Source organism: Siphateles boraxobius, unplaced genomic scaffold (genome assembly GCF_051911475.1).
Source record: "Siphateles boraxobius isolate OS27281-9 unplaced genomic scaffold, OSU_SipBor_1 66, whole genome shotgun sequence".
In the NCBI taxonomy this organism is placed as follows: Eukaryota; Metazoa; Chordata; class Actinopteri; order Cypriniformes; family Leuciscidae; genus Siphateles; species Siphateles boraxobius.
In genome coordinates, this window is record NW_027509193.1 from 31,045,733 (window position 1) to 31,267,114 (window position 221,382).

Consider the following 221,382-nt stretch of genomic DNA (forward strand, 5'->3'; position numbering starts at 1 on the left):
ATTTTATCACAAACGTAATAAATAGTTGTATTTCCCTCTCACTTTTTTTCAAAGTCTCACAAAGTCACAGAACACCGCCCTGGAATTAGCCGGCATTAGCAAGCAAGACACAGAAAGACCAAAAGATGCACTGCCCAGCTGGGTTAGACAGACAGACAGACAGACAGACAGACAGACAGACTACTAGAGAGAGATGCACATCCTGTTCTTTGATGACATCCAACTTGGACAGGAGAGAACACACGTCTCCGCATCTTGCGTAGTGTGCGTATCGGCTGTGGAAACAAGACAAAGGATAACCTACACTATCCCGGTTTCACAGGAGTTTTAAGCTAGTCCAGAACAAAATTAACGTTTGAGCTGTTTTAATTGAAAGCAACTTGCATTGGCATATCTTAAAATGTCAGTGCCATTGTTTTGTCTCAAGGTGAACACCAGTAATGTTTTATTCTAAGGCACGTTTATAAAAGCTACGAAAATGTCCTAACTGAGCAAAGGCCTAACCCTGGCTTAATCGGAGCCCTGTCTGTGAAACCGGGCCTATATGTATTATGATTTTAGTGTGAACCAAACTCGCTTGCTAACAGTTTCTGTGTAATTACTAGTTTTACAACTTCATTGGCATTATCTTGCATTTACACCAAAAACACTAACATAACTGAATTCACTAAAAATTATGCTTTAAACAGTTTTACATCGTATGCTTTAACATAAGAATGGATCTAAATCATTTGATATATATATTAAGTTTCATATTTGTTTTTAAATCTATTCACTCCCATTGTAAGAGTCTCAAACACGTACATTTTTGCTTTTTTAAACATACTAGGAAAACACGAGTCTGAATCATTTCTGGTAATCAGCATTATGCCACAAATGCTGTCGACTGAGATGAACCTGCATTGAACCTAAATTATTCCATTAAGCAAACATCTGTTATGTAGTTTAAATAATACTCTTTTACAACATGAAAATATATCATGACCAAACGTATACTAGAATTAAAAATGAATAAAAAATTATGACACAGCAGACAAGATTAAAAATGAAATTCCTTTTTATTTATTTTCAAATTGAAAAAAAAATAATAATAATAATCAACAGCAAAAAAAAAGCAGTGTTCTTACTTATTCACTAAGAAAGTAGTTACACACACTGAAGTCCTACCACTCAATTGTAACTGTTTAAAGACACATATTTACAAAAAATATATACATTTTCCCACCCGTTTATTAATCTATGTCCAGAAACAATAAAGATTTAAGTACATGGTCTGACACTTTGACAGAAGCATTACAGTGTTTCCATGTCACACATGAAGGCTTGATCTCAAGGTTGTGATATGACACAATAGCATGAGATATTGTTTTACAGTCATTCCTCAGACTCCATGGTCATCTGTTTCAGCATCTTCTGCTCTTTCCGGTTTCTCATTCGCTGTTTGAAATCCTCCAGTTCTTGCCTCTGTTCCAGAATGAGAAACGGCACAAGTAAAAGAGAGCATGTGGCATTGCATCTCGCTTCTCAAATGTATATATATACATTTATATTATATTCACTGTCTGGCCATGTTTGGACTTAAATAGGCAAATGCTTGGAATGGTTGGGAGAAAGCATGAAGAATCATTTTCACACATGAATTGGCTCCTCTGAGTCCCGAACTTAAATTCACTGAAAGTCTTTGGGAAGTGCTGGAGGAGACTTTACAGAGTGCTGGACTCTTGCATTGACAATACAAGATCTTGACCTACATGCTAGAAACACAATAATCACTGCAACGATGACCCTGTCATAGACTCTCAAGCATTTGCCTATTTTAATCCAAACAGCGACTTTTTTGGGTATATATATAGTATACATATATGATCTACCCAAATATCTGTTGTGTGCATCAAATTAAAGAGGAAATACTTACATGCATTTTCTCATCAGGTGGGAAAATCTCCCTCTGAAAAATGTGAGAATATATTGTAATCATACAACAGCAACTGAATATAGGAAATACTAAATAACACACATAAGAGAAACTCCCTAGTGAAACCAGAATATGATTTTAAACCACAGTGAGATCCTCAAACATTTAAGTATCGTCATAACTTTAAACAAATGCTGATATTGTATTATACAATATTTACGTATTAAATGAATAGTACTATAACAATTGACTTAAGATTATTAGGGCAAGTATAACCTTTCGCTTCACGATGTATTCCTCAAAATACTCGGCTTGGTTTGATATCCAAAACATCGCCACTGGAAACGACAGATACACCATCATCTGTGTAAATAAATAAATAAACACTACATAATCCTATATACTGATTCACTTTTTTTATCGGTTATTCACATAGGCAGGCAGTGAGGAGCATTAGTTAGTGTTTAGCAAAGTGGGACGTTTAAAGCGTCTGCACGTTTTTTAAAACTATGTATCTCTCGAAAGTTGGTTTAGTTTGTGTATCTATGTTTATATAGACAGAACGGGGTGCTTACAAGTCTAAACGTAATCAAACTCACCCTAAAAACCTCTATTTTAACCCCCATGTCCTACAGCTTGACAGTCACGCATGCAGGAACTTCCTGTTTCTAAGATGTCAAAATAAAAGTCCTCTCTAAACACGCGCAGTCACAGCTACAGTTTCATTCTTACGTAAGCCAGTGGCAGGCTTATGAAACAGAGTGCAATCGTTGACCGGATGCTGGTACATCAACATGATGATGTAAGCATGCAGTAACTTTGCATCAGAACACGATGTCAAACTGTAAGACCAATATCCGCCTCTGTTTAACCACATCTAATAATAATTGAAGAAAATTAAACGGTTAGTTCATCGAAAAATTATGTCATCATTTACTCACCCTCATTTTATTTCAAAGCATGTCTTTCTAATGTTGACATATTAGGGGCATATAAGGTGATAATATTAGGGAGAATTACACGTTTTCAGACATAATCTACTTTAATTTTATAGATTTTTTTTTGTTTTGTGACACGGGTGAGTAAATGACAGAATTCAATTTTTTTGGGTGAATCTCACAGAAACTGCCAAGAAATGTCCGGGTTATATTTCACCCCAAATCAAAAGGTGAAAAGTACATTAAATCTGCTGTATTGAAATCTTAAAGGGATAGTTCATTTAAAAATGAAAATTTTATAATCATTTATTCACCCTCATGCTGTTTCAAACCTGTGTATTTCTTCTGCTGAACACAAAAGAAGATATTTTGAAGAATGTTGGTAACCAGACAGTTGAGTGATTCTGCAATTGAAGATACATTTTGCATTTCTAAAAGTTAAGGGGGGGGGGGGGGGGGGGGGGGGACTGTTCACTAACAAAAATTATTTCCAGTATCTTATTGAAAACATTAAATTTGAATAATTCAGTGCTTTCCAACACAAGTTACTTGCTTTTTTTTCCCTAAAAATTTGATTTCCTCATAGAATTGTTTGTCAACTCTGTTACATATTGTCAACATTGTTACTCTACAGAGTTTGACGATAACATAATTGACCATTTTAATATTTTTAGTTCAACAATTGCTAGCATAAATAACAAGAGCACATGGCACTAATGAAATCATGATTAAAATGCTTTTAAGCAACCTACTGTGTGATGAGTAATAAATTCTGTTTTCCTCTTGACATTGTGGTAACAATTTTAACAGTTGGTGTAAGAACTTTTTAGATTAAAATACATTAAATACATACCTTTCGGTGCTTCAGATCTTATTAGTAAGGAAAAGTGACGTAATTCCCTGTATCTTACATAGTTGTGGGAGATAACACCAGTTTGAATAGTAACAGAATTGACAAGATTTAAGGACACATTTTTATGTTAAAAAAATATTAAGTTATTTTAAACAATTTAATGTTGTAACGTTAGGAAAATGACTTTTTAGGCTTTTATAAATAGAATAAATGAAATATTACCCCAAATAAAGTTAATATTAAATTCAAATATTCACTTATTAGACTAACAAGAAATCATATGTTTCACCAATATAAGACAGAAAATATGTTATGGCCTCTAACATAGTGAGCCATGATCTTAAACAAATTTTTTTTTTTTTTTAAATAACCATTTGAAAATAGAAAAAAATGACTTTGGACACCAAACGTACCTGCAATTATAGAATTGCTCAGTTGACAGCACTCATTGATTGCCATAGTAGTTAAAACAAACAAACAAACAAAAAAATACTATGGAAATCAATGGGATCCATCAACTGTTTGATTACAAACATTCTTCAAAATATCTTTATTTAGCAAAATAAATAAACTTGTACATGTTTGGAACAACCTGAGGGCGAGTAAATGACAATTTAAATTTTGGGGTGACCCCTTTAATGTCCCTTATTTTCCTCACACAACATTTCTCTTGATTATAGGGTGAAATATGACCCAACATTTTCTTGTGAGCTTTAATAAGATGCTGAGCAGCACAACAAGTGTTGCATATGAAGCCACAGGTTTCTGTGCACCATTTATTCATCGAGTCGACTTCTCAACTCAAGCTGAAGAGTGAAAACTGATAGGTAGCAACACAATAGAAAACATTGCACATGCATTATGTGTAGAACTGAACTGTATGAATTATAAAAAAAAGGAGACAGACTCATTTTTGTTTAATTTTAATTTTCTATAAAAGAGATGAGTTTATTTCATGATCATAACAGATTGAACCATTGACCTCGATAGCCCACGCACATACCAAACAGTAATCGAGGAAAATGTTAAACAAACCCAAAAAAAACAAAACAACAAAAAAAAAAAAATACCTGAATAAAGCAAACTCTCTGCTGAGCTGCAGGTCAGCACATTCTCTGGAGAATCCGAATCTATGGCACATAATGTCCAACTGTTACCATGGAAAAGAAAATACATTTAAAGGCTTGAAGGAATGAAGTGTTGCTCTTCTTTTAACTTGTACAGACCAAATTAACCAAAGAAAAAGAAAAAAATAGATATTTATATAAGTGGACTTCATGAGGAGGAAGAAAGAAAAAAAGAAAACAAGTTTGCAAAGCAATATCGTCTAAATGAAGTGTTGCGATTTAAACCTCCGGGAAAGAACACCCTCCCCAGCCACATGACATACACATCCAAACACGCACGCGCGCGCCACACACACACACACACACACACACACACACACACACACACACACACACACACACACACACACACACACACACACACACACACACACACACAATGATGATGGGACATGTCCTCTTAGCAGTTTTGAGAAAATGAAAACTAGTTGTTCGGTGTATACTTAAGAAGTCCAGCTAAAACTAGATTTAAACCTGAATATTGTAAATGGGTAAAATATAAAATGTTTACGTTCCTTTTTTGTCTTTTAAACACAAGCTCTCGCACCTAAATCCCCAATTTTCCCCTCCCCGGTCCAACCGTGCCCCCTCCCCTCGCCCTCCCAGAACGTAATATATGCCAACTAGAATCGCAATACAATACAGGCACTGGAGAAAACACTATAAGAGAAAACTCAGAGAACCCGCCAAGGTCTCGATTTGTGCCCCCCCCCCCCCGCCCCCCTTGCCGAGTCAAATAACAGAATTAGAACACATATCCACTATAATCGAACAAGAACAATGATAAATCAGAACGGTTTGAATTTTTTTTTGTAACTTTTTTTCTTTCAAACTTTTTGCAATTATATCTAGCACAGCATACGGAGTTCTCTCTGTGCCGCTGTAATAAAATGATCTGTGAAAAGAAAAGGAGTCATGCAGTAACCAGCTGAGAGCTCCGTCGCGTTGGCCTGGTCTTCGCGTGACGCTCAACCAGTTGCACAGAGTCGCATGTTTTCCTTCTGTATGTATAATACACTTAAAATAGTATTCTTTAAATTATACTCAAACTAAACGATACTCAGAAACCGCCCCGCATGGGTCAACGCTCCGGCCCGTGGCGAGACTCCCCACCAGGCTAACATGAAAACCATGAGCAATGAAAGTATATCTTCCATGATTCTGTCCTCAATTAACACTTGTCAGAATAATGCATATATTAGGGTTTATTTTCTACAAGGCTACCTAAAACTTTTAAATGACGAGTGGGGAGAACAAGAAAATATATTTATATATTTAGAAAGACATGTTAAGTGAAGCGTTTCGGGTCTCGGCTATCAGCATAAAAGGATATGGGTGTTTGGCATAGACATCAGAGGGTAAAGGTGTTGGTAAGAGAGTTAAAAATATTTTAAAAAAGAAAAACAACAACGAAAAAAAAAAAAAAAAGAGAGAGGAGAAGATAAACAAAAATACAACCAACCAATCAACCAAAAACAGTAATTAAGAAAATACCTTTTTACAGTAGATCCTACATAATGAAAAATCTGCACATGATAACAGTGTGAAACACACCATGTTTAGTCATTTGTCACAGCCCCTGGTGAATATTGTTTGTGTTGTCAGAGGTGTAAGGCGAGCTGTACTTCCTCTCCCGAGGAAGATCATCTAAGTGCCCCCGATCCCATCCTGCCATTTGCCTGCGTGTGGGGGGGGGGGGGGGGATATATAGCGAAAACGAAACGATGGGAAGGAAACCAAATCAAACTGAAAATAAAGACGTTTTCTATTCCCCCACAGACATCTGGCAGTCGATGGATGCCGTAACTAGAGAATCAGTACATATTATTGTTGTCGTTCAGATATTCCTCCGGCGATCACATTGTCCATTGCTCCCATATTCTGAATTAAAGAGTCACACACAAGTCCTCTCTTTCCCGCCATGGTCACAATGGCAAATCCAGGAGGAATGGCGGAGAGGCGGAGCCGTCCCAGTGTGAGGGTCCCTCTTTCTGCTAAGGCAAAAGGAGAGCTACAGCCTCCCTCCCTCTCAGGGCCTCAGCTTATCCATCGCTAGTTTAGCCTCTTCAGTGTTTCTTGTGGTCAGATGGGGTCTTTTTCCCTTACTGCTTTTTTCAGTTCATTCTAGAGGAATCCATGAGCTTCTGTTTTCGCAGTTTATCTCTTCCTCTCGCACTTCAGAACAAGTTCTCCTCAAAGATAGCCATCAAATCGCTTTGGAAATTCATGTCAATAGTAGCTGCCATCTGTAGAGGTGGAGAAAAAAGAAAAGAAAAATTTGAACATTGGCCCATGTAGCAAATTTATTAAATAATAACATTTTGAATCTCAAATTAGTAATGATTCTGAAAATTCAGCTTTATCATCACAGGCATAAATGACATTTTGAAATATATTCAAATAGAAAAGTTATTTAAAATCACTATAATGTGTCAAAATATTACTGTTTTGGGAATAACAGACTTCTTTTAAAACATCTTACAGACCCTACACCTTTGAACTGTAGTGGGAGGTGGCTGCAGCTATCGAATATTTTAGTAATCGAGTGTTCTACCAATTATTCCATCGATTAATCGGATAAAAAATTGTGGTAATAAAAAATAGATCCGAGTTTACAAAAGCATTTAAAATTACTTAAAATCCAAATTTATAATAACAAGCAATAATAATTGGTTCAAGTAAAGTATCAAAGTAAGCAATAATATGGGTTTTATCAAACAACGCTGTTAAAATACACCATGTAAAATAAATTATATAAACTTATATAAACAACTTATGTACATTATGTATTATAATGCCAGCAGAGAGCGCCAACGGCCTGGTGAAGGTTGTTGTTACACTATGACATGATCAAATCCTTGTTTAATACTGGCCAAACAACATTTAATTCAAATGTTCACTTAATCTTTAATATTTGGTCACTTCTGTACGATAGAAACGCAACAGCCACTGTAATTTCTTGAACAAGAACAGCCCAAGCTCAAAGCATGCAGAGATGGAGTTTGAGAAACCCGAGACGCGCTCCACGCATATAAATGATAACAGTGCAACTATGAAACACAAAACGAGCCCGACTTTTTGCGTTCCCAAAGACAGCACACGCAGAGACTGAGTTTGCGTAGAGCAGCGTTTACTGTGAACAGAGCTGAGGTACTTTTAACACGTAATCTGCATGCTTGTAAATAAAGTGTTTGCTTGTCTGTGGAAAAAAAACAACAGCGCATATTTATTTAAAGGGCGAGCCAAAATCGGGGCTAAAATCGTGCAGTCTGAACTCGGCATCAGGTGCACGCCCCCCTCCGCTGGGCTCTACCCACTTTTCCAGCATTTTTCAAATATTGCCAGTGGGTGGAGTCAGGCTCTGACCAGGGGTTTAGTTACCCTTTAACTGAATCGCAGCCTTTGTGATTTCACAATAGCACAATGCTATATTATGATTTTAAATGGTTTTAATATATCGTGTAGACTTATAAATGGTGTAATAATGCAGTTCATGGACTCCCATCTGTGGAACGCGCCACTTCCGGTATTCTGCCGGTTACTCGACACGGGTAAATGGCAATCGAGGATTTTTTAAAATCGAGTCCTCGACTTAGAGGAATCGTGACAGCCATAGCTGCAGCTGTAACTCACCGCCTCTCTCCTCCTCCTCTCCTGCTCCCGGCGACGTGCGAGCTCCCTCTGCTGGTCAAGTGCACTCTGGGAGGCGGCGGGCGAGTGGGGCGGGGCTTGGGAAGGTTGCGGGGCCGAGGGCGGCTGGGCCGGGTTCTGGGCTTGGGGTTGAGTTTGAGTTTGGTGCTGCTGCGGTGGTGCCTGAACCTGCTGCTGCTCCGGCCGCCTGCGGGGCTCCTCCTGGGGCCTTCGAGACGTCTCGATGGAGTCCTCCTCATCACGTCCCCTTCAGAGAGCACACCAAGAAAATGTCTTGAAACTGCTAAAAGTGAACTTTGATTAAAATAGTTCAGCTCCCTTACCGAAGTTTCTCTTGTTCTCTGCGCTGACGGTCTTTCTCGGCTTGCTCAGCCTGTGCTTTCAGGGCCTTCTCTCGCTCTTCCTTCTCTCGGGCCACACGTCGAAACTGTTCGAAGCTGTCGCTGGAGGACCTCAGAGCAGACGAGGGAGTGGAGGTGGATTTCTGTGCAAGGCTCGCCCAGGAACCCATGTTCTTTAGTTTCACATCCTGGGCACAAAACAATACGAGGCGTGAAAACAACATAACATTCTAGAAATGTTACAGTTGTATTCATGGAAAATTAAAACAAAGTTGTCCCTTCCACCCACCTGTACCTTTTTAGGTGCCACAGGTGTTTTGTGCTCCTGTTTGAATTTCTCTTTGTCCTGCATGGAAGGAGGTGGACCGCTTTGCTCAGAGGAGCGGATGACAGGACGGGAACTTTCATGCGATTTCATATCTGCTCCTAAAACGAGTTGATAAACTGTTAGTTATGGTCCTTTTATTTGATTGACAGAGCGGGACCAAGATAAATATTTAGTATAACCGGGATGTTTCACTGTTTATGGAACATGTGAGCAGTGCGTAGTGGAAGCAAAGATGTGTGATTTTGCATGGGGTGCAGAGCGTTTTTTTTTTTTTATGGTACAACTCATTTACATATTCTCTTCTGGAACAGCTTTCTGTTTGTGCAATACTTCTAATCAATTTTATTAAATGTAAAAAAGCAATATATCATGCAAGAGTGATGCAATTTTGAATATCAGCATAAACAGCACAAAGTGTGCTTAAATTAAACATACAATTGCCTGCTTTGAAACTCACTCTGTTGGCTGTGACCTTGCATTGTGGGTTTGCTCTCAGGGTGTTTGTGAGGCTCTGGTCTCAAAGCTGGACTGAAGGGCTCACCACGCATCACAGGTGACGGGGGCAGCTTCTCTTCTTTAATGCCAGCCATAGCTGAAGGACCTCGCTGCGGTTCCTGTAGCAAACCAAAGCTTCAGTTACACCACACCGAACACACATCTAGAAAACCACAAACTATTCATCACATAATAAGTCCACGTGGACATTGGAAAGAATCTTTGTCAATGCAAGAACATGGAAATGGTACTGACCTTTTTGGCCTGAGGAGGGGACTGGTGGACTAAAGCATACTGAGGGATTTGAGGGGAATGCATCGTGAGCGGAGAGGGGTTCTCTCGCATGTGAGCTGTTAAAACATAGACACAATTAAAACACTTGCAATGGTGTCCAATACAAATAACAACCGACCTGTCAGGAAAGCTTTTAAATATATTGCATTTATACTATGCAAGCTTTTTTAAATATTTGTCAAAAAGTTTTGGCAAATTCAATTTTAAACAAAAAACACCACAAACTGTGATAATCATCAGTTTAATAGACGATAATAAAAATTGTTCAGAATATAAGACGACCCCCCCCACCCCCCCTCTTTTTTCAAGATGGACCTTTAGGAAAAAGACTTTGATGAAGAAAATACATAAAAAAAAATCATACTGCATATTTAAATTTTTGTATTGAAAGTATGACATACCAATGATCAAATAAAAAAAAATAAAAAAACTTTTTGCCATGCCATAAAAATAACCTGTAGCCCATCTGAATTATATAACAATTAGGCTATCCATTTCATAGTGAAAACCATGTAGCTTACCAAAATTTCATTAACAGTAGAAGTGAAATCATATTGTAGTTTTGAAATCTAGGTCCCGTCTTACGCTTTAAAATCGTGTACGGGGTAAGTTTGGTCCCGTCAGCGAGGCACGTAAACATGAGTCATGTGGCTCTTAGATGGCAAGCTTTTCTTTGACTGTTTGTGTTTTTAAGGTTGTCTTTTTGCGCTCACAATCTACTAACCTTCCACTCTGACATCGTATTTCTTGGCACACTCGTATTACACCTATTGTTGCGGGTGTATTGACATGTAAAAGTCTAGTCCCTGAATATAAGAATCTGAATTTTCAAATGCATTTCTAAGAAAAAAAACGGTCTTATATTCTGAACAATATGGTAAATAGTTGCTGGAAAAAATGATCACTGCTTTTGTAAGGCTGTTGTTTTACCAGAGTTATAGGGGTCGGACTTGTGTTGACGCGGAGAGTGATGCTGCTGTGGCTGTTGCTGGATGATCTGCTGTGCTTTCGAGGAGGGCATGGAGACCTTGTGTTGACTAGCCTGCGTTTGTGTGGTCTGCACCGGGCCTTGAGAGAAGCTCAGCTGCTGCGAGTGCTGCATGTGTCTGGCTTGGTGCTGCGAGAGCTGTGGAGAGGGCTGGGCTTGAGTCTGAACGGGGAGCTGTGGCGGGGGTCCCAGCTGAGACTGAACCTGCACTGACTGCAGCAGAGACGGCTGGCCCGGCTGCTGCGACCTGCTCTGCAGAGACTGCATTAGTGACGTCGGCGGCTGCTGCTGCTGCTGCAGGCGCTGCAGGTACATGGGCAAGGGCATGGAGGGCACGGGCTCCTCGTCGTCCTCTAGCAGCATCTGTGGGGGCTGGGAGGAGAGCAGGCCCTGGGGAGTGAGTGTGGGAGGGGAGAGCGGCCGCTGGCGCAGTTGCTGTGGAGGGTGCAGGAGGTGAGGAGGGAGGTGGTGCTGGGGCGGAGGGGGTTGCTGGGGTTGGAGCTGCTGGGGCAGGGTCTGCTGGGGTTGCTGCTGCTGCTGGGGCGTGCTTTGCTGAGGAGGTTTAGGAGGTAGTGGGGCTGCCCTATTACTGGGTCGTGAAGGCTGCTGGGGCATTGCGTTGTGCAGGGCTGTAAACCAATGAATATAGAAAAAGAAAGACCACAAAAAGAAAGAGGTCAATATGGATCACTGGCAATTTTTGTACAATACAAATGAATCAAATGCTGTATAAAGATAAGAATATAGGTAATCAGAACATTTGACATGCAGCCAGCAGAGCACCATTCTGAACCAATGAGATGAAGGCAGTTTGATAACGTGACATGGTAGCCTCGCAATAGGTGTCTAACCAATAGTACAATTGCTTGAAATGATTTCCATAGAACAGATGGAGCATTCAGTGTGTATATATATATATATACACACACACACACACACACACACACTATTGTACATTATTTCTTAATTTATCTTAATGTATGACTTATGTAAGCAAAATATTATTTGCTTATATTCATTCAATCAATGCTGCTGCTTATACATGATCAATTTTGTTAATAGTTTTTTTAAAAATGTAATTTGTTTTTGACATATAGATATACGTGTGTGTAACCATTGCATATTTTGAAAACAGGTTTTCTAACTTTGTTGTTTTTTAAGAGAAGTTGTTTCTGACAGAGGGAGTAGAGTAATGGTTTAAATAGAGTATTAACTGTTTAAGTACGTTAAGGGACGAATTGAAGGTTTCAAGAATCTCGCTGCCCAACGGAGGTTATGCCGTACAAGTTAATCTACAAATGCTGTGAGAAGAGATAATGATTCTTTCTGCTGTCAAGGTCAGTTATGCCGGGGAGAGTTTAGGGAGTCAGATAAGATGTTATTCACAAAGGTCAGGTGGACATGCATATTATGGGATGTCAATGCCGGAAAATGTACTTCTGTGTTGGGGAATTTCATCTGTCTCATGCACAAGTCTAAATGCAGTAAGATGCCAAGCAGAAAACTAGGTCACAGGGCATGAAAGGATGGAAAAGTACCTGAAAGACCATGTACAAAAAATCTTATGCACAGGTGGGTTTGGTGGAAGATATGGAAATGTACTAAAAAACACGTATGAGTTATTTTTTTCAAAAGCGCATGCACAGGGATCCTCCACCAATTAACAGAAGGCCTTGGAGCAGGTGTTTCTAACTGTGGCGAAACTTTGAGGAGGAGCAATAAGAAAAAGATAACTGTACAGATGCTTATTGGATACCAACAATAAGAAAAAGGTATAAGACCTGAATGTTGACCATTGTAAAGTCAGATGAACAGCTGGTATCTCACTTTGTTGAATTGCTCAATAAAGTTAATTCTTCTGAGACCTGGAACTTCGACTCTGAAAGATTTTCTTTGAGACCTGAATCAGAAAACTTTAAAATCTACAGACCTGAACCAAGGACTTTAAATCTGCCAAAACATATGATAATCTGGCTCTTTTGTTTATCAAACTTTGAATTTTGAAAGTCTTTGTTTGCTAAAAAATAAATATGTATGATTTGACTGTTTTGCTTGGAGCTCACTTTGTAGCTCTCTAAGGTATGTTTTGGTTTAAGAAAGACTACCCTGAATTTCGATTTTCAGAAATAAATTTGGTTTGATAATTGTACTATTGAGTGGGCTTGACTTTAATCTTATAGTTGAATTTCCACCCCACTTCTACACACAGATGCAACTTATCAGTTTTCTTTTCTCTCAACAATGCAATTTTGACCTGGTACATTTGGAAAAAATGCGCTACATCCAACCAGGTTAGGACAATACCTTGATGTAATAAACAGAAAGTTTCCACTCACCTGGGGATGGGAGGATGGGGTGCTGGTTCAGGAACGGGTGCGTCTCAGGTGACACTTGGCCTCCTGGAGGGTGAGCGTTGAGGTGAGGCGGCGCAGGGGAGGACGAGTCATTGGCGTGGTGGGGAAGGTGCATGATGGGCTGACCAAAGTGGGCCAGAGAGTCAAAGGGGTTTTCCAGGAGCTGCGAGGGCTCCAGAGCCGTGACGGGAGGAGGCATGTAAGCGGCGGGAGAGGGATGCTGTTGTGGTTTCAGCTGAGCGCTGGGCTGCAGCGCAGGGGTCAGGGGTTGATGGGGAACCTGCGGCTGAGGCATGCCCAGAGACACCGCCTGGTGATGAGCCTTCTTTCCTTCACCCCTCCCTCTCTTCTTCGGCTTAGACGCCACCCCTGAGTTTGTAAAGAGGACATTTTTATGCAATACAGCTTATTGGATCATTTAACATAGCGAATGCATTAGAAAATCAGTTGGTCAGAAGTTATCAAGCTGCAGGGCTCACCTGTCTCTGAGTCTTCACTTTCTGAGGAACTGGACTCGCTGCTGCTGCCCGACTCGGATGATGAACCTTTTGTCTTTGCAACACTCAATGCCTCCATGGTCTTCTCTGGAACTAAAGAATGTTAAACAATAAATAACCAATTCAAATTTGTAGACACTTGTATTTAATGCTGTCCATGTTGCATCACCAGTGATGGACATTAATACCAAGTGTAAAAAGGATCCAATGTGTTGTTAGTGTGTGAAACACACTATGTTTACATGCACTAATTTTCGTAATTCAGATTGAAACCAGTCTGATTACAGATTCTGAAAGTTCTGTTTGTATGAAACCTGATTTAAATATTCGTTAACATTATATTTATACTGAACTCTTTGGACAAATATTTAGTAACTATTCAGTCTCCTCCACTGACCAGCTCACAAGACGTGAGATGTAAATAAACATATGCACATTTGTAAGATAAAAATCATATGTAAACTTGTGGCACATTAAATCATGGCACTGCGCAGGAGCTAGGGCTGCAAGATATTGGTAAAAAATGACATTGCGATATTTTATTTTTCGTTTATTTTATATAATTTGTTTCCGATTTGTTATGTCTCTTGAGTTCATTGTTGGACATATCGGTTGTTTTAACCATTCATTAAAGTTAATCGGTTCAAAGGAGTCATTAGTTCGCGAATCGGACGTGTCATTAACGGACCACGGCACACGGGCTGCGTCCGAAATCGCATACTCTCCCGAGTAGGACTTATTTTGAATTTGAGTAATTACTTCAGGGCTGCTAAAAAAGTATGTTCTATATAGCATCATATGCACACCAGAGTCTCGCTGGAAGTAGAAGGTCATCCAGGTACTTTTTAACCTACTCTTTTATCAGTACTGTGAATTTGGACATACTGCTTTGGTAACATACTGTTTTTCGTCTACTATATAGTAGTGAAGTAAGCGATTTCGGACGCAGCTATGTTGTGTGATTATCCCGGCAGTTTAGGGCATCGCACAAGATTTGTGTCAACACAGAAAACATTTCATCACTGGATAGATTTTTTGTTTGTTTATTGAAAGTGTGGTTTATATCATCTGAATGTGTGGAACGCTTTTCAGAGAAAATAAGGCAACGTTATTTTAGCACAATTCACAACCAGCGGTAGTTCAGAAAAAAAAAAACTTCGGTCTTCCGACCTTTTACCACCGTGTATTCTCAAAGATAATCAGTCAACTCAATTCATTAATATGCGCGAGGGAGGGAGGGAGAGAGAGAGAGCAAGACAGTTTGAAGATGGTGAGAGTGCGCACGCGCAACCGGGGCTTTCACTCTCTCTGCTCGTTCGTTCTCTGTTAAACAAGCGCTGCGGTCAGTCATCTACATCACTCATTGGTCAAACAAGGCTTTCGCGGGACAAAAATATGCTTTAGTAAGGCTGACAGAAAACAGCGCGCAAGTTCCAGTCTTCTTGCGCTTGACTTACAGGACTTGCAAATTGATAAACTCTCACTCTTTGATGGTTAAACTTTGCAATTAATCCGCGAATCACAAGGATTACGGGCCGGGGAGCTGCTGGCCCGTGGCCTACTGATCATGAATCACGGATCAACTACGATCCCTATACTTGACATCGCACATCCTGCGATGTGACTATCGTGGATGCGCACATCGCGATATCGATGCTAAAACGATGAATCGTGCAGCCCTAGCAGGAGCACAAGTTTTTTTTTTTTATCAGATTAGGATTCAAGTTTTTACATGCTTAATTTTTTCATACTGTTCAGATTATTACACCAGGACTGGAAAACCCCTGTTCTAGGGCCACCTACTCATGCAAAATGCAATTATGCTAAAAAAAGAGTTTTTTCTTGGTAGGTACTGCCAATCACCTATACAAAGAGTACTTGCAGTTGACATGAGAGGCCGATATTAATGGGTGTAAACAGGGCTTCAGTGTTAAAGAAAGCGATGCTCTTTATCACTCACCGACAGGCTTTTTCTTCTTGCGAAGACAAGATGACACGTATCTCTCCAGCTCCCGCAGCGTAGAAGGCTTCAACGTCTCAAAGTCGATCTCAATCTCGTCTGGATTGGAGTTCTTGAGCGAGGGCTCACGGGACTGGATGATGTGGACCACACGGCCCAGCTTGTCTCCAGGGAGCTTGTTAATGTCCAGACTCAGTTGTCTCTTCTCTTCATAGGACATGGGCTTGCACTTCTCTCCAGCAGCCATGCCTGCCATTGCGGCTCCACCAGTCAGACCCAGATCCTCCTCAGAATCCAGGCCTACCACAGGCTGCAGGATTGGTGGGGCGGCACCTGGGGGGGCCATGGAGCGACTGCCTTTACCACCTCCCTCCTTCTTGCTATAGAGCATAAGACAACAAGAACAACTCATTTTCCATGACTACACAGTTAAAGGGTTGACCGCAAAATTCTAAAGATCAACAAATTGATAAAAGCAATTAAAACCATGCAATTTTGCATACTTTCTAGCCTAAAATGGGTTTGCATAATCAAATGTCTCAGCCCACCTCAGCTTCTTGAGCTTCTTCGGAAGAGGATCCTTGTTCTTAGGTTTTCCTTGAACTTTGAGGGCAGGAGGCGGCTCCAGGATCTCCTCCAGTGCAGGCATGACTGCTGCTTTCCTTTTGTGCTTGTCTTTCTTCTTCTCCTTCTTTTCCTTCTCTTTCTTCTTTGGTTTGCTGGCCGGAGGCTGGGACAAGGCAGCCAGCTGCTCATGAACCGCTTTCAGCTGAGCAACAAAGAAAAAACAAGAAATTGGGAGATTACAGTCTCTTAGTAGAAAGCATCACATCTATGATACACGTCTTTTTACACGTCCACAATATCTAAAGTGACCGATCTCTTGGCCAGGTCTCCAGGGACGTGCTGGCAAAAGCCAAGTAGTAAAGAAGATCTAACTCACCTGCTCCTGAAGCTCTGCTAACCTCTGGGCTCTCTCCTCTTCAGAGTCATCCGTGGAGGAGTCGGATTCCGATGAGGAATCACTGGAGCTGTCTGAGGACGAGGCAGGGCCCATGGGCGGCTGTGTCTTTACAGGAGCTGGGTGGAGCACTGGTGCAGGAGCGGGTGCCAGCATTTCCTCTGGCTCATCGGGCATTTTAGCAAAACGCATCTCAAACACATCCTACAGAAAGAGAGAACCTTTTGAGGATCTAGTACAAGACTCTTTTCATCCTCCTTTCAGAGTTTAGAGATGACATTCTAACAACATAGTTTCTATACCGAACACCTGAATTTTCCTATAAGTGGAACATTTCTTAACCCCTTCCACACTTCACTGTCAATTAGGAAATTAACAGCGGCTAGTGGCAAAAATACTACCAAAAAAAAAGAAGTGAAAGTGTGCGAAGTGTTGATTGCGTCATTACATTTAGAATACATCTGCTCACATTGCATTTCTTTTTATGCATTGCGTTGCAACATTGAGCATTACTCACGCAAGACTAAAGTGCTGGACTGCTTTAGTGATAGGGAACGTTCGTGGCTTGCAATCTGTATTTAGTTTATTTTGAGTTTGAATAACCATTGTGTCTTTCATGCTACTAAAATAACGAATGTGAAGGCTTGAATTTCTAATGCATGAAAAGCAATAAACCAATTCATTAATAGTCCTTAGTTTTTTTTTTATGTGTAGCCAGTATATGATGTACCGTTTCAGCAAACACAAAAATGTATTTATTAAATTGACATTAATAATCATTATTGAAATATTAAGGAGAATAATTGACAATGATTTTTGTCCTAATATTGTAGCTCTACCCTTTAATGAGCTCCTGTCTTTGTTTTATTATTTATAAATGTAGGCTATTTACATTATGCTACCTTTGAGCAGCAATAAACAGTGTATAAATAAACATGCCAAGTCAGATTCATCGCCCGTGCCACCTTTGCAGTGTAATGTTGCCTTAAGTGTGGTCTATTGCGAGTCATTTACATAAAGTACACATTGACTAGCAGACTAGACGTCTGACTAAAAAAAATAGCGTGTCATGCAAGCCCTAAAGTACACAGTCTTTTGCAGGTGTACATGTACCTGCAGTTTGCGTGCCATAGCCACCACTTCATGGTCTGGAGGGTTGTACTTGTAGCAGTTGGAGAACATTAACCGTACATCTGCTGCAAACTCCTGAGCATCTCTGTACTGTCTGGTTTCCAACTTGTCCTGCACAACCAAAGAGAAAACTGAACGAATAAGCATGGAGAGCAGACAAGGCTCATCCTTCGATTTAGATCCAGCAACTGCATTTTCACCTTAATAGTGCTGAGGTCCATGGGATGTTTGATGATGTCATGGTAATCGTGCAGCCCTAAAGCATCCACATCCACTGGCTTGTAGAAGGGCCAAGCGTATGCTGCATGTTTCTTAGCGTACATGTCCTTTGCGATGCCCAAGCAGTAGCGTAACTGTTCTTGTTGCTTGGGGCTGTGGGTCCCAGGGGCGACTGTCCCATGGTGCTGGGAGTCAGGTGCCTCCTTTTTGGGTAGTTTGCTTGGACGTGTACTATCCCGGCGTGGTAGAGTCTTCCCTGACTTTGACTCGGTAGGCGAGGACTCGCTCAGCTGGTCATTTGCCGTAGGTGTCGTGGTGTCTGCTTTCCTTTTCTGACTTTTTCTCTGCTGCAGATGAAAAATGTTATTTAAGCGAGTGATGAGAGCAAGACAACTTAAAAACCAAGATTGACACTATGGTTGAATGCCAACTTACTTTGGGAGGCATTGGGATGGGGCTTTGTAGAATAGGAGCAGTGCTGTGCTGCATGTGCACGGGCGGCAGGGCAGTTTGGGTGGGAGGAGGCACAGCCGTCAAGATGGGGGCCGGTGGGTTGCAGTCGGTGGGGCCCAAAGAAAAAGGTGGCCCTAATTGAGGCGCGAGGGGAGGGAGTGAAGGGAGTGAAGGTAGTGAAGGGAGCAAAGGGAGCGAAGGGGGCACTCGAGAGGGCAAGGCTTGCATGGCAGATTGGGGAGGTAAAGTAGGCGGACCCAGTGGTGGTCCTCTCGTGTGTGGCCCAGGGGCAAGACCGGAAAGGCCACGTGTTTGAGGGATTGTGGGCGAAGACTCAAGGACAGGCCCAATCTTCATGTTTATGTCTAATAATGTAGAGAGAGAAAATACAAAAGAATTAAGGCCCGTTCACACAGATAACCATAACTATATTAGTGTCCACACCAGCTGACAACAACATTGTTTATTCTAAGTGCAGTTTTGTCATCTTATAATCTGAGATCTGTAAAACTAGCATTTCTGTTGTAGTCATCACAATCTGATGCTACACCATTCAGGATAAAAGGGCACCGACAACAGTTCATAGCAACATCATTCAAATAAAGGCTGGAAATTTGAGGTGATGTACACCATCAGAGATACAAAGTTAAAGCAAATGTGCAGAGACATTAAGACAGTGAAGCCCAGATGATCTTCTGGCCGATACAGCTGGATACAGCAGTCAAGTAGGACAAGTAAAAGGGCAGCAGTGTGAGCGGCTCTCAAGTTAGAGAGAGTATGAGATTTATACCTGGATCCCTCCTGCCCCGACCACGACCCTTGCCGGATGAGGTCGACATCTCAATCTCCTGCTGGGGCATCTCTGAAATCTTGGTGAGGAACACCTTCTCCAGTGCTTCTGCCATTAAGACTATGTCATCCCCAGGCTGCAGGGGGCGACACATACCATTAACCACATGCCCAATCACACCACTTCAGTCCATTGTGAATGATGGCAGCAGAGACGTGAACCAGTACCTTATTGTAAATGTAGCAGTTAGTAAACATGGTGTTGAAGTCTTGAATACATTCTTGGGCATTGACGTAGAAACTGTTCTCTAGGCGTTTCTTGATTGTTCCCATGTCCATAGGATTTTTGATTATCTTGTAATAGTCCTAGGGAGAGGAGGTTACAAAAGGTCAGCATGACGCATCACAATCCATAACATAATGGCCTTATGATGTTATAATAACAGCAAGCAGCTTTGAGACTTTCAATGGAGAACATTTTTGACAGTGGCCCAGTTAAATTTGAACTTTTAAAATGCGTGTAAATGTACTTAATGCATGTTCTGACAATTATTTCAAGTCAAGATTTACAGGGTTAAGACTGTAGCCCGATTATCCAAACATCCACAATAGCTTGATTATAACTACTTGATGTAAATAAATGCGTTTTATTTGTGAGAAGGTTATGTAGCAACATACTCAGTGGCAATGCAGGGCAGTACAGAGAATAAATCGCACATCAACAGACAGAGGACCTGCTCCAGCATGACAACTAGCACCATTTCAGTCGCAAAAGAATTGCAGTAAACATCAGTGCAACTACACTGTCTGACAGGACCTGCTCATCACAGACATGACAGGACTGTAAATGGATGTAGATCACTTACAGGCAGATTTAGCTTAATGGCGTCAACAGGAGAGTGGAAAGGCCAAGCGAACTGATGCTTCCAAAGAGACTTCAGCACAACCTTAAGCAGGTACTGCAGCTGGTTGGTCTGACGCTTGGGTCGAGTAGGGTTGGCGATTTCTGGGGGATTGGGGTTTAAGAGGGAAGGGGCCTGGGACGAGGGCTGCCCCTGACTGCTGCTGCTCCCCGACATCTGCACTGCGTCCAGGCCGTCTCCCATGATGATGGGGTGGAGCGGGGGCAGAGGGACGGGAGGGGGTGGGGCAGGACACCACTCGTTCAGTCTCGAGCCAGGCGCGGGCTCCACAGGGAGAGCACCGCTAATTCCATTGCACTCCTCGCTGGACTCTCTGTGAAGGAAGCAAATCATTGTCATTAGCTCTTTAATTTACATCTATGCCATCTGCATCAGATCCATCACTGTAATCATCACTATCATCTCAATTATACTTAACTATCCGCACACATCCTCTCTGCCCTCCCCCCCAAACAACATTATTCAAATGGTTCATGTTTGCTTAAGTAATTGCCCGTGGATTCTCGAATTATCCCCTGATGTGGTCTGAATCATTAACATCTTCCAAAGGACTCGTACTGAGTTTTAAAGGACCTGACTGCTTCAAGTAGGTGAAATTCACAGCAATCAGCAGGATTGACAGAAACATGCCACCTTTTTGTTGTCCAGTGTAGGCTAGTCTATATAATCTGTACAATGAAATGATAAATGTCAGCCTTTCACTAATGCTTTTAGCAGCATGTAACCAATAAGACAAGCACACACACAAAAAAAAAAAACATAGGGTGAGGAATTGCTTCTTTGCATGGGTTATTGACTGGATGGAGACAGCTCTGAATGTGAGCTTGCAGTCGATTGTAAGAAAGGGGCAGAGTTTAAGTGGAGGAAATGATAGGAGAACTTTGACATACGTCACCAGAGAGTAGTCTGTCATTTCACAGGAAGATTGATCTATAACATTGATTGAAAATGACGAGATCAAAAAAAAAACGCATGGATGAGTCGTTCACAAAAAGATCAACAACATGCATTTAGAATGTTAATATAATGCTGACCTAAACGTTAAAACTTGAATACTTAATGCTGATACCGAAAAACATCCACTGTGCTTATCAGTTTAAAATATTTCTGTATTTTTTAATTAAATTTTACTATTAGTAACTGGTTACTTAAATTCAAAGCTTACTACTTTGAATATTAATACATGAAGTCTATATTTTCAACAGCCGTTTTGTTTTGAAAATCTGTAGTGATGACAGCAAAAGTTGGCACTGGTATCAAATACTGAAATTGACAGAAAATTACATCTGGCTTTACAATTTAAAACCATACAGCTTGCAAATTTGCATTAGATGACTTTCTTTACTAACAGTATGATTTAAATTATAAATACGGCCCACAGCGTACTATGGGCTGGGCAATGACTAGTGTTTTGCTCATGGAAGATGATCAGATAATTGTGTTTGAGTAGGGGAAAGAGAGATGAAGAGCAATGTGTGAGCTCATCAAGACGACTTGCCCAGGTGACCCCATGATCAAATGAAGCCTCAGAGTAATGTGGCAGAGTACAGCTTATGTCGAGCTCAGCAGACAAACCACATTCGTTCCCGCAGACCATCCGACAATTCAATCAATTCCTGCTCCTCAGCCAGTTGTTTTTCGATTGAAGCATGTTAAAGGTCAGCCTGGTAATTGATACCAAAGGAGGGCCAAAATGTCTTCGCCTCTCTAGTAATCACACTCCCACCACTGCCTCAGTAATCTGGCAATCCCCACAACAACACTTCCTGCTAATGAAACCTCACGTGATCTCATACTGCTCTCAAGAGCATTATATTTAATCTCTCTACAGGCTCACGGCTTTAAAGAGGAACCTATAAACACCACAACTGCTAGCCTAGAAATCTAGAAGCACCCTAGCGGCATCAAAAATGATTTTGCAGAAAGGGTGGTCTAGCAACTCTCCATAGACTTTTGAGCTGGAAAAAACAAACTCTGGTCAGGCCAATCACATAGTGTATAGAGTTGGTGGGCGGGCTTAACATAATGACGGCTGAGTTGTGACAGTTCCGCGCATTGTTCCGTGTGATTTCCCTGCTACTTGAAAAACAAAGAAGATGCTGCTGGCGAACAGCGGTCTTTCTAATCGGCTTTGGCCGCGACTCTGGATAACTTGGAGTTAAGAGAACGTCACTTAAGTCATTCTTAAAAAAGGAAGATGTGTCCGGAGTTTTGGTGACCTGATACGGCAAAAGTTTAATATATCAACTAGCTCCGCTGGTGGAAAAACGCATTGGACTCACTCAGCCACAGCCGTTCGTTGCTCTGTTTGGTTGTAGCGCTGTCCTATTGCGTGCAGAGGGAATTTGAAAGACAACCGTTTATCCCGCCCCTCGGATTGAGGTATGCCAATTGTGAGTTCCCAGACCTAACATCTTGATAGGTCTGGCTTGCCAGGCTACACAACTGCAGCACTACTACTGAAAGCATGACTCGGGTGAGTCAACTGAAAAACGCTTCAGGTTTAGACAACCGTAAACAATCAGAATGGGAACATTCAGAGCGAAACAGGATGTCTCTGTGCTTAAAGAAATGAGAAAACAGGATCAGAGGAACGTGTTATGACAATTTGATAAAGTGGGTGGACAGACTGCTATTCCCCTGCAGCATGCATCTCAGTCATACAAGAGTTGTAGTGACTCGTTGGCACAGTTGCTCTGTCTCCTGTCAAGTCTTCATAAAACATGATACACCAGAATGTATTCAGTCGGGATGAGTCCACGGTGACTTCCATTCCTGAATCTTTCAAAATGACAGACCTAGCAAAAATAATCAGAATTTGCTACAGCAGGATGAAGCAAAAGGGATACGGTATTAAAGTGCCCTCCAGTGTACTTTTCTGCAGTCAAATTAGGGGTATTAACCGCTGCAGGTCAGACAATAAATAGGTAGTAGACTTGTGCTCTGTCATTAAATGTACATAAGCTTTGGCTGTAATAAAAACAATAGTGTTATAATGATTTTACAGCACGGCAGCTGCCAAGTGTTCTCTCACTTTGAGACACTTCATTTCATGTTGTCTTTAGTTTTTGTTAGAACATTAAATCACGATATTATGCCATTCATTGGGTCTCAATCGTGAAACCTGAGCAAAACAAACCTGTAAATCATCCTTATGTAAACTACTGCACCGAACTCCATGCAACAGTTTATACAAGAATGGCTTAAAAACTATTTATACAAAATTCATCATGCTGGTGTTTCCTGAAGCACACCCATTAACTAATAATTTGAGTATAAAATGGACTTAATTTCTCAGTTGTGTGGCAGAGAAAAAACTCCAAGTAGAGAAACAAGATCACAGGCTCAATTCCCAGGGAACTCACAAACTAATGAAAAAGAATGAATGATGTCTGGGATAAAAACATTAAATAAATCAACAATGAAATCTCACAAAAAGCCAAACACAAACAATTTCTCTCTCATACACACACACACTATATACCTACATGCACTACAAATTTAACTTCTGTCAAACAGACACTTAATTTAAGATTGAGTGATGGAAAGAAATAAACCACTACCACTGCATTGTTGTTTGGAATGATTCATCGAAATGAATTCATCGAAATGAATCTGTCTGTATTTGTAAAGTATGTTTCGAGTATGAAATGGAAGTGCAATTAATGGTGTGAAGAAACTTTTTCAGTTCCCTTCAGATATACATTCATATAGCCCCCCTCTTTAATATAGCACACACCTCTTTAAAACCTCACAAATTTGCACGCATCACATGAATGGGCCTAAGTCAATGTCAGAATGGTCCATTTTGGGGACACTGGGTCTATTCTCTGATGTAGAGCTGTCAAAACTCAGACAAGGACAGTCAGTGATCTGAAGCACACCACGAGACTAATCGTTTACAAGATGCTAATCGTCCCATTTGCAGTGAAGATCCCCCGGATTGGGCAACAGTCTGTGACTGTGTAACTCCAGAACAGGATGTGTGTGAGAAAGTGTTCAAGTGTGAGTGCTTGAGGGTAAATATATTTATTTTACATCTGGCAGTGCCTGTAGCTGTAGCGAGGGTCTGCGGGTTCACCAGCATCCACTCCCCTTCATGGTGCGGGTCTCTGGAGGGCTCAGGATGTGGGAGTTCACTTCACTGTTCCTTTCAGCTCCGTAATGGGGGACATCATGTCCAAGTCGGTACACAAAGAGCGAGAGAATAATCTTCAGCCCAAGGCCACGAGCACACACACACAGCTAAAAAATACCCAGAACTATAGAGGAAATGCAACCAAAACGGGGTGGGCTGGGGCTGAGCTGAAATACCCTGCAGGTCCTCGGACACGACATATTCAGGTTGCCATACATTTCACTTCTTTTCAGAGTCTAAAAGTATCTGTATACACACACAAACACACTGTGTTTATGTCTGACTAACCGCATTCTTGATGACTCACATAGTGAGAGAAACAGTTGGTAGATCACATGATTACTATATCAACCCTAGAGCTCAGACTCAGAAAGAGGGAGCTGACGATCTGCCAGCGTGACTACTCAGGAAAGAATGCCAAACTGTCTGTTACCAGTAAATGATCACTCATAAGCCGCTGCAGGGAAACATTTTCAGAGCCTCCCTAAAAATCCAGTTAGAACTCATATAGATGAATACATATCACACAAAGCTGAGCTAATTACACTATCGGTCACAAGTTTGATGTTAGTAAGGTTTTATTTTTTGAAAAGTACTTAATACATTTATTCAGTAAGGATGCATTAAATTGAAAAGTGACAGTAGACTATATTTCTATTTGAAATAAATGCTGTTCTTTTAACTTTATTTAAAGATTCCTGAAAAAAAGGAAGTGAAAAAATTTAAAACACAAATGCTGTTTTCAACACTGATTACATTTTTTTTTTAGCAGCAAATCAGCATAAATTCTTGTAGAAAAATTTAAATTGTAATATTTCACAATATTACTTGGGATCAAATAAATTCAGACTTGTTGAGCGTAAGAGACTTCTTTCAGAATCATTAAAAAAAAAGTATCCCTAAATTTTTGAACTGTAGTGTATACTTGAATGTTTCAGGTTCAACAACTGCGCTCAGTGTGTTCTGTAGCATGCTGTCCATTTCCACAGACCAGTCCCTCAGTCTGTCAGGATAAATAATGGAAACCAATGAAGCTATGCATTCAAAAAGGTATTAAAATCCACTTCTGGTAAAAGTCATACCTGAGTAACTATACATGGACATGACAACAGATTATATGGCTAAAACCAGTAGCCTAAGTGATTATTATCTAAATGTTAACATCAATAAATGTTTAAGCCTTCTAGAAATGCTTTCAAAGCAGCTTTTTAACACTATTCCAAGTCAATACAGCACAATATTGCACTTGGACTGTAAATGCATTAATATTAGGACTGGACATTGACAAAGTTTACGATTCGATTCACAAGCTTACAAATCAATCAGATTTACGGTTTGATATGGATTAATTGGGTCCTATCAGGTACAGTACTTGTTTTTTTTAAAAAAAATATAAACATTTAAATGGCGGTTGTCATAAAAACGCTGGATTTATTCATACATTAAATATTGAAGAACATGTTAACTAACAATATGAATTATGAATAATGCAATAAGGCATAGCCCATATTTAGCAAAATGGTCCTCTCAAGAGCTCATTCTTGCTGACTTTTCCGAGGTAAACGTAACATTGTTTACAAGCTTTTTCTGACATTTCCACGGCTGTAACAGTGCACGATGACATGAGACATGATACGGATTCTGCATAAATTGTAGCGTATCTTTCAACATACCTTCTAATGTTCATTCATGTTTATTTTATGTTGTAACTAGTAAAGCGGAAGAGATCATCAGCTCGTGTGCTCCTGCCTCGCTTTAACTAAATGAGGTGCATGATCTGTTACACCACATTAAACAGTGCCAAAAGGATATTTATTGTTTGAATTTTATAATAAACTGTACAAAATTTCAAAGCTGAGACATTTCCCTATCAGAAGTAGCTTATTGCGATATATTAGATGGGGGGCGGGGGAATGGGGTGCGCAACAAATTTTTGTTCATTCATCAACTGAAAACAGCATAGGCGTAAAAGATACCGGATCTTCAAAATGAGAATCGATTAAAAACGAGAAATTTATATTTTTAACCCAGCCCTAATATATATGCAATTTCTGTTTGATTGCAAACAGGCGCATAAAAAAATCACTTTGTATATTATCTTTGATGCACACAACTGTCAATGGAAGTTTACTAACAAATGCTGATCATTAAAGTGCCTACAGTTGCTAATATCTCTTTCATCAAAATGCATAGGCTGTTTGCACCAGTGTGTTTACAGTACAGAGATTATCACCATGTCAAACACTGGGTTTTCGCACATAAGTGCAATTACATGAGGTTGACGCTTCCAAAATGATGTCATGCGTGTTGATAGAGCTCAACTAGTATTTGCCCAGAACTTTCCTTTAAAGCCCAAGAGGCCTCTTGAATTCACCTAGTAATTCACGTCAAATGGTTTGACACGGAAGAGCTACCAAACTGAACAAACACATCAGGAAATTCACAAGCCAATGTAAGACAAAACACACGCCAACTGTCTTGTACCAGCAACATGCAAATGAGCTGTTGTGACTGCAGTAAAAGTGGAGTGATCAAACACACTTTGGAAAACACATCAGAAATACAGGAAGAGATCACAATTAAGTGACAGACTGGAGCTGGAAGCACTACATGACCCCACCATGAGTTTAGTCCAGCTGGTGTAGCATGAACGCGCACACAGATGGCCAATAACCGCCAAATCTGTGTAGTGCTGTAACCTCATTCAATAAGCTTATAAAGTTCAACAGCCAAATAATTCATTCAAACACAATGGGGATTTTTTTTCCATAAACAAGTTGCTTCATTAAGAACTCAAGAGTTGTTATCCAGCTGTTCAGAGCAGATTTTAAATTAACTCTTTAAAATAAGAGGTTTTGAATAAGTCAACAGACTATTCGGTTATCAATTGACAACTCTGTCTGTGTAAAGTGTTGATGAAAAAACTTGACAAATTCAAGTCAGGCTCTGAATTTTCCAATATTAATAAACAAAGGGTAAACTTCCTCTTGTGTAAAGTCCCCTCAGTAGTGCTAGTTTCAGTCTCTTTTGTTACACACGTTACTCATCTTCCATACAAGCAACACATACTACCTCATTTCTCTACTCTAGTGCTGAAACAATTACGAGTTATTTATTTGGACTTTTGACATCCTTAGCAAGAATATTTTTCTAAAATTCTTCAATGAAACAGACAAAAGGAAAACATCGATGTGGGTCTCAGTCTTCTAACGTTTTTGTGTTGTGTTGTTTTGATCATCGACACGACAGCCATCGGCAGTGATCCTCAACAAACTCGTCTCCATACGTGCGTGATACTCCGGTCTCTAACAGATGAACTGCATAATATAATGTTCCGATCCAATCTGACTTCTGACCTGTAATGCTGCCTGAATCATAATCATACACTGTTCGTTGGCCAGAGAACTGTGAATATTCCATCATGTCCCGACTCCTAAACGCGAGAGTGTAGTGTACTGCTCAATTCTAGTTTACACAGACTAGGTGACGAACACAACAGACATCTGTGACACACCGATGAACTGTGGCATAAACTGAAACTTTGACTCAATGCTAGTACACGTAATTGCGGCATCCTTAATTACATTCATTACATAGTGCTCTAACCAGGTCGATTCCTGAACACTTAACACAATGCAATCTTAGAATCACAGCCAATCAGAACAGTGTGTGCAGAAGTTCACGGTTTACTCGCTCGTAATGCACTGCACAGTCTAAAACGCATACCTTGAGTTCTGATGCTTCACCTGACAACATGCTTTTTATGGCACTCATTGTGGAGCTTGAGGGATTTGTCAATATTCGGCATACATGAGGAGCATCAGGAATAGAAAGCAAGCGACTGTCAAACTGTACGGACATAGCTGATGGTTAAAAAGTTAAAAGTACAACTACACAATTCCTGTAAACTAGTAGCCTATATCAAAACCCCCTGCAGGTAGAGTCCAGACGTCTGAAACGATATGGAAAAGCTAAAAGGTATTGCCACTGACTGGGATGGAAACGGTCACCTGGTCGGTAGGGTCACTAAAATGTGGCAGGTCACTCAAAATGGTGTGATCGCATGAAATATGGCTGGTTCCCACCATGTAGTGGATAACCAATGCAATGCATTTAAATCCATTATAGGATTTAATTAGAGATGCACAATTTATCAAATAAAAAAAAAGTTCAAAATGTTTAATGTCTGCTGTCAGGTTCTGCTGTGTCAGAGGTTCCCAAATTTTTCCATTCTAGAACCCACCTAGATAAGTATAATCTATAGGGGTGTGAACCTTCTAGGGCTGCAGCTATCGATTCTTTTTGTAATCGATTAATCTAGCACTTAATCGATCGTTCAATCGAGTAATCGGATATTTTTTTGTGTGCGTTTTATTAACAGAATAGTTATATTAAACTTGTGTCTACTTCAGTTAAAGCTGTTATGAGTTATATACTATAAGTTATATAGTATGCAAGTTATAAAGCTATCTCATGTGAATTTTCATTTAAGATGTTATAATATAACCACTCTAAGCATCTAAGCATATTCGTGTATTCTGGTAGTTTAACACTGAAGAAGAGCTGTAACGTGACTTGTTGTTGAACACGCAGTAAAAGCCTTTTTTCCCGTGCGTTTTAACTGAAAAATGAGTACTGCGTATCTTTATTAAAAACCAACAGGCTGGGGACTTTAATTTTTTGTTGTTGTCTGTAACTATTTGGCAGACGTGAAATACAAACAAGGTCTCGGAAAGACTGCAATACAATATTTGTTCCTCCATCACGTCCTGGTGTGTATAGTGAATGCATGCTGAAATTATTGTTGCGTGGCTACATAAAAAGTTTAAGCATATGTGATGCATTGCTGCAATTGGTCTGACTGGCGTGCGTGCGTGCGCGTGCGTGTGTGTGTGTGTGTGTGTGTGTGTAGGGGTTCTTTTTTTAAGCTATACTCTTGCAATTGAACATGATAGTTACGTTTACTAAAAAATGTCATCAAAGCTAAAAATCATATCTAGTCAAACCGCATCACGACATCGCTACAAATACAGTATGGGATTAAAATCAGCGAACATCAAAAGGCTTAGACTACGTTACCTTGTTTCAGCGAGTTAAGTGTATTAAGTGAATTAAGTGTGTAATGATCCCACACTTTAGACAATTTCTGCCGTTTATTTACATATTAATTCTCCGCCTTCGCGCCAACTATTTCTTCCTGAACAGGTCCGTGTGAAACAATCAAATCCCTGCGCCGCGCGAATACTGCGCGTCTTAGGAATTTAACGAGGCTTCGAGGCAGAGTTTTTGCCTCGAGGAATTTTTGTAATCGAGTAACTCGAGGAATCGTTTCAGCCCTAGAACCTACACTGGTCTCACGGTTTGGTTTGGTTCGATTACGATTATCAAGTCATCAATTCAGTTCTATTCGATATCACGATGCACTGCATCCTCCATTTTACTTCACATGTATACAATTTTGTCAATAAATACAAGCTGTCAGACTCTGCCAGGCATTAACAGCTCGGGGTGAAACCGGCTGAAGTGGTTTCTCAAGTTAGTGGTATTACCCCCTGCATATTTTATTTGTGCGTGACATGATTTACACACAGCGCGTGTCTTCTCCAGGTTGTGCTTACCAGGTTGTTCATAAAAGCCGAAATGTGCACAGATAGGCTTTTAAAGTAGTTGGATCATTTTTTAATTACACGCACTTACGTCTCACCTCCGTCTGCTATTGTATGCTACTGTGATACATGACATCAGAAAAGCGTCAGTACATTATAATCAGTTATGGTCTGTAGCAGAACCGATACCGAATCGTCCTCGTCTGCATCGCGATGCATCGTAGAAACATTTAATTTCGACCCCCCTAATAATCTATCTCCATACCCACCAAAATATTGGAGATTTGGGGGTGGACGGAGGGGGTGCACAGACGTAAGTTTATTTAAAAGTTTGGCAGAAATCAAATATTTCATAAAAAAATAATAATTTTGTTTTATAGTACAACTGTAAAATGTCAATACAAATATTTAAGGTGTAATTTTTTATTTGCAGATGTTAAAAAGTAAATTAAATATGTCCATTAAAACTTGAAACATGCTCGCTCCGGTCCGGATATGAACTGTAATCCATGCTGCGAATGTTGTTAAACCCATTGCATTGTTTAGCACAGAAAATGCTCTCATGCTCGTTCCACGTGTGTACATGTGATATGCTTTTTACAGACATATTTTTCCTTATTTGTTGATAGGTAGCCAAATGCATGCGAGGGAACGTAAACAACGTACTCTAATGCCTGGTTCAGGCTACACGATTTTAGCATGATTCATTTAACGTAGGGTGTCATGGGGATTCATTTAACATAGGGTGTCATGGGGATTCGTAAACGACAATGGCCGTCGGGATGCAAAAAGCGATTGTTTTGTCTTGTATAGAGTGTCAGTGGACGACAACTGACAAAAGAATTGCATATTTCATTTTTTTAGGTCTTCCACAACGGGTTCCGTCACATCGGTGACATTGACCCATGGGAGCACAGAAGCTCTTCCGTAAATAGCTTTCAAACATGCCAAAACGAAAGAGACAATTAGTATTGGTGCACTGAAAATTCGTGGAGCGATGGCAGTACTCCTGCCTTCTGATGTTTTCTCGAGGGACAACCATGACAGAGTGAAAAAGATAAATGCTGGCAAAAGATAGCAGAGGCGCTTCAACAACCTGTTGAGTACATTGATTTTTACTACTGGCTAAAAACAAACAATATTTTACCTCAAGTTCTCTTTGGAGGATTCCATACAGTACTCTTAGTGCAATCTACGAACGTGTCCCACTGTCAGGTTCTTTCTTTTGGGGGCTTTTCTGACGACAAGGCATGCAGTGCAAAGCACGCCGCTTCAGTAGCTATTGTTTGTTTACACTCACGACACGTCAGTCTATAGTTCCATCTTATCAACGACATCACACGTTGTTAAAGAGAGCAAGCGATAATAGGCCGTGAAGCAACTTGTTTCAAGCAACTTGGGGATGAGTCACTTTCGCGGCTTAATGCAGTTTGAGAGTAGCCTGGTCCCACCAGACTCTCGTACATTTCAGTTGTACATAGAGTCTGGCACCGCTCCATTGACAAGCGTTAACTACCATGTAGGTGGGTACTCTATTGAAGTAGGGCTGCAGCTACCGATTCTTTTTGTAATCGATTAATCTAGCACTTAATCGATCGATTAATCTAGCACTTAATCGATCGATTAATCGAGTAATCGGATATTTTTGTGTGTGTTTTATTAACAGAATAGTTATATTAAACTTGTGTCTATTTCAGTTAAAGCTGTTATAAGTTATAAAGCTATCTCATATGTGAATTTTCATTTAAGATGTTATAATATAACCACTCTAAGCATCTAAGCATATTCGTGTATTCTGGTAGTTTAACGCTGAAGAAGAGCTGTTACGTGACTTGTTGTTGAACACGCAGTAAAAGCCTTTTTTCCCGTGCGTTTTAACTGAAAAATGAGTACTCCGAATCTTTATTAAAAACCAACAGGCTGGGGACTTAATTTTTTTGTTGTTGTCTAACTATTTGGCAGACGTGAAATACAAACAAGGTCTCGCAAACACTGCAATACAATATTTGTTCCTCCATCACGTCCCGGTGTGTATAGTGAATGCATCCTGAAATTATTGTTGCGTGGCTACAAAAGTTTAAGCATATGTGATGCATTGATGCAATTGGTCTGACTGGTGTGTGTGTGTGTGTGTGTGTGTGTGTGTGTGTGTGTGTGTGTGTGTGTGAAGAGGTTGTTTTTTTAGGCTATACTCTCTTGCAATTGAACGTGATAGTTACGTTTACTACTTAAAAATGTCATCAAATCTAAAAATCATATCTAGTCAAACCGCATCACGACATCGCTACAAATACAGTATGGGATTAAAATCAGCGAACATCAATAGGCTTAGACTATGTTACCTTGTTTCAGCGAGTTAAGTGTATTAAGTGAATTAAATGTGTAATGATCCCACACTTTAGACAATTTCTGCCGTTTATTTACATATTTATTCTCCGCCATGGCGCCAACTAAATTCAAAATATATGCTTCCTGAACAGGTCCGTGTGAATAAACGGTCCGTGTGAAACAATCAAATCCCTCCGCCGCGCGTATACTACGCGTCATAGGAATTTAACGAGGCTTCGAGGCAGAGTTTTTGCCTCGAGGAATTTTTGTAATCGAGTAACTCGAGGAATCGTTTCAGCCCTATATTGAAGTCTAAAACTATTGGATCTACCCAGTCTCACTCTGGATCTGCCATAACCAATCGCTAACATGTGGTTGTGACGTATGTCATTTCGAACCCCGTGGGGAGGAGGGCCACAACATCATGGCCACCAACAAAACTAAGCAAAGATTGTTCTTGCTCCGGCTTTAACTTATTGATATTGAGCAGTGTTGCCACAATGGACCAAATGGCTTCGCTCGTATCCTTCTCCGCTGCCATTACTGAACTACAACTCAAAATAACGCACAACGTCATCGTTCTTAGCCACTCCCTCTGTTCGCTGATTGGCCCGGTAAAAAATTGACCGGAGAAAACCAAAGACTACAGCAGAATCCCAGACGTAGTACTGAAAGAAAATGAAAATTGAGCGGAAGTACGTAGGAGGGCGGAGTCAGGCTAGTTTGAGAGTGCCCCTATTATGCCATTTTAAAGGTTCCTAATTTTGTTTTGGAGGTCTCCTACAACAGGTTTACATGTATCAAAGGAATATATAAAAAAACTCTCATAATAGACATTGCACATCACCACATTTTTTAAAGATTCTTAAACGACTCGTCATAAAATCCAGTCTCTCTAAATCCCTCCTTTCCGTGAGCCGTCTCTGCTCTGATTGGTCAGATGGCCCAGTCTGTTGTGATTGGTCTACTGCTTACAGCACGTTGATAACGAAACGCCCATAGCCATAACTAAACTTCAGCTCCAGAGGCTTCCTCAGTCCTCAGCGATTGTACACACTTGTAAAGAGTAACGATGGTGTCGATTTTACCATATCAAATTCGAGCACAAGTTTTAGGTAATAATAGCCCACAGCTGATTAGCAGAACTATTTCAGTAAGACAGTAATAACGGGAGTTAGCCGGAGACCTACACAATATAAAACACAAAACTACGCATTTTGAACACTCGGTAGAAAATATATATAATCACTAATTAATCATACTTACAGGTTGTGACTCAGGAGCAAGTTGGTTCAAATAAAGTGCTCACTGTCCCATCAAGCATTTTGCAAATCCCGAGTTGACCTCGCCGAGATTTGAGAAGCAATTGTAAAATTAACAAAAAAGGTAATACTGCTGTTGTATCGCTGTGGTAATTTTAACCACTGACTCTTCACATACTCATTCTTTTGGAGGTGTATACAAAGAGAATTTGCTTTTGCAATGCAGAAAACAGCATCTTCTCGACATTTTCACAACACGAACCAGCTACAGAGTTTGAGGCAAGGGTGGGTCAATGTAGACGCCGTTCACAGGCAGCCAAAAAGGACCATATGCATGATACTAATTTGTTACATTGATACTCATGATTGTTACGAAATAAGGCTGGTAACACTGACAACTCGTTTCAGTACAGAATCTATTCTTTTTTATTGGGAAACAATTACTTTGTGAACTTTGATCTTTAAAACTTTGCAGCCCTTTACATTCACAAACAGCTATATTACACGCTGCATGAAAGGTAATATCTGAAAAAGCATAATGGGGCACTTTATTAACTTTTAGAGCACATCCTGCAGTTTAGCGATTTTACAACAATCGGTAATCTAGCTGGTTTGGACGTTAAGTTTGGGTTTTTAGGGAGGAACGAAAGTGCACAGAGGTGAAGGAAAGAAATGTACTAAAATCATTCACTAATAATAGTGTGAATTATTCATACTTTTTCACCAAGAATTTATTTATTACACAACACGTGGGTACGCACATGAATTTGTTAACCTCGTTTTGATGTTAATGACTGGAGTATTCTAAATTAGTGACAGCATGCAGGATAGCTATCTCCATAAAACCAGCCTAAACCATCTTCTTCCACACAGCATTTATCCAGCTGTGTATAAGTGTAACCTCACACCTTAAACTATAATTGCACATGTTCTTACTCTTTACGATGAAATGCATTTAAGATAAAATTTCCATGCAGAAAATTTCAACTTTACACTTTTAGAAGACCACCGAGAGTGATTTCTGCATTTTTGTGGTTTCAGTTGTCCTTACATTTTATCTGATAGTGTCATTTGATTTTTTTTTTTACTTTATTCCATAAGCCTTGACATCCTTGACCCCCTTAATTGCTATTCTAAATGAGAAGCGTCAAGAGTCTAACTATCATCGTATTCATTTAACTTTATGTTTATGCAAACTTTGTGATCCATGGCTTTTGAAACTGCCATTCAGAATAGTAAATGGTATAGCTATCTACTACCAGTTTTCAGAAAGAAGTGCCTGGTCTGTTAAGTCCACAATTATCAAAAGCCTGAATTTTTTCACATGAAACTTGTGAAAATGTTTCCAGTGCAGGCCTGGTTAAAATCCACAACAAATAATTAAATCAAATGTCCAAATATAACCTTACAATGTTTTTACCTTTGGATAACTTCAGCAATTTGTAAACTGTCAATTATAAAGTGCACACTCTGAAATCCCTCATTGCTCATAGGCTTCGCTCAACATCATTAAGTGTAATTGAATACAGCTAATGTTTCAGCCAAACTTCACAATCTATTATACAAGTGCAACAGGTGCCACTGTGCTTTACGGATTTAACAACAGCACAGAAATCAGGTTGGTTGCAGTACTAATAAGAACGTGAACTTTATGAACCTTGCCTATCAAACTCCCAAGACCACCAAGGAGTGACACAAGGTGTGTTTGACTTGAGGTGAGTGCTGCTGTGCAGACCGATGACAAGACGGCTTAATATGCTTCCGAATCGCACTCGAGGTCATACACCAATCGGTCTGCGCAGCGTCGCTTCAAGTCAACTGCAGCAGTGTCTGCCCTAGGCCATTAAACTTCCTGCCCCAAACACCCCATGGAATAAAAGTTGACCTCTGAACTGGACACAGATCATTACATAGCACTATGGAATGTGTGTGAGGGAGGAAGTAGCTCTGGTTACTGTGAACCTGAGCACAATCACCAGGAAATCTGGTTCTACAGGCAGGCCAAGCCCAGCCGTGACGCATCAAAGGGAGGGTGTAAAAACTGACGGCAAACAAAATGACTGCATCCCTAACGAAAGTAAACAATTAATCTTTAATGCTAACTGGGAGTTTCTCAGGACAGAAACCTCCAGGCTCCCAGTGGAGGTCTAGGTACAGGACGGGGGCAGCGGGTTTGTTAGCTTGAAAGCATTTGCATAAATAATAAATGAAACTGTACCGAGTCAGTTGCTCAGGCCAATAGTCCCACCTCCCTCATCCATCTCCCCTCTCTTCTTTCACACTTTTGTCTCGCCAGCACTCCTGGGAGCTGTTCTTCACTACATCTCAGGCTTCATAGCAGCCTCAACTGCCAGCAGAAAGAAGTAAAACAGTCTAACTTGTTGTGTTTGTGTGTTACAAACTGCTCTCGACGTGAGGGAACTAATCTGTACAAACATCAGCAGGGACTCCATGGGCTGACAAACAAAACAGAGGTGTTTTTTTCCATGCTTGAACATTTGCTGTGCCATGTTGTTTGTTTTAGCGTTTTGATCAGTGACCTAAAACGACTCCGAACAGGGTCTAACAAATGTCTATTGGAGAACGGAGCCAGGAGCGAACTGGCAGCGCAGCACACGGTAGGCATGTGCGCAATGTGACAGAACTTTTTTTTACAATGCAACTGTTCCACATGCCTCACGACTCAAACTTCAGGGTGGGAATGTCCTTCTCGCTTGTGACACTTTCACAAGTCTCAAGGCCGTTTGTTATGCTAAGAGGTTTAGTAGAAGAATATTCAGTAGGTACAGTTTCATGGGAGTGTTTAGTTTCTTTCATTTACTAAAATGCAACATTAGTACAGCAAAACCGAGCTATAAAAATATAAAGCGATTTGAGTTGCTTTATAAGTACACCTGAAGGATGTTAAACAAGCGAAGGACGTTATGAACTTAATCAGTCCATTCTAAGACCAGCATAGAAATAGATTTTAAAACAAAAACAAAAAGAAAAACTTCCTAAGAGAAAAGTGGCCCTATATTAAATGCAGACCTTGTGAAGCATTCGAATGTTGCCAACTAAAAACAGATATTTTAAGCATTGGGAAACAATGCTACAAATATTTTTTCTCCCAGATGTGTTTCAGTGTCTTAAAAAGATCTGAAATATCTGCAGTGAGCCAAATAATCTCATAATTGTTTAAATATGCTTATTTGCAGTGAGTCTAAGATGAACTCAATAAAGTTGCTAAATCATAGCCGACTGAACTCTCTCTCCTTCTGCCACAACAAATACACCACCCCCTTCTTCCTCTGAAAAACCCACCCCCTCCCCCTGCTTACTCACACACCCCCTCCGTCCCTCCAGGAGGCTGCCTGTTCGGGGCTTTTAGCTTTCTTACCAACAATGCCACCCTTTAAAACACTATTTTGAGGCCATTCTGGGGAAAACTCCCAGTGAAGAACAATATTAAGAAATATTACTAACCCGATAAAGTGACTACTATAAAACGATACAAAAACAAGTAATACAAACCAAAAGACTACAGCAAAATCTTAAAGTCTATGAATATTAACTTCATCACGAGTAAACTACAAGCTAGAAAGCAACAAAAAGAGACACTGCACAAGCAAACAACACTAGTGATTAGTTGTGTAATGTTCAGAAATTCACACAAAGCTGATCAGTTTTACCTTTTAACAGGGACAGAGCAATGTGCAATTTTTTCCAAAAGGGCATCCAGCGTCTGAAAATCCAGCAAATCATTGGACTTGGAATGCATTTTGTAATCCATTTATATGGAAATCAAAAGCAAAACAGAAAGGGAACTAAAGGCAAGAAAAGTTCGTCACTCGATCCCAAAACACAGTAACCTCTCGCTCTCAAATCTCCAGTTCTGACGTATGTGTCCCAAAATCCACTGCGCCAAATACATGTTAATCCATAGTTAGTCCACCATAGTCCTGAGAGAAAGGTTTCGCGGTTCCTGAGAAGCCTCTGATCGCAGTCTCGCGGGCGGGCGAGTGTGTGTGAGAGAGAGGCGCAGAGGCCTGAGGCCGGCTGGATCTGTTAGCTCTGTGCGCCGGTCGGCTCTCGACACCCTCCCCCCGTCGGCAGCACAACGGCCCAGTTGCCACAGGCACTTCGCCCCATTGTGTGTCCACCCGAGGCCTCTCACACAAACCACCTCCAGCGGGGCGCCAGAAAGCGGGGGAGAGCAAGAACGAGCGAAGTAAAACCCAGAATGCGCACTTTCTTTCTCTCACTCGTTCGCCGAGAACAGCGTGCTCTTACTCAACAGCGAAAATGGCTCTGGCGCTTCCTCATTGAGAAGAGGCTCTACCCACACACCCCTCCCTCGGCTCTCTCCGGCGCTTGCTCGTTCTCTAACCCCTCCCTTCTTTCACCATCAATAGCTTGAGCACTCTCTACCCTCCCTCCCTCCCTCCCTCGCTCTCTCTCTCTCTTCCTGCCTGCCTCTTTCTCTCTCCTCAACACACACACACACACACCTTTAGCTCCCCACCCCCTTCCTCCCTCCATTTCGTCCTCCCCCACTCATTCTTTTCAGGCCGATCTCCTGCGTGCCTCCCCCCACAACACAGAGGGCTGTCTTATCTGCTGCCTCTACACACGCCGCACACATTCACACATGTCTAGACTGCACCAGCACAAAAAAACAAGCCAAACCAACCGGCGCACAGAAACTGCCCTCCGTGCCAAACTACACGGATGCGTGAGACGCTGAAGCTCGGATGGGAGGGTTTACAAGGAGTAGATGGAAACAGTGAGTGAGTGGACCCATGGGAGGAAGAATTAAAGGACAACACAGGGATACACTTCCATAAAACATGAAAATACTCCTTGGACATCACTCGCTTAATGCGAGAGGATGTTGAATTTGGTAGTATCAAACTGAGGGCAGAATTTCTTGTGTTCTCAGAGTTAACATGGTCACTTTCCTGGTGGATGATTCACAAACTTTGATACAGACTCCTCAAGTTTGGTGTGAAAATTATGAGCGTTTATTTTGCATCGGGGTTCTTGGTATTGAGTCTATAGCCGAATGGTTTCAGCCATGATGGCTTTTTAAACATTTAGTTTCACTCAAAATGAAAGCAGTGTCATCGCTGTTCCTTGTGCGTTTCTAAACAAGTTTGTCCTCACGTCTGAATGACGATGTCCTCCATGGAACATAGTAAAGCGTCATAATTCATTCATATGACTCATGCGCTATATTAGCTAGAAGTTGGCAGTGCAGTGAAGCAATGCAGTAGATTTTCAATATTCACTGAAAATCTTCCCTTTTTTTCACAACTCTCATTTGTCATTTGTAATTCCTTGCAACTCGTTTGCATATTCAAACAAGAGACCCATGAGACCTAAACGCTGTTGATCTCACTGAAGTCAAACCTTGATGTTTGAACATGCGCAAGAGCAAATGACGTTTGAGAAGATTTTCAAAAAGTTGTGATTTAATTCAGTTCTATTTATAACACAAAGCTTTTGTAGATTACACTTTACAATAAGGTTTCATCCATTCAAATTAGTTAACTACACTAGTAAACATGAACTAAGAATGAACAACACTTCCACAGCATTTATTAGTCCGATGTCAGATGCGTACTAATACGCTTTTAAAAGTAATTTTTCGCTTTTTGGTGTGTTTGCACCGCAGGAACTAGGAACGAATTTAGAACGTTTTAGGAACTCCTTTAAGCTAGTAAGTAAATTAGCTCCTACTTCAGATAAGGGTCTAACCCAGCATTATAGGAACTACCAGTGCTGAAGTGTACATTGATTTGCCACACGCATGTCAAACACCAGCACCTAACATTCTTAAACGGTGTAAACATTTACTCCACGAACATGGAAACCAGCGATAACGGCATTTTGGGGGAATTAGTTCTCGGGGAACTATTCTAGTGGCTAGTTCCTATAACCAAGTTCGTAGAAACTGGCCAGTGCGAAAGCCCCTAAAAAGCTTGATAATATTCAGCAACTTCACCAGCACACCAACTCAGCATTTAAACTGTTAATCGCACTCATGAGGCAAAATTACCTCTAAAATATAGATTTATCGGACCCCTTTGACATTTTTCTTTGCAGGAAGCTAAAGGCAGTATATTCCTTGAGTATACACAGGCTGACTAGACTGTTTTTAGGAAGAATAACTTAGAATACCACATCACTACACATTTCAAATTCATTTATCATGTCTTTTCTTTTCACTCTTATCTTAAATACTGTGAATCACAGAAAGTAGACAGTCCTAAAATGTCTTCCCTTGTTTCACCATGAAGATTTATCTTCACTGCTTAAAACATGTCTGGTGAGTATGATTTATTAATTCTTCTGCTGAAAGCCTTGACAACATCTTGCCACATAACCATGAGTGACTAAAAGGGATGCAAATCTTCATGACAGCGAATTTATTTATATATTCTTATCAATTCAAAATTGATTTAGTAAAAATGTGTTAGATCGTGTCAATTTTAGATCGGATGGATCTCCATGTCAGCAATATAAAAATATATTAGATTCGACCAAGGGGCGCCGAATCCCTGCCGGAAGATATAACTCTTCTATCAGCATAAGAGTTTGACCGAGAGAGCCAAGGAAGAGCAGAAGCAGTGAGAAACAATGGAAAATTACTGCTTCAAAACATCGGCCTGTGACGTTAAAAACCTTGATATGGAGACATCCTTTATCTCCAACTCTTGAAGACAAACATTCTTTCAAACCACGCAATCATAAGATTAAACAATAAGCATTGCAAGAGCAAGGAAATAAGTAAAATAAGTCATATAAAATATAAAACAATTACATGAATAATAATAATAATGATTAAATGATCAATTAATAAATGTAAATCAAATCATATGGATAAATGATAAATCTAATGTCAACTACATAAGTGATTGATGATTATAAATTATTGTAATATTAAATAATAAAAACAGTAAATATAAACAAATGTATGGTTGCATTCTTAACCCTCTGTGGTTCTTCATTTCAGGGTCACACTCAGGGTCTTCGGGACCAAATGGTCCGGAAGGGTTTGATTCATATTTATTAAAAGAAAAACATATTTTCTTTTTTTTACTTGTTTTTTATAATATTTTTTCTTTTCTTTTTTGGTGTTTTGAGATAATTTAAGATTTAAAATTAATATTTATGCAATAAATATGACCCATTTCCCCCCCATTGAATATAATAGAAAATTAAAAAATATTTTTTTTTATTTTTTTTTAAAGCTGTATTTCATTTTAGAGTCAAGCCTAGACCTCATAAAAGCAATTTTTGAAATTAGATGGATGCCATCTGGTGGACAAACTGAGCATTTTAAAAATGCAAAACACATATGTAATCTGAATTTATTCGTTTGTTTATGTATAAAAGTGTGTTTGTGTGTGTGTGTGTGTGGATGTGTCTGTTTTGCACTCTTGATGTTTTATAGATTCACCCCTTCACTGTTGTGTGCTTTTATTCTGGATCGTGGCTGATTTGTAGATTGTACGCACAAAAAAACTCTGTATTGTCACATTTTTGCCAATTTCCCATTCATTTCCTATGGCGGGACCATTTGGACCCGAAGGCCCTGTGTGTGACCATTTTTTTTACAACCACTTAGACTATTCAAATCCTGTCCCCAATTTGTTGGGGTGTTCATATACCAAGTACCAACAAAGTCACCAAATTTCGGACCATTCCGATGAAGCTATGATTTTACACATTTTTTTATTTAAATTCTTCGGGACCATTTGGTCCGAAGAACCCCAGAAACAGGTTGCTATTGAAAATCTTTAGGTTTTTCAAATGGGAAGTTGTTCAGGCTGTTTTTTTAAACGTCTTTACATGGTTGAAACATGATTACGTGATAATAAATGATAAACTTCAGTAATTTGTATTTAATATAAACATGAATGTGCTATAACTAGTAGTAAAGAAAAAGAGATGATCAGTTCATGTGTGTCGTGTCACATTAAAGAGCGCCATAACTATTTATTGTTTGGAATTCATGATAAGTGACAGAATTTCAAATCAGATTGTTTCATATCAAAAAGTAGCAAAGCTTATTGAACTTTATTGGATGGGAGGCATGTTACAAATAATGTTTAGAATGTCTTAAGCATCAAATGAAAAAAAAGGCAAAAAATATCAATCCATTCCTTTAAAAAAGAAAATTTATTTGATGGGTTAAATGTGAGTTGATATTGATTTATTCTTTGTTTCTTTAGTACACTTGATGACAGGATTGAAAGTGTGGATTCTTATTGTAACTGAAGATAATGACGTCCCGAGCACACTGCCTAACGTCCCAAACTTTGCTATTTTGCTGGACGTAGAGGTTTTCAAAAATGCTTCAGACCTGTAATCTGCAGTTTATCACCAGTTTGGCCTTCTCTTTGCCTTGGACTTTTGAGTACGTTGGGCTTTTATTTGTATTGTTTTAATTGATTGTTGTATTAGTTTTATAGTTAAGGAGTATGGCTGTGGTGTTTGACATTGTTCATATTTCCATTTGTAAAAAGGCGTTTTTGCTGCTGGTTTCTAATAAAAGTTAGAACAGAACTTCAAGCCTGCAGTTATAGCTTTATTTCATAACCTTGTTTTAATGTTAACTACAGCAAAACACCCTTTTCAAAAAACCCAAGTCTCAATAAACCCACATACTTTGAGTCATATCAAGAAAACATTACAAGTTTACCTTTATTAATTCAACTTTTTTTTAAATTGGTGTACGATGCTTTGGAGTTACTTCCACTGTATGGAAAATTAGGAGTTTGGAATTGGCATTTTTGCGTGAACTATTCCTTTAGGCCCAGAACTACACAATGTTTGTGTGACAGACTCTCATTCCCCTAAAGACCTACAGACTACATCAACTGTCTTCTCCCCAGATGGCATCATCCCACCATCTGTCCACACACACATCATCATCATCATCATGACTCAGGCTAATTTCCTTCCACCCCCCTCCCTCTCTGCCACCTTTACCTCACTTTCTATCACGTTCAGTTCAGGACCACCCAGTTACACAGTGGTCACAGTCACACGCACTGACAGTCAGCTCACGGTGGAGGGGAAAATACTGGTAGAGAGAGAGAGCAGTGGAACGGAAGAGTCGAGGTTTGTGAGCTCCTATAACTGGTAGAAGGTCACAGAGGGAAAAAAACTGATGAACAAGAGACACTCCAGTGACTGTCGAAGCTGAATACTCTCAAGTAATAACTCAGCAGCTGATAATTTACAACCAAGGTTTATAGATCGACATTTGTCAATATTTATAAGCCTTTCTTGACCAAAACATACATTTTAAAATGTATGCATTTTGCCAAAATTATTTTCGGCTTATTTGAGTCCATCAGAGGAAAATTTCAATATTTCAAACCTTGTACCCAAGATGATTGAAAATGCTTTAAGTAAATGTAATTTAAAAATGCATTTATATGTCGCAAGAATACATAAGAGCAATATTTACCTTCATACTTTGTTTACTAACATTTGAACTAATAAAACATATGGGACTTCTATGAACATTTTATGCGTGCAAATCGTTCCCAAATCTATTAAAGGATTCCAGAGCCCCCCCCCCCCCCCCAAAAAAAATGCATATGTTGTGACCTAGGACCCCATGACCAGGCTGTACTTTTATCCCTCAAAGCCTTGTATTAATTCATGTAAAATTAAACCCAGTGTCTACTCTAAGGTCCATGTAGATTTGATTCGGTCTCATTAAAGGACAATCATTCTAACCCAGAAGGGAGATGGATTTACATTAGAGGCTAACGAGCAATTATCACGTATTGAACGGCAGAGAGAATAAAAGAGGGGTGTTGTGTCGGCCATGTGAAAGTGACAGATCTCTAAAATGAAGAGGTCACTACAACAGATACAATGTCAATGAACGGGTAAACGATGTGGCGGGGACAATCCTGTGTAAGCTTCTTTCTAAACCGAAACTCGCCTTCTGCGAAGACAAAAAAACACTTAGTCACTTTTGTCTTTTACGTTGTTTGATACTTTCATTCGCAGTTGCAGTATAGAGGGACGAAAGTCGAGTTTTAACTCACACGAAATGAGCACAGCTCAACATTATGCCACAGTCTTCTAAAGGATAATTACCAGTGCTTGCTAAAGCAAACATTATTCTTACACGCAGTTAAGGGGTTCAAATCCTAATTTATGTGTATTAAAATGTCACCATACTATGCTATAAAATTTTATTAATAATAATACTGAATAAAATAAAAGAATAAAATAAGCCATTACTCTTAATATTTGTAATATTTCAGTGTAAAATAAATTGAGAATAATAATAAAAATATTATTATTTATTATTATTAATACTAAAAATATAAAAATGACAAACAAAATAAGAAATTACTCTTAATATGAGAAAAATAAAATATTTTTATTTTAACAAACTGTAAAATTTTAAGTTAAGTAAAAATTTATGGTTGTCTTAATTTATTCATTTTTTAAATGTTAAACCATCTAACTTTGATTTTGACAGAAAACTAATCAAATTAACAGCAGCCGGTTGATAAGCACTTATTACAAGTATGGGAAGATGGTTGGCGCATGTTGCGTTCCCAAATTCGATTTATCTGTCTAGTAAACATTTGACAAGTATTTAAGTATTTGAGATCTGCATTGCGGTTGACGCTGCCGCTGACCCAGAGAGAGCAGTTGTCATCTATAGGTGTGAATTATTTCTGTTTAACAATCATTCAAATTATCACAGAAGTACTGGAATAAAAACTTAGTTTAGATTCAAACACTAATGCCAAAGGTAGTGTCCAAAATAGAGTAAATCACCTTTTGAAAGTAACTTGATACTTTAAAGTTTGTATTAAATAACATTACACCATTAGGTGGCGACAAGTGACTACATTTTTATTTTTAATTGAATCATTCATTCAAAAATTGCTGATTTATCCAGCAATGAAACAAGCAAAGTCTATGAATGAGTCATTGAATCTTTCATCAAACCCGATTTAAAAAAAAAGAATCCTAATTTAATATTTTTTAAATAGACCACAGCAATTAACATTTTGTCAAAACTACAAAACAATGTCATTTACTAGAGGTTATCTATTTAGAATCGTGGGAGAAGAGATCTCAAGAAGAGATTGATTCTTATCAATAAGAATTGGCTGTTTTCTGAACATTTTTAACTAGTGAAGACATAAAACGTCTGCACAAACTGATTATGAAGGTATCTCTGTCAATTAGGGAGGACATTTGGCCCTCAAGTGTAGCAAAACCTGCACGCGCACGCACACACACATACACACACACAAACAGTGGTTCCTGACCCACCAGAGGGGACAGGAACTCTAACCTTTGACCTTAATTGCTCACATTCCAGGTAAACCTATCCAGCCCGACCATCTGCACTCACTTTTATTGCCCCATCCTATGACTCAACCACTCCTTTAAGTGTGTAGGGGGGGGTATGGGGGGCTGGGGTCGAGGATGGGAAACCTGTACATTTTCCATGTCTTTAGGGTGTGTATATTGCTGGGGGGAGGAAGAGACATCCTCCAATTTCACATTCTGTCAGGAAACTCTCTGCAGGCAGAGCCTGGCCAACCAGCGGCAATCCCTCCACCCAGAGCACGTGCCTTCCCCAACACCGCCTGAGACAATACAGCAGCTGCCCGTGTGACAAAGCTAAACTCTAAGAGGCTGGGACGACCCTCACCAGCATTTGGTGGCTGTTTTTGTGTGTGTGTGTGTGTGTGTGTGTGTGTGTGTTAGATGGGATTGGGGAGGGTAGGGGAGTGAGGAGAACAAGGGGGATGGGAGGAATGGATGAGAAGACGGCAGCGGCAGAGAGCGCCTTCAGATTTCTGAGCCCATTAATCATCTGAACGTTTGAGAAGCCCGACCCAACAGGGACCTGGCTGGAGAGAACAGGGACAAGTAATCTGCTCTTCCTGCATGTGTGTGTGTGTGTGCGCGTGTGTGTGTGTGTGTGTGTGTGTGTGTGTGTGTGTGTGTGTGTGCGTCTGCATCAGGGAGTCTATACGGTAAAGCAGTTGAGAGTGAGCTCATGAAGAAAAGAGGGAAGTACAGGATACCCAAAAAACAAGACAATGAAAGGCTTTCATGTGGCCCTTTGAGTGAAACACTCAAAAAGAGCTCTCCTCTTTTCCCCATCTGCTCCTAACGTAAGCCTCCTGTGGCACACAAGAGACATCTGTCGTTTGCGGCGGTGTGCCCTGCGCTGACACAGTAGCCATACACTGGCACACAAGAGCGCCAACAGACACCTTGACCCTTCTCCGTCTCCTGTCAAACAGCCGCTGCGCTGCACAGCACACACGTCGTCACAACTCGTACACGATCCTAGCAGTACATATGTCCTCTGGATGACACAGATCTTCTTTAAAAGGGCACAAGCAGAAATATATATATATATATATATATATATATATATATATATATATGGCAGGGTTTTTCCTGCATAGACAATTATGAGGCGGCCGCCTCCGTCAAATTTCGTGCCGCCTCTGCCTCTCGACAAAACTCGGACAGACAGTCACGTGCTCATATACACTTTTTCCACCGTGACAGTTCTGTTGCGATTCCCGCTTGTGTCCATTCTCTAACCGTGTAGTTTGCCGATAGTGCTGCACGGATCATAATCCGCGGGTCGAGTAATAAAAACATTCCATTCAATCGAGGGTGGATGACAGCTAAATAAGTGTAATAAAGACACGGAACTCCCATCATGGTACCTAATGTACGCACGGTAACAAAGTTGCGCTGTTGAGTCTCGCGCAGTTATTTATAACATTAATTATAGTTAAGAAACCTACACACGACCAGAGTGCTGTTTTCCTGAATGCCATCACGATTGAAACCGAGATATTAATTTCATAACAGTTCAATAAACAAATAGTTAAAATTAAGTTACTTACATTTTTAGACTGTTTTTGTTCTGTTTTAGCAGCGAAAATAGTTCCAAACAACAGAACCATATCGCGTCTCACAGCAACACTCATCCATGATTCATTACTCAATCATTCAGCGTTTTGAACTAATCGCTTGAGTCAAAGATTCAATTGCCCATTATTAAACCGCCTCATTCTGAAACAAACAGCTGTTTGAACGAATCGTTTACATTAATGACTCAATGACTCGCTCATTAAGACGGCCGCCTGCCGCCTCCTACTGGCGGTTTAGTTTCAAAGTATCATTCTTTTCAACATTCCTTGTATATTCAAAAAATATTCAAAATAATCTCATTTAATACAGTTATGATTTTTCAGTGTAAATTATTTAATTTGATTGGTAACAGCCTAGTGTCTTATAATTTTAATTGAATGTATTGATAAAAATGTAAGAATTTTAAATGAAATTTAGAGCATACATTAAATAAAATTAGGGGGAAAATGCCCTTTATAAAGGTACAAAAAATTGTTCTGATAAGAGTGTTTTCAAAAATGAAACATTGACAATAAGTTTAAAGGGAGTAAAGCCTCTATTTAGGCTATAAAGAAAATGTAATTTTGCCAAAAGAACAACTTTTAATTTAAATAAATGTTAATTGTGTGATATGTTGCCATATTATCATGCTTAATTGAATAATTGTAATGTGATGATCAGATGCAGATATCTAAATCAAAGAATATGGGTGGTTGGCGGGTGGATTATTATTTATTTTTAACAACAGATTCGAGTGACTCAAAGGGCACCAGATTAATGAATTTATCTTTAAAATGTACAAAATTTTCCCCGGACCCCCCTAGTGTTACAATTTTACCACCTCCGCCTCATTTTGAGCCAGGAAAAACCCTGTATATGGTGTGTGTATATATATATATATATATATATATATATATATATATAAATTCTCCCTTCTCTTACTGACAAATCATACAAAAGGTAGTGTATGTTTTATGACACACAGATCCAGAGCACAAGCTCCCATTACATCAACGTTCACACAACAGATGCGATAGCTTAGACTGTTTTTCGGTGCACTTTCACTGGGCATTAACCTAGAGATTATCAGCCTAAGATAATAACAGAACGAGCATCCGTTCAAGCATGATTGATTACTCTATTTTTACTGGGAACTACACCGTTTTTATTTGCCATACACTTTAAAAGTGCACTTTAGTTAACTGAGGATACATTAACCAAACAGACTAAAGCCTCCCAAACAAGAGGGGGATCAAAGGATTTTTAGCAAAGATGGAAACAGTTCAGCAGTAAAGTTCCTGAAACTGAAGACATACCACTGATCCATATAATACAATGAGAAACTGACGAAGAGATTTTACATGATCAAACATTACTGTCATAAAATAAGAGTCTGACGAGAACAAATTGTGATGTTTTAAAGATTGATCTTTAAGTTTTGGTCCTTACACTGACTGTGGGTACTTGACACTGGACTTCAGGCATTTTGGCATTTCCTTCTCCCCAGTCTTCCTCCAGACTCTGGCACCTTGATTTCCGAATGACATGCAAAATTTGCTTTCATCCAAAAAAAGTACTTTGGACCACTGAGCAACAGTCCAGTGCTGCTTCTCTGTAGCCCAGGTCAGGCGCTTCTGCCGCTGTTTCAGGTTCAAAAGTGGCTTGACCTGGGGAATGCGGCACCTGTAGCCCATTTCCTGCACACGCCTGTGCACGGTGGCTCTGGATGTTTCTACTCCAGACTCAGTCCACTGCTTCCGCAGGTCCCCCAAGGTCTGGAATCGGTCCTTCTCCACAATCTTCCTCAGGGTCCGGTCACCTCTTCTCGTTGTGCAGCGTTTTTTGCCACACTTTTTCCTTCCCACAGACTTCCCACTGAGGTGCCTTGATATAGCACTCTGGGAACAGCCTATTTGTTCAGAAATGTCTTTCTGTGTCTTACCCTCTTGCTTGAGGGTGTCAATGATGGCCTTCTGGACAGCAGTCAGGTCGGCAGTCTTACCCATGATTGCGGTTTTGAGTAATGAAACGGGCTGGGACTTTTTAAAAGCCTAAGGAATCTTTTGCAGGTGTTTAGAGTTAATTAGTTGATTCAGATGATTAGGTTAATAGCTCGTTTAGAGAACCTTTTCATGATATGCTAATTGTTTGAGATAGGAATTTTGGGTTTTCATGAACTGTGTGCCAAAATCATCAGTATTAAAACAATAAAAGACCTGAAATATTTCAGTTGGTGTGCAATGAATCTAAAATATATAAAAGTTTAATTTTTATCATTACATTATGGAAAATAATGAACTTTATCACAATATGCTAATTTTGTAAGATTTATAGAAATTTGGGACCAAAAATGATTAAGACACTTTGACCTGACCATGTTTTGCTAAAGTGTTTTAAAATCAAAAACTTTCTGGTAAAATCTTACTAAAATTAGCTTACTTCAAAACTTACTTCAAAAGCAGGACACAGTCCAATAAAATTTGTTTGATGGAAAGGGGGATATTGCAGGACATACATGGAGTTGGATCTTCACCTTTCAGCAGAAATGACTTGAATGTTGATTCAGTAACAGTCACAAACAAATTAGATGTTATGTCTTGATGTGATGACAGCCAAATAAATGCATGCACAAAATATAGTAACGTAAAATATAGATACCATAATTTACGTAGTTTCATTTTACATTATTGCTTTTGCATTTCACTTTATATTACTGCCATTGTTTCAATACATTAAATTTTTGTTGTGGCATGGTGTTAACCCTGTGAGACACGAAATCACCATGTTTTGAAGTACTGCCTTCAGTATTACTGAAAATGTAATAAAAGCATTCAGACTACAGAGAAATGATCTAACATACACAAACCCCGCATTTTATAAAGCTGTTAGCCTATTTGGCAGACATTATTACGAGATTAAGCTTTTATTACCCGGCAGGAATTATGACTGGACTGAATATAAGAAGCTGTCAGGTTATTGACTCACATTTTCGTCTCTCGTTTTGAGTCTCTTATCTGAACGCATACATCTTCTCCAAGAGCACTCAGCAGAAGAGCTGCCTTCACGCGGTCCAGAGAGAAGTCTCCAGCTCAGATCACACGGTACGAGGGCCACTACTGTAGGTAGACAGAGAGACAGACAGAGATGAGTGACTTGTACGAAGTCTTCACACATTTAACAGCAGCACACTCACACAGTACGCACTCTTTCTTCACCTCAAACTCTCATTCACTGATACGCAAGATCAAACTGGCTGCAGCTTTCATTTATAAATTAATTTTAAATCACTAATTTACGGAAGGCACCTTTTGCTCTGATATTACATTCAAAGATGTGGCGTACACATCACAAGTGGGGTGTGTCAAACTACCTTTTTAAAATGGACTAGTTGGTGGGTCACCTGAATGCCTACTCAACTACTTGGTCTTAAAGGGATGGTTTGTCTTCGTTCTCATGTCGTTCTTTTTTCAAGCGAAACACAAAAGGAGATATTTTGAAGAACGTTTTGTTTTTGTACATCCAATGAAAGTCAGTGGGTTTTTCAACATTGACTTTCATTGCAAAAAACGTTTTTCATTTTTTCAAAAATGGGGAGTAAATTATTTAATTTTGGGGTGAATTAGTCCTTTTAAGCAGAAGACCTGTATTATTAGGATGGTTTTGGGTTCACCTGACCCCCTATACACATTACGGGGCGTTGTTCTAACAGCGTTCTTGTGTTCAAATGAACAGATTGAAGACAAATTCTTAAAAACTGGGCTATTTTACCTTCAGAAGTCATTTTGAAAGTGCAACACTTAGGTGGAAACACAATGGCAAAAGGAGTCTATATATATTCTAATTTAAATATGCAATTTTTCTGAGAGACTTTAACCAAATCATGCCATCTCCACGCCACTGAAAACATCAAAAAATAGGGATGCACAATATATTAGCGTGTTAACAAGTTTATATTTGATCACATAATGTTGTTCTCTGCCTCGCGAAGTTTGGAATTACTAGTTGAAAATTATCTTACTAAATAATCTTACAAAATGGAATTACTTTGATCGAATTAAATAATCTGAGTAATAATATCATCACCACAATGAGAAATCACATGAAATCCAAACAGCAGTCGAATGATGAAAGACAGCTGTCCATCATTGCATCTACAACTGCAGGTGCTGGTAAGCGCAGCTGGACCCCGCGTGATCCGAGATAACTTTTCTAATACCTTTGAGTGTGTCTCTGAAACATCTGTCAGCGCAGCGCGTTCTCACTCGAGCATACATTTCTGGCCTCGCCCCTGCATGTGGATATTATTGTTTTTCTCAACATAAACGTGAAACAGTATAAACACGATAATCATATGCTGAATCGAGTTTATGTGTACATTCTGTACATTAACTGGCTCAGTCTGCTTTATGAGGCGTTTTTCACCTTCGCGCTGCTTAAGCTTAAATGCTTTTGTTCTTTATATTTTTTGTTTACACATAGGACTACTGTTTGTTTTCACCTAAAATAAAACTTTAACATACATTGTAAGCTTGTTGTGTATATTGCCTAATCATAAGCTTGTTCAGAAATGGTGCAAAAAAGTAAAAAAAAAAAAAAAAAAAAATTTATAAAATAACGTCTTTTTCAATTAACGTTGTATAAATAAATGAATATTCATTTTTATGAGAACCAATATATTATATATCAATATATGATCGCGACTGTCATATTACATAACATTGACAATTAGGGCTGCAACTAACGATTATTTTAATGATCGATTAATCTGTCGATTATTTGATGAATCAAATACAAATAAAATTTTTAAAAAGCATTAATTTTCAACCCTTTATTCAAAAACAGAACTGACAGTGCAAATTCACAGTACAAAAAATCTTCAAAAAGTGCCAAAACAGGTTGCTCCTTGAACATCCCTGAACTGTTAAAGTAATAATAAAAAATTAAATAAATGGACTAACACAAAAAACATACACATGCTTTACATTCTGACAAATATATAGGAAAAATAGGATACAATTCATAAGAAAAAACATGCAGCCCCATGATGCGCTTGATCTGCAATTTTCAATCTCTAACTTCACAATCAATGGAAACATGCAGTTTAATTTAATAAAGTATATAGTCTTATCTATAATCAATAGAAGATTAAACTGAATATATAAATAAATTGATAGTCCTGCTGCACAGGTTTTCATAATTATTGCAGATAATATAACAAATAAATAATTATTGATAGGCCTACTTGTTAAAAGGGCAAAAGTAAAATCTGCAAAAGTAAAATGACGTTTTGGAATTGGCAACGGAGGCATGGGATTAGATGCGTAAGAAATTAGCCCTGCAATACAAGAGTGTTTTAATGACAAAAACTTGATAAACGTCTGGAAATACATCATCTTATCAATGTTTCGAGGTGTGGTAACTGTAGGACATGCGGAATAATTGACTTATAATAATTATTATTATTATAATTGAATTGAATAATAATTCAACGGCCTGTCGTCAATTATTCCTTAACACACTTTTTTGAAATATTTAGAGTGAAATGCTCCCACACCTTGGATGACTTAGGTCGTACTGATTACCTCTGCCTCCGCCATGTGTTTCAGAACAAGGTTATGGGTCTTTCCGATAGTCTTTCCTCTACCTCCGCTCTGATCTTTTTTTATTTTTACTCTGCTCTCAACTTAAAAAAATGTTTTATACTTAAACATCTCTGCGACTTAATGAGTGGCGTAATAGTCGCGCGACACAACTTATGAAATTCTTTGCCAACTCTTTTAATGATCAAATTTTATCGATGCGTTGTTGCAGCACTATTGTGAAGAGAATAGTACTGTAAAAAAAAATTATCTTTGGGTTTAGTTGCAGTGTTTCAGCGCGTTGTTACGGGAAGAGCGCATCCAAAACAGGAGTTAGCCTACTTTGAGCACGTACACTTGAAGCTCAAAGACAATAAAGACCTGTCTAGCAGCACCTGAATACTGGACTAAGTTATCTTTCGAGTCTTATTTGGTAATACTGTCAAATACACACAAGGTTTACATAAAGTTGTTTATGTATAAAGTGAAACAAACAGAGACAGTTCTTAAAGAGACAGTAGCCTAATAGTAAACATGCTGCCGCTAGTAAAACCATCATGAAAAAGAATCGTGATAAAATCGTGTATCGTGATATGATATTTTTGCCATATCACCCACCCCTTGTATCAGCCAAAATTTTCATCTCAGTGCATCCCTAAAGACTGATATACCCTAGTATTTTCTTATACGGCATTCTCCAATTATCGTTGTTTTATTTATAATTTAAAGAAATATTTTTATCAGTGGAGCTTTTCCTAAATAATTCAGTCCTAAAAGGATTTTGCAGTTTAAATAATCTTCAGAGTAAAGAAGTATGTTTCAGCTTTGTTCTTTTCCATGCAGATGCACTCCTCAAGAAAATCACCCCTCACACTAGAATAATTCCTTCTTTCCAAATATAGATTGTCATCTGGTGAAAGTTCCTGAACATTTATATCGGAATACATATTGTTGAAAAACAAAATATCGCAACAGTTTTTCCATAATGCTTTGCACTAACAAAAACTAGATTAAAAAAACAATAACTGATAAAAATGACAAACACACAAAATTACCAAAACATAAAACAAAATAGGCCTATTAAAAAAATAATAGAAATAAAACAAAAACTGTAATAGTATCTCAGGTATACTCAAATAACACTGTTAAAACCACAACCTTCCACATCAAATACAGGATAACTTGGCAGAAAGAAAGAAAGAAAGAAAGAAAGAAAGAAAGAAAGAAAGAAAGAAAGAAAGAAAGAAAGAAAGAAATAGAGAAAGAAAGAAAGAAATAGAGAAAGAAAGAAAGAAATAGAGAAAGAAAGAAAGAAAAAAAGAAAGAAATAGAGAAAGAAAGAAAGAAAGAAAGAAAGAGAGAGAGAAAGAAATAGAGAAAGAAAGAAAGAAAGAAATAGAGAAAGAAAGAAAGAGAGAGAGAAAGAAATAGAGAAAGAAAGAAAGAAAGAAATAGAGAAAGAGCGAAAGAGAAAGAAATAGAGAAAGAAAGAAAGAAAGAAATAGAGAAAGAGAAAGAAATAAAGAAAGAAATAGAGAAAGAGAGAAAGAAAGAAAGAGAGAGAGAGAGAGAGAAAGAAAGAAAGAAGGAAATTTCTGTTCCTCTTCTCCCATCCATTCACTCCTGCTCCCCTCATTCAGAGCAGAGGTCACATCCTAAATGAGGCCAATGATGGAGTTGCTATGGCAACAAAAACTGCTATGAGGGAAAACAACCAGACCTGCACACACACATAGAGGAGTTCCAGCCAACAAGTGCACTCAAACACACTCTACAAGATCACTGCAAAGTTACAACCAAGCAGAAAACACTGACCTAGAGTCATCTGTACATTAAGACACATCTACCTGACCTCTACCCTGCTATCTCTGTGCACTTTATGCTGCCTGAAGGGGATGTACAAAGTCACATAGCCTATAAGTATGAAAGATACAGAGGTTACCATCCTTGTGTGTTAGTTATACTAAAGTCAGTCAATTAAACCCATCACATCACTAAACTCTCCTCAGAAATGAGAAGTTCTCTGTACGGATGTGTTGCATGTTCACAGCGGATGCCATGCAGAAGGAAAGAAAGTCAGTCTATAGGGGCTTTCGCACCGGAGGAAAACCTTTTCATAGTTCCTAAAACTAATGGCATGTTCGCACCGCAGGAAATGAATGATTTTATTACTAGCGACGCCTTTGGGGGGTACCAATTTAGCTCCTACTTCAGAGTAGGGTCTAAACCAGCACTATATGAACTACCAGTGACGTTAGTATACGCTGATTGGCTGAACGCAAGCAAAACAACAGCACCTGCCATTTTTAAAAAGCTGTGTAAACACAGATTATAGCCTAGGCCTATATATTTACTATTTACAAACATGGAAAACAGTGATAGATGGACCTCTCAACCTTTACGCTAAGGAGAAATTCCAACGCAACTCTGAGGGGACTAGGGATGGGAATTTAAAACCAGTTCCAGTCGAGAACCGGTTCTAAGTTTTATGCACCATCGATATCGTATGCCCTCCACGTTAAAGTCCCTGTAGAGTCAAAATTAAGTATGTGTTCTGAGTTTGTCACACCACAGAATAAAGTTTTATTAGCCACCCAGCCAAATTTGAATGATTAAAAAAGCCGGCAAGTACATCAAATCAAAATCTTGAAAAAATGAGCAATAGTCTCTGCTCTCAAACGCTGGGGGCGTGTCCGCTGGCTACGCTGAAACCACGCCCATTCGCGGGAAAGCTGCCGTCGAGTTACTGTGGACTACCTACTATAATTATAACAAAAGCACACAAGGCAACTTACACTCATTGGTGGGCACGCACTGCCGATGATGGCACCAGTTGTCGGCACGACGGGAGGATGAAGGCCGAGGCGGGAGAGAGTCGGTTCGGCCGAATTCACCAGTAACAGCGGATTATCAGTGAATCACAGTTGTCTCCGACGAAAGTTTATAAAACTATCCCGAAAATGATCACTACAGAGGCGGGTTTTGGCTGTGATCCTCAGCTCTCCATCAAGGTGGTTCTTCACAAAATTAATCCGCCTCTTCTTGATGCAATCGCGGCGAAGGACACCGATCTGTTTTGTACGAGATCGTATCTAGGTCGCATTTCCGTGCCGAACGCATAGCTAGCTAGCAAACTGTAGGCTGTAGTAACTAATGGTACTGACAGTAACTCGTTTAGCCCCACCCAAAAAATCCAGAACACCGCAATGGGAAAAAACTGTTTAACGGTCTAACTCCACAATTCAGTATTTCACAGGTCAGTCTTTATAATATGTTTTAGCAATACTTTTCTAACATTTATAATGCGTTTAGAATTTTTTTTTAGAATTGCCTTTACAGGGACTTTAACTAACCCTAACCCAGCCATAATATACAGACTGTGAACTCACAACTTTCCCTTTTGTCCTTTATCGGTCACCATAGCGCGACGTCCTATTCGCATCTGTGCGTCATGATGTCAAAGCGATTTGAGCAGAGGAGGGAATCATGGAGAGGAAAAGACGATCTAAAGCATGGCTTGATTTTACTAAACGAGACAAATTATGCTGTATCCTGTTTGCAATAACAGGGTTTTTCGTGCATTGAAATTTCATTAGCGCCCGCCAAAGCAAATTTTTGTCCCGCCAAAGTTTAACTGAAAGAACGAGCAGAGAGAGAGAGAGAGAGAGAGCAGGTCGCGACCGCACACTCCCTCACTTCGGAGCCAGGTGAAACTGTAAACAAGACTTCACCATCTCCACACTAAGCGCTGTCTTGCTCTCTCTCCCTCACACGTATTAACCAAAATAAATCGACACAATGTTTAAAGGTCGGAAAACCAAAGTTTTAGACCAACCCTTTAAATAAACGAAAAAAACGATCCAGTGATGAAATGTTTTCTGTGTTGACACAAATCTTGTGGGATGTCCATGTCCTAACTGCTGGGATAATCACACAACGCGCATGACACGTCCAATTCGCGAACTGACGACTCATTTGGACCGATGAATTTAATGAATGGTTTAAACAACTGATCTTTCCAACACTGAACTCACCAGACGTCTGAATCGGTGTATAACTAATCGGCAGGGCCGGATTATCCATATGTGACACTGGGCGAGTGCCCAGGGGCACCAGCCAATGGGGGGCACCAAATCATTAAAACAAATACTATACCTTTAATATATTTGTCATATTTTATAAATGTATATGTATTCATTATATAGTTATATATTTGATACATATATATTTAATACATACATATTTATGCATTTAAAAATAAAGAAATATAATTGCGATTTGGTAAGTGCCCCCCTACCCCTCCCCCGATCTTGGTCCATTCCACAGTGACACACTGCCGCCCAATTAGTCAATCAGACTAATTCAAAACGGACAGGCGTCAGTTAAGCGGTTGCGCTAAGAGAAAACTTAAAAAAGAAAAACAATCACGGCACATTGCCACTATTCATAATGTACCCGCAATCGCGAGCTTTTTTATTCAGAAACCGGCGGCAGGAGCAGAAGTAATGTTAACTAGCACAGGCCCTGAAGCTAACATATGCAGCGAAGTGTTTCTCCTGGTTTCCACGTCAGCGCTGTTTGATCTGATATCTATGGTTTATAACAGAACTCTGCGCGGAATCGGAATGTTTCTCGCTGGATCTCGTAGTGATGAATGATGTTAAAATTCTGAGGCGAATTCAATTGATTTCTTAAATGGATCTCAACTGATTTCTTAACTGGATCGTGAGCGACATCGGCCCGCGACTGGCAAGTTCTGGGCTTTATTTTACTGTCAGTAGTTCGGGGCGCTGCTGCTGCTCCACGGTCCTAATCATAGGCCTATATGAGTTGCGTATTTTCGTTTCACTTTCATTTTGTTTGCATTCGCTGCTAGGTAACGACTAACGATAGTCGATAGATCGCTCATTGCTCAGACGCACATAGCAGGTTGTGATTTGTCTCCGTCTCCATCCCACAGACGTCTACGCGCGCTATTCTTGTCACGGATTTATTGAATTCCCTGCAGTATTTGTGGTGAGCCTTTACTTTAGCTGTAAGTTCATGTATATCTATTGTCTTCATAGAAATACTGAATTTCAATTGTTCACACATTAAGTGTGAGGAAGGGGGCACTTAAACTGTGGTCACCCTAGGGCACAAAACTATGTTAATCCGGGCATGCTAATCGGTAACACTTTACAATAAGGTTCCATTTATTACATAAAAAGTACAGTTTGCCTACTCAAGGGTAAGCTTTAAAACAAGCGACCAAGCGAAACACTTATGTAACGTCACCAACATTTTGACGACCGCGCTGCCTCTGTCATCTGATCAGCTCTCCATGTTGGAGGCAAAAGCGGGGCTCTGGCAGCTCCTTCATACACAGAGAGGACATTGACAAGTGAAAAGCCGGTGTCATTCGAGTTATTATAGTGTTTTTCTGACAACTACAGATAGTTCGGAAGTAAAAGTCTAAACGCACTCAGTTTTTAAAAGCAGCAATCCACTGTTCCCATGCAAATATAAACCTGACAGCGCGAAATGGAGCACTTTCACAGCTTTATAGAGAACACGTTTTTTCATTCCATTTTTCCATTGTTTTTCTATGTAAACATGCACAAGACGGATATTTTATTTTTGACACTGATTCCAGTATCTAAATATTCTTAATAAAAAAAAATGTCATTTAAACGTGTGTAGGCCTACTTGCATTATTATGTTGTTTTATTATGATTATATATTAAGTGGCATAAACTGGTCTTAAAATGACAATATCGTTTATCGCAATTATTTCAGGAACAATTTATCACCCAACAAAAATAAGTTATTGTGACAGGCCTAGCTCCAACTAGGCTTGCTACAGTAGTCGGTGTTACACGGTGTTCAGTCGCAACACCGGTTTCATCACTTGCCCACCCTGACACCGGGGAAAAAAAAGTTTAAAACGTTAAATATTTTTAATGCAATTTTGCAGTCTCCGTTAAGTCCTGCACACATGCGTCAGTATCGAGTTCTCTTTCGTGTTTTTCATTAACAATAATAACGAACCCCCACCATTCAAGCCATTCGCAAAGACCCGCCCCCTTTAGTTACTGTTGCTATGTCAGACAAGCCATGGTGCTCTAACGCCACACACTGTGGCTGAATCCCAAATCGCCTCCATATCCTCAAATGGGGCGTTATTTGAGGACATAGCAATTTTTAATGGTGTCCGAAACCATAGTGGACGTTATTGAGTGCACTTATTCAATCCCACATTATGTACGCACAATGGCTGTCCGAATTCGCTCACTCGTTTTCATTCACTCTTTGAAGTGAACAGTATTAGTGAACTAACGTATGGAATAGGCCTAACTTAGTGAATGAGGGTTTAAGGGGCGATTTCGGATTCAACCCATGTTCTCAAGCAGTGAGAAATAGAGGACACTGACAACGCGCTTTCAGACAGGACCGAGCAGGTAATATTTAACATGAAACAAAGTCTTAACTTTAAAATTTGGTCAGTCAAAGAAAATTAAACAATAAATAGGCCTACCGTGTAGTGGCTCTTTTAATGTGTTGTGACAGATTGCCTCAGTTAAAGCCAAGTTCAAATCCACCAACATTAATCTACTAACTCTCCTTACTGCTTTGTCGGACAAAAATGGTGGATTTTGATTAGCCAGATTGCATGTCAATCAAACTCCCTGCGAAGGATGAATTGATGCTAAATTAAAAGTGAAGTGCACATTAACACAACAGCTTTTTATAAGCCATGTAAAGAAAAAAAAATTGTTTCGTTTTCAAATTAGAGCCAATTCAGAGCACAATAATCGCACCATTATGCATGCCAGTGCAAACGCGCGCATTTTACGTTTTTATTAATTAATAATTTATACAAATTAACATTTAAAAGCCCTCGCCGGTGATACCGGTTTTGTCACACGTCAATTAACCGGTGGGAAAATATCCTCACTGTCACATCCCTAGCTCCAACCCTAAACACACCTGACCCAGCCACTCAAGGTCTTCACGATTACTAGAAACTTCCAGGCAGGGGAGTTGGACCTAAACTCTGCAGAACAATGGCCCTTCAAGGAGCTGAGTTTGAGATAGGTAGTTATTTAAGTACTCAAATAGTCCCTCATTTTCATGATTACTGATTACAGTGGAAAATGTCACATTTTTGCAATTCTGCATAATTTGCCACAGCAAAATAATAGCAAAAAACGCAAAACTAAACTTTGACAACATTGGTGTTAGGGCTGGGCGATATGGAGCAGAAAATATATCTCGATATATTTTGCTATATCTCGATATACGATATGTATCTCGATATCTTTACAGGAAAAATAACCCAACAAAATCTAATGCAAAAACAAATATGCCAAATACCAGTCTTTTTTTTTTTATTGGAGTGCAAAGAGGTAGGCAGTTCATGTAGTCCAGAGTGCTTCTGCGACATTTAAAAAAAAAATCCCTGTATACAAAAATAATAATTGTATACCAATTAATTGCTGTATACAAAAATAATTGCCACCTGTCCCTTTTTACCGGGATTGTCATCCTTTTTAATAACATGTGCCGGGAAATGTATCGTTTCGAAAGGCTGTGTGAATGTTCAAACCATGGTTCAAACCGTGTAGCGTGCGCACGGCAGATAGGGAGAGAGCACCGTGTAGCGCGCGCACGCCAGAGAGGGACAGAGAGCGAGAGACCTTGCGTGTGTTTGCTAGTGTGCCTCAAGAAGTGCATGTAAGACAGCATTTAAGACGATCTTTTTAGACGAGTTCTGTAGCCTCCGGGCTAGTTGCGGGCGCCGCCATGTTGAATGAGACAACACGCGAGGGGAGGGGGAACAAAAGCAAGGAGGCGGGGACGAGCACAGCGCAGAGAAGACAAAGCGGCGAAACCAGAATTAAATATAAACAATATATCGATATATACGATATGTCAAAATCCATATCGTGTTTAAAAAATATCGAGATATATTTTAAATATCGAGATATCGCCCACCCCTAATTAGTGTGATAAAGAAACATACATGATTGAGAAATGGCATGGGACGCAGGGCTCGACAGTAAGGGCTGCCCGATGGCCCTGACCGTATGAACAACGCTCGGGGCAGCTGACAGAGCGGTTACTTGCCTGATCGGGCCAGTGCCGCCTGTATCATGCCGAAAATGTATCATTTGCGCGTGTTTTTACGCCTTCCCAGTTTAAATATTCAAGTGCAAAAAGATACGAAAGAGAACTCTAACAGCACACAAATACTAAATCTAGTTCTCTTTCTAAACTTCTTGCACCTGAACGGAAAAAATGCACACAAAATGTCAAAATGCCTGTCTTGGCATTTTGTTATAAACACAGTTGGTTATGTCTTAAGTGAACGTAAATGGTTAGATCAAACGCGTTACACTGTGTTGGATCGGAGCATTCAGTTTTAAAGTGACAGCAGCCTTATATTCCTCCCGCTGTCCGCCTAATTAATGTTAATCAAACAACAAAGGACAAGACAAAAAAAACATAGGACTGCTCCATTTATAGTATGGATTGTGGTGATTATAGTAGGGATGTTGAGGAAATTTTCCAACCGGTTAATCAATGTGTGACAACACCGGTAACACCAGTATTACAGTAGGATTATCCTTTCCATCTTTCTTTTAAATCGCCCATGAATGCCCGTGCAGCTGTGCACATTTTACTTTCGCTTTCAAATTGGCGGCAATTGCTTGAATGGTGGGTTCATTATTATTCTCAATAAAAAAGAACTACAAACAGTACAATGACAAACTTGATTATATTAAACATAGAACTTTGAATCAACAAAAATAATAAGACTTCATTAGCAAAACGAATAAGCACGACATACTCCATGCTGTGATTCTCGTTCAGCTCGCACTGAACTGAGCAGTTTTTCAATGTAGAGTCTGATCTCTAAATAAACTTTTTTTACTATAAACAAAATGATGGTTGGAGGGGGGGCAATGCCACAGTTTACAAGGGATATAATTAGGGATGCTCCGATCAGGATTTTTGCAGCCGATACCGATAGCCGATTTCTTGTCATTGTGATCGGTCGATACCGATACTTAGGCTACTTAATATAAGACAAAGGTAAACCCTTATTGTCCCATAAGAAAAATGTTTGGGATTTTCTGTGCTCAAATTGGTTTTGTCTCTCTTTATGTTTTTAATCTAAGAGGTGTTTTCAGGAGATTTACTTGAACTGCTGTCATTTTGAAGACACATCTTTTGGGTTTGGAAGGTGCTCCTTTACAATTGAACTCTACAATTGAAGAAATGGCTCAAACTATTGCATAGATAGATAATGTATAATACACTATGCATCGATGTCTTTCCTTTATGCTTTGAACTTTTCAATGCGGACTCGACGCGCTGCGCGCTGTGACTGTGTTGCTTCAAGCGCATCATTCTGCGCTCAGGATGCGCATAAGTGCTTTGTGCCGCACTGTATTGGAGTCTTTCATAATTATATCATAGGCCTACTACTTTTGGGCAATGAAAGATTATTAATAGCCTTTTTTGTTCTGTCCTATCTATCATATGTTGCTGCCTCATTAAACAGCTGCGCTATACATTTAAAAAATGTCTCAATTTCATAGTAGACTATAGATAAAATAATTGACCTTTTTGATATTTGTTCTCTTGTTTTTCATGAATGTATTTTACAACAATACAAAGAGCAATGTGTAACTCTTTACCAGATTTAGTGCCACAATTGTTGTCTCTTATTTGTTCCCACTAAATAATTTATTTTCACTAAATGTTCAGATTTTATACAATTATTGTGCACTCGTGATTTTTCTACACTAAATTTTTCTGCTGAGTTATCCACTAATGTAGTTTATAATAGAATTTGTCATAGGTTATGATGATCATATTTTTTTTATTTGTTGCTTTTCTTTATAATGAAGTTGTCTGTATTACTGTAAGTAATAAGTGATTATCAGTTCAACACACAGAGTTATAGAAATTCTACTTGATTTATAAAATAAAATAAACTGCGCGGGTATCGGATCGGTATCGGTCGATACTCCGAATTGTTGGTATCGGATCGGAAAAAATGGTATGGGGACATCCCTTTTTATTTTGACACTCTCCACATCCTCACATAACCTTTCTCAGCTGAAATCGACAGCTGACAAGATTGACTGAACCCTTTGTGACAAAAGCCGGGATTTTCCACTGTGAAGGCATCGCGAGTTCATTTTTTACAGCAGAAACGACAAGCACCCTTGTTGTTTGTGAACACAACCCGAAAAGTCTGTTTTAGCGAATCAGTGTGCAGTATTCAGGTCAGGTGACAAGGCTGCTAGTCACTTTGAAAAGACGCGCAAGCTGAGAGGAGTTTCATCAAAGCTGATTAAAAGTGATCGAGGATGGATTTCAACGAACTTGATGAACCCGTGATATCTTCTTCGGGGCGTAAAAGGAAAATAAAAGCTGAAACTTTTATATATATATATAACGGAATCTTGCTAAAACAGACGTTCGTGGTGAGGGAAAAGCTCTCTGTATTGCGTGTACATTAATCACAACAACAAAGTTTGACTGGCGTCTATGTCAGCTGAGGAGATTAAAGGAGAACTCCGGGCAATTTTTAAGTTAATCTTGATCGTTAGACCTTTGTGAGTACTGACTATAGAAAAAAAAACCAACCGGATTGGTGCTTGCTACGCGGAGCTGCGACCGCGAATGCCCAGAGCTCCCACTCAGCTAAAACACCGCGGATGGGGGCATGGACATAAAGAGCGTTTTTGAGCCTCTTAACAGACACAAAATGCAATTAAAATGTCTGTCCAACATGAACAGGGACCCTACATGTGAACAAGATGCGTTTAGCAACTTAGCCATTGTTTCAACTCACCTAAATAGTCTTTTAGACGGCAAGCTGTAGTCTCGCGCTGCAGTCCCGTGCTGTAGCCGGAAAAGGTAAACAATGTCCAGGTGGGAGGAGCGTTGATCATGTGTGACGAGTTATGATCAGAGTTGCATACAAGTGAAGAAGAAATGGTTCGTGTTTGTGCCTTTCCGAATTGTGGCAACCGAATGCGAAAATATAAGAGCTTAAATTTTCATCGTCTTCCTTTCCATGACCTCGAGATTCTGCAGTTGTGGCTAGTTGTACTTCAACTTGATGTGCAAACTCCCGTAGAAGTACTACGCGCTAAAGATTACCGCATTTGCAGTGAACACTTTGACAAGGATGACTACACACACTCAACACAGCGGGGCCGTTTGAAGAAAAATGCCATTCCATGTACGAAGACTCGTCGCACATGATCAACGCTCCTCCCACCTGGACATTGTTCACCTTTTCCGGCTACAGCATGGGACTGCAGCGCGAGACAACAGCTTGCCGTCTAAAAGACTATTTAGGTGAGTTGAAACAATGGCTAAGTTGCTAAACGTATCTTGTTCACATGTAGGGTCCCTGTTCATGTTGGACAGACATTTTAATTGCATTTTGTGTCTGTTAATAGGCTCAAAAACGCTCTTTATGTCCATGCCCCCATAGCTGCCGTTTTAGCTGGGTGGGAGCTCTGGGCATTCGCGGTCGCAGCTCCGCGTAGCAATCACCAATCCGGTTTGTTTTATTTTCTATAGTCAGTACTCACAAAGCTCTAACGATCAAGATTAACTTAAAAATTGCCCGGAGTTCTCCTTTAACGTTACAAAGATTAAGTGTTTTATTATGCATCATAGCAATTACTTGGCTTTGTTTAACTCTGAAACATGAAATGTGGAGTTATCGGCTTTTGCCACAAAAAAAATTATATATAAAAAAATACTTTCAATTAACTTTAATTTTATAAGTTACCTGTATTTATTTTTAGTTATTAGGCCTACTTAATCAAAACAACCCAGCTGCAGTTTGATTGATATTCAAATGCAAAAAACATGATATATGAAAATGAACAAGAACGGAGTTATCCGTTTTTGCAAATGAACTCTTCTGTTATAGAGTTCATTTGCAAAAACATAACTCTGTTCTTGTTCACTTTCATATCATGTTTTTTTTAACTTGTAACAAACAACTTGTAAATGTCCCAATTGGCAGAGGGTGTGCAATTTTTTCAAAGAGTTTAATTAAACTTTCATGTTACATTTTTGGAAGCATTTGTGAGTTAATAAACATAACTGGTTGTGTACACTTGGCACATAATATCTAAATATCGATAAATCGATTGAAATAGCCCTGAATCGAATTGCGGAATTTTTTGAGGTATCGGCAAAAATCGCATCGCTGGCTGAGAGAATCGATATCGTATCGTGATGAACTGTCCGATTTACATCCCTGGCCTACTAGGGATGTCAATTTACACAAATTTCCATGATCGGTTGTTGTTTAAATTAATTATCAATTAATTTAAGGGGGTAACTAAATCAATCGTAGCCTTGATGCTGCAACATGTGTCAACTTTTTATTTAAGATATTTCTTTTTTGACAGCATTTCAAGTATCTAAATATTCTAAAGAATTATTAAAAAAAAAAAAAATATATATATATATATATTTTTTTTTTTTTTCTGGGAAAATATATTGTGTTGCACGTGTTATTGTGCAAGTCATGACAGGCCTATTTGAGCCACTTTGCCTCCAGCCTGAACATAACCCTAAGGGCAAGTGAGCAAAATGGCTAAGTGACAAAAATGACTCCCAAACATACACACAAAAAAATCACTTTAAATCAGCATGAAATTGAAGTTGCAATAGTAATTTTCATCCCCATTGTAACATATCCGAGTGAAACAGCTCCCTGAACAAACTAAAAACTTGCTATTGTTCATCAGGAATTGATTGGATCATTCTGGTTTGCTATTGCTGTGATCTTGTGTTAGTGACAGGTTGTATTGCCCTATAGTCCCAGTAAACAAGTCATCAGAGAAAAGATATCGTTGCAAGTTATTTCGATTATAGATTAGCAGAGTACATAAATAAATAATGTCAACGGATAAATTATTATTTTTCTTTGTAATATTCCATAAAAAAGTAATTTTTGATTTCATGGTGCCTTTAATAAGCGATCAAAATTGCCAAGTAACTAAAATCACACCAGAACACAAAAGCAAATCACGCAAGGAAACATGTCAGTCATCCACCAGCTGTCAATCACAGAGCTATGATGTCAGATCAACACAAAACAAATATTTACTCCTCACACAAGTTTACGTGTATAACAAAGTACTTACTGGCTGTATTTAATATTCCGAATATCTAAACCACGCAATAATAATTTATCTGATATTTCTGCAACAAAATCAGAAGATTCACTGACTATGAGCGCAAACCGAAAGCGCTGCGCGGCTAATAACGCTACTGACAAGATCTCCATCTAAACTGACACCGTTTTTAACAAAATACACTTCAATATAAAGAATAGTAATGCTACTAACCACTGAAAGATATAATTTAAATATGCCTTTTGACTCGCTCACATTTTCATGCAAACGTAAAGGTTGTGCGTTTCTCCGTTACACGGAGAAGCAATACAAAATGGCGACTGCGGGCAGCTCGGATGAGTCCTAACACGCAAAGTCGCTAAACACTGAGGCAATGTCGTTATATTAACGTTAAACGAGTTCATATCGAATTAAAACATTTAGTAGGAGGGTTCAATGAGGTTGAGGCAATGTAATAGGCCTTAAGAGCATGACAATAAGCCACATATTTCCTCCGACCCGCTATCAATGCTAGCGGTGTGTAACGTTAACACGGACTCGTCCGGCGTCGTGCACGTATCTCAATATGTGTGTGTGTATGTGTACACGATCAAAACACACACTCTCACCCCAGACCGAAAGCGTGAAACAACCACGGTCCAAATGTATACACATCTGTCAATGTCAGAAGCTTGAAACGAGCGCAGATCAAATTAACCCGAGTTAATTAATCTGACCGTGCGTTAATATACGCACATTCTCGTACAATCCTACGTCAAGTCCACAAGCATTCCCGCACAGGGAAACGTGAGATTTTAGCGAAGCTGCGCAGAGCAGGGATGTGATGCTGTGCTAGCTTTAACCAGCAAACGGCCTAATGCTAATAAACAACCTCAGGGCCCTGCATTACTTTCTTTCTTTGACGCACACGCGATTTAGGTGTCGTAATTCAGCACTAAAACACAAATGCAACGAGCCCAAGAGCAAAATTATATCCACACTGACCCGTTGTCATGAATGAGTTTGTCTTTCCTAGCAGCTAGCGTTAGCACTCGGCGACACACAGGCCGCTTTCACCGCGCGCGCATCAGACAATCATTTCAGCGCTGATTAGCGCGTTTGACCGTTACACGAAACGACGCAGCATAAGCCGGGACCGTTAACAAGAAATAATCGCTTTGCATACGTGTAAAGGCTGCTTGTTTATTTACCTTCTTTATTTTGTTGTGAGGGCGCGCGGGCTCTTTCTCTCCCACAATCCAGAACAAACAGCTCGAGACGTCGGTGACGTCATGCGCGCGGAGGACGCACAGGACGTGGGAGGACAGCAAGCGCTTCTGTCTGTCACACCTCACACGTGTGTAAGATCACCTAGAAACCCTCTCAACTCTGATCTCTTCCGTTTGCCCTTTGATCGGTGTCATTTAAACACTCTCTGAAGTAACAACAACAATAAAATATGTGCTGAAATTTTGAAATAAAAAACACATCGGCTCTAAAATACCTTTAGTAGGTTCGCTATATTATTCATTTCATGAAATAAAGTCTCAAAATCCAGGGTGTGAAAGAGGTCTGACCTATTAAAAATATGAAGCTTTACCTGTAAATATGAAGATTCATTTTACAGATCTGACTGATTTTAAATTGAAAATTTGGCTTCCCCTGAAATGGGTCATACCATAGAAACCCCATTTAAAAGGATAGTTCACACAAAAATGAAAATTCTGTCATCATTTACTCACCCTCATGTTGTTCCAAACCGTATGAATTTCTTTACTCTGTTGAACCCAAACAGTTGATGGACCCCATTGACTTCCATATAGCCTATATTTTTCCATACTATTGAAGTCAATGGCTACCGTCATTGTTTACCAATATTCTTCAAAATATCTTATTTTGTGTTCAACAGAAGAAAGACATACAGGTTTTAAAAAAAACGTGAGGGTGAGAAAATAATGACAGAATTTTTTTTTTTGGGTGAACTGTCACTTTAAGGACTTGCATTTATTGAATTTATGGAGCAAGAACATATAGCGTAATGTCTACAATGGATTAAGAGAAGAGCAATGAAACTTTATTCACAAGTGAACACACCAAGAGCCAGAAAAGATAACAAATAAGAATACTTTTTTAATACTCAGTGAAGAAAAGTTCGTTCAGGGTTGTTTGCACTGTCAGAGTTTATTCTGTGGTAGTTATTACATTAAGTAGCCTATATTATAATATTACGTATATTTATAGATTAACATTTATGGAAAATTACACCTACGATAATTTTTATAAGGAGAAGTTGAGCTTATGTTTTAACAATATACTACAGTTATTGGTACAAAAATACGTACCGTCATTATGTTGGTAGGCCATACATTTATAATAGGCTATAATGTCTTGCAAATAAAGCTGGCACTTTAATTGCAAGGAATTCACTTTAAAATGTCACTTTTACTTCGTTGAAGCACATTACTAGTTTTGTGGTGAAGTTGATTCACACACACACACACACACACACACACACACACACACACACACACACACACACACACACACACACACACACACACACACATAAACACACACACACACACACACACACACACACACACACACACACACACACACACACACACACACAAATTGTGATTTGTAATCTTTGAACAAAATCTGAAAATGTAGGCTACTTCAACCTCTGTGTGTGAAGGGCCTTCCTTCGCTGATGACGTCAGTTTGATGGCCTGTGTAGAACATTCCTCCAACTGTCAGTCAGCAATATCTATATTTTCTCATTATATTCCATTTCACTGGAAAATACATCATAATACTGAAGTCGATTGCAACTTCCGGTTCACGCACGGTGACTCAAGCCAAGCTCCCAGACAATTTATTTGTGGTACAAAAATAGCTCAGCGACAGTTGTTTCCACACAGTCACATGGGGTGTATTTTAAAAACTGAACCAAAGACGAGGGACAGTTGCTACACTGAGCCTGTCCTTTGACATATGTCTCTGATTATTAATATTACTAGCTATAATCATCATGAGTCATTCTTTGATACACTTGCTTTTATTACCAACTCGGCTAAGTTTATGGATTCTCTCTTTGGTATATTATGTTGTTGTGTATGGCACAGCTGGAATCACTACTTGTTTGGTTTTGATCCGAATTGCCTGGACTGGATTTAGGGATCCATCTAGAACTTTTCAATGGACCATCCGAAAGAAACCCCCAGACTGCCTCCAAGACCCTGCACTTGGCCACCATGCATATCTGAAGGGCAGGGTGAGAGGATTTATAATGAAAAACATGAACAAGAATGTATCTGATGTCTTTAAAAACATTAAACAACGTAATCTGTACGAAATCGTTTAGGAAAGGTGAATGAACGGCGAAATAATGATTGCCCATATCTTGTGTTCTTGCGCCACCTGTGTTTAAAAATAGAACACGGCGTTTCACAATCCTTTGTTTTTAATGGGACACACTAGCCCTGTGATAGGCTATTACAGTCAATGTCAAATAGAATTTATATATAGCCATCTTTCATCAAATTTGATATTGATCTAGGATTGCTAGTTATTGAAAATAATGGCTAGGTCTTTCTTTCTTTCTTTCTTTGTTTCTTACTTTCTTTACTATCAAACGATGTGACTCTGTTTTATATCTTCTTTTGGTCTTTCAGAGCTCAGGCTTGAGGTTCCATTATGTAACTAAAGGAGACCACAGAAAGCCTCTAATGCTGTTTCTTCATGGATTCCCAGAGAACTGGTGACTTCCTCTGCTTCATTTTCTCTTTCTGCTTATTTAAAATTGTACATATGCCGCCGTAAACTGTTTTGTGAAGTGTTTTCTACATAGTGTTTTCTTAAAATATGCATTTCTTTATTCTTTTATTGTATCATATTTGACGCAGGGAGGAGATACAGTCAGTTGATTAAGTCCAATTTTATTTCTTAACAGCAGACAATCAAATAAGAAATGAAGGGTAGGCTAATATTAATTCATCCATAATGAGGATTAAAAGTTTAATAAAGAAACATAAAATGAACAGTGAAGATCACTTCTAATATTTGTAAGTAAAATATAATTAAACAGTCTGAGTATAATATTCTTTGCCTAAGAGTCCAAGGTAGACTGACCTGTACAGAAATTGATCTCCCTAGTTGCGTATCGGAACACAGCTATGTTCCTCTTTTCATATATATTGCATCGAAGGAGACACGCAAGACACAAACATATCTAGTTTTCATGTTTTCAAACTCTGAGCTGTTAGTCGTGCAATATGTTAAGCTAAGATAACATTCGTTTACCACTTTATTCTGATATATTTAAGCGTTTGTGGTCTGTCTATCGGAACCTTATAGACTTTTGCCAGTATAAACTTTTCAGCAAGTACAAAAGTTCACCCTAAGTCAATCAGATACATTTGAGGCATAAAGATTAATAAAAGAAAAACACTAAACATACATTACAAATTATACAAATTGTACTTTATTTCTGTGATGCAAAGCTGTGTTTTCTGCATCATTACTCCAGTCTTCAGTGTCACATGATCCTTCAGAAATCATTCTCATATAATCTGATTTATTATCATTGTTGGAAAGAGTTGTGCTGCTTAATATTTTTTTGGAACCCATGTGAAACTTTTTTTCAGGATTCATAGATGTTAAGAAAAAGTTATGAAGAACAGCATTTAGCCTATTCAAAATATAAATCTTTTCTACAAATATCAATCTTTATTACCAGTTTTTATCAATTTCACACTAATTTGTACTAATTTCCTTCAACAAGAAAAAAAGAAAGAAAAAAATGCCTGACCCCAAACTTTTGAACAGTAGTGTATATCGTTACAAAAAAATGATATTTTAAATAAATGCTGTTCTTTTTCAACTTTTTATTCATCAAAGAATCCTGAAAGAAATATCACAGATTATTAAAAAAATTGTAAGCAGCACAACTGTTTCCAACATTGATAATAAATCATCACATGAGAATGATTTCTGAAGGATCATGTGACACTGAAGATTGGAGTAATGATGCTGAAAATTCAGCATTGGGTCACAAAAATAAATCATACTTAAAGTATATTGAAATAGAAAACCACTATTTTAAATTGTTATTATATATCACAATATGACAGTTTTTTCTGTAGGTATTTCTGATCAAATAAATGCAGGCTTGATGAGCATAAGAGCCTTCTTTCAAAAACATTCAAAATAGAAACAGTTTCTTTTGACTGCTACTGTAGCAAGTCAGAGTTTGTGTGTTGTAAGGAATCAGTATGACCTGCAGGTTCTCCTGGCGTTACCAATTAAATGAGTTCAGCAGTCATTACCACACGGTGGCGCTAGATCTGCGTGGCTGTGGAGATTCGGACGCACCCGTCCGGCTGGAGGAATACTCACTGGAGACACTCTTATACGACATCAGAGACACCATCGATGAATTGGGTAGACCTACTGACTGAATCAAAGTGTGAAAAATAAACTGCCTTAGACACTAAATGCACTGGAAGGAGATTTGTTTACTCACAGGTCACACAAGTTGTATACTGGTGGGCCATGACTGGGGTGGGATGCTGGCATGGCATTTTGCACTGGAGCGGCCTGACATGGTGACACTTCTCATCGTCATGAACGCCCCTCACCCTGCCTCGTGGCTGGGTAAGAGGGCCAGACAGGTCATCGTTTCACTTCTGTTTCTTAACACTGTTCTGGTTTCTGAACTGAAACTCCAATGTGGGGACAGGATATTTATACTTATTTCTGTAAAACCCAGATGCAGTTTTGAGAAGACCTTCTCAGCTGTTACGCTCTGGACATGCATGTTTCTTTCAGTTACCGCTTCTGCCCGAATTTGTTTTATCTCTTGAAGATTTTAAGGTAGTGTAAACACTTTTATCCTTTTACTCTTTATGCCCGTTCTGTTTGTCACTGTGGTTAACAGTTTCTGCTTATTTTTTGTCTTGAAACTTTTTTATTTTACTGTAACAGGAAACACTAAAAACCAGGGTCACTTCCTGACTTCAGTGTTGCGGGTAAACCCATTATAAGTTATGCGAGTTACATAATCATCAGATTACTTTTTTTAAGTAACCAGTAAAGTAACGCATTGCTTTTGAGTTTTCAACTAAATATCTGTTACATTTCCACATAAGTAACGCAAGTTACTTTGTTTTCCCATTTGTGTTGAGAGAAATCGTAAGTGCAGAGACGCTGTGTGTGAACATGATGCTTATAGTTCTAAACTAAATGTAAGCATTTACTCATCTCACTCGCACAAAAACAGATTCAGTATTCCTCAAAATGAATGAAAGCTCAGAATATTACTATTATGTTAAAGATGTTAAATAATACAAATATATTCCTTGTATTTAATCTCACTTTATTAACCAATGTCCTTGCTGCTGACCTTCGATTATCCAATTCAACCATACGAAGAAAAAATTACTTCAGATATACATGACATTTGGGTTTCATCTTTTTGTTTTTATTGCTGAAGGAATAGAGTTGAACTTTCTTTGTCCTGCGTCCTATTCTTCTGTGTCCCAGAATTGCAGCACAGCTGAAAGATATGTTTGAGCTGTGCCCTCTACTGTACAGGCCTACATTTTTATTTCCTTCAGCCTGAGGCTTTTGTTGTTGTTTTGGTAACTTTTGGGCCTTTACATTTGCTTTTATTAAAGGGTTAGTTCACCCAAAAATTTAAATTCTGTCAGTATTTACTCACCCTCATGTTGTTCCAACCCCGTAAGACCTTCGTTCATCTTCTGAACACGAATTAAGATATTTTTGGTTAAATCTGAGAGCTGGATCACTCCTCCATAGGCTTCTTCAGGGATTAAAATTTGCCGGCCCCGAAAAGTTATTAAAGACATCGTTAAAATAGTCCAAGTGACTACAGGGGCTCAATCTTAAGTTTATCAAGCGACGAGAATACATTTTGTGCGCATTTTGTCCTTTTCTATGGGCCTCTAGTCAGTTAACGTAGTGTGATTGCGTATAACTATACGTCACACGTAGGCTTACTATTGGCCGACGCTGGTCATGTGTGTGATGCGTGTGAAGTATATCAACAGAAGAACTGCGTCATATCACCAGTGAACTGACTCGAGGCCCACAGAGAAGGAAATGAATAGTTGAAATAAAGTCGTTTTTTTTGCGCACAAAAAGTATTCTCGTCGTTTGATAAACTTAAAGGTGCTCTTAGCGATGTCGGGTGACATCACTTCTTGTTGACGTTTAAAGTATTGTCAAACAAAACAAAGGCTAGCTAGACCCTTCCTCCTCCTCATACGCGCACTAACCCCCCAAACCCTTCTTATTGGCTGGAACAGTTTGTTATGTTTCGTGGTGAGGGTTAGCCCAGTTTGTTTTTGTTGCTGTTTGTGGAGCCTGGGGTGTCTGCAGAGACCGCGTTTTTTTACAGTGTGTTCAGGGGACAGGCAGCTAGCGGATAGTGAGGAGATGTTTGTTGTATGTGACAAAAAATGTTTTGGCCTAAAAAACGAGTGACATCGCTTTGAGCACCTTTAAGATTGAGCCACTGTAGTCACTTGGACTATTTTAATGATGTCTTTAATAACTTTTCGGGGCTGGCAAGAGTCAATCCCTGAAGAAGCCTATGGAGGAGTGATCCAGCTCTCAGATTTCATCAAAAATATCTTAATTGGTGTTCCGAAGATGAACGAAGGTCTTACGGGGTTGGAACAACATGAGGGTGAGTAAATACTGACAGAATTTTCATTTTTGAGTGAACTATCCCTTTAATAAAACCGAACAAGCAAACCCAGCCCATGTGAGAAAATGTAATGCGAAAGTACTGTAACACATTACTTTCCATAAAAAGTAACTATTACAATTAGTTACTTTTTATGGGAGTAACGCAATATAATGCATTACTTTTAAAAGTAACTTTCTCCAACACTGGTCATGTGCATAGTTGGTTCGAAGTCTATTTTGTGGCACGAACGTGGGCATCCAGAACAAAGCCAGAAGACTGACTGAGTCCCAGCTGGAGGGTTACCTGTACCGGCTGTCCCAGCCTGGAGGTCTCACAGCCCCTCTGAACTACTTCCGCTCTCTCCTCAGGTTTGAAACACATCACACTTACATTTCTACATCATGGGCTTAAACTGCAGTACATTGCTTAAAGTGGTTACTGTGTACCTCTCTTTCTACAGTAACACTCTGTACAAGCATCAGGATGTCGGTGTGCCCTGCATGTTAATTTGGGGTGAGGCAGACAATATACTGGTGGAGGGCATGTCCGGTGGAACGAGGCCTTACGTAAGGGGTCCCGTCGTCATTCACACTATTCCCGAATGCAGCCACTGGGTTCAGCAGGATCAACCTGAGATAGTCAACAAACTCATATGGGACTTTGTTCTGGATAAAGACATCATAAAACACAATCATGGATTGCCTTTGGCTCACTTGGCGCAATGAAGAATATTTTTTTTAGTCTTTGGATCGGGCAAGGTTTCAGATTTTCAGCTTTTACGTATTTGTTCCTTGTATATAATATTGCATTTTATGAGATCTTCAATTCAAGACACTTTGACAAATAAGGATTTCAAGGATGGTATATATCATAATATATCATAACTGTGCTATAGTGTCTTTTCTGCGAGCTGTTTAATTGAAAATCCAGCATAGTTATCAAAAATTAGTAGATTGTCACTTCTTACAATCTGTTTAAATTTAGTGTGACTAAATACTCTATAACCACATCAAAAATTTGGCTTAGTATTTCTGTATATTTGGGTATTCCTGAGTATTGGACACATGTTAATTGCTCAATGTGTTGAATTATCTCAACATTTGTGACAACAATAAACATGATCTCATAGAGACAAACCCAGATTCTTGAGGAGGATGTATACTGAACATATGATTATGATACGTCACAGTTAAAAACAGAAACTTTTGTTTCACAATGGAATTATCATTCTTTCTACGCTATTTTAGTCTGTCATTGCTAACATTTATTATTAATAGCTCAAACTTTAAGTCTGTTTCACACATAAAATATTGCTTTGGAAGGCGTTAAATATAGTGCATGTGTCATCCAGACTACTTTTGTAATACTTTTATGGTACTTATAGGATGGTTTTATGATGATTTGGAGCCAGACAGTCTGAGCAGGACATTCTGCTAAATTTATCTTTTTTGTGTTATATAGTTTTCTGTTGTGTTTTCGTGTAGAAAAGAATTCTAAATAAAAATTAATTTTGTTGTGAACACTTTAACAAGTCCTAGTCACAGTCATCATTTTAAAATCAATTTCTCTGTGACTTTCGTTATGTGCTCACCTCATGTGGCAAGCAATATAACAATATAAAAGTAGCCTATCTATTCAAGTAGTGACTATCCAAATGCTTATAAGCTAAGTAACATTCAGTTTTTACTGGTAGCAAGTAGTGGATTTTTGATATTGAATTTTGAGGATCTGTGGTTCATATATCAACTATTCACTTTTGACTACATATCCAAATTGAGAACATATTTGTGCTAGTAACTTTTTATACACCATCTTTCCATATTATTTTTACCTGTCTTAATTGCCATTTTACTTGTCAAATGTCAGTATGTCTACTTTATAATTTAATGAAAATATAACTAACATTTTAGTGTCTAGTAAATATGTAATGTTGTCTAGTGACAAGTCAATTTGTAGGGTAAAGCGGAACTAAAGGCACACCGGGGTAAAGGGCGCCTATGATTTTATTTTCTTCTTCAAAATTTATTTATGATGCCCATGGAAATTTGGCTGATCCTTGACGAGATAGCAGACAGCAGTGCAAAGTTGATTCTGTGCTAATTTGATAAAAAAAAAATATATGTTTAAAAAAAAATGTTGTAGTTTTAAGTAGCAAATGAAAATATCGGATATATATATTTTGAGACAAATGTCTTAATGATTTTCAGTTTTGTTCAAGCTTATTAAATCAACATTTTTTCAAGAACAGATGAATATGTAAAAGTATGATATTTGGTGTAAAAAGCACCCCTGCTGTTGGGGCGAAAGGCACAATAGTTAACATGATAATAACAGCTCAATGACTTTTCCATTTGTTGACATGACATGGTAAAATCTCCTTAAACTGCTTTCAGAATCTTAACTTTTTAAAATAATTTTGTTTCTTTCTTTTTTTTAAATCAACATATTTTAGTAGCAGTAGGCTATAGCATTTGATACATTTTATTGATCAAAATAAACAGAAAATAGTACAAACTTCGCTAAAGTAATTGTTTTGAACAAGTATTAACTTAGATATGATTAAAAACATATTTCAGTTAAAGTGTTTGTGTAAATACACACGTACAAAATACAAAACTAATAAACACTTAGCTTTACCCCGTGTGTGGGTTAAAAGGCGCACATTGTCACCTCATACATTTATACGTTTTTTAAACAAACAAACAAACTTATTTTCACACAAACTGTTGCTCCATCAATGTTCAATACAAACATCAATATTTTTTCTCCAATCATTTACTATGGGAGTAATAAAAAGCCCCGTTGTATGCCTACCCTAATAAAAACGTTAAGATTGACACACATAGCAATTGGAATGGATATTATGAGTAAATAAGTACTATCTAATGAAAATTACATGAAATCTAGTGATAAACCATTATTGGATTAAGGAATAATCATAAACACGGCTTGCCATACACGTTGTGTGCCAGATTCTGGGAAATGAATCCGATATCTAGTTTCTAAACCTGTCGTCAAAGGTTTTGAATAGTCTCGTGCTCATTGGGTCTTCGGGCAGTAATTCCGTCAAATCAGGTTTGAGGGAGGTGTGATCTGCGGATCTCAGTCATTCCTCTCTTGTTCTTCACTCGAAAATCAAGATTTCTGCTCGAACTCCTCCGCCAGATGAGCGTTTCCGGCGGCGAGTGCCAGAACATCGACAGCTGCTGTTATGTGTCTTTTCTTTGTTTGCTCTGAAACTCTGACAACGGTAAGTGTGTTTCCCTAGTGTTGTTTTAGAAGAAAGTAGCTGTTGTTTTTGTGCAGGGTGACAACCGAGCCAAACTGTACAGTGTAGCCTAACACACTGCAGGGGCCAATAAATTCCGCGTGTTTCTGCTGTTACGTTAGATTTGTTGCGTCCAGGTTTCACTTAAGCATTTCATTAACCGCAACTAGTTTTATTTCCCGTTTTCTTAATGCTACCCCTAAAACTGATGAGTTATGTAATAAATGGAGCAGTTAGGATTGTAATGGGGCAAAACGTCATTCCCCCGTTTACTTTGCTGTTAATTTTTCATGTGTACATTTGTTAAAATCAATACTTGCGTGTTGCGTGTCCGAATGAAGACTAGTTATTATCATTTCCCCTATTCCCTTGTTAAAGATTAACTTTTCCACTTGTCTTGGACTTGTACGGACAAATAACGTTGCTGTCCTGATGCTTCCTGTGTTTTAGGGTTGTTAAACAATAAAAGACACGCCTTGTAAGCAGCAACATTGGGACACTTCTGATATGTAAAAGCATCATTCCCAAATGGTGGCTAATCGCATCATTAGGACTACAGCATCAAAGAGAACTGGCCAAACTGGGAACAACCTAACAGCTCAAGGGATTTACATGAATGAATGTCTCTAATAATGTTATTCAATTCGACCGGCTGCGAGGCTTATGACAATCCAGTGCACTACTTCTACAATAAGACTGGCAAGAGCATCAGTGCTGAGTGGCGCGCGCATGACTATGTGGTGGTCAGTCTCGGGCTCCCGATCTGCATCTTTATTATTCTGGCAAATATGTTGGTCATAGTGGCCGTAATCATCAACCGACAGTTCCACTTTCCCATTTATTACTTACTCGGGAACATGGCTGCCGCTGACTTCTTCGCCGGCATCTCGTACTTCTACCTTGTGTTCCACACGGGGCCGTGGACCATCAATCTGTCCATCAAACAGTGGTTCGTCCGCGGGGCTTTGATCAACATGAGCCTGACTGCCTCTGTGGTCAACCTGCTGGCAGTGGCAGTGGAGCGCCACCAGACCATCTTCACCATGCAGCTGCACAGCACCATGACCAAGAGGCGTGTGGTGATGCTGATCGTTTTTATCTGGTTGGTGGCCGTGATTATGGGTCTGGTGCCCGCCATGGGCTGGAACTGTGTTTGTGACCTGACAACCTGCTCCACGGTAGCGCCACTATATTCCCGCAGCTTCTTAGTGTTCTGGGCGGTCCTTAACCTCCTGGCCTTCTTCATCATGGTGGCCGTCTACACGCACATCTTCATCTACGTTCGCCGTCGGAATCAACTGATGTCCCCTCACACGGATCAGCCCATGCACAACCAGACCGTTATCAGCCTCATGAAGACCATGTCCATGATTCTGGGTAAGGCCTTGAATCTTACGTTTGGGAGATTACTCCGTCTGAGTGAAACTCTTCTGAAACATTTTTTGTATCTCTAACTGTATTGAGTACTGTTAACTTGTTTTAGGACAAACAAGTATATCAACCCCAAAACAAGTTGAGCAAACCGGTTTGGCACAGATTTTGCTTGTCGAACACTCGCTTGTTTTTGTACCTCGAACAGGAATCAGTTAAAGTTACCCTAAGGCCAGTTGAGACTTCTGGTTGTGCATTTAACTGAGCACATGGTGTTATTGTGAGGAAGTGTCCATAAAATCAAATACAATTTATACATATATTATAGTAGTGAATTATTCTGAAGAATAATTAAATGTGTATAAAATATTCTAAAGAGTATTTTGAAATGGGAGTCAATATGACACTTTGAAGTTATATAAAAAAAACTTATTAAAAAATGATGCACAAAGAAATGATGCACTTATTAAAAAATGATGCACAAAGAAATGATGCACTTATTAAAAAATGATGCGCAAAGATGCAGGAAAAAGGTCTATAATAAATATCTTAAAATATGAAACAATTGAAGGTTGACTGAAAGATTAGTTCAGGTTGTAAAACATCATGTGGTGATATTAATTAATGATATTTGTAAAGAAAACACTTTAATCACTTAATAAATATAAACATTTTGTTCAATATGTTTCTTAAGAAGAGTATGTTATGAGCACACATTCAAAGTGTAAAGGAAAATGTTACTACTCTTGTTACAACTAAGTTAATTTTGTTAACATTATTTAATGCATTAGTAATTATAAACTAACAACGAACTTTTATAGCATTTATTGATCTTGGTTAATGTTCATATCTGTAACATTTTGCTGCATAAATCATGTGTGTGTGTGTGTATGTTTTTGGAAGAAGTCTCTTATGCTGCTCACAAATGCTGTAGTTATTTGATTTAAAATGCAATAAAACAGCAATATTATCTAATATTATAAAAATTTGAAACCACAGTTCTATAATTGAATTTATTTTTAAGTGTAATTTATTTATTTCTGTGATTGCAAAGCTGATTTTTTGAAAAACAAACAAAAAAACAACTTTTGTAACATTTTTAGTTTTTTTTTCTTTTCCCTATCGCTTTGGATCATCTTTAATACATCTTTGTGGAATAAATTATTCATCTGATCTTACTGACCCTAAACTTTATATTTAAAAATGAAATGCTGGCAAAAATATTGGTCATTGTTAGTTTGTGACACTTACTGCAAAATGTTACTGTTAATTTTTCCATTACGTTTGAGTCATTCAATTGAAACTGTATTGAAAATGATGTAAACATCAGGCACGGGTTGGTCCGTGTGTGTGAAAATTACACCTTCTATGTCGTGAAATGTCATTGCCCTCGAAAAATATACACGTTAATTGTTCTCAGTATGATACAGCATTTACTGTATAAAGCGTTTCGCAAGAATACATTTGCACGCTGCAGTGGTTTTCACCAAACTGTACCACTGCGCACATCAACACTTTTTTTCCCTTCTCTACAGGAGCCTTTGTGATCTGTTGGACGCCGGGTCTAGTGATTCTCTTACTGGATGGTCTCAGTTGCAGTGCATGTGAGGTTCTTAAATATGAGAAGTACTGCCTGGTTCTGGCTGAGTGTAACTCTCTAGTGAACCCTATCATCTACTCGTTTCGGGACAAGGACATGAGGCACACTTACAAACGCATTCTCTCCTTCCCTTGGAGAAGAATGTGCCAGCGTGAGGGGCCTTCTGGCATCCGCTTTGAGTCTGTGAAAACAGGGGCTCCCCCTGAGAAAAACAACTGTAACTCCACCAGTTTAGAGCCCATTTCTGAACAAAGCCTATTGAAATGATAGAAAAAGAATTTCTCTTTGTAAATAAATGACTTTGTATTTGCTTAGTGAAATGATCACAGTGTGTACAAAGAGTAAATAATACTTCATTTTTGATAAGATTGTTTTGGTGCGTGTTTTTGTCTCTCTTCGACAATAGATGTATTAGTGGTCTTGAGTCAGTGAGCTGCTCTGCTGCCCACAGGAAGTTTATCTTTTCACAAAGCACAAGCATTAATATTCATAAAAAGGCTCTTTTTTGGACCGTTTTGTTGGGAATGAGATCTGACGGATCAGAAAAAATACCAGGGCCCGTATGTATAAAACTTCTAAGAAATGCTCTTAAGAATAGTCTTAAGCTTTGACTTAAGTGTCAAAAAATACTTCGTAAAAAGTAGGACTTCTCTAAGAGTAGGAGACTTTTATAAAGCAGCTAAAAGTAACTTTCAGTAAAGTATAAGACTGATTCTTAAGTGCTGACTGAAGTGGCACTTAAGTGCTGCAAACTAAGGACTACAATGTTGTTAACCCAAAATGGCCGCCCTTAATCACAAATTAAGCCAATAGTGAAACAGCAAGGGTGAGGTCATAGCAGCATGACACCAATCATTTAATGTAGTTATAATACAATGATTTAATTAAGACACTGAAACTTTAATATTTAAATGTATTTTTTAAAAATTGCTTTGCATTGTGCCAAATTATCACAAATTAGTATTGAAGGAAAATTGACAGATTCACCCTTTATTCAAATAGTATTAAAAATGTGTTAAATATTTTGTAAGCGTAATTGTGTAGTTGTGCCTGGAGTCAATTGTTTATTTGTGATAACACAATGAAACATTCCAAATTGTACAGACATAATTTTTAGCAAGGCTGTCATACAAAGAAATTATGAACACGTGAAAAAACAACAAAGGACAATTAAATATGTTGTAGACAATGTATGATTTTTTTTCTCCTGTGAGCTTTTTAGTTTTTCTAAAACCTGTAGCTGTAGTTTGCCCTTTTTTGTCACTTAATATTAAACAATATTATCGATCTCCTGCATTGACCATTATATGAGAACTGAACTGAGCTGGACGATGACATCACTGTTTTCACCAGAGTGGCTGTATAGATAAATGAACTAAATAGATAACTATTGATTTTTACAATGGAAATTAAAGCTTTAACGTAAGTTTCTGCCAGGAAGACTAAATTATCACGTCACTTAAGTCCGCTCGGTAACGTTACAAAGTGGACCTAACAGTAGGCCTACTGATCCACTTGTCCGTGCGAAACTTCTGTCGCGCCGCACTCCACTTTGGGGACGTTCGAAAAGTCGCTTGTTTGCCTTTTTATCTATCCAATCGTGTTCTAATACTTGTAGTAGGTATAAAAGATCGGTAGGCCTACTTACACACGTCTGAGTTTGAAGATGCTGGCGCCTACATTGCCCTGCATCCTACCCATCACCACCAGGATGGTCCCTTCCCATACTGTCCCTCCCGGGGGTCCTTATTCTGTCCATACCTCATACCTCCCGGGGGTCGGCTGCGCCCCTGCCTTCATCCTCAGCCAGGAAATGCAGTTTCCGTACCCTCGGATCGCGAGTTACGGACGCAACTTTATAACACAATACGTGCTTGCTGGGCTGTTAATAAATGTATATAGTTTGTCTACAGAAATAAAAGTGACTTGAAATAATTGTCTCGGATAAATACATTCTCTAAGTTTAGTGTTTTGTTCTTCCCTCATATTTTAAAATATTGAAAAAATATAAATATAAAAATATTTTCCTCATAATTTGATGGTTTAAGCAAACTTGTAGGGTCATTTAAAAAAAAAAAAACTCTGCACATCACTTTTGGTCACCACTGTATATTTGGTGTGGTCAGTGTCACCATTGTGCAATTCAAGAGCCTGCTAACTGTGGACTGGAGGGCCCCGAGTCATCACAGGTGCACTGCTGCATTCCAGTTGCCAAAAAATATAATTATTACTTTAATTTCATTGCTATAAAATTTCTTAAAGGTAAGTTAAAAAAAGAATACCTTGATTAAACTTTTTTAGCATTTGATCAACTCATTTAACTACAATACATCATATTTTCGTTGAAAAGCGCAATGCTGCGTCCTCTCTGCTGCCCTCTAGTTACTCCTAACTAGGTTAGGAGACCTCTACAGCTCTCTTAAATAATTTAAATAATTTAAGTCCTAACACTTAGGGACCTTCATGAATCACACTTATTCTTAAGTTTTGGAATAAGAGTAAAATTATGTAATTCTTAGAATGTTGACAGTCTTGAGACTAAAATTTTACTCTGAGAAGCTTTATATACATACGGGCCCAGGTCTAAAACCGACAGCGTGGTTAGGTGCAGTTGTTTCTTACAAATCATACTTTTTTAGATTCTCATTTTAAAGTGCCCTTATGCTCATTAACACGTTTGTAAGTCTGTTAGAATACATTTACATGATAAAGTAAAACAAAAAAAAGTTGAAGTAAAAAAAAAAACGTTTTTCTCATACTCTACATTGCTGCAGAACCTCTGTTCTTCCTCTTTGCCTGAAACGCTGGCTGCGTTCCAAACCGCATACTCAATGAGTAGGTACTTAATTTCAATGAGTACTTACTTAACAAGCGCTAAAAGAGTAGGTACTTTATAGCCAAATCTCGTTGAGTATGAATGCGATCCGGACATCATCCGCCATGTTGACGTTATCATGTGACCTACGACACGTTATCACAAGCGCAACAACTTAAAAGATGAACGACACGTTTAATTCATCTGTCTGTAAATATCTTGATATTGATGAAACTTGCTCATTTTGTGGTATTGCTGAAGAAACAGCTGCCAATTTATTTTGTGAATACATTTAGGGTTGATTTAAGTTGTTATATTTTAAAACCTTCTAATGTGACCCACAGTTCCTTATAACGATTTTTTAAGAAACCCCAAAATCGTTATCTCTTGAATATGTTGTTAATTTCTTTATTTTATACCCAAAAAGTTTCTCCTTCAAGTTTTCCTCTTTTCTTGATGAATTCACCTCTCGTTTCATCCCTCAGACAATAACAACAGAACTATTTTTTAATGTATTATGAAGAACTATTTATATTTAAAGATATTTAGCCTTGTTATTGTTCTTTTTTCCTGTGTATAAATATATTATGATGTACACAAACCAATGATCTTTATGTTTTCTGCTTTGTCATTATGATTGTTAATTGTTAGATACAACTAGTATCTTTCCATGATCTTTATGTAATAAGTTTATAAGTTTAAATTATATGAGCGACAGGTGCACTAACACTTCATAACATCAGTAACTCGACAGCAGAACCTAGAACAGTTTTCCTCTGCGTTTACTGTCTGCAGTGCACAAGGAGACGGGCCGCTGCTCGAAGATCTCCTTTGGAGAAACTGTTGACTTTATACTCAAAAAATGCAAGTATCGCTCATAAAAAAATAATATTACCTCAGAATGAATTGCATTGTTAGCCCACCCCAAAACTTAAACAAAATAATATTAAATGCTGACCAATACTTAATTATATTACTTTTTTTATATACTAAAAATGATATAATTTAATAAAACAAGCAAAATGTGAACATCTCAATTGTCAGTCAAGCAATGAATTAATGCATACATTAAATAATTATATTTTATATACTGACAACAATAAGAAACATGAATAAGTGAGTAAAAGAACAAATAAAAGTAACCATCACACAATAAACAAATGCATGCACATGAAACAAATCTTTATTCAAACTACAAGCATGTATTTGGGCGCTGAAGCCCACATCCTACTGCCATCTCAACACAGCGGTTCCCATTCTGCGGCTTTATTCTGATGAATTCACCAGAGGTGACCGTGCCTTCGTGCCGGAGCTTGTTGCTGCGCTGCGCTTCACAATCTGATGCGATAAGGGCAGATGGAGAGATCTTATGACAGTCTCATCCATGGCACCGTTTCCAGGATTCAGCTCTGGGCTCCTCATCCTCAGTGCTCACACCAGTCTGAATAAAAACATGTTTAGTTACTTTATAGATTTGTTTATTTACCTTATTTACAGCACATTAGTCTAATGTCAACAGTGTTGACAACAGTGAATTCACGTTATCCTATCCTATGATAATGCCACACATACATCACTCAGATGTCTTTTTCATGTTGTGATGTGCTCATCTGCAATATGTCAATACTTACAATATTTTCCTTTCAGATGTAAATAGACATTTTAAATAAGCGTGTTTAAGATGTATATGGTTATGTAAATCCACTTTAGAGACGTTACGTGTGCTTAGAGCTCCCCTGTTAGCTAGCTATACAAAACATGTTTTTACAGCAAAATCACAACTATACTATACTGTCTAACTACTTTACACCTTCAACAGTTAAAACGTCTACTCTATTGTAGTTTAACACATAAGGAACCGTGTTTACTCACATTTGAAAACCCCCGGCGTCGCTGATCTCCGTGATGTTTGATAATGACGTATGCTCTCGCGTGGCCTCCTGGGATAGAAGAGTATCCATCGGTTGAGCACTCAAAAATCGGGCCGGAAGCAGTAAGCCATCCGGGAACTTCTCCCCTACTCTTTTATGAATACTGATGTTTCGAACGTACTGCTTCCTTCACGTACTGTTTTCGCCTACTATATAGTAGGAAAGTAGGCACATTCGAACGCACTTAAGTCCAAATCTCGCGATAATTGGTACGTCACCCAGGTAATTCTCGCCTACTCTTTTGGATTAATACATACTTTTTCGCTTGCCTACTCTTTTCCCATACTAAATAGTAGGGAAGTATGCGGTTTGGAACGCAGCAGCTGTTTTAGATCCCGTCTCTTTAAATCCGCCTTTCCAAAAAGCCTAGTCTGCTCTGATTGGTTGGCTGGCCCAGTCTGTTGTGATTGGTCAACCACTTAGAGCATGTGATGGGCTTCATGAGCAGCTATATCGATGGTCAACAGTATCCACGGCCGTTTCTCAATATGCGTTCTTGTCTGTAGAGCTTAGATTCTCTGCCCGAGCCCAAGCCCGACCAGACCCGATCCGCGGGCCGGGCCGGGCCGATATTTCCCGCCACTATGCTCGGGTCGGGCCCTTGATCAAGCACGTCACGTGTCACGCGCAGCGTCTCCTCCACTCGCACGCTGTGATGTATTGTGTAGCTTAAGTGCAACATGGAGCTTGAAGAAGTAAAGAAAAAAATTAAAACAGGAGAATTAACTTTGAGCAAGTATGAAGGAAAGTCGGAGGTATGGAAATATTTTAAACTCGTGGGCAGTGACAACATATGTGTTGGCTTTGTTGAGTCCAAGTGCGGCGCTGCTAGAGAGTCTGTATGTGTTGTAGCCATTAAATAAGCGCATTTAGTTTCATATTTATTAAAATATTATAATGTTATTTTTTTCCATCTATGTTGATTATGAAAGTGAACAGAGTAGATAGGAGGATGCGCAATATCAGGAGACATGGAGTGGTTCAGGCATGATTTTGACCACTTCATTATGTTTTGTTTTGTAGAAAGCCTTTCTTTAAAGTGAATTTCGTTTTGTATAAATTGTATCTTAATTTTAATACATTTTTCATCAACCAATTGCCTGAAGAAGAAGAGGCATTAATAAGAAGCAAATATGGCAGGCAATATTCATGACATGGAGGCGCCTGCGAGCCGTGTTCACCATAGCACGTGAACTGGAGCATCTCATCATAAAATTAAATCAATTCTCGGCACGCTTGTCACCGAATTTACTAATTGTTCAATTTAATAAAATTAAAACTATCATTGTGATAATTAACATAATTGAATATTAAATATTAAGTGGCCAATTTTTGCACATTTATTAATAGTATATATATATATATATATATATATATATATATATATATATATAAAATTGCACAGCTCCACAGTGTCAATGGTCTAGCACCCATTCAGCACCTGCGTTAAAAAATGATCTGTCGTCGCCCCTGATTATAACGGCCCACATATTAAAAATGGTCGGGTTTATAATTACATAATTACGGGGCTCATAATTACAGTTAATGTGTCGGGCCGGGCTGGGCTCGGACACAACGTGCACGGGCTCGGGTCGGGCTTGATTTTTTGGGCCCGATCTAAGCTCTACTTGTCTGTTCTTGTGGACTTGTGAAACGTCATCCGTCGCTGCCCAAGTACTGTCTCAATACACAAGTTTGCATTTTGGCAAGAACGGTTAAAAATCCCGGAAGTGTTCTTGACACGCCCATTTTACCGAGGATGCATCGGTTGGTAACTTGTGTGAACTTGACGAAGAAAGGCTTTCTACAAAACCAAACTTGATAAGTGGTCAAAATCATGTCTGAGCCATTCCAAATGTTTTCCGATATATTGGGCATCTTATGATCATATCTGACTCATCTCATGCGGTTCCCTTTTCATATAATCAACATAGATGAAATAATAAAAAAACATTATATTGTGAAACTTAAATATATTAAACGTATGTTTTTTTTTTTTTTACTTATATTTAAGCGTCACACTGCTCCGCTTTGCTCATGTGCTCTGGTGTGTAGCCTATGGCCTTATAAATGCATGTGTGAGTGATGTGATGGAGGGTGCGATTCTCGAATATTAATTGCATAATACCCAGCGATCTTCGAATATTATTTTTGCTTCAAAGGCCCATCCCTACTGGTAACGTATTACACCTTTTTCGTTGGATGCTTCAGTTTTAGCGCAGCTAACCGAAAAAGTCTACTCTCTGGCATTGAATGTAGCTGATACAGAACCGGACATAGGCATTCTCTCCTTTTTATCTTATGCTCAAAGCACCCAGTTTCTAAAAAGTTTTTTTTTATCTTCTATGAATTGTTAAAACAACCAACAACAGCATATGTAGAGCCTGAACTCATTCTCTCACTGCTAATACAGTACGAACCGGAAGTAGGCAACCGGAGTCGTCGTCACGGCGGCGCCCATTGTTTAGAGCAGAATAAGGTGGATTGGAAGTCCATACAATGCTTTTTGCCTACATTTGAATTTACTTGGTTAAAAAAGTTTTTTTTACCTGGTTTTACATATAGTATAAATGTGTGTAGTAGGCTATGAATGAAATTCCGATGTTTACCATCCACTGTGTTGTTACTGTCACGTAATCAACCAACATCAGTTGTGTCGCTTCACCTCCATTCATAAAATCCTCTCCTGTGGCATCATGGGATAGTAAAGTGTACATCTAATGCACACTTCAGAATCTCACCCAAAGTAGTAGGTCATCCAGGTACTTTTCACCTACTGTTTTTCGAATACAATGTATTCAGACATACTACTCTTTTGGCACACTGTATTTCGCATACTACAAAGTAGGAAAGTATTTGATTTCAGATGCAGTGCTACTGTTTTTTGAAAAAAAAAAAAAAAAAAAAGCTGCATCCCAATTCGGAGGCTCCATCCTTTGAAGGCTGTCCCAATTCATGCGGCATTCGTTTTTTGAGCATTGAAGGAAACAACAGATGGATCCTTCGCAGCCTTGCCTACCCCAGAATTCATTACGCACCAGTGACGACAGGATGTTTTTTTTTTTCGGAAAAATCACCGAATTACACTTTTAAAAATAAGTATTTGGTTTCAGCTTACTCAATATGATACAAATGTAACCCACTGTAACCCACCCCACCTTAAAGGCGGTTCAAATGTTGACATATCTTACTAAGATGTAAATATATTTTATACCATTTATAATATACAGTAATGGACCATGGTGAACATATTTAGACAGTTTATGAACCCCGTATTGTTTTCAGTTTATATCAAAAATGTCCAATACAAACGTTACTGCCGCTCGTCAACGGCAGCCCTCACAGTTGCTAGGCGACAAGAACAGTCCTCTGTAGGCTAACAACATCGGTCTGACCTTTGAAGGATCAGACATGTGGTGTGTTCAAGTCATGTTGAAAAGATCATATTTACGAATTGAGCGCACATGAATGCCACCGCAAAGTTGTAAATATGAGTGGGAAGCTCAGAATTTTCTTTAAGCCCTATGTTTATGAGTTGGGCCGTGTCAGAAACGTGGCGGACCACAATATTTATAGATATTTAGCAGTCACATTGTCAGGCTTTTTTATTTACAATAAAGTAATTCCCAGCACAAATTAATAATAATAGCATTGTAATATAACAATGAAAAAGTTTACAGTGGCTTCATAAATTAAAAAAGCAAAACACACCTGAAGCACATTTGTTGTTCTTCATTTTCAAGGAGTACAGTTTAAAAACCTTGCTGTAGTATTAAGAGAAGGTGCATGGCCATAATTGCTGTGATGAAAGCGACTTCAACGCACCTGCCGTCATAAACACGACTTCCCAACTCGTAAAAAACAAACTTCCCAGGACGACTTGAACGCACCAATACTACTCTTTTGGTGTACTGTTTCAGCATACTATATCGTAGGGAAATGCAGCGAGCGTCTCGTCGACATGGCAAAATCACTTACCCAACTTTTCTTTGTGGATGAGCCAAAGCAGCAAGTTGACAAGTATTATGCAAATGTGTAGAAACCAAGCAACCTTTCGACAACAATCTTAGCAAGCAACCACATTTAAATGCTCTGGCATCGTGGAAGTGACTTTTGCACAGAACGTTTTTCAAGATGAAACGTAAAATGTAATTGATGGTAAACCGCGGTTCTAATGATCATGAATTACTGACTTGCTGATGCTTTGATATAGAAGACCCCAAATAAAATGACCTTGATTTCATGCTGTTTTGTTTAGCAGTGTTTCTAATTTTACTTTATGCAGAATGTGGGCTTTGTTTCATTTCACCATTTACAGAGCACATAATCAATTTGAGATGAGGAGAAAAGGTCTGATTTATTGTGATCCTCATATTATTGTCCTCGTGTCGTATAAATATTCAGACATGGCGGCGAGAAAACCGTCTGGCACGCTGGAAAATGGCAGACTCATTCATAACCTCCATAACGAGATCATTTTACCGATCGTAACATGCAAATAGACCCTTAATGAACAGCAACAAGGAAAAACTACAGGCTCAAAAGCACACTAGATTATTTTATTAGTTTTTGTTTTTCTAATAAGGAACACTACAATTTTCTCATATTTCTTTTTTTCTCTCTCACTAGAACAGTTCTAAAGTTGAGGTATAAAAGGAGTTTATACAGACTACCAAGTCTGAAAATGGTGGGGTTTATATACAAGTGAAATGGAGAGAGGAGAGGTAGAGAGGAGGGAGAGAATGGTAAATACAGAAGGAAGAGTGTACTACAATTCTAGTAAAATAATGATTAAAAAATAGAGGAAAAAAAAAAAACCACTGATGGCATTTGATTGGGTACTGTGGAATCCACCTCAGATCATAATCCCAAATTGGCAATCCAAACATTTTATCGGTTCAGTGAACTGATACTGAACTAAAACAGGTTATTGGTGCGCTTTTGGGAGAAAAAGACATTTAGGAACGTCAACAGCCAGATCTACCAGATATGTAGTGTTCAAAATCATCATTCTGTTACATAGCTTATACATGTACTCCAATAAAACATCTTATTCTGTCAATTTCGTAGTTGTCTGTTAGTAGAGTGAGGGAATTTTCATAGCACCCCAAACAAATGCAACCAGCTCTGACAAAACCACACACACACAAAAAAAAAAAACTCTACTCCCGATCCAAATAAAATGTAACTGGAACGCTAAAATGAATATTACAAAGACTAACAAATATTACTCTTGCTCATGAGCGAATCCAAAACCCCCAGCGATAAAAAAAAAAAAAAAAAAATTAAAAGCATACAAAAGGAGAAAAATACACTGAAACATTCCACAATCTGTACAGTGACATCCATAGATGACTGATAGAAAAGAAAACAAAGAAATTTGGTGTAGTAATAGCATTAGTTGGAGATATCCATGTGAAATGTTTATAACTAACAGTAATCTATAGAGGACACAATGATCTGAATAATAGCTTGAAAAGCTCCTCAGAGTTTGTTTTTCCATGAGTACATATAAACAAAACCCCAATTTACATTTCAATGTTATTAAGTCCTTTGTGTAATATATAGAATTTCCATTCATTTATCAAACCGCCCTGGTGCTTCCGTGACTAAAGGTAAACTTGGGGGGGAAGAGCGAGAGAGAAAAAAACAACAAATCCCGGGGATACAAAAACAACTTGTCTGTCTTGTCTGGAAAAAGTAAATAGAAATTCATTTGATGTTCCTCTACTAGCTTTAGTCCATCTGTTTCAAATCACAACACATCCAGTGCTTATTTTTGGTTAAATTTGAAAGGAGAAAAGCCCTTGTTGCTTGGCTATGTTAACTGATTACAAAAAAATAAAACGAAAAAAATAAAATAAAAAATAAAAACAGAGTTCCTTTGTTTAGTGAAATTGTAGGCAACAACAATAAAAAAGAAAAAGAAAAAAGACAGCATGCTTTACCAAGGAACAGGTGCTTTCAATTGCACGTACAATACAATCAGTTCAAAAGCACGAGTGAGTGACGAGACAACCCAACCCTTATAAAACAGACACCCGTACACACAACACAGTAACATGAGCGGCCATAGCGCACACGGCTAATCAAAAGAGCTCCTTGATATCTGTAACAAGCACGTTTCCACTGTAACGCTTCTCCTAGTCGGAATTATTGGTTGGCAACTGCTATGGCCTCCTCAGAAAGGTTTGAGTATCGTGGTCAGTGTGTCACGGATGCCTGTTATGAAATCGTGCGATCGATAAAATACCACGGAAGTCCGAGTGAAACCAAATGCCAGCTGTAAGTGCTGGATTGGGCAGTTTGACGTGTCGTTTTTGTTTCTGGAGTTGTTCATTTGTTTATTTGGTCTGTTACTTACCCCCTCCTTTTATAGTATCTTTTGTTTTTTAAAAAACAAAAACAAACGTTAGGCTAAATGGAATCACTAAAACATCTCAACACCCTACATGCATGGAAGACAGTGGAATATCTTTTTTTCTTTCCCTTTAAAAATATTTCTAAACACCCACCCATGTCCCAATCCAAACAAAATACTCCAGCTATCCGTCCAACCCCTTTCCCAAGACAAGGTTGAGTTCCTGTCGAGTCTTTTATTTGGTGGCTGGTGAATCTTTGCGGGGGCGAAAAAGCGGCAGGAAAAAATAAAAACACTGGCTAAACTATTAAAAACAAGGTCAATGTCAACATCTCTTTTACATCTGTTGAGAAAGTGGACAAGTAGTGAGGAAACATGAAGTCGCTGACCGCACATCAATCGCCTTTCATCTCCTCCGCTGAAGGTCTTTCACACCGAACTCTTCTGCGATCAGCTAGTTAAAGTGTTCAAATATCCGGCGTACCTTTACACAGATGGATTCCTCTCCATCCAACCACCAGCTCAAAGTGTGATTTGATAGGATTTGTGCTTAACACAACGTTGAACAATGCAGGACAGATTGTTTTGTGAGAAACGCTTCGCAAAGTCGGTTTTGCTTGCTGAAGCAGCGATGAAACCGATCGGAAACCATATTTAAAAAGCAGACTAAATGGCGTTCTCATGGGTCAGTTGTCTGAGGTTGTTCTTCAACGAGCGGAAGGTGCGACAACCGTTGACAGCACTTTGGTACAAGCAAGGAGGGAGTTGTTGCGTAATCCCCATCATGACAGGTTGTAACAGGAAAGGTAACGTGGAGTTGGGCGGAGACTGTCCAAGACTTTGTGTTTTCCACACAAAAACTGCTGAAGAGGATGTGTGGTTTATTCAGACCCATCCTCAGCAAACGTGATGTTCTGCGTCTTTTGCACGAGAGGAGTGTGTGTGTGTGTGTGTTTCAGTCAGTCTGGTTCAGCGTAAGAACCCTGGCACACCATGAAGGAAGAGGAACGAGGACTATGGAAGACCTTTGACATCTGCTAGAGTGAAGGACGAAAGTTGTGAGCAGGAGAGCACAGGCGAGACAGGACGATGAGATGCTGTGTGTGTCTGTGTGTGTGTGTGTGTGTGTGTGGCGTAGCGTGAGCTGTATTAGCTGGAGGTGTCGGAGTGGATGCTGCCAGGAGGTCCTGGTGGAGAGGTGATGGAGGAAGGGTTGGTGTTGTCTTGCCAGCTGTTGTTAGCCTGTGGACAGAGTCACAACAACAGTATGAGGTAAGGTAACATGCAATGACACTAAAGACATTTGAACATGAATTTTCACAAAAAAAACAAAAGCCTCTGGCTTGAATAGTTGGGGACATTTAATATTCAACAATATTATTGATATGACTGTACTGATGCTGTTGAATGAGAACTGAGATGAGCTGGTCGACGACATCACTGTTTTCAGCAGAACTGCTTCATAGATTGATGATCTTTCCAACGAATCTGAATCAACACTGAACTTACAGCATTTAGATGCAGCTAACAGGCATGCATTAAACACCAGAAGTTTCCTATAGCAGTATCAATGTAGAAACAGGAAGCATACAAGCCACAGTTTGCAGGCAGCAGACATGAGACATTTAAATGATCTGATCTTCGCCTACACAAAGACCCCAAATGGTTTCCTTCATTTCTCGTATAGTTTCTTTAGCTTGAGAGTGTGTATGCCAGTAAGAGCTGCACTCACGTCTAAACGGTGTGGGGTGTAAAGAGGACTTCCTGACAGATCTTCATAGCCTGCCGTCAGGTGTGTAGCACGGTGCAGGATATCCACCTGTAGCACACATACTTCACATGAGTATTAAAGGACAAACAATCACAGCTCTAAAATACAACGGCTAACACCTCTGCTAATATTTTACATTCATTAGATTTGCGACAAATAAAATATTAACAAACAAAGGTGTAATGAGTCTGAATGTGTATCAATGCAGCCTCATATCTATCATCATTCTCTAATATTTCTCACACATCTGATATTCTGCCATGTCCCATCTGTTTAAATTTATTTGAAGGAATAGTTCACTCAAAAAAGAAAAGTGTCAATTTTCATGTTAGTATGTGAATTCAAGCCTCTGTTCATCATATAAAGCATTACGAGTCTATTCAGAAGACTTGGATTAAACTTGGATTATGTTGTCGTCCATGACCTTTTGAAGCATAAAAGTTGTTTTGCGTGGACTTTTAATGGCTTGACAAAAATAAGAGTAATATTGTTTCAAGATGAACGAAATCTTATGGGTTTGAAACATGAAGGTGAGTAAATGATGACAGAATTGTCATTTTTGAGTGAACAATCTCTTTTAGTCTAAACTGCTCTGTGCTGCTCTCATGTAGAGTATCCACTCTTCGCTGCAATTTCATGCCTCTTGATTTTAAAACCAGACCTAGTCAATGTCACATAGTAATGATGGGGGGTGGGAGATAAAGAATTAACAGGAGAATCAGAAATAAGTGTTTAGAACATTACCACATATCATATATGGATGTTACATATATGGATGTTACTAACGCACATTTGAAAGTGGCCAAAATCAGATGTGAAAGTTTTTTGTTTTTTTTGCTTGTTTAAACAAAAGGTCTGATCCTTTCCACAAAAAAAAAAAAACAATTGGGTGAGTGTGTATATATGGTCTGGGGGTCTTTCACACAGAAGCCGTTTTTGCGATATGCAGGGCAGGGCATTTTTTAAAAGTTGAACTTTTAACTTGAGCTTCCCTTTTTCGAATGCCGTGTTATGTACGAGACGCTGCAAAATAACGCAACGGTCTAGCAAAGTGGTCTTCACTATTTTTTTCATGAGAGCCGCACTGATAGGACAAAGTCAGTAGGAGAGCCATTTTTACAGGAAAGTATAAAAAGTTACATCCAGTCATAAATACCATGTCTGTTTATTAATATGTCACCCCTGAACATTCAATATGCAATGCAATAAATACATTTTTTTAAACGATTTACCAGTCAAATTTGTAACTGAGACAAGATGATTTCCCTTAATGACAAAAAAAGCAGGATTTCCAGAATAGATTCATCCCAGAATGACATTAAGTTATTTTTTTCTACATTAGCCCCTCATGTATCTAATCATTCAAGAGCACATGCGGCGTTAAGAGCTGGAAATACCGCCATAACTGGCAACTTGTTAGACAAGATATGTTTACATGCACAACTTTTGTTTCAATCGGTCTGAATTCATTGTGATTGATTAATCTGAATGTATTGTAGTTTACATGAATGCTTAACATCGTGATATGATGCATGATCGGCGTGATGTGCACGTTTATAAGTCAAAAGATTCAAATTGGGAATAGGTTTTTTGACATTCGCACACTGCACAAATACACAAAGTTTCCCGCTGTTGTCACGTAATAACCATTTTCCTACATTGGTTCTTTATTTGTTTTAAACAGCAGACTTAATATCAAATTCTTGCCATAATTTGGAGAATATGATGAACCGTTATGCCGTGCTGTTTGTATTGATCACGCAGTAAAAATGCCCAAAATCAGTCGTCTGTGGATGAGAATCTGAAACAAGGACTGGTGAGCCGTTGTCCTGCTTCACTTCACAGATACTGAGTGAAAGGGGAATTATAGAACGACGTGACACTCGTTTATACGACACTTTATTCATCAGAAGAACAGCGCGTTCAGCGCGACGGACTGTGTCCTTTCAGTTTCGGTTTTCAATCGATCAAGTGAACATGTTCTCTCGATAAACCACCCCTTTCAATCCGATCAAAATTATTTGAAAATAGAGCTGACACAGAGTTTTTAATGGGTTATGTTACAGTCCTACTTCTTTATAAATGTTCTTATGAAATATCTGTAGTGACTGCTTGATCATATCACTGTATTATTGACCGCCATGCGAGCCACAAATGAAAGCTTGGCGAGCCGCGCAATGAGTAACACTGGTCTAGCATGTTTACACAGAAAATCTGCCAACAGCGCAGTGGAACGCAAAAACATGTTTTGTGTGAACGGCCCCTAAATCAACAGTACAATATGTACAGGACACAAAATGGAGGATTTTTTTGTTGTTGATTTTTTTCCTCATCCCACCACACACACAAAAAAAAGAATGACAATTTCTATTTGACCAAATATTTGGTGCTAGAAAGAAATGTAATTAAAAAAAATTAAAATGTACAAGTTCTATTTACAAAAAATAAAAGCAAACAAATAATTGTTTAATTGCTGATTTAAAACTTGGCATTTCTTAGAGAAAAAAAAGCTAAACTTACACCTAATCCATATCCAGCTAGATAACTTTACCTCAGTGATATTTCAATTAGCATTATTTGTAAAAAAAATAAAAATAAAATTTTAATGCGTTACAGAACATCAAATGTTTGACTTTAGGAGGGTCATGCAATACTAGTGTGATGGGGCGAGTGACGGTTCCAAAACATTGACACGAAACACTCTCAGGGTGTTTTTACACTGGCAGTTTAGTTCGGAACATGGTACGGTTCGCATGAAAAACTGGTAATGTGAAAGCGGTCATGCGTACCTGGGAGAGCGCCGAGGTACCGAACCCGAGACTACCTGTAGGAGGTGGTCTGAGTTTGGTCGCACTGGAACTGTGCCGCGATTCACCAAATTAATAAAAAAACAGTATATCCACCTGTGTTGTTTTCTATCATGCACCGTGCATGTTTGTGTCTATGTAAGATGAATGCAAACGCACCAGGCTTCGATAGAATCAAGTTGAGTGTAAAACCAGACCAACGCTGTGGCGGACCGCAGCAAACGCGCCCAGTGTAAAAACACCCTCAGTGGCTCCGGGGCATCAGTACATCCTTTCTGTTGAGCCCTAATGGGGTCTTGATGAAACTCATTAATTTAACAGGAAGTAGATAAAGGACGTGGCTGTGGATGACTGATGAAGAAATGAAACTGAGCGGTGCCACACAGGGAAGATGGTGGAGGATAGAGCTCTACGCTCAGGACTCCACGAGTCCGACTGAGCCGAGGCGCTCTGGGGTGGGAGCTAAGGCGGATGTCATGGGTTGGGGCTGCAGCTTTGAGGAGAGGGGAAGAGAGCACTACACTGGGAGCAGGTAAGGAAGAGGATGGGCATTGAGGGGACGTCCTCAGTGCCTACCTGCTGCACAGCGGGAGTGACGCTGACGCCATCCCCGTTGAGTGATCGCAGCCCGAGGTAGGCATCTCCAGTGTGAGAAAGGGTGTACGACCCGGATGACCCTGCAGGCAATATACGCAGCCGATCAGGCACGCAACTTTGCCCGGGTTGGTTTTGGAAAAGCCTACAGTGGTGTGTGTGTGTGTGTGGCTGAGCAAGACATGAAAATCAGGACAAGCCACATTCCGAAATTCAAGACTGCCATGTTAAACAGTTCAATTGTATACGTTGACTAGAGACGACAGAACAAAACAAGTGAACAATGAGAAGCAACAATCAAGTATATGCTATGTGGACTGGTCCTTTACATGAAGTGGTACAACATCCTACTTCCTCTAGATTATGTAATGCATTGTTGGTAAGCTGGCCGCAGGATGTAAAACAGGAAATGTGGAGGTGAGGCTTAAACAAAAAAAATGTATGTAGTGACGGAGAATTGTTAAAAATGACAATACCAAGTTAAATCACCTACCTTCTCCATTCTGCTTCCTGAGCAAATAGAGGTTCAACTACACTAACCAAGTGTGTGTGCGCGTGTGTGTGTGTGTGTGTGTGGATGTGTCACATGTGAATATGAAAATAAAACGACAAACATGAAGCCAACATAGCATTGATAACTCAGACAAGGCCAAGAGAAGAGGCTATGTTAGTTATCAACGGAAAGACAAATATTTAGGGGGTTACCGCCACAGGACTAGAGGAAAACAATCATGCAGAACCAGAAATGAAAGTGAATGTTCACATGGCCAGAGGCTAAAGTGGGCAGTATGATCAAAACCATCAGGGTATGAGCTACTTTATATAATGTGACGGAAGTGTTAATAGATAATTTAACAACAATGTGGTCATACCTATCTACATTTAGACAATCCAATTCTGATTAAATGCTTCAATCAAGGCATTGCCAGAACTTTTTTCAGCCAAACCCATTCAAGCTAAAATAAGTGTCCTCTGAGATAGTTTGAGACCCAAAAATGACATCCCAGATGCATATGAATTACTTCAGATAATCACAAACAAAGATTTTTAGGAAAATAATCCATCTTCTGAGTCCATATAATGCAAGTTAATGGGTACCGCTTGTTTGATGCTTGAAAAACCACACAGAGCGATTGTGACGGTAATCCAAACGACCACAGTGGATGAATCAATGTCTTCTGAAGCCAAACGAATGGTCCGTGTAAGAAAACTACTAATATTTGTAACTTTTTAAATCATAAATCATTGCCTTCTGTCTACTGTCATACAAGCGTTCGTGAGAGGGACATTATGACACACGATGTAAGTGCGTTGTGAAGTTCACGTGAGAAGTGAAGTGGAAAGAGGACCGTCATTTCTCGTACTAACTTCAGAACACACATCACGCATCATGACGTCTCCCTCGTGAACGCTCTGATGACAGTAGACTGGAAGCAATGATTTAGTTTGAAAAGATGAAAAAGTATTTTTCTTTCACACACCTACCGTTTCAGAAGACATTGATTCATCTACTGTGGTCATATGGATAACCGTCATGATCACTGTGTGGGGTTTCTGAAGCATCAAACGAGCGGCACCCATTCAATGGCCTTATATGGACTCACAGAGATGGATTATTTTAAATTGACAAAATGAGAGTAAATAATGAGGGAATTTTCATTTTTTGGGTGAACTATCCCTTTAAGTTAATATTGCAATAATTGAACAGACATCTTTTTAGTAAGCATTTTATTTTGATTGTAATCAAATGAGTAGCCTTTCTTCTCTGTAACATAATGGATGCAAAACAAAAGACAAGATTACTCATAACAAATGAACGCTTTTGGCATGAATTCTGCCTGAATGAACCTGAATGAGCAGTTTTAATATATTCACACATATACACCACACATCAACTTCCCTCTATACAAATCTATATTAATGTTGCGACGTTGTTTGATGGCTGTAAACTAAACTCTGCTTCAAGTTGTGCCTAACAACACCCCTTCATAAACATTTCAGCCGTCACGTGATGTGTACCGATATACCGTCCCGGTCCAGAGAAAATAGAACCGTGACGGCTTTATCCTGCAGATGTTTACAAAACATTTGTTGCCTGGATACAATCGGGTCGACTTTACAGCAGCGCAACCCAGAAAAACAACATCTAAATCTTATATTCCCAGCAAGTGCATAGTGCAAATACCAACAAACAAGCATTATCTGTACGACTGGAAAACAAAGAAAGATCTTATGATGGGCAGACAAGAACAGACCGGACGACAGGAAAACAACAGAAGTGAGAATGAGAGATTTAGTGTGAGATGAAATGCAGAAGTGAGATTGTGATAAGCTCAGTGTGGTTTTACTGTCTGCTAGAGATGATGGGAGGGCTGCTGTGCACTTTACCTGAGTTGGGTGTTGCTGGAGAGTTTGCCTGGCTGGCCTGTGCCGACACATTGGCAGCGTCCACGGCTGTTTTAACGGCGTACAGGTTTGCTTCCTCCTGGAACTTACCAATGTTCTTCTTGTACCGAATTCTCTTGTTGCCAAACCAATTCGAGACCTGAGGAGAAACCACTCCAATTAGACAACAATTTCATCACAGTGAACGACAACTAATAAAACACTACCAGTCCTAAACAGAAAAGATTTTCATTAATCGCAGTATTTGAATGATTCTGACACAGATTCAAGCTTATCCCAAGATAAACTTTTACTCTATGCTGAAATTCAATAGCTGCATGAAAATGTATTTGTGCAGCGCTGCCCGTCCTTCAGATGCCACTGCATAATGTTCACTCAACGGCATAGTTTACTCTACTCTTCACTGCTTGAGGACAGAATGTTTTTTAAATAAACTAATACTTATTACTCGCCAAGGATGCAGTTGATCAAAAATGATAGTAAAGACATTTATGACGTTACAAAAGATTTTGGTTTCAAATAAAGTATATTCAAACAATGCTGTTCTTTTGAAATTTATTCATAAAAAAATCCTTTTTTTTTCATGGTTTCCACAAAAATATTAGCAGTACAGGTGTTTGTAACATTTGAGATAATAAATGTTTCTTGAGCATCAAATCAGCATATTAGACATATCATGTGACACTGAAGACTGGAGTAATGATGAAAATTCAGCTTTGATCACAGGAATAAATTACATTTTATACAATATAACATAGAAAACAGTTACTTTAAATTGTAATATTTCACAATATTACCGTAATATTTCACAATATTACCGTTTTTCCTGTATTTTTGGTCAAATAAATGAAACCCTGGTGAGCATAATAGAAACTGTTGTTTTTACCAACCCCTAACTATTATTGTTTTTATTAATATTTTTGCAATGTTCCCTGTATCCGTGCTTCCTATGCCTCATTTCCACCATAGCTTCATACACTGGAAACTTTGAATAAGACTTCTTTCATGTAAAACCATTTTGTGTGATATCAAGTAACAAATTCATTATTTATTGGCGGGTTTCATCAAAATGTTTCATTATGTGTCTAGCTATCCATATATCTAATGTCAGCTGTACATGATCACTGTAGCTTGTCTGATCAGACAAATTCTAGCTAACATTAGATGCAATGTTTCCTTCTATTGTTAGTAAAAATGTCCTCACTAATCCCATATCAAACAGATAAGTGTAGAAGTTGCCCACTCTAACTTTTAAAGCTGTTGCTGTTTTAGTTGTTTTGACTTCACACCAGTTACGTGGGAGGAGACGGAGCTGTCATAAAAATGTTTCCAACTTGTAATTAGGAGTTCAACAAACATGAGCGGTTATTACAAGTGAGGAAACTTGTAATTACGGTAAGTCTGTCATGATGTGAACACAGCACAAGTTCACAACTCAACTCAGCAGTTGTGCTTAAAAGGATAGATCACAGAATAAGGAGGACAATCCTCTCTTCAATTACTCACCCTCACGTTGTTCCAAACCCATAAGACTTTATTTTATCTTTGAAACACAAATGAAAATATTACAATATGGTAGTACGATAGTAAGTTTGAGCTTCCGTTTACTATATTTCAGGGGTTCTCAAACTTTTTGGGACCAGGGACCCCTTAGAGCGGAGAAAAATTTCCAAGGACCCCCTCATAACAATAACTGTCTGTGATTAATATGCTTACAACTATTTGTACTTAAATGCCATTGGAATTAATTGCATTGTAATCTTTTTCACCCTAAAAACTTAAGACCTGTTTTATAGAACAGAAACACATGTCAGTTTATCATGTTAATACAACTTATATACTTGTAAACAGTGGGTCTTTTATTCAAATTGCATTTGGACTCAATTCAATAGCATTTACACTAAGTAATTTATCTTAAAAGCTTTGATAAAATCAACAGCAAGACAGCAAGCACAGGCTTGTTCTAATAAAACCAAACATTAAAATTCCCTAGATTAAAATTAAAACATTAACATTTTACATTAAAATAATAGTTCACCCAAAATTGAAAATTCTGTCATCATTTACTCACCCTCAAGTTTTTCCAAACCTGAATGAGTTTCTTTCTCCTGCTGAACACAAAAGATGATATTTTGAAGAATGTCAGTAACCAAACAGTTGATGGACCCCATTGACTTCCATATATATTTTTTTTTAAAGTACCAGAAACTGTTTGGTTACCCACATTCTTCAAAATATCTTTTTTTGTGTTCAGCAGGAGAAAGAAACTCATTTAGGTTTGGAACAACTTGAGGGTGAGCAAATGATGACACACTTTTCATTTTCTTTGGGTGAACCATCCATTTAAAATCACATTTAAATTATGTAATGTTACTTTACATGCATCAACTTTAAAATAATGAACTCATTGCAGCTTATATCAATGGCAGAACAATCAACAAATCATAACAGAATTAACACTGTTGCAGAACACATCCTAGTAATTAAGTTAAACTAAACTTTTGTTTTGGCGGGTTGTAGTGAATAAAAGTTTTGTATTGTTATTTATGTAGGCCCAGGGGCGGAATGTTTTTAGTAAAGCCCCGAATATTTTGCTTCCTTGTCTTCCTCATATAGAGCAAAACAATTAATCAGAAAAAACAAATGTGAATAAGATTACAGCTGCTGTGATTACCTAATCATGAAAAGTGCATATTACAGTTTTATTTATATTTTTGTCTCTGCATTAAAGGTACTTACAACGTGCTTTTGCAGTGTTGAGCATTGTAGCCAATCACAGACATGTCTGTAGAACGCATCGGCCAATCAGAAACGTTTAAACGAGTCGCGTGCTGAAGATGTGTTTTGCGCGAGCTCACCGAGTTCTACACTTTTCGCAAACCTGTCATTATTATTTGCAATAACCTTAAGATGCAAATAAGAGATTCACTGCAATGTATTTGATTTTCTTGATGCTGCTCTGATGGACTCCATTACGCACCGCTCTGTTTGTTGGATGACAAAAAGTTCAGCGGTCTAGCTCATCAATGTCAAAATGATTAAAGATCGCCTGGCAAAATGTAAGTAGATAAAGATTTAATATTTGACAACTGTAATTATTTCACTAATACAATAAGCCTTTCTTTTTCTTTATTCCCTTAAATCGCTTTTATAATCAATTCATTAATTTAAATAAAAATACCCAATTTTAGTTTGGGCTAAAGCCCCGAATATCCACTGACCCTAGAACCGCACCTATTTTTGTATCAAATGAAATGCTGAAACGTTCTCAAAACTGACGGATAAAAAAAAAAGGAACTGAAATTTTTAAAGGCTAGAATAGGCCTACTGTATATTCGCGGATTCACTCTTAACCTCTGGATATGCGCGCGCGTTTGTGGGGGGAGAGAAAGAGAGAGAGCTGGAGCGCTCTGCCAAGAATTTCCCCGATGGTCTGACTGGATTCCGTTCATAGGGTTCTAAAATTATTTCGCGGACCCCCTGGCAACGGGTCGCGGACCCCACTTTGAGAACCACTGCTATATTTGATGTGCTCTATGCATGTGCGTTGATCAATGATTATATGTAAAAGCACTGGTTTAATATGGATTAATTTTAAAATCTCTTTATGTACTTAGTGAAGTGTCTAAGTTTGGTTGGGTAGACCAACCAAGGAGGACAGAATTCTCTTTAATAAAAGGTTTTGTCCAAAAAAATAACTTCATTTGTTTATCGAAGATAAATAAAAAACGTATGGTTTTGGAATATGTGGGGGAGTAAATGATGCTCATCTTTGCAATATGTGCAACATCAATAGTTACTATCAATAACTACTCATTGGAACGGAAATGATGCTGAAGCAGAGACTGTGATCTGTATTTGCTTTTGATGTTCCCTTGTAGTCTCCTGATACTCAGATGCAAGCAGCGGCATTATAGACATGATGCAACCTTAACTTTCATGACATAATTTCAATATTTTATGAAAACCTTGTTAAATTTGCGTAGTTCAGTTAAAATAAAAACGGGGCAGAATAACTAGTTATTTTACAGGACATTTAGGTATTTTCTTACACTCCATTATTGGAAAACTGGATAACAAAATTCCAGATTTTGCCGTAGCGTGACCTTACCTGAGAGACCGTGATCCCACATTTCTTGGCCAACTCTTCCTTGGCTTCCTCACTGGGGTAAGGGTTGGACAGGTGAGAGTAGAAGTACTCGTTCAGCACCTCTGTGGCTTGCTTATTGAAGTTGCGTCTCTTACGTCTGAGGACACAGTAAGTGGACAAATCAGACGAGTGATTCATTGATACGAGGTTAACAATAATTAGTGGAATAGTGCACCAGACCAGAATAAAACACCAAAATTAACTTCTCACTCCTAAAGAGACAACAACACACGGACACGCACCTGGCATCGAGGAAGCGAGAGCGAAGGATCATGACGGCCTCACAGGTGCTCTGCTTGAGCTGCATCTGGATGGAGCTGAACTTGCGGTGTATGATGGCCACCATGCGCTCGATCTCTTTGGGTGAGATAGGCCGTGTGCGGGACTGTTCCCTCAGCAGGTTCATCACGTGATTGGTGAACTCACTGCAGGCCTGTTATAAAACAGAATTGAGGATCATGTACAAATACACTATAACGTTCAAAATGTTGGAGTCTGTACGATTTTTAAAAAGTTTGTTATGATCAAGGCTGCATTAATTTGATCAAACACACAGAAAAAGTGTTGTAAAATATAATTATAAATTTAAAATAACTATTTTCTATCTTTAAATATAAAGTATTCCTGTGATGCAAATCTGAATTTTCAGCATCATTACTCCAGTTTCACAAGATCCTTCAGAAATCATTCTGAAATGCTGATTTGTGTAAAACCAAATGTTCTACTTAATATTTTTGTGGGAACCTTGATAAATTCTTTGATGAATAGAAAATTAGAAATATTTATAAAAGTCTTCACTGTCACTTTTGATCAATTGAATGCATCCTACTAAGAAAAAAAAAATCTTACCGACTCATAACTATTTGCACTACCCTTCAAAAGTTTGATGAAATACAACTACATTTCTAGAAAACAATTATCTGAAGGATATCATCACTTCCCTCTCATTATCACTCCACCAGCGAGAAAACAAAAACGACACACAAACCCACAAATCATTTCTGAAATCAATTCACAAGGGCCAGGTCGGTGTCTGATTCTCACCTGTTCATATTTCTCTAGTTCGGAGTGGTAGATCTGGCGGATCTGTGCGAGTTTGGCTCTGTAGTCGGAGTGCTCGATGCTGCCGTCGTTGGGTGATCCTCCAGCCGCTGCAGCAGCTGCGGCCGCTGCCGCTGACCCACCACCCTTCTCGGGCCCAGACACACCCTCGGCCAGCAGCATGTTATCCAGACGCATGATCTGGGGGTCCGGGGGGTCCTCCTCCTGTACGCCTCTGATGCTCAGCACTGCAGAAGACAAAACTGAGCTTTTAGAAACTGGTCACATCACACCATGGTCAATTAATGTTACTTCATTCCTATGCCACAGAAACTGGTAGTACTTCCATATTAAGTGTGCAATTTGTGGTTCAGCCAGCAGAGGGCAGCATGGTACCTCAGTGGCAGGGGTCCAATAATAGGAGAGCATGTGCTGTCACTATAAGCACAAGCAGCCATAAGTACACACTTCTCTGGCACTGAATTAAAACAAGACCTCTGTCAACTTCCTGCACTGGGCCCATCGCTCACACACCTATATGAACACCCTGTCTACACTCCTGTACATATGTACACGTAGGGCTGGGCAGTGACTGAGGGCAAAGTGTAATAAAGATAACTTACAGAAAAACATGAGCCAGAGGGTCTTTGTTTTTACTCTAGACCTTTCACGAACTCTTAGTGGTTTGCGAGTCTGTGCTAGAAATGCCAATGCCACATTAATTCACAAAAAATGTCTTCTTTCTAAGTAAGGCCCTGTTTACACCTGGTTTTAAGATGCGTTTTGGTCAGTCGAATCACAAGTAGACGAGGGAAACATACCAGTTTACACCTGATGTTTTTTACTGTTTAATCCCACTTTCATCCCCTTCTGTACTGATTTCCTTGAGGAGAGGGTCTATGATGAGGGTAAATGTATGGGCTTTTTTAGATCTTTCGATCTAATGGACAAAATAAAATCATGCAATTTACATATGAACACAACTGGAGATGATGGAAAAACATACGGAGATCATCAGCTTTTGTTTCTTCTCTGACAGTCGCAAGACCAGCCGAACGCTGTGAGTGTGTGTTAGAAATCAGGTATGGTGAGAGAACAGCGTGCTTGGTACGTTTTTCATCTTCAAAGCAAACTTTCCATCTGGCTAGCGCGCTTACCATTGTTTACTCATTAGGTCAGTAGGCGGAGAACAGACGGTCCCTTCTCGGCTGTTCGAACACATTCGACCACATGAGCGTTTACGCATTCGACCGGAGTGCTTTCGTAGTGTTTTCGAATACCTCTGGAAGTAGTAGAAAGTGGACAAGCTCGAAACGTTTTAGACCCCGTTTACATCTGTATTTAGCCTCATCAACTTGTAATCCTATCAACCAAAATGCATCTTAATACCAGGTGTAAACAAATTAGACATTCTGCTAAATGTTTATTTTGAACTGCAAGCAAGCAAGCAAAAAATAAAAAATAAACAGGCAGTGAATAAATGATGATTCACCAAACTGTTAACATTACTCAAGGGAATATCTCAATGTGCATTTCGAGTCCATATTTAGGGTGTCTACTCTAGATGTGATTCATCCGAGTAGACCCAATAGTGCCTAGACTAGTGCACTGGGTTTGTACTGTTTGAGAATTTATCAAAACACAAACAGTGCAAATAAAAGGCCATTTGTAGGAAATGATCAGAGGTTACATCTGTGGATGTTCGGTCTGTACCATCCCCGCTGAAATCAAAGCTGTATTTCCCATCCTCCCTTTAACTGATAACACATTTAATGACTTCAGCTCTTACCCTCCCCCAATAACAGCACAGAATTTGTTTCCAGCTCTCCCTCTTTTTTCCCCCCTCGTACTTTTTGAAAACTTTTTCTTTCCCTTGGCAAGCGCTCTTTTTTCTTGTTCTCTCTTGCCCCTTCAGGGTCCCTCCACTCAGGTCCTCCCTCTTTCTTTCTCTCCAAGTCACATTCCATCTTTTTCTCCCCCTCTCCGAGCTCAGGAATGCAGCAGACCCAGCCGCCTGAACTAATGACCCCGATTCACCATCCCTCCCTCTGTACCTCTCTCTTTTTCAGCCAGCAAAACTCCCCAAAGTCAAACAAAAAGGAAGAACACTTTTTCTCAAGTGCATTAAGTTTGACTCAAAAGTGAACTCGTAGGATTATGTCGGTGACTAACACCAACACAGTTTGAGCATAATGTTTACATGTGTGCTATGAAGGCACATTATTTATTACAGGGACAATAGAGAATAACACTGTTGCATAAGAAGTTCATGCATTCACTTGACTCTCCCTGGTAAGGCTTTGTTTTCATTTTTATAAAATTCAAACTCAGCATTTTCATTCCAGCAGTACATTTCAATAAATATATTGAAATTACTATTCTATTGAAACAAAAGAGAAAAACAATTCTGTTGACTTTTTATTTCTATTAAAAACGTTCATTCGGGTGGTAAATTATCTCAATACTTATTCAAATAAAACAAAATAGAGAAAAGCAAATGTTTTTCACTTTTTAATTTTCATTAAAAAAACCTGACATTCTGCTGGTAAATTCTCTCAATACTTATTTGAATTATTATAATAAAATAAAAGAGAAAAACAAATCGGTTTTGTATTTCTAATAAACGGTGTCATTCATTCTGGTGGTAAATTATTTTAATAATCATTTAAATTATAATAAGGCATTCTCAGAATTTGCCACAAAGGGTGCTATAATGCTCTGCCTCTTAGTTTTCCTTCACGTCAACAATTTTCAGGTCGGAGCAACAGTTTGAAAACAGTTGCTGAAAAAGATAGTTAAACTGTTGACATGTTTATAGATAGCTAACAATGACATTGGGTTTAATTGTACATATAATATGACATCACTGTCCTGAATAGTTTAGGTTTCTTAAGTGCCATAATAACAAAATGTACACTTGTAATTCGTGCTTGTGTAAAGTGTCTGGCCTAAACTCAAAATGCACCTCTGTTGTCCTGGATTGTGACCCAGACTAATCGCGTGTGTGTGTGTGTGTGTGTGTGTGTGTGTGTGTGTGTGTGTGTGTGTGTGTGTGTGTGTGTAGCATGATGGGTGAGGGGAGGGTTGTTGTTTTTACGACCACAGCCCCACAATCAATAGAGTGAAATTTACCACCTCCCTAAAGAGTATCACCCACAATATCCATTACGAGCTCTGCCTCCAGCCGAATCCCTCAAGCATACAGCCTTTTCTTCAGCCTAATTATCTCAATTAAGCTGCGATTACTGATAATTACACAAATAACCCGTAACATTCAGCACTAGATATGGGCCCCTTTAAATTTCTAACACCCCTTTATATTTTAATTTATTACCAACCTTGACTTTAAAACCCATAATAACGTATTCATGAATAGCGTGGTGATTTCACTACGGCTCGATACGTTTTATAATAGCTTGGCGGTAAATGCTTACAGCTACATTCTGAACCATATTAACCAGAAAAGCCACTGCATCTTAATGTTTGTATGGCTTTAAGAAGATTAATAAAGCCAGCCTGTTAAATCTTTCAATTAGCACACTTCATTAATACAAACACACCGCCATGCTAATGAGATAATGTACATTTTAATGCGCTGCATCTGTCCAAGTTGCACTAATATCCTTCCATTAAATTTATGAATGATCGACGCCAATGTGCGCCCCTCCCGTTCGAGGGGAGGAATTCCCTCATTTGTAAAGGATCGGTGAAAAAACGTGCAGGCAGGAAAAAAAAAGCGCAAAAGGGCCGAGTGGAAAAAGCCAGCAGACGTCCAGGCGTTAGCAGACAGAGCTGGCGAGTCGTATGAAATATTCAGAGCGCCCAGCTGGGTTCGACTGCACACATAATCAGACGCAGAACGCGGCCAGGTACGGCACAGGTGACGAGTTAAGCGCAGACAAAGGTATTGTGTTCACTGCTGGAAGCAGTACATTAATGCTGCCATTTTCTTTGCATTACTGGAGAAACAGTCCATCACGGCTGTGTTGGCTGCCTTTGCTCGGGCCTCGTCTGTCTTTTTCTCTGTACCTCTTAACGCATTCTCTCTCTCTCTCGTTCACCCTCCCTCCTCCTTTGGCTTGGGCCGCTCTCCCGTCATACCCCGCCTCCTTTTCTCTCCGTGCCCCCAGCCACTTCCCCCCATCCTCTGTTCTCCATTTCAGTCGAGTTCTCCATGTGAGCCGCAATCCCTCATGCTGTCAGCCCCCCCTCTACCACTCTCTGTAGACAGACAGGATTAGCATTTTAATTGCATCAGCTCCCTTGGGTATTCTCAGCCTTTCACTGGGAGAGCGCGAGGGAGCAGAAGGGGGGAAGAGAAGGTAAGGAGAGAAAAGAGGAGAATTGTGGGGGGAAAACAGCAAGAGGGAGTCACAGGAGGAGATAAAATAGCAAGGAGGAGAGCAGACAGAACGAGCAGGAGATGGAAAAAAAAAAATAGAGGGGGCAGGGAGGCTGAGGCCGAGAACGAGAGAACGGGAAAGGAAAGGGTTCGGACGAGTTGAAGATGATCGCGGTGGGCTGCAAACGAGTGTGGGGCGACACTTAGGAAATGACAACGCTCTGACCGCAACAGCCAATAAATCAAAAGGAGGACGGCGAACACGACGGGGGAGGGATCTGTGCGCGCTGAAAAGCACGCCCACATGGACGCAAACAAACATGCTAACCTGAGAGCTAAGTGGGATGTAAATAAGGGGAATTTATCTTCAAAACAAAAACGACTGCAGTGCCATTAGTCGAAGTGAAATACGAGGGTCATTCCTGCTTTGCAATACGTTTTCAGGTCCCCATCACACCCATGTCTTAATGTACAGTGCAAATACTAAATATTCCTGGTGCTTCATTCCATTTTTTCTTCAATCTATACAAATATTGTAATGCTGTGTTAATTTACACACTACCATTCAAAGGTTTTTTTTTTTAAAGAAATTAATACTCAATTGATCAAAAGAGACAGTAAAGACATTTATAAGGTCACAAAAGATTTCCATTTCAAATAAATCGTTGTTTTGAAATTATTCATCAAATGTATTTCCACAAAAATATTAAGCAGCTCAACTGTTTTCAAAATTGATCATAATAAATGTTTATTAAGCATCAGATCAGCATATTAGAATGATTTCCGAAGGATCATGTGACACTGAAGACTGGAGTAATGATGCTGAAAAATCAGCTTTGCATCACAGGAATAAATTAAATTTACAATATTTTCAAATAGAAAATTAATTTTAGGTGCAATAATATTTCATATTTTTGATCAAATAAATGCAGCCTTGGTGAGCATAAGAGACTCCTTTCAAAAACATTTAAAATAATCTTACTGACGGCATTTTTTTTTTTTTTCTCTGCGTCCTCAATATCAATTGTCATTCCATTCACTTTTGTAATATTCCTTTAACTGAGGTTTTATGGTATTAGTTGGTGGTAAAGTGACAGAAATCAACATAAAACATTTTTTTTAAATGAAACTCAAGATAACCCCTCCTCATGCAAGCTCACTGTGAGAGCCTCACATCTTGATTTAGTTATGCACTCCATTAATTTATTAAGTGCCTGAGCTTGACCAAAGCACATTTCTGAAACTTATAGAAATGCTTCCTGAAATTACAACACATGCATATTTAACCTGGAGTTCAAATGCTGCTGCATAATAGGAATAACAATCAGAGTAAACGTAGAGCTTTTTAAGCACATAAAAACGTAAGTCGCATTCCATCTTAAATTATGAAGACCTGCAGCTGTGTTTTGGGTAAAAGCTAGAAAAAGAGCCCACAACAAGCACTAATGTTAGGCTCAGAGCTGAATAAACAGCCTAAATAACAGGCTTACGGACAGACAGTTCATAGTGCTGCTGGTAAGCTATAAGGGTTAATGGTTCATAGAAAATTGGCAAAATCATTTAAGCAACTTAACCCGACACAGACAAAACGAGGAAGGGAATCACGACCAGAGAGACGTTCAAACCCAGAAACCAAAAGAAATCGAATGTGAATGTCAGAGAATAGTGTGGCGGTATTTGTGTAAGGTTTCTCGGGAGAAACTACGAGAGGAGGTCATCTTGAGTGAGTGCCAAGGTGGTATAAAGCTGCAAAATCCACCAGTATGTTCCTGTTGTAAGCAGCTCAGGCTCAGTTATTTACCGGCGCCCAGTGGCGCACCTGGTGGCTCGTCCTCTGACATGCGCGCAGACGTGCGTTCACGCCCTGTGAGGAGCGGCCATTGGTCAGCGTCAACACAGGAGGATGTGATTAGGGTGTGAACAGCGCTCCTACCTTAGGCAAACACGGCGTCTGCTCCAACTTGTCATTTATCAGCTCTTAATTAACTCAACTAGCGTTTCACAGACCCGAGCGGCGGTACAACAGGCTTCGCTAGGCACGCAGGGACCGGTCAAACAAGATCACGCAGGTGAGAACACACACCATCCCACCTCCGCGAGCTCGACACAGTCAGGTGAAACATCGCACAGGGGACAAAAGAAGCCTCTGCGGATGACTTCACTCCGGGAGGAAGAGGAGGAGGAAGAAGGCTGTTGCTGTGGCGATTCGTCCTAGCGACACGCCCCCCTCTCGCGCGCTCCCCGGCTCATCAGCGCAGCTGCCTCCTGTGCTAATTAGCACCGCCTCTTAAGGAGCTCCTAAAGACCTTGTGAAAAATGAACGCTCATTTGAGAGGTCGTTAATTTGCACTGTTATGCAAATTAGGTGGCAATTAAGCAATAGATCAGAGGCGCAGCTCCCATTTATAACGAGCGAACGAGAAATATGACAGAGGCAAACAGGGCCGGGGAGAGTGGCGGCTGGCTGCACTGAGGGGGAGTGTAAACTAACCTTCGCCCACTACAGCTCAGGCTGACAGACGCACAGACAGAGCACTGCATTGTACCATGTGTGTACAGGTGAATGGCACAGCATGTTCAAGAAGACGAGACTGCCACAAGCTGGAGTCTGAAGCATTCAACTGTATCACCTAGTGCTCTTCATGCAACCATAAAACGACATTTTTAATGTCATTTTTGCCCTTTTATTATTTATAGGAAAGTGAAAAGAGGACAGGAAATGTTTGTGAAGAGAGGAGGGCGAGGAATAGGTAATGACGCAAACCAGATCGAAACTTCTGAGTTGTTTTACACGTTATGAAGTCGCAAAAGAATTTTAGACGGTTGTTTACTGGCCCAAGTCAAAATAACTTCAATGGTAGTCTTAAATATGGTCTTTTTTCAGTGTACACTAGATGTTCAAAAGTTTGGTTTGTTTTTGAAAGAAATTAATACTTTAGTTAAGCAAGGACACATTCAATTGATCAAATGTTACGGTAAACATTAATATTCCATTTCAAATAAATGCTGATTTCTAACTTTCGACTCAAAGAATCCTGAAAAAAATGGTCATCTACAAAAATATGAAGCAAGACTGATTTCATCATTGATAATGATCAGAAATGTTTCTTGAGCAGCAAAACACCATTATAACGATTTCTGAAGGATCATGTAACACTGAAGACTGGAGTAATAATGCTGAAAATTCATGATATTCTGAACAAATAACTGTAGCCTTGGTGAGCATAAGAGACTTCTTTTCGAATTATTTAAAAACAACTTAAGTCCAAGGATTTTCCCCACCCATTTTTACCGTAATGTTACACTGCTTACAAAAAATAAAATCGCAACCAATAATTGAAGGTATCATTCAAGTCTGCAGTGCAATCGGTTTAGGACGCGTTACTCTTCGAAGGTTAATACTTGGGGTAAGTGGTTTGTTCAAATCCCTAACCCTACATTTGAGCCTTAGCAACCCCCACTAACTAGCCGTGTGTCCATCTTAACCTACATATAGAGCGAGTTTGCATTAACACCTTCGCGTGAGACAAACAGATTATTGTAGCTTAACAAAAGGCCAATGCCTCAATCCAAATGGTATGCGTTGAAACTTGAAACTCCCTCCCTCGAGAGAAGCTTAAAGTGAGAGGAGCTCGGAGCAAACTCTGACAGATCACCCCTGCTCAAATCCCTTCTCCAGTGCTCTAGATTAGTCACAGACTGCAGTGAGGACCTCCACACAGGGATGGAAGCCTCCCATCAATTGTAATTAATCCTTAATTAGTCTGGATTAGGTGTAGGGCCCTGACTCTCTACACGCCACCAAAGCCACGCCAGCTAATGTAATCCAGCTGAGGCCACATTTACATATCTTTAATTAAAGAGACATGGGCTTCTTTCAAACACTGCTCCCTAGACCAGCAGATTGAGGGACATCTCCATGAGTTTTGACACACCGCAGATAAATACGGCTGTCGCTCTTTTGAGCGCTTAATCCCAACACAAATTTAGGATGTTCAATAGAGTGAAAACTACGTTCTACTGAACTGAATTCTGATCCTAAAAGTTCAGTAAGTGAATGAAAAAATTTGTCCACAAAGTGCTTAAAAATAAGAACGCAACATTTTTGGTTATTATTAACATTCTGAGATGTGGTCATAATTGTTTTTTATTATTTTGTGATAAAGATAACAGCATTCAAAACACAAACATCTAATTGGAAATGTTTCCGGGATGACCCTGAATATTAAATCTATAGAAGTGGCTCTTAACCAGAGGAATGGGGTCGAACCCAGGGCCTCAAAATGATTTAATATAAGGTAAATTGAGTTTAAAATGAACAAACAACTAAAAGCAAGTGTATGTGAGTGTTTGTGGGTGTAACGGTTCAAATTACTCATGGTTCGGTTTTAGGGTCACGGTTTCGGTACGGTTCGGCATGTGCCATGTTCAGGGGAAAAAGTGCTATTGTCAAAAAAAAAATAAAAAATAAAAAAGGTAAATAGTTTTCAGGTTTTTCAGGTATCTAACAGTAGTTTTCAGGTACAGATATTAAATAAAGAATAATCTTCACTGTAGAAATTAAATCAAGATTAATCATTAAAGTTACAAAAGCTATTCAGTCAAGAGCAGTGAGTGATTTCTTTGTCTTTTGTTGTTTGATTACCGTTAACACGTAATATGCACAACGTCACCGTTTTCACAAATTCACATTTTTGTTGTTTACATGAAGACAGTAAAAGCATCGTTTTCAAAACTTGCACTTTGAATCCCGCTTTCAAAGCGTGAGTTCTCAGGCCCACAAAACGCTGCTGTCGTGTAAATAAAATGGCCAAAACGCACACAAAGTTTTCAAAGTTTTCAAACGTGTAAACATACCCCGAGACGCTGCTTTCCGTGTGCTTCTCACAGCGCGTGCGAGTCCCCTTTTGTGTCTTGTTGCACTTGAATGTTTAAATTGGCGAGGCTTAAATGAGTTTAAACACAGTTATCAATGTGTGCTGTTCAGGTCTCACCTGCGCAAGTGCCAATTCAAAAACCATCGGTCATATGACTGGTCATATCAAAGGATATGGCACTCGCATTGAACATTTAGGGGAAATCAGAATGCATATCCATCGATAGAAAACTGTCTGTTTTACATGTTATTTTCAACAAACCATAATATAAATGTGTATGTGTCGTCAGATTTGAGATGAACCGCAGTACAAGTGCGTTTCGAAGCATGGATGGAGAAAGGTCTGGTTTGAAATTTTTACAGAGAACCGTTACACACCTAATACACACACACACGCATATAGCCTATATAATTTGATTCAAGTAAAGGGTATAAGTAAATGGTATATTATAGGGGTGTGACTAATGATATTTCTTATTGAGGTGAAAAGCTGTCAATCCATGAACTGCATTATTAGATCGCTTTTTAAGGCAATGCGATATATATTAAAACAACTTAAATCATATATAGCATAGCGCTATTATTTATAAGCCTACACTAACAGGAGAACACATCAGTATGTTTCTAAATATGCAAAATGTTCATTGAAATTTGAAAATAAAAGTTTAAACGCTCACTCTGAGTTTGCATGTTTTGATGTCCACATGTTTTTGTACAGGAAATAACTGCGGTTGTAGCATTTCTATCATTAATTGACGGCCAAATATTAAAGATTAAGTGGACATTTCAATTAAATGTTGTTTGGCCAATATTAAACAAATATTTTATTTAGTTAAGTGTAACAATCACCAGGCTGATGGCACCCTTTGCAGGGCATTTGTTATAATACGTAATGTATATAAGTTGATTGTTTATAATAGTATGTATATTTAAAAAATGTTCAATAAAACCATAAAATCACTTGCTTTTGATACTTATTTAAACCAATTATTGTCTCATTATTATTATTGTATTTTAAGTCATTTTAAAGGCTACTCAGGTCTATTTTTATTACCACAAAAAATCAAATAACTAACTCAATTAATTGTCAAAACAATTGACCAATTACCAAAATAATCATTAGTGACAGCCCTAGATTAGTGAAATAAGTAAAATGTGCCTGTATTGTTTTGCATTTTAATAAATACTTTCCAGTCGTACTTTCTTAAATAGTGTTTCTTAAAAATAGTGTCTCGTTTTCATGAACTTAATACTGTGCATCGCCTTGTGAGCCAAGCGTGTCGTCCAGTAAATCACAAAGTATTGGAAAAGCAATGGGGCCTTTGAATATTGTTGTGAACAATTGTAGGCACTGGAGTCAAAAAGGTTGCGAACTACTGGTCTATAATGCTAATGCTTCATATAATTTCCCCCCATATTTACATCTTTGGTCACGTCAGCAGAAATGTTGCAGCAGACACATGCAAAGCATAAAATTACAGGATTTTGATGAAATGAGAACGTCACACACTGATGAATTGTGCACAATAGGACCAGGCACAATCATTTAGTAAATAGGGTCAATTAAGATTTCATGTCATCTTCAAATTGCATTTTCCAATAAATTAAACCATTAGAGTAGAGGAAGTACTTGGCTGATCAACTCGAAGGGACTGGGCGCATTTTAAACGTTTCCTTGCATTCACAAGTGAACCATCCAATTTTTGCTTGTCCATTCCTGAGAAAAGGCTTGATTCCTCGAGGAACAACGTAATGAGAGGAAAGACGCTCAGCCCACACAGCATTAGGACAGAGCCGAGTGTTCGGGGTGATGCTCCCCCCCCCCCCCCCCCCACCATTTTGGACCTTGTGATGGGGGGGAAGGGGGGGCGCCTGTCAGGGCCAGGGGTCTGTGTGATATTAGCCGTCTGCCAATCCGGCGTGGGGAATGGACACAGAGTAATTACTGCTGCTCTTACTGCCTCATCAATCTCTCTCTATCGCTGTCTCTCTCTCTCTCTCTCCCCCCTTCACACTCTATCTTTCTCACTCCTAGAACAGAGGAGAGAAAAACAGATTGAGTGACAGAGCGCCACACAAGAAATGTCGAATGAAATGGAGGGGACACCACCAAATGATGATGTTCGGGATGCTAGTTTTATACGTTTGGCTGCTATAAATATGTTAGAAACAGTCATTTTTGCTGTTAATTCTGAGGCCAGGTTGAATGCTTTAGTCACGGTGCACAAACGTTTAGTTTGTTAGAGTACCGGTTCGTCTGAGTTCATCTCTATTGCAGTTTATTTAAGTTGTAAAAAGTCTCACTCCACTGGCTCTTTTACCAATAGGCCTGCAGGCTCGGACTCGTAAAACCAGTCTGAGATTTCCAACAACTCATAAAATTTTACAAGAGGGTTCAAATTAAGGTCTTTCAAAAATGAATGATAATTAAAAAGCCTTAATTAGGTCTTTAACCGACCAGACTGAGAACCTGAAGTTATGTGGATCATACAGGCTGGTTATACAAGGATTTGAGTCCTTTTTTCAGAACCAGATGGGCTTGTTTTAGAACGCATCTACAAGTTTTACACAATCGCTTGTTGGCAAAGTTTTTCAATACTTGGAAACGGCATTTGTTGGTGCCAAACTGCTTGAGCACTTTGAATAATTTGCTACTTAAACTGACAGGATAAGTTACCAATCAAGCCAATCTCAACAAAACTTCACCTGATATCTCCAAATCATGTATCATGTAAAATACCAATAAGGCAAGTTTATATGTTTGAACAGTGGCCAGGTGGAATTCAAAACTTTTCTTAAGACCACTCTTATGTGGTCTAGTTGCTAGTTATTAGAATAAAACTACAAGTAAAATTGTAAAACGTACTACTAGAGACCAGAAATGATTATTTCATGGAAACTGGAAATATATGGGAAACGCATCATAACTCACCAGTGCACTGGGGAGATACTGTACATTTTGTCCTTTTAAAGCCTATTAGACATGGTTTTATAAAGCATTAAACACATTCAGATATTAAAAAATAAAATTCATATTTAATTCATGCAGTGCTAGGCTTATTTGAGGCCATTGCATTCTTAGTCCTGCCAAATCATGTATTTGTTTCTGGGATTTTAATAACAGAAACGCACCGAGAGTAAAGTTGACCTGGCCGGTTCTTCTGGTAGGTACTCTACAAACATTACATGACTTCACTATTATGAGCTATTAAGCAAGGGAGTAAACAGCTGTAGAAATGCCAAGAGATTCAACAATAAAACCTCCTGCAACATGAATTCAGAATTCAAGATTTTGAGCTCTGTCTGAACAGAATGGTACAATTCGGTTCAATATGTACCTCAACAGTAAGTGAAGGACACAAAAGTGCATTTGGGTGGTTGGTTAACCTGCAGTCTGACATGATACATTCAATCTAAAACTGTTCTGAAGTTCTTTTTTTCTGTTAATAATTAATCATGCAATTATTTTGACATTATATTGAGAGAGGACATGAAATATGTTCCTTTAAGAAATATTGGTTCCACAAAAGCACCATGTAAGTGAACGGCAAATAAAAATAAAAACTTTTCCCTTTGTACGTACAATAGGACCTGAGACCACTAGTTAAAATTGTTCCATTTTTTAATTCGGTTATATCATCTACAATCAAAAAGTCAATTTGGAAAATTAACCTGAATTAACATTTCAGAATGCCTTTGTTTTCTGTAGAAGTGTGGGTAAAACCTGGTGTTATCTGCAGTAACTTGAGAATGATCAAAAGTGCATCTTGTGCTTCAACAGAAGCAAAGAACACATGATCAATAACCACAAATGTTGTAATTTTAAACTTTAATTTGCGGCTTAAAAAACTGTTTTTATACTCCACTGTTATTTTAACCAAAAACCTTAATGGTGAAGAAAAAAACAAAACTGTGCATGAACATGTTTCTTGTCAACTACCTATAATTTATTGGCTACGCTTCATTTACAATTCAAAAACCTGTAAAAACAGAACGTACAAAAGCTGGTGACCTCTGTGATGAGCTGGGCAGCCAGAACAAAAGTCAGGGTGCCAGAAAGGGTGAGAATCAACTTGCTGCAACCATTTTTTTTCAAGTCGATGGGGGAGGGACAAGACCGAAGAGACAATTGGCTCAGAAACCTCATCTCTCTCTTTTAATTTGCTTCTAAGGAGATTAATTAACAAATCTCACATTTCACGCACATGAAGTTTATGTTAAACAGATGGGATTATTCGAAGGGGGGTTAGTGTGACTTGCATTTGAGCAGAACATTTCCTTAACAATAAAAAAACAATCTTTCCAACTGCAGCAGCACTCCGAGGAATTCAATGCCCCTCCCCCACTCTTCCCTAGCCCTCCCCTCCACCTCCATTACCATATCAAAGCCCAGAGTTCAGAGCAAGACTTCTCTTTCAAGAATGGAAGCAAGGCATCAGGAGGGAGGAGGAGGAGAGGACAAGACCGCAGCGGCAGGGAAAGGCCTGAGCTCCAGCTTGCTTTTATCCCTGCTGTTCGGTGTAGGACAGAGAGAGAGTGAGACGGAGGCAGACACACCGAGACTGTAGAAAACAGATGTAAAGACTACTGATCAGCACTACAATCATGTGCAGTAGAGGAGGCTGCCTTCTTTAATTCACATTCCAGAGGCAGGAGATAAAAGCAGCAGGGAGTCTAGGAGAAAAACAGTGCAGGTATATATATATATATATATATACACACACACACACACACAGACCTGGGTGGAGGTGGGGGACGTGCTTGATCACCATGATGGACACCGTCCACCACACAAGTACACTCAGAGGCCCGTTTAGACAAAGTCCAAGCAGATTTTAAAGCTGAACGATACATCTCTTCGAACTCCATCGCACAGAGTGTGAAATATTGGACTGTGACAACCCTGTGCTTTTATTCAAATGCTAAACTGACTTTCGTAAATATTTCAATCTCACAGATCACTCAATACCATAGATAAGAATTGTAAGGAATCACATTCTGCCTAAAGTTTATTGTTTCTTCTCGTTTTTCCCCAGACAAAAATAAAAAATTAAAACGCATACAGAAAATAAGACTAAGCATTATTCCTATTATAACACAAGAACGTTAATGTTTACAAAATCATTGCCATCGATTTTGGATAAAAGATTCCTTAATTTTCCAAATAGTTTGTATTTTCCTAAATGTTTTTGGTTTCCATTCAATTATATTTATTTAAAGATTCACCAGTTATCACAAGAAGTAAGCACAAGAAATGCTTCAAGAGTATTTTTGAACGTCATGGGATCAATGTAGAACAGGTAACATTATGAAAACCATTTGGCTCCATTTTTAAATAAAGAAAAACAAAAGTATTTGTAAAATCTAAAAGTATTTAGATTTTCTTTTAGGTTAATCACATTTCGATTAAAAATTGATCCGATTTATGCATAGATTTGATTTAGTTTACGTTTTTATTGGACTGCAGAAGACAGTTTAATAGGTCTCGAAGAAAAAAAATCTTATTGAATTAAATGTAAACCTTTAAATGTATTGTTATTTTTCTTCCCCATTTTAATCAACCCATTATTATAAAACAAATGTCATTTAAGCTGACTAAGCTGTAGTCTTCTGTAATAAAGTAAGGCAGCCTGAGACAAATAGAAAACTACTTGGTGCATAAATAAAATTCCTTGATACAAAAATAAAAACTTTTGCTAATATAAAACTGAAAAATAAATCAACAATAGGAAAAATAAGTTTTTCAGGTACAGTAGCCTAGGTTTATTTAACATGTCTTAAGAAATTGAATCAAATGTAAAAATAAAATAGTAGTCGTCACTAGATGCAATATAAATTGAGTCATTACTGTTAAACAAATTTATTCATAATGAAGATACAAAAGGGATTCAGTCAAAAACAGCGAGTGATTTTCTGTTTTAGTTTTTTAAATTAAATTAACAAAACAGTCATCAACAGTTTATTAGGCGGCTGTCCCTTTAAGAACAAATGCACAGATATAATATAATGTTACAAATCTGATTTGCTCCCAACTGTTTGTGTTCACGTAGGATATAACAGACAGCATTTATGTCAATACTTCACACGGTGTGCATTTTTACATAATCATTTGTGTATTTAACCATTCAAGCGCAATAAGCTGTGAAAGAGAACTGAACTCGGGATCACATGCACCTTTGGCTGTGTCCGAAGTCCTTTTTCACTCTCTAAGCATCAATAACTTTAAGTAGCACTGCAAGATTAAAGAAGAGTAACACAGAAAATCGATTTCTTTTAATTTGTGTATCGATGCGAATCAGCAGAAGATAGAATCGCAATTCATGTGTGAATTGATTTTTCCCACCACCCCTAATAGATTTCAGACAAGATATTGCTTTTATAAAATATGTGTTAAATGTATATAATATAAAATACATATAATTGAATTTGGTGCAAAAAAATATAATTTTGTCGCAATGAAACTGCCGTAAACAGGCCTTAAACGCAAATCCACGGCTCAGATCAGACAGTTAATGGCCTTGTTCCTGTCATCTAGTAAATCAGCTCATTTACGCCAAAGTCTTCAGGGTAAAACACGAATTCTAGATTAAGTTTGGCGATAACCGAAGTGATATATGGAAAAATTCTGACCATTAACTTCGCCTGTCTGCACTGCCGACAACACCTTCCATTTAGTGCTGCATTTCTCCCCGGCCCTTTCTCCACTGGCAGGCTAAATGTGAAAATCAAAGTGAATGACATTAGGTAAATAAGACAGCAGGTTGCCTTGGCAACAGGGACAACCCCCAATACCCATTCCTCTAGCCTACCCTTTACTTGCATCCAATTATAGGAAAGTAAGACTGGGTTATTGACAGATTGCCACAAACAGACCGTTGCACATCATTTTTGCACTGTAATTCCACATGAGCATGCTTGTTACAGAACCTGAGATGGATTCAAGCTGCAGGATATGACAGGAAAGAAACGAGAGAAACCATGGCACAAAGACAACGCCAACACCTCCATAAATATTTAATCATTTGTCAGCCTCTCGTTTGAGCAGAGAAAGCTGCAGACCTGCCAGAAAACTGACCACTGTGGATCTTCGAGTTGAGATGCGAGAGCCGTTACCTGTTTGGACTGGGATGGGTTGTGTGGATGGGGTCCACAATGAGAAATGTAACAAAGCAACAATGAGAGTGAAGCAAATACACTTGTTGCTAGTTCAAAGCTTTGAAATGCATTCAAGTGAGATTTCACACATTGTAAACATTGAATCCATTGCTATGATACTTAATGATTGCAGTGGGCGATACAATAAGACACCTGGAAAGCCCAGAGGAACACTACTGACGCTAGCTAAAATAAAAAAATAAAATAAAAACAGAGCATGGGGACTCAATAAATTCAGACTGATGATTATTAAACACCTGTCTCTGCATATGGTCAATGCAGAATCAATACAGTGTAATGAAAAAGATCTCCTCGAAATGTGGGATCGCGGCTTGAAGACACAAACCTGCACAGAAGTTCTGCATTGGCAGAGCAAGTGAACGACTTACCAGTTTTTTCTTTGATCTCGCATAAAACACTGAAGAGAGCCGGCTTCATCCTGTGGCAGTTCAGTGCGTGTTTTCTGGAAGAGAGAAGGAAAGCATTAGAGAGAGACTGATTATATTTCATTTCAAACAGTGAAAGACCGACGTATCGATCAGTATTTGGCCATTTTAAGTTTATTGGCATCTGTCGAACGCTGTGCCCAATTAACAAATTGCCCCTCTGTCCGTTTTGAAATCTACCATAGCCTCGTCAATAAGAAATAAATCCGTTTTAGAGGGAAATTCAAGGCCAATGATAGAGCCATTTATTTACATACTTTGTGTGGCTGTGCGCGTGTTATTTTAGTGCCCGATTGGCTAAATAAATTATTCAAATAAGGTCATGGCACAAATGCTTCCACAAAAATGTTCCAAATCCAATTAGCAAAATGCAGCTCCCCATCTTCTACCACAATCTGGCATACTTCACAGCATCTTAACAGACATGAGTCTACAACACTTGTCTAGATACATGGCCAGTTATAAGGGCTTTTCTACTTCATTTGATGAACTACTGCTGCCACGACCAATAGAAAACATACACAAATCCATTAACCGATTGCATTTCGCACCTTATTAATGTATGTTTTTGAATTAGCCCAATAATGGCTTCACATTTTTGTGAATTTTGAGAATATATCATGCAATAAAAGTGTTCATCTCATTCTCCATCCTTTTTACATATTTCATCCAGCTATGGGTTGAGCATTGTTTTTAAAATACCAACCATGCAAGTCTCCTTATTAGACAATCATTAATGATTGATTCTTCAAAGTCTCAATTTAAAGCACACGTCGTTTCGCTGCCAAACAAAGCAGAGGATGCATGGTTATTGAAGACGTACCAACAACCTTTAACATTCGCAGCAGAATATGATTACAATCACAGGTGCAAACATCTACTCAAGAATCAATCAAGATGTAACGGACACACTAAAACTCGAGTCTTTTAAAAAGCTCAGCATCTGTAGATTGAGAAGATACAGCAGCAGTCTCGGCTCACTCCAGCTAAATGAGTAACTGACACATGGTCCTCATTTGTCTTCAGGGAAAAGCATTCCACCCTTTAATGGTATTATCCAACCCTTTTTACACCCCGAACGTGCTTAATTTATCGAGCAGGTCTGGAGAATATCAAAACAAGTGAGGACCCTCTGTCTCGCAGAGGAAACATTCTTCTCAAAGCCAGAATCATATGTGCTAAATCCAATCATTGATCATTTCAGGGCAGTCTCCCATCAGCGAACTTTATTTCCAGGCTCGGTAAGCTCTGATGCCTGGGAAGCTTATCTGCACGCAGGCAGATTTCAGCGCTACTGTATTAGAGAGCAGATGAAGCATGCTTTCCAGGAGCATCGTTATCCCCCAACAAATGCCTATAATCGAGGTGTTCTCGTTAAAGCCGTCCAACTAACAGCTGGGATTAAAATGGGCAAGGAAACTGATAAACCCACAAATCACGTGACAGACACACTTCAAAATACTCTCGGCATTGCAATGCATATCAAAAAATGCACTGCATTTCGTAAAAATTTGATGCTACAAAGCCCTGAATAATCTTTTATGAGAAAGTCCTCAACTGAACAGAACACCACAACAGTCGCTACCTAATATTGCAGTTGGCCGCAACTAAACAAAGTTAGAACGTTTCCCTTTTGCTCCGAGGCAAACAGATAACGTGGGAAATCCCAAAAAAAGATTGTTTATTGTGGATGAGGCCTTAAGCTGATGACACACAGTGCAACTCATTGGGTAATTTTGTTGGAAATGGGCAACGGCACTAGCTTGGGCAATGCTGAATCGGTTACTGTTGATTAGTTAGCTTGTCTTATCACATTGCCTACTTTCCAATTGTCTTGTGTATCATCCAACTTGAAGAAGTTAATCTGAAGTTTGCTCAGCTTCCAAGACTTCATTCGCTGCCTTAAATGTTATTGGTTGGCTTCGATGTGTTCACACCCAAACATTTCAGGTATGTAGAATTCAATGGAAGAGGCACAAACATTTAAAGACATGAGATGGCAAAAATAGATTGCTGCGTCTTATTGTAGGTTATTTCTTTTTGCAAATATGAGCAAGACAAATACAAAAACATCAAGGAATGACAACTGATAGTACAAACAGAAACCTTAACTTGTGTCAATGGATGGGTGATCATGAAAAGACTTAACTGATGCAAACCAAAATCTTTCCTGGGATGTGCCATGGGGATGGAGATTTTTTTTTATCAATTGTATGAATAAGTGAAGTCTGTGGTGGTTAATAGTGTTTGGTTCACTTGGCCTGAGAGTGGGTGAATATATGTGGCTTTTATACAAACTAATCTTAAAACGAAAAACGTCTCATGAGGTGTTTTGACTTTGCTTTACTTTACTGCTATAAAACGAAATGTGAGCGCAAAGCGTTTCGGGTTCACTTTAAATTCTCATGCACATAATCAGAAATATTTTGGCCATTAAAGGTTACTATACAAAGAGAATGATGACATGCAATGAAACAAACAAGGAGATAAGTCACTTATTCTCATTTCTAGAGATCACAAGGGGCATATTTTAAATCTATTGTCAAATAAACAGAAAAAGAAAGGTTTTAGTTTAATTTCCTGAGAAAATTTAGGCATAATCCGAGCTGCCTTACTTACATATTAAATTTAATAAGGATATAATAAATTATAATAAATAAAATATAATTGTTTTGATATTATCAAATTGATTAGCCTATAATAAAATATAATGTGAAAAAAAAAAATCAATAAAACATTCAAGTGGTTATTGGACAGTAGCCTAATCACAACTAAAACAGCCCCGACTAAAAGCCCATTTTTAGGGCCAGGGACAATGTGAATGCAAAAAAGAACTTGATTCACATTTTGGTATATTCGAAGGGGTCTGAATTTGGTTCTTTTAAGAAGCAATCGCATAAGTTTAGCCCCAAGTTTAGATTTTTTAAATCAATGACTGAAGTGCTTCTTTAACTGTATGAGAGTGCATTTCTCTTTGTCATCAACATGGAGGGGATGATGGGGGAGAGAAGAGGAGGGGGTGCTCATGCGCTCCTGTACTGACCTGTGCTGGAAGTTGAGCGGCAGGGCACACCCTGCTGTGCTCCCCCCCAGCTCCCCCTCCCTCTGTGGGGTCCACTGCGCCGGTGCCTCCTCTGGCCAGCATCTGGACACAGGGCAACAGGGTGAGAGGCTGAGTGCGGCCGGCACAGACAGCGCAGGCATCTGCCCCCACCGTCCCGATGACATCCCACCCCATACACCCCTTAAACTGGGACCAGAGACCCCTCACAGTAAACAATGCAGATCAAGAGAAGAAAAGAAAACAGAAATCAAGTACTGTCTGTGGCACATGATAATGGAATCAGAACGAGTCTGATTTTTGCCTCAAAAATGTTCAAGATAACAAAACAGGAACTAGTGAGTGCAAAGTAAAAAAATCGCAGAAATCTCACATCTATAAATAAAACAAACCGACTTAATGAATTTAGGACATATGCATGAAAGTGCTTTTATGATTGATGTAATCTAGTCAATCAATTCAATTGACCTTACTTAAACCCAACTGTGATAGTTTTATTCTCATATTTTTTATTCTTATAATTTGTAGTATTATGTTTCATGTTGTATTTGTATTTGTATATGTCCACTGGAAGCCTCAGTACCAAAACAAATTCCTTGTGTGTGCAAGCACACTTGGCAATAAAGCTCTTTCTGATTCTGATTCTTATCTACCAATGCAAACCAAGTCTTGTGCATTACATTTATTTTTGAACATGCAATGAATAAGCAGTCCAGACAGAACCACGTCTCTTTGGTTTCTGAGCGAAGCACGTGCCTCCACTCAGCAAATAATGCAGGTTTGGGACACATTATACTAATTAATTTAAGAGGCATTGTGATGAGCCACAAATCCATTTAATGAGATACCACAAACGTGCATATTTCATTAGTATCAAATAAAGGAAATTGTTTATAAAAGAGAGAGAGAAAAAAAGAAAGCAATATGTCTTATAATTTCCAAGATTGCTGACCGCACTAGGTACAATCTCTCTGAAGCGGAGTGAATCTCTCCACTCCGCAAATGAAGCTGGCTTATCTGCCCTAAAACCATCCCGCACTTGACAAAATAATAATGCATATTTCTCTCAGGTATCTGAACTATTTCAGGTCTGTGCGGAAGCACCGAAGGGCTTTTTTGCTTCATAGCTGAAGGTGCCAAGGGCTTATACTCAAAAATAACTATAGAATATCAGTGACAGAGAAGAAGTGACTAAAGAGAAAATGCATTTACGTCCATCACTAACCATATCTTGCATTATGCTTAAAGGAATGGTTTACCAAAAAAAAGTTTCTGTCATTTACTCACCCTCATGTCAATGAGATGCTTTGAACAATGTTTAATGATTCAAACACTTTCCCTTTTCCCCAGCTCTCAAATTTGATTCTGCATATTTAAGCTAGCCATTTCATAACCAGCTATGAAAGACAAGAATTAACAGAGTTTGGCATCATTAACATGACACATGCTTTGACAAATCTTTATGCCTGTTTGAAGATGCAGAGGTTCCAGATTCGAGAACATTTTTGCAATTTACCTTTTAGTAATGGGATAGCATCTGCATAGATTAAGGAGGCATTTCAACCTAATTTCTAGCTTTTAAAAAAACTATTCACCCCTATCTTTATTGTTGGGTACTATCCTTGTTGCAACAAAACTAAAAAAAAAAATGAAACAATACTCTTAAATTGGACATTTTCAGACTCCCCCTACTTCAAAAATTGGTTGAATGGTTTATACGAATGGAGGGTATTCATTCTTTTGAGTCTAACTTTTAGGCCTATATTGTCAATTTCAAACTGCAAGTGTGCATAATGTACCCTTGTTTTGTATATGGTAAAAACTAGGCGTGCAACAAAATATTGATAGGGCGATATATCGTGGTCTTTCTCTGTGCGAATGCGATACGAGAATAGGTACGCTGGCACCAAATATCTATATTTTAATGAATAAAATAAAGTGCTCTAAAAATATTTCCCCGCTCCCAGCGTCACTACTTCATGGCGCTCAACACACGAATGAGGGAAACGTGAACATAAGTTAACTAGCCTAAGAAAAATAGTTTAACGGGATGGCGGACAGCAGTGCGAGTAAAATAATAGATGCCCCAGCCACATTTAACGCACTTCAGTTTTTATACCATTGATGAGACAAACATGTAGTGAATGGACATCTTTGACGCTCTTTATCGAGCTCTATAAGTCGATAAGCAGGTAAAGGTGTAAGTTCACAAAAAGAAACGTTTAAGCTTTTAAAATGTACAAGCATAAAATGTTTAATGTTAAATTTCATTTACAGACTGAAAAACTTTTTTGACTTGCGCTTAACCTTTTCACAGGAATTATGTTTTCATAGTTAGACAGATGTCATATCATTACAGGATTTGTCTAGCAATAAATGGATTATCGCAGAATTGCTGTATCGTATCGTGAGATACCCTGTGATTCCCACCCCTAGTAAAAACTTAGACCAGTGGATCTCAAAGTGTGGTACGGCTCCCTCTAATGAGGGCTCCCTCTCCCTCCCTAAATTTCGCTTGTACGATCAAACCGGTGTGATCATTCTTGGCTTGTCCCAGGAGTGAACAATCACACTGGTGTGAGTAGAACGGTCAGTGCTGTTAAATTCAAATGTGCTTTCGCAGTTGACTGGCGCTGAGCCAGAGACGGACACGCTCGGCGCTGTTATACATCACAACTATTCAGTGTTTTCAACCACATAATGTTTTTTTAAGGTTTCAGACATTTAAATTCACATGATTACTAAAAAAAACCCATTACATTTAGAATTTTTAAAATACACACTGATGTCCATGGTAGCGGCAATAATAATAATTTCCATTATAATTAGACGACACGTTTTATTCATATCAGATACACATTGTGTAAGTAACTTTAAAGTTAACTCTATTCTTCTCCCAGTTCACCGGCCAGTTACTTTTAATGTATTTCGGGAGAAGTGGTTGCATTCACTTGTAAATCCAACAGATCTGATTCTCTGAACAGTGGCACAAACTAACATGGCGGCGCATTTAGCTCAACTAACACGATCGTTAAAAAGGTGTTTAAATACCAAAACACTTGGACATATTTGACAATGGGAATATCAGATATTTCGTGCCACAGCTAATAATTTTTCAGAATATTTTGAATAAAAAAGGAAATAAAAGCAGATCGTCAGTCACTCAGTGCTGTTGTGTCACGTGACAAGCAACGCGCGTCACCATGGAAACAATAAACTTATAAGCTCTAAATGACGGTTGCCTTGAAAAACTCACAGGGTTCAGCCAGAATATTTTGAATGTACGTGTAAAAATGTTAAATATGAATACACAGCCCGTTTTATTTTTTTTATTAAGTACAGTACTTTCTTTTTACTTAATATTTTAAGTACAGTACAGTTTTTATTTCTCTTTTAGGTGCAATACGCCTACATTTGAATTTAATCATTATTTAAATTTTTGTATTTACCTGCATGTAAGCAGCACAGTGCAGTGTTCATTTTCAAACATGTAAACAATGTTTAGAGTGGCGGACAATAATAAATATTCTTATTAGAAATAAAACTGCCTCATTTTTGAGCTCTGCATAACTGTAGCTGAATAGTTAGGCCAACTACGCTACTGTATTTTCATATTGGTCATTATGGTGGTACTTGGAGAGCCAAATATTTTCTGAGGTGGTACTTGGTGTAAAAAGTATGAGAACCACTGACTTAGACAATTATATTTTTGGCTTTAATAAAACCATTTAATTTGGATGTTATTACAAGCAGCATAGTTTTTAGGCATCCATGACAATTTGAGAGTTTAAAATCTTGGTCTGTTTCTCAAACAAAGCAACATGACTTCATGAGACTTCAAGATAGAGCACAGGTCATATTGTCAACTTTTATTATACTTTATTATTATTTTTTTAGGTTGATGGTCACCCCGTTCACTTTCATTATTTTGAAAAAAGCAGCCAGGACATTCAGCAAAATGAACAAGTAATTTTTAGGTAAAAAAATTCCCCATTAATTAAGACTGCTGATTGCTTATCTTCAACCAAATACCTAAAAATCCTCTTTAAACAGTCATGCACACCATCACAACATCATCAGGCTTTTGTACAAGGGAAACAAAGTCACTACACAACATCACCCAAGAAATGCGGTATAGATATAAAGGCAATTTCGCTGGGTTTATAAGTTGCTTGAGTAGCGACCCTCCATCTCATTAATAGAAACTCAATTTGTGGACAGCTGCACACGCGCACGCATTATAGGAGAATTGATTGCGCCCAACACACAATGAAAAGGATGAACACCAGGGAGGAGGAGGAGGGTAAAAGAGAAGTGAATTAATTAAGAGAACCAGGTGGTCAAATGGCTTGGTGGAAAATCACAAGCTAATGACACATCACAGGGCATACACGCACATACAATCCCTCATTAAAAGGCAGCTTTTGTCCGGGATCCGTGGCTCGGGTTGACCTTTCAACAGATCGCAGGTCACAGCGCGCAATCTAGCAATCCATAAGAGATCAATTTCAGTGCGGTCAATAGAAATACACTGAACTGTACCCGAGGAGGATCTGCGGGTAAAGGCGGGAAAGTCGTCAATCCTTTCGGGTGTTTTCGTCTCGAGGTTAAGTCTGACACTGTTTGACGGCGATGACTTAATTAAGCGCGCGCTGATTATCTATGCTAATGACGAGGTAGCACATTAATCCAATTCATTTATCTAGTGGGGCCTCAATCTGGCAGACGCACGCTCAAGACCAAATGGCTTTACAGAGCCCATGGGCTCCTGATAACAAACATATTGGTTGACCTCTAAAACCTTTTTGGCCCCATTTAGCAAAACCAGAGGAGGGGAAAAATACTTGCATCCTTAGGTTTTAGTAATTATAGTCCTATTATCCATTTGGAGCATATTTAGTGCATTGTTTGAGTGGAAAAGCAGTGCAATTACAAACATAAGGACTCCTAGTATTAAAGCTTTTATAACGAAAAAGTTTTCAACCATAAAGTTCGGACTGCTCATAAACCGATCATTTAATGCATTTACATTCATTCGGGACTTACATTTTTGTTTTTTCGAATGCCAATTCATTTCGAACTTTTAACAACTTGAAAAGGTAAAATCCAACAACGTGGGAAATAAATTGACACTTTGTTTTCTACGAAGACACTAAGTTCTAGTGAGAATATGCGCAAATGTAAATTAAGAAAAGTATCAGTATAGCTTTCTTTAATGCCATGTCAGCATCTGTGGCTATAATAATCATGACAAAAACTGAATTACAAAAAATACAAGAGTTGCATATATACACTAATACAGTAAACAATAAAAATGAAAACCAAGTAAACGGGGGAAAAACACCAATTGATTTTACACAAGATTTTTTAACATTAACATGATTAAAAATTCTAAAACCTTATCTGGTAAAAATCTTACTAAACAAGCCCTTAGGTGAGCTTGCTTAATACAAATGTGTTCTACTTGCATTAAAAAGGGACAGTCCAATAAAATATGATTTAAATTAAGAAAAAGGTGCAAGGCATTTTATCACATACGATTTTCAGGAGACAAATTGCCGCTATTTATATTGACTGTATTTAAACCAATAAGGTGTAGATTGTGTCCAGCTGCTGTTACACACTATCTATCTATCTATCTATCGAGAGCGTCCACACTTGTCCTCCTCCTCCTCTCACAGGTCTTACCTCGCCTGGGCTTCGTCGAGGCTCTCGTCGGTGATGGCCATGATCTGCTGGAGAATATCCCCTATGTCTTGCTGCGGTTGACCGAGGGACTGCTGCTTCCGAACCGAATCGGGGTCACCCACGTCGGCTTGAGAGAGTCCGCCGAGTCCGCCCATGCTAGCCAGCATTCGGGTCTGTTCATCCATAATACTTTAAAGCCGAATCTCGCCGTTTCCCCAACCGCAAACCAATGAAAACCAGTATCAGCGATCTGTCTTGGTGACCATGTACCACCAGCAGCGTGAATACAAACGTGGAGCTCAAGGAATCACTAACGTTAGATAAAAAAAACAACGAGAGCGCGACTGGAATGTGGGATTTAACCACATCAAAACGATGCGCGATTGATAGGAAAAGGTGAGTAACTAGTTTGCATGGGGAAAAAAATTCAGACCGCGTGCAATTCCTGCAAAAACCAGTATTGTCTAAAGCAAAACGCTGCACACAAGCACTCCCATAAAGCAGTCTAACAAGAAAATAAAAGCGTCCCTGGAAACATGAAGTATCCCACGCGCGGCATCTCAAAGTATCGCCTCTCTAAACAACTCGCAGTCCGCGATAAAACCATTCATGTCAACAATCTGGCTTTTCGTCAAGAGGCTGTTGTCGCTGACAGCTATTACAGTAGAAATCTCAGACACTACTAACAAGCTGGACTAAACCAACCAGAGCGGCTAACAAGCTAATAGAGAGGAGGAAAAAAAAGTCCCTGCTTGAAAATAAATCTAAATAGAAACTCACGCGTTCGCTTATTAGCGTCTCCTCACTTAGGAAAAAGACAGAACTCAACGGTCAAAACGAATCCCGAGAGCAGCGGACGAACGCGACCGCTTTTAAACGTAAATCCGAGATCACCGACACAATTGATTCGCAGTGTTGGCTAGCTGCTTAGCAGCGGAGCTAACTAGCATTCGAGCGCTGCTAGCAACAGATTCACACGGGCTCCACGAACCCCCGGGACCAACAGCAAACTGCCCCCGAAATGCCCCGGCTTTTTAGGTGGACGGCTTGAAACGGCTCAGAACGGCAACGCTCAGCTCCATGCCAGCCAACTCGACACAGTTGGTTTGTTCCCCAAGCCGCGGTGCTGTCGTAGAAAAAAAAAACTGCCCCTCTCTTGTGTTTCTGCCCTCCTCGGCGGCTCTTTTCTCCCCCTCTGAGCGAGCGCACCACTGCGCGCGTTCACGCTACTACACACGAGCGCGTACGTCATCATCGCGCACAAAAGAGCCGCTACTGTGTGGAGCCTGTAGGGGCGCCAGTGACGCGCACGCACGCGCCTAAGCAAGTAAACAACTTGCGCGTCTCTTTCAAACAGACCGCATGCTGTAATTTCATCATGTAAGTGGCTTTTGTATAGTTACCATAGCTGAACTATGGCATTTTTATTTGTAAGAGCATAGTAACCAGAGGTGAAACATTGCTGTGCTTTGATCTGTGTAGCTGTGGTTTCTGTTACACAAGCTGTGGAATCTTTATAATTACAGTTTCATAGTTGAATTAATTAGCCTAAGTGGATTCACTCCCTTCTTTCCCTAATAGGTTACATTTAGAATGAATCTACAGCATTTCTGATAATAATGCAGCGTTACTGTGAAATCAGGGTAAGTTATGGAAGAGTGGTTTACACCAAGAAAGGTTCTATAAACATATAGACTACAGAATAGATGTGGAACCTGCAATATATGGAGACACTTATAGACAGGGGTGGCACTTTTTCCGGTGGGCCGACGTGCTTTTGGGCCGATATACATCTCATACCTTTTTTTTCCCTTAACGGCCCATAAAACTCGCACATCGGCGGCCCACTCGTTTTGTTTTGCTTAATTGGCGGCGCTGGGTTTGTGCTATGCCGGTGTATGCATTGGTCAAAAAAAGTCAGCGTTAGTTTTTTTTCTGACAGACCGGCCCATGAAACACGTAGATCAGCAGCCCATTGGTTCTTTTCTTGATTGACACTGGGCTGGCCCAATCACAAGATTAAACGAGGAGCGAGCGTGCAGCAGTGTAAGTGTGTACTGTCAAAATAGTAGAGAGATGGAGAAGAAACGCAAGGAATGTGCAGAGAAATAGCGTGAAAAAAATAGAAACAGGCCCTTCAAGCAGACGCTGTAAAATGTGTCAACATATATGTTTTCTGCAGCAGCAGGACCAGCTGCAGTGGATGATAGTGATAGTGAGGAGAGAGATGAGAAAGTGTAGAGTCTGCGGTAAACAGAACTACTGTCAAAACACTAGTCTATGTCATGAATGTAGGAACCCATTTCCCAGTTACGCATTATTTCCACATTTGCATAATTGACGATTACCGCAATTTACTAGAAATTTAATGAGACGCGTTTGTAAACCATGTTTTCCGCCAAAATAAAAGTTTGATGGCAAAATGCCACCGATTTTTTTTGTCCCAGTCCAGACCTGCTTATAGGGGTTTAATTATTTGGATTTAGTTTTTATTCATTTTAAATTTTATTAATTAAACGGCTCGTAACACACTTTATCACTAGAACAAATTGAAATAACCCATTAATCATGAAACTATTATGCAATCAGTTCAAATAAGTCAAGAACCAAAGTGTTATAGAACCCTCCAGTGATGAAGTGTCCACCATAATCAGCATTTCAATGTATGTTACAAAGCATAATTAACCCTTAATTGTGACCAAAATGTCTGAACTGCCTCTGTTCAAAACATTTCAAAAAATATTCCATTACTCAAATGAAATAGCTAGAAGATGCAAATCAAACACGGTTGTAAAACCATCAGTCAGAATGTTTGATAGTGCTGCTCGTATTGGGGGAAACGCATAACAAGTAACACAAGTTACATAAGTGGATTACTTTTTCAAGTAACAAGTAAAGCAATGCATTACTTTTACATTTACAACAAAAGTCAAGTTACTTTTTTAGTTACTTTTTCAAATAAGTAACGCAAGTTTTCTTATTTCTTGACTGACACCTCTTCTGTCCCCATGTTGAGTGAAACCAGGAGATGCATTCTGTGTAAACTTGATGGTTGTTGTAGACTAAATGTAAGCATGAATTTACTCATCTCACTTGCACAAAAAGATTCAGAATTCCTCTAAATGAACAAAATGAACAGTGAAATGCAAACTCAGAAGATTATGCAAACCTGCAGTGGTTAAATATATTGAATAATACAAATATATTTTATGTATTTAAAGGGTAACTAAACACTAAAACAACTTTTTTAAGTTAATGATCTATAAGAATGGAGCTTAATAAATGCTGTTCATTGATTCCAGTAAATGTTTTGACATTTTGGTTTAAAGTGTTTTAATTCTACAATATATGGTGTAAAAACGTCTGAGTGCTGCCCTCTTCAGGTTGAACGGTGGCTACTGCAGTTGAATTTTCCTATTGGATGTTTGGGGTGTTTCGTGACGTAAGGGTGGTTGGTGAGGTAGGCAGGTTCCATACAAAGAGATGTCTCAGGTGCACGCCCCCATCCGCTGGGCTCTGCCCACTTTTCCAGCATTTTTCAAATATTGCCAGTGGGTGGAGTCAGGCTCTGACCAGGGGTTTAGTTACCCTTTAATCTCACTTTATGAACCAATGTATTTGCTGCTGACCTTCGATGATCCAATTCAACCATAATAATAAGCAAAAATTACTTTAGGTAAATATCACATTTGTTTCATTTTTGTTTTGCTTTTATTGCTTCGGTTAAGTGAGTGTTGAACTTTCTTCTGTGATCCAGATTTGCAGCAGAGCTAAAAGCCTGATGCAGCACATCTAAAAGCCAGCCTGATGCATATTCATGTCACTTTTGGTCTCAAAGGGCCTTTAAATTTGCCAAAAATAGAACTTTTTTTGCAATTAAAAAACAGGAAAGCCAAGGTGAGAAAAGGCAATGTGACCGTATCGTATCACATTACTTTGCATAAAAAGTAACTACTATAAATAATGTAATTAGTTACCTTTTTAGGGAGTAACGCAATACATTACTTTTACTTTCCACGACACAGAATGCTTTAAAACATTTATGTAATGGGTAAATTGGTAGCTACTGGTGCACTCAAAGAAAAGCCTGTAGAAATAGGGTCCAAATGTACTGTACTGTTAATATGAAGGAATTTTCCATATTGATTTTTCTCAGGGGTTGGTTTCACTGCATTTGGAATTACGCATTGCTTCTTAGTCATGAAGGTTTGGTTCTAACATTCTTCAAAATATATTATTTTGTGTTTCACAGAAGAAAGAAAGTCATACAGGTTTGGAACGACATACAGAATGGGTGAGTAAATGATGACAATGTTAATTTTTTGGGTGAACTATCCCTTTAAAATATGTTGTGACAACATTAAAGTCTGAGGTGTATTGCAAAACGTAGGTTTTTGAACCGCATACAAGAAATGCTTCAAGGAATTGATAAGGTTTAAAGTCCCCCTGTGGTGAAAATCAAGCTTTTAATGTTGTTTATATGTCTATTAGGTGGTTTTAATATGCTTTAAGACAAACCATGAGCAAATTCATAAGTCAATACCATTGCTGAGTATTTTCTTCCTTAAAACTGCAGTGAAACGCGGTTTGAAATCGCTGGTGTTTCGAACATCACAAACCTTGCAACCAATCACATCAATGTGTGATCGTCAAGGAACGGATCTCTGACCTGGTGTGAGTGAGTGGAGGCGGGGCTAATTTACATATTCAAAGCACCACATATACTAAACGAGGCAAGGGTGTAGAGTTACATTCAAGCTATTTTAAGGCATCATGAATTTTTTTTTAAGGAAAACGCATTAAAAATTACATTAAGAAAATGATTGGGTTGGATATAGAGTGAGTTCAGATTTCTAACTTTTAAATTGAATATAAATTCAGTTAATGTGTAGATTAATTAGCCAAAGTTTCACAAAATGTAGTCTAAGAGAATTATGGTTTTTAAATTCATATATTAAGAGGATTGTTTTTGGAGAAGAGTTCAATAAAATACAAATGCTTTCAAAAAGTTAAAAGCTGAAGATTATTTTCATTTAAATGAACCTATTAATTATCTAATAATATTTCCATGTCTGTCCATATAAATGCCTAAGTATAAAATTCCTTATTTAAATCAATGTGTTTTAGCTAGTGCACGGACAGAGCAGATTAAAAATAAGTGGTCCCAATTTTTTTTGCAAACGTGGACGTTTTGGGGCAGTTCATCACTCAGAGAGAAAAGACAGGCTTCTCAGACGAATGGCTGCTGGGATACATGGAGGGGAGAGACTCAGCCTGGAGCATTTCAATGGGAGTTTGATGATGTGTGTGCAAAGAGAGGAATGGGACAAAAGTGGTCCTGGTTTATGCTGACGCGTAGCGGATCTCTCGGCTACAATCTAACACTAATCAATCTGAAGTGAGAATGAGAATATTAGAGAACAAACTGTAACCTGAACTCGTTATCACAGCGTTGCTTTCGCACAGTGAGATTTTGAGTAATTGTAAATCTATATTTTTTTCAATCTTTCTCCTTTCATTTCCTAAATGATGGACAATGTGGCCCAGTGGTAAAATGTACCACTATATGTGTGTGTGTGTGTGTATATATATATATATATATATATATATTACTTTTGTAATATATTAAAACACTTCAGTAATGTATTATCGTTTTTATTGTATTATATATTTTATTGTATTTTATATACTGTGTACACTATGTATATATTAATACAATATACATACACATACATTATATATATAATATACATACACATGCATTATATACATAGCATATGCACCTATACAGATACACGTGTGTATATAATGTATGTATGTATATACATGTACTGCATAAACACATATAATAACATATATACATACACACACATACTGTATATAAACAAAACATGCATATCCACATATACATACGTGTATATATATAAAATGCATTTATGTGTGTATATGCACACACACAAATGCAGATACGCACACATATATATACACATATACAGATATGTGTGCATATGTTTATTTATACATACACATTACACACACACACATATATATATATATATATATATATGCATGTATCTTTATATAATGTATGTATTTGTGTGTATATATACATATATAAAAGCATATATATGTATATAGTTTATGCTGTAAAGAGACCAAATGTCTATTTTGCATAATACAGAAATGTATTTTAATTGATTAATGAAGAACCTGTTCTGCTCATCACATTTATCACAACAATAAAAACCAGTTCCTGACAGATACTGAAAACAAAACATGATTTAATATCCCCAGCAACAAAAGGACCATTTGATTTCTACTCCATACGAATATAGACAACTACCACACCACGTGCATAGATTAATCTTTGTCAATTGACGCTTCATTTAAAAGTATTTGCCACCATGAGAATAGTGTTTCCCCCTCTTGACTGTGAATAGGTATTCTTCTTAAAGCTGTTTGAGGCAGATGCACCCTCGGCCCACAAGCGCTGAGCCTCATTTTCATCTAAATAAGAATCGATCTCTCTTGCTGTGCCACCCCCAGTGCTTCTGACGCTTAACCCCACTCTCCCTGCTAAACCACCTCCATCCCTACATTAACAGAGAAAACTAAATACAAGCCAAGTCAAATCAGCCTACATGTGCACCAGAGAAAAATGACCTTGTTTTCCAGCAGCCGAGGTCGAAACAGTTTAAGCTTTTCTTTCGGGATTGATGAAACGTCTGTCTTTGATCACAGTGGACATAGTATTGAGAGTTAACGTGGCTTTGTTCGAGCTCAAATACTGTTATTATAGCATGGAAGTTCAGAGCAGGTCATGTTTAGTCTTGTGGGCATGGAAATGTGATCTAAACAGAGAGGATGTGAAGTGGAGAAATCTTCTAAGCCTGTTTCTTGCTCAGCAGCCCTGTGCTATGTTGAATAGAGAACAAGGGATGGAAGTGTGGGGGAAGGGGGTCGAAAGAACAAACATAATAGAAGGCTAAAAGGCCCTCAAAAAGCTCATGACTAAAGCCCAAAGGCCAGTGTCTTTTCTTTAGGCTAATAACGATGACTTAAAGCATATAAATACTTGCTTGCAATGTTTGTCTTGGAAACAAGACACCAGCTCAAACAGTTCATTCAATTTTACCATTCAGGCAGAAGAAGAAAAAAAATCCAGGGATGGATGAATGAATATCAGCCTTAGTCCATTAGTCATGCATGATATTTTAAAGACCATTTAAAAGCATTTGGGGCTGAAACAGTAAAAAAAATATATTACATGACAGAACTGTGAAAGAAAGCAGAGAAAGTTTGAAGTAAATGACAAGGCATTTAATTGTATTCAGATATCTTTACAATTGTACAAAACAACATACAACAGTCTTGACAGCACACGGGTAAAAGTAGAGCTTTGAATAACTAGTCTGCCATCTAGTGTCCATCTGCATCTACACATTCTGAAACTTTCTCTCACAGGACATTCGATTCAACAGCCACAGGCATTAAAGACAATCCAATACTCAATATTTTTTGTCCAAATTACTGGGTAACAGAGGAATGTTATAGGAAAAAAAGTAGAATGTTACATTAAAAAGTTATTAATGCATTACCACAATGGTCATATCAGATCAGAGAGCTTTCCTGTGGAAGCACAGCATCCTATGGGAGTCATAACGGTACTGTAAACTAGGAGGAAACACTGGACATGCCTCCTTTTATCAGCTGTCTGACTGGTGATGAAGGGAGATTCTGAAATCCTGCCCTGGAAGCTGGGAGGGGGGAAGAATCCCAGTGTTAAATAACTCATTTCACACACTTCTGAATTGCAGTAAAATCACCTGGCACCATCAAGGCAGCTTGCGTTGAATTGCATTTCATGCGATTTCACTTTGTAAGTAGTGGAGCTGCTGCTGCACGATTAATAAGTAAAAGATTTCGATTCAAATACCCAAGCGAACTTATTCCTAAACGACGATGATTAAACCGATCACAGCGAACACTCAAATCTGTGTTGATGCTGCCACTGACCCAGAGACAGAAGTTATCATTATGAAACGGCTTTTCAGCCACACAGCATCATTATTTCTGTTACAAATATTCAAATGATCACAGATGTACTGGGATAAAAAGTTTATGGTTCAGATACAAACACTTGATGTCTACGGAAGCAACCAAAATAGAGCAAAGGAACTTGATGCCTCAAATAAAGTTTGTATCGATTCCATAATTTATTAGTCATTGAATCATTCAGAGATCCGTTTCAAAATGCCGATTCATCCAGTAATGAAAGTTAAGTATTTATGAGCGAGTCATAGAATCATTAAAACACATTTTTAAATAAATAAATTAAACTTGGTAGACTGCAGCAATTAACACTTTGTCAGAACCTCTCGTAAAAGACATGTTATTTTGTTTAGTTGTCTGTTCAGAATTCTGGGAGACTTATCAGCTTTGATTACAAAAAAATAATCATTTTCAATTTATCCAGAATCATGCAGCTCTTGTAAGTAGTATTATTTCTCATTAGCTTTCATTAGCATTTAACACTTCATAAGATTGTTGCTGCTTTTTTGTACTTGATAATATCTTGTGTTCAACAAAAAGTATTCAAAAGTTTGGGGTAGGTAACATTTTTAAATGTTTTTGAAAGAAGTCTCATGCTCACCAATGCTAAATTTATTTGATCAATAATACAGTAAAGGAGTAATATTGTGAAATAATATTACAATTTAAAATAGCTGTTTTCTATTTATATATATATTGCGGAGAGATTGTGAGATTGTGGTTAGGTCTCAGCAGCACTGTTGGTTTATTGGTAGAGGTTGTATAGTATTTACAGTCATTACGTTCCTGTGTATATTGCGTGAATGACGGGTGGTTGGGCAGATATTGTGTTTTGCGGTAGGTGGTATGCCATACGGAACCGTTGCCACTGAAACTGCATATTAACGCACCAGTGGGGCTCGACAGCCTTAGTCAAACGGGTTGGCGCGTATGGTTGGGTTGCGGAGAGATTGTGAGATTGTGGTTAGGTCTCAGCAGCAACTGTTGGTTTATTGGTAGAGGTTGTATAGTATTTACAGTCATTACGTTCCTGTGTATATTGCGTGAATGACGGGTGGTTGGGCAGTTATTGTGTTTTGCGGTAGGTGGTATGCCATACGGAACCGTTGCCACTGAAACTGCATATTAACGCACCAGTGGGGCTCGACAGCCTTAGTCAAACGGGTTGGCGCGTATGGTTGGGTTGCGGAGAGATTGTGAGATTGTGGTTAGGTCTCAGCAGCAAGAGGGAAGTAGAGGTCAGTAAGCTGGGCTGAGTTGAGTGGGGGACGGAGGGGGGTGACTCTGGGATGCCAGAGTCACTGTCGAGCCCTCTTGAGGTGTCGTGGGCTAGTCGACGAAACACTGAGGACGGAAGGTGCCCACTTGAAGACCCTAGAGATGTTCCCTACTCCGCTCAATCCAGAGGGTTGTTATGGGGGGACCGCACTGTGGTTGCAGCCGTTGTGTGTGCTGACGCGCAAATACACTGCAGCTATTAACACCAGACAGAAGGAGATTCACGTCACCAGATGGAAAGAAGCGTAAATGGATGGAGAAACATCGGTTACTGTAAAGCTACGTCTTAGTTGGTGCTTATCTTGGCGAAAGCCAAGTACAAATCAGTATGAAGTTTTAACATCTACTCTCGTGTAATGGAAATCATTATATATATAAAAATTTAATTTATTCCTGAGATGCAAAACTGTATTTTCAGCATCATTACTCCAGTCTTCAGTGTCAGATGATCCTTCAAAAATCATTCTAATATGATTTGATGCTCAAGAAACATTTCTGATTATTATCAGTTGAAAACGTTATTAAATTCTTTAAAAAAGTCTTACTGCCCAAAAACTTTTGAAGGATAGTGTCTGTCTGTCAATTATTGAGCTATTCCACAGTCTGAAATACATATTCTCACCTAGTCTGGTGCTGGTCTCCTTTAGCAGCAGCTGAGATTTCTCATGGAAAGACAGCAGCTCCCTCATTATACAACAGTGAGAGTCCATCTGTGAAGAAACAACTGCGCATGACAGCAGCTCTCAAAAAAAAAAGTAACCAATGCTCTTATTGTCCTTATTTTTAAACTGTATATTAATTTTTTTTGTTTTATTCCTGAGAACTCTAAACTTCACTTAGAGATATTATGTATAATACAAAATACAGCATTATATTTGCTTGGGTGCGATGACAAAAATACAGCATGATCAGTGTAGCCTAAAATGGTTCTTATAAGCCAGATCTTTTTCATTTTGGTATTTGAAGGAATTGTCCGGCTTTCCGCATTTTCACTGTTAGACGGTGGAGGGCGCTATGACATCTTCTGAAAAAGTACAGAATTTCCGGATCAAAAAACAAGCGATAGAAGCATTGCTTTAACGGGCATGTAAGCTAACGTGATCATCAAACAGCATATAAATCAAAACTGCCTGAAGTTATTGAATTAAATGTCAAGCCAGGAATAGGTTAAAGACTGTGCAAGCTTTGCGAGTGTTGATGGACTCAGATCATGAGTTATCAGTTACTTTGAATCAATCTAATGATTCACTTGCCGGAATGCTTGATTTATTCAACAAACCTCACGTCCACTTGGACAATTGTCATGTCCAACTCAAAAATATTATTTTTGTTTAGAATTTTTGTTATAAATATATTAGGCCTAAATCGTAAATTGCAGAGGTGGCCAAAGTTGTGCCGTTACATTTGATTTGGCAATTTTTTTTATTTTTATTTTTAAATCCTATTTAAGCATTTCTTCATTTATCTCGTATCTTATTTTAGCATTTAAATATAGACAATATAAAGAAATTTGATTAAAAAAAACGTTTAATATCTAATATAGTTGGATATAATGCAACAGCAACATGCGCCCACGGCCCTCAATTTTATTTTAGGCACTTTTAGTGTAGTTACAACAAACAAATTGTAAAGAAATTGCTTAACATTTAATAAAAAAATAATACTAAAAAAATTGAATTATTTGTAGCAAACCTAAATTGTGATAATGTAATTGGTTTCTAAATATTTTCGCATTTGAGTGAATCCTCAAGTCTTAAAGGTCCTGGCCTCACCACTAGCTCCATGTTTCGGAGTAGTTTCTGCTGTCCCGTGAGCACTGCCTTGTAGTCGGGTTTGTTCAGAACGAGTTGACTCTGTGAAGACTTTGCAAAGCATGATGGGTCCAGTGGCACACCCTTCTCCTCCCCCCACTCCACACATCTGCAACGGGACATAGATGCACAGCTAAACGACATTTCTGTATCCATACATGTGCATAGATGCGTGTAGTAGTTGTGCTCACTTGTCCAGTTCGTCAGCTTTGGTCCGGTGTTTGTTCAATAGCGACTCCCATGACATACTTTCAGCCTGTAACCTTCATAAGCACATGATGACCATTAACAGCTATAGTCATGAAATTAATTCGATTCCCAATGTAGTGTCTCGGACGGATGAGAGCAGATGGAGAATTACCTGTTAATGTCCTCTTGAATGCGCGCAGTGGTCATGTTAACAACGGGGTCACTGCATATACAGAGAGAGAGAGAGACATTTAATAAACTAGAGTGTGTTTCAGGATCGAAGCACTGCTGATTAAAAATTTATTTGAACTGAAACCCCAAAAAACTGACTTTTACCTCTCAGTAGTTGGGAGTGAATTCTGAGTGTCTCTGCTAATGTCTTTAGCCAGACTGTCCCATTCTTCATGCAAAGATTCAACTGGAAGTCAATGACGTTCATATAAACATCATGAAATAGATTTTTGACATAAAATGTAAATGTATTCAATTCTGACAATGTTATCTAGCTGGCTAATTCTAATTGCAAAAATTACTTTTTGGAAATATCAGTCAGAATGTGTTGAAAATGACACTTTTTTCCAATTACACTACCGTTTAAATGTTTGGGGTCATTAAGGATATATATATATTTTTAAAGAAATTAACTTTTGTTCAGCAAGGATACATTAATTCATCAAAAGTCACAGAAAAGACATGTACAATGTTACAAATGGTTTCTATTTCAAATAAATGCTGTTCTTTTGAACTATTAATCAAATAAAATACTGATAAATTGCATAACGGTTTCCAGAGAAATATGAAGCAATACAACTGTTTTCAACATTGATAATAATCAGAAATGTTTCTTGAGCTTAAATCATCATTTAAGTTTGATTTCTGAAGACTGGAGTAATTTAGAATTTAGATTTGATCACAGGAATAAATGACATTTTAAATAAACGAATATTAACATAGAAAACAGTTATTTTAAATGATGATAATTTTTGTAAAAAAATGTTACTTTATTTTTGATCAAATAAATGCAGTCTTTTCTCTAGATTAAAAAGTCTGTTGAGTAGAAGAAAGTAGTAGATAGATAGATGGCTAGATAGGAGTCAAGATTAGTTTCAATGAAAGAAAGATTAGTAAGAAAGAAAGATTAGTAAGAAAGAAAGATTAGTAAGAAAGAAAGATTAGTTAGAAAGAAGCATAAGAGAAAAAGTCACTCTAAACACTTTCAGAAGAGAGCTGAAAAAATGTAACATATAATTAAGTTTATCAGGTTAATTTGCTATATTAAAATGATTGATGTATTGATTGTATTGTCTTGCTTGATCATGTAATTTTATGTCCATTTAATGAGATTTTGGGGAGGTGGTCTTATAAGACCTCGTGGTCTTCTCACTCTCTCCCGCACAGTATGTTTTTTCTTTCTGTTTTTTTTCCGTTAATGGATTTGTAAAGTTGTATTTTATATGTTATATGTGCAAATAAACTTTCAACTTTCAAAAATTCTTTGAAAAGCATCTTTCCAAACCCAAACTTTTGAACGGCAGTGTGTATAACTGTATAATTTCCAACTCTTTTTGTTTAAAAGCAAAAACATTTTGGTGAAATTTCCTGAAAGATGGTAAAGAAAACTTAACACTTCTATATACACATGAATGACTGACCCTGACTTACCTTGAGTCTTAAGTGTCTCTGTATCAACACCAGGAACAGTGTAAAGACTGTTTTTGACCCTCTTCACTGTCCTCTATGTACAGTCAGGGACATTAAAAGGTTTAAGGAAAAAGCCAGTAAAGTATATTCACCTTTCCAATGGCAAAGCCTCATTCATTTTCCTTAACAAATATGCATGTTACAGACCTCCATTGCAGCTTTAATTAGCATATCCAGCCTCTCATTATCAGGTAAAGACAGACTAATGGTTTCACACAGGGCTGAAAGACACAAAGAGAAGAGAGTCAACACAATCCTAAATTACATCCAGTGAAAGGCTTTGGGAGTCAGCACTCACACTGCGAGGAGCCGAGGAAGGCCGGCAGAGATCGTCTGCCTCTAGAGGATCTCCTCAAGGATTTCCTCCGCGAGCTAGGGCTCAGTTCAGGAGCAGGTTCCCTCATGCCGTCCTCAATCTTCGAGTCCTCTGGCCGTTCCTCTTCTGGACGCTGCATCGCTGCAGGAGCAGGTGATGTGCAAGGAGACTTCTGAGGAGGACCTGAGATGTGGCTACTGTCATGGGGACGTTTGACTCCGTGAGACACTTCTGAGACCTAGTTGAGATGATGACATAAAGCACAACACAGTATTATATACATAAGACAGAGGTTGACTATGCATTCACATATGTATTGTGAGATTTTGACTAAAGATTTTGGATTCTGTATTAATGCATGATGACAACTTTTGGGGTCTGTAAGATGTTTTGAAGGAAGTCTTCAAGGCTGCATTTATGTGACCAAAAATACAGCAGAAACAATAATATTGAGAAATATTAATACAATTTAAAGAAACTGTATGCTATGTTAATATATTTGTAAATGTAATTTATTCCTGTGATGTCAAAGCTGAATTTTCTGCATCTTTACTTCAGTGTAACATGATCCTTCAGAAATCATTCTAATATGCAGATTTGCTAAATAAAAGTATTTTATTTAGTTACTAATCGGAAACATTTAAACGTTACGTTAAAAAAGAACAGAAAACAGATTTACCCTGGTGTCGAAGTTGCTGGCATCACATCTGTGAGAGATTAAATGGTCATATAGATTACAGCACACCGAACAAACGACACAACCTTGTTTGTTGCATTCAATACATTGCAAAGTATTTTAAATAATAGCTATCAGTGTTTGTCCACTAACTAATCAGGTATTATATATGGCATATTAGCTGACAACATCATCAATCGCGTTAAACGCTGTTCTAAATGCTGTGCTTTATTCAAGTGAATTCCTCATGCAGAAATTACTATAGCATGAGAGTGGGAAACATTTAGTACATCTATTTCCCGTGTTGTAAATAATAAAACACTTACGGCTCAAATCCTTCTTTCTGAAGCTCCGCCATTTTCTTTCAAAGATCGCGCGCAGTGAAATATGCCCCGCCCATTTTCATTTCGACCGCGATGGTTCTTGGGAACTGTAGTCACGTCAAATTAGCTTTGAGTGTGTGCTGTGTAACGTTTTTTTTTTGTTTTTTTTAAGAATCACAATTCCCATGTTTTGGTTACATATTATATATGATTGATAGATATTATTTAATATAAAATTAATCATTCTTTAAAATTGTAACAATATTTACAATAATTTAGACACACAAGTAGGCTAACTTGTGTAACCCATCAAGCACAGTAGAGAATTGGCTACCATGAAATTGCAGCCCAAACCATCGCTGATCCACTCCAAGTGTTAAGCCACTTTGGGACTTCTCCTGTTTCACACTGTCCACAGCCCAAGATTTGTACTGTTGGCACCAATGAAACCGAAATTTGGCATTGGCACGACTCGAGTGAGAATAGGTTTGACTATAGCAGCCACACCATGAATATTGACTCTGTGAAGCTCCAGACAGTTTTGTTCGAAACAGGAGAGTCGAGCTGTGCATTTAATTCTGCAGTGAGTTGGACAGTTGTAGTTAGGTTTTATGATACAATCCGGTTAGTACCTGCGTATCCCTTTCAGACAGCTTCCTCTTGCTTTCGACAGTTACTCCTGTTGGATGTGGTTCGTCCTACATACTGGTGGTATGCCAAAATTACTTTGGACACCAAAAAGACTTGCTGTCGTTGTCACATATGAGCCAGCGAGACACGCACAAAAGTTTGCCCTCTTTTGAACTCTGTGTCTCCCATTATGTTGTGTGGATTGCAATATTTTATGTTGTGCTACTGCTTTGCCAACTCAAACTTCACACTCTGCTTTTACTGATGGAATGTAAAATCAGTGACGATTGGGCCACCAGGCTGTGCATACATAGGCATGAATGCTCCAACACCATATTGGCCAGTGTTTCCAGCTCAGTCCCTGTAGCTCGCCTCTACTGAGTCGAGTGATAGCTTTATTTAGGATATAGGGGGCCACAGGAAACTTCCAAACTTCCATATATATATATATACACACACACACACACACAATATATATATATATATATATATATATTATAAAACAAGCAGCTTTGTAATATCTTACCCTAAATGTGGGGCTGGACAATAAAGGCCTTTGAATCAAAAGTTTGAGAAGCACTGATTAAGGCTATGTTTGCAACCCGTTTTGTAATGACTTTATTTATTTTTAAAAAAATGTTCTAATTTTCTTTTTTGATATTTTTTACTTCATGGTTATTTTTGAGTTAGTGCATAGAAAATACATTTAAAATCCTTTTAAATAAAAAAAAAACCATTTTAAAGGACCCTCCTTTCAATGACCTTTTAAAAAAATACATTTAAACAAAAAAGTTTCAAAACACACAAAAAAACATCATACCATGTTGTGCATTCATATCGTTTCATCATTTACATTTCTACACGTGCTTTAAAGCTTCAAGTGAAATTGTTTCATTTTGCTTTCCTGAAAATATTAGTTTGTCTCATTTAATATATAATGCTCTTAAACCAAAGCAGTACAAAATTAGTTTCTCACTCAAATTTGCGAAAAGACTAGACGAGAAAGTCGTGCAAATAAACAACACAACAAGAGGTTTTTTTGGTCATTTATAAGTCTTTCTGAGGTTTGTCTTTTTACAAAATGATGAAAACAAAAAAAAAGAGAAACACTTCTTCAGTACGCCCCTGTCATAGCTTCACCCGCACTGAAACACACTCACTCTCACCCTCAACACAATACTGTAGTTTTCTTGGCCTTCAGAGCAGAGGGGGTAGTTAAAGATGTCAGTAGAAAGAAAATGAAGCTAAAGTATTAAGACAGAGCAAAGACAGGGACAGGGAGGAAAAGGAAACACTGGGGTGTGTTACAGTATTGAGTTTCACGCCCGTCCTTTCGCATCTCGCAGAGTTTTGCCGCCGGTCCCGTGTTCCTGTAAAGCCCGTTCACAGTCTGGTCACGAGGGGCAGCGGCTGCTTTGGTGACTGTTGGCAATAACAGTTCATTTAGGCAACCTCAGGGTTCCTTTGCCCAGCAGAAACTGCAGAACTCTGTCCACCAGCAGGGCAGCGACAAAATCCACAACCAGGACCTGGGCTATTATTAACTTGAACTGCAAAGAGAAAAAGAATATAAAAATATATTCAATGTGAATCGATATACATGAACACCAAAAGGTCAAAAATCTAATTTGCATACTATATACAGGGTTTCTGCAGGTTTTATAAAAGGTAGATAGTTTAGTTTTTTTCTTTAAAATAAATCAAGAAAATGTAAGGAGTAAAGTGAAGGGAACACAACATATCAGAATGTTCTCTAAATGTAAATATCTAGGGAGATACACACGCAGTTGTATTAATAACACTTCAGAGTTTTAAATTACAACTTTCAACAGATCTTAATTACTTTACATTCGTTTCGCACACAAAAAAAGATAAGTAAAAAAAAGGCAGAAAAATAGCTTAAGGCTTGAATAGCTCTGTTCCCAAACACTAGAACATGGAAATAACGTTTACTGAACCATCTGATCACACTACAAAGTGCTGTTCTTCCTCAGTTGTCTTTTTTCCCAGTGCAAATGTCTAAAGATTCTTAAATCAAGAGACGTTTGCTGGAGAAGCAAAATGACACAAGATAAGAAGTCTTGTTTTCTGTGAAATTGATCAAAATGAAGTGAGTTTGTGATTAAAATAAGAACAAATAATAACAATTATATAACTTAATTCAAAAACCCATTGACAAATATTAGTTTTCATACATTCATTTTGCATCTCGATTTAATGATTGTTTAGATATCTGTATTATAAAAAAAGAAAAATACTGAGGAAAATATATATTTTTCTGCAATGCATGCAACATTTAATACCATGAATTTAAGACTTTCTACTCTGATTAAAGACCTTTTTAAGGCCTTCATTTGTGGAAGGGTCAATTAAGACTAAGACCTTTTGAAGACCCGCAGAAACCCTGTATATCGCTTGCCATGCAAGAATTGGATTAGCATGTCTCAAATCATATGTTGAAAAGTCAAAGGTACCCAGGGTTTTAAAGTATACATTCAGTAGGCCTGTTGTGATTGAGTAATCACCTGATCATGATTATTCGATGTAATCTCTATTATTTATGATTCCACAATAACTGCGCAGGATAAAAATCACACCATCTCTATAAACTCTTGTAAAATACATAATATTAATTATATAACTATAAATAAATAATAACTTATTTATGCCTGTTCACACCAAGAATGATAACTGTGAAGATAACTATAGCGATATAACTATATTGGCATCCACACCCGCAGAAAATAACTTTGTTTATTATAAGCGCGCGCTGAGTTTTATCCTCTGCTGCTTTAAATGCTTGCGCTCGTTACAGCAGGATTGATTCTGATTGGCTGACAATGTTTTTATTGTTCATTAGCTGAACAGGCCTTTATGTTTACACCGTAAGTGCGTGTTCGAAACAGAATTAAATTGTTAATCGCAATTATTTGTATGCTAATTAATTGTCAGCACAAAATTCATGATCATGAAGATTTACGCAAACATTTTGAATAGAGGATGGAATTACAGCACTATCCAAAGACAATTTTATCGCAATACTAGTATGTCACAACACTCATGTAGAGACATACTAGAATGTCAATGGAAATTTGTAAGCATGCAGTAAGTAACAGTTTGTGAATAGTGTGGTGAACTGAATTCATACCTCAGTTGGAATATCCACTAAGGCAAACTGCTCATTGAATTCTGGTGAAGATCCCGTCAGCAGCCCTACTATAGCGAGCCCTGATATAGCGATGCTCCACAGCAAGGGCCGGTTCTCAGTCAGAGACTCCATGAACGGATGACCCTGAACAACACAAGTTTGTTCAATCAGACCAGTTAAAATAGACATTTTTAAAAGTGTAGTTAGTCCAAAAATAAACATTTGTTATTTACTGAAAATCTTTGACGCATCCATGCTTGCAGTGTTGTTAATATTTAGTAAATTCTATTAAAAAATCATTTTCGTTCATTGAAATAAAGCTGAAATAAAATAAAAAAGTAAATATTAGATGAAAAACTTCCGACTCAAAATGGATTTTATTTCTGCTACTTTTTTTTTAAGTAATACAATTACTAAAACTTAAATAAAGCTAAATAGAGAGAACACAAAAAAATTAAATAAAAAAGATAAATATATAAATAATTTATATATATATATATATATATATATATATATATATATATATATATATAAAATGACAAAAGCACATAAAATGACTAAACAATTATATAATTGTACAAGTACAATTATAGTATTTAAATTATACTAAAATAACACTGTCTTGCAATCAGTGGCGGTTCTAGACCATTTCAACTGGGGGGGCCAAGCTGGGGCCAGTTGTGCTGTTAGAGGGGCCAGTTGCATTTAGACCTTATTGTTGTCATATCATTTTCTGCACTGCACTGCAGGCATTAACAGGCAAAATACCATGTTTATAATCATTCAACAATGTATTTGCATTTCCATTATATTTTTACATTTGCATTACATATTCAGTATTAGTCACAGTAACTGTAATTGACATGATGTCCTTCTTTCTCAATTTTGTAAAATCGAATTTAAGGCTTTTTAAAACCTGAAGAAATCAAAATTCATACCGTACATTAGGGGTGTGCAATATTGACAAAAATATATCTCAATATTTTCAATGTTTTTTTGATGATTAGATGATATTTTACTGATTGTATTTTTGTGCTGGTGCCATGGCAGGTTTAGGCCTGTTGTTGACAGCAGACTCACAAAGATATTCATATTTTTTAATATTCTATGCAGTGGTCAGTTAACAGCAGGGACCGAAATTCATTTTTTAATTAATTTTTAATTAATTTAATTTGCCACCTTAAATTGATTTCCAGGGGCATTTTCACCTATATATGGACATTCTTTCTAAACTTATTTAGAGTTATGAATCACCTTTTATGTCAAATACTAACATACAAATTAGACAGTAATTATACTTATTTATACAATAATACTTAATTATACAATAATTATACAGTACCACTGTTACCAGTCAAATTAAATCATTTAATCAAAATCCATCTTTGCAGTCTAAAGGAGACACAGAAGTGGCATTAATATATTTACACTCCATTCACAATTGCATAAATAAAGCTATGAGATTTTTTTTAAAATCAATATTTAAACATGAAATTATTTCAAATTTTAACGTTTTAATTAAAGGGTACTTTAAATATGAAACTAAAACCGCCAGTAGGCGTCGGCAAGTCACTGTGTTAATAAGTGAGTTGAAGGATTCATTCATTCAACCGATTCGTTCAAACGGCTGATTCATTCGGGAAAGAAGCAAGTGATTCCTTCAAAACGCGGATTTCAGTCAAGAAATCATCGCTGTCTGTTGCATTGAGACTCTGCTACGGTTTCATTTTGAAATTCTAGTCGACGAAATAAAGGGAAAACAAACAATATTGACAATATTGTGTCTAAAATGTAACGCCCAATGTTAACTTATTGTTAATTTAACTGTTGTATAAGATCAATATCACAGTTGCAATTGTGCACGGGAAAACAGCACTCTTGCTGATGTGATATTCTAATATAAGAACATAATATGATATAAATATAAGACATAAACTAATTTGGGGACATAGCCTACCTATCTATGAACCGCACACAGCAGTGAAAGGAAGAGAGACAAATGCGATGTCAGCTCACAGTGCATCGTATACAGTTAAAACATTGATTACAATTTCATAATAGACAATACACATCGCACACCCGATACGCACATAAAGAATCAACTTGCAACTGAACTGGCATTTACCAGCTTTCTCCTTCTCTCCTCTCTCGCGTGCAGGAGACAGACGTTAACGTTATTCTGCCGCGATTCCCGCGAATGTGATGCGAATTGTCACGTGAACAAGCAAATCCACAAAGATAGAATAATAAAAAAATATGCATACAACGAAAACAACGATAGCAAAAAAAAAACAGTTTTGTAAAAATTATTTCACACTCCACATTTAGGGGGGCCACAAGGGGGGCCAAGCTTGTTGTCACAGGGGCACGGGCCCCCCTGGCCCCCCCTCTAGAACCGCCACTGCTTGCAATTGCAATCACTGCACCAGCAATGATGAACTGCAATGCATTTGTTGGTTACACTTTATTTTACAGTGTCCTTGTTACACATTAAATGTACTTACTATAGTAATTATCCATAGTTACATGCCACTAACCCTAACCCTATAGTAAGTACATGTACTTAATTATTATCACTCAGTCCTTAAATGTATAATTACACTGAAACATGGACACCTTAAAATAAAGTCTGACCCATTTGTCAAAAGTCACAAAATTTTGGAGTGAACTATTCCTTTAAAGGAAATGGAAAGGTGAAGTGCATGTTACAAAAGCTTTGAAAGTAAAAAGTAATAATTTCACAATGTTCGATACATGTATTAAATATAATATCACATTATTAAAAATTAAAAGTACCTTATAATTAATGGCAAATGTGGCCATTTGCATGGCCATGGACATGATGTATACAGTACTGTTAATGAGACTGGGCTCAAACTCTTTGTACAGGTCCACAAACCGCTCTGCCCTGCAAGAGAGAAGAGAGAAAAGTGCGAGAGCGAGAGAGAGGTGAAACACAAAGCCAGATTGCAAATGTTATGAAAATCAAAAAAATGTGAACAATGACGTCGCATGTGAAGAATGACTGGTACTGAACACTGATAGTGATATGAAGTGTCTTGAAGTAATTTACTTTCAAAGAGAGTTGACACTTTCTGATGACAGAAGCGAAATGGTATTATGCCAACATTTGGGGTCAGTAAGATTTATTTTATTTTTTTAAAGAAATTAATACTTTTTTTCAGCAAACACTGATCCAAAACAACAGTAAAGACATTTCAAATAAATGCTGTCCTTTTGAACTTTTTATTCAAATCAGAGAATCCTGAAAAAAAAATGATCATGTTTCCACAAAAATATTAAGCAGCACATTTTTCAACATTGCTAATAAGAAATTTTCATTGAGCATCAAATCAGCATGTGACTGAAGACTGGAGTAATGATGATTGAAATTCAGCTTTACATTACAGGAATAAATTACATTTTAAAATATACTCAAATAGAAAACTTATTTTAAATGATAATAATATTTCACAATTTTACAGTTTTTTTTTTTTGCCAAATGCATTAGCTTTAGTGCGCATTCATGGTGTGACATGGTGTGACCAAAAAAAAAAAAAAATCTTACAGACCCCAAACTTTTGAAAAGTAGTGTGTGGGTATATAGATTGCTAATCTAAACTAATCAAGAATACTAAATGCGTTATTATTTTTTCTCTAAAACTGAAGTTTACTTTGGGCTTTACGTGTATATATTTTACATAACTGTAAGTGGTAATAAGATATTTTGTTAACACTTTATTTTAGTGTCCTTACACACGTTACAAGCAGTTTTTAGTTACTATAGGAATTACTATAAATTGTGCATAATAACATGCAACTAACCCCAAAACACACCCTAACCCTTAAATGTACTTAAGTACTTAAATTTATAATTACACTGAAACACAGACACCTCAAAATAAAGTGTAAGCGATATTTCTAATATTCCCAGTTACAAACTAATTGGCAGAATTTTCACTATTTTTCATGTGGCGATAAGTATCCCATGCATACCTGGGTGGGCTTCTGCTCTGTGCGCCCTTGTACAGGTACACCAGACTGCAGAAGTGAACAGCAAACTGCAGCAGCACTGTGAGGACCGTGTACAGGTTGAAGATGTTAGGTAAAGGCCGCTCTTTGGACAGGGTCTTCAAAGGCTGAGATGAACAGATATCGCATACAGTCAGTGAAGTCAGTTCAGCAAACGACAAGCAGCTTTACCAAACATTACCATCTCACCTTTGACCTTGAGATGAACAGGAAGCAGCCGGCCAACAGCAGACCCTGAAGGGTCGCCTGGAAGTCGCTGAATTTGACCCCCTCCAGGTAGAGCACAGACTGACTGTAGGCCAGAACCAGAGCGTTCAGCGCCAGGATCTTAAACATCTGCAGGGTGGTCACCAGAGTACAGCGACCCTGTTTAATCACGTGACAGACTGAAAACAGGCAGGACAAAAAAAGTTAGGCAAAGCATATGTAGGACTAATAACCCGGATACATTTTAAAACAGCGTATTCGTTTCAATAAAATGCGTTTTAGTCCACACTGGTGTTTTTCAAAAGTTTTTCGTCCACAATTGAATCATCTTACTGCGTAAGATATAGTAAAAGTTCAATGAGATCATACAGAGAGACGGAAAAAAAAGCACTCATTGGTGTGTCTCAACTTTTGGAAAGTCAGTAAAACCCCAAAAAGCCAATGTTAAAAAAAGAAACAAAAAATGATGATTTGAGATTTTTTACAGTGTAGGTCACACTCAATCCCTTCATGTTTTTCCGCATGACAGCAATTGTGACTAAAATTCTATCACCTTTGCAGGAATGTAATATGAAGATTGTAGAAAGTAATATTTATCTTTAGCAACACTGCAAGTGAATAGCACATAGCAGGCATATACCGGAAGTGTTGGGGAAAGTTACTTTTAAAAATAATGCGTTACGCCCTAAAAAAGTAACTAACTGCTTTACTTGCGTTACTTTGCATAAAAAGTAACTGTAACATTACTTTTTTCTTACCTGGGATGGGCTTGCTTGTTTGCTTGTTTTTTAATAACAAAAAAAGTTCAATTTCTGGTAAATCTAAAGGCACTTTCACACCAAAAATGAAAAGAAAAAGCCTCAGGCTGAAGGAAATGCAAATTCACAGCTGTTCAGTACTTACGCAGCTCAAACAAAACGAGCCATTTTGGATTACAGAAGAATAGGATGCAGGAGAAAAAAAGTTCAACACTTACATCAGCAATAAAATAAAAATAAAAATGAACAATGTACAAGCACAAATATGATGTTTATCTAAAGTCATTTTTTCTAGTATGGTTGAAGTGCATCATTGAAGGACAGCAGCAAAGACATTGATTTATACATAAAAGTATATTTGTGTAATGTACTAATACATTTAACTATTGCAGGTTTGTGTAATATTCTGAGATTGCATTTCACTGTTTTCATTCATTTTTAAGTAATACTGAATCTGTTTTTGTGCCAGTGATATGAGTAAATGCTCACATTAGTCTAGATCTACGATAAGCATCATGTTCACACACAGCGCACTCCTGATTTCTCTCAACATGGGGACAGGAGAGCTGTCAGTCAAGAAATGGAAAAATAAAGTAACTTGCATTACTTATTTGAAAAAGTAACAAAATATTTTGTAATAAATTTAAAAGTAAAGCATTACTTTACAAGTAACTAAAAAAGTAATCTGGTTACATAACTCAAGTTACTTATGCATTTAAACTAACGTGCATTACATGATTAGATTACTTTTTAATTCAACAAGTAACGCATTACTTTATAAATGTACACATTAATTTTCGAGGTAATTCTTTTAAATAAAGTAATGCACGCTACTTTCAGTTCAATTAATTAGCTTAAACATTTTTCAAACTATTGAATCAAAGTTCACTTTTTTCTCCATAACATAGTAACTCAGACATACACACTCATGCATGCAAAAGTAACTAAACACATTACTTTCACCTTTCAATAAAAAGAGTTGTACAGTAGGTAATATAACCCATAACACTAGATCTTTTGAATGGCATTCATTGCTCTAGGGTCAGGAAATATTCAGAATATAATAATATTGTGTGGTCAGAATATAATGATATTGTAAATGTGTTTTTAAAAGAAAATAAAGGTGGATGTTATATAGGCTGTTGTTGAATGGATTACTGTGTTAAACACATGCAAAAAATAACTACTCAGTGAAAAAAACACCTGGAAGATAGCGAAAAAGTAACGTAACATTACTTTCCATAAAAAAAACCCCAATATAATTGGTTACTTCATCGGGGAATGACAATGTATCGTAACACATTACTTTCTATAAAAAAGTAACTGTTACAATGATGCGTTACTCCCTAAAAAGTAATTAAAACGTTACTGTTACTTTTTATGGAAAGTAGTAAGTAACGCAATTAGTTACTTTATTACACAGTGACACAATATTGTAAAGCATTACCTTTAAGAGTAACTTTCCCCAAAATCAGTGTGCATCAGTTTGAATCAGAAAAAATCAGAGAAAAAGATGCGTTTTCAAATGTATCCGGATTAATGTAGACAGTCTAAAATGAAAGCATAAACGGATCGAAAACATGTTCAACTTACTGCACTGTATGGAGGAGAGTTTAGAGGTGAATGGAGCAGCGATGGAGGCGTCGCCCAGTTTAACCACCTGAATCTGATCTTCTTCTAACTCTCGCAGTACCTGACTGATCCTCTCCTATGACACAAGGCAATTATGCAATATAGGGTTATATACATGTAGAAAATAGTTCAAGCTTTATAAACGCTGAAGTTCAAAACATGATCACATGATTTTTTTAATAAAAAATAAATAAACACCTTTTGTGCAGCTAGCTGCTCCTCTCTCTGGGCCATCATTCTCTGCCTGGCTGCACGGGAGCTGAGTTTGACCCCTGAACTCGGGACTGGGGGTCCAGGTCTGGCATCTACAGAGAACTCTTTGTCTTTGCTTCTCTTCTTCTTCTCAGGCATGCGCTCTGGAGCGTTAGCTAACAAGGCCACACCTGGTAAACACAAAGGACATGTTACAATATGGGTACATATACTGATTGAAGTATGTTCCAGATTCAGTACAAAACTATCTGTGACATGCTGTCGAGTAGAGTTGTGACGTTCGCGAACGAACCGATTCTTTTGAACGGCTCATAAACATGAACGATGGGAGCCGAGTCGCGGCTGGAGGGGAGCCGTTCTTTCTGTCGTTCTTTTTTTCCTATGCGTGTTTCACACAGATGCACACAAATTAGCTCCTCAGTTATAGTGGAAGGGGCGCACTCAGCGCAGGGGTGCCACTGCTACTGCCTAGCATGATAGTTGTGCACGCGCGGTCGCGCGCGCATCCTTTACGTGAGTACTCCAGTGAAAAAAAAACCTACGTGCCTCTGTCATTGGGTAGGAGCGGAGCCAATGACTTGTGCACGCTGCCGTCACATGGTTACTCCAGTAAAAAAAAAAAACACACATGCGAGTGCCTCTCAGTGCCAACGTCATAGCGGATAGCGGGTCGTTCGAAGTTCGAACTAAGAAGACACACACGTGACACGTCTGAAAATGAGCCAGAGGAAAAGGAGCAGCATTTGGGTGCACTTTTCTCACGAAGAAAACAGTAAGGCTAAATGCAGCATTTGTCACAAAGTAATTTCATTTAAGTCTGGGTCAACAAATAATTTACACCGGCATTTGAAGACTCAACACCCAACACTGCAGCTCACAGGTTTGAGAGCAGAGCCAGACTCAGACAACAACAGTGACACTGATGTGTCCATTGCCTCCTCTGCCTCCACATCAAGTGCAACTGCAGCTTTACACATGCACACACTTTGTACTAAAGGTAAATCCAAAATAGTGATGTCACTTTCTAAGCAGAGGGATGTTGTGCAACCCTATGGAATATAGTCCACACATGACAAATGAGGTAATAATCAATATTTCAGAATAATTCAAACTCAGATATTGGTGTGTGATATCTGAGTTTTAATTATTTGACTACAAATCTCACCTCATCATTCCTCCCAGTGATTATTTCCAGGATAAACTGAGATGCCCCCAAAGCTGACTTCTTAAAACTGACTAAATATTTAAAAAGAGCCAAAAGAGCCGTTCTTTTGAACGGCTCTTTGAAAGGAACGGATCGCAAAGATCCGGATCCCCTCAAAGAGCCATAAATCCCATCTCTACTGTCGAGTGACACTGAAATTGTCACTTAGTTTGTAAAAAGAGCACAGTTGATGTACTCATGTTTGTGTAAAGAACAGTGGTTCTCAAGTAGGAGGCCGGGGTCCACCAGGGGGCCTCGCACACTTTCATAGGGGCCTCAAGATTACTTCAAAATGATTTCAAATAAGCTAAAACAAGATTTTTTTTTTTAATTCACCCCCTCAAAAAAAATTTTTTGTCTTTGAATAACCAGTGTTCCCACCGTTTCGGAAAACCGAGATGTATGAGGTAGTCTAATTGTAACAATTTTAATGACCTCAATACGTGTAGTATATAATTTTATACTATATACTATATTTTGTAATATAGTATATAATTTTATAAAACCTAAAAGCACCATGGCCGTTATGGTAACACTTTACTAATGTTAGCAGATAGAACCTTATTGTAAACTACATTAGTAAATATAAACTAACAATGAAAAATGCTTCTAAAGATTATTTTTTAGTTTTAAATCTCAGTTAATGTTAATTTCAACATTCCAACACTTCAATAAAAGCAAAAGTTGTGTCTATTATTATTATTATTATTTAATGGACCTGAACTAACAATCCTCATTGTTACATTTTACCAAGTAAAAAATTCTTCGTAAGAAAGTATTTTTAAAATTCCATATCCTCAATTCTAAAAGCACAAATTTTCATCTTCTCATTTTCATCAGAACATTCATCTCTTTAAAATGTCAGGAATCTTGAAATGTAATAATTAATTGTAATCATAATAGTTACTTCATGTAATCTATGGACAATCTTGGTTTATGCAAACTAAAAAATATTTGGGGGGGGATGTCAAAGTTATCATTTAGCATAAAAAGAAATTCTGCTCTTGTGAAAATTGTGAAAAGAAAAATTGTGAAAAGAAAACCACAAATAAAAAAGAATTGTAAATGCGTCTCTTCAGAGTTATACAAATAACTCATAAAGAGGGTAAAAATATAAATTTAAAACTAAGTAAAAAATATCTCGATTTTTTAAAGATTTGGCTTTAGTACAGTAACAAAATAAAAGCCAATTAGTTAATTTTGGAAAGAAAATGTCTTTATAATATCACACATAGTATTTCCTCACACAGTATAAATAGTTTTTTGTATATGAAAATAAATTGCTGCCCTGTCTAATTTAGGTAACTTTACAACTCAAATAAAAAATGTAGGTGTTGATTCACAACATAATATGACCTGCACTTTTCTGCTTTTAAACCCTCTAGACTGCACATCGCAATCTTCGGTTGTTTTAAACCTTGTGATGAGCTAAATTGACCATATATGAATCATTCATCTTGAATGACCCAGAAAATACTTTTTACTGATATATTTGTAAATAACACATGTCTGATGACACAAGTATGTTTAATGACTCACCAATGTGGGCATGTTTGAGTGCACCAACATCATTCGTGCCATCTCCACACATCAGCGTAACGAAACCCAGTCCCTTTAGACTAGTTATGACAAACTCCTGCACAGACAGGAAGAACAACACCGTTAACCATGATGAACAGCTCAACAACAAACCATATGTTTTGATGAATACAGAGTGTGATAAGTCCACTATCAAACGTGGAAAGCTGACCTTCTGTTTGGGACTGACGCGAGCAAACACTCGCACATGAGGAAGCAGGGCGTGGAGTAAACGGGGTTCATAGGTCAACCTGGTCAGTCCCTCTCCTGTCACGCAGAGGTCGTACCGACTGATCAAATCTGAGACCGAGGAAGGAGGTAGAGGGAGGCACACGCTGTCGTCTATGGACACCCACTGCCATTCATCTGCATAAAAACGTAATGAACAGATGTAATGGATTCTAAACACGTTCCTCCAGCTCTGTGTCAGAGGCGTCACACACCTTGATCGGGGCCTGGCTGCAGTATGAGCGTGTGCTCTTTCTGGATGAAATGCAGCTCTCGGGCCACATGACACGCAGTTAGAGGGTTGTCCCCTGTGATCATCACGACCTGTGGACAGAGAACGTGACAAACGTTAGAAATCGAACCAGGCGGCCAACGGAAGAGGACTTTAAATTTCAATAATTGAAAAGTATTTCTTGATAGATTTAATAAAAATGAACTGTAATAAAAATGCTGAATCTACATGCAAAAAAAACTATACTGCGCTACAATACAAACATTACACATTAAATCAAAATTAAGACTGAAATCCAGCCTTGAAGACTGTGATTAGGCTGAGGGAAAGAAAAAGGGATAATTGATTTCAAATCACTTAAAATGTAGTAAAAAAAAAAAAACGATCCTTCAGAATTCATTCTAATATGCAGATTTGGTGCTCAAGAAACATTTCTTATTATTAAATGTAAAAACAATATTTTAAAAACAATTTAACAGATTCCTTGATGAATAGAAAGGTCAAAAGGAAAACATTTATTTGAAATAGGAATACTTTGTATTTAATGTCCTTGCAGAATAAAAGTATTTGTTTTTCAAAAACAAGATTTTACAAACATATTACTGACCCCAACATTTGAACGGTGGTGCATACATATATAAAAATCAAGAAATAAGTAATATTTATAACATTGGAAGTAGGTTTTCAAAATTTCATACAGTCTCAATTCTGTTTTTCCCCCCCAGATTCATAATCATTACTTTTGTCAGTGCACATCGGCAAGCTTTATGCGTGCCTTTTTGCCCTCAATTTATATTTTAAAGGCTCAATATTATGGTTTGGTATTTCCCTGTATCGTAGAACAATGTTACATTACATGTTACATATAATTTCCTTTCTTAGTCGTGAAACTCAAACCATTTTCCGATGTCACCCCCAGTGTATAAATGTAATTAATTAAATTAATATCATAAATGTGCGATTAGTAGACCGTTGGCTTAAAGGAGAACTCCGGCGCAAAATGAACCTGGGGTGTAATAACACATTGGTACCGAGTCGACTGTTCTCTGGGATTTGTTTTCATGATAATCGAGTGTAAAGAGTTTTATCTCTAAAAACTGTTTAGCTTATAACGCTAGTATATGGGGCATACAATAAGTAAAAAGAGATCGCTAGTTAATACCACTAACAAGGCTCAAAATAGCCCCACAGTAACACGGTAGCTTAATGAGGGTCTCTACATACAAACCAAAGCACTGAGAACTTTGTAAGTGTACAGACAGTTTAATAATAATATACTTTATAAAGACAGTACCATCGCGGAGCCATCTTTGGAAAACAGCCTTGACCAGTCGAACCACTAACGCCGTGCTACGAGCTGAACTGTGACTTGGAATCTCACAGTTCAGCTCACTTAGCACGGCGTTAGTGGTTCGACTGGTCGAGGCTGTTTCCCAAAGATGGCTCCGCGATGGTACTGTCTTATATACTAGCGTTATAAGCTAAACAATGTGTTATTACACCCCAGGTTCATTTTGCGCCGGAGTTCTCCTTTAAATGAACGACTACTATTAGACTAGAGAAGTTGGAGGCAGACCTATAAATAAGTGATCCTTTCAAACTCCAATACAAAACTCCACCTGTACAAGCCTTCTTTATTATTTCTAACAGCGTCACTAAAATGGAGATTACATGTCAACTGTTAGCAAATACATGTTAACATATGGAGTTGATCCACTCACATGGTGTGAGGCCTCTTGTATCTCTCGGATCACTGCTTTGCTGTCGGTCTTGAGTGGACAGGACACGACCATGAACCCTGCGAAGCGCAGGTCACACTCCAGCACCTCACGGCTCAGCTCTCTCACCTGCACACAAAGAGAGGGATTACAACAGCGTTCAGCGTTTCATTCAGGGGTCACTGGTGAATACATACCTGCTGATGGCTCAGGTGGCCCATCTCTTTGTATCCCAGTGCCAGAACTCTCGCTCCCTCCCGTGACATCTCTCTGTGCACCTCGTCATAGCTGGCTGGACACTCACAGAACTGAACAAACAACAATCTCTTAATAAACTATTTATGACCAACAATCCACAGTGAATGCACCAAATAAGTCAAAATGGCAGCAATGAATAACATTCATTTTATATTAGATGTGATGTAACCCTCACTAGAAGCAACAATCAGTCGATCAGAACATTTGTGGGGCAGGATTTTGGACCAATGAGAATTCCCTTCAAGTTTGGATTACACAAAGCAATTGAGGTGTGAAACCAAAGATCCTCTTAAACCGCTCGGCCCAACACTATCATGAGCTGCAAACGATCGCAGTGCCGCGCTTCTCTCTGAATCTCGCAGCGCATACATTTCAATTGTATATTTTATATTTAAAAATAGCTTGATGGTTTAACATTTAAAAAACTAAATTAAAACACAAATATTGGTATATTTTTGGCGGCACACAGTCCAAAGACGTGCAGGTTAGGTGGATTGCACATGCCAAATTGGCAGTATGTGTGAATGCAAAGCCATGTAATAAGGGGGGTTGGGGAAAGACCTGGCAACCTACCCCGGAAAAAAAACACTGAGAAAAAGAGATGCTCACCATGTCCTTCAGGGTCTCAGGTGCACCTTTAACGGTTGAGATATAGCAGAGCTCAGTGGAGCCCAGTCGCTCAAATGACGCCAGCACTGACATCCTCTTCAGAGCACTAGCGAAATGAAACCTCTGGTGGATCTTCAGCCCTGGAGTCTTTATGCTGCGCGGAAACACCTTCTCATCTAAACAAAGGGACAGAAAGCATGAAATACATTGAGAATTTATGTGTGCTAGGTTAACCGAACATTATTCAAAATGACTCAATTTTGATGGATAAAACTAAAGATTTTCTATATTTTTCTAACAAAAGAACATTATGGAAAATGGATACGATTACACATAATGATCATTTGTAGTGTAGTAGCTGAGCTCGGATGAACGGATCTGTGTTTAAATCGGACCTTTAGTGAGCGTCCAGTCCGCTGCGGTCAGCATGGCCTTCTCCAGCGGATCACCCACTAGCTGTCCATCATCTAGCGTGACCAGCGAATGACACGTAGCCACCACCCGATGAGTGTCCACTGGAATCTCTGACACGGGCATCACTTGCTTCCCATCTCTAAGGAAATGAGAAACAGAAATAGACAATGGAATATTTTCACATTTCCAGGGTTCCCAGAAGTGGAAGTCGTCATAGGCCACATACACACTAAATTCAGTTGTCAGTTCACCTTTCAATGCTTAATCCTGTTCTGTACACAGTTCTGTAATTTACTAGATTGAAAACAGCATTCTACAACCTAAAAGCTCAGAGCCCAGGCTGCAGGCTTTACCTGAGCCCTGCGACGCCACGAACCACCAGGCTGTCGCTTGTCAGGGTGCCAGTCTTGTCGAAACAGCAAATCTCCACTTTCCCAGCAAAGGGGATCCTGAAAGGTTCTGTGCAAAACACATCTGTAAGAGAAGAATATTAGAGGATAAGTCTCAGATTAAGTCATGATCATGTTGAATCCAGTGCGGTCACTCACAGAGTTTGGCCAGCGCTATGAGAGATGTGTTAACAGCCAGTGAGAGCTCTATGGGTAATTCAGGAGGCACTACTGACGTGAGGATCAGAGTACACTCCAGAAACAGCTTATACTTGTTTCTGCTCGGGTCCTTCGTCCCTGAAAGACACAGAGAGTGAAGTATGAGACAGCTGACACATTATATCTAATGCTCCTCCAGGATCACAGATAAAACTCTAAAAAAAAATGATGTGATATGCGAGCAATTTTATATCACTTTTATGTAAATAAGATACACGCTACCATTTTGAGGCCAGTAAGATTTTAAGAAATTAACACTTTTATTCAGCAAGGATGCATTAAACTGACCAAAAGTGACAGTGAAGACTTTTCTAATGTTACAAAATATTTCTATTTAAAATAAATGCTGTTCTATTTATTCATCAAAGAGTCTTAATTTTTTATCTTGGTTTACAGAAAAAAATATAAATTTGTTTTAGAAATGTTTCTTCATCATATTAGAATGATTTCTGAAGGATCATGTGACACTGAAGACTGGAGTGATGATGCTGAAAATTCAGCTTTGATCACAGAAATAAATTATTTTTAAAAATGTATACAAATAGAAAACAGTTATTTTAAATTGTCAAAATATTTCACAATATTACTGTAGATTTCATTAAATAAATGTAGCCTGGGTGAACATAATAAGACTTCTTTAAAAAAACACTAAAAAAAAAATCTTACCAACCCTAAACTTTTCAATGGTACTGAAATTCCAAAATTGAAACAAATTTTAGAAATGGAAACAAAATGCGTGGAATATACAAATATCCCACAAGGGCTTGTATAGAGTACAAAATACATTTAAATTAGCCAAAAACATAGATCAGGTGGGTTTTTTAGGGGTAGTTCACACAAGATATGTTCTTGAGTTAATAAACAACCAGACACAGCACGCAACTGAACTAAACAGAGATCCCAGGCTTTAACAAGTTGAAATATTTAACTTATCTTAAACACATTGGACATTTTGGAGCAGGTTTTAGTGTCTAACAGTATTAATCCTCTCAAAAAAAAAAGAAAGAAAAACAAACAAACAAAAAAAACCTGAAAATGAATAAATAAAAGATTAATCAACCTCACTAATTAATCAGTTGATTTTTGGACAACTAGTCAACTACCCAGCCCATCCCTGTGAAAGGAGATTTTACAGATAAATGTGACTCACCCTCGACCCAAACATACACAGCTGCTGCAATGGCAAAAACCAACAAGAAAAGGATAAAGATAAAGGTCTCCAGGTTGTTGGCCGTTACCCTCTTCACGCCAAACAGAATCGTTCTCAATAATTTGCCCTAAAAAACAACAACGGTTCAGACATTTTTAAGACACAAGATTAAAGGAGAGGGTTTGTGTGGTTGCGACTCATTTTTCCAACCCTATCCCTCATTCTTCTCTTAATTGTTTCCAGTTAATATTCCACTGTCCTCCACATAAATAGTCGCAAAATGTCCAAACAAATGACTTTCAAAAACATGCCAAAACATTCAAAAACATGCATGATCAAGCACCTCACCTGAGATGTGTAGAATCCCGTCCGCAAAACATAAGCAACACAGCCATTGTCTACAGCTGTGAAAAGACAGAAAAAAGGGACTATAATTACATATATACCAATTATAAACTGTGATATTAATCATATTTAACCACTAAAAACTATTAAAGTCCCCATGAAATCAAAATTGACAATTCTTGTTTTCATAATAAATTATTTATCTGTGCACAATTTTTTTAAAATTCATATGCCCTCATAAACTTTAATCAAAATAAAAGCCCTCTTGCAGCTGATCTCTTCTCTTATAATGCGTTTACTGACTTGAGGGCGCGATCAACCTGTCACTCACATGACATCACAGCAACAGGAAACCACAACCATCCAACAATCCAATCAAGTCCCGTCCTACATTTTTTTTCTTGTTCAAGAAGTCAAACAGGAGTCAAACACCGCCTTGCTTTAGTAGGAAATACTTCCAAGCAAACTTTTAGTCATAATGGTGTCGACTTGTATTGTTCCCAGGTGCAAGAATTCAAACTTTCGGTTTCCAGTGAAGGATCGAGTGCGTTGTAGGCAATGACTAAAGGCTACAAAGAATCGTTAATACGGAGAGAATGCCGCGACGGAAAATCTGAAAAACCTCTGTGTTTGTGGTCAACTTCGAACTTGACGACCACGAACACGGTGTTTTAGGCCAATCAAATGGGGAAAAACTGAAAGAAACTGCCGTTCTGTCAGTTCCACCCGAAGCAAAACGCCATCGCCACCGACTGTCCGTGGGCAGGGATACAAAACAAACAGAGGTGACGCGAAGAACGAGAAAACGTTGTTCATTTACATATACTACCAACACAATGCAGAGCAGATTGAAAATCGTTGACTTTACACCCGAGTAAATCTAAGGTTTGTTAGAGCTACAGCACACGTTCACAGCTGTGAGTACTAACGTTTCAGTCCAGCACTGGTTCGGAGAGGCGGGCTGTGCTGAACCACTTTGGTGCCACCTGAGATGATATGAAGTCGAGAGTCTGCCTGCAGGTCCAGAATCCTGTCAGGGTCCAGATCTTCTACAGGCTCCTACAGACACAAGATAGCCAATTACAGACAGCAGATTCAGCTGAGGTTTGCTGCCGATTCTGTGGAGAGAGCAACCAGACGCACCTTCATCTGAGGCACAGACTCTCCTGTGAGCATGGCCTCATCCACAATGCAGCGGCCTCGCAGTAGCAGCACGTCACAGGGAACCAGGTTATCCTGGGGAGACCGTCCTGGGACAACACGACAAATCGATGTTCATTAACATGCTAGTGAATGTTAGATTAGCATTTGGATTTTTACTGGATGTATGAAGTCAGTACTAGAAACATGTGACAACTAGAAGCCAAATCATTTTTGACAGTATAAACTACTGTTCAAAAAGTCTGTAAGATTTATTTATAGTTTGGAAAGAAAATATTTTGGCGGCCACCATAATGAATCTTTCTCTAAATGAATCCTGTCAAAAACTTGGATTATTTAATTAGCTGGCTGCTTTAAAGGGATAGTTCAGCCAAAATGAAAATTCTGACATCATTTACTCATACAGTTTTGAAACAACTTTAGGCTGAGTTTAGCAGAAGAATGTAGATAACCAGACAGTTGATCGGCATTCAGGTTTTTCAGGAAGAAACTCGTACAGGTTTGGAACAACTTGAGGGTGAGTAAATGACATTATTTTCACTTTTGGGTGAACTATCCCTTTAAAATGCTCCAGTTAATGTTTGTTTAAGGTTTCTATTTACTATGCGTTTTTGCAGCATTGAGGCCATTGCAGACATATCTGACCGCGAGAACGCAATCACAAATCGGGTGTTTAAGTTAGTCCGAATCTGCTCAGGCAGTTTTTGTTCAGCGCGAGTTCTGCACGCTCGCGAATCATTATAATCAACAAAGTATAAACATGATGTCAATAAAAGATTAATTACACAGCTTCATTGACTATAATGCGAGTTTTTGCGAGAGTGCAGCTTTGTGTACCTCGCGCTGAACTGAAATTGACAGCTTGAGTGATTATAATGGCAGCGATCTTTGTTGGCTTTCTGTATATATAAATTTTTCATGCTGCTAACTACACCCTGCAAAGTTACTGGACTGACAATCGTATTTAAATGCGCGACTGAATCCGACTGACAGTGAGTGATAACCATAGCAATGGACAGAACGAAACAATCTGATACTCTATGTTATATTATATTATCTGAGCATTAAGTCTTGGAGTGTCAGTTCAAAATAATAGACCAGACACTTTTTCTATGTAATGTATTACTTTTTTGTTCATTTTATCACTAACTTTTCAAATCAGTTACATATTCAGAATACATATTTTTTGTTTTATTGTGTGTATATATATGTGTGTATATATATATATATATATATTTATATAGTCTTTTTGTATACTATGTTTAATTGTATTTTACAGAGGTGTTTGCAAGTTCTAGTTTTATGGCTGTTCTAATGTTTAACTCTTTTTTTTTCTAGTTTAGAGCCTAATAACATCTGGCAAAGGGACTACCAATGAAAACTAGCCTTCGGGCTAATTTGGGTACATTTACATTTAAGAATGTTAATTAATGTACACTGTCCCTTTTCTAAAAATAAATAAATGTACAGATTTTTAAATATAAAATACTTTTAAGCACTTTGTTTTATGATTGGTCCTGACAGTGATGGTCATTTATTTCATGAATAAATAGGATAAATAATTTGTTAACCTTTCTCTTTGCATTTATTTTGGATGTATCGTCAGTACTGGGCTAGCAGTACTTTTTTCTTTACTGTGTGTGTGTGTGTGTGTGTGTGTGTGTGTGTGTGTGTGTGTGTGTGTGCGTGTGCGTGTGCGTGTGCGTGTGCGTGTGTGTGTGCGTGTTCGTCCACCACCAAAGACCATTTTTGACCCAGGAAAAAGATTGAGACAGATTAATGAATGAATGAGGCATTTATATAGCGCTTTACAATGTACTACTGTACATTCAAAGTGCTTTACAATTAAAATCAGGAATACAGAAAACTCACCAACTGAGACAATGTCTCCAGGGACTAGTTCATCACTCGATACAGGCCTCCATTTTCTGTTTCGATAAACCTGTTACATGTAGAAAAAGCTCAAATTATACATATTGCTCTTATTCTAAATCTCAGTCTATTAATTAAGCAATAAGGCAAGAGATTACTTTCATAAAAAAGTTACGATATAATGCATTTATACAATAGTTACTACATAAAACTACATTTTAACTAAGCATATTCTTAGCACCATACTTTCAATAAAATATATAGACCCTGACATGCATATGATAACAGAATGTTTTTAAATATGGTAGCTGTGCATGTTACTATATTGTGGATGATATCACAAATGGAATTCTGCATTGACCAATCAGAAGGCAGAACCAGCACTGTGTGCTTTATAAAGAACATTTCGATAAGAGTTTGTAGACAAACATGGGGATTTCACAACAGATGAAACAAAAACAGTCGCAGTTACCTGAATCATGTAAGGTTTGTTCCCCATTCTGCGGATTTCGGACATGTTCCTCATCTGCTGCTGCACCAGAGATGCTTCAAACGCCACAAGCATGAAGAGCGTAAAGACACTGTAGTACCAGTACTCATCCAAACACCACAGACCCACACAAAACACCTGCAGGAAAACAAAGCCATGCAGGTCATTCCATACGCTCAGGGTAGTGTTTCTCAATCCTGGACCCAGGATGTATATTTGACACATTTTTAGTGTTACCCAGCAAAACCAGGATTGAGAAGCCCTGCCATAAGATGATGCATTTACAGTATATTCATAAATGTATAATGTACAGGCCATTAATACATCAGGCCCATTAATAAAAGCCCCATAAATATATTGCAGTGCTGAGTAGTAACTGATCATGTAATCTGGATTACGTAATTAGCTTCCACAAATGAAGTACTTGCAATTGGATTAGATTACATTTTAAAGTAACTAGTCTGGTTACTTTAAAATCTAATCTAATTCAATTGCAAGTACTTCATTTTTGGAAGTTAATTACGCAATTAATTCTTTAATTAATTCCTTTTTAATTCTTTAATTTTCCTTTCTAAAAAAGCCTATCATATATATATATATATATATATATATATATATACACATATATATATATATGCTTAAAGTCTTCGAGATTTGTGAAACTGCACCCACCAGCCACTGGTCAAGTGGCAGTAATTAAATGAAGGAGAGGCAATAGCACTTGACCACTGAATTTACACTTTTAAAGAGTGCTTTCTCATCATTGCATATCTAATCAACTCCTGATAAATGTTTAATTATCATTTGAATTATCAATCTGCGAGTATTCTCATATGTGAGCATCTCTGTATTCTCCGTAGTACCATGTATTATTAAGGTTTTTGTCTTTCAAAACTAGGTCAAAAGTAATCAAAAAGTAGTCAGAATACATCACCTAAAATGTGCAAGGTAATAGATTATGTTACAAGTACAATTGTCACCATGTAATTTGCAATCTGTAACTGACTACAATTTGTGAGTAATCTGCCCATTACTGCATATCAGTAAAATAAAGCCACATGCACCGCAGACGTACCTGGAAGACAAAGAAGGGTGCTGTGGCTCTCTCCTTGAAGAGCTCCAGGAAGTCCGGCACCATCATCTCTGCACGGTTGGTGCCGTAGAGCTTCTCTGCAGCCCGAAGCTGAGCCTCTTCCTGATAGCCTCTCCAGTCCTGGAAATGACTCATGGGAAAGTTGATTGGAAACGCCACCTGCAGAAAGCGCTTCTTCTCCTTGCTGTCGTACACATAACGGATCTTCTGGAACTCAAAGGACAGGCTTTCCGCCCCATCCTCATCCTGCACGCACACACACACACACACACACACACAAAAAAAAACACTTCACATATACATTTTTTTCATCTAACCTACATTTGGGGTTTAAACACCTTTTGACCAATGAATTGTGATTTGTCCAGGTGTTCATGATTTACAGATAAGAATTCTGGAAATCTTAAATTTAAATTCTGAAGAAAAAAAATCATATACATTTAAGATTTAAATTTGTATAATATTCTGTATAAAATACGGAGCAGTTTTTAGGGTACAATCAACTCATCCATGATGAAATATTCATTGATGATAATGTCTAAATATAGGCTTATATCAAAATGCTTATAAGCAACAAGGAAATACATTGTGTTTATTTAGGACTATACAGGCATCTACTGGTTATGGAATTAAATTATTTTTTTATTTCTCCCATAAGATGGCACAAATATGCCTTCTATGCAATGGATTTTTTTTTAAAAAAAATTCTATTTTTAACTTAAACTGTATTAATTGAAAGATATATGTACATATTACAAAATATACTACATTAATTAAAATGGTTGCGCTTATTGTCTTGGGTCTATTATGAGGATAACAAATGTGACCCCTAAACACCAGGGGGGGAAAAAATCTCTCACCTTATCCCTTAGAAGAGGCACTAATTCAGCTGAACCATTGTTGGGTGTTGGTATAACTTTTGCAAATGTGGCTTTGGCTGGATCAGACTCCTGTTTGAAATATAATTGCATAATTACAGTCAGCTTACTGTGCATTATTATGAGATACTCCAAACATATGTTTGGATTTTTTTGTCAACACACACCCCAAAAAAGGTCTCCCACATGTGTTAGTCTTTCAAAACAATGCTTATATTGCACATATATGTTTTATGTGTCATTTATCACCTTTGAGCAAGTGAGCCAGCAGTGCGCGTGCACGGACCAGTAGCCAGAGAGCACTGTCAGGACGTGCGCGATCCCGAGAGCGGCGAGCGCCAGCAGGCCGGCTTCAACATACTCGGATGCCCCGTAAACCCCAAACCACATATATAAGCAGAGTGGGTAGAGGAGGAGGAACGGGAACACCGTACCGTGTAGGACGCGTGATCTGCGGCTGTGGAGAGACACTGATCTCACCAACTCATCGCTCGGTGCGCGCGTCTGCGTCCGCGTCCCCGCCGGCCCATTAACGCCGTCTGCGGCCATATTTCCCTCTTTTTTAGCTTCGTCCATTCTAGAGTGTGCCTTCCTCCGTCGACCCTCCTACTCTCCACCTCCTCCTTGCAGGCGCTGGTGGTAAAAAGTCAGCTTCGCACCGGCCTGTTGTCTGGCCACTCTGCAGATTTCTGAAAAATATCAGACACATACGACAGTTTCCGCATACGCAAGCACGTACGCCGGTGACGCAATATCCGGTAAATAATATTTGCGTGGAGATTTTTAAAAAAAAGTTATCAGGAGATTTAAAATGGCAACAAATGATATATTTTAAAAACAACATGATAGTAATAGAAAAGGCATATATTACACGAAAATTGATTTTATTATGGAAGTCCCATATAAATAATAGTCTAGCTCCAATCTATATTTTATTTTATATATGACTTTGAACAAACTGTAACGTTTAATGATATTAAATGCAAATATTATAAAAATAAATATACATCCATATCTCCCATTTTATATTTGAAACAAATACATTTCTTAAATTTAGGCTACTTGTAGCTACTAAAATAAAATAACCAGGGTTTTTCACATTACAACAAGTGATGAAGATCCCTCTGATGGCACATAATCTGCTTTCCTCGTGTATGAATGAGAATATGATTTATTTATTTTTGTCGTTGTTTCTTTTTTATCGTTTTTCTTCGGAACTTCACATGGACATGTTCCTTTAAATCTAAATATTGTCCTGAAATGTGACTTCAGTAAAGAAAAACGATTTTAAAAACGATAAAAAAAAATATGACGATGAACAGTAAAGTAATCATGCGATGCAATGTAAATAAAAATGAATGTTCTGTGTAGTGTAAAGCCACGCCCATTCTTTCACGCTACCAGTGAAATGACCAATACGATCACGGTAAGTGTAAACATTGACCAATCGAATTCCTCCTGCGGTAGCGCGCCGCGGACGTTCCCTTTGCACATGTGCGTGTCTCTGCGTGATGTGCCGTCGAGAGTAACCTTCAGGAAACCGAGTGAAAATCAAAGGTGTTCAACATGTAAGTAACGTTAGTGCTGATTGACAGCTGTGTGTTAAATGCCTGTTTTATATTACATTTGTCATGCTTTCGCTTTAATAGCAAAACCAAGAATAGCAAACCAAGCTATGTTTAAACTTCATTATCTAAAATGAACGGCGCATACATGAACTAGAATGTTTATTTTGTAATAACAACATTCTCTAAAACTTTATTTGACAGACTGTCGTTGAATGCATTAGTCGCTCATCTGCTGCAGTGTTGAACATTTATTGCAATTTGAATTTAGGCTAATAAAACATATTTAACTGCATAATGACAGGGAGGCAGCAATGGCCATCACAACCAAATACTGCCAGAAGGAGCTGGAGGAATATGGTGGCTGTGTTGTGTCTCATCCTGCATCATGGCAAGAGAAGTGTCTAGACCTGAAGCTGAAGGTGGCACAGTGCACTTCATCACAGTATGTTCAAATGGCATGCTTGCAGACAAATGCGTTTCCATTTCTTTTATTCTCTTTGCTGAGAAAAGCTACTTATTCTTATTTATATTACAAATTGTTGTAAATGTGTTTCTTAAACTTCAAACACGTTTCTTATGTCCCAGGGGCTGACTGTGTGTGTGTGTGTGTGTGTGTGTGTGTGTGTGTGTGTGTGTGTGTGTGTGTGTGTGTGTGTGTGTGTGTGTGTGTGCGTGTGTTCGTCCACCACCAAAGACCATTTTTGACCCAGGAAAAAGATTGAGACAGATTAATGAATGAATGAGGCATTTATATAGCGCTTTACAATGTACTACTGTACATCCAAAGTGCTTTACAATTAAAATCAGGAATACAGAAAACTCACCAACTGAGACAATGTCTCCAGGGACTAGTTCATCACTCGATACAGGCCTCCATTGGTATTGGTATTAAAATAAAAAGTTGTATGTTATACGTAGGTCACACACTGTTGTTTTACAATGCCTTCATTAAATCAATGACAATCTATTAACAGATATATTATTTAATAGCAACTACCCCACAGTTATGCCATCACAGAAAATAAAATATCAAGATGAGATATGAGACATCTTATATTATGATTAGCTTATTAAAACATCTAGCTTAATAATGTTTTATATTTGACATCAAACTGTATTTTGTCTTTTCTTTTTTCCAAAAAGTCCTGTTATTTAATTATACATACATATGAAAAATTAGGAAGACAAATGAGTCTGCCATTGTATCTAAAATATGTTTAAATTTGTACTTTCTCCACCACCTAATACTATTAAACATAATGCATTGTTTGAGATTTGATACTGGTAGAAATGTTCATGACATAAGTAAAACTGAATGAATTAAAATGATTTCTCCTGAGCTATACAGTATATCCACTGCAACACACACACACACACACACACACACACACACACACACACACACACACACACACGCACACACACACACACACACACATACACAATATGCATCGTTTGTAGACAAATTAAATAACTAGTGAGAGTTTACTCGATTGAAACAATAATGATGTGTTTAAGTCAAGACAGTTTATTTACCCAGATTCAAATAGAAAGGGCTTTATTTATGATGTTTCCCCCCTCTTTTTCTTGCATGTCAATGCAGTCCTGTGATAAGGAAGATCCGAACAGACTGTGCCGGTGAGTTTTCTGTGTTTGAGAGCTGTCTCCGAGAGAACCAGAGGTCTGCCGAAGCGTGTCAACCTCACCTCACCCGTTTCCTTGCCTGTGTTGAGACCGTCGACCTTTCAGGAATAGGTAAGCAGTGAAGTATGTGTCTTTATATGATGCTATAATCTGACATGCAGATTGAATTTATTACAGAGAATATAATGCATTTAAATATATATATATATAAAAACTTTTTTTTCCAACAGCAAATGCTGCGCCTCAGCCCACATAGATGTTTTCTCCATTGTTCTGTCTAATGAGGACAATAGCACAGGGGTTTTATACTCAATACTGGGAAGAAATGGATTATGGAAATTTTATATTTGAAGAACTGCAACACACAAGAACAATAACAGACTTAAATATTTTGCACTGAAAAGATGCAAGAAAAGAACCCCCATCCCCCACCCTACACTGTGTAATGTGATATGAGATTTTTTTTGTTTTTGGAACTTTTCACACTATTTATGAGAGAAATCATTTTTAAAGGTTTCCATGATATTAAAACATGTTACAATAAAAAAATATGCATTTCAGTTTTTTCTCTACTGCTCTCTGTTCTTTTGAAGATTGTGTCCTACCAACAAACCATTTTGTTTCACTGTGAAATCCTTAAATCCAAAAAAATATTTTTGCATACACCCATATGAAATTCTTCTGTGAGAATCCGATCGCGGTGGACTACAGATATTCAATTACATTTTTTAAGAAGAAAAGAAAACTCAATTCAAATCAGTATTCTAATTAGGAGACTTAGTGAGGAAAATATTAAATTCCATAATTATTTTTAGATGAACATACTGTTCTCTTTTTAACATATGCGAGTAAGTCTTTATAAAGTCTTTTATAAATTTAGCTTAACCCTGTCACTGAAACATGGATTCATTTTAGATCTATATTAACATTATTTACTGCAAGGAAACACAATTATGATGATAATATATGTTTATCTTCAGTTAAAGGGGCTATATGTAGAATTCAGAAACCCTTGTTATTAGCGACACCGGTGGTCGTTAAGTGAACTGCAACCTGCAACTTATTGCTCGTGCTCGAACTCTTACACACATAGTTGAGGCTGAACAGATGATAGCCTGAACTTCTTTTCTTTTCTTTTTTTGCTAGAAGTTAAAAAGTTGGAAATGCATTTGCAGCGATATACTTTTAACGAACATCCCAATGCCGTCCACGCTGCTGAGAGTGATGGTTAGATGAATATGACAACATAAAATAAAGCAGTGAATAAAATGGCAGTTAAGAAAGCATCTGATAGCGATGTGGATCTGTTCGCACGAGCTCTGCAATTCACAGGCAGCATGTCGACAGATTAAAATTACACTGTTATAATAGTTTGATTATAAAGTATAGCTATTTGAGATAGATCTGGCTATGTGAGACTATAGTTTGAATTAATCCATTTTGTTTGCATGACACATTGACATTACAGTACAGAATGGCTCTTTCGGCATTATCTTGACTTGAACTCTGTATAATGCTTTCATGTGTCAGGAAGAGAGGCTCTCGGGGATCGCGCATTACCGTAACAATCCTTCACATACAAATATTTGTACAGGCTTTTATAGACAACCTATGAAGTTGGGGAAGGTCTCTTTTTTTAAGTTTTGTTACAAGCTGTTTACACAAACCGTGGCAATGATAATGTAATTAATACATGAAAAAGATGAATGCTTGATTTGACGTGAAATTTAATTTATGCCATCATGTCAATTATAAATGGTATTTCTTGTTCTCTGTTAGTCATCGTTTGAATGTTTTTCCCCTTACCTTGGCGTCACAGTATAATATTAAACCAAAGAATGCAGACATGTAATATCTCCCCCTCACATGCCCACCGGTTCCCTGCGTCCAGGAACAAAAGACTGTAGGGAGGCATTAGATTAGGATTGCTTTGACCGCTGGTTAAACAGGAGGGAGGACACAGGGTTCTGAGCCTTTGACCACCGAGTTGAACAGATCTTTCATTTGGTCCATTATCAAAAGTGGAAAGAAATGTAACTGTTTCACCAGAATCACATACTTATCAGAGTGCATGAGCCATAAATCACACAGCCAAGTGTCAATGTTTGAAATGACGAGTTATATTGGATACCCGAGAACACTGTTCACAAAAACACGTTCACTGAAAGTCATCACACTAAAAGAAACAGAAAGACGCACCATTCATCTCCCCATCAACAGCTGTCATCACCGCAGTCCTTTGGAGAAATATTATAACACTAAATAAAACAGTCCAGTATCACAAAATGGTTCATGAATATATGAGCCGTCAGCTGCACACTTGATTTACCAGGAAGTCATGTCCAGTGTACAAGAAACTACATTCCAGTCAGGATTTTCATAAGCAGATGGAGTTACTGTACATTCTTTAATATAAATAATACATTTCACATAATTATCATGCTGCAACATAAATATTCCAATTCTATTGTTGCCATTAAAAATAGTCAACAAGAACATAATGAGTAAAAAGAGGTGAAGTAAATAACTACACGAATAGCAATAGTGCTAATTACAACAACAGTCATATGATCAACACATTTAGTATATTACAATAAAGCACAATTAGCAACACTTTGCCAAATGTACACGTCCTGTAAGATTTAGGTGGGCGTCTTAATACTTTGTGCTATTTTTCCTGTCAGTACTAAAGAGATAGATGTCATTTTTATGATCAACCCTGTAACTATAGGCTAACTAACCCTGTAACAGCAATAACCCTGATTATTTCCTTATCTCAGTTTGGAGATTAGAGCACATCCCTACATTTTACCTGATGCCTTACCATCTAGAACCTACATGTTTATTATAGTCGCCGTATCACCATTTTTGCTATGGTATACAAATCAAGGCCCTTGATAGTTTTCACATTTCTCACTTTTTTTATCAGAGAAAATGTACCCTGTGTCCAAATGTTATACTGTTTAAAAACCTGAGATTTAAATTAAATAATCTCATTTGTGGTTGTGTTAAATGAAATATGAAATTAAAGCATAATCAAGACTCCCTCACTATTTATTTTCTTTGAGATATCTACTTCAATTTTTCATTATCTTACAGACATTTCATTATGTTACGCTGTTCTATTTTAATATTTTGTCTCTTTAATTGTCTAATGCACAGTTAAGGCGGCTTGAAACATTAAACAATAATTCTCTTTCTGAGAAACTGCCAGTATTTAAAAACCTAACAAATGAATTCCAAATTAAATTTCTTTATAAAAAATACGGCACTAGCTGTCAACATTTCTAATTTGTGAAAAGGAATTTAAAATGTTAAAGGTGCACTCAGAATTTTTTTCTCATTTAGAGTTTTACACTTCAAAAAAAAAAAAAAAAGTCTTCAAAATAAAATTAAAATTAAAAAAATGTCCCTCCATTTTGTTAGCTTTTTTAAAAAAATATGTCTATCTAGTATTTATTATTTTTTATTTCAGTTTTAGTTTTAGCCTGTCAAGTTAAACTAAATAAAATGTTGCCTTGGCAACTTGATAATATTTTACTTTATTTCAAGCTACAATGTTTTATATTTTTTTAATGGTTTTAGTTAACTATAATAACCCTACTTCAAACGTTTGTGTTTGTGTGATGCTGCATCCACACCACTAGGTGTCAGTGTAAGTCCAAGACAACTGCTATATCAGTCAGCTTGACATACATAAAACTACTGAGTGCACCTTTAATATACATTTTTACTTGACAATAAATATGAATGTACATTGACTTCTAGCCAGCATGCTAGACTATTTTGGCTTTCACATTAGATTTAAATAAAAGCTGATTCCTTTACGTAAGGAAGGACATAAAGATTGCAAAGCAATAAGTAGAGAGTAGAAATAGGCTTGGGCTGTGTCAGAAATCACTCCTATATCCTTTCATTATTTGAGGAAACAGCCATTTGTAGTGCTGTTTGAAACCATAGTGGACAGAACTTCTGGCTCACTTGGTCTCGTTCACTCGTTCAGTGGACAATATCAGTGGAGTAATGTAATGAATAGAGTGCTGCAGGGATGACATCATTTTGTCGGCCAAAACCCAGACACGAGTTAGCATTTTAGCACTTCTGGTTCCATCATCCTAATAGTCAATGGGTTTTTGGTTAAATGCCTGAAATAAGGTCTGTTGTTAACATAAGCTCAATTTGACGTTTTATTCTACAACATAAAATACATAATTAATAGCTTTTACTTGTCTTGATAAGGGCATTTGTTAACAAGTGGCTAAATGGGACTACATAGGTTGTTTGGCACATTAAAGGTGCAGTAAGCAATTTCTGAGAAACACTGTTGATATTTGAAATCAATCCAAATAAAACAAACCGCTCCCTTCATTGCTCTGCCCCCAAAATGCTCAAGAGTACAAGCAAGAGTTGGTTGTTAGTTGCCAGCAGCTCCAGACAAACACTCAAAACTGTCCTGTTATTAAAGGTACGATTACAACAACAACAAAACCAAACAGCTGCGAAACAGCAAAACCAATGTTTCTTGCATATGGAGCAAAGACAACACAACCTCTGCGTCTGTTTTCAGGCCTTCCCGCTCAAGTCTCTTCAGCGTTGGAAAGCTTTTCTAATATTAAGGCGGGTCCTATAGCTCTTGCCTTATCATAACCCTTTTTTTACCACTGATATTCATCTGACCTTTTCTCTTTTGTAATGTCTCTCAGCCATCTCTTTCTACAGTCTTTCTTCAAATCTCTCTCTTGCTCACTTTCTCTCCTCATCATGAGTGGACACGTCCCCTACTGCTGATTGGCTCACTCTCTCCTCCTCATCATGAGTGGACACGCCCCCTACTGCTGATTGGCTCTCTCTCTCCTCCTCATCATGAGTGGACACGCCCCCTACTGCTGATTGGCTCACTCTCTCCTCTTCATCATGAGTGGACACGCCCTCTACTTCTGATTGGCTACAAGTGTGTTGTGCTGCTCGGTTTCTCAAAAATCGCTTACTGCACCTTTAAACATCATCACACCGAACAGGTAAACTCTTCTACACACTAATCCGCTTTCACAGCCTGTGTTTTTATAATCACATTCTTGCAAACTATTCTAACTCAGACTTTCAGGGAAAAGTTTTTTAAAACAAAGACTGATGTATTTGTTGGACGCTTAAAGGTGGTGATGTTGAAATCATGTGACCATGGTGTAGTTTGTTTATACGGTTAGATTTTTACCTTCACCGATTGTATTTAGGTTTCAACATTTTCAAAAAATTATCCTGATGAACAAAACGTGTAAGAATCATAAACTCTCACAGAGCATTTTCTGCAATAATCTAATCATATTGGTGATCTTTTTATCGAGGTACCGCTAACTTTTTGGTTGGCCTACAAAACACATCATCATTCAAGCACTGAATGAGAAAATAGGGGGAGATTTTGGATACAGCCTTGATCAGTTTGTTAGTTTTACATTGAGTAGAGGGTGAGGTAACACTTAAGTTTATGATACACAGGGCAACTTTTTGAGCAATTTCGCTGTGCAATCCTGCCGAGCGATTGTTGCTTGGGCACTTTCCCATTGAAAATGGGCAATACATTTCTATGTGGATAATTTAGACTGGTCGTGGGCCCTGTGTCTGATTTGGTTGCCTGATGACGGCAACATTGCTCAAAAAGTTGCCCTGTGTATCATCACCTTTAGACTTCATGAACAGCTGCCTGTTGATGTCTGCACCTATGACTGTCGAAACATTTTTGCCTGATACAGAACAAAAAAAAATAGTGCATTTGTGTGATTTAAAACATGAGATTCCAGTGAATTCCTATTCTGTCCATGTCATATTGAATTTTTAGGGTCTGGTCATGACTTGGTTTAACTGCTTAGAGCTTTATTGGCATGACTAAGATATGATTGAGGGACTCAATTAGTTCTGATGATGAAAGACGCCTCCAGTGAGACTCTGTTGCCCCCTGCAGTGGTGGAGGAGCGCTTTAGGTAGGTGGAACCAGGGTCATGAGGTAAAGTAGGAGTTTTGCATCGAGTAGAGGCGATCAATGGGATTTCCTATCCGACCTGCCAGAACTCCACCATCTGCGGTCGACAAGAGACAGTCCCCAAGATGACTGAGACTTCCATCACTGTCCAAGTCATGGAAAACTGTCTCTGAGTCTGAAATGAATTCGACGTTCAAACACAAACATTTCAGTAAACGAAAAAGAATAAGCAATGCTGAAGTTTATAGACTCCTTACCGTAGGAGTGCATCTGCTCGGGGCCGAGCTGTGGTGGCGTGAGCCCGTGTCGGAATTGCTCGCTGCCATATATGTTCGGATCCAAAGCCAGCAGTTGTTGCCGTGGCAGAGAGGAATATGACAGCAACCCATCCAGTCCGTGACTGCTGGAGCCGTCTGTGAAGAGATAGAGCTGGGTTTACACCTTTCATCAAGCCATTTCACACGGTTGTCCGTCCCCCCGAGTCTTACCCTCACTGTCATCGTTACTCTGGCGCCCCCCTCTGCTCGGGCCCCTCCTGGTGCCGCCCATCTGCTCCTGTTCCTGCTGTTGCTGCTGCTGCTGCTGTCTGCGAGCGATCTTCTTCATCTGAACACACAAAAATTCTCTGGTCCAGGAACGACATTCCCATCTAATATTCATATAATCAAACTAGTCTTGAACGTGCAGTCACAATAGCAGTGAATAATCCCTTTAAGTCACAAGTCTCAGTCTTGTTGATTGCTTGTACCCGTCTTTCTAAATGTGTCTGTCTGCCTGCCTGCCTGTCTATCTATCTATCTATCTATCTATCTATCTATCTATCTATCTATCTATCTATCTATCTATCTATCTATCTATCTATCTATCTATCTATCTATCTATCTATCTATCTATCCGTCTGTCTGTCTGTCATTCTATATATCGTTCTCTGTCTATCATTCATTCTATCTTTCTATCGGTCTGTCTGTCTGTCTATCGCTCTCTCTGTCTATCGTTCATCTCTGTCTGTTGTTCTTTATATCTGTCTGTCTATCGTTCGTTCTTTATATCTGTCTTTCTGAATATCGTTCTGTCTTTCTTTCAATCTATAATTCTTTCTATCTATCATTCTGTCTGTCCGTTTATCTATCGTTTTATGTGACCCTGGATCACAAAACCAGTCTTAAGTAGCACGGGTACATTTGTGGGAATAGCCAACAATACATTGTATGGGTCAAAATGATCAATTTTTCTTTTATGCCAAAAATCATTAGGATATTAAGTAAAGATCAAGTTCCATGAAGATATTTTGTAAATGTCCTACCGTAAATGTATAAAACGTTTATTTTTGTGAGTGAATGCAGCACAATCGCGAAACATAAATGGACAACTTTAAAGGCGATTTCCCCAATGTTTCGACTTTTCTGCACCCTCATATTCCAGATTTTCAAATAGTTGTATCTCGGCCAAATATTGTCCTTTCCTAACAAACCATACATCAATGGAAAGCTTATTTATTCAGCTTTCATGTGATGTATAAATCTCAATTTCAAAAAAATGACCCATAAGACTGGTTTTGTCATCCAGGGTCACATATATACCGGTACTTTTTATCTGTCTCTGTCGTTGTTCTATCGGTCTGTCTGTCTATCGTTCATTCTATCTGTCTGTATCTATCGTTCTTTCTGTCTCTATCATTCTGTCTATCTCTGTCAGTCTGTTGTTCTTTCTATCTGTAGGTCTGTTTATCGTTTTGTCTGTTTATCTCGTTCACTCATTCTATCTGTCTGTCTGAATTTCGTTCGGTCTGTCTTTCTATTTATCGTTCTTTCTATCTATCGTTCTGTCTGTCCGTTTATCTACCGTTATATATATATATATATATTATTTTTATCTGTCTCTGTCGTTCTTTCTATCTGTCTGTCTCTCTGTCTATCCATTGTTCTGTCTGTCTCTTAAGACCTACAAACCTTTAAACGTACAATCAAGGCTTTTTCAAGCCACATTTAAAACTTGTAATTTTTTTTTTTGTCAAAAATGATCTTTTTTTGTCAAGTTTAGTTATTTGATTTTCAGTTTATTTTAATTATACTCCCTTAAACCTCAGACATAAAACACACCCTAAAATATGGTCAATAGAACAAGGATGTTGATTTTACTTTTTTCTACCTGGGTAAATCATAAGATGGTGTTTCAAAAAAGGAACATTTTCAGAATGTATCAATAAATGATGCCATCCCACCTTTGCTCTCTGATTTTGGAACCACACCTGCACGACTCTCACCGTCAGTCCAGTTTCAGCTGCAAGAGTTTCTCTGACCTGCAACAACAGAGCATGCATGAGATGCACATAAGTGCTGTTTCCACATACAATGCACACAGGCATCCTGTGACTGCTGACCTTTCGGCAGGGTTTGGAAGACACCTCGAAGGAAGCCTTGAAGGCGCGACGCTGTTGCGTGGTCAAGATGGTACGTGGTCTCTTGGATCTCTTGTGGTCCTTCCCATCATCCCCAGTCTTGCCCCCGACGGAGACACCGCCACCCTCCTCATCCTCGCTCTTTACTGCAGAGGGAAACTGAGCATTGGCTTAAAGGTGAACTGTGTCGTTTCTTAACTATTTGAACATCTCTTCTCCTTTAATATCAACCTTCAATTGAGGTCAAGAAGGTTACCAGACTCGGTAGGGGCCGGGCTGATGGCGGCCAGCATCTCTCTCTCCTTCTCATAGTCTCCCCTGCAGAGCAGCTGTCCCTCCTTTAGCACAAACTCATCACCTCTCTGCAGCCGGCGCTCACACTCGCAGCAGCTGAAGCAGCCCAGGTGATACACCTGCCCCAGGACACGCATGATGAGCTCCGAGCGCCCGATCGCCTGCAGGCACGCACTGCACTTCCGCACGAACAACCTGACACACACACACACACACACACACACGTGCACGTGTCACTGAACGATCACTTTATGCAATGTTTTGTCTGTTACACTGGGTGGCAACAACGCACAAGATGTCACAAGCAACAAAGCAAAAATGTATTTAACCCTATAAATCCCACTGTATTGTATTTGATAAGCAAGTTTCTAAGGCCTATAAAGTAACAATATGATCACAACTTGAACACAATCTGTCATATGCCTTCTGCCGTCTGATTGATAGTTGACGCTTTTTTTGTGTAATTGTAAAAACGTCCTCCTTTAGGTCACGACACTCATCTTTGCTGTGAAATCTTGACTTTTTTTAAGTGAAGAACGTAAGAATAACTTTTACCCCCGGTTTCACAGACAAGGGTTAAGCTAGTCCCAGACTAAAATGCATGTTTGAGCTGTTTTAAGCTCAATCATATCTTATATCTTAAAATATGTCAGTGCCATTGTTTTGTCTCATGATGCACACCAGTAGGCTAATGTTTTTTTTCTAAGGCACATTTGTAAAAGCTATAAAATAATTGAACTGAGGCCTAATCCTGGCCTTAATAGTTTTTATTATTATTTGATGATGTTTTATTAATAGTTGATGATGAACATTCACTGGACTGACGCAACTTAGGTTTACTTGATTATCCATATGTCTTTATTTTTATTTTTTTTGAAAATCTTATTAAAATGTGAGCATCAAATATGACCCATCAGGCTTCTGGGGAGTGTTTATTATTTGTTCATCTCTCAATCATCATTGCATTATATATTTTGCCCCTGACAATAAAATCTACAAACCTGATCCCAAAACTAAGATTTTAAAACATTATTGGGAGATATAGAGAGATGACTGATATTAATATGCATTTTATATAATTAGCTTGTTTGTTATACCATTATAAAAATCTCATTGACTTACATTACAAGCTATCAGAAATCGAGGTGTTTTTTTTCCCTTGAGTTTGAGGACCATTTACATTTTTTTGTCTAAAAAAACAGACTTTATATGTCAGGCTTGACAGGGTCATTTTATTTGCACATATTCGTTTGACAGAAACTTTTCCCAAAGCAGCTTACACTGCATTTAAGCTCTACATTTTTTCAGTGTATCACCTGGGAATTGAACCTGTGATCTTGGTGTTGCTAGCACTGTGCGCTTTGGTGAATATTTTAAACTTACCGATGATTTTCTAAGATGATAAACAATTACAGTGACTTACTGGGCAAAAGTGAGCAAATGTATTAAGAAGGTCATTTGTCCCACTACCAATGCCCGCAAATGCCTCTCTTTAAACTGTGTTTTCCTTTGACGTGGCTCATCAACATCACAATTTTAAAGGCCCTCTCGCTCTTCAATCCCCAACAAACCCCTCGTTTTTTCCCTCCTCTCTCCCCTCCCTAACCGCTTGATATTTTCTGCCAGAATTCCCTGTCCTCCCTCCCGTCCTCCCTCCCCAGCTCCGTGAAACTAATAAAGACAGGATTAATTAGATTGTTGTTTAAACAGTGCGATGCCCAGACAGACGCTGTAAACTCATAACCAGGGATTGAGGATAGCATGGGGTTAATCTCTCCTCTCTCTTTTTCACACACTCGAATAAACACACTATACCCGCACAAACACACACATTTACCAGCACCTATATTCGGGCGTGCTCGTGTACTCTCATAATTATTGACAGGTACCCACAGATGGACCTGTAGACGCTCAATGACAATCTAATCCTTATGTACATTTCATTAAGCCAAAGCAACAGTCACCATTCACCCAAAATGTGGCATGAACCTATATGTGAAGTTACTGTCAAACACCTGAACTGGACAATAGTAAGATTTTTACATGTCAAATGTGGCGTTTACACATGCTGGCGTGATTTTAGGCTGTTGTGTGTTGCTATGTGGTTGTTAGGATGTTCTGGGCGATTGTTTACTGTCCCATTTTAAAAAAATGCCAAGTCTACGATATTGTGGTCTCAGGACTTGCGTCGGTGAACATGGATTTTTCAGCCTTTTTTTCGTTAACCAGGTGGAAAACATCAAAAAGCCGCCCAATTTGACGCATCATTCTATCACAGTGCAGGACAAGCGACCATTTAAAGGAATAGTTCACCCAACAAATGAACATTATGACAAGAACTACCCCTTTTAATACTTTTTCAGATCCCTAACCTTAAATAATAAGAAATAAAGGTTCTTTATTTAGTTCATCAATGTTGTTTTTAACATTCATGGAATCTTTCCATTGCACAAAAGGTTCTTTGTAGTGGAAAATAAGTTCTTTAGATTTCTTAAAATGTTTTACACACTAAGAAAAAATGCTTCTTTTCAGACCTGTTGACTGAAAGGTTTCTTTGGGAAACCAAAAATGGTTAATCAATGTGAAAAAAAAAACATTTAGAGCAGTAAATAAAGCTGAAACCTGCTTTAGCAATGACCACTAAGGAAATTAAAAGGACACGTATAAGAGGAAAATTAAATGATTAGACGCTGTCACACATGATAAGATGAAAACAAAACATGTTGGAGGCGAAGAACAGATGAAAGGCACATTTGATGGATAACACAGACTTCATGACAGTTGCAGAGACGGATTGCTGCAGTTCTTGTGTGTGTGTGTGTGTGTGTGTGTGTGTGTGTGTGTGTGTGTGTGTGTGTGTGTGTGTGTGTGTGTGTGTGTGTGTTGAGTGCAGGAGATGAAGGTGTCATATCAGAAATCTGGTGAAGGAAGAGCCAGCCAGGTCCACACATTATAGCCTCTAATCTGCACAGATATGATGATCCTGTCCGAAACGCAGCTGCTATGGCTAATCTGTCTCAATCCATCTGCCAAAAATGCCAAATTACCCAAATCACCATCTACTACATCAGATCAAAGAAGTCCAACTCTAAAATCCCTGAGCAACATTCATTCAGCCACTGACCGTAAGAGTGCATCGCATGAAACCATTCCCAGGTCATACTTCCCCTCAAAACCAAAAGAAATAACTGAGAAATTATATTTTTGAAATGTGATATGGACATGTTTTAGTGACATTCACCACAAACTTTAAAAGGGGATAAAATGTTCTATAAAGAAACACTGCAAACAGACACATTAAACATGATGGTTACAACAATAACAATATATTTCATACTTGAACATATACAGACCTGAAAACCAGAGTTAACTGAGGATGAAACTACCTTGGGGGAAAGAAATTATGGGTGCAGGGAAAAAAAAATCAGGCGATATGTACGAACAAGTTGTGTTCATGATGTCAATTCAATAAAGTTTTACATAAATCTATAGCCAAATCATAGTGTGGGGGCCTAATCCATGCACGAACACATAATTTTACATAATCAAACACTTACTGTCATAGTTGCAAGGTTTATCCCACAGACTTTGGTGCATCTTTGTATATATAGGGAGTCAGTATGTAAATCATACATGTACACATAATTGCAAGGGTTGGTGCTGTGCGTGCGCGTGTATGTGTGTATGAGCGAGAGAGAAAGAAAGAGAGCGGATATTGCTGTGAGGGAAGGTGGCTCAGAGCCAGGGTTCAGTAATCACATCATCTTCTTTTATTAAATCTCACTGCACTGCTTCTGCGTTATTAAAATCTCCCAGCATTCCCCACAACCGACTCCCGCCCCCCTCCCTCCCCGACACGCACGCACACCAATATTCACAATGATGAGATATGAGAAAACCAACAGGTAGCTGATAAAAATGTACACATCAGACCACTCGAACGCAAAAGAGAAAGCACAGGTGAGCAGCTAAACTGTTCAGTACTGACACATTTTATACTGACCCAATCATGTCACAGACACACACTTGCGTACGTACTTGCTAGAAGACCAGCTTTTTTAACTTAACATGCAATGAATGCAATTCTCTAACATGTGCAAAGTACTGAAATGATAATCGACTTGTGGCATGCAGGCTTTAATTGTCTAATTATGTTTGATTGCGTTGAGACACATCATCACGTCATTTAACGCTAATAAAACAACAAATGAACAAATGATTGTCATTGTACACCATCAAATATTCTTTACCACTCTCAGCTGAATTCAGATACATTACACTTATGGCTTATTAGTCATATGAAGAACACTTCAACAGGCTCATTAGAAAGAGTACTGTCTATCAAGGTAGCAATAAAGGAAAAATCATATTTCTTTATGTAGTGAGAATAATGAGAATCACAATATTTTAGATGATCCTGTAGAAATCATGGGTGAAAAATACCGGTAACAATGAACAGTTGTATTTTTTATTAACTAACGTTAACAAAGATCAATAAGTCAAAGATTAATACAGTTATATGTCTAGTTTAGTTTTTTAGTTTATGTTAGTTCAAGCATCAATGAAAACTAATGGGACCTTATTGTAAAGTGAAACCAAAATACATTTTATAAATGTGATAATGGTATGATTTACTTAATACTAACATTACTTTTGAAAGAAGTGCATTATAATTTCTCATGAGCTTCTCTTTTCTTGATTTGCGAGAAATGTTCATGCTGTCATTGATTCTGTAATGAATGAAACATCCTAGATGTAGAGAAAGGAACTTTTTGCCTCTGTATGTCACACTAATAAAAGTAATTTTGAAGTGTCCAACTAGGCAATTTACTCATCAGCCATTTACTCGCCTTCATGTCATTTTAAACCTTTATTGGCTTTGGCTTGCTTAGTTGGGGACACTTAATATCTTACAATATTATTGATCTGCCTGCATCGACACCATGAGAACTGAACTGAGCTGGACGATGGCATCACTGTTTTCTCCAGAGCGGCTGTATAGATAAATGAACTAAATTAATAACATTTCTACAACAGAAATGAACCATCGCTGAACTTCTAGATCTGCTGGACAGCAGAAATAAACTTTTTTGCCTTATTTTCCTGTTATCACTGTAAAGCTGCTTTGAAACAATCTGTCAAAATCAAAACAAAGACTCAATGGCTTTTTTCCTCTTTGGCTACGTCTACATTAATCCGGATACATTTGAAAACTGTGTTTTCGTTTCAAAATGCTCTCTCCACACTAACGTTTTCAAGCATTTTCCAAAAGTTTCTCATCCACACTGAAATGTCGGATGCTAACTTCATCTTACTGCACATGCATACAACCTTATAAAAGCTCACTGAGAAGATACAGACGGAATAAGCATTATAAAGTGATCATGCTATTCTCCTAGCAGGATCATTTTATTTAGCAAAATATCTCAGCATTCACTGATGTGTCCAGGTCGCACTCAGTCGCCATTAGGCAACATGTTTAGTCTAATACGCAACTCCTCTCATGTTTTGCCGCAGGACAGCAATTGCAAGTTAATTTTCTGTCATCTTTGCAGGACTGCGATATGAAGAGTGTGCAAAAATAACATATCTTTAACAACAGTGTAAAAGTGAATAGCACATAACAGGCACAATAGCGGTGTAAGCATGTCTATCGGTTCAATATGCGTCACATGACTAAACATGCGTCATCGTTTTCAAATACCTACGGTTTCACAGTCCACAAAACGGCTTTTTCAAATTTACCCACTTGGGAAAGCATTTTCAAAAAGCTCAGTTTTCCCAGGACAAAAACGCCATCTCAGTGTGGACGGAAGGTCAAATCAGAGAGAAAAAGATGCATTAACAGTGAATGTCAATGGGGTCCAAAACAACCCTGAGGATTTTTTCCACTGATGACAATTTTTTGTTGGGAACCATGCTTTCGACACATTTCCACTGTAGCAATGATGTCTCATTCCTCAAATACATTTCCGAAAACCTACAAAATGCATGGTAATTCACTTTCTACTTGTCAACAGACCAAATACTGATTCATGCCACCGTGACATCTTGTATAGAGCATTTCACTATTTCGGGACGATAATGCACCATTGATGTGCTGACGTACTTATTGTGATACATTTCCTGACTGACAGCAAGACCTGTCCGTACATTACAAACACACACACGTCGGTTTCCAGCATCCCTCGTGTGTATGTGCGATGCTCAAGGGTTCAGGGACCGACAGGATCGATGTGTTGAGTTGTGTGAGGCGAGAGTGAGTCTGCGAGTGTGTGTGTGCTTGGATAAAACAGCTAATCCCCAGGCCACCAGAACGCAATATCCTGTCAGCCAGATTCTCATTTCCTGTCTCTCTGTGGCAGGGCGAGAAGAAAAAAAAAAGACGCGCTGAGGGGGGACGGGGGATTCGTTGCCCCAGAAACAGAAGATACGGCAGCCCTGTTTGAGGATATCTATGGCATTCTTCCTATCTCTCCCCCTCCCGCTTTCATTTTTTGCCGTTCTTCTTTTATTATCTCAGATTTAATAAAGCCAAGGCGAGCAGCTTGTTCTGCCATGAAACATTTATTAGCCGTCTGTAATGAAATTGTTGTGCGGGAGGCGAGGTGATGGAGACTCATCACGCATTATGCAAAAACAGTGGCAATATCACGAGAGGAGACACCTCGAGCTCATCTCTCCTCTTCCTCTGTCATCTTCCTCTCTCCACCTCTGTTTGTCACCTCCATGGCCTTCTGGCTTCCCCTGAGCTCTTCTCTCTCTCCATCATTCCCTTACACGTCTGATACGTACACTACACTCTTAAAAAGAAAGGTTCTTTATTGTAATTGATGGTTCCATAAAGAACCTTTCAAATCTATGGAATCTTTACATAGCACAAAAGGTTCTATATAGTGGAGGAAGTTCCTCAGATTATTAAAGTGTTCTTCACACCAAGAAAACAAATGGTTCTTTTACGAATTGTTGATTGAAAGGTTCTTTGGTGAAACCCAAAATGGGTTTTTTTTCCCATGCCACCTTTATTTTTAAGAGCTTCAACATGGGCTAATGGGAGCTTCAGGTGTAGAAAAACTCATTTTCCTATAGCAGTAATGCAGGTGAGAAAATATTACTGAAAACCTAATGAGCCTCATGGCTTTAACTACCACAATGTGTTTACGTATATACAAAACATATTCATCAACAGGACTAAACACACGAGGTTTTGTATGTTTAAAACTAATGCTAGATTTGGGGTGGTTCATTGATCTTAAACTAGAAGCTGGATTTTTATAGTTAGAAAGTGCGAGTGGCTCGCAATGACGCTAGGGGTTACGATGCAGTTGCTAAAGTGTACTATGTGGTTTACAGGGAAGAGACTGCTTCTATGCCTTCGACACATTTCCACTGCTTCAATCTTTATCACATTGTGTCTGGTAGCCCACAATATAAGTATGAATGGTAATACTAATAGCCTTATTATTACCATTAACCAGCAATCACCACTAACTTGCTTATTGACTCGGTAGCGAATCCAAGGTACGGCAACGTCCTCCATCAGAGCCCAAGTGTCATATTCCTGCCTGACAGTACAACAACTCGCTAACCACAACACAGCTTGTAGTCACGTCTAGGAACATAATTAGCAGCGTTCCCAATCAAGAACCATCCACCCACCTCCCTGTTCCCACAGACACAAAGAGACAGCGAGCAATGAGTTGATTAAGCGAAAATGTGGGATAAATGGAGAGATAAACTGATTGGTGTCATCCTGGCTATAAATCTCAACAAGTAGGAAATGGAGTTTGGAACAGAAATATTATTAGAAATCAGACAGTGATGGACGAGCTAGAGAAGAGATGCATGGGGAGGAAGAGAGACCGACCAGAAGAACGTTTCTGAAACCATCCACCTTACAGCTCATAATAATGACTCTGACCAAACATTTTGGTAGAGTGTGTGACTGCAAATGGTGATTTCCATAGAAAAAAAATATTATTTAGAGGTTGCTCTTTCAAAGTACTGGAGACCTAATTGAGAATCTAAGAATTTACAAGCGGATGAAAGAGAAAGAGGGGGATTTTTTTGTGAAGCTGATCATTTTATAAAAGCACTTTCTTTAATTCTTCTGTTATTTAATTTTTTTTTTTACTTTTATACTTGTTGTTTATAATTGTATTTTTTTTTAAATCTGTTTTTGTCATTTTTACTGTTGTTTTAGGGTTTTAGGCATTACAAAGCTAAATATACAAAGCTCTGTCATGAAACTCTAGGTCCTTAACTCAACCTGCTTGCAATTACATTATTCTCTATAGGGCACAGCTGATTGGTTCCTGCTGTATCAGTAGCCAATGAGCTCCAAGCTCAACCTTCAAATACTTGGTCAGCATTTCCCTTAGCAGTGCAGCATGCTGCCAGAAACCCTCCCCCTTCCCCAGCTCCACCTGTATAGATCTGGGTAATTCATGTACGCTATATTGTACAGCAACAGCATGTCTCACTTGCTCACAGCAGCGTGTCATGTTTGTATTGGCAGTAGCAAGTCCTGTATTTGCTCTGCAGCAGCAGAGTAGCAGATCTATTCTGCCAAGACCAAATATATCAACATTGTCATATCCATTACCATGCCAAACATTCGGAGAGTTGTCATGACATAAATAACATTACAGAGAAACGGTTAGTAAGGGATGTTTTCATACTAAAATCATGTTAACACACCTATTGTTTACATCTGAAATAGTATTTTAACATTTATGGATTGCACTTACACTTTTTACCTCACTGTAAAACAGTTTTTATGAAATGGAGGGACAGGTGGAAATAAACGTTTGTGCTGATTAATATTATGCCATAAATTCTTTGGACTGAATCCAAATATTCTGGATCTGAAATTAACTCGAATCCTAATTGAATCTGAAAAATTAATAGCATCAAGTATAAACTTTGTCTCAAATGTTTTTTCCTAAAAATCCTTATGGTATATCAATATTGAATAAATATTGGAATATAAATCTAAGATTTTTTTATTGCAGACTTTGATATTTTGGCAAATCTAAGCACAGTTTAGGACATTTTTTTAGAAATTCTCAAAGGCACACATGACATTCTGGGGTTCTTTTTTTAGGAGAAATGTCTGAGAAGCAGGAGACTTTAGCAAAAAATCACAACTAAGATCTAAGAGATCAACTTTGTGATTTTTCGTTATTATGGGTTCCTCCTAGCATCTCTTTACACACTGGGGGCAGTTTTCGTTCTGTTTCCCACCCCACAGAGTGATCTATTAAATTTGGGGTTGTCTTAAATATCCGCTCCCCTGTCTCCACTCTGATAGGCCTCCGAGACCTTTGCTTGTCTAATTTTCTGCCAGGGATCCAGGCACCGTACCCTGGGGCTGAGAGCCTTTATTGGTCTGGGACTGGTTTCACTTGGTTGGGCTGCACATGCTTTATCTACTGGCTGTGTGGTGTCGAAATCAGCCAGGGAGACGATGATGGACAGTATTTGACCATTTCAGGGATATATGTGGGTTTAATGAATAGGTGTTTGGTTTTGAGTTTGGTTTCTGAAAGTGTGTAGGTGTTGCTGGAATGATCCGAGAAATGAATAGTAAATAAGTCTGATTTCTGATAGCAAGAACTTCAGGGACTGGAGACTGAATGTATGCAATCTTAAAGAAGGAAAGATACTAAATAAAGTTCAAAATGTAGGTTCGGAAGAAGCCTAATCATATAGTTCAGTCAATCATAATTTCTAGCCGTCTTTGACAATTGTTCCGGCATCTCCTCCTCTATTCCATTCTTTCTTTTTCTATGCAATATTGTTAGGGAGGTTTTCTCAGAGCTCGAGTCGAGCCTCAGGATCAAGCCTCCTTTGAGGACAGCAAGCCAAGTTTGTTTACTATTAACTATTAGGACTGGATGAACTTGGGGAAAAAATTTAATCGTTTGTGATGTGATTAAAAATTGATGCTGTTTGCATGTTTGTTGTATTATTATTGTGTGCATTATTCCAAGTGAATTTTTCTTTTTTTCTTAGTAATGGTTTATCAAAAAGTCCTCTGAAACAAATCCCCTTTACAACCCCTTTGCTCAATCCTTACATTTTGGTATTTATGTCAACTTTTGATGATCCGATTTAAGTCGGCTATTTACTAAATGCATCTAAATGTTGATCTTGTCGATCATAAACGCATTTCATTTTTTACTTGTGTTTCTCTCGCACTTCTTCAATCATTTAGTCCGTTTAAACCCCGCCTCTTTCTTACAATTGACTCACATTCAGATCTCCCTTCATCCAATCAACAACCGATGGATAGAACCAAGTGCCCAACCTACTTTTTTCTCTTTTCCGATAAACCATTTCACTCAGATACACGTCACAATATGGTAAAAAAGATCTGTCGCTACTTTGTATTATTGTGACTTGAAAATAACCTGTCCTACATGGGGAAAAAAGGTGTTGTTTAAAATTTTTTTTTTCTCAGTGAATACCGTTTCACTTAAGCACATATTATGAAACTAAAATGTGTTGTCAGTTTGTCAGTGCTGTTTAAGGGGATATTTCTACCTCAACTAATTTTTACAAACGACTTTTACAAATGTCATTACGATTCAGTTATTTTAAATAATAATTTCTAGGTAATTTTTTTACAGTAGAATGTTAGCACAATAAAGTTGTTGTTTTTCCCCCAAATTCCTTTTTTTTTACACCATCAAAGATTCCTTGGCACCCCAAAAAATGGAGCACACACCTGCTGTAGGCCGAGCAGGAGTAAAGAGGCAGGTGTGTGCTGACGGACAGACAGCAGAGCACAAGGAGACATTGTTGTGGATTTACTCAAGGTCAGCCGCACAAGAGTGTGCCAAGTTTCCTCCACAAATACACCACATACCACGCTGCAGCCTCAATATTCACAAATAACATCTGCAAACCAAAACTTTGCCTGTACCTTTCTTACTTTCTTAACATATGGGATGACATGAGAGAAAGTTAAGTCTCTAAAGAGGCCATATGATGCTTTTTTATGCTTTCTTTTTCCGTTGGTGTGGAATGTTTCCGATTGTGTATGTATAATATCTGTAAAGTTATGACGCTCATAGTCTCCCAGAAAGAGGTTTATTCTATGTAACAGAGAACCATTGATCCAGACCTGCCTAAAATGCCTCGATACCACTTTACGTCTACGCCAATGTGACATATTAGCATAATGCCCGCCCAAAGGCATATGCAAAGAAAGAAGACGAGGCCTCAGTGTTGTCGCCATATTGTGGCATGTGCGTTTTCCGTACAGCGCTGTAACTCACTGATTAACTACCGTAGTACGATGTATCTTCGGATAAACTAACCAACTAGGCACGACTGTTTCCGAAACAAGTAATCTAGTAATCTCTTACTTCGTAGTAATGCTTTAGAAGCCATGGAAGCTGAGGTTCGCGATTATGGTAAAGGGGTGTTACACTTCTGACACAGGCTTGAAATCTTTGACCAATCACAAACCATGGGGTCAGCTGGCCAATCAGAGCGTGCTGTGGGCTTTTTGACTCAATAAGAGCGTTTCAGACAGACTGGGAAAAGAGGTGCAGCAATAAAGCACAGTATGTGAAAAATAATATGTTTTTTGGACATTAACACCCAGTAAACAAAATAATGACCTTTTAAAATAGCATCTTATGACCACTTTAAAGGAAACTCCACCATTTCAGAAGAGTGAAAAAGTCTGTTTGATGAAACAAATTAATCAAGCTCATGGGAATATCACTACCAGCCTGCACAAGAACAGTTTTACCATGCTACGATCCCAGAACAACCTTCTCATTTGTAATCGTTGATCACTTTTTACCTCATTATGACATCCTTGCTGCAAGCCCTTATGGACAACAATTATCAAATCTATTGAGCCATTTTTCTTCACCGGTGTCAAGAAAAGCAATGTCAGTTAATATGGTAATTTCATACCCTGGAACAGTCCTGGATCTCAGGTGATCTATCTTTCCGGAAACATATAGAATTATTTCATATTTGCATTGGGAATTCTTCCACCTTACTTTTCCATCTTCTTTTATTCTCTCCTGTCCTTATTTCTTTCTGTTGGCCTCCAGATGTCAGCAACAGAGGGAGTGTCCACACTTCTCAGCAGTGTCTGACACTTCTCATAACAGTGATAACAGGCCACAAAATCGCCCTTCAACTGTCCGCACTCCTGGTGATGTCACTGACAAATTATGGTTGCTCGGAATCTCCCTCTGACCCAAACAGATACAGACTGATTCATCAGAGAAAAATGTAAATTCGGTCTTTTTTCAATTCTCATTCCAATGACTTGGAATGTAGTGCACGATTCATATGAACTGCTTTAATGGTTCATCAGATTTCTCCTTTGTTTTCCACAGAAATTTGGGTTTGGAATAATATGAGGGTGAGTAAAAGGCTATGTTTACATGCCCTAAAATAATACGTTTATAATCAGACTACTGGCACAATTGGACTGTAAAAGCCTTTGTGTAAACACCTTGATTGATCTGATTGAGTTTGATCTGAATGAAAGTGAAAGGTATGATGGGATTGAAAGTGGTGGTATAGACCTAAAATAATCCAATCATCAGGAGAACATTAAGCATGTAAACACTTGATTCTGACTATTTTATCAATCAGATTAAAAAAATACAGTGCCCTGATGTGCGTATGTATACATCTTATGAACGTGCATATGTTTATTTACGTCTGACGTCTTACAAACTAGTCAGGGGAGGAGAATGAATACTTAAGAAATATTTGCTAAAAAAGTTTTATGACATATGTCATTGTTCTTTCTTTCTTTCTTTCTTTTTCATCATGTCAAAAATGGCAATCGCCATATCTCCAGTGACATTATCACGACGACTTTCTCCATTTTTGAACTGCACATGCAGGTTGTGTTCAAGCACATGTAGGCTAAATGAATATGGTAATTAGACTGCACGATTTCAAATAAACAACTTTCAGAATCTGAAATCAGATTGATTCATTCTGATTTACGGAAATTAGTGCATGTAAACACCTAATGGTGACAAAACTACGCCTTTAAGTGACAGATTTGAATCTACAGCCTTACTAATACCTCAACTAAACGTACCACCAATATTTAAAGGAGAGCTCTCTAAAGTCACAGCTCCTCCAAAACACATGAACGCACGCAGCAAGAGTATCTGAACAGCGTCACGAGAGCCGGCGTTAAACTACCTCATGTCTCAATGCAAATAACATTACAATAATAATGAAAGTAAACAGCTCTGAATTGTAGCACCTGACTGCTGCAGATCATTTCGGCGTTGATGATGCTGCCGTTTGTTTGAAGTGTTATGACAAATTGAGTCCTCCCTCGAAATCGGGTCTCTATCAACTAGTTGATGATTATAAGTACATAAGAACGATATTAATTTTAAACGTGTATAGCTTACAAGTGCATAATAAAACAATTTGAACTTAATTTCTTTCACTTGATAAACTCGTAATTAATAAATAATAACCTATTAAGTGAATATCATTGCATTATTTTTATAACTGAAATATTTGGGCATGGTAAACTTAATTTAACACATAATTACATTAAAAATACATGTAGGGTAAGTGCAAATAAGCTATCAGGCTAATCAGGTATCTGTATGCTATGGTAGTACATAAGCTAACTAATACAGACATTAAGGGTTACATTAAAATGGCATTCGGCAACTCCATCTATTTCTTCGCTGATTTTCATTTTTGTTGTCGCATGTTTTCTCAACAAGCTCCCCCTACAGCTGTGAGGCGTATATTTCACAACACTGTCGTAAAAAACACTAATTTGCGGCCCCTCCTCCCCCTTTCTACCGCTGCTCATGTGCATTTGTTATTATCGGAGCCGGCCAACTTTATTGTGTGGAGCTATGAGGTGGGAACACATCATACACATTGAGGGCGGCGTGTGTGTTTATGTCGAATTGCCGTCAAGCAGTTTGTGTTTCTCGCTCATTCTCGCTTCTCACGAGACTTCCTATTTCCAACTTACCGGGACGTTAGTCCTCATGTTGCAAGGTTGGTTGCGGGGAAAGTCACCGTTCTCACCAGAACAGGTTATTAAACCATCCAAATCATTTCTAAACGGTTTTATTAAGTTGAAATAGTTGCCGAATGCCCCTTTAACGTAGTTCAAACAGCATTTATCATAACATGATTTTGAAAGAATTGCAGGCGCTAAAGAGAGTACCAATTAAAAGTAATTTGAGCAAATGGGATCCTAACAGAGACCAGATTTTGAGTGAGGACCTGATGTGTCACTTGACATGTCTAACCCTGCATAGCATGAAACGTGCTGATGCCATGTGATGTCTGCGTGAGCAGGTGCGCGGAGGTGTGGAAATACATATAACAGGCAGTTAGGACATCGTATCATTGCATTCGGACTGAATGCAATGATTGGACAAACATGTTTTGGTCCAAGGCTTCCACAGAAAATATGTACATGTTTCAATATTTAGACCACTTCTATTATCGATTGATATCAGGACGTGAAGAGCGTTTCAACCAGCATAGCAAAAAGTGTTCATGAAAAAAACATTGCCTACCCAACCTTCAACTACATTTGCTAAAGGAAATGTGTTATATTCCACAATAACATCACAGCATTATCTGACTAAACACACTTTTATAGAGGGCTCAGAGGAATGTTCTGGTGCACTACATGTCGACCTACAGACAGTACCCCGAAAATGGGATGTTTTTCCATACTAGGACTTTGATTCAGTGTGTACAGGCGCAGTATGCAGATCGAACTGTCTTACTTCTCATAATCATGCTTGCAGTAAAGCAAGCGGTCCCGGCAGTAGCAGGTCCCACTCAGCGCGCTGCGACACACCGCACACTTGACACACGTCTCATGCCAGGACAGTTCATTGACGCGCAGGAGGAAGCGGTCGGCGATGGGAGACTCGCACCCTGCACACACCTCGCCTCCTCCCACATGCTCTGATGGAGAAGAACAGCACAGGTGTCAGATGACAGGACGCAAACAAATGTGCCATGTGAGACTCAATACACACACATTACAGCATCCATGGGTAAAGATTATAAAACAAGAAAGAATAATAAAACAAAGCTTTGTGTTCTTCAACATGTTGTGTGTTCATTAGGCAGAATATTCACCGTAAGGCGTGGCAGAGGGGGCCTGCTGAAGACATGATTGGTTTTCTTCTGTTTTCATTCCGTTCCTTCCTTCTTTGGAGTGCTGACTGAAGGCCAACAACGCAACAAAGAAAACTCACATATAGAGACTGCAATCAGATACGGTTATATGAAATTATTGTGAGCTGCTTGTAATTGCTCATTGTAATTGTCGTATTTTATTCATTATATTTACATGTAATGCGAGTAAAATGCACACAGTGATTTGAAGTGTTAGTTTGAAGATATTTATATGATTGCAGTTTAATCTGTGAGGACACAGAGCATCGTTAGTTACATTAGCAAAAGACAAAATCAGGTCCGGTGTGGGTCCGTTTTTAATGTGCACTGAAATACATTAGTAATTTTAATTAAAAAAAAAAGGGTTTTAGTGTAAAAATTGGTTGACTGTAAGTTACCATACCATATAAAATGAGAAATATAATATTTAAAGATACATGGAATTTTATTGTGAAAAGGTGTTCTACACTATAATAGATGTATGTATATATGTATGTATAATAAACATAGCACATAGGTGTGAAATATATAGCCTTAAAAAATAATACTTTCTTGGAACAATGCTGAAATTATACAAGTAAAAATTGTCTTATAATTTATGGGGATATTCCCTTCAGGAAGGATACATCACATTTGTCATCTCATCATATTCTGTTACATTTAAAAAAATCACATTTTGTTATTATTATGTATAAAGGGGTGCTTTATGTTGTGTGACCTTAAATTAATGTTTACTGCAATATTTTAGACATATGTGTAACACAGAAGGTGTGTGTGTGTGTGTGTGTGTGTGTGTGTGTTAGTAACAGTCTTTATGTTATCAATGCTCGATTGCTGGAGAAGCCAGTTTTGTTGACCTTTAAGTCACTTTTATTTTCAGTAGGTTTTAAAAAAAAAAATATATATATAAAAAATAATAATAATAATATATATATATATATATATATATATATATATATATTAATCGGCCAAAATGTTAGTATATAGCCTACCAACACTAGCCTATATGATTTAAAGACATATATGGTCAAGAACAGCTTTAAAAATGTAATCTAAATGCTTGGAACAATGCCAAGTTCTACGTCGACGCTGCCAGGCTTTTTTATTTTAGGCTACATTTATTTATTGACAGTGTATACTCTTTTTCTCTAATTTGTTTGGTTCATTTTGTTTAGTCTTACTGCTCAACATGTGTCCGGGAGCTCGTGCAGGTGAAGTGTCCGGAGGAAAGGCGCGCGGCTTCGTAGTAACAGTTAGGCTACACTCTCAAACGCATTGATATTTGGCAAAAAGAAACAATGCAATAAAAAAAATCAAGCCTTTTATGGTTTAAAACCGTCGCACTCAGATTTCAATCAATAACCCATACCGGTTGTCATTAATGCTTTGATTATTGTAATTTAGAATTAAAAGGCGTTCATTCGAGATTTACACTAAATTAATTTGATGTCTGCAAACCGTCAGAAAAACAGGGAAATCAAAATCCTTTTGTTTGTAGGCTATTTCGTTGTTTTTAATTGAGTTTAGAATATTGAAGTTATATTTTTTGTTGGTGTTTAAAAATGTATTATTATAATCATCATCATTCTGCTAATTTCTGCCTAAAACCCATTTTACTGACAATTGAAAAGTGGCATTTTCCTCATGGCTGAAATCCCATGCACGCTGCGTGTCTGATCTCTTTCCACATTAATAATGCAGTTAATTGTATGAGTTGATTATTAAAAATACAGGAGTTAATCGCGGGTCATCAGTCTGAGGCTATTCGCGTTTATCTGCAAAGTGTCAGCATTTTTATTTTTACGTAGGCCTAGCAATAAATGTGATCAAACTTCGTGGAATGTATTTTAATAGCCTGTCTGTTAAATGTTTGTAGGCTATAGCCTAACTTTTGTCGTATGATAATAGGATATTTTGTTTTAATTGCTGCGATCTAGGCCTGCATAAAGGTCTAATAGTTTGACAGAGAACAAATAAACTAGCCTAATGACCTAAAGTATTTTACTAAGTAGCCGATGAATAATTATTATTTTACGACACAATTGACGCAAGTTGATAGGCTATTGATGATATCGTGGTTTGATAGGCCTATTTTGATAGCGTCCATTTAATTTGGTAAAGTTTAGTTTTAATTTACATTTGAAGATGGTCCATGACATGAGAGCTGTTATGTGATGTGATAGCGTAAATACGAACAATATCGATTTTTTTTGTTGCTAATGAGTGAAAAAGTGGCGCTTATGATTATGAATTCAATTTTATATTTCTTTTACTCGAAACCATATCATTTACAAACTTACGGAAAACCGAAACGTGATTGAGTGACGTAGCCTATAGATCTATAACATGTGTTTTAATTTTTTTAAACAAGTTTTAAAACCCATATTTTAGTCTATATGGTCTACAAAAAATAGCTAATGAAAAATATGTCCTTGCGGGGAGTTTAAAAAAAATGTATTATTTATTTAGTAAATGTTAGATTTATAATTCAGACTCTTAATTTTTAATATTTTCTGGCCTGAGCTGAACTCATAAAATAGCTGTAAGAGAGAAGTTTCTTTACCTTTGCCAAGTGTTTGACAGTTTTACTAAATACAGACACTGTATAGGTAGCCTATTAAAGTAGGCTTCCACGAATATGCTAGAGGCAAATTAATAAATTCATCATTAAAACTTGAGCATTTCTGTAAAATGTAGATCGCAGTGCTAGATTTGCTAGACTATGTTAAAAGTGTTTATTAAAGCCGTGCAGGTTTCTGTGTGAACAGTGAAAGCGCCGACAGAGAAAAGTTCAAGTCTATCATTTGTCTCATTCTGTATAGCAGGTGATGCTCAGATGCGTCTCGTGCGCTTACCTTGCGCTGAAACACACTCCTCCAGAGATTTCTTTTGGTAACATCAAAATACCTTTGAAGAAGAGGACGGGCAACAGTGCTCCAAAAGCCAAACTTTAGTGTTAGCTATAGTCCAGAATACACGGAGTGGCGCAAAAGCATCGCCAGACTGTGTGTGACGTTCAGGCGCGCGCTTTATGTGATGATGGAGTGAAGACTCGGGCTGCGCGCGCACAATCAATGACTGCTAAAGGAGGGGTGCAAGAAGAAGAAAACACGGGCATTTACCATTTACAAAGTAGAAGTGACCTATTGTATCTGGCAACGAGTAGCCTATCTAGCCGTTTCTCCTTCAGAGTAGTTTATTGTCTGAATGACAGGCTGTTTTAAATAAAAAAGATTGGTCAATTCCATACATCAATGCCTATAGGCAATTAGCTATAATAACCTCCGATTTTATGTAGGCTACTCTAGAGCCATAGCCTTCAGATTAAAGACATTTTTGTACATTGGTCCAAAGAAATGTTATACAAACAAATGGTGTTCAAGTTGTGAGTGATCTTGTGATTTGTACGGTTGAAAACGTATGAAAGCCAACAACAGGATAATTATCAAAAGTGTCATTTGTTCTCGTAGTGTGTATGTGCCTAAATTAAATAGGATAATCGTGTAGCCCGACATATACATTCCGAGAGTGTTTTTAACACAAAAATCAATGACAGAAGCATGAATTTGTAAAATAGCTAAAGGGCTACAGTAGGGAAATGCTTAGTACAGACTTATTGACAAAACTATGGCTAGTATGGAAGTTAAAGTCATTTTTGAGGTAGGCCTAATTAATATGCCCAATTATACCATGTCATCAAATGCAATGCAGGTCCATACGCGTCGCGTCTGCCATCTAGTGGCGCCAGCGTATTATGTAATATTTATGGGCTTAAGTAAAACTCAAGTAATCGGACTTGACAATTAGCATGATAAGCGGTAAGGCCCTGATGTGGTCTAAATTATAATTCTCCTCACTGATGATAATAATAAAATGTTCTTGTAATTAACACAAAAGAAGATATTTTGAAGAATGTCAGTAAATGTATTGTCGAGTGTCGGTTTTAAAGAATCGGGGGGAAAAACAAGCCAGTTTGTTGTGTTGTTTCCATATATTGCATGTTCATCCCAAATGAGTCATGTTTCAGCATCATACATCTATACAAAACAGGCTGTCTATGAATAACAAATAAACAGGTAAATCTGTGCCAAATTTCCAGCGAGAGTGGAAATTACCATCTGTACTGCGATTTAACTACACTGTACGTCATATGCCACAAAGCAGGGAAACTAAAAATGTACAGCAGGTAGCCTACTAAAATACTGTGGGCTTTACAGCACAAAATGGGATTTATCCCAGTGAATTTAAGGAACCCCATCAGTGAAGTAAACATGCTTCTGCTTCAGTCAGTGTCAAACAAAATGGAGCTGCTCGGCCTTCCCTGAATCACTGCGTTTTAGCCTCAGTCCGGACAGGCCCTTCTGTGCCGTTCTCTCCTCCGTCGGATGCCTCCTCAAGGATCGGATCAGGCGCTCTCTCCCCCCCAGGGTGTTGTTCGATTGGTTGGTATTTCGTTTGTCCATTTGGCCCACATGTTGTTTGAATGAAGAAGCTACTGCTTTAACCCCCTCATCCGATACTGTCCTCGTCACCCCTGTGTGAAGTGCAGTCTGACTCCCAGGGGTGCATCCAGTCTTATTGTGCGGGCTAGGGGTGTCGTGTAATCGTGAGTGAGTTGTTATGGGGGTCTCGGGCTCAGGAGAGGAGCAGCGGCTGCTGTCTGCACTTCCTGGCACAAGTCCTTCCCCGCTCCCAGAATTGTCCTCGTCCCGTGACTGAGAGTCTGCCTTGCTTAATTGTGCTCCTGCCGAACCCTGTCTGTAGTACTTGACCGGCTGCCTGCTGAAGTGACCCCTCGACTGAGTTTGTAGTTGAGTTTCCACAGCCTGCTCCGGATGTCCCTGAGGAGACGCTGTCGGCCTCATAGCCAGGACTGGAAGATTTACAGAACACAATCAAACGTTTATTCACAACAATATAATTAAAAAATGTGATTTTGTACTAATCAAAATGCTTTAAAAATGTATTACCATATCCTTTAGACTAACAAAAAATCACTTGTTTGCTTATGACAACAGGAAGAAAAAGGATCGGCAATGCCACAGAAACACAGAGCAAAAAGTTTGCGCAAGCAGCCAGCTGGTATTGAATTTGAATGTCTTTTAAAGCCCGCCTACCTGCTCTCTCATTGGCTTCTGGGCTCAGCTGGTCCATTGCTTCATTGGATGATGACTTGTCAGAAATATAACCCTCGCTTGAATCTCTCTTGATAGTGCGATTCTGTTAAAATGATAACAATTCTGAATATAAGTTGACTAAAGGATCATTTAGATGTTTAAATTACTGTCATATTGTAGTATTATATTGTAGATAAAGTGTCAGTGACACATTTATAAGATTTATAATGTAAACTGGTTACACAGGTATCGTTTAAAAGTTTGCGGTCAGTGAGATTTAAAGAGTTTAAAAAAAAAAACTAATTACATTTTTTATCCGGAAACAATGCATTAAAAAAAAAAAAAAAAAATATATATATATATATATATATATATATATATATATATATATATATATGTTTCCCCGAAAATGTCAAGCAGCACAACTGTTTTCAAAATTTACAATAATAATGAATGTTTCTTGAGCAGCAAATCATCATATTAGAATGATTTCTGAAGGATCATGTGACTGAAGACTTGAGTAATGATGCTGAAAATCCAGCTTTGATTACAGAAATAAATTACATTTAAATATATATTCACATATAAAACAGTTATTTTAAATTGTAATAATATTATACTGTTTCTACTGTATTTTGATCAAATAAATGCAGCCTTGGTGAGCTTAAGAGACATGATGTTTTCATGAAAAACATGATTTATTTTTTTACAGACCCCAAACTTATATAGGATTTATTATAATATATATCTGCCAGTTAATGCTAGCAGTATTAAATGTGTTAGTCCAGGGCTATTTCTGAGAAGCCTACTAAAACAGTCTAAACCTGTGGAAAACTTGCTAATCAATAAGTTAAACTGTTCCTAGTTAGAGGAGAGTCGGCTAATGGCTAATGCCGTCCTCCAGGCTTTTCTGTAGTTGCTGAGGAGCCTCAGCACTGACTAAAAGCACCTTGCTACAGAGGTAAGACTCTGACATAAGCACAAGCACACAGGCAAGCAGAAGTAATCTTCACAGAGTAAGCGTTTAATCCCTCCAGGCCTTTCCACAGGCACGGCGGGACAATTCAGGCCCAAGCAGAGCAATAGCGGCTCAAGCAGATAAAGATGAACTCTTTCGCCCGCACGAGCACGTCCACCTGAGGCGAGCTTTTAGCATCATCATAACAACAGTCGGACTGTGTTTATTTGACTCACACCGTGTCCTAACCAGATGCGACGCCGCAACACACAGCTATCTTTTAAGAGTTTTTGGTTCTAACCAGCTAACGGCGATACGCAAAGAACGATAGAAACAGTTTCTATTTCTGCAATGTTGCGGCTGGAACCACAACATAGAAACTATGACTGATAATGTGCTTTATATAATCTCAAAAGCGTCTAATGTGCGTCTGAATATCAATTTGCATGACTTTTATACTGTGTGAAAGCAATGGAATATTTAACTCAGATCTTGAAAATAAAATAAAGGTAACAAGTAGCCTACGTTCAAAGTGTGAACTCAATGTGAACAAACAAGTGTATTCTACGACAAAGATTGTTTCAGTCACTCAGTATTTATTTTTAATGATATTAAAATGGTTTAATATTTATCTATATATTTAAGTCACCATGAAATCCAAAATGACAATTCTTATATTGCAGTATTTATTGTAAATGATTTATCAGTGCACATCATAACTCAAATTCTAGAAAATGAAGAATGTTTTTTTTTTTTATTTATAAAAATTTACCGTCAACTAGAGACGTTACATCCATTGATTCCGCCATGTTTTCCGAGTTTCCCACTTTTAACTACGACTTTTGCGGTGGCGTCCATGCGCATTCAACTCGTAAATAATGCACCCACTATCACAACTTACATTGCATGCCGATTTTAAGTGCACTTGCAGAGAGAGAAAGAACGCACCCACACTCTTCTGATTGGCTGTGATATTTGACTGATTTTGACGCGTCTGGTAGCCGTGTCGTGTCTAGTGTCCAAACATAAACTGTGTCTCTCTGGGATCTTATAGCAACGCTTCTGGTTAGAACATGATGTTAGCGTGGAGCTACTGATTGTGTGAAGTCATGTTCTTATTGCCTACCTCCAATGAGCGTGGACGTTCCCTGGATGCGGCTCCAGGGTCCTGTGAGGAACTGCTGGCAGGAGAGATGGGGCATGAAGCTCTTGGTGGGGTTTCTGGGAGGGGTGCCGTGGGAGGTGGTGGCGGCGGTGTGCTGGATCTTGTTGCGGGACCGAATACTTGGTCATAGTGTGAGATCATGAACTCCACGAGAAGAGCCTGATAGCTGGTTTCCAGGAGAGCGATCATCGACACGTCCCCTGACACCAGGGGACGCAGGAGAGTGGGGCCAAACACGATGCCCAGGTTTCCTGGAGACATTTTGTTGTCTTCATATTGTTCTGCCACTCTGAAGAGAAGAAATTGATGGATTAGTAACAAACTATGTCACTTAAATGAGCTTTGATGTAATTTCAGACAGTATGGTACCTGTTCAAGTGGGCAGTCATGTGCTGCACTGTTTTGTAGTTACACGGAGGCAATCGACTAGTAAGCTCTCGGAGTTTGACCACAATACTCTCCACAATCCCAGCAGTCTCGGCAACATGATCCTTTTCACTAAGCCTCTGAATCTCCTTACCCACGTTGATAAAGTCGTTGTAAAGGTCAAAGGTGAGTAACGGCTCTGGAAGCTGTGAAAGAGGAAGACGGGGTGTTGACCACATAAGGGGATTAATCCCAAAATATGTTTCAAGGAATGAGTAGATTACTGTAAATAGAGTGTAACAGTCGGGTACGGGTAGTAAAAATCCCATTCATTTTCTCTAAAGCTAAATAATTTTAAACAATAACTTATAAACCATTAAAGAAAACTGGGATTATTTAAACTGGCGAAAAACTACATTACCCATGATTCTGCAGGAAAATATCAAATAATCTTTGTCGTTCTGTAGATTGTAGTTTCAGAGTATTATAATTTTGTCTTTTGAAATGCATCTTTTTTGCTTCAAATCAAAGTTTTATAATGTTGTGATTCACCTTGTAGCTGGTTGGTTTTGTTCATGGGTTATAATTCTTTAACAATTACTTTTTAAAAAATCCCTATGGGAAAAATGAATGGGGAAAAATACTCCCGGAAACAAGGCTACTGAAAAATTGGGCGTGCTCTGTTGTGCTCCATTTAAGACTAGATATTTGTTTTACATGAACTCACTTTAAAAATGTGAACTTTAGTCAAGAATCCTTTTTTACCTCTTTGAAGAAGTGCTTGAGTACGGAGCTGATGTCATGCGGTGAGAGGTCACTGAGGTCAACTTGGTCTTTCTGGATTTCAAAGGCCTGACATAACTTTAGAATGCGAGGTTTGGATCCACTGATTCTGTACACTCCCTATATACAGAGACAAGAACAAGAGTGGGAACACAACTAGATTATTTTATCTTCTGAACAAAATATGATTGTTTGCTTGTCCATAAATGGTTGCCATGATGCCGGCTGACAACTTGCCCCAATCATTCAAGGTTTTATTCAAGTCTGTGGTAAATCTTTATTGAAATCACTAACCCTAAAGGCTGGAATACACTACACAACTTTTACCCTGATTTTAACCCAGATTAACAGTGTCAGTCTGCAGATTTGGGATTTTCCATCCAGTCAGAGGATACCAAACATGTTTGATATTTAAAGCCGATTTTAAAACATACTATTTTCATTTGTCACATGTCTACAAGCAATGAGGCACATGTTTCTCTTTCATGAGTTCAGAACCTCTGTAACCATTTCCAAAGTCGGCAGGTCTAGTGTTTAAAATCTTTTCGGATTTTAAAAGCTGTGTAATGTATTCCAGCCTTAAAACTTAAAACAATAGTCAAAAGTTGCCTTAGCAAGCATTAAAAAAAGAGATCAGTGTAGGAGTGAGTCAACTAGTCAAATTTCTTGTCTGTCTCTTTTAAGACATTTTCACAAGTTCAGTGTTTTTGCTTTATTCCTACCTGGACTCCGAGAGCCCTGCTCTCAATCTCTTCAGTGCAGCGCAGGACAACGAAGGGCACACAGTCTTCGCTCTCTCTGGGCAGCAGAGAGAACTCCATCCCAAAGATGAAGCCCCTCCTGTGCTCACACTCCAGCTGGCAAACCTCCAGGCACTTCCTGTGGACTGCAAGGCCACACTGGCAAGAGAGGAGCAACAGTCAGTCTGCCATGCTCATTCTTTTACTAACCAGTCATTTAAAGGGATAGTTCACCCAAAAATGGAAATTAGTTTTGATGACATACGAGAGGTTTATCCATAGACAGCAACGTCAACTTTCAAGGCCCAGAAACAATGTTAAAATAGTCCATGTGACTACAGTGGTTCAACCTTTATGTTATGAAGCGACGAGAATACTTTTTTTGCGCAACCCCCCCCCCCCCTTTTCAACAATCTCTTCTCTTCCCCGTCAATTCTCCTACGCTATTTGCGTAGTGTAAACAGCGCAGCACTTTCAGGTTATACGTCAGAATGTTGGCTCACTATTGGCCGACGCTGGTCATGTGAGAACCACAACACATGCGTGTGATGCTGACAAAGCAGCTGGCCAATAGTGAGCCGACGTTCTGACGTAGAACCAGGAAGCATTGCACTGTTAACAGCATAGGAGAATGACGTGGAAGAGAAGAGATTGTTTTTTGAAGTTTGAAGATTGAAGTCCTTATTTTTGGGGGGGTTTGCGCACAATAAGTATTTTCGTCACTCCATAACATTGAGATTGAACCACTGTAGTCACATGGACTATTTTAGCGATGTCTTTACTACCTTTCTGGACCTTGAAAGTTACAAATTGCCTATGGCTGGTTCAGAAACCTATCAGATTTCATAAAAAATTCTTACTTTGTGTTCCGAAGATGAACGAAGGTCTTACGGGTTTGAAACGACATGAGGTTGAGTAAATACAGACAGAATTTTATTTTTTTAACTATCCCTTTATCTGTCACTTTCATCACACTACTTACAGCACACTTATTTATAGGATCAGTTCACCAGGAGTTAATTGCTTTACTTAAGTGAACAATAAAGCACAATTTTATTCATTTTTCTTATTGACAGAGAAGCTTTCAAAGAGCATCACAGAATGCATTTTTTCACATGCTTGATGGATGTTTTTTACTTGTCTTGTGACTTTGCAGCATTTCACGCAAGACATGTCGCTATAAAAATGTGGTGTCACCATGAAATCAAAATTGACAATTCTTTTATGGAATATTGCAGTATTTATTATAGATGATTTATCAATTCAACGCACATCTTTTTTTATTATTGATGTGTTCTCTTAATCTTTAATCAAAATAACTTTTTATCTTGCAACTCATCTCTTATCTGGGGCAGGATCACCTTTTCACTCACATGAGATCCACCAATAGCAAACCACACCCAATCAACCAATTCCCCATGAACAAAATCAAGTCCCGCCCTACATTTTTTTCTTGTTCGAGAAGCGGTTTCCCTCGGATATACTAAGTAAAAGCCATGGGCCCTTATCTGACACTCACCTCCTCACACTCAATCCCGTTGACCAGGATGTAGTTGTCACATTGCTTACACTTGACCATCTTGCTCTTCATTTTTCTCAGTCTGTGGGTCAAAGCGGCACGTGATGCGGTTCGTGGTTTACACGTCATTCCGTTGCTATCAGATAAACCCTCTTCGCTCTCTGCACACAGATGAAAAAAAAAAGTCAACAACTGCAGTGTCTGCCATTGAAATGCAGAGAGTGAAAAATATACCTGCTTCTTGCAGAGCGTCTTTCTCATCGAGATCATCTGAAGACATGGTTCCTGTGGAGGAGGCCTTTGGCAGCTTACGGCTCCCATGAGCTTCAGAGAGGAGAGATATTAGTAACTTATTTACAATATCGAGATTGGACAGTAATAAAATGTTGCAAGAGATTTTTCTCTACCTGGGCTGGACAGCGATTCAAGACTTCCTCCTGTGCTGTCTCGGTCACTGTGACCAGGCCGTCCTGTACATCAATAAATCACATGACAATGTTCAGGTGCACTTCAGATGGACGGGTTAAATGCAAGAAAGTTTATGACGGAAATCAGACGTACGTCCATCTACTAAACTGCTGCTGTGTTTCAGATCATCTGGTAGCACATATGAATCTTGTAGGTAACTTGTAGCCGTGCTTTGTTTACGTCGACCTGTTGGTGGGGATCTGTGAAAATTGGGTATACAGAAATTCAACTCAAATGATGCGGTTGCTAGATTAGTTGTTCACACACGTAAATGAGCTTTAGTTGACTGCAGAAGCATTGAGACAGAAATGCTTAAGCTATTGCAGGCAATTCAATTCTGTTCACAATAAACATCAGTGGGATTTAGCAACTGATTCATACATTTAAAAAGTGAAGCTGATCTCTGTTACAATTAAAAACAGCAAATCTCAAACAAAAAGAACAGACAAAAACACGTCTCCACATTATTCTATAATACTTGCTGTATGATAAGAATAAGTCAGAGAGCGCTGGAATAAAACAGCTTTTTGTGCAAAGAATTTAGTCTTTAATGTTTCTTGGTATATTGATTGAAATCTTGCCTTCAATTATGTAAAACCATTCAAAAGTTTGAGGTCAGTATGTTTTTGAAAGACGTCTTTTAAGCTCACCAAAGCTGCATTTATTTGATCAAAAACAGTGAAAATGCTCATATTGTTAAATATTATTACAATTTAAAATAACTATATATTTTAAAACGTAATTTATTCCTGTGATCAAAGCTGAATTTTCAGCATCGTTACTCCAGTCTTCAGTCTCAACACGATCCTTCAGAAATCATTCAGATATGTTGAATTGCTGCTCAAGAATTTTGTATTATTATCAATGTTGAAGACAGTTGTGCTGCTTCATATTTTAATGGAAACTGATGTATCAGGATTTTTTGGGGATTAATAGAAAGTTCAAAATATTAATCTGAAATAGAACTCTTTTATAACATTATAAATGTCTTACTGTCACTTTTAATTAGTTTAATGCATCCTTGCTGAATAGAAGTATTAATTTCTTTAAAAAAAAAAAAAAAACCTACTGACTCCCTGCAAGTTACAAGTTATTCTTGTGTGCCCTCACCTCCTGCTTTGGGGGATGAACTCCTGGAATGTGAAGTTCTGGAGCGGGTGGTCGGGCATGTGCTTTCCCAGGATGTACTGTAGGTAGGGTTCACCCGGCTCACAGGGCCTGCAGGTCAGCTCCAGGTTCTGGTAGCCCAGAGGAACTTGCTCAGTCTGCTGCCGCTGGTAAAAGAACATGTTCACCGTTGCCTGACAGAGGAATAAGACAGAGACTCTGATCGAGAAGCCATGGATGAATATACAAATACAAGTGTAAACTAGATACGTCAAACATTTGATGACTAGTGCTAGCCGTCGCAAAAGTCTTCGCTATGCAATTGCTAGGGTGTTTTGTGGATGCTAGGGAATTCTGAGTGGTTACTTAATAGTTCATTTCAAAAGAGCCCACTCTTGTTTTTTGATGATTGATAGACCTTCACTGGATATAGCAGATCTTCCCTTCATTCTAATTAAAGTATGGCCCTGTTTACACCTGATGTTAAGATGCGTTTTGGTTGATCGGATCACAAGTGGACGACACTAAATACACAAATGTGTAAAACATTTTGAGCTTGTCCACTTTCAACCACTTCCAGAGGTAGTCGTAAACACATTCGACCGGATTGCTTTCATAGTGCAAACGCTCGTGTGGTCGAACAGCCGCAAAACACTGACCTACTCTCCGCATACCGACCGAACATAGCGCACTAGCCAGACCGGATTAAAACTTTGTCGGCTGAAGACCCGAGTTTGATTTGAAGACGAAAAACGTACCAAGCTTGATGTTCTCTCACCATTCCTGATTTCTAACACTCACTCACAGTGTTCGGCTGGTCTTGCGGCTGTCAGAACATAAACAAAACCTGCTGCTCTCCGTGTGTTCTTACGTTGTCTCCGGTCGTGTTCATATTTAAATTACGCAAGATTATTTCATCTATTAGATCAAAAGATCTGAAAAAGCCAATAAATGTACCCTCATCATGGACCCTCCCCTCTAAGAAATCAGGACAGAAGTGGTCAAAGTGGACAAAAGAGGCACCAGGTGTAAACGGAACTTCTCGTCTGTGATCTGATCGACCTAAAGTTTCTCCTTCATGTGTAAATATTTATTTTTTGCCTTTTAGCCTCCAAATCTGTCTCTAAAGGCTGTTGAACCCACCTCTTTCAGCACAGTGTCTCCTTGACAGATGAGCTTGCGGATGTGGACGATGATTTTGCGCTTCACCTTCTCCAGCTCTCTTTGATGGTTGTTTGCTTCACACACACACTGCCTGTACAGCATCTCAGTCTCTGTAACCTACATGGTAGCAAAGCACAGTGATGATAAATATCTTCCAGAAGAGATAATTAACATGATGACACATAGTTACACTTTTGGTTATCTGCACTATTAAAACAAGAAATACTCCTCTATAATCTCACCTAAATGTTTAGGGTACTTTTCATGTGCAATGTTGATAATAGTACTTTTCAGAACTAATATATTTTATTAATGGAAAGCATATTATAATCTCACAATTTTTTTGTGCACCCTCTGTAGTAGTTTGCTTGAAATTGTCTAAATATCCCTTAAATTACAGGTTTTGCAGTGTCAATTTTGAAAGTGGGTCGGTCTCAATTTCAATTTATTAAATAAAAAATGTGTAAAGTCAACATTATCTACATAAAATGTATTTCCTAAATCTAAACGCTGTAGAAAATAGGCTATAGTTTAAAGTTTAATTTCCTTTAAATAAAGTTACAATTATTTTTCTTAAAAATGTGTAAATTATTTAATAATTAAATTATAACACATTTTTTTATGTCTTCAAAAGTTATTTCAACCATGTTGATATCTGAAAAAAACCCTGCAACTTAAATATCACATGGATATCTGCAAAAAAATGTGATTCTTAAAATTCTTTTATACTAATCACTGTTCATAATGGCAGAATAGACAAAAGAACCTTTTGACAAATACACCAGGGAAAACATACTTTCCCTTGTAATGTCAATACGGTGTTTAATGATTAAACTTGGTGACTAACAGATATGTTAAACTGATGAAACGTATAAACTGAACACAATAGCAATGCTGTTTCGAAATCATATTGTTTTTGTCCTTTTTTGTTAATGTACAACTATAGAATGAGCCATATACTCCGGATGACCTTAGATTGGGCGTCATCTCTGGACTTCCTCCTCTTGTCCAGGGTCTTGTAACCCCCGGTCTCCTCTTCAGCTTTGGCTGTCATGGCTTTGGCCTTCTCCAGATCCTCACAGCGCTGCTGGTATTGCTGTCGAGCCCTCTTCAGCGCAGACACAGCATCATTCTGATCATCAAAACATGTCACATTACTGGACTGATAAATGAATGAATACACACATACAGTTATCAACCTAAGCACTAAGAACTGACCATCCTCTTCTGTTCTTTTGACCACTGCTCCTTGAATTCCCGTCGCCACTTGTCGATTTCGTTCTTCTTTGCCGAGAGAGCCTTTGGGGTAGATAGATAGATAGTTAAACCCCACACGTCACATGTTTCAGATTTCTTGCGTTTGTCATAAACATTGATCAGATGGATGTTTGTGCACCTGGTAGCAGCGCTGTTGTATGAGTTCAGCAGTGTATCTGGCTGATGTGCTGCTTTTGACATCATGTTCCAGGGCCTGGGTGTAGATGTACTGCAGAGGCATCATGTCCTGTGGAGAGTGTCCAAACAGATTTAAGAGCATTAAAGTGACAGTAAACAACATGTTCCTTATGCAACAGAATAGTTGAATTAGGTTGTTTGTTAACTTCTGGATTAGTCCCAGCCACATTAAGCATTTTATTTATTTTAGAAATTTTTATGTATAGATATTGTAAAACCTTAGCTTAGATTTCAAAATAAAATTTCATCATAAAACATGAATTATTTGATGTGTAAAACGATATAGTAACTGCGGTTATACACTGTTTATTTATATAACTTATGCAAGTTAGAGGCTATATGTTAGAATTTTCATGTATTAATCGTATTATTGCCAATGCGTGAACAGCTTGTAACGATAATTATAAAACAAGACCGTCCCAGACTTCCTAGGTTGTGTCTGTGAAAGCCTGTAGTAGACTGATTTTTATGAGGAATCGGGACGTTTTTGCCGGGAAAATCAAAAGGATGTGATGTTTTACGCGCGCGAGCATACAATGTTCAGGATAATGTCGCGTAAGGGAGCCATTTTGTACTGTAACGTCAATGTGCCATGCAAAGAAACGGGTTTTATTCAACTATATTCAGATGTAGACTATGGTCTCAATACACTTTATCAAACCATCATAACAGTCCGTGTCATTTTAATTACCTCATCTGTCGACATGTTGCCTGTGAATTATAGAGCTTGTGCAAACATATCTACATTGCTATGATTACATGCATTCTTGACGGCTGCTTTCTTACAGCTTTGTTTATTTTGTTATTAAGTGGAAAGCACATTTACATAGATTCATCTAAATATATTTACAAAATACATCCGCTCTCTCAGCAGCGTGGAAGGCGTCGGGATGCTTGAGTATAGGCTATCTCTGCAAAGGTAATTACAACTCTTTTTTTTACGTCTAAACGAATAAGAATGAAAAAGACCGTGAGTTTATCGGGGCCTTGAATCACGTTCACGTGTGCAATATGTGCACGAGTTCGAGCTGCTGGCTGCAGTTCACTTAACGGCCACACGTGTCACTAACGAGAGTTTATGAAGGTTATATTAATTAATTATTTTGCTAGTTTTATGTATAGATTTTGTTTTAAGCTTAGCTTAGCTTATATTAGACTTCCCAAATAATAGCATAAAATCCATCTAGATGTTATTTTATCAAATTATGGAAAACTGTCATATATTAGCCTATTTAATTGTGTGTATTTAAAACGCAATCTATGAAATTAACCGTAGCAAGACAATGGAGCCATTTGATTCCAAAACGTTTTAAAATGTCATTTCTACCAGAATTATTTCCATCACAGAATGCTATGGATGTTATTCAATGTTCATGAAAAAATATATACAAAAATGCTACTGAATTCTCATGCAATTGATGCCTACGGCTGAATATTGTCAATAGAGAAATTAATAAAATAATTCGATTTTTAAAAAGAGTTTTAAAAGAGTTTTATAGAAGTCCAGAGAAACCAAAAGTGCCAATAGCTAAACTCTCATTACATGTTTTGCACGCACGCACGCACGCACACACACACACACACACACACACACACACACACACACACACACACACACACACACACACACACACACACACACACACTTACCTGTTGAGCAACACATGACTTGGCTGCATCTGCCGCTCTCATAATACTCTTTGCAAACTCTTGCTCTGCAAACAAACAATCATTTTCATAATCATATAATGCTCAGAATCATAAAAGTGTCTATTACGCCAAATTCTGAATATTTGCTGACATTGACATAGGCCTACATGTAGAAGAAAGAGGTTAATAAGCAAAACACCAGATGGAAAATACGATTGACTGATAGAAAAAGTTTGCATCTGTATTGATGGACACACAATAAAGTGCTTCAAAATATCAATACAACAGTGAGCGGACATTAGGTGACATAACTTTATCAGGCCATAACCCATTAGCATTGCAGCTCAATGGAAAATAGGATATTCATCATCACCAATTCCAGGAATACCACACCGGGTAATGTACTGTATGCTTCCCTCTTCTGTTAATTCATTATTAGGCTATTGATGTCTGGCATTGACTCTGTTTTATATATTCTGTCTCTTTTTGCTCTGGCCATTTATCATACATACATCTTCATGACTGTGTTTTAAGTACACTTAAGTACAATTTTAAAGAGTATACTTGGTCAAATTAAAAACTTTACTAATAAAAGTTTTAAATGCTAATAATCTTTTGTTGTGCACATATTTTGATGTAGTACATTTCTACTTCACAGCAAATGAGTAACTAATATATTTATATACATGACATAAAAATTTAAATTGAAATAACATTAAAGTATATCTTAGTTTACCATAAATGCATAAATGCTTGTCAGTTCATTCGGCAGGATAATTTAACCACATTTAAAAAACAAACAAAAAAACAGCAAAAGTAAATATAAAATTACATATGAAAATTTATTTAAATCCTACTTCAGTGGGTGAAAAAAACACTCTAGGAGAAGTTGAGCTAATTGAATTTAATATTAATAGAAGAAAATATTTTAATTTAATTGTAAATAACATGCAAATGATTGTCCAAAAACATTACATTAAGTTCGCACTTCAGTATATTGTTTTAAAGGATATCATTTCTGTAATAAGTACTCTTTTTAGAAGTACAGTATATGCTGAAGTGTACTTCTTTTTCACGAAGGGTAATCTATCAGTAACCTCCCACTAGAGGGCGCTGTGCGAGATGATGACGTGTTAAAGGTTGCTTCACCCTATTACAGGTGTTGTTCAACACAAGCCATTTTCTATCAGAGATCCAATTTTAGATTCTCATGCTATTTCCAGGAAGAGGTCCCTCGGCTTTTCTTCCAGGCAGAAACGATCTATAATTACCAGCAAACAAATCCAGCCTAAACATAATGTGTCAGCACATTAAAAAACATGAGTCTAAATGCTAGTTTTCTATATTTGTCTGACAGTTGGATGTGTGTTCTTCCATGTGACTCCTATTTGACAGAAGTTAGTGTACTCAAAGACTACATTTAAAGCACTCACCCAGGCTGATTCTTTTGTCCATCCAGGTCAGCAGGTCTTTGGCATAACGGCACCACATTTTGGCGTACTGAAGGGCGAGCTCCACGCCACCCTCGCAGCGACACAGGTTCAGGTCGGCATCCTGGGCTGAGGTGGAAGACATCAGCATCAGCGGTTCGTGTGCATGCCTTACTCTATATGTAAACTAAACCCCGCTCGGGACTAACAGAGGCTTCTCCTCAACCAGCTTTAACAATTCTGTTGGCTGTCACTCATTACTCAGAGGATAATTCTCCCGTATCTTCAAAGCATGTAAAGGCAAAGCTTTGGAAAATGCTGAGTTGCAGTACATGCCTATCGTAACGCAGACACACACAAAAAAAGCAACTTGATTGTTAAAAACAATGTGGAAAGACGCCATTCTCCAAAAGTCTAATAAAGGTGTCGGAAACAAGCACAGAATCATAACATCTATGGCGAAAAGTCGAATCCCTGTGACTCTCCAGCACAATATTCCGGATTGGTAATTCAATATCCATGCAAAATGCCTGTATAGGGAGCAACTGGGCTCGCTGTTAGTCTCCAAAAAGGCTTTGGGACTCAGCGGTGAGTGTGTGTGAGGATTTCACAGAGACCGAGACTGTTCACCCTCCCTCTGTCTGCTGTCTCCTCCCTGTGCATTAAATGCTAAAAATCTGATCTGATCAAAACGTCAGAACTAAAAACCTGAATTTTCTCCATCATTCCATCAATTTCTGCCAATATCCCACTTCCATCCTGCCGTACTTCTTGACTTGTCATGTTAAAGCATATGTGTGTGTGTGTGTGTGTGTGTGTGTGTGTGTGTGTGTGTGTGTGTGTGTGTGTGTACTTTTGGCACAGAGGGGAGGGGAAATAATCCAGGACAGTACAGACTGTATAGTGATGGTCTTCAGATTAGGGTGGGGTTGACTTCCTGATATAAGACTATAGACATCTCATCATTAAAACACACATCTCGTCTTATAAACACACTCTCTCTCTCTCATAAAATTCAGCTTGACGTTACTGTCACACATATCTCATGACAAGAACATACCCAGGTCATTTTTCACCCCTTTTATCTTTTATATGTAAAAGATATATTGTAAAACAATATTTTCTGTATTGTGACAATGTAATACAATAACATTAGTGATGTAAAATCTCATTCTCATTACCGTGATGCGAAAAAAATCATTCTCATTTCTATGCGAAAAAATGTCATTCTCATTACCGTGATGCTAAAACATATCTCATTCTCATTACTGTGATACTGAGAAAAAATATCATTGTCATTACCATGATGCGCAACGAACTTAATTCTCATTTATGCGATGCAAAATAATCATGATACGTTCATTTGTAGAGTAAATTATTACTACTGGTATTTAACATTGTAGTATTTGGCATAAATTTCAGTTATTTTGATGAGATTTTTTGCATTGTGGTCATGAGTATTTCAAAATATAATTTATTTTACTTTTCATACTACTGTCTTTTGAAATAGGAGTGAAATATGGACAATTTTTGTTAGGTTATCCCACCCAAACAGGTGAATCTAAAATGAATATATATGATTCAATATGATATTTTAATAGGATACAAAATATTAAAGGTGCTCTTAGCGATGTCGGGTGATGTCACTTCTTGTTGACGTTTGAAGTATTGTCAAACAAAACGGAGGCTAGCTAGACCCTCCCTCCTCCTCATCCACGCACTAACCCCCCAAACCCCACCTCCAAAACCCTTCTTATCGGTTATTGGCTGGAACAGTTTGTTGTGTTTCGTGGTGCGGGTTAGCCCAGTTTGTTTTTGTTGCCGTTTGTGGAGCCTGGGGTGTCTGCAAAGACGGCGTTTTTTTTTCTTTCTTTTTTGACAGGCAGCTAGCGGATAGTGAGGAGATGTTTGCTGTATGTGACAAAAAAATGTTTTGGCCTAAAAAACGCGTGACATCGCTTAGAGCACCTTTAAACTCACAGTTCTCTCCAGGTAATTCATGAAATGCCTCTGCTTAGTCAGTCCATTTGGCTGATCAGATTGCTCACAGTGGGGGTTAGAGAACTAGGCTAAGACGGCATAGGAATAAATTGTTGATACTGAAGTCTGTCTCAGGTGTACGTAATGAAGATGATGTGTTTTGTGAGTACAAACCAAGAGATTGCCTGGAAAGGTCACCATGCGGATGTTTTATTTAAAGTTTGAGTGTTACCGTAATCCCTAATCTCAGCTAGCAAACAGCTATATACACTCACAGAGCAGCCAGGTTTCATCAAGTTAGCACCCGTGGAAAGATAACATCAATATATAAATATACATATATATATAGCATAGCTATTACCTAGTCAAAATATATCTTCGGTTACTCATCCCTTCTTTATAATTTATATGTTATACCTATTTTTTTCTACTCCAACTTTATATAAAGATTACAGTTCTAATGCTAACATTCTTTCAAACCCATATAGTTCTTGGAGAGATGGATCAGCGGGAAAAACAGAGAGCAGCTGTCTGCCGATTTAATCTGCTCTCTAACCCCCGTCCGGTGCTAATCTTGTTAGTAAGGGGCCATTAGTCCATGTGGCTAATTACACATAAACAGTTGCAGGTTGAAGAAGAGAGATTTAGTGGCGTGACATGATGTTTCCGAGTCTGATCAGTCACTCTTGCTTTGCTTTGCTCCTCTCAGATTTCTCAAATGATGGACTGAAGGCCATATGTCTTCTCTAGGGTTCAATACGAACATGGCTGGATGGAAGATATTCATTCTAATAATTATGTGAGCAACACAAACATCGTGTCTATCACAAATCTCATTAGTCCTCCACCCTGTTAGCCTTCCTCCGAATGTCCAACAAACAAACACTCATTCACAAAGATGTTTTAAAAGAATTACCAGTTACGCCTCCGTCCTTTTCCTCCTCTTCACGGCAGATCTTCAACGACTCCACATCTTCACCCTGGAAAACATGCAGCTTTTAATATTCGCCGTAACGCGTTCTAGCTTGAGAGAGATTGTTGAACCCAAAAGTATAAGATATATGAGGCATATGACATAAAGTAATATGAGTATGTGAGGAAAAAAGAGTGGGAGCAATAATTCATCAATCATGTCTCACTGTAATGTCGTCCAGATCGGCGTTCAGTGTGGTGTCTGCCGAGGTGTCTGTTAAAGACAGTGAATCTGCTTCTTGTAGAAGCTCATCCACAGTCCTGAGAAATCAAATCAGCAGACACAACGATATTAAAAATGAAACATGGCGGTTCTCACAGAGTTAAAACAGCTGTCATTCAAGCTTTTTATATTCTTAAAAATAAAGGTTCTTTATTGGCATCGATGGTTCCATGAGTAACTTTTAACATCCATGGAATCTTTAAAGGTTCTTTATAGTGGAAGATGGTTCTTTAGATTATTAAAAGTCCTTCACACTAAGAAAAAAATGGTTCTTTTAAGAGCAGTTCACTGGAAACCAAAATGTTTTTTCTATGGCATCGCGGTGAAATCACCCCTTTGGAACCTTTATTTTCAAGACTGGAATTTCACAACAGACTAAGAAGGTCTACGTACGAGCATGTTAGTGACAGATCCAAATTGGCATCAAAATCGCGCAATATCTCACTGTAACGCTTGATCTCTGAGTGACGGACTGGGGTACCACCATCTGAAACAGAAGAACTTGTGATGATGCCAAGTGGGATTTTTTTCAATGAAAATCTGACTCTAAAAAAAAGTTGGTAACACTTGTTTTTAAGGTGACCTCCAAAATGTGCTTACTATAGCAATAACAGTAAATTATGCATAATTACAAATAACCTAAACCAAACCCTAACCGTAACTCTATAGTAAGTACTTTACTAAGTACTTATTGGAGTAAGTACAATGTAACTATTTCACCTTAAAATAAAAGGGTTACACTTTATTTGGAAACGCTTCCTTTTACAGTACGTTAACTTACGTGTACGTACAGTGTACTTACCTAAGAAAGTACTGGGTAATAATGCTTAATTTTACAGTGCGTTAACTTACGTGTACTTACCTAAGAAAGTACTGAGTAATATAAGGTAAGTACATGGGTTAAGGTTAGGTTTAGGGGTAGGTTCAGGGTTAGTACCTAGTTATTACCCAGTTATTGTAATTACTATAATAAGTACATAGTATGTACATGGGGAATAGGACTGTAAAATGAAGCGTTACCCTTTATTTGACAGTGTCCTTGTTACATATGTTACATGTACTTACCATAGTAATAACAGTAAATTAGGCATAATTACATGCAACTAACCCTCAACCAAGTCCTAATCCTACCCTAACCCTATAGTAAGTAAATGTACAGTAGTGGCTTAATATTACTCAGTACTTAAATATATAATTAGACTGTAACAATGACACCTTACAATAAAGTGTAACCTCTAACCCTAGAGTAAGTACATGTTAATTAATATTACTCAGTACTTAAATATATAATTACACTGAAACAAGAACACCTTAAAATAAAGTGTAACCAAATAAAGTGTTTTTAACACAAACCTTTGTTCATTGGTTTTGGTATTATTTGTATGATTACTTCTGCAATCCTTACGTAATGTAATATATAATGTGTGTAACATGGACAGTGTCAAATAAAACAAGATGAAGCATGACAATACACTTCTTTGAGAAAAAGGTTTTTGAATTGTGGTTAAAGTACATGAATCTTTTTGTGAACACTTGCAGGAACTGGAACCTAAAGCTGGAGTAATGACAATTAATGGCACCGGGAAATGTGCATTTGACATTAAGACAGGAAGTCACACTACTGAAGTTGACAACCGTTTTGTGACAGAAGCAGTAAAGAGAAAGCGGCAAATTCATGTTCATTTGTACAATAACATTAAAATGAAGGATTTATGAATCACCTTTTCATTTGATATTTTAAAGCACAGGTAAATTACGGCATCGATTCTGATCATTTAAAGTTTAGACATGGTTTTTACTCGTGGACTCTATGAACCCTTGAATGCACATAATGCTAGATATGGGTCTAAACTTGCAATGTGCTAGTCTTGTACTAAACTAACAAAGAAAGCATCACCGTCAATCTCTCTTTCTCTTTCTCTCTCTCTCTCTGTGACACCATTTAGGTCAACCACATCCTGTATAGGTTTTTTTAACATGCTCTGCTACAGGGACAATAAGGACTTGTTTTTGATGAAGAGATTAGTTCAACTGTATGGATTAAGATTTTTTTTTTGTACATCTCCATTTTGCTTGACAAAAAACACCAACCGGAAGTCAAAGTCATCTCAAAGATGGCACTGCGGTTACACTTTCAGTTGTCACTTTACGCTGTTAGTTGTTATATAGAATATTACATTCTAATTCTGATACTAAATGCAAAAATGATATTGTTAAATGTCATGTGATACTCAATGTGGTAGAAACGAGAAGAACTGCAGCTATTAAAAAATGCTTGAAACCAGTGCATGTGACTTCTTCCCACTGAGGTCTTATTTAGGTTGTTTATTTCCACATCCTGGGCTCATTAAAGTTATACATTTTATGTATTTATGAGAATTACTAAATGAAAAAAAAGGAGACTCAAATAAAGTAAATTAACAAAAAAATTCCTGAAACAGCATGCCAAAAATCAAATCTTGGGATTACATTTTTTATTTTTTTTATCATTTACCTTTTATTTTATTGTACATGTGGAAAGAAACAATGCGGCACCCCGAGATGCAGTAATTTTGTACATTTGTACAAAAAAAGTAATAGATGATGTACATGAAACCTTCTTTGAGATGCAACTTTTGCACAAAGGCAAATTGAACAAGACAGGAAGTGCTCTGATCATGCACTGAGCATTGCATGCAACACAAACACACAAGCACGCATTTCCAAAGAAAGAGGTCAAGATAACTAATAAATCACACATATGCAGCCTAAAGCTGTGGTTGGGAACAACATAAACACATTTCCCTCTACGTCTTTTGTAACTCACCCTGGACTTTTGGTTGCCTCAGCTGGGCAGTCTCTGGTGCCTCCTCCATCGAGTCTCTACTGATAAACCAGCAGCTCACAAGAGACGTGTCTGTGTTGTCATCCAGCAGTTAGTCCATCCACCCCTGTCAGAATCATCACCTTTCACAGGCGAACACTGAAGACAAGCGGTGTGGGGTTTGATAACTGCCCTCTCTTCTCTCACAGCGCCACTTCTCTTCCTCTAAAGTGGAGGTTGGCCAATGTTCTTTCACCATCGTATGAGGAGGAAGTTTGTCTCACTATCACTGTCAGACACACCTAACACCCCCAACTTCTGCTAAGGCCTGAGATATTGCTGGTAATTTGTGGCTGGATTTGTCATTTTATTCTTTTTGTGTGATTTGTGTTTGTGGCCTATCGAAGGCACTTGAATTTGGAAATACTGTGTTTGTGCAACTTTAATTGATCTTATATTTAAACATCACTGCTATCATGTTTTCCTGTATTTGGCATAAAATGGATACCAAATGGGAAATATTATGAACTTTTGTAACTATCACGCACAGTGTGGAAAGTTACTTTTAAATGTAATGCATTACAATATTGCATTACTCCCTAAAAAAGTAACTAATTGTGTTACTTGGTTAATTTTTATGAAAAGTAATGCATTACATTACTTTTTCTCACCTGGGCTAGGCTTGCTTTTTTGTATTTTAATAACAAACAAAAAAAAAACAACCGAATGTTTTATTTTTGGCTTATATAAAGGCCCTTTCACACCAAAAGTGACATAAATAAGTCTCAGCCTGAAGGAAATGCAAATTCGCTCCTGTTCAACACTTCAGCAGTAAAAATGAATCACTAATGTAATGTTTATCTAAAGTCAATAAGCATCATGTAATAATCATTCACACAGAACACACAATGCCACACTTTCTCCTGATTTCTCTCAACATGGGGACAAGAGAGCTGTCAGTCAATAAATGGTACATAAAGTTACTTGCGTTACTTATTTGAAAATTGTAAATTTAAAAAGATACTTTACTAGATACTTGAAAATGTAATCTGATACATAACCTGTATTTATAATGCTTTTCCCCCAACACTGATTATGCAGTAAAAACCCTTTGAAGCAGTAGTAAATGAGCCTGAATCTTGCTTTAGTATTCAGCCAATGAAATTCAACCTCACATCATTGCCCCCTATTGGCTGATGGTGGTTGAGACTCAGGAAGAGCATTAAAGGTTGTATCAGTGATTTCAGGCCCAAAAATAAATGTCTAATCTTTCCTAACGATCCGCTAGCTGCTCGCCCCATAAGCATGCCGTCCAAAAACCGCGTCTCTGTAGGCAGCCTAGGCTCTGAGATCTGCACACAAAAACAAATGTGTACAACCACCACTCAAAACCAAAATAAAGTGTTCCAACCAATCACTGACAGGGGCGGGTGTTGTGAGGTTTTGCGCTCGTGCACGGCTGGACGCGAAATCGGAGCAACACCCGCCCCTGTCAGTGATTGGTTGGAACACTGTTTATTTTGGTTTTGAGTGGTGGTTGTACCCATTTGTTTTTGTGTGCAGATCTCAGAGCCTAGGCTGCCTACAGAGACGCAGTTTTTGGACGGCATGCTTATGGGGCGAGCAGCTAGCGGATCGTTAGGAAAGATTAGACATTTATTTTTGGGCCAGAAATCACTGATACAACCTTTAAGGGGCTGACACAAGGTAACTCAGTAAAGGCTCACTCACTTCCACTCATATACACATAAATGGTTTCATATATTGTCAATAAATATATTAAATGACTCTAAAGATAGCACACTCACTCTTTGAATAGCACACTTATTATTTTTCAAAACATTTTTTGAATATGTATTTTTTCCTGACCTGGTGATCTGGTGGGTTTGTGCAGAAAACACTCACAGCTCCAGGTCGGCTCCGAAACTACAGATAACCGAACTCTGAAACACATATAAATCATAATTACTCAGACTACTGTTCAAAGGTTTGGGGTCAATAAGATTTGTGTTGTTGTTAGAAGAAATCAATAGTTTTATTCAGCAAAAGTCACAGTAAAGTCTTTTATAATATTACAAAATATTTCTATTTAAAATAAATGCTGCTATTTTATTCATCAAAGAGTCTTGAGTTTTTTTAATCTTGGTTTTCTCAAAATATTAAGAAGCACAACTTTTTTCAACATTGATAATAATAAGAAATGTGTCTTGAGCACCAAATCATCATATGTGACCCTGGATCACAAAACCAGTCTTAAGTAGCACGGGTATATTTGTGGGAATAGCCAACAATTCATTGTAGTAAAGTAAAGATCATGTTCCATGAAGATATTTTGTAAATTTCCTGCCGTAAATGTATAAAACATTTATTTTTGTGAGTGAATGCAGCACAATCGCGAACATAAATGGACAACTTTAAAGGCGATTTTCTCAATGTTTCGATTTTTTTGCAGATTTTCAAATAGTTGTATCTCAGCCAAATATTGTCCTATCCTAACAAACCATACATCAATGGAAGGCTTATTTATTCAGCTTTCATGTGATGTATAAATCTCAATTTCAGAAAAAGGACCCATTTGACTGGTTTTGTCATCCAGGATCACATATTAGAATTTCTAAAGGATCATGTGACACTGAAGACTGAAGAAGTAATGATGCTGAAAATACAGCTCTGCATTACAGGAAAAAATTAAATTTTAATATATACTTAAATATAGTAATTTTAAATTGTAATAATATTGCAGAACATTATGGTTTTTACTTTTGATCAAATAGATGTAGCCTTGCTGAGCATAAGAGACTCCTTATATTATCTTACAGACACCAAACTTTTGAACGATAGAGTAGCGTAACTCTTATGTTTTAAAGTTAAAATGTTTAGTGACACAGGTAAGTATTTCAGTACAACATAGTAATATAATATAAGTATTCTCAATATAAACACTCAATATATGTCTCAACACAACGTACACAAGCATGCTTTGAAAAACTGAATTACCAAATTAACCGATAAACACTTTTTGTT

General features: G+C 38.2%; 10 protein-coding genes and 1 long non-coding RNA gene across 20 annotated transcripts; 3 read left to right on the top strand and 8 right to left on the bottom strand.

Annotated features, from left to right (window-relative positions):
• Positions 1–1,039: 1,039 nt before the first annotated feature.
• pet100 (PET100 cytochrome c oxidase chaperone) lies at positions 1,040–2,628 on the bottom strand. The gene is made up of 4 exons (XM_077213874.1): positions 2,515–2,628; positions 2,192–2,278; positions 1,916–1,948; positions 1,040–1,464 (listed from the first exon to the last, which is right to left on the bottom strand). Exons 1-4 carry the CDS (start codon positions 2,539–2,541, stop codon positions 1,375–1,377), a joined length of 237 nt encoding a protein of 78 aa, XP_077069989.1. The 5' UTR covers positions 2,542–2,628; the 3' UTR covers positions 1,040–1,374.
• A 1,988-nt stretch (positions 2,629–4,616) lies between these two features.
• Positions 4,617–66,557, bottom strand: brd4 (bromodomain containing 4). Of its 5 annotated transcripts, none has more exons than XM_077213569.1 (20): positions 66,411–66,557; positions 49,458–49,588; positions 20,161–20,530; positions 19,523–19,660; positions 19,296–19,431; positions 18,488–18,870; positions 18,034–18,399; positions 17,816–17,944; positions 16,685–16,906; positions 16,290–16,510; positions 15,742–16,121; positions 13,764–13,874; positions 13,267–13,653; positions 10,873–11,559; positions 9,904–9,998; positions 9,611–9,767; positions 9,121–9,251; positions 8,808–9,013; positions 8,467–8,731; positions 4,617–7,079 (listed from the first exon to the last, which is right to left on the bottom strand). In XM_077213569.1, exons 3-20 carry the CDS (start codon positions 20,398–20,400, stop codon positions 7,011–7,013), a joined length of 4,323 nt encoding a protein of 1,440 aa, XP_077069684.1. In that variant the 5' UTR covers positions 20,401–20,530; positions 49,458–49,588; positions 66,411–66,557; the 3' UTR covers positions 4,617–7,010. The 5 variants fall into 5 exon arrangements, with proteins under 5 accessions (XP_077069684.1, XP_077069682.1, XP_077069683.1 ...); XM_077213567.1 differs by having other exon boundaries at positions 9,115–9,251; XM_077213568.1 differs by lacking the exon at positions 49,458–49,588 and having other exon boundaries at positions 9,115–9,251; positions 66,411–66,488.
• Positions 66,558–68,098: 1,541 nt separating this feature from the next.
• On the top strand, positions 68,099–74,444 carry LOC143722249 (epoxide hydrolase 4). Its single transcript, XM_077213547.1, has 7 exons — positions 68,099–68,476; positions 68,877–68,962; positions 70,487–70,644; positions 70,729–70,857; positions 70,973–71,076; positions 73,136–73,284; positions 73,377–74,444. Exons 1-7 carry the CDS (start codon positions 68,234–68,236, stop codon positions 73,639–73,641), a joined length of 1,134 nt encoding a protein of 377 aa, XP_077069662.1. The 5' UTR covers positions 68,099–68,233; the 3' UTR covers positions 73,642–74,444.
• A 1,437-nt stretch (positions 74,445–75,881) lies between these two features.
• Positions 75,882–79,521, top strand: lpar2a (lysophosphatidic acid receptor 2a). Its single transcript, XM_077213548.1, has 3 exons — positions 75,882–76,166; positions 76,635–77,561; positions 79,091–79,521. The coding sequence occupies exons 2-3, from the start codon at positions 76,805–76,807 to the stop codon at positions 79,420–79,422; spliced, it is 1,089 nt and encodes a 362-aa protein (XP_077069663.1). The 5' UTR covers positions 75,882–76,166; positions 76,635–76,804; the 3' UTR covers positions 79,423–79,521.
• Positions 79,522–88,439: 8,918 nt separating this feature from the next.
• pbx4 (pre-B-cell leukemia transcription factor 4) lies at positions 88,440–129,861 on the bottom strand. 6 transcript variants are annotated; one of them, XM_077213551.1, is made up of 10 exons: positions 128,600–129,800; positions 122,894–122,995; positions 119,794–119,867; positions 103,035–103,279; positions 102,233–102,423; positions 101,952–102,087; positions 97,823–97,979; positions 95,417–95,517; positions 91,995–92,081; positions 88,440–91,504 (listed from the first exon to the last, which is right to left on the bottom strand). In XM_077213551.1, exons 1-10 carry the CDS (start codon positions 128,782–128,784, stop codon positions 91,412–91,414), a joined length of 1,371 nt encoding a protein of 456 aa, XP_077069666.1. In that variant the 5' UTR covers positions 128,785–129,800; the 3' UTR covers positions 88,440–91,411. The 6 variants fall into 6 exon arrangements, with proteins under 6 accessions (XP_077069666.1, XP_077069667.1, XP_077069669.1 ...); XM_077213552.1 differs by having other exon boundaries at positions 97,931–97,979; positions 128,600–128,914; XM_077213554.1 differs by lacking the exon at positions 122,894–122,995 and having other exon boundaries at positions 128,600–129,861.
• On the bottom strand, positions 126,348–126,633 carry LOC143722254 (uncharacterized). The gene is made up of 2 exons (XR_013196857.1): positions 126,509–126,633; positions 126,348–126,471 (listed from the first exon to the last, which is right to left on the bottom strand). It is a non-coding gene; the product is annotated as an uncharacterized LOC143722254 (long non-coding RNA).
• Positions 129,862–135,897: 6,036 nt separating the features above from the next.
• On the bottom strand, positions 135,898–143,028 carry dsn1 (DSN1 component of MIS12 kinetochore complex). Its single transcript, XM_077213549.1, has 11 exons — positions 142,949–143,028; positions 142,626–142,653; positions 141,929–142,184; positions 141,778–141,851; positions 141,592–141,664; positions 140,266–140,347; positions 140,102–140,152; positions 139,932–140,003; positions 139,702–139,849; positions 138,552–138,639; positions 135,898–136,356 (listed from the first exon to the last, which is right to left on the bottom strand). The coding sequence occupies exons 1-11, from the start codon at positions 142,978–142,980 to the stop codon at positions 136,274–136,276; spliced, it is 987 nt and encodes a 328-aa protein (XP_077069664.1). The 5' UTR covers positions 142,981–143,028; the 3' UTR covers positions 135,898–136,273.
• Positions 143,029–144,169: 1,141 nt separating this feature from the next.
• On the bottom strand, positions 144,170–168,160 carry atp13a1 (ATPase 13A1). Its single transcript, XM_077213550.1, has 25 exons — positions 167,653–168,160; positions 167,386–167,475; positions 166,508–166,771; positions 165,415–165,570; positions 164,943–165,012; positions 163,053–163,159; positions 162,839–162,968; positions 161,913–161,968; positions 161,565–161,691; positions 160,355–160,492; positions 160,160–160,280; positions 159,788–159,945; positions 159,393–159,568; positions 158,723–158,833; positions 158,529–158,654; positions 156,791–156,899; positions 156,520–156,713; positions 156,309–156,405; positions 153,551–153,735; positions 153,314–153,428; positions 150,945–151,141; positions 150,720–150,862; positions 149,520–149,631; positions 146,724–146,867; positions 144,170–145,125 (listed from the first exon to the last, which is right to left on the bottom strand). The coding sequence occupies exons 1-25, from the start codon at positions 167,977–167,979 to the stop codon at positions 145,015–145,017; spliced, it is 3,564 nt and encodes a 1,187-aa protein (XP_077069665.1). The 5' UTR covers positions 167,980–168,160; the 3' UTR covers positions 144,170–145,014.
• A 694-nt stretch (positions 168,161–168,854) lies between these two features.
• Positions 168,855–171,175, top strand: chchd5 (coiled-coil-helix-coiled-coil-helix domain containing 5). Its single transcript, XM_077213876.1, has 4 exons — positions 168,855–168,971; positions 169,273–169,413; positions 170,575–170,726; positions 170,846–171,175. Coding segments are annotated over exons 1-4 (321 nt in total). The 5' UTR covers positions 168,855–168,969; the 3' UTR covers positions 170,872–171,175.
• A 3,000-nt stretch (positions 171,176–174,175) lies between these two features.
• Positions 174,176–197,504, bottom strand: lmx1al (LIM homeobox transcription factor 1, alpha-like). Its single transcript, XM_077213570.1, has 9 exons — positions 197,314–197,504; positions 194,420–194,505; positions 194,059–194,242; positions 179,244–179,476; positions 178,970–179,133; positions 178,811–178,888; positions 177,078–177,195; positions 176,847–177,002; positions 174,176–176,764 (listed from the first exon to the last, which is right to left on the bottom strand). Exons 1-9 carry the CDS (start codon positions 197,355–197,357, stop codon positions 176,607–176,609), a joined length of 1,221 nt encoding a protein of 406 aa, XP_077069685.1. The 5' UTR covers positions 197,358–197,504; the 3' UTR covers positions 174,176–176,606.
• A 926-nt stretch (positions 197,505–198,430) lies between these two features.
• Positions 198,431–218,649, bottom strand: gmip (GEM interacting protein). The gene is made up of 21 exons (XM_077213571.1): positions 218,362–218,649; positions 215,949–216,042; positions 215,500–215,593; positions 215,277–215,340; positions 212,384–212,509; positions 210,951–211,015; positions 209,242–209,349; positions 209,064–209,144; positions 208,816–208,977; positions 207,825–207,962; positions 206,685–206,875; positions 205,668–205,774; positions 205,514–205,576; positions 205,341–205,430; positions 205,107–205,267; positions 203,570–203,746; positions 202,830–202,967; positions 202,068–202,270; positions 201,660–201,987; positions 199,576–199,678; positions 198,431–199,331 (listed from the first exon to the last, which is right to left on the bottom strand). Exons 1-21 carry the CDS (start codon positions 218,408–218,410, stop codon positions 198,751–198,753), a joined length of 3,123 nt encoding a protein of 1,040 aa, XP_077069686.1. The 5' UTR covers positions 218,411–218,649; the 3' UTR covers positions 198,431–198,750.
• Between the last annotated feature and the right edge of the window lie 2,733 nt (positions 218,650–221,382).

Excerpts from the sequence above, each read along its gene's own strand:
- LOC143722249 (XM_077213547.1), top strand. The coding sequence starts at position 68,234 with ATGAGTCATTCTTTGATACACTTGCTTTTATTACCAACTCGGCTAAGT. Across the intron at positions 68,477-68,876 it reads ATGCATATCTGAAGGGCAGG|AGCTCAGGCTTGAGGTTCCA; the intron begins GTGAGAGGATTT and ends TTGGTCTTTCAG. Across the intron at positions 71,077-73,135 it reads TATCTCTTGAAGATTTTAAG|TTGGTTCGAAGTCTATTTTG; the intron begins GTAGTGTAAACA and ends TCATGTGCATAG.
- dsn1 (XM_077213549.1), bottom strand. The coding sequence starts at position 142,980 with ATGGCGGAGCTTCAGAAAGAAGGATTTGAGCC. Across the intron at positions 142,654-142,948 it reads CAGAAAGAAGGATTTGAGCC|ATGTGATGCCAGCAACTTCG; the intron begins GTAAGTGTTTTA and ends AATCTCTCACAG. Across the intron at positions 138,640-139,701 it reads TCCGAAACATGGAGCTAGTG|ATGGACTCTCACTGTTGTAT; the intron begins GTGAGGCCAGGA and ends GTTTCTTCACAG.
- lmx1al (XM_077213570.1), bottom strand. The coding sequence starts at position 197,357 with ATGTTACCAAAAGAAATCTCTGGAGGAGTGTGTTTCAGCGCAAG. Across the intron at positions 179,134-179,243 it reads CCCGGCCCCTACCGAGTCTG|TAAAGAGCGAGGATGAGGAG; the intron begins GTAACCTTCTTG and ends TTCCCTCTGCAG. Across the intron at positions 177,196-178,810 it reads TCCAAAATCAGAGAGCAAAG|ATGAAGAAGATCGCTCGCAG; the intron begins GTGGGATGGCAT and ends TTGTGTGTTCAG.
- chchd5 (XM_077213876.1), top strand. Across the intron at positions 169,414-170,574 it reads GCACAGTGCACTTCATCACA|TCCTGTGATAAGGAAGATCC; the intron begins GTATGTTCAAAT and ends ATGTCAATGCAG. Across the intron at positions 170,727-170,845 it reads CGTCGACCTTTCAGGAATAG|CAAATGCTGCGCCTCAGCCC; the intron begins GTAAGCAGTGAA and ends TTTTTCCAACAG.
- atp13a1 (XM_077213550.1), bottom strand. The coding sequence starts at position 167,979 with ATGGACGAAGCTAAAAAAGAGGGAAATATGGCCGCAGACGGCGTTAAT. Across the intron at positions 165,013-165,414 it reads ACAAACCTTACATGATTCAG|GTTTATCGAAACAGAAAATG; the intron begins GTAACTGCGACT and ends TACATGTAACAG. Across the intron at positions 159,946-160,159 it reads CGTGGCGTCGCAGGGCTCAG|AGATGGGAAGCAAGTGATGC; the intron begins GTAAAGCCTGCA and ends TCATTTCCTTAG.
- brd4 (XM_077213565.1), bottom strand. The coding sequence starts at position 37,323 with ATGGATTACAAAATGCATTCCAAGTCCAATGATTTGCTGGATTTTCAG. Across the intron at positions 16,907-17,815 it reads CTATGGCACGCAAACTGCAG|GATGTGTTTGAGATGCGTTT; the intron begins GTACATGTACAC and ends CTCTTTCTGTAG. Across the intron at positions 9,768-9,903 it reads CCCCTCCTCAGGCCAAAAAG|GAACCGCAGCGAGGTCCTTC; the intron begins GTCAGTACCATT and ends GGTTTGCTACAG.
- lpar2a (XM_077213548.1), top strand. The coding sequence starts at position 76,805 with ATGTCTCTAATAATGTTATTCAATTCGACCGGCTGCGAGGCTTATGAC. Across the intron at positions 77,562-79,090 it reads GACCATGTCCATGATTCTGG|GAGCCTTTGTGATCTGTTGG; the intron begins GTAAGGCCTTGA and ends CCTTCTCTACAG.
- gmip (XM_077213571.1), bottom strand. The coding sequence starts at position 218,410 with ATGGAGGAGGCACCAGAGACTGCCCAGCTGAGGCAACCAAAAGTCCAG. Across the intron at positions 212,510-215,276 it reads AAAGGACGGAGGCGTAACTG|CCCAGGATGCCGACCTGAAC; the intron begins GTAATTCTTTTA and ends CTTCCACCTCAG. Across the intron at positions 206,876-207,824 it reads GAGACACTGTGCTGAAAGAG|GCAACGGTGAACATGTTCTT; the intron begins GTGGGTTCAACA and ends TTCCTCTGTCAG.
- pbx4 (XM_077213551.1), bottom strand. The coding sequence starts at position 128,784 with ATGGATGAACAGACCCGAATGCTGGCTAGCATGGGCGGACTCGGCGGA. Across the intron at positions 102,424-103,034 it reads AACTAGAGAAATATGAACAG|GCCTGCAGTGAGTTCACCAA; the intron begins GTGAGAATCAGA and ends GTTTTATAACAG. Across the intron at positions 92,082-95,416 it reads TCACTCCCGCTGTGCAGCAG|GTGGATATCCTGCACCGTGC; the intron begins GTAGGCACTGAG and ends TGTGTGCTACAG.
- pet100 (XM_077213874.1), bottom strand. The coding sequence starts at position 2,541 with ATGGGGGTTAAAATAGAGGTTTTTAGG. Across the intron at positions 2,279-2,514 it reads TTAAAATAGAGGTTTTTAGG|ATGATGGTGTATCTGTCGTT; the intron begins GTGAGTTTGATT and ends TTATTTACACAG. Across the intron at positions 1,949-2,191 it reads AATACATCGTGAAGCGAAAG|AGGGAGATTTTCCCACCTGA; the intron begins GTTATACTTGCC and ends CACATTTTTCAG.